This window comes from Homo sapiens, chromosome 18 (genome assembly GCF_000001405.40).
Source record: "Homo sapiens chromosome 18, GRCh38.p14 Primary Assembly".
Lineage (NCBI taxonomy): Eukaryota > Metazoa > Chordata > Mammalia > Primates > Hominidae > Homo > Homo sapiens.
This window is the reverse complement of record NC_000018.10, coordinates 9,403,352-9,635,780: the sequence shown is the minus strand read 5'-3', so window position 1 is coordinate 9,635,780 and position 232,429 is coordinate 9,403,352. Positions and strand designations below refer to the sequence as shown.

Below are 232,429 nucleotides of genomic sequence, written 5' to 3'. Positions count from 1 at the left end.
CAAGTAGATGCTGGCACCATGCTTCCTGTACAGTCTGCAGAACCTTGAGACAATTTAACCTCTTTTCTTTTTACATCATCCAGCCTCAGGTATTTCTTTATAGCAATGCAAGAATGGCCTAATACAATGGATGTACAAATATTTTTTAGGGTCCCGGCTTTTAGTTATTTTGAGTAGTTACCTAGAAGTGGAATTGCTGGATCATATGGTTATTTCTATGTTGAATCTTTTGAGGAGCCACCATCCTGTCTTCCACAGCAGCTGTGCCATCTTATATTTCTACCAGCAATGCAAAAAGGTTCCAATTTTTCCACATCTTCACCAGCACTTTTTATTTTCTGTTCATTTGTTATTTATAATAGCCATTTGATACGGTATGGCTGTGTCCCCACCCAAATCTCATCTTGTAGTTCCCATAATCCCCACATGTCATGGGAGGGACATGGTAGAAGATAATTGAATCATGGGGGTCATTTCCCCTATCCTGTCCTCGTGATAGTGAGTGAGTTCTCACAAGATGTGATGGTTTTAAGGGGCTTTTCTCTCATTTGCTCAGCAATTATCTTTGCCACTGCCATGTGAAGAAGGACGTGTTTGCTTCCCCTTCCACCATGATTGTAAGTTTTCTGAGGCCTTCCCAGCCACGCTGAACCAAGTCAATCAAATCTCCTTCCTTTATAAATTACCCAGTCGTGGGTAATTAGCAGCATAAAAACGGACTAATATAGCATCCTAACGGGTATGAAGTGATAGCTCCTTGTGCTTTTGATTTGCATTTCCCTTATAGCGGTATTGAGCATCTTCTCATGCGCTTATTGGCCATTCATATACCCTCTTTGAAGACATGTCTATTTGAGCCTTTTGTCCATTAAAAATATAAAATAATTTTTAGTCATTCAAGGAAGCGCACTTCTTATAGTTCTTAATATAATCATAAAATATTCTAGGGTTTTCTTGTTTTTTGTTTTTTTTTTTGAGATGGAATCTCGCTCTGTCGCCCAGGCTAGAGTGCAGTGGTATGATCTCAGCTCACTACAACCTCTGCCTCCCGGGTTCAAGTGATTCTTCTGCCTCAGCCCCCAGAGTAGCTGGGACTGCAGGCGTGCTCCACCATGCCCGGCTAATTTTTATATTTTTAGTAGAGACGGGGTTTCGCCATGTTGGCCAGGCTGGTCTGGAACTACTGGCCTCAGGTGATCTGCCCACCTCAGCCTCCCAAAGTGCTGGGATTACAGGCATGAGCCACCGCACCCAGCCAATATTTCTGTCTTAATACAGACTAGACCTTTATCAACCCACATTGATTTTGCAGATGTTGAGGAAAAATGTAAAGAAACTGTAGATAAGTTATTTAAGAAATATATAAATGTACATAAAGTACTATACATAAATATAAATCATATATTATATATTATACATATTTATATATCCAATATATTCATTTATATTGTACATAGATTGAACATATAAATGAATATATTTAATATATTGAATATATATAAATCATATATATATGATTTGAACAGTACACTGAATATGTATCATGGCCAAATGCCAAAGACCAAATTTTTTTTTCCAGATGGAGTTTTGCTCTTGTCATCCAGGCTGGAGTGCAGTGGCACAATCTTGGCTCACTGCAACCTCCACCTCCCAGGTTCAAGCAATTCTCCTGCCTCAGCCTCCTGAGAAGCTGGGATTACAGGTGCCTGCCACCACGTCCGGCTAAGTTTTTGTATTTTTAATAGAGACAGGGTTTCATCATGTTGGCTAGGCTGGTCTCGAACTCCTGACCTCAGGTGATCCGCCTGCTTCGGCCTCCCGAAGTGCACGGATTACAGGCATGAGCCACCACGCCTGGCCCAAATTACCAAATCTTAAAAACAATATTCAGCCAAAGCTAAGAGAGATCCAGGTTCTGTCAAAGCAGAAGCAGAAGTTGAATACCACCGTCACAGATTAAGCTTCTCAAGTACAAAGATAAATGGCATGTTATCAAAAAATTTAATTAAGATTATAATTTTACCCTTACATATTTTAATAACCAATGTTTTAAAGTTTGACATTATTGTGTAGGAACAAAATTTGTCAAAGCTGTCAGCTGTGAATTCGCGTCTGTAGTCACTCAAGTGCACCTTTATGAGACAAGATTGTCACCAGCACATTGGACGATGGCACCAATCCTTCATCCACAATTGAATATAACTCAAGAAAGGGACTTCAGTGCTGTATTTTCTCAAAGGAACTATGTACCAAGACTGGGAAAATCTCAAAAGTACTTTTTAACTTCAACTACCAAAAAACAGTTGGAAGAACACAGCAAACATTTAGGCAAGCCTTTTAATGTTTAGTTTTTATGTTTAATGTTTAGTTTGATGAACTCAAATCTATGAGAAAACATTCTTATGACATCTGTTTTTTTAAGTTTATTAGAAGGAACAAAATGTGGGCTACCTAATTTTTCTCTAACACTTCCTTTTTTCCCTATTGTTCAAGCTTTTTAGTGTATGTATCTGGAATAAAAAATGTTCATTATGGATTTAACGTATGTTGTTTTGTACTTTTTTTCTCCCTGTAAAACTGAGATGGCAAAATTGACATTATGCTTTTAATATCTCATTCTCGTGATATGTAAAGAATTTTTCAAATAGAACTTAAGAAAAAAGACTTTTGGTCTAAAAGACATTTTTAAAAATTTAACATACAGTTCTTACAGATTATTTTGTTTAATGGTAAAATTGCAAGTATAGGGCCAGGCGCGGTGGCTCATGTCTGTAATCCCAGCACTTTGGGAGGCCAAGGCAGGCAGATTGCTTGAGCCCAGGAGTTAAAGACCAGCCTGGGCAACATTGGGAAAACCTGTCTCTACAAAAGTACAAAAAATTAGCCAGGCATGGTGGTACACACCTGTAGTCCCAGCTACTCAAGAGGCTGAGGTGAGAGGATCACCTGGGCCTGGGAGGTCAAGGCCACAGTGAGCTGTAATCGTGCCACTGCACTCCAGCCTGGGCAACAGAACAAGACATTGTCTCAAAAAAAAAAAAAATGCAAGTATAACAATTCTGAGAAGATTGGAATCATGATATAATCATGATTATGTTACCTTATGTGATTAATTAAATTTTTATAAATATGTATTGGCTTCACTACTATATAGCATTCATTCTAAAACTGACTACCTAAAACACTATTTTAAATAACAGCTTTCTAAATATGTATTAATATTGCAGCAGTTTCCCACGCAATTATAAACTTATGTTGAACTTTAATTGACAGAATTTCAACATAGGAAGCACATAAGGAGATTTCACTCTGTGTTATATTTAGAATGCTTAATTATATTTCAAAGGTTATATTCAAATACTAATAACAAATCCACGCCATGGTTATTCCTATGAGATTTCACTGCAACTAAATATGATGATAACCTGTGTACTTACCTGATCACCAAGCAGCAGAATCCCACATGCTAGAAATGATGTTGAAGCAGCACGGGGCTGCTTAGCCTTCCAAGGCTGTGAAATTAAAGCTGAGATTAAACCACTGAAGTCAGATGCCATCACTTTCCTAATATATGCACTATTTTATTTTTTAAATGGTGGAAAGATAGGAATGAGAGCTTTGTGAACCTGTGAATCCCAGCCCATCTTAAGTGCCATTAAATGTGGGGGATGGCATTTCCATTTCATAAAAGCAGTGACGGCTAAAAATAGAAAGCCATCGGTGACAAAGTTAATAGGAATTCAGCTTGATCTACTAACATTGCTGCCTACGTCACTAACTTTGGTTGCTCAGAATGAGTGATTGTTTAATAAGTTCTCTATTGGTTTACTTACTGAGTTTATACCATGTACCAGCCACTGTCTCAGCACTTTACAGGTATTACTCCCTTCAATCCTCACAATGGCCCAATGAGAAAGGCACTTTTATTATATTCATTTTACAAATGCAGAAACCAAATCAGAAAGAGGTGAAGCAATTCACCCAACTGCAGATCAAAAGTATTTGGGAAAAAAACGAAAAACCTAACTATATAATTTTAAAAACAGTTTGGGCATGGTGGCTCATGTCTGTAATCCCAGAACTTTGGGAGGCCAAGGCAGGCAGATCACTTGAGGCCAGGAGCTCAAGACCAGCCTGGCCAACACAGTGAAAACTCACCTCTGCTAAAAATACAAAAATTAGCCGGGCGTAGTGGCGCGCGCCTGTAGTCCCAGCTACTCGGGAGGCTGAGACAGGAGAATCTGGGGAGCAAAGGTTGCAGTGAGCCGAGATCGCTCCAATGCACTCCAGCCCAGGCAACAGAGCGAGACTCTGTTTCAAAATAATAATAATAACGATAATTTTAAAAACAAATTTTAACTGTTTGCCCAGCATTTATATTGTATTAGTTATTATAAGTAATCTCGAGACGATTTAAAGTGTACAAGAGGATGTGCGTAGTTTACATGCAAATACGGTAACATTTCATATAACAAACGTGAGCATTTCAGGATTTTGGTATTTGATGGGGGTCCTGGCACCAATCCCCTCCAGATACCAAGGAACAACTGTACGTGTTTATCCTATTCAAAATAAATATTGTATTTTAATTACCAAGCAAAAGTTACAACTGCTAAAATGGCACAGGGAAAAAAGAGATCATGAGTTCTGTCTAGATAAGAAGTCAAAAGCCATGGCTCCCACCCCCAACCCTGCTCCTGACTCCTGTTGCTACCTTGAACAAATGGCTCTCTGCACCTTGGTTTCCTTGTCGTGTAAATTAAGAGAAAGTTTGAACTAGAATTTTAAATTTCTGAGTGCAGGAATTATGTGTGGTTTGTTCATCACTTTATCCCCCAAAAGTGTTGAATGAATGACTAATAAAAGAGTAAATGGTGGAAATAAAGAAAAGAAAGACGTGAAGTAATTGCTCAAAGACCACACATCTGAAAGTGGCAAAGCCAGTGTCCGTGGCAGCTGCCTGGCTGCAGAGACCCCGCTTACCTCCCCACACTGCCCAGGTGCGGGTCACACGGAGATGAGTGGTTGTCACACAGCTAGCATTAAGGATTTCCTTTTCTCTCAACTTTCAGGTTAGAGGACTAAGTATCTTTGATTTAATCAGGACGCTACTGTAGTCCCAGTTCACTAGTGGTATCTACCCAAGGGGCTGGAGGTGCAGGGAGAGACAGATAATTCTAAACTCGCAGCTGAGGGAAGGTAGGTTGAAGACTTAAAGGGGATGGAAAAAGTGAAGGGCGAGAGAGAAACGGTGGATAGGAAAAAAAAGATAAGGTGCACACTTATTTCTCCCATTTGCCTGGGGAAAGGCAAAGTTTTGCAACACTTTATTGCAAAAAGCAAAATAATTAGTATTAAATAATCATAGTAAATCAGGTAAACATTTTCTTTTTCTATTCCTCCCCTCTTCATCCTCTTATTCTTTCTCCTCTTCTTCTTCATTTTTTTCCTGAAGATGATACAGAGAAAAACTCAGTTTTTGAAATTCTTAGGTGTTGGTGCCGGGCTATATATTGTCACACAAGTCTTTCTGGATGAGGCAATTTTTTTTGTTTCTTAACACACTTTTATAAATCAAAAGTAAAATATGCATACAGAATATCACTCTAAAAAAAGACATTACAGAAAAATGTCTCCAAATATGTTGAGTTTATCTGGGAATGAGAAAAGAGGATTATAATCTGGATGCACAAAACAGCAAGCCACAAATGCAGCCAGCTGGGGAAGGGCAAAGGGAAGTTCTATTGGCTGAAAGGGAGAAGTTTACATAAGCTGCTTAGAAACTGAGCTAATTGGTTCCAGAGGCTCAAAGTGAGTTGTCGTCAGTTCATTGGTGAAGATGGTGTTATTGAACAAGTGTTCTTTTGAGAGCATCTTATCTCAATTACTGCAGTCCTAAAGAATGTCTAGTGATAAACTTTGTCATAAAAATACATGTTTAGGCTAGGCGTGGTGGTTCATGGTTGTAATCTCAGCACTTTGGGAGGCCGAGGCAGGAGGATCGCTTGAGGCCATGAGTTTGAGATCAGGCTGGGCAACACAGCCAGACACTGTCTCTACAAAAATTTTTAAAAATTGGCAGCATGTGGTGGTGTGCGCCTGTAGTCCCAGCTACTCAGGAAGCTCAGGTGGGAGGATCCCTTGAGCCCAGAAGTTTGAGGCTGCAGTGAGCTATCATTGTGCCACTGCATTCCAGCCTGGGTGACACAGCGAGACCCTATCTCAAAAAAAAAAGAGAAAGAAATAACGTGTATACGCGCCAAATATGCAAGCCATGCAAAGCAGGAGATGCATGTAGGATGTGGAGGGATTTCTTGTGGGTTTTTAGAAAGTGCTGGGAAACAGTTCTTATTTGAGATGCAAGCCTGAGCCCCTTTGTCTTCTCAGCCCTATTTTGTCTGGGTCTGACTAAAGCAATTTCATCTTGGTATCTGCAACTTTTATAAGAAAAAGTAATCCCCAAATCATATGATACAGCATGAAAAATTATCACAGCGGTTCACACATATGCAGATTAAGAACTGGAACTTTCCTGGCTGGGCACAGTGGCTCACTCCTGTAAACCAGCACTTTGGGAGGCCGAGGCGTGCGGATCACTGAGGTCAGGAGTTGGAGACCAGCCTGGAAAATATGACCAAACCCTATCTCTATGAAAAATACAAAAATTAGCCAGGTGTGGTGGCACATGCCTGTAGTCTCAGCTACTCAGGTGGCTGAGGTGGGAGAATTGCTTGAACCCAGGAGGCGGAGGCTACAGTGAGCAAAGATTGTGCCACTGCACTCCAGCCTGGGTGACAAAATGAGACTCCGTCTAAAAAAGCAAAACACAAACAAAAAAACAACTGGAACATCCCCAAGACCCAGAAGCCCTGCTCCAGGCCTGGAGTCATTTTCCATCCCATCGGCAAGGTCACCTCTAAACTGACTAATAACACCAAGGTTAGTTTTGCCAGTTTTAAAAATTTGAACAAATGGAATCACACAGAATGTATTCTTCAGTGTCCGGCTTCAGTTAACATTATGTTGGTGATATTTGTTCATTTCATGAAGTGTGGCAGTTGTTTATTCACTTTCATTTTTATATAGTTTCCACAATATGAATATACCACAATTTTATTCATCCATTCTAAATGTTGATGGACACTAGGATTTCTTCTAGTCTGGGTGTTTTTTAAACAAATAATGGTGATGTGCACACATTTTTTGGAGTGGAATTGTTAGATCATAGGTTCTGCATGTGTTCAGCTTTGGTAGATATTGCCAAATATTTTCTAAAACGGTTGTACCAATTTACATTCCAAAGAGGATTGTATGATAGCTGTGTTAGGCCGGGAGTGGTGGCTCACACCTGTAATCCCAGCACTCTGGGAGGCTAAGGTGGGTGGATCATCTGAAGTCAGGAGTTCGAGACCAGCCTGGCCCATATGGTGAAACCCCATCTCTACTACAAATACAAAAATTAGCCGAGCATAGTGGTGCATGCCTGTAGTCCCAGCTACTTGGGAGGCTGAGGCAGGAGAATTGCTTGAACCTGGGTGGCTGAGGTTGCAGTGAGCCAAGATTGCGCCACTGCACTCCAGCCTGGGTGACAGAGTGAGATTCTGTCTCAAAAAAAAAAAAAAAAAAGAAAAGAAAGAAAAAAAGAAAGCTGTGTTGTTCCATGTGGTAGGCAGAATAACGTCCATATTCTCAACCCAAGAACCCGTGAATATGTTACCGCCCCTGGCAACAGGGTCTTTGCAGCTGTGATTAAATTAAAGCTATTGACAAGGGGAGATGATCCTTGTTTAGACAGGTGAACCTAATGCCATCGTAAATTTCTTAAGGTAAAAGAGAGAGGAAGAGAGTTAGAGGGTGACATAACTGTGGAGAAAGGGACAGAGAGATGCAACAATGCTGAAGATGAAGAAAGGAGGCCATGAGTCACAGAAAGTGGAGGTATCTAGAAGCTGGAAAAGGAAAGGAAATGCGTTCTCCCCTAGGGCTTCCAGAAAAGAATGCAGCCCTGCTGACACTCTGACTTTAACTCAGTGAGATCCGTGTCAGACTTCTGACCTACAGAACTGTAAGATAACATATTTGAGTTGTTTTAAGCCCCTAAGTTTGTGGTAGTTTGTTACAGCATCAACAGAAAACTAAGAGACTCCACATTCTCAACACATTGTCTGTGTTTTGAGTTTTTTGCTATTCTGGTGGATGTGTTATGGTATCTCATTATGGTGTTTATGTTTCCCTGATGAGAAATGAGCTTGAGCACCTTTTCATACGGTTTTTAGCCACGTAGATATTCTCTTTTATAAAGTACCTGTTCATACATACTGCCAATTTGCCTACCAGGTTGTCAGTCTTTTTCTCATTGGTTTATAGGTCTTTGTATATTCTGAATATAAACCTTTTTTCAGTTATGTGTATTGCAGATATATTCCACTTTATAGCTTGTGTTTTCATTCTGTTAATAGTGTCTTTGTCTAACATAACTTCTTAATTTTAACATCATTCAACTTATCTTTTCCTTCATGGTCAGTGTTATGTGTCTGTTTAAGGAATCATTCTCTGCTGGGTGTGGTGGCTAATGCCTGTAATCCCAGCACTGTGGGAGGCTGAGGCAGGAGGATTGCTTGAGCCCAGGAGTTCGAGACCAATCTGAGAAACATAGTTAGACCCTGCCTCTAGTAATTAAAAAAAAAAGAAAAGAAAAGAAAGAAAGAAATCATTCCATACCCCAAGGCCAAGAAGATATTCCCCTATGTTATCTTTTTCTTTTGTCATTTTTCTTTCTTTCTTTTTTTTCTTTTTTTTTTTTTTTTGAGACACAGCATCACTTTGTTGCCCAGGCTGGAGTGCAGTGGCATGATCTCAGCTCACTGCAACCTCCGCCTCCCAGGTTCAAGTGATTCTCATGCCTCAGCTTCCCAAGTAGCTGAGATTACAGATGCCCACCACCATGCCCAGCTAAATTTTTTTTGTATTTTTAGTAGAGACAGGGTTTCACCATGTTGGCCAAGCTGGTTTTGAACTCCTGACCTCAAGTGATCTGCCCACCTCGGCCTCCCAAAGTGCTGGGATTACAGGCATGAGCCACCATGCCCAGCCTATGTTATCTTGCAAAGCTTTATTTTTTTACCTTTCTTATTTGTAACTAAATTCATCTGGAATTGGTTTTTGTGTATGAAGCAAGGTAGCGACCAATTTGCTTTTTTTTTTTTTGTCTCATATGGCACTCCAACCCTCCCAGCCTCAGCTTTCTCCCACAGCTTTATGGTGCTACTTTTGTCTTTTAGTTCTCTACATACCTACTATTGTCATAAATCAGGTATTGATATATGTGTGAGCCTGTTTCTGTACTCTTCATTTTGCTTTATTGGTCTATTTGTTTATGTTCACTCCAACACTGCACTGTCTTAGTTATTGCAGCTTTAATGTAAGTCTAGATGTCCAGCAGGGTAAGTTTCTCCCACTTGGTGGCTGTTCTTTGAAATTGGTTGTTCTTGGCTTGACCCTTTGCATTTCTGCATATACCTTTAGAATCAGGTAGTCAATATCCACTATCAACTTTATGTCATCATAAAGTCCTTAAAAGTGCCAGGCGCAGTGGCTCACGCCTGTAATCCCAACACTCTGGGAGGCCAAGGCAGATGGATCACTTGAGGTCAGGAGTTTGAGACCAGCCTGGCCAACATGGTGAAATCCCATCTCTGCTGAAAATACAAAAATAAAAATTAGCCGGGTGTGGTGGCATGCGCCTGTAATTCCAGCTACTTGAGAGGCTGAGGCAGGAGAATCACTTGAACCCAGAAGGCAGAGGTTGCAGTGATTGTGCCACTGCACTCCAGCCTGGGTGACAGAGTGAGACTCTGTCTCATAAATAAATAAATAAATAAATAAAGTCCTTAAAAGTGGAAGAAAGAAAAAGAGACAGAGGGTGACATGACTTTGGAGAAAGGGTCAGAGAGATGCAATGTTGCTGAAGATGAAGAAAGGAGGCCATGAGTCACTGAAAGTTGAGGTATCTAGAAGCTGGAAAAGGAGAGGAAATGCATTCTACCCTAGGGCTTCCAGAAAGGAATGCAGCCCTGCTGACACCCTGACTTTAACTCAGTGAGATCCGTGTCAGACTTCTGGCCACCCATAAAAAAAATCTAGGCCGGGCACAGTGGCTCACACCTGTAATCCCAGCACTTTGGGAGGCCAAGGTGGTGGATCACCTGAGATCAGGAGTTCAAGACCAGCCTGGCCAACATTGTGAAACCCCGTCTCTACTAAAAGTACAAATATTAGATGGGTATGGTGGCACAAGCCTATAATCCCAGCTACTCGGGAGGCTGAGGTAGGAGAATTGCTTGAAGCTGGGAGGCGGGGGTTGCAGTGAGCCAAGATCGCACCACTGCATTCCAGCCTAGGAGACAGAGCAAGACTCCATCTCAAAACAACAACAACAATAACGACAACAACAAAATTGGCTCAGATTTTAATCAGGAATGAATTGAATCTATAAATCAGTTTGAAAGACAATTGACCTTTCATAAAATTGAGCTTTCTAATCTGTGGTCTTGATGTAGCCTATCATTTTCTTTTTTTGTTTTTTAGATGGAGTCTCGCTCTGTCACTCAGGCTGGAGTGCAGTGGTGCAATCTCGGCTCACTGCAACCTCCGCCTCCTGGGTTCAAGAGATTCTCCTGTCTCAGCCTCCAGAGTAGCTGGGATTACAGGTACCCACCACCACGCCCAGCTAATTTTTGTATTTTTAGTAGAGACAGGGGTTTCATCATGTTGGCCAGGCTGGTCTCGAACTCCTGACCTCAGGTGATCTGCCCACCTCGGCCTCCCAAAGTGCTGGGATTACATGTGTGAGCCACCACGACCAGCCAGGCTATCATTTTCTTAAGAATTCATCAAGTTAAATTCTTTGATAATGTTTTATAGTTTTCTATGTAATGGTCCTGCACATCTTTCATTAGGATTCATTTTGAGGATTCAACCTTCTTAATGCTATTGCAAGTAACATTAAAATTTTTAATTCTATTTATAATTATTGAGTAGTTATATAATAGATATAGAACTGATCTTGTGTCTAATGACTGCTAAATTTACTTTTAAACTTTAAGTTTATTATTATTATTTTGAGATAAAGTCTTGCTCTGTCACTCAGGCTGGAGTGCAGTGGCATGATCATAGCTCACTGCAGCGTCGAACTCCTGGGCTTCAAGTAATCCTCCCACCTCAGTTTTCTGAGTAGCTAGTACTACAGGCATGCGCTGCCACACATGGCTATTTTTTACATTTTTTTAGAAATGGGTCTTGCTATATTGTTTAGGCTGGTCTTGAACTCCTGGCCTCAAGTGGTTCTACTGCCTTGGCCTCCCAAAGTGCTGGGATTATAGGTGTGAGCCACCACACTCAGCCTATTTTCACTTTTTTTTTTTTTTTTTTTTTTTTTGGAGACGGAGTCTCACTCTGTCGCCCAGGCTGGAGTGCGGTGGCATGATCTCGACTCACTGCAAGCTCCGCCTCCCGGGTTCATGCCATTCTCCTGCCTCAGCCTCCTGAATAGCTGGAACCACAGGCGCCCGCCACCATGCCCGGCTAATTTTTTGTATTTTTAGTAGAGATGAGGTTTCACTGTGTTAGCCAGGATGGTCTCAATCTCCTGACCACGTGATCCGCCCGCCTCGTCATCCCAAAGTGCTAGGATACCTATTTTCACTTCTTATAGTTTATTTGTAGATTCTTGTATCTTCTACATATATAATCATGTCATTTGTGAATACTGACAGCTTAACTTTGGATGAGACACATTTTACGTAGGAAGATGTGGAGAAATTAGAACCCTCATACATTGCTAATGAAAATGCAAAATAGCGTGGATGCATTGGACAACAATTGCCAGTTCCTCAAAGTAGTAAAGATGGAGTTAACAGCCGGGCGCGGTGGCTCACACCTGTAATCTTAGCACTTTGGGAGGCCGAGGCGGGCGGATCACGAGGTCAGGAGATCGAGACCATCCTGGCTAACACGGTGAAACCCCGTCTCTACTAAAACTACAAAAAATTAGCTGGGCGTGGTGGCGGGCACCTGTAGTCCCAGCTACTCGGGAGGCTGAGGCAGGAGAATGACGTGAACCTGGGAGGTGGAGGTTGCAGTGAGCCAAGATCACACCACTGCACTCCAGCCTGGGCGACAGTGCAAGACTCCATCTCAAAAAAAAAAAAAAAAAAAAAAGATGGAGTTAACAGATAACCCAGCCAAGGCTGCAGTGAGCCTTGATTGTGCCACTGCACTTCAACTTAGGCAACAGAGTGAGACCCTGTTTCAAATAAAACACAACAAACAAATGAAAAAAACACACAACCCAGCAATTCCACTTCTCGGGATATAACCAAGAGAATTGAAAGCATATATCCACACAAAAACTTGTAGATGAATGTTTATAGCAGCCTTATTCATAATAACTAAAACAAGGAAATAATCCAAATGTCCATCAGCTGGTGAAGGGATAAATAAAATGTGATATATCCATACAACGGACAATAGACATTAATAAAAAGAATTTTTTAAAAAAAGAATGAAATACTGATACATGCTAAAACATAGATGAATATTAAACACATTCAGCTAAGTGAAAGAAGCCAGTCACAAAAGACCACGTATTATACAAATCCATTTATGTGAAATGTCCAGAATAGAGAAATCCATAGGGACAGAAAATACATTACTGGTTACGCAGAACCGGGGTTGTTGTAGTGGCAATCAGGAGTGACTGTTAATGATACGTGTTTCTTTCTGGGGTTATGAAAATGTTCTCAAATTAGATGTGATGGTCACATAACTGAATATTCTAAAAACTAAAGAATTGTACATTTTAAATAGGTACATTTTATTTTATTTATTATTATTATTTTTTTGAGGCAGGGTCTTATTCTGCCACCCAGGCTGGAGTGCAGTGGCACGAGCACAACTCACTACAGCCTCCACCTCCTGGGTTCAATCCATCCTCCCACCTCAGCCTCCTGAGCAGCTGGGACTACAGGCGTGCATCACCACACCCAGCTAATTTTTGCATTTTTTGTAGAGATGGGGCCGCACCATGTTGCCTAGGCTGGTCTTGAACTCTTGGGCTCAAGCAATCCGCCTGCCTTGGTCTCCCAAAGTGTTGGGATTACAGGCATTGGCCACCTCGCCCAGCTAAATGGGTAAATTTTATAGTCTATAATTTATATCTCAATAAAGCTATTTAAAGTTTTGGGGTTTTTTGTTTTTTTTTGTTGTTGTTGTTGTTTTAAACGGAGTTTTGCTCTTTTTGCCCAGGCTGGAGTGCAATGGCACAATCTCGGCTCACTGCAACCTCTGCCTCCCAGGTTCAAGAGATTCTCCTGCCTCAGCCTCCCAAGTAGCTGAGATTACAGGCATGTGCCACCACACCTGGCTAATTTTTTATTATTATTTAGTAGAGACAGGGTTTCACCATGTTGGTCAGGATGGTCTCAAGCTCCTGACCTTAGGTGATCCACCCTCCTCAGCCTCCCAAAGTGCTGGGATTACAGGCATGAGCCACCACGCCCGGCTAAACTTTTTTTTCTTTTTTCCCCCCAAGACGGAGTCTCCCACTGTCGCCCAGGCTGGAGTGCAGTGGCGCGATCTTGGCTCACTGCAAGCTTCGCCTCCCAGATTAATGCCATTCTCCTGCCTCAGCCTCCCGAGTAGCTGGGACTACAGGCGCCCGCCATCACGCCCGGCTAATTTTTTGCATTTTTAGTAGAGACGGGGTTTCACCATGTTAGCCAGGGTGGTTTCAATCTCCTGACCTCGTGATCCGCCCACCTCAGCCTCCCAAAGTGCTGGGATTACAGGCGTGAGCCACCGCGCCCGGCCTAGGCTAAACTTTTTTAAATATAGGACTTTGAAAGCTTTAAAAAATAGGTAAACATAAACTGTTTGGGGGTATTATCTCTAAATTTTTGGAGATTTTAGTTTTTTCTTTATACTTTTCTGGGCACTCCAAAAACATGTATTTTTGTAATTGGAAAATTCAGAAAAGAATAAATGTTACAAAGATGTAGAATTCCGGCCGGCCATGGTGGTTCACACCTGTAATCCCAGCTCTTTGGGAGGCCAAAGTGGGAGGATTGCTTGAACCCAGCAGTTCAAGACTAGCCTGGGCAACAAAGTGAGACCGCATCTCAAAAAAAAAAAAATATGTAGAATTCCACCCCTCCCAACACCTGCCACATACCTACAAGCAGCAGCAACAACAAAACCTCCTAAAAAACCAAGAACATCGTTTGAGGGAGAAGTGAGTTGGCACCTGAGTTCAAGATTGTCTACCTGGATGATTTGTCCGAATAATGAAATGGTGGCAAACTGCAGCCATTCAAGCCAAGGGCAGCTGGTGAGAGGACACTGTTAAGGCACTTGCTTGGGAATTTCACAGAATTGTGATGAACAAAATATTATATGAGAAAGATAATTTTTGTATACTTGGCCAGAATAATTGAAACAGGCTAGTTAAAAAGTTATTAGTATGGTTTTGAAGTGGTTAATATCTTGGTCAGGATATTGAGTGAGAAACGGAGTGAAGAGGTGACTCCTAAAATGTTTCAATGACAAAATCCTCAGGGAACAGTGATAACTTAGATGGAATTAGAGATTATACCAAGACCATACATGTTGAAAGACTAGAAGTTCTCTTAATGCGAAAGAAGTTGACGAAGGACCATTTTGACAGAAAAGCTATGAATGTGAGGATACGCAAACGCTATTGCCATTATTTAGAATCAGGATTCCAGTGTTTGAATACTAATTCCCCTATTTGCTTGCTTGCTTGCTTTCTTTCTTTTCTTTTTTTTTTTTTTTTTTGAGACAGTCTCACTCTGTCACCCAGGCCAGAGTGCAGTGGTGTGATCTCGGCTCACTGCAAACTCCACCTCCTGGGTTCAAGAGATTCTAATGCCTCAGCCTCCCGAGTAGCTGGGATTACAGGCATGTGCCACCACACCCAGCTAACTTTTGTATTTTTAGTAGAGACAGGGTTTCACCATGTTGGCCAGGCTGGTCTCGAACCCCTGGCCTCAAATGATCCACCCACCTCGGCCTCCCAAAGTGCTGGGATTACAGGTGTGAGCCACTGTGCCAGGTCATTTGCTTTTTGATCTTTGTCAAAATACCCAACCTTTCTGAGCTTCGATTTCCTTTATTTTTAAAATGGTAATATCAATTTCTACTTCACAGGGCTGTTTTAAATAATCAGAAAGCACATAAAAGTGCTTAACAGGCTGGACGCGGTGGCTCACACCTGTAATCCCACCACTTTGGGGGGCCGAGGCAGGTGGATCACTTGAGGTCAGGAGTTTGAGACCAGCCTGGCCAACATGGTGAAACCCCGTCTGTACAAAAAAAAAAAAAAAATATATATATATATATACAAAAATTAGCTGAGTATGGTGGTGGGCGCCTGTAGTCCCAGCTACTCAGGAGGCTGAGACAGGAGAATCGCTTGTACCCGGGAGGCGGAGGTTGCAGCAAGCTGAGATTGCAGCAAGCTGAGATTGTGCAACTGCACTCCAGCCTGGGTGATGGAGCGAGATTCCATCTCAGAAAAAAAAAAAAAAAAGAAAAAAAGAAAAAAAAAGAAAAAGCGCTTAACATGATGCCTGGCACACGCTCTGAAAAATGTTTCATATATACGGTAATATTACCATTGGGGGAACTGATGTGAAAGTGACATAGGACATCCTGGCACATCATTTGAAACTTCATGTAAATCTGTAATTGTTTCTAAATAAAAAGTTAGAAAATGTATTAGCTATCTAGTCTGGGAATTATATTGTGTCATTGTGCTAATATTTTTCCCACCAAAGGAAGGAACCAAGGACCAGAGACACAAGCAATTTGTTACAAACAGTTACAGAGAAGTGAAATGAGAATGGAAGTAATTTCTTCTGAATCATATTACCATAGAGCAGCCTTAGTGTGAAGGGAGCTTAGAGTCAGGGCAGTTAACCACTGAACTTATCTGGGTTTGAATATGTGGTTTGCTATGGTTTATTTCCTGGTTCAACTTGACTCATCCATTCAGATTCAGAATAATAAACATTTAAACATTTAAAATAATAAGCATCTAAAATGATAAGCATTTCCTCCACACGTACTCTGTGCCAGGCATTGTGGAAGCCTCTCCCATATTGCTTTGAATGGGATTGCAACTAAAGCTTTCTAAATTCTAAGAGAAAGGCACAAAGGAAATTTACTACTGCCACTCTAATCCATTTAGTGCTCACTGTTTAAACATCTTTGTTTTCTCTTAATGAAATTAAAATGTGTGGAACAAATTGTGTAGGATGTAGTACCTCATCAGTGGGGAATTCTTTTGCCTCTACTAACCTGGAGCACTGGGAAAAGCACGGGAGTAGGGAACATAGTGGATAAGAAAAAGAGGGTTTATTTTCCTTTATACTCAGTTTACAGTAGTGATTCCAGCAGGATGCACTATTTTGTTCAGAAAAAGCTGATGCTAAGAAACTTGGAGCTGTGGCTGACGACCTTGGGACAGAGCTGAAGTTCTGTTGCATTCTCGGGGCAGTGTTCAGCTCCTGTAAATGTAGAAAGAACAGCCTGAATCAGGGTAACTCTGTATAGAGCTCAGTTCTGTAGGTATTTTTCTTCTCTTTTTTCTTTTCTTTTCTTCTCTTTTCTTTTCTTTTCCTTTCTTTCCCTCCCTCCTTCCCTCCCTCCCTCCCCTTCTTTCTTTCTCTCTTCTTTCTTAAGCACAGTGTGAGAAAATGTCTCTTTAGCTGATGTGAGTAAAGAGATCAAGTATCTTTGAAAAACTATGAAAGCTCTAGGAAAGGCTAAGGCTTCACATTCAGAATGTCACCTTGACAGGGAGCTTTAAAGGGAGATAGAAGAAGCATAGAGAGGAGGACAAGTAAAATTTCACAAATATACAATTTTTTTTTTTTTTTGAGACAGTCTCGCTCTGTCACCCAGGCTGGAGTGCAGTGGCGCGATCTTGGCTCACTGCAAGCTCTGCCTCCTGGGTTCACGCCATTCTCCTGGCTCAGCCTCCCGAGTAGCTGGGACTACAGGTGCCCGCCACCATGCCTGGCTAATTTTTTTGTATTTTTAGTAGAGACTGGGTTTCACTGTTAGCCAGGATAGTCTCGATCCCCTGACCTTGTGATCTGCCTGCCTCAGCCTCCCAAAGTGGTGGGATTACAGGCGTGAGCCACTGCGTCTGTCCTTACCTTTATACAATGTATAGAAATGTATAGGAGGCTTTAGGTAAGAGACTGGCAATTAGTTTTTTTAAATTGTTCCTTTTTTTTTTTGAGACAGACTCTCACTCTGTGTCCCGGACTGGAGTGCAGTGGCATGATCTTGGCTCACTGCAACCTCTGCCTCCCCGGTTCAAGTGATTCTCCTGCCTCAGCCTCCCTAGTAGCTGGGATTACAGGCATGTGCCACCATGCCCAGCTAATTTTTTGTATTTTTAGTAGAGACAGGGTTTCGTCATGTTAGCCAGGCTGGTCTCGAACTCCCAACGCCAGGTGATCTGCCCACCTCAGCCACCCAAAGTGCTGGGATTACAGGCGTGAGCCACCACACATGGCCTAAAAATTGTTCTTCTTATTTGAAAATGAGTTTATGAGGGACATTTTGTCAATCTGGCTTCAAAAAAGATGAATGAAATGAATGGTAAAAATTTGTTTAACGTGCTCGTTTCAGCAGCACATGCACTAAAATTAGACTGATACAGAGAAGATTAGCATGGCCCCTGTGCAAAGATGACACGCAAATTTCATTTTAAAAAAGCAAATAAATATTTGTTTAAAAATCATTTTTAATCATGTAAGTATTTCTCCATTTTTCAGACTGTTTCTCTTTTCATCATTTAAAACAATAAATAATAGGGCTGTCCTTATATACTTTCAGTTTCAGGAATGATAATTCTGAAGAAAAAAGTGAATGGTTCAATCACCGATACAAAAATTAACAAACATGATAGTGGCAAGCAACATCAGGTGGGTTTTGTTTATTAGCGATGTTTTCGCCATTTTTTTTTTATGTTTGTTTGTGGTTGAAAAGCCAGACACATTAATTTCCAAGGCTCATTGGCTGCTAAGAAAAATTGTCACTGTGGCCAGGCACAGTGGCTCATGCCTATAACCCCAGCACTTTGGGAGGCCAAGGCGGGCAGATCACCTGAGCCCAGGAGTTTGAGATCAGCCTGGGCAACATGGCAAAACCCCGTCTCTACGAAAAAATACCAAAATTAGCTGGGTGTGGTGGCGCCCACCTGTAGTCCCAACTACTCAGGGGGCTAAGGTGGGAGGACTGCCAGAGCCTAGGAGGTGGAGGTTGCAGTGAGCTGAGACTGCACCACTGCACTCCAGCCTGGGTGACACAGCAAGAGCCTGTCTCAAAAACAAACAAACAAAAACCCTTTCCTTATCATTTGGAAGAGGACTTATTCTTAAAAATGCAGGCCTTAGTACTTACATAGTTGGATGATGCTTTTAGGAAAATGACTTGGGACACTCCCCCTATATTTTACACATTTCAGTGGCAGAACAGGATAACAATTCAGACTTCCTGTGTGTCTGACCACGGACAACACACAGCTCTGCCATCCACGAGCTGCATTGTAAGTGAAGCTGGGTTAAAGGTATGTAGAATAATGATTGCTATTATTTGTTTAAATATTATTTCTTAGAAGAAGGGGACAGAGTGCAGTTTGTAAACACTGGTTTAAAAACTCCTTTCTTTTAGAAAGGAGAGAAAGTGAAATGTAAAAAACACATATTTGTGCTGAACCATGAATGATACCGTCACTGAAATATCTAAAAACCATATTGCTTAAAGGCACTTCTTGCAATGTGTAATTCAGCTAAGATGATAATCAAATGCATAGCTCTTGAATACAGAAAAATGATACAGATCCTCCTCCTTTGCTGCCCTTCCCACAGAATACTGAGATAAAACTTACTGAGGCCTAGCTACCAAAGGCAGAATTAGTTGTTCCATATCCTAGGCTAGCATTTGGTACATAGTCCCTATTTTATCATGATTACTGAGAACTGTTAAGTCTAACTCAACTGTGTAGATCAAGACAGTTTTGTCTTAGTGCATCCAGCGGCTGAAGCACAGTTGGCACGCTGTAGATTTTGTGTTGTTGCGGTGAGACCACCAGTTAGAATAAAGAGCTGATTTGGGCCGGGTTTGGTGGCTCACACCTGTAATCCTGGTGCTTTGGGAGACCAAGGCCAGAGGATTGCTTGAGGCCAGGAGTTCAAGACCCACCTGGGCAACACAGTAGAACCACGTCCCTAAAAAATTTTAAAAATAAATTGGCCAGGTGGAGTGGCCTGTGCCTTTAGTTCCAGTTACTTGGGAGGCTGAGATGGGAGGATCTCTTGAGGCCAGGAGTTCGAGGTTACAGTGAGTCATGATTGTGCCACTGCACTCCAGCCTGGGCTACGTAAGGCAAGACTGGCTCTAAAAAAAATTTGCTTTTTAATGAAAAAAAAAAAAAGAGCTGATTTGGCTCTTTCTTCCCCCATTTACCCAGAATTGCTAAAGTGGTAGATACTGACAAGGTATCTTAGCAGGGCAGAAGTCTCATGGTTTGAGTCAGTTGGGACCAATTGCTGTTGATGTGAATTTCTAACTCCTTTGTCATTCTGAGTGTGTCAGCTGAATTCACATAAGGGCATTCACCAAGGGAGGAAGAGAAAGGCCTTTAGTTTTAATTATTTTATAGTTGAGAAAATTAGACACATACTCGGGGTTACGGGGTCTATTCTGATTTTTATTACTCCTAGAAATTTCATACAGATTATAATCTGTCTATCTTGTTAGTAATATCTGACTGAATTTTTTGGAATAGCTATGTGTAGAACCCATTTTATTACACAGATTTAGGAATCTCAGAGGATCTGATTCCTTAGTCTCTTAAATCTTCAGTGGCATTAAATGCCAACACATTGTCCTTGGTCAAGACTACAACGTAGAAAGGAACAAGCTAATTAACTACTTAGAATTCCCTCTCCTAAGAGACCACATCGCCAAAGTGGCACCATGACACAGCTTGGTGTTTTGTTGGTCACTTTAGGAGAACACCATTTTGGAGGCCTTGGGTGGAGCTGGAGATAGAGCCATGGAGGTAGAATCGTGTCGGAAAACCTGGGTTTAGCCCCATTTTGTACTTGGGCGTTTGAGCTAATCGCTTAAGTCACGTAAAACAACAAGACTAATAAAGTCTGGGATACAGACTTTAACACCTCAAGTGCTGCCAAAAGTATTTAGAAGACAAAGCGAATCATAGGCACCCTTCACCGAGCACCTCCTAGACATCAAGAACCATGCTAGGTTCCCTACATTCTTCATTTAATGCCAATAACCCCACGAGGCAGTTATCACCTTCATTCTACAAATGGGCCCCACTCCTACCAATTAACTGGCTGAATCAGGATCTGACCCCGGGCCTGCCAACGCTCCCGCTGGTGGATTGCCCGCCTTGTCAGCTCGAGTTGGCAGGACGTGGGAGTAAAAACCCGGCGCCCCAGCCTTCACCGTGCTGCACGAGGAAGCTGGCTAGGCAGGCATGACTTTGTCAGTCAACCATCCCGCAGCCGGGCCCTGGGCTTTGTTAGCAGCCACTTGGCGAGGGCCCCGGGCGGGTGGGGAGGCGGCGCTTCCTCCAAGAGGAGGTGGGACCCCGGCCCCGACGACCTCGGAGCCGCCCCCGGCCCCGGATCGCCGACGACGTACGTGCAGGCCTGGGGATGGGGCGCTGGCTGCGAGCGGCGCGCCCGCCGAGATGGCTGCGGCTGGCAGGGCGGTGGGCGAGGCCGGTGACCCAATAAAGCGGCCGGGCCGCGGGAGGCCCCGCCCGGCCGGGTTCCGGCACTCGCCGCAGGGTCCCGGCCGGCGGCAGGTTGCGCGCCCCCGTCCGCAGCGCTCGGCGTGAGGGCGGCTCGGGAGGAGGGTGTGAGCGCGCGTCGCCGGGCCGGGACCCGGCAAGCAGCGGGAAAGGCGGGAGGCGGGAGCGCCGGTCGCCCGGGAGCCGCGCGGAGGGGCAGGCGGGGCGGGGCGGGGCGCGGCCGGGGGCCCGGGCGGCCGGGAGCCGCGCCGCCCGCGGCAGGCCCGGGCCCTCGGCCCGCCCCGCGCGCGCGCCCCCGCCAGCCCGGCCCTCCTCCTCCCCGCCGCCCCTCCCGCGCGCGTCCACCGGCTCCCCGGCTCGCGCCGCTCCATGTAGCCCCGGCTCCCCGGGCGGCCGCGGAGGAGGGGGCGACCACAAGATGGCGGGTACGTGGCCCCCTGTTCTCCGGGCGGCGGCGGCTCCTCGAGCCCACCCGCCCTCCGCCGCAGCCCTGAGTGGCTGCCGGGCCGGGGCCGGCGTGGGGTCCCGGCGCGGGAAGGCGCCCCCGGGGCGGGGGGGAGGCGGGCGGGGGGGGGGCGTCGCGCCGGGCCCCGGGGCGCTGACCGGGCCTTTCTTCTCTCCCCTCGGCGCAGACCTCTCGCTGCTTCAGGAGGACCTGCAGGAGGACGCAGACGGATGTGAGTGGCCCGGCCTCGCGGTGGCCTGGCAGTCCGCGGGGAGCGGCCGGGGAGGGCGGGCGGCGGCGAGGCCTGGGCCGGGCCCTGGCTGGCTGAGGGGACGGTGGGCGAGGGCGGCCCCAGGCGGGCTGGGGTGGCGATCGGGGGGGAAAATCTCGCGTCCGTGAGGAAACGGCGCGCCCAGGTTCCGCTGGGGGAGGGAGACGCCCGGAGTAACGCCCAAGTTCGCTTTCCGCCCTTCGCTCTCTTCTCCCGGCGCCCCCGAATCGCCTGCGGGCTCAGCAGTGGCGCGGCTGTTTTGGAAGGAGAAGCGGTGGGGCAGGATTTGAAGTGGGGTTTGGGTGTGTTTCTGCCCCTGGTGTCCCCTTCCCCCGTCACTCTAGGAAGGAAGAGGCTCGCGCGGGAGGTGTGTTTCCTTAGAGTCGCTCTTCCAGGAGCGCCCGGGGGTCAGCCTGGGCCCCGGCTAGCCGTCTGGGCTCCCCGACCCGGTTTTGGATTGTTTGAGGATGACATACCTGTCATTTTACTTTGGCTGGTAGCAGTTTTCAGATGCTCCCGATTTGATTAGTGGATTACGAGAAGGTTAGAAGGTGTGGCCTCCGCAGGAATTACTAGGTTTGGAGAGCATATTTCTTTAATGCGGATGTTCAGAAATCACCCAGCCCTCCTTCAGTGTTAACAGTGCAGCTTTCCTTTGAGGTACTGAAGTTTTTAAAGAGTTGACGCTTTTATTTTTAAAAAGACAAAGTTTCTGACATTTCCTGATGGCGACGGAATTGATATTTAGAAAGGAATTTTTCGTCTTATATGTACTTTTCTAAGCCTCAGAAAATAATTTGGGTCACGATAGAAAAGACAAAAGAGTTAAGCAGGTTTGTATTGAAAGAAGTGACAAATTGCAGTTAACTTAAAATAGTTTCTATTCTTGCTAATCTTCCAAAATAGCGACCCATCAAAAAATCAATAGGTTTTGAGATGCATTTTAAAAATGCAGAGTGTGCAAAATATATAAGCGAAGATCATGGGATACATAAGGGACCAAGAAATTGTTCTGAGTTGAGATGATAACCATAGTAGGATTGTGGTCTGTTTAGTGGAAAGCCTACCGGATGCTGAGATTGACTGTCTAGTACCTGTATAAGTAATTTCAGAGATGGCTGCAGTTTGAAATTACTCTTTTAAATACTCTGTAGTTAATCCTTAGCATTGTCTAATGTGGTTCCCTTACTCAGAGTAAACTTAATTTTTAGATTCCTGGTTGTTTTGAGTAAAGTAAGGGGGATTTACTATTTAGATGGATTATCTGAAACGAGTAATTTATCTTTAAAGTAAATGAACCACATCCAAACTTTTGCTAAGTCTGTGTTTTTAGTGAGGTGGCTCAAAACAGCTCTCTTAAAGGGAGCAGTACTCATGTAGTGAAGGGCAGCTTTAACATTTTATTTAATGTTTACCTTAAGCCACTTATCTGCCTAATAGTAAGTTTGAGATATTATTTAAGGCATCTGTTGATTTCAGATCTCTTGCCAGGTTAGGATTGGAGAAATGGCCCTGATTATGTTACCTCGAGGAGGGCTTTTTATATTTATGTTCGACTTCGTAAATAGAAGATTCATTTATTCAGCAAGTATTTATGACTGGAGCAAAAACTTCTCACTCCTGAAGGATGAAATGCAGTCTCAGTTTCTTCCTTAGCCCCCAAGAAGCACAGTGTAGAGGGGAAGGCATACCTGTGAAAAATTCAACCATGAGTTTCAACACTCTGCCAGGTACTGGGGATGGAGCTTTGAGAAAGATGGGCACAACCCATGCCCTCTAGTGGTTTACAAGCAGTTTTGAATCTAGGTGTACAGTACAGTATTACAGTTACCACTGGAGCCAGGCTGCTCTGTTTGTCTTAGCAGTGTCTTTTTGGGCAGACTTGGGCAACTCACTTAACCTCCCTATGCCTCAGTTTTGTCATTTGTAAGTAGGCATAAGAAATATTACCTACTTCATAGAGTTGTTCAAGGCTGTACATGAGTTAGTGCCTCTGAAGCACTTGGAACAATTCCTGGTAAACAGCGATGATTATGATTATGTTTGCTGTTATGAGAAAAGAGCAAGGGAAGCTTAAAAGAAGAGCAGAGAAGGAAACACTGATGTTGAACCTTACAGAATGAAGGTACTTAAAGATGCTGCCAATGCTCGCAACTAAATTTTTTTTTTTTTTGAGATGGAGTTTCACTCTTGTTGCCCAGGCTGGAGTGCAAAATGGCGCGATCTCGGCTCACCGCAACCTCTGCCTCCCGGGTTCAAGTGATTCTCCTGCCTCAGCCTCCCAAGTAACTGGGATTACAGGCGTGTGCCACCACGCCTGGCTAATTTTGTACTTTTAGTAGAGACGGGGTTTCTCCATGTTGATCAGGCTGGTCTCGAACTCCCGACCTCAGGTGATCCACCTGCCTTGGCCTCCCAAAGTGCTGGGATTACAGGCGTGAGCCACTGCGCCCGGCTGCAACTAACTTTTTAAAGATTCTGTTTCCTGTGCATTTTAATTTAGGATAAAACAGACATTGAAGGCACAATAGTTATTTGCATATTCATAATTTGGTTGAAGGCTTTGTTAGAGTAATTGCTTATTTTTCTCAGTTACTAAAGTTTTTACAGGTGATACCTTTACCCAGAATATTCAGGAACAAAGGACTTTTGGACATATGGCCAGTTGAAGGACCACTTCCCATCTCTTGTGAAGGGAGAAAGAATGAGGGGGAACACTGGGCCATGGTGCCTCCTTAGAGAGCAAGATGGTTGGTAAAGGACTGAGACAGCTGTCACATCCTGGAGAAGCTGGAGAAGGTAGAGGACCCAAAGGTAGAGGAACGGAGCTTGGGCTGCCCTTATAACACGGTTGTTATCTCGTGAGCCTGAGTTTCTCTGTCTATGGTAAAACTCCAGAGTATGGAGCCCAACCTCCAGAGTAGTTGTAAACAAGTCCTACTACTTCAGCCAAGCTAGGTGTAAGTTGGCCCTTGGGATGGGAAGAAATTGTTTTCTGGTCAAGCTCTAGAATCTTGGTTGACCTTCCTAAATGCAGAACCTGGACTATGAGGGAAGAGACAGTAAGTTCTGTTGTGCAGATGATCTAGGAAAGGACCTAGCTGGAGTCTAGGACTTGAAAGAGGGGCATTGCCAGACATTGCTAAGAGTCTCAGGTCTTTCGATTTGATTTGTTTTAATCCCGTCTCTGTACAGAGGCACAGAGTCGGGGAAAAGGTTGGTCAAAGACTGACTTGACTGATAACCTTTGGAGGAAAAAAAATCCTAATGAGGGAAAAATGGATGGTATTTGTGTGTGTGTGTGTGTGTGTGTGTGTGTACACATAATTTCATTGAAGGAGTTTCATTAGAACTTAAACTTTTATCAAGTAACTTATAAAGGTAAGTAAATGAAATCATTATCAGGTACTCTTAAATTTAGGAGAATAGGCTGGGTGCAGTGGCTCATGCCTGTAATCCCAGCACTTTGGGAGGCCGAGGTGGGCGGATCACGAGGTCAGGAGATCGAGACCATCCTGGCCAACATGGTGAAATGTCTACTGAAATACAAAAAAAAATTAACTGGGCGTGGTGGCGTGCACCTGTAGTCGCAGCTGCTCAGGAGGCTGAGGCAGGGGAGTTGCTTGAACCCAGGAGGTAGAGGTTGCAGTGAGCCAAGATTGTGCTACTGCACTCCAGCCTGGCGACAGAGCAAGACTCCGTCTCAAAAAAAAAAAGTTTAGGAGAATAATGCAATAAAAACCATATGTATTTAAGTTTAAAAGTGAAACTTTCAGTACTGTATCATGAAATACTTTGAATTTCAAATTGAAAGCAAACCAGTGACTCCATTTGAACATAGGTTATCTCAGCAGATTTCAGAGTTGGGTAAACCCTTTTTAACTTTTTATATTTAATTATGTTCCTTAAATAATGGGAGACAATACAAAATTGTAGATGTTTAGAAAAAATTATTTCAGATTTCTGTTTTAGTTTCCAAAGATGCAATTTTGATTCACATTTAAGTTGGTAGATTCCTAAAATGAAATGAGACTAAGATACGGTTAAGATTTGATGAGCCAATGCTTGTAAAAATAATTTCATTGAAGGAGTTTCATTAGAACTTAAGCTTTTATCAAAGTAATATGTTGAAGAATGTTATTTTTAAAGAATGGCTATGTAACGCTTAGTTTACAGTGCCTTTCATACACAGGTTATTCTTCACAGCAGTCCTGTGATGTGTAGGCTGTGGTATTCTAATACTAATAAGTAAGTTGACTAATGCCCAAAGGGACTAAAGAAACAAAACTCCTAAGTTTAGACGGAATTTTAAGCTAGGCCTTCTGATTCTAAATATCATATTTTGAATATTTTCTTAAATGGCCCAGTTTAAAATATTGATCAACCCAAACTTGTACAGGCAATTTCTTTGAACTCGTTCTTAAAGTACCCTTGAAAATTAATCTGGGATGCTGCATGTGGTTTAGTTTACACCTGGAGAATGATAGAGAGGATGGAGCTTGGGTATAAGACAGCTTATTTAGTCGTTAACTTTTATCTCAGCTGTAACTAAGTATGACGTTGAAAAGTTTTTGAAGCTATGTTATTGAGTATGCCATACAACAGACTTTTTTCATATTTAAGTTTTGGAATCCTTTTACATTATGCTGTTTTTCGGGTTTAAGGGCGGTGTTGAAGTAGAGTGAAGGATGGGTCCAGAACTAACTGAGGGTAACCGCCTAGACCGCACTCTGTGCAGAATCTTCAGGCCTTCCTACCATGTTTCAAAACCAGTTCTGATAAGCTTAGAGTCCTTGCTTCCGGTGGGAGGTGAGGAGCAAAATATTGGGGCTGTATCTGGTAGTGGCCAGGGAATCATTCAGAAACCTTTGGAAGGTGCCCTTGAACGTGAATCATATTTAGGAGTATTGTTAAATAGGGATTTGGGAGGGTGAGTCGTGAGACCTGGTAGCCTGTTTTGACTGCTGCCAACAAGCCTGGATGGAGAGATCTTTATTTAGAGATAATATCATTGATATCTTAGAAAAGAGTGCTTTTAAAATGGTTTCAGTGGTACCCACATGTGTGTTGGATCAATTAATGATACCTCTGCTAACAACTTCCCACATAAAATTGAAAGAGAGAGAGAGAGAGACAGAGAGAAAAACCCCTTTGTAAATATGCTTGGGCCTGTAGCTACACGATCCACTGCCCTCCCCCCTCCAAAAAATAAAAAACCAAGACACCTAAATGCATACTTTTTGTTTGTTCCTGCCTGTGAAAGATAAATAGACCTCAGGAGGTAAAGTTCAGAAGTCTGCTGCCACATTTGTTTGATCTCTGGTTTATTATTTCTGGTCCTTTTCTCTCAGTCTCCTCAAAACAATGAATGTATGTTTATTAAACTATTGTTACCTTGCTCCTATGTTTGTATTACATCTTTTTTTTATATTTTGGAGTAAAAGAATTTGAAAGTTCCTAAATTTGAATTAGAGTTGTGTTGTTGTTTTTAAATTGGAGCTGAGAATAAACCTAACTTAGTGTTTTGGGCAGAAGTCTGGATGGCACACCTATGGAATTTTGGCTGAGGAGGTATTCCCTCTAATTTCTATAAGAGGGTCTGGAACTTGCTCTGCTTTTAGCACAGATCTTTGAGCTGGTGACATCATCAATGCTGCTTCCTCCACATTCATTTCTTAACTCTCCTAACTTTTAAGTCATCTTAGCTTCTTATCTCCCTAGACTAAGGAGCAAACTTAACTTACTTTCTGGCCTTATTGATATGAATGTGGTTGGTATTTGAGCATCTATCATGCAGTCATTCTGGAAGATACCTCAGTATAGTTTTGTGTAGGGGAAAGAACACTGGGCTTGGTAAGCCTTTAGACCTGAGTTAATATTCTGGCCCTGCCATTTATTCTCTTTATAATCTGAGCAAGTTAACTTTTTCTCAGCTTTCTACCTTTAAAATGTTGATGGATTTTTGGATCATCTGCAGTTTTTTTGCTGTTACAAATAAAGCTGCTATGAACATTCACACACAAGTCTGTGTGAATATATATGTTCTTTCTCTTGGGTATACATCTAGAAGTAGAATGGCTGTTTAACTTTTTAAGAAACTGCCAGCCCGGTGCGGTGGCTTATGCCTGTAATCCCAGCACTTTGGGAGAACGAGGCGGGTGGATCACCCGAGATCAGGAGTTCAAGACCAGCCTGGCCAACATGGTGAAACCCCGTCTCTATTAAAAATACAAAGAATTAGCTGGGCGTGGTGGTGCATGCCTGTAATCCTAGCTACTCGGGAGGCTGAGGCAGGAGAATCACTTGAACCTGGGAGGCAGAGGTTGCAGTGAGCCGAGATTGCATCATTGCACTCCAGCCTGGGCAACGAGCGAAACTCCATCCAAAAAAAAAAAAAAAAAAAGAAAGAAAGAAAAACTGCCAAACTGTTTTCCAAAGTGGTTATATCATTTTCCATTCCCACCAAAAGTGTATGAGAGTTCCAGGTCCTCATCATCATTGTCAACACTTAGTGTGAGCAGTCTTAATTTTAGCCACTCTTATTAAATGTATAATAGTATTAATTTGTGGCTTGAATTTGCATTAATGGCTAATTATGTTACTCTTTTTATGTGCTCATTTGCCATCTAACTTATCTCCTTTGGTGAAGTGCCTTTTCACATCTTTTGCTCATCTTTTCATTGGGACATTTTCTTATTAAATTTTGAGAGTTCGTTATATATTACAGATACTTAAGACATATACAAAGGCAGATGGACCATCATGTCTCTACTACTCGGTTTTGACTTTCATTTATCCATGTTTCTGTTTTTGTTTTTTTTTTTTTGAGACAGGGTCTGGCTCTGTTGCCCAGGCTGGAGTGTAATGGCACTATCTTGGCTCACTGCAACGTCTGCTTCCCGGACTCAAGTAATCCTCCCACCTCAGCTTACCAAGTAGCTGGGACCACAGGCCTGCACCACCACGCCTGGCTAATTTTTTTGTATTTTTGGTAGAGATGGGGTTTTGCCATGTTGTCTAGGCTGGCCTTGAGCTCCTGAGCTCAAGCAATCCACCTGTCTTGGCCTCCCAAAGTGCTGGAATTACAGGTGTGAGCCACTGCACCCAGCCTGATGTAGATCACTTTTATATTTAAATCTATGAAATTCATTTTTGATAGAAATAACTCATTTATTCAATACTTCATTTATTTAAGATTGGTGGCAATTTGGACCTGAGTTAGTTCAAATTTTGTATTTGGATTACCTGTGGGAAAAAAGGTTACTACCAAAGTAATTGCGTTAAGAGTGCAAAGAAAATTTTTACTCACTGAAGGGAACAAATATCTATAATATTTGGGAGATCCACAAGTGTATGTCAGAGCAAGTGCTTTGTTATACTACCTTTCTGTTAAATACTGTTTGTATACATAATCTTGGTAACTAACTTGAAACTAGATAAACATGCCACTACTGTATTATATAAATAGAAATACATTATACATATGGTGTATATATATAAATATAAATACATATATGAATATACATATAGTATACTTCAGCAAATTATTCTTGCCTTAAATTCAGTTGTGCTATAGGACAATTTTGCATTTCTAAGGATTTAGTAAGCTTTTAGTATTGATATTTGAAGGAAGGGTTTCTGATAAACATTATTTATATTATTGCAAAGTACAAAATTAAAGTTTGACATACCTGTTGCTGGAGACTATAAAGATTATGTTGTATGGTCCCTGTAAAAGGCCAAATATTAAATAGTTTAGGTTTTGTGGACCATATGATCTTTGTTGCAGCTACTCAGATCTGCTGTTGTAAGGTAAAAGCAGCCATGACAATACAGAAATGAATGAAAGTAAGTGTCATCCAATAAAATTTTATTTACGAAAACAGAAGGTGGGCCAGTTTGGCTCGCTGGCTGTAGTTGGCCAACCCCTTCACTGTGCTATAAAATCCAAGGTCTGTAACATTTTTATTCTTGACTCATCACACAGTGTTCAGCAATACATCTCATCAGTGCTTAATGTAGAATAAGTATTGAATGAATCTTGATGTTTCACACCAAGCTAAATAAGACCGTAAACCTAATTTGGGGTCAAATAATGAAATTATTTTTAATTAAACTTGTTATTTTGAAAACTTTCAGACCTATACAAAAGCTGCACAGATATTGTAATGAATTCCCAACTCTTCACCTGAATTAAGCTGTTAACATTTTGCCAGTTTGCTCGTTACTTCTCTATACAGTTATGTACACACACACAATGTAATGTAATTTTTTGGTGTACCTTTGAAAATAGGTTGTGGTCATTGGGACCTTTAGCCTGTGTCTCCTAAGAACAAGGGCACTTTTACAATCATAGTAATGAAATTTGGGAAATTTAACATTGCTACAATCCTGTTATATAGTATGTAGTACATATTGAAATATCCCCAGTAATGTCCTTATGGCAACTGTCTTTTGCTGTAAGGACATTACTTACAAACTTACTAGTTTGGAACAATTTCTCAGCCTTTAGCATTCATGAAATTGACATTTTTGAAGAGTCCATTTGGTTTTATCTGTTTCCTCATGATTTGATTCAGGTTATTCTTTCCTTTTTTTTTTTTTTTTTTTTTTTTTTTTTGACAGGACTGCTACATAAGTGATAGTGTAGTTTTCTCAGTGCTTCAGATTAAGGAGCACCTGATAGCAGTGTCCATTACTGGTAGTGTGGAGGTGATGTCTATCAAATTGCTCCACTGTAAAGATTCTGTTTTTCCTATTGTAATTAGTAAGGAAATAGTTTGACAATGGGGAAATACCCTGTTTCCAAACATTTACCCATTTAGTGTTAGAATGTGTTGATGATTCTTGCCTGAATTAATTGCATTTACTAGCTGACATTCTGCTTTATAGAAGAGCCTGATCTTCCTCCCTATTCATTTGTTGGTATATTTATTTGTTAAAATATAATTTTAAAGCCCCAAATCTTTATAAGGTAACTCATTCTGTGGTGTATCTCATTGTCTTTCATTTTCTAAAATGTAAAGATGGGAAACAAAATGTGGCCGATTTATTGTGGCCTGAGCAGTATCTAGGGAAAAACTGAAGGGAAGGATAGACTATGAGCTTTTTTATGTTTTACGTTACATTATTAGAGATTATGTAGAGAATAGAAGGGTGTTTTGATCAATTTTGATAAAAGTTTGTACGAATTAAAAAGTTCTCTTTGGTGTGATACTTCTCAAGGTATTAATATGCTAATGTGCTTGTGAATATCTTAGAGAAGGATAAAGTATAGTAAACTCTTGACTTATCAATTATCCCTATGGACTACATTTTCATTAACAAATATTAATGAATGTGCCTCCATGAGAAGCATTGGACTCTGTTTTTTAGATAATGAAAAGTTTAGCAAGACAATCTTTAGGGAATTTATATATGTTGGGGAGGGAGAGGAGAAGGGAAGGTAGGAGAATATGAAAAAAAGGAAAAATACTTTGCAATTATTGGTGGAGTAAAAGCAAGGGCACCCAAGACGGCAGGGAATTAAAAGGAAGAACTCTTAATTAGAAAATAGAAAATGCCTCCTGGGTGTTGTTAGTAATAGGTAAATTTAAGCTGAGATGAGGTTAGAGAGGACAGAAATGGAACAGATGAAACCACATAAGACAGAAAAGTAGTGGGGCATGTTGCAGCAAATTGACTCCACATGGGCTGTGTACAGAGGAGGAAACTAGGTTGGGGCCAGATCCTGGACACCCTTGAATTACAGCATGAGAAAGAAAGTTGTACCTTAATTCAGACTGCCTGGGAGGCTTATCAGGGGGTGGAATGGTAGGGATTGGGAGGGAGGGCGTGCAAGGGCATCTATTGAACAGAGTGGGAAGATTGAAGTGGTGCTGATATATAAACTGGATTCGAATGAGGGGAGGCTGGGAGTAGATGGATCCAGGCAATTATGTTAATAACAGTCTAGGACCGTGGTCTTTAAACTTTATTACTGCATACCTACTAAAATAATTTTGAAAACTCTGTATCATGTATTTTAAAGTTGACATTCAAAATTTTCTCCATAAAATTTCCATATTTGCAAAGGATATATTTCTAATGTATTATAAATATCAGTGTTTTAAACATAGAGTTGTATCACTTTTTAAAATGGACTAAATACTATAGCACTTGGATACCCACTATTCATTTTTTAAGACTCACAAATATTCAGGCAAGACCGTGAGAGACAAATAAAACAAAAAAATTGTGAATAAATTCTTTAAATTGAGACTCTTGCATTTTTTTCTTTATCTCTTTTCATTTTCCACACAGAAATTTACCTTGATGTATTTTCATATTTTCATGCTTGAGAGTTGATTGCCCAGTCACATTTCTTTGCACCAAAAATAGGTAAAGAGAAATTTAAATTTTATGTCAGGCAAGGTGGCTCACACCTGTAATCCCAGCACTTTGGGAGGTTGAGGCAGGAGGATCCCTTGAGCCTAGGAGTTTGAGACCAGCCCTGGCAACATAGACCAGCAGCTCTACAAAAAATAAAGAAAATTACCTGGGCATGGTGGGTGGCACATGCACTTGTAGTCCCAACTAGGGAGGCTGAGTTGGGAGGACTGTGTGATCCTGGGAGGTCAAGGCTGCAGTGATCCATGATCACATGAGACTCTCTCTCAAAAATTAAAAAATAAAAAGAAATTAAAAATTTGAATTTCCCGTTAATATAAAACTTAAAGTTTTATTGAGTTTCCATTATTAATACTTGGTTGATCAACCAGAATATATTACAGATTGAAAAAACCTAGTAAATAACATTTTATCAAAAAGGCATCTCTTAATGAAATGGATGGGAATTTTACAAAATAATTATGTATTCATGGATAAATATAATCTATTGCTTAGAATGAGATAATACTTAACATCATTTCTACTTTTCATTTTAAGAGCTATAAGTGCTGAGAAACTTTGTTGCATAAATAAGTCAATGGGAATGGTAGATAGTGTATGTGCTGTCCTATTTATATTAAGACTACTAATTGGTTGAATGAAAACTATTAAAAACACATGGTTTCCCTACTTACTGGTTGAATGAAATGAGTGAAAACAAAAACAGTTGGAAACCACACACAGATATTCTGTATCTAGAAACAAACTGAAATGCAAAGTGGGAGGGAACATTTGCTTATTTGCCTAACACTGTTGCAGACATTTGCAGACATTATCACTGTGTCTTAAAAGTCTTAACCATTATTTTATAGATGAATATAATAAGTGACAAAATGGGATTTGAATCCAGATCTCTCTTACCTTAAAAATCTTCTGTTCTTTTCACACGGTTTTGCTATGACTATGTACAATTTTATGGTGGGCCCAACTTTTTTTTTGAGACAGTGTCTCAGTACGTCGCCCAGGTTGGAGTGCAGTGGCGCGATTTCAGCTCGCTGCAACTTCCTTCTCCTGGTTTGAAGCGATTCTCCTGTTTTAGCCCAGCTAATTTTTGTATTTTTAGAAGAGATGGGATTTCACCATGTTGGCCAGGATGGTGTCAAACTTCTGACCTCAGATGATCAGCCCACCTTGGCCTCCCAAAGTGCTGGGATTAAAGGTGTGAGTCACTGCGCATGGCTAAAGGAAAGGTGCAAGTTTTTTTTTTTTTTTTGAGACAGAGTCTTGCTCTGTCGCCCAGGCTGGAGTGCAGTGGCGCAATCTCGGCTCACTGCAAGCTCCGCCTCCCGGGTTCATGCCATTCTCCTGCCTCAGCCTCCCAAGTAGCTGGGACTACAGGCGCCCGCCACCACGCCCGGCTAATTTTTTTTTTTTTTTTTTTTTTTTTTTTTAGTAGAGATGGGGTTTCACCATGTTAACCAGGATGGTCTCAATCTCCTGACCTCATGATCCGCCTGCCTTGGCCTCCCAAAGTGTTGGGATTACAGGCGTGAGCCACCGCGCCTGGCCACAACTTTTAAACTATTACATTTTAGGCACTTTTTCTTAAATTTAAAAAAGCGAAAAATTGGAATTTCTCTTCTGCTACTTTGGATTTCTGTGTTAGATTCAGGGAACTGCAAGTAGTATAGAGAGAGGATACTTCTGGAGCTATGACAGTTGTTTTGTGCTGTTACATAATCTCACGTCTATACAAAAAGTCATTCAGTTCTATAGGTAACAAGGATTAATGTCATTGTTTTGTTGTTTCTTTCCCTTGTCATCTTCCTTCCTGATGTTCTCTTTATTTGTATTGTAACATATTTGATTCCTTTCATAATTTGGAACTAGAAGGTTATATTGAGCCTAGTTTATGTTTAGCAGCAGTTTTCAAAGGGTCTTAGAGATAAGATGAACTAAAGCTTTAAGTGTAGGGCCTTAGTTTATATCCTAGGTTTTCTCTTCCTATTAAGAATTCCATTCTTTTGGCCAGGCACGGTGGCTCACGCCGGTAATCCCAGCACTTTGGGAGGCCAGGGCGGGCGGATCACTTGAGACCAGGAGTTCAAGACCAACCTGGGCAACATGGTGAAACCCCGTCTCTTCTAAAAATACAAAAATTAGCCAGGTGTTGTGGCGCCTGCCTGTAATTCCAGCTGCTCAAGAGGCTGAGGCATAAGAATTGCTTGAACCTGGGAGGCGGAGGTTGCAGTGAGCTGAGATCACTTTTTAAAAAAATTATTTATTTATTTTGGAGACAGAGTCTCACTCTGTCACCCAGGCTGGAGTGCAGCAGTGCCATCTTGGCTCACTGCAACCTCTACTTCCCAGGTTCAAGTGATTCTTGTGATTCAGCCTCCCAAGTAGCTGGAATTTCAGGCACGTACCACCATGCCTGACTAATTTCTTTGTATTTTTAGTAGAGAAGGGGTTTTACCATGTTGGCCAGGCTGGTCTCGAACTCCTAACCTCTAAGTGATCTACCTGCCTCAGCCTCCCACAGTGCTGGGATTACAGGCATGAGCCACCGTTCCCGGCCAGTATATGCTTTTTTTTTTTTCCCCAAAAAAAAAAACAACAGTAACAATAACAACCTGGTTTGAACACTGTATTGCATGCTTTTTGGTCATTTAAAAAATTCAGATAACATTAAAAGGTGATGTATGGTTTTTTTACTTCATCAGTGAAAGAGGCTGGATTTTAAAAGCCATGGAACAGTATAGGGCTATTGCTGCTATTACAGTGTTCAAGAATCTGTAAACTTTAGTTATGCAGAGCTACATAAGAATTCAAGAGTCTTGAAGTACTAATGTCTCCATTTCTAGTAATACTCCTTGTCTTTGATCTATTTTGTCTCATAATAATATAGCCACTCCAGCTTTTTTTCTTTTTTCTTTTTTTGAGACATTCTCACTCTGTCACCCAGGCTGGAGTGCAGTGGAGCTATATCAGCTTACTGAAATGTCTGCCTCCCGTACTCAAGTGATCCCCCCACCTCAGGCTCCCAAGTAGCAGGGATCACAGGTGTGCACCACCACCCCCAGCTAATATTTTTGTATCTTTTATAGAGATGGGGTTTCACCATGTTGCCCAGGCTGGTCTCATCTCAAACTCCTGAGCTCCAGCAATCCACCTACCTCAGCCTCCCAAAGTGCTGGGATTATTGGCGTGAGCCACCACACCCGGCCTCCAGCTTTCTTATGCTTACTATTTTGTGTTATATCTTTTTAAAAAACTATTTTCAACCTAATGGTTGAAATTTTGTCTTTAAAAATGTATCTCTGGTAGTCAGACTATATTTCTGATAGTCTGATAATCTTTGCCTTTTAAATGAAATATTTTAGTCCATTTATATTTAATGTAATTATTGATCTAGTTGCATTTAGGTCTGTGATTCTGCTATTTATTTTCTGTTTGACTTATGGTTTTTTCCTCTGTTACTCCTTTCCAGACTTTATTTTGGGTTAGCTGAATATTTTTTAGTACTCAATTTTAGTTTCTCCATTATCTTTCTAGCTATACCTTCTAGTGTGTTTCAGAGATTACTCCTAGGATTGTAATTTTTTTTTTTTTTTTTTTTTTTGGGAAATAGAAGTGAACATTTGTCACCAGTGTCTGTACCAGAGTGGAACACTCCCTTTGTATGGAAGTGATTATCAATCATGATAGAGTGATAGCAAAACATTTGAAGCAGAATATGATTTTGTTACCTTCTAGGAGTAGGCTTCTTAAGTATGGTTGTATAACAGTCTGCATTTAAATTAGTGGGGTTATTCATTTAAAAATAAATGCTCCTGAGCCTTACTCCAGACTAACATAATCAGTATCTGAGTGTGGGATCTAGGTATCTGCATTTTAGGTAAGTGCCACAAGCTTGTCTTGAACATAATTATGTTTGACAGTCACAGCTGTAGGAGTTTTTTCCCACTGCCCTTTGCTTTTTATGGGCCAGAATCAATTTTATTGTTTATCTTTAAGATTAACAAGTATGAGACTGATGAAACAGTTTGGTCATAGTCATAGAATTCTACAGCCTTTATAAAGGTGCTTCAAGGTTATGCTAGCTTAACAGTCTTATAAAGGAGAAAACTGAGGCCAGATGAGAGTGGCTGAGTGGCTTTTACAGCTCTGATTTATAATTAATAAGGTATTTTGCTATGAATTGTAGACAGAATAAGCTGCAGTGTATAATTATGTTCATGGTTAGGTGTTGTTTGTAATCCAATTTGACAGTCTCTGCCTTTAGTTGGGCTATTTAGACCATTTGCAGTTAATGTAGTTACTGATATGGTTGTGTTTAAATCTCTTTATCTTGTTGTTTCTCATTTGTTGTCCCATCTCTTCCTTGTTCCCTTTATTCTCTTTTTCTGCCTTCTTTTAGATTACTTAGGTGGTGTACTGGCTTAGTAGTTATATGTCTTTGGTGTATGTGTGTTTCTTTTTAAATAATGATTGCTTTAGAGTTTATAATTAATATGCATTTTTACCTTTCCACAGTCTAACTTCAAGTAATATGTATCTCTTCACACACAGCGTAAGAGCTTTATAACAGTATACTTTACCCTTTTCCTGCCTTTGTGCTATTATAGTCATACATTATACTTCTACATATGTTGTGAACCCCACAATATATATTTATCCATTTATTTCTTAGTACGTATTTTTATTTAAGCAGTTATCTTAAAGATTTGAAAAATAAGAAATTTTTTATTTATCCCATATTAACCTTTTTTTTTTCTTTCTTTCTTTTTCTGGAGACAGGGTCTTGCTTTGTCTTCCAGACTGGGGTGCAGTGGTGCCATCTCAGGTCACTGCAGCTTTGACCTCCCAGGTTCAAGCAGTCTTCCTGCCTCAGCCCCTTAAGTAGCTGGGACTGCAGGTGCACGCCACCATGCCCAGCTAATTTTTGTATTTTTTTTTAGAGGCAAGGTTTTACTATATTGCCCAGGCTGATCTTGAACTCCTGAGCTCAAGTGATCCATCCGCCTCGGCCTCTCAAAGTGATAAGATTACAGGCGTGAGCCACTGTGCCTGGCCCCATATTAATTGTTTCTGATGTCCTTTATTCTTCTGTATAGATCCAGATTCTCATCTGGTGTAATTTTCCTTTTGCTGGAATGGTTTGCTTTATTATTTCCTATAGTGCATGTCTGCTGTTGATGATGTCAGTTTTTGTGTGGCTGAAAAAAATCTTTATTTCAGCTTCATATTTGAAAGATGTCTTGTTTCTTAGGTATGGAGTTGTAGGTATTTTTCTTTATGTACTTGAAAGATGTTAATGTCTTCTGGCTTGTATTTTAGATGGAAAAGTCTCCTATCATTCTTTTGTTTTTCTCTATGTAACATGAGTTTTTCTCCGGCTGCCTGAAAGTTTTTATCACTAGCTTTAAGCAATTTGATTATATTGTGCCTTGGTATACTTTTCTTCATGTTTCTTGCTCATGGGTTTCATTGAACCCCTTGAATCTGTCTGTAGATTGATAGTTTTTACCAAATTTGGGAAAATTTTGTCCATTATTTCTTCAAATATATTTTATATCTCCCATTCTTCTTTGGGGACTCCATTTGCACATATATTTGGATGCTTGGAGTTTTCCTACAATTGATTGATGCTTAATTCTCTTCCTCCCCCATATTTTTTCTGTTTCATTTAGGATATTTTTCTTACCCTTTTTCTTCAAGGTAACACATTTTTTCCTCTATAATGTTTAATCTGCTCTTGATCCCATCCCGTGTATTTTTCATATCTTTTTTTCATCTCTAAAAGATCAATTTAGGTCTTTCGTATCATCTTCCATCTCTGTTCTTAACATGCTCTTTTTTTCTGCCTTCTTAAATGTATGGAATATAGTTAAAATAACTTTCAATGTTCTTATCTGCTAATTCTATATTTTTTGTCCTGGGTCTGTTTCTGTTGTAGAATTTTTTGCCTCATGGTTTGTATTTTCCTGCCTTTTGTGTGCCTAGTAATTTTTTATTGGATGCTAGACATTGTAGAGTTTACCTTGTTGAGTGCTAGCTATTTTTATATTCATTTACATACTCGAGTTTTGTTCTGTGACACAGTTTCTTGGAGATAGTTTGTTTCTTTTGAAGCCTGTTAAGCTTTGTTAGGCAAAACCAGGAGAATTATTTGCCACTTCTTAGGCGTTTTGCCTCATTTATTTTAGAATTTTTAAAATTTTTGTTGTTGGAGACATAAACTAGTCCTTGTCCTTTGTGATAATCGAGGATTCGTTCACTTGATCGTTTCAGGTAATTATTTTTCCCAGAATACCGACTAGTTTCCTCACACACATAAACTGTTTCAATACTCACCTAAAGACTCAAAGGGACTTTCTGCAGCTTTCTAAAGTTCTTTCTCTGTGAAGGTCCCTCCTCTCTGATACTCTCCCTCTGCCAATTCTAGCTGCCTTGGCCTCCCTGAATTCTCAACTCTGTCTCCTCAACTCCAGGAGTCTGCTGGGATTATATTTGGACCCTCCTAGTGCTCTGGAAATTATTTCCAGGAAGTTAGCTGGAGGAATATAGGGCTCATTTCATTTGTCCTCTCTTTCTCAGAGATCACTGTCCAGTACTGTCTTTTGTCCAGTGTCTGAAACCATGGCTTCGTATGTTTTATCTTTTTTTTAAGAGATGGGGGTCTCACTGTGTTTCTCAGGGGCTAGAGTGCAGTGGCTATTCACAAATGCAGTTATAGAAGAGTACACCCTCGACCTCCCGTGCTCAAACAGTCCTCCTGCTTCAGCCTCCTAAGTAGCTGGGACTACAGACACTATCAGCATGCCTGGCTCTGTCATTTTATTTATTTATTTACCATTTAAGGTGTGAGGGTTAAGTTGGTTCCTGTTAATCCATCCTTTGTCAAAAGTGGAAGATCATGTTTAAGTGTTCTTTAAGTACAGAAGTTATTTTTATTTTAACAAAAGGAACTGTTGTGTTCTCTTTTTGATAATGTTCTGTTGGGAGTAAAAATGTTATCTGTTTAAAGTAGTCAGTTCTGTAAGATGGGCCCATGGTATATACACATTTACTTTAAAAACAAGCATTTTAAAATGCCCTAACAGCAATAACAGTTCATCAGGAAATGATGAATCTTTTCTGTCTCTCATATAGCAACATTTGGGAGGAGTTTCTTAGGTGGTTTTCTTTTTCTCTCTTAAGAGCTAAAGGAGCAACGACAAAATCTCATTGTGAGTGATGAACAGATTTATTTGTTTCAAAAATACTTAAATGCTTACTTTGTGCCTGGAAATATCCTGGAGATGAAGCAGTGTATGGGATAAAAATTTCTGTCCTCATGGAGCCAATAACTTACTCTAGAGAGACAGACTATAAGTAAAACAACTAATACGTACCAGATGTTGACAGGCACTATTGAGAAAGTAAATCAAGTAATGCAGGGGATAGAATAGGAAGTGCCAGGAAATAATAATAAAAATTTCTTGGAAAGCTCTTAGGGCTTTGGGAAAGGCCCTGATTTACCTCTGGATCGCATCCTTTCCAACCCCATGGTGTTTCCATCAGTAATATTTTCTTATTGCTAAAACTTCAATTTATATTTATTTGTTGACTGTTTACTTTCATTATATAACCATGTGCAACTCTGTCTTCTTTTAAACATTAGGAACAGAACAAAATAAATAATCTTTATTTTGCTTGAATGCCCTGGCTAGTAATCTAATCCAGTTTACTATATCACAGCCACAGTTCTGGAAAGTATATTTTGTATTCATTGTCTTCACTTTATTATATTTTCCTTTACCTCTTCAGTCAGGTTTGGCTTCTCGGCTTTCATGCAATGGAAAATTGCCCTTGTCACACAGCATGGCACAAAAGTACCAAATTCAGTGGGCACCTTTCAGTTCTTCCTTGACTCCTTTGGTAGTAGATGCTGTTTAATCATACTTTCACTCATTGCTTGGTTCCTTTGAAATAATTACCTTTTGGTTAGTTTTTAGCCATTCTTTCTTGGTCTTCTCTTCCTTCTCCTGCAGCTTGAATGGGTGTCTGGCCTTTTAGTTTGTATTAATACATACTTTTATTACAATGATCATTTTAAAGTAGATTGTTTTCTGTAGAATATTAGCTCTTTGAAGTCAGAAACATTAGTATTTTCATTGTTGTTTCTCCAGCATCTACCCTAGTACTTGGCACAAATGTATTTAATAAATATTTGTTTAATGAATGTAAATATATTAATGTTTTTAGCTTTCTTCTATTAAGTGAAGTTAGATACCAGTTTCATTAGCTTTATCTTCCACATTGCAGGACTAACTATATTGGTGCTTGACTTTTTGTGTGCCTATTCACAAGTTGTTAGTGTCTTGATTGAACATGTTCTCAAGACTGGTCACTTTCCTGCATACTGAGTTTCTGTAGCCTCTGACCTTTGTGCTTTTAGAGCCAAGTAGAACTTTGTGCTTATAGAGCCAAGTAGAACATATCTGTAGGAAAAGGAGAGGAGGTATCTTTTAGTTATTTGTGGCTTCTGGATTGATTCTGAGAGTCTCTTGTGATTTTTTTTTTGTACCATTCCAGAAACAGATTTGTACTGCTTCAGACAGGCAAGGGGTACATTTTAGTTTCAAAGTGTTATAAGGAGTATTTCTGATGTCTCTGATAGTTGGTGTGGATGACTACAGCTCAGAGTCTGATGTGATTATTATACCTTCAGCCCTGGACTTTGTCTCACAAGATGAAATGTTGACGCCCCTGGGGAGATTGGACAAGTATGCTGCAAGTGAGAACATATTTAACAGGTATGTGCATATTCTTTTTGTTAAAGTGGAAGTGGAAGGGTGGTTTTATTAACTTCAGTAGGGAAAATGAAAGTATCCACTTTAAAGGAGGTATTATTAACAGGCACAATCTGAGTCACCAAGTTTTATTCATAATCACAGCATGAGCAGTTTTGTACTTGTTTATTCTTTGATCCTAGTAAGCATACAACATGCTTTCTTTGCAAAAAAAAAAATTACCATTAATTACCATTGCTTTTCTGCCACTGGACATAATTTTGGTATTCATATAAATTGCTTATTGGGAAGTACATTATTCCTTCAACACATGATGTTGTATACCTGCTGTATGACGGGTGATGCTCAAGATCATTGGGTCACACAGCAGTGACCAAGAGCCAGCACTCTTCCTACTGCATTGTGTTTGTCCAGCCATGATCCCAGACCACCTATATCACACTTTTCTGGGAAATCAAAAAGTCTTGGTTCAGATTTTTTGGGTATAGCTATGCAAAACTCATACTACTAAAAATATGTAAGGGTAACATTTTGTATAATGAATGAGTGTGTTTTTTCATTGTGATAATTGAAGGACAACTGAAATGAATTTTTGGTGACTTTTTACCAAATCAGTTAGATAAAGATTAAAAAAAAATGTTGTAAATATTCAGTCTCATCTTGTTAAAATAAAATCAATACTGCCGTTTGCCACTTAGGAAATTATAGACCTAATATATGTTTTAATAATGTAATAAGAAAAAATTTTCTTAAAAAATATACAGATTTTGTCTTTTAAAATTCTAGATATCGGCCAGGTGCAGTGACTCATGCCTGTAATCCCAGCACTTTGGGAGGCCAAGGCAGGTGGATTGCTTGAGCCCGGGAGTTTGAGACCAGCCTGGGCAACATGGTGAAACAGCATCTCTACTAAAGATATTTAAAAATTAGCCAGGTGTGGTGGTGCATGCCTGTAGTCTCAGCTACTCAGGAGGCTGAGGTGGGAGGATTACCTGAGCCAGGGAAGTCAATGCTGCAGTTAGCCGTGATCACACCATTACACTCCGGCCTGGGCAACAGGAATGAGGCCCTGTCTCAAAAAATTAAAATTCTGGATATTAGCTATTGATGCCATTGAACATACATAATTTTGTTTTTTTTGTGTAGACAAATGGTGGCCCGGAGTTTGCTCGATACCTTGAGGGAAGTCTGCGATGATGAAAGAGATTGTATTGCTGTTTTGGAAAGAATTAGCAGATTGGCCGATGATTCAGGTATATGTGGAGAAAGTGAATTTACTCTATTCTAGAAAGGCTTCTTTGATCAAATTTGTGTTTCTAAAAACTAATGAACAAGTTAATGTGATATGAGATAGCTTTAAAATATTTCCTAAGTAATTATCAAACCCATCAGTGACAACAAAAGTAAAATTTGTTACTGAGACCTGGACATTTTACAGTGGGCTCATTTAGTTTAATTTTAGAAATTTCTCATCAAAACAAATCTAAAAACATTGTTTTGCATCATGTATAGTAATATTTTAGGATTAATAAAAATATATAGAATAATTTTGAATACATTAAAAGAGATGGAGGAGGCTGTAAATTATTTTAGGCAACTATAGAAAGCTTGCTTTCTGTGTGGTTTCTCACTTGCAAAAAAATGTTGATTAACCATTTGTAAAACTAAAGCTGGTTTATCTCCAAAGTGAAGATAAGAAAGTCTGCTTAAGAAAGAGGTAAACTTGATTTAAGGCTTAGAAAATGGTGATGTTAAAGTTTTTATAAATATATCTTTTGTTGTAGTAAAATATACTTAAAACTTAACACATAAAACTATTTTAAGGTAATATTAAACATATTTTTATACTTGATTTTAGAAACCATCCAAAAATCTTAAAACTTTTTCCCTTAAATCTATTATCTTTATTAAAGTATATTTTCTACCTCTGACAGACTTTTTGGCATCTCAGCAAGCCCTATTTTTTAATTTTTAGACAAGCTCATCTTTTGATGAACAGTTCATTTTAATGGGAATGTGTTAAATGTTTACATAAGCCTTAAATGTTTCTAATATTCTTACAGGGTGGGCAGAACATTTGTAGGCTTAACTGAGCAATAATCTACCTTTGTGTACATAATTGCTTATGTATGTGCTTGTTCTAGAATGGTTTTAGGAGGGGTCTCATCAAGCATAATTTTTACTTATTTTTTTAATTTGATTTAAGTTAAATAACAATTTAACATAAATTCATGGCACTGTTATAGCCTATTATGGTTATGTTCTTTAGTAGAGACAGATACTCTTTAAGGATAGATTTGTGTTTTCCTTTACCTGTTTACCAGCTCCAGAGTTTTTTTTTTTTTTGTAAGTGTGTGTGTGTGTATTTTAAAATATGTTCTCACATTGGTAAATTCATAGTAAATGTCTCTATTGACATAATTCCATTCATTCAGTATACATCAAACAGTACATACTCTATACCAGGTTCTAGATTAAATGCTAGAGCAGTTATTAAGGTGAACAAGGATTTGTGTCATCAAGTTAACAGTTTAGTGAATGCAGCCAACATATAAACAATAAATTATAATGGGAAGGATCGGGGCAGGCTTCAGAAAGTTAGTGACATTTAAGTTGGATTTGATAGATGAGGTATAGAGAGGGAAAAGGGCATACCCAGGAGGGGAAAAGATAGAGAAAGGAGTTCAAGATGGTGGCCCCTTTGGTCAACAATGAGGCCAACCTGACAATGAGACTAACCTGCTGAGTTTCCAGGTTAGAAAAATTAGGCTGTTAAGTAAGTTAGGTGAGGGCTAGATTGTAAAGGTTTATAATAAACCATGCTGATGACTTTACCTTTTTGTGATTTAGAACAGTGTAGTGTAGCAGTATGAACTGATATGGTGAAAAAGATGGGTGACAAGAAGACTTGATTGGAAGACTATACCAATTAATTGGGTGTTTTTGTTTTTGAGACAGAGTCTCGCTCTGTTGCCCAAGCTAGAGCAGAGTGGCGTGATATCCACTCACTGCAACCACCCCTGCCTCCCAGGTTCAAGCAATTCTCCTGCCTCAGCCTCTCGAATAACTGGGATTACAGGCATGTGCCACTACACCCAGTTAATTTTTGTATTTTTAGTAGAGAAGGGGTTTCACCATGTTGGCCAGGCTGGTCTGGAACTTCTGGCCTCAAGTGATCCACCTGCCTCAAGCTCCCAAAGTGCTGAGATTACAGGCATGAGCCACCGTGACCAGCCAGTTAATTGTTATAAGGATGAATTGTTGGATAGAAATTGAAGTACTAGGAGGGATTCCAAGGCTAACCTCTGGATAGAGTGAGGAAGAGAGAGGATTTGACCCTGAGGTTTCTAATTTTTAGGACTGGGCTTATTGTGATAGCTGGGTAAGATAAAGACTATTGAATAATAACATAGCTCTGAAGTGAATGAAATATGTATCCTTAGTTTAGACAAATAAGCAGCTGAGAACCTTTCGGTCTTCTGCCTTACCTTTCATTAGCTTTTATCTTGATTTTTTTATTCCCCAAAATTTACCATCTGCTTTTATTTTCCCCCGGAATGGATGGATGTATAGTGGTATCTCATTGTGGTTGTAATTTGCATTTCCTCAGTAACCAGTGAAGTTCATACCTGGTTATACACTTACTGGCTATTTGGGTATCTTTTTTTTTTTTGGAGATGGAGTCTCACTCTGTCACCCAGGCTGGAGTGTGGTGGCATGACCTTGGCTCACTACAACCTTCTTCTCCTGGGTTCAAGTGATTCTTCTGCCTCAGCCTCTCGAGTGGTGGGATTACAGGCATGCACCACCATGCCTGCCTAATTTTTGTATTTTTAGTAGAGATGGGATTTCTCCGTGTTGGCCAGGCTGGTCTTGAACTTCTGACCTCAAGTGATCCACCTGACTCAGCCTCCCAAAGTGCTGGTATTACAGACATGAGCCACCATGCCTGGCTTCTTCTTTTTTGAAATGTCTAAGTCTCTTCCCCCTTTAAAAAATTGGTAGTCATTTTCTTACAGATTTACAGGAATTCATTCTGCATATGAGCCGTATGTCATTTATGTGTATTAAAGATATCTTTTTCACTCTGTGGCTTCTCTTTGCACTCCGTGATGCTTCTTGCAGAAGAGAAGTGTTTTTCCTTTATGGGTCATGCCGTTTGTGTCTTCTTTGAGATTTTTTCCAATCTCAAAGTCATAAATATCTTTTCCTGTATTCTCTAACACAGAGAAGCCTTATTGTTTTTTGCCTTGACATTCAGATCTGTATTCCACCTGGAATTTATTCATGTGCGTGATACAAAGTGGAGGACAAGTTTCATTTTTTTTTTTAATGTGAGTAGCCAGTTGACACAACTGGGAAGACCATCTTTCCCAGTTCACCTTTTAATAAATCGGTTGTCTGTACATGCATGCGTCTGTTTCTGGGCTTTATTCCCCTGCCCCGCCCCATTAGTCTATTTGCCTAAGCGGGGCTTTGAAGAAAGAAAAGTTGCTGATTTCATTTTTAACTGAAACCATAACTTGTGTCCTCCTTTTGCTTCAAAAATATAAGCAATTGTCAGTGTTAACTTAGAAAATTCAGCATCCATGAGAAAAGCAGAGGCCTGTATGTTTACTTTTTTAAAAATTAGGTTTTTCTTCAAAACAGAAACACTCTATTTTGTTCATATCTGGCCAACTTCACATGGTACAACAGTATAATAGAAATTCCAGATATTGGTTTGTTGATAAGATTCTGAGCTTTGTAAAATACAGTATTATCTACTTAAAGGTATGTTAATTTCTCTGTTGATATCTGAAATCCTAGTAGACACATTCATACATATTTACTTTAATGTAGCTTTATTAATGCATAATAATAATGGGTATCAGAGTTCTAGTTAGGTCCGATACAATGACTTGTTACTGATAATCCATCATGTCTGTCTGTATTTCAGTCACTTGCATGTCTTCTATGAATTGCCTACTTGTATCCTTATTTTCTTTCTTATTATTTATTTGAACAGTGTGTTCACTTCCTAATACTCTGTTATACATGAATTTGCTCCCAGGCTGTTTTCCCTTTTAACTGAGTATTGGTATCTGTTATCTATAATAAAGTTTTTTTGTTTGTTTGTTTTTGAGACAGAGTCTTGCTCTGTTGCCCAGGGTGGAGTGCAGTGGCGCGATCTTGGCTCACTGCAACCTCCACCTCCCGTGTTCAAGTGATTCTACTGTCTCAGCCTCTGGAGTAGCTGGGATTACAGGCATGCACCACCACACCTGGCTCATTTTTGTATTTTTAGTAGAGACAGGGTTCACCATGTTGGCCAGGCTGGTCTGGAACTCCTGACCTCAAGTGATCTGCCCGCCTTGGCCTCTCAAAGTGCTGGGATTACAGGCACACCCAGCCTATAATAAAGTTTTTATAATGTATAATTAGTTGGTCTTACGGTTGATTTTTGGATTTTGTCTTCCCACCTCAAGATTGAACATTTAATATTATCTTTTAGTACTTTTGATCTTTATGATGTGCAGTAGGAACTTTTGTTCCGTGCTAACTAGCTGATTTTCCTACTGTTGCTTCTTAGACATTTCATCTTTTTGAAGCCCAGAAATTTGAAATGCCATATTTCTCACATTTAAATTTGCCATATGCACTTGGGTCTTTTCAGGTGTTTAAAAAATATTTGTCATCTTTAATTTTCATTTACCCATTTTTAGTCTTAGTTAAGTCTAATTATATATCTTTCATTTATTGACTAAGTTGAGATTAGGAACTAGTTTTTATGACTTGTCCTAGTAGGTTCTTAAATAGTGGAATTTATGGATAATACTATGTATGTGTCAGAGTATTGATGTAAATATCAGATAGGATATTTAACCCCTAGCACAGTGTGGCACAGTGTAGGTGATGAATAAATTTATTTATTGTTAAGAAATGGTTAGATACTCAGTGCATACTGTGAACAACAGAAGCTTGGATTGAAGATAAGGTCCTCCTTTCACTCATGGGATTGATCTGTGTATGATTCTGAAAAGGAATGCAGAATTAAAGGATGTTGTCTCAAGTCCTTTATATTTTGAAGATGAAAGTCCATAGCCTTCCTAAGTACCCTCAAGAACAGATAAAGGTTTTGTTGCTGCAGGAGAACATGTTTGCTCACATTGCCGTTATTTCAATAGAACCAACTGTGAGAGCGGAGCTGATGGAACAGGTGCCTCACATCGCACTGTTTTGTCAAGAAAACCGGCCTTCAATACCATATGCTTTTTCAAAATTCTTACTACCTATTGTGGTTAGATACCTTGCAGATCAGAATAATCAGGTAAGAGTACCATTTATATGTTCTTAAAAGAAATTTACGTAGTGTAATATATGGAGAATAGCCGAGCCTAAGTGTTCTCTTTGGAATGTTTTACTGTTTTTCAAAAATGAATATTTATCTTAGACAAGATGTGTTTAGAGTCTGACAAATCTAGTAGATCCCTTTAATGCCATTATGGACAATGCCTAGTAACTGCACTCTCACTTGGTAACCTCCTAGCGGTCCCTTAAAAGGTTTGTTACTTTGTGAGGCATCTTTTACCAGGATGGCTCTGTCCACTTCCTCTGTTACAGCACAATCTACGAAGTTCTGTAGTCTTTGTAATAGTTGAAGAAAATAAACACAAATATTTATTTGCGGAGTTTTGCCAGTTATGGGTCCCTTTGAGATGAGAAATCTTTGTTTATAAAAATCAAGTGATAGAATTTTGTCATGTTGCATATGTACTTTCTTTGTGTTGTTATTTTTCTCCTAGGTGAGGAAAACAAGTCAGGCAGCTTTGCTGGCTCTGTTGGAGCAGGAGCTCATTGAACGATTTGATGTGGAGACCAAAGTGTGCCCTGTCCTCATAGAGCTGACAGCCCCAGATAGCAATGATGATGTGAAAACAGAAGCTGTGGCTGTAAGTCAAATGCCATTTTTCCACTTATGCAAAATGTGGCTGATAAGAGGTGCTTATTAAAAGTCAGGCCGGGGTTAGGCACGGTGGCTCATGCCTGTAATTCCAGCACTTTGGGAGGCCGAGGTGGGTGGATCACTTGAGGTCAGGAGTTGGAGACCAGCCTGGGCAATATGGTGACACCTGGCTCTGCCAAAAAAATACAAAAATTAGCCAGGCATGGTGGTGTGCGCCTGTAGTCCCTGTTACTTGGGAGGCTGAGGCAGGAGAATCACTTGAACCTGGGAGGAGGTGGAGGTTGTAGTGAGCCAAGATCAGGCCACTGCACTTCAGCCTGGGCGACAGAGCAAGACTCCGCCTCAAGGAAAAAAAAAAAAATTAGGCTGGGCTGGGTGCAGTGGCTCATGCCTGTAATCCCAGCACTTTGGGAGGCCAAGGTGGGAGGATCACTTGAGACCAGGGGTTTGAGATCAGCCTGGCCAACATGGCAAAACCCCATCTCTACTAAAAATACAAAAAAAATTAGCCAGGTGTGGTGGCACATGCTTGTAATCCCAGCTACTCTGGAGGCTGAGGCACGAGAATCATTTGAACCTGGGAGACAGAGGTTACAGTGAGCCGAGGTCATTCCACTGCATTCCAGCCAGGTTGACAGAACAAGACTCTGTCTTAAAAAAACAAAACAAAAAAAAAAAAAGAAAGAAAGAAAGAAAGAAAAGGCTGCTTTCTGTTAAAGTTGCCACAAATCATTAAATTTGAAATACAATCAGGGCTAGAAAGGGACATAAAGGCTTACAAAGGAAAGTGTACCTTCTGCACACAATACGAAAAAATACATAATTGTAAATTATTATGTCAAAGTGGAAAACTGAAATGGTTATTTTATCAGTGCAGTTAAAATTTTAAAAACCCTGGACTGAACGAAGAAACACTTGAACCCCTTCAGTAGGTATTGAACACTTTTCTAGGCACTGTGTAAGCACAGTGGAAATAAAATAATACTTTGCTCCTGCTCTGACAGGTATGGTCTTTGTGGGAAGGATGGTCAGGCAAGTACATTTCCCAGGATATATGACATCAGTGATGGTTATCAGAAGAATATACAGATTGTTAAGTCATTACGCACATCATAAAGTCAAATGTAATAGGAAGTTTCTGGGTTTTTTTTTGACATGGTTTGCAAATATTCTGATTACTTGAAGGCCATGATAGGGCATGAATTAGTATAGAGTAGTATCTGTTGTGATTCACATCTGGTTCCTGAGTTCGGATAGTAGTAATTCTCATGGTAAATTAGAAAAGTGATAAATTCGTCTGGAAATTTATTCATATCTATTTGGATAGTAAGAGTTCACTCCTTAAGCCTAAAATAATATGGTTGCGTCTTTGTTGATATTTTTTAATAATCACACTATATTTAGTGCTTCTGGATCATCAGTAATGGGATGAATTAGATGATCTCTCTAGTCTCTTTCCCTTGAAGAATTTCTTGAATCTATTATTTTTAGATACTCAGTTACCAGTTAATAATAAATTTACTTTTTCAGTAATGTTTTTACTGAAGTGAACCTTACATGACATAAAATCATTTTAGTGTTAGTGGCATTTAATATGTTCACAAAGTTGTATAACCACCACTTCTTCCTAGTTCCAAAACATCATTATTTCTTTTTTCACTTTAGGATTTTTGCAATGAAGGAAATCAGTTTTGGGCTTGGCCTAATTTTTGGTTTATATTGAGCCGTTTAACTTGCTGTATTATAATTCTCGATGCAATGTAAAATTAGTAAAACATTACAATAAAAAATTTAAAAACTATATCCAGTGCTAGTAGGAGTCTTATGATTCTCTTACAGTTGTGTTTGTTTTTTGGTCATGTTTTATATTCCATGGCTCCCATATTTTCTCTATCTTAATAGATAGAGAAATAATAATTATTTCTTAATAAAAATTAATTTCTTAATAAAAATAATTCATTTTTAAATAAATTTAGTTATGCTACATCAGTGATATACAGCATAACTTTGGATTGTTAACTAGAGCATGGAGATGCTTATTCAAAAAACAAAACTGGTTTTGGGATTTAGGAGATGTAGGCGTTATCTCTAGTTCTGATGATGGTGGGATTTTCATGGGGATAGTGTTGAATCTGTAGATCAATTTGGAGACAATTGCCAGTTTCACAGTCTATGAACATGGTAGATCTATTTATTTAGGTCTTTGATTTATATCTTTAATCTTTTGTAGTTTTCAGCAGAAAGTTCTTGTGTGTATTTTGTTCGATTTCATATTTTTTAAAAGTACTTCTGTGAGTGATACTGTTCTTAAATGTTTCCAGTTCATTGTTCATTGCTAATTTGTAGAAATACAATAGATTTTTATATTCTAATTTATAGCCTACAACCTTCCTAAACATACTTATTCTGGTGGCTTCTTTGTAGATTCCTTCTGATTTTCTGTGTAGACAACCATGTCGTATTTGAATAGAGAGAATTTTCTTTCTTTGCAATCTGTATCTCTTTTACTTCTTTATTTTGTCCTGTTTGTACAGTCTAGCAATTGATACAATTGATAAATGACAACAGGCTATCCCATTTCTTTCTGTATTAACTGTGGGAACAATGTATCTAAATAGAGGGCCAGTTTTCAAATAAAGTTAATCCTCACTTTGCCTCCTATTGTGTTAACTGAAACATGCCTATATCAGAACTGTGTTCATGCTTTCCCTGGAACTGAAGCTTTGCAAAACCAGGACATGGTTCTGATATGTATGAGCTTTAGTTCACAGGGTGCTTTGCAAGGCGAGGACTGAATTTTTTCTTAGCAATACAGATATGCTAAATCTAGATCTTTCCTGGGGATAGTTTTCCCTTTGAACAGTCACCAATTTTTTAAATTGGGAAAATGTAGGTTTTTGTTTGTTTGTTTGTTTTGCTTTTAAAATTACCAGGCAAAATGATGAAGTAGTAGTAAGATGGAAACTGTGGACAAAAATGAAATTGTTAGGATTTTCTGTGGGTTTACTGGGCATGCAGTATTTATTGGTTGTTTTTATTGATTGTGGTTAATATCTGTCTTTGTTTCCTACTTAGATAAATAAGATGAAATTAATAATTGGCTATGAATGTTTTCTGTCATGTATATAGTATAATGATGCCATATCATATTTTATGTTTCCTCAAATTATATACTTTTATTATTTAATTTAACTGAAAGAGGCTTACTTGATATTTTCAGTGTGTGTTTGTTCTTACTTATTTTAGATAATGTGCAAAATGGCTCCCATGGTTGGGAAGGATATTACAGAGCGTCTTATCCTCCCTAGGTTTTGTGAGATGTGCTGCGATTGCAGAATGTTTCACGTTCGAAAGGTATTTTTTTGTCGTTTTTTTTCTGCTGTTTAAGAACATAGTTCTAGTGGTTAATGTACTGATACATGATATTTAAAAGATTATCTTAGAAGAACCTTATGTGTAATATTTTGAAATGTCAATGATGCTTTTGTTGTCAGGTCTGTGCTGCCAATTTTGGAGATATTTGCAGTGTAGTTGGCCAGCAAGCTACTGAAGAAATGTTGGTAAGTATTGCAGATATAAAGGAGTAAACAGTGTGTGTTACAAAGTAGTACATAAAGTTTGAAATGCACACATTTACTCCAAAGTTTTATTAACACAATTCCATGAATATAAACCAGAAAGATAATTTTGAATTTAGGAGTTTAAATATCTGTAATCTGGGCATTTGAATTATCTTTTTGATATTTATTAAAAATATGGATATGTTTCAGAACCATTGATCTGTTTTCACCTCTTCCATTTCTGTTAAGCAAATCAATTCTTACTTATTCAATTGAACCTTTAATTTTATTGCAACCCTCAAGAATGTTGATGACATATTAAATCTATAGCAAGTTAGTTTTAAATAGTACACAAGATGCCTATACTTGATGTATAAGTCACCATATCTAAAGAGTTTCTGAAGCCATCTCTTATGCAAAATAATTAAGTTCAGGGGCAAGCTCTTGTAAAACATTTAAGCTATGATTGTTGGGAGTGCTTTTGCATAGCCAGAAATATTGCATAAGACAATCCAGTATGCTTTTGCATAGCCAGAAATCCGACGGACCAAATTATCAGCACTTTTTATTAATTTATCAGTGATCTTTCATGTTGGGTAGGGTTTTGATTATCACTTTTGTGAAATAATACATTTCTGTCCGTTTTAAAGCAAACATAATTTTGACTCATAAGAAATAACTTAAAATTTAAGATATATTATTATATGTTATATATTTATAATTTAAGATACATTATTTTTTATACTTTTAGGAATAGACAGTAAATTAGATGTGATTTATTGAAAATTGTTGAGTATAAATACTAATAGATCCTACTTTTTAAGACAATCCAACATTTAAAACACTGAGGCTGGGCGTGGTGGCTCACACCTGTAATCCTAGCACTTTGGGAGGCCAAGGCAGGTGGATCACCTGAGGTCAGGAGTTCGAGACCAGCCTGGCCAACATGGTGAACCCTCATTTCTACTAAAAATACAAAAATTAGCTGGGCGTGGTGGCACACGTCTGTAATCCCAGCTACTTGGGAGGCTGAGGCAGGAGAATTGCTGGAACCCAGGAGGTGGAGTTTGCAGTGAGCCAAGATCGCACCACCTCACTCCAGCCTGGGCAAAAGAGTGAGACTCTGTCTCAAAACAAACAAACAAACAAAAGAAGCGTGAAAGCAGAAAATGAAAGCGAAGTAACTGATGAAATCTGCTATCTTTATCCAACTAACAAGACTCTTTCCTTTTCACATAGCTGCCCAGATTTTTCCAGCTTTGTTCTGATAATGTATGGGGAGTCCGAAAGGCTTGTGCTGAATGCTTCATGGCGGTTTCATGTGCAACATGTCAAGAAATCCGACGGACCAAATTATCAGCACTTTTTATTAATTTGATCAGTGATCCTTCACGTTGGGTAGGGTTTTGATTATCACTTTTGTAAAATAATACATTTGTGTCCGTTTTAAAGCAAACATAATTTTGACCTCATAAGAAATAACTTATAATTTAAGATATATTATTTTTTATACTTTTAGGAATAGACAGTAGAAAGACTACTATATTAACAGTTTGTGTGTTTTTTTGTAACAGGACAAAAATTTCTTTACACATTTAAGTCCTGTTGATTTTTATTTAATTGGCATGATGTATTATGTTAATTTTTAGATGTTAAACCACTTGCATCTTTGGAATAAGTCCCACTTGGTCATAGTTGTATAATTCTTTTTATATGTCGCTGGATTCAGTTTGTCAGTATTTTGTTGAGGGTTTTTGTGTCCATATCATGAGAGATAATAGTCTGTAGTTTTCTTATGGTGCCTTTGTCTGGTTTGTTGTCAGAGTAATAATGGCCTCATAAAATGAGTTAGGAAATGTTCCCTCCTCTACTGTTTTTGGGGAGAGTTTTTGAAGAATTGTTATTGATTATCTCTTAAATGTTTGGTTGAGTTCAGTGGTGAAGCCGTCTGGGCCTGGGCTTTTCTTTGTAGATAGTTGTAAAATTCCTAATTCTGTCTCTTCACTTGTTATAGGTCTGTTGTGTGTTTTTTTCTTGAGTCAGTTTTCATAGTTTGTATCTTTCTAGGAATTTGTACATTTCATCTAAGTTACTTAATTTGTTGGTATATGATTATACATAGGATTCCTTTATAATCTTTTAATTTCTGTAATGTCAGTAGTAATGCCTCTTCTTTCATTTCCTATTTGAGTAATTTGAGTCTTGTCTCTGTTTCTTGGCCAGTCTGCTAAAGGTTTGTCAGCTTCGTTGATCTTTTTACAGAACCAACTTTTGGTTTCATTGGTTTTCTCTATTTTTCTATTATTCATTAATTTCCATTTTAATCTTTATTCTCCCTTCTGCTTGCTTTTAGTTTATTTTGCTTCTTTTTCCAGTGTCTTTAGGCAGAAGGTTAGGTTGTGGATTAGAGGTCTTCCTTCCTTCTTTGAATTATCATCTGGGGTAAATGGCTTTCAACCCGAAAAACTTTATTTAGTATTTCTTGTTAATGTGGTTCTGCGAACAACAAATTCTGTTTTCATTTATCTGTGAATGTCCTTATTTCACCTTCAATTTTGAAAGACAGCTTTACTTAATGTGAGATTGAGTGTGTTATGCCACTGCCTCAGACCTCTTCTGTTTCTACTGTGAAGTCAGCGGTTAATCATATTGGGGTTCCCTTGTAAGTGATGTGTCATTTTTCGCTTGTTGCTTTCTAGATTTTTCTCCTTGCCTTTGACTTTCAGAATTTTTACTGTGATGTGTCCGTATGTGCACCTCTTTTAGTTTATACTACTTGGAGTTGAGTTGATTGAACTTCCTAGTTATGTAAGTTACGTTTTTCAATACGTTTGAAAAGTTTTGAGCCAATGTTTCTTCAAATATTTTTCCTTCTCTCTTCTCTCCCTCTAATATTCCCATTATGTATATGTTAAATGTGCTTAATGATGGCCCACATTTCTTTGAGGCCCTTTTCATTTTTCCTCAATTTTTTCCCCCTCTCTATTCTTTGGCTTGCATAATCTCTATTGATCTATCTTCAATAGAACAATTATTTGTTCTGCCAGTTCAGATCTACTGTTGAGCTCATGTACTGACTTTATTTTAGTCATTGCACTTTTCAGCTGTAGAATTCCATCTGGTTCTTTTTTGTAATTTCTCTTTATTGATGTTATACTCTAGTTGATGCAGCACCGTCCCCATAACTCCCATTACTTCTGTAATCATCATTTCCTTTGGTTCTGTGAACATGTTTATAATAGCTACTTTGAAGTCTTTTTTTAAGTCTGAAATCTGATTGCTCTCACAATCAGTTTCTGTTGCCTGTCTCTTTTATCCCCCTAATGTATGGATTTTTTTTTTTTTTGCCTGCCTTGTAATGTTTTGTTGAGAGTTGAACATTTTAGATAATATGTGTAGTTTGATACTGGTTGTCCTCGCTCCCCCATGGGGGCTTGTTACTGTTATTTGCTTGTTTAGTGACTGGCTGGAATGCTTGAGTGAAGACTATTTCCCCACTCCAGGAGGTACAGCTTTGGGTCTGCCCACAGCCACCCTGGTATGACAGGGGCTTAGTGGGTATGGAAGGGCAGCAGCCTGAGGTTCCCTTGGCTTCTTTCTCCTGGTGAGGAATCACCACCCTGTGAGGTAGACCAGTGCCTTTTGGGGCCCCAGCCTTTTCAGTGTGCCACACCCAAAGGAGGGTGGAAGAAAGGAGCCTCACCCCTCAGCTGCTCTCACTCAGGACTGGACCTCAGCATCAGGTAGCTGGAGCGATGCAGCCTGTGCCCGGGAGCTGCGGGAGAGCAGACCCCAGTGTGCTTGGCTACAGCACACTGCTGTCTCCACCTCACCTCACTGGAGGCGTTACAAGGAGGGAATGGTCAGCTGGGCGCGGTGGCTCGCACCTGTAATCCCAGCACTTTGGGAGGCCGAGACGGGTGGATCACGAGGTCAGGAGATCAAGACCATCCTGGCTAACACGGTGAAACCCCGTCTCTACTAACAAATACAAAAAATTAGCCGGGTGTGGTGGCGGGCGCCTGTAGTCCCAGCTACTCAGGAGGCTGAGGCAGGAGAATGGCGTGAACCTGGGAGGCGGAGCTTGCAGTGAGCCGAGATCGCGCCATTGCACTCCAGCCTGGGCAATAGAGCGAGACTCTGTCTCAAAAAAAAAAAAAAAATTAGACTCTCAGCTTTTTTATGATGTATACTACATTTTGTCAGTTTTCTTTAATTGTTATCCCTTCAATTGCTGCTTGCTCCTAGGGCCATTTCCAGGGGCTTTGAATTATTGTTTTATAATTTTCACTTACTTCACTGAGAAGTGGGTCAGCTGAGCTCCTCACACCGTCATGGCAGAGATCAATCTCAGGACCTTTGCATATTCATTCCCAAAACAAAATTGACATAGAGGGCAAGACTCTTAAGCCTTGATATTATATTAATGTTTTTGTTATATCCTGTATCGGCTTGTTAGAAAAGATTAACATAGCTTACTCAATTTTCTTTGTGAAGCTATGTATTTGGTCGTTGTTTTGGATTGGTAACATGCATTAGTTCCTGTTAATTTGAGAATATGGATATGTCAGTCATTTTAGAGATATACAGCTGTTCCTTGGTATCCATGGAGGATTGGTTCCAGGACCCCTTGTGGATACCAAAATCTGAGGATACTCAGAAGTCTCTGATACAAAATGGCATAGTATTTGCATATAACCTATGCACATCCTCCTGTACACTGTAAATCGTCTCTAGATTACTTACATCTAATACAGCATAAATGCTATGTAAGTAATTGTTACTCTATTATTTAGGGAATAATGACAAGGAAAAAAGTCTGTACTTGTTCAATACAGACACAACCATCATGGGTCTAACAATGTTTTCAATGTGTAGTTGGTTGAATCCACAGAACCTGTGGATACAGAGGGCAGGCTATATATGCTGCACCTGTCTGAGAAAAATGTGTATCTTATGCCTATTTTACACACACACACACACACACACACACACACGTGTAAATCCTATGCCTATTTAGGTGCAAAAAAAAGACAAGATAGTCTTTTGTCCGAACAATGTTAAGCCATTTGGGGAAGGTTATAATCTACTGTATTGTCCCTTCTCAAAAGTTAAAATTGAATTAAAAGTTAATTTTATTTCTGAAATTCGTTAATATTTATTCTTTGAGTGACTTGTGGGTTTTTTAGTGGTTTCCAGAACCTTTGTTTAAAGTCATTAGTTGTTTATTTCTTAAAGTCATTGAAACTAGTAAAAATAATAGCTTAAAATCACTTTATTTTGAGGAATAGCTCAAAGTAGAAATATTTTTATAGTGTTGGAAAATTACTCAATTACAGGCAGTGGGATGTGTTGGAGAGTTAAAATTGGACTTCAGTCCTGATTTCATTGTAACTATAGGGTAACACTGAAGAAGTCATTTTATTTGGATTTCAGTTTCTGTTTTTGTGAAATCAAGGAGGTAGATTAATAGTAGGATTTAATTAACTTATTAGACACTGTGATCTCTCTCCTCCACATTAAACTTTTTTCATTCTAATCTAACAACAAGCTAAACTAATGATTTAGATAAATTAAGTTTTCTATGTCCTTTATTGGGAACAAGCTCAGAGATTTAACAGTATTCAGAGAAGATTAAATTCGTGCATACAGCGTTAAAAGTGACCTTTTATCCTTTTATGGAAGTAATGTTTCCATAATGTTTCGTAAGTAAGTGACTTACGAAGGGGAGAAAAACCCTTAGTTTACACACATACAAGCTATTCTTTTCCCTCTCATGCATATAATTCTAGCCTTTTTAAAAAATCAATTGAGTCATTTTTTATGTATGCTTCTCCAAGAGTAGGTAAATACTAATAATAGATATCTCTACATTTATTTGCTTTTGTAAAAATCATGCTTACTATATAATTATTATCTTAAACTTGAAAAAGGTATTATTATGCTTTTTTTTTTTTTTTAAAGAAAAGAAATGCTAGCCAGGAGCAGTGACTCACACCTATAATCCTAACACTTTGGGAGGAGGAGGTGGGAGGATTGCTTGAGGCTAGGAGTTCAAGACCAGTCTGGGCAACATAGCAAGGACTTGTCTCTGCAAAAAAAATAGAAAAATTAACTGGATGTGGTGGCACATGCCTATAGTCCCCAACTATTCATGAGGCTGAGGTTGGAAGATCACTTAAGCCAAGGATTTTGAGGCTGCAGTGAGCCATGGTAGCACCACTGTTTTCCAGCCTCCACAGCAGAGCAAGAGCTGTCTCAAAAGGAAAAGGAATGCTAAACTTCAGGGAAATTGGTGTGTGGCAAAGTCAAGGTTTTAGTAACATACCAGTTTCCCATTGTTGTTGCCTTTGTCCGATTGTGTCCATCCTTCCATAAAACCTCTCATTTTCAAATGTTTTAAAAATTCCTGATTTTAAAAATAATACAGAAATACGACATGAAGTGGAATTCTATAACTTCTTTATCACCCCTCCTACATGAGACAGTCATCAAGAACAATAGTATATGCTTCAAGATCTTTGTGACATACTTTAAGTTAACATTATGTTTCTGGTACGTCTGTCTTGCTTCCTTCTAGTGAACAAATTAAAGTCTTTCCTACCTGAAAACATTAAATGTATTTATCACATTTTGTTGGCTTTATTGATTTTTATGTTCTTTGTGGCACTCTTGGTTTTCCTTATTCTTTTTGTTCTTGAGAACACAGCAGGACCTTCTTTAGTTTTGTTCTATGCAAATGTTTCATAGTATCTCATACTTAGATTATCATGGTTCAAACATTCAAGAGAGGATAAAAACAATTGAAAGTAAAAAAGAGCAAATAGGGGTTTGTTTGGGGTTTTTTTTTTAGACAGTCTTGCTCTGTCACCCAGGCTGGAGTACAGTGGTGTGATCACGGCTCACTACAGACTTAGCCTCATGGGTTCACGCGCTTCTTCCACCTCAGGCCCTGCCGAGTAGCTGGGACCACAGGCATGCGCCACCACGCCCTGCTAACTTTGGTATTTTTTGTAGAGACTGGATTTCGCCATGTTGCCCAGGCTGGTCTCAAACTGCTGGACTCAAGCGATCTGCCCAGCTCAGCCTCCCAGAGTGCTGGGATTACAGGCATGAGCCACTGCGCCCAGCCAGAGAAAATAGCTTGTAAGAATTTTTCAGTCCTAGCTAAAGTTCTGAATCTGGGCTTCCTTTAGAAAAGCTTCATTATTATCCTAAACATACTTCGGCATTTGAAAGTAGATTATTAAATATACATAATGTGTGCGTATATAATTCTTTTTCAAAATGATTCCTTTATTATTGTCCTTTTTATCTTCCTAGGTTCGCCAAGCAGCTTTTCAGTCTCTGGGACCTTTCATATCTACTTTTGCTAATCCATCTAGCTCAGGCCAGTATTTTAAAGAAGAAAGCAAAAGTTCAGAAGAGATGTCAGTAGAAAACAAAAATAGGTATAATTTTGAAACCATTTTCTAATTTTAAAACCTTGTTTTCTAATTTTACTGCTTTTAAACATTATTTCCACTATTCTGCAACAAATGTTATTTTTTGATAGTTTGCTATTTCTCTTGAATATAAAAATTGGTGAATATTTTTATAGAGCTTTACTTTAAGCGCATTTGTTTGTTAAGTATCTCTTTGGTTGGTTACATATTGAATGAGTAGATGCATGTAACACAATTAGCTAGATGCCTCGCACATAGGAAACTCTAAATGGTAGATTATGACTTTTAAAAAATGTTTATTTAGTACATTATTTAGTCAATCATTCATTGATATCTACAATATACAGGGTAATTGTTACACACTGTGTAGTATTTGGGTTTTTTTAAATTTGTTTTTAAGGAGTAAAACTTAATTTAGGAATATGTTTTATTGTCCTTTTCTGTCAAATAATTTAGTTGCGCATCTTGGATTCTTTGTCAATGGTGATTGTAATCTGTCAGTTAAAGGAGAAAGCCAGTATATTAGCCAGTATATCAGTTTTAAGTATATCAGTCTCATAAGGAAACCAAAGTTTTAAATAAAGCTTAAAGAGTCGGCTGTGATTTTTATTTTTAAATGTTTTTGCATTGAAAATTTTCTATTAAATTTAAATTTTAAAAATTTATTATAATATATATTTAGGGGAAAAACTAATTCAAGCCTAACTTACTAGTATGCGGGAAATGTACACAAACTTTTACAGTTATGCACTTGAAGTAATTTTAGTACAAATATTTGAAACAGTCCCTGCTATAATGCTTGAGTTACCATAGTGTCTTTTCCCTCCCTTGTCATGATGCTAATGGACATTTTCTTCTGTAGGTCTTGATACTGTGCTATTTGCTTTCTTGGTGTTTTGATTTGGCAGTTCTTCTTTCTTCTCTGCTGCCTTGTTTTACCTTTTTGCCCGTTCTCCTACTGTCCTGCTGAATAGCCAAACAAACCTGAGGTACTGTTTTTTGTAAAGGAAGAAAATCACTCAAACCTGTCTTCCTAGCAAGCAAAGTCTGTCAGTTTTTTTGAAAACAGGTGCTGCCAGGACTTTGACAAAAGTGATGATGGTGGGTGGGGAATGTTATCTATTTTTCATTTTTGAAATCAGCATACTTAAAAAATTACCTGTTTATACTGAAGACTGTTACATAACTTCTGTTTTAAAATCTGAAATGGGTCTAGTAAGAAACTATAAATTTGCAGAGAACTGTATAGGACGAGCTGGTAAACTTTCTTCTGTTTCACAACTACTCACTCGGCCTTTGCAGTGTATAAGCAGCCGTAGACATTACATAAATGGACAAGCTTGGCTGTGTTCCAGTAAAACTTCACTGACCTCAACAGTGTGCCTATCAAGGCCATGTTTGCCGCCTACCGGTGTGTAGCATTACTGCAATAGCTATTTAAAGGTAGTTCAATTCCTTGATTCTTCTTCCATTGTAATGAGGTATGTCTTAATGTCCAGGCAATACTACTTGTATTGCTGATCTTCAGTAATATTAGAGCTTATTAAATTATGTTAATGATATGGTAGGGGAAAGAGAGCATTCCTGGCTAAGGAAGGAGTTATGTTAAATATTGTAAAAGCTTTTGCATAGTTTGACAAACTATAAAGAAGTAGTCCTATATATTATTAAATCTCAGAACCATTAGTTTGTTTGCCCTCCCTTAAATAGCACAGTGGCATTTGTTTTAAGCTGTCTTAAACTGTTGTGGTATTAAGATTGATTGATTGATTATGCAAAAGTTAACTGAGCACCTCCTATGAACCAGAAACTGTAAATGGAAAGATAGAACTTCGTTCCTGTCCTCAAAGTTCTCTCAGTTTCTTAGATTCAGGTTTTTCAAACAAATGTCTTACAAAGTAAGCAAGTTTTTGGCAACATATTTCCACCACTGTTTATTGTATAGTGTTTCATCTGACCCTAGAAACATTTACTATCACTTTATTACTCTTTGAAGCATTTATTGATTCCAAACATCTGACTTACACATCAGATCTTTCACTCACCCTGGATCAGGCTGTTAATGCTTCTTTGAAAGTGCTGATAAAGCCTACTTCTCAGAAGCAGAGTTGAAATACTCAAATCTGCATTTTAAAAGTATGTAAAATAAGCATTCGTTATCACATTGTTCTCTGAATGCACCATGTTCTCTTAATTCTCCCTGTTTTTGTACTTGCTGCTCTCTGGGAAGCTTCTTGTTCCATCCATACCCTCGTTTAACAAAGTGCTGTCTTAGATGCACTGAGTTGTCCAGGAAGTACAGAGCTTTTGTCTTCATCATCAGTAGCGCTGTAATGAGAGCACTATTTTAATCCTATCCTTTTGGCTACATATTGGCATCTATCATCCAGTAGCCTCCCGGCCATGCAGTGTGGCGTCCAGCTCCTCCCTTTGTCTCCGCTGGGCCTGGCCCGTTGGTGCACATATTAATCCTGAATGAATTATTCTAGGGAAATATGGATTTGACCTCAAAAATCTGAAGTAACTAAACCACTTTTGCTGGATTTTTCCAGTTTAGCTTAATGCTAACTATATGAAAAAAAATTATTAGCACAAATTTGGAAATATTTCATGAATGCTAAAACTTCATTGAGTTAATTCACAGTACTTGGAAGGTATCCTGGAGCGTGTTTGCTTTTATCTCAGGATACAATACCTCTTTAGCCAGATGTTCTACAAGTCATTTTCTCCTTGAAATACCTGTAATTAATTTTCTAGGCCCATAGTCTCTACTAAGGAACTCTGAAGATATTAATTATAAACTTATGTAGGCACAAAAAGACACTTAAGATTCCTCCTTAAGTAGGTAGTTTCTGGACTGTCCTCTGGTGCTCTTGATACCTACGTCTCTTAGGAGACAGGATAATTCCCATTATACAGAGTCACAAAGGGCCTCAATTTTCAAAAAAAAATTTGTCTTGTACAATAGCATTTCAAAGTCTGACAATTAGGAATATCAGAATTTTAGCATTGAACAGCTTGATTTTGTATTGACTATTATACTTTACCAGGAAAAATTAGAATTTAGAGAATTTATACTTTCGACATTTTTGAAGCCATGCATGCTGTAGTTCTGTCCACAATTTAATACTGTACTAGGGAAACTTTGTCTTCTAGTTTCCTTTTAAAAAAATCATTCTAAGAGTTTTAAGTTTGGACAAACTAACAAGTTTACATTTATCAGACAAACAGTTATTTGACCAGTCATTCTCCGTTCATTTTTGCAGCTGAGAATATTAAAATTTAATTTTAACACCAAGGTGAGCTAGTGATCAAGGAACTTCAAGGCCCTGTAATTCCATCACTTTAGGAGGCTGAGGCAGGAGGATCGCTTCAGCCCAGGAGTTTGAGGCTGCAGTGAGCTATGATCATACCACTTTACACCAGCCTGGGCTACAGAGCGAGACCCTGTCTCTTAAAAAAACAATAAACAAAACAGAAGTTCATTGTATTTATTAGATAGTACATACGAGGTCTTACAAGTTTTACCCATTTGCTCTTCTCTTCCCCCTTTCTGAACAATATCTTATTATAATTTTAAAATTTTAGTTTGAATGATTTCAGAAATTTTGCAAGGATATCACAAAGAACTTCATATATCCATGTAGATTTTCCAAATACTGTTTTACCATATTTGCTTTATTCTTTTTTTCTGAACTCTTTGAGAATAAGTTTTAGACATGATATTCTTTTTACCTTTTTAAAATACTATGTATTTCTTTAAAACACAGATGTTAATATATAACTGTAGTCCAGTTACCAAAATTAGGAAATTAACATTGATACAATACTGTTAGCTAATCTAGCCTTTATTGAATTTTACCAATTGGCCCACTAATGTTCTTTATAACAAAAGGGAAAAATACATATTTTTTAATATGGACAAAATGGGAAATACATAATTCATAAACATGTAGAAGACACATTTATTTTGCATAACAGCACTAGCTTCAGGAGCTCCTTTGGAGTGGGAAAACATCTTACAGGTTATCTAGGCCAACTCCTCATTTTTATGAATAAGGAATAAGTGAGGAATCCTAGAAGTCCTTAAAAGGTTCAGAATTTTATATTAACGTAGTGCCAGTGCGAGAGTAAGAACGTTAAAGTCTGATTTCTTCACACTTGTAAACAATTGTATTATATATGCATACTGTATATTTTGTAGTTATAAGAAGAAAAATACCAGAATTTAAAATGCAGTCACAATGTGTTATGTTTTCAGATGACTTACGTATGTTTTTGTTCATCAGTATTTTAAAAAATAATCACCTGTTTGTGAAAATAATGGTTTTGAAAACAGCATTATGATGAGAGGGAACTTCGTAATTTCATGAGAATGTAGATGGTGACTGTTTAAGTGGGAGCTCACATAGGCATTAACATCACCCTCCTTTTGCACAGTCCTTTTAAGTCTCCTGTTAAACATCTTTTATTGTGTGTATTTAAAGGCACACAGATGCTTTTTCCTGTATTCATCTTACAAATTTACCTACATATTCAGCCATCCTTATTTCCCTTTCATGTTTCTTGGGAAGCAAGTCTCTTCACTGTTTAATCTGTTTTGCTGTGTTTTTGAAGCCCATATTCTTTCCTCTTCTCAGAAAGACATTGCTTTATCAGTTATTTCATCAATCTCTGTGTCTCCAGTTCTTTCATCTCTTCTAACCTATTTTCCTCAGCCTAAAAATATGCTCATCATTCTTTTATACAGGAAAAATGCCTTCACTCTTTGTTATTCTATGCAGTTGTGTTATTCTTTATTAATACTTGTTGCCTCCGCATATGTCAGCCCCACACATCTTTCTGAGTTGATGACCTCCACCTCTGTCTCAGTCTTTACCTCTTTCTCATAGATAATCACCACCTAGAACCCAACGTGGATAGCTAACTCAACCTCTTTCAACCTGAACCTGTTAGCTTTCTTGTGAAACTGTTTTTGTTACCTGCAGCATGCAATAAGTGGAAAAGTCCTGTTGATTTTTGCTGCTGTTTGAATGTGTTCTTCTGTAGTCCTGGAGACACTGCCTCCATCAGAACATCATCACTTCTTACCTGCATGTCTGTAATTCCTGCCTCCTATCTTACCTCTCAACTCATTTTCTACACTTCCTCCAGAATGGTCTTTCTAAAACAACAGATCTATTAACAATTTCCTTACTACATGATTTCCTGTAGTCCAGGATGAACTCCGGAGGTCTGCTGGTCTGGAATACAGTGGTTCATGTGATATCTTTCATCCTTGTCATCCATCATTTCCTCATTGCTGATTCCTGAATGCGTCACACCTTTTCTGCCACTCCGGCCTTTGCATGTCCTGTTTCTCCTTTAGATGCTTTTTTCTTCCCCTTAGCCCCATAAACATGTATTGGTTCTTCTAAGCACAACTCATGTCATTTCCTTGAAGGCCTTTTAATCTTCACTCCCATCTCCTCCTGTGTTCAGTGTGCTTGCATCTGTGCTTACCACCCTGTCTAGCAGCAATTTGCTGATATATCTTCATTTTTTCTGTTTGCCTCTAATTGTAATCTCAAGATCAAGAGCTGCATCTCATTCACATTTGAATCCTCAATACTGATTTCATTTCCTGGCTCTTAGTAGGTGCTCAATAAATGCCTGTTAAATTTAATTGAATCAAATAATAACACTTACAGTCGTACTTCAGATAATAGATGGCAGTAATCAGTGGACTTTAATGAATTTGTACCATCTGTCCTTATCAATTAAATTATGTCCTCATTTTAGGAAAACCTTGGGGAGTAGAGATGAATATTTTAGAAGAAACAGAAGTAATATTTACACTCAAGCAGATTTTAATATATTTTGTGAGATAGCAAATAAGTATCTTTCCTACTACTATCTTAAAATTGTTTTTATTTTATTTTCCTTGTGTAATGTAAGCAAATAGGCTTTAGGTCTCAGCTTTGCAATATGTCGTTGGAGTAGAGAGGTAATACAAATAACCCTAAAAATAAAATAATTTAAATGTTGTTATGTATCTTAAAATGATTGTAGGAATTTCTGTTTCCACTACTTTTCTTTAGTTATTTATTATTGAAATTAGCATGGTGTTATAGAATCCCAGGATTCTTAAATGTTACCTTCTCTAACTAATATATATTGCTTGACTATCTAGACTTATACTTAACAGGTATTTACATCTTTGAACACAGAACAGCTGATGGAGAAAGAAGCATTATAAATAATATACATAAACTCAGTTTGTACAGATAATCCGTAATTTTTAATGTTTAACTTGTCTAAATGCTATATGTAATATCTTTCATCAGTTTTTTTAAAGTAATTATCCTTTCATATTGTTTTTTTCCCACCAAATAAAACAATAAAAGGACCAGAGATCAAGAAGCCCCAGAGGATGTACAAGTCAGGCCAGAGGATACTCCTTCAGATCTCAGTGTTAGTAATTCCAGTGTCATACTGGAAAACACGATGGAAGACCATGCTGCTGAGGCATCCGGGAAGCCTCTAGGTGAAATTAGTGTTCCACTGGACAGCTCTTTACTTTGTACTTTGTCCTCAGAATCTCACCAGGAAGCAGCTAGTAATGAGAATGATAAAAAACCTGGTAACTACAAATCTATGTTACGACCAGAGGTTGGCACCACTTCACAAGATTCAGCTCTCTTAGATCAGGAATTGTATAACTCCTTCCATTTCTGGAGGACTCCTCTTCCTGAAATAGATCTAGACATAGAGCTTGAACAGAACTCTGGGGGAAAACCCAGCCCAGAGGGACCAGAGGAAGAATCTGAGGGCCCTGTGCCCAGTTCTCCAAACATCACCATGGCCACCAGAAAGGAACTGGAAGAAATGATAGAAAATCTAGAGCCCCACATTGATGATCCAGATGTTAAAGGTATGGAAGTCAATCAAGTTATTTATTCTGAAATTGATTAAAAATATTAGTGTCTATCTTAAAAAAATTTCATTTCAGAAAAAATTGTCATTTAATAATGTATTATGGACTGGGCACAGTGACTCATACCTATAATACCAGCACTTTGAGAGGTTGAGACAGGAGGATCACTTGAGACCAGGAGGTTGAGACCAGTCTGGGCAACATAGTAAGACCCCATCTCTACAAAAAAATAAAAAATTAGCCGGGCATGGTGGCACATGCTTGTAGTCCTAGCAACTTGGGAAACTGAGGTGGGAGATCGTTTGAGCTTAGGAGGTTGAGGCTGCACTGAGCTGTAATTGTGCCTAAGTTCAAATGGTGTCAAAGGATCATGCAGCAGCTTGCTCTGATAGTTCTCCAGCCTGGGCAACAGAGTAAGACCCTGTCTATTAAAAAAAGAAAAAGGTAGTATAACCATCATTATCATGTATTTCTAAATTCTCTTGATAAATACAATTAATCTGATTTTCAGGAAATTTTTTATTTAAAATAGGCTCATCGTTGCATTCCTTACTGTAATTTATACAGATTTGTTGATTGACAAATCACTCTCTTTGAAAGTTTCAGTCATTCAAACAGTGCTTTACAGTTTTAAAGTTTGGGCTCTGCCTTAACTATTTTGCACAGAGACTCATTACCTTTTTATAAGATAGCAGTACACGCAGTCATTCTTTTATGGAAAGACTATAGAATGTTTGTCGCACTACTGCACTGCAGCCTGGGCGACAGCAAGACTCTGTCTCGGGCGTGGGGGAGGAAAAGACTATAGAATGTTCACAGCAAGCATAGTCAACTTTTGATAAATGTTTAACGTCTTTACAGCTTCCAGCTTTCTGTTTAAATGTTATTATTTACCAACTTAAGTTTATTAAGTTTATCCAACTTCAATGACTCCGGTTTTCTTCTTTTTTTTTTTTTTTTTTCTGAGACGGAGTCTCGCTTTGTTGCCCAGGCTGGAGTTCAGTGGTGCTCGATCTTGGCTCACAACAACCTCTGGTTCAAGCAATTCTCCTGCCTCAGCTTCCCGAGTAGCTGGGATTACAGGCATGTGCCACTGCACCCAGCTACTTTTTTTTTTTTTTTGAGACAGTCTCACTCTGTCACCAGGCTGGAGTGTAGTAGTGCCATCTCAGCTCACTGCAACCACTGCCTCCTGGGTTCAAGCGATTCTTTGGCCTCAACCTCTCAAGTAGCTGGGACTACAGGCGTGCGCCACCATGCCCAGCTAATTTTTGTATTTTTAGTAGAGACAGGTTTCACCATATTGGCCAGGCTGATCTTGAACTCCTGACCTCAGGTGATCCGCCTGCCTTGGCCTCCCACCATGCTGGGATTACAGGTGTGAACCACTGCGCTCAGCTTATTTTATTTTTCTTAAACTATATTTTTATGAACAAAAGATTACCAGTTGTCCTTAAGCCGGTTCTGGGAGCTCTCATTGTATTATAGTACCTGCTAGTTCTCTGACATAGACTAGTCACTTAAATATTAATTGAAATATTGAAAGAACTGCTCTAAGTTTTTCTTTCAGCAAATAAATGCAAAGAAATATGCATAGATTGCTTTCTAAAAAGACTTACATGTACATACATACAAGTTTCTTGATGTGACTTTGTGTTTCAGAAGATATCTAATACTCTTTGTACTGTAAATTTACTAGCTGCAATTGAGAGACTTCAATACAAATAACAGCATACCTTGGAGATACTGCTGGTTCAGTTCCAAACCACTGCAAAAGAGCAAATATTGCAATAGAGTCACACAAATTTGTGGTTTTCCAGTGCATAAAACCACAGGTGCAGTGGCTTGCACCTGTAATCTCAGCTACCTGGGAGGCTGAGGCAGAAGGATAGCTTAAGGCCAAGAGTTTGAGACCAGTTTGGGCAACATAGCAAGACCCCCATCTCTAAAAAGATTTTGAATAGTAGCTGGGCATGATTGCACACTCCTGTAGTCCCAGCCACTCTAAAGGCTGAGGTGGGAGAATTGAGCCTAGGAGTTTAAGGTTTCAGTAGCTATGATTGCACTACTACACTCCAGCCTGGGTGAGAGAGTAAGACCCAGTCTCAGAATTTTATAAAAGTTGTGTTTATACTATACTGTAGTAAGCATGTGATAGCATTTTGTCTAAAAAAAAATGCACATACCTTCATTGAAAAAATACTAAAAAATGCTGATGATCATCTGAGCTTTACACAAGTTGTAGTCTCATTGCTGGTGGAGGGTCTTGCTTCAATGTTGGTGGATGCTGACTGGTCAGGGCAGTGGTTGCTGAAGGCTGGGGTGGCTGTGGCAATTTCTGAAAATAAAACAGCGTGGAAGCTTGCTGTGTCAGTTGACTCTTCCTTTCATGAAAGATGTATCCATAGCTAGCAATGGTGTTTGTTGGCATATTACCTGCAGGAGACATCTTTAAAAATTAGAGTCAGTCTTCTCAAACACCACCACTGCTTTATCAATAGGTTTATGTAATATTCTAGATCTTTTGTTGTCATTTCAACAATGTTCACAGCATCATCACTAGGAGGAGATTCCATCTTGAGAAACCACTTTCTTTGCTCATCCTAAGAGGCATTTGTTCAAGTTTGGTCAGGAGAGCCGGATATAGTGACCATGTGCCTGTAATCCCAACTGAGGACAGGAGGATTGCTTGAGACCAGGAGTTCAAGGCTGTAGTGGTTATGATTGTGCCTACATATAACCACTATACTCCAGCCTGGACAACATAACAAGACCCCATCTCTAAAATTAAAACAACAGAAAACGTTTGATTATGAGATTGTAGCATTTCACTCACGTTTTCAAGCTCCACTCCTAATTTTAGTTCTCCTGCTATTTTTACCCTACCTACAGTTACTTCCTCCACTGAAGTCTTGAATCCTTCAGTCATTTATGAGGGTTGAAATTACCTTCTTCCATACTCCCTTTAATGTGGATATTTTGACCTCCTCCCATGAATCGTGAATGCTCCTAATGGCATCTAGAGTGGTGAATCCTTTCCAGAAGGTTTTCAGTTTACTTTGTCCAGATCCATCAGAGAAATCACTATTTATGGCAGCTATAACTTTACAGAATGTATTCCTGAAATAATAAGACTTGAAAGTTGAAATTACCCCTTGATCCTTGGGCTGCAGAATGGGTATTGTGTTAGCAGGTATGAAAACAACATTGTCTCCTCATACGCCTCTATCAGAGCTCTTGGGTGACCAGGTGTATTGTCAGTGAGCAGTAATAATTTGAAAGGAATATTTTTCTAAGCCATAGGTCTCAACAGTGGGCTTAAAGTACTCGGCAAACCTTGCTGTAAATAGATCTGCTCTCATCCAGGCTTTACTTTTCCAGTGACAGAGCACAGGCAGAGTAGATTTAGCCTAATTCTTAAGGGCCCCAGGATTTTTGAGTAAATGAGCATTGGTTTTAACGTGTGTGTGTGTGTGTGTGTGTGTGTGTGTGTGTGTGTGTGTGTCACAGCGCCTCACTCCGTCACCCAGGCTGGAGTGCAGTGGTGCAATCTCAACTCGCTGCAACCTCTGTCTCCCAAGTTCAAGCGATTCTCCTGCCTCAGCCTCCCGAGTAGCTGGGACTACAGGCATGCACCGCCATGCCTGGCTAGTTTTTTTTGTTTGTTTGTTTAATGGGATTTCACCATGCTGGCCAGGCTGGTCTCGCACTCTTCACCTCAGGTAATCCACCCACCTCAGCCTCCCAAAGTGCTGGGATTACAGGCGTGAGCCACCACTCCTGGCCTGGTTTTAACTTAAAGTCATCAGCCACATTAGTCCCTAACAAGAGTCACCTTGGCCTTCGGAGCTTTGAAGCCAGGCATTGACTTCTCTTTAGCTAGGAAAGTTCTAGATGGCATCTTCTTCCAATAGAAGACTGTTTTATCTGTGTTGAAAATCTGGGCCGGGCGAGGTGGCTCACGCCTGTAATCCCAGAACTTTGGGAGGCCGAGGTGGGTGGATCATCTGAGGTCAGGAGTTTGAGACCAGCCTGGCCAACATGGTGAAACCCTGTCTCTACTAATAATACAAAAATTAACTGGGCATGATGGTCCATGCCTGTAATTCTAGCTGCTAGGGAGGCTGGGGCAGGAGAATTGCTAGAACCCGGGATGCAGGGGTTGCAGTGAGCCAAGATTGCACCACTGTATTCCAGCCTGGGTGACAGAGCAAGACTCCATCTCAAAAAAAAAAAAATTTGTTGTTTGGTGTAGCTACCTTAGTGGCTTAAGTAATCTTAGCTAGATCTTCTGAATAACTTGCTGCAGCTTTACCTAAGCACTGGCTGCTTCACCTTGCACTTCTATGTTATGGAGATGGCTCCATTCCTTAAACCTCATGAACCAACCTCTGCTAGCTTTCAGCTTTTCTTCTCAGATTCCTAACCTCTCTCAGCCTTTACAGAATTGAAGCCAGTTAGGGCCTTGCTCTGAGTTAGACTTCGGCTTAAGAGAACGTTGTGGCTGGTTTGATTTCTGTCCAGACCACTCAAACTTTCTGCATATCAGCAATAATGTTGTTGTTCCTTCTTCTTTGTGTGTTCACTGGAGTAGCACTTTGAATGTCCTTCAAGAACTTTTCCATCTGCATTTATAACTTGGCTAACTGGCACAAGTGTCCTAGCTTTTGGGCTTTCTTGGCTTTTGAGATGCCTTCCCCACTAAGCTTAATCATTTCTAGCTTTGGATTTAAAGTGAGAGACATGTTATTCTTCCTTTCACTTGAACTCTTAGGGGCTACTGTTGGGTTATTGATTGGCCCAATTTTAATATTGTTGAGTCTCAGGGAATAGGGAGACAGGAGAGAGATGGGTAAAGAAAGTCGGTAGAGCTGTAAGAACACACACATTTATCATTTAAGTTTGCCGTCTTGTATGGCTAGTTAGCAGCTCCCAAAACAATTACAATAGTAATATCAAAGATCACTGATCACAGATCACCATAGCGGATATAGCAATAATGAAAAAGATTGAACTAGTACAAGAATTACCAACATACAATACAGAGGCACAGCGTAAACACATGCTGTTGGAAAAATAGCACCAATAGACTTGCTAAATGTAAGCTTGCCACAGACCTTTAGTTTAGAAAAAGTACAGTTATCACGCCCAGCATGGTGGTGTGTGCCTGTAGTCCCAGCCACTCAGGAGGCTGAGGCAGAAGGATTGCTTGAGCCCAGGGGTTCAGTGCTTCAGTGAGCTATGATCATGCCTTGTGAATAGCTTTCTGCAAGTAACTCCAACTTGGGCAAAATAGTGGGACCTCACCTCTTTAAAGAAAAAAAAAAAAAGCCAAAGTGTAGTATCTACAAAGTGCAATAAAACAAAGTATGCCTGCACTTTCCAGGGAACAGAATGGATGGGGGATGATACCCCCACACACACACACACACACACACACACACACACACACACACCATGCACTTTATATGGGACAAAACATTTTAACCTTTCTTTCTTGTACAGTCTATTTTGAGTACTGTTTTGGTTTGGCTTGGGAGTGATCCCAAAAGGGAGTGGCTGAAGTGATTAAAAGGGTTGGTGAAAATTGCAGCCGAAATTCTGAAGATAATGAAAATATTCCACTACAACTTTTTGTGAGTGAATATGTTCAATTTTCTTAAGTTAGCAAGTAATGACCTAATAGACTAGAACCTCATCCTGTATGTTGCTTGTGTGTCTGTTGTCAGGCACTTAATATACTTAGATGAGAAATTTTATAAATGCTGCAGCATAATAGATTATCTTAAAATAGTTACTGATTGTTTTGTTTAAAATGTTTGAATTTAAAATGTTCACATTTTGAACATCCAAGTGGATTGTTACTTGGAATAAATGCTAAGCAATATTTTTTGCTAAATTTCTGATTTATTTGGGGAGCAGGAAGAATGCCTTATCTTAATTTTGAATCACCTTTGTAAGTAAGGTGCAACCCAAAACATAGGCAATGCTAGTTGCCAGATTTTTGAACCACTGCCTGGTAAGTTGTCCTTTTGGTTTGCTGCAAGCAAGACAGTGCTCATTTGGGATTATTGTGTTTGGGAGAAGATGCAATTCTCATTTTCAAAAAGAATTAGAGAAAAATAAGCAGTAATAAGATATGAGATGTTTAAATGTAACTGTGACAAGAATCTTTGTAATTGCCATTGTTTTATGTTGGCAGGGTTTGTGTGACTGCTCTTCTGCTAAAATAGCTTAGTAAGTAAGACTTGCCAGTTTGATTCATGCACTACCAAAACATAGTTAACGTTTACTGAAATTGACTCCTTTTAATAAGCCGGAGGCAGCTCCAGCAACTAGATAGCATTTCTCTTTTCATACTAACGCAGAATAATGTACAGTAGCAGATAAACATTTTTAATCTCATGAAAGCATATTAGTTTTCTACTTTTTCTCTTGAAGGACTAATGATTTACCACAGTAGAAATTTTTTTCCAGCTTTTTGATTGCAGTGTCAAAAAAGTATATATTTCATTGATAACGTACAGTGCAAATGGAGAACAGCCTTGTAAGAATATTGCAATTGTGTTTCTCACTTTGTCCATTTCCTTATTTTGCCTGTAGCACAAGTGGAAGTGCTGTCCGCTGCACTACGTGCTTCCAGCCTGGATGCACATGAAGAGACCATCAGTATAGAAAAGAGAAGTGATTTGCAAGATGAACTGGATATAAATGAGCTACCAAATTGTAAAATAAATCAAGAAGATTCTGTGCCTTTAATCAGCGATGCTGTTGAGGTAACAAACTCAGTAAAGTGTTTACCAAATGAGAGTAGTTTGAATCAGAAGTCTTTCATTGGGGAATAGTTGTAGCTAATCACTTTTAGTTTGTATGTTCTGTTTGTTGCTGATTTTTTAGCTCTTCGTTTTGCATAAAGTAATTGTTTTCATCACATCCTGTCCTCGTGACATTAGTGTCATATGAAATGCCTGGAAAAGTAAATCCCACTTCTGTCTATATGACCATTTAGTAGACTCAATGTTAATGTAGCTCACTGCAGTGAAATAGTCTTACTGGAAACAAAGCCCTTTATCAAGAATAATTAACTCTTCCCTTTTCTTTTTGGAGAGGTGCTTTGTTTCTGATCGGACCATTTCACTGCAGCAAGCAACACAGTATTCTGAGCAGAAGATCGGGACTTGAGGCCATGTTGCGGAGGGCCAGTGACATTATCTGGACTCTGGAGTGTGAGGGTGGGTACTGATCCTAGCATCATCTTCACTGTGTACTTGTAGCTGTTCTCTATGATCCTTCCCTAATTTCCTGCTGCATCTCCATCAAGCCAGCATTATTTGGTATCAGTGCTGCTTAGCCATTGTTTATACAAATGGGGAGAAGGAATGCACCACCGATTGCCAGAATCGCATGGTCACAGATCATAGTGGCTTGAATGAGAAGCTCAGGAAAGAGTACCTGCACACACTGGGGATGGCAGGAGGGTTCTTAGAGCTTTAGTGCATTTCTGTTTTGATTTCTGTTGGATGGCATGTGGTATAGTTAGAAATCTGTATAATACCACTGCTTTGGATTGAAGCCCTGACTATTTATTGGAGATTTGAATAGTATTAATATATCTGCATTTTAGAAGGTGTTTATGTTGTTGTTGTTGTTACTGTTTTTGGCTGTTAACATATATATAATTTGTGAAATTAGATATTAACAGCCAAGAATAGAAATAGAAGAAAAACTGCATATGACACTCCATGGTCTCTAAAACAATGGACCAAAAGAATCCTCTCAGTACTATTTCATAAATAAGCTAATTTGAGCTGTTTGGACCATTTCAAAATTACTTTCAAATATTGTTTTTAATTACTCTAATTTTTCTGGAATTGGTTTTCGTACACTTGACAACCTATTCAGCAAGTTAGATTTAAAGTAGGGTAGGTTCTTAGGTATGTTTATAAGCTTTTAAAAACATGAGGAATTTATATGTTTATTACTTTTGGCAGTCTTGAAAGGTAAGTAACTTAGTAAGATAGCTTAAATGAAGATGTACAGACAGGACAGCTCTTTAAGTAGTTATTTTTTCCTAACAGAATATGGACTCCACTCTTCACTATATTCACAGCGATTCAGACTTGAGCAACAATAGCAGTTTTAGCCCTGATGAGGAAAGGAGAACTAAAGTACAAGTAAGTGACCAAAAAATGTGTTCTTTTGTGGGTGTGTTCCTAATTCCTCTTTTAGAGCCCATTTCTGACCTAATTTGCCCCTTCTTTATGATGAGTGTTCTAAAAATTGACTAGTGTGTCATATTTTCCATAAGGAAATCGAAGTAGTAGAGAGAGGAACATGGAAGCACAAATCTTCCCTTTTCTACCTCTGTGATCCCATTCTTCATTCAGAGTGACCACGATCACACACCTTATTATCTTCCTTCATGTATTTTCATGGGCACATAAACATACACATGTGCCTCTTTTTATCATTGAAGACAGCTGTGGTCATCCCATCCTACCTAGGTATTTCCTCTTGTTCACATTGCCAATAATTATAAAATACAGCTCGATTTCAGAGATGAAAATATGAAAAAATACGAAAATTTTAAAGTGCCATCAGTAACAAGCTGCAGGGAAACTGTGCTCACGGAATCATTGAAATGTGGTAGCTGTGCCTTGCCTTGCTCTTTTCTTTTCTCTTCTAACAATCTGACCTGGTGACCTCTCCTGTGAGCACACCAGGACTCCTTCACCTTCACAGCAGCACAGCACAGTGTCCATGCCACACCCGTGGTCTCCATCGTAAGAAGGCACTGTGGGAGATGCTACTCGTTGTAGTTTCACTTTGATGCTATAAGCAGTGCTGCATTCACCATGACTGTCTGTACGTGTTGTTTGCTTCTATGACTTTATTATTATTATTATTATTATTATTATTATTATTATTATTATTAGAGATGGAGTCTCACTCTGTCACCCAGGCTAGAGTGCAGTGGCACCATCTCAGCTTACTGCAGCCTCCGCCTCCTGGGTTCAAGCAGTTCTCCTGCCTCAGCCTCCCAAGTAGCTGGGACTACAGTTGCGAGCCACCATGCCCAGCTAATTTTTTGTGTTTTTAGTAGAGACAGTGTTTCGCCGTGTTGGCCAGGCTGGTCATGAACTCCTGACCTCAAGTGATCCGCCCACCTCAGCCTCCCAAAATGCTGTGATTACAGGCATGAGCTACCGTGCCCAGCCTTAGGATTATATTATTATTGTTAGAAGTAGATTTCCCAGATCAAATGGTATATTTATTTTGTTATTGTTGTTAGAGATGGGGTCTCCGCTCTGTCACCCAGGCTGGAGTGCAGTGGCGAGATCACAGCTCACTGCAGCCTCGAACTCCTGGGCTCAAGCATTCGATCCTTCTGCCTCAGCCCCCCAAGTAGCTGGGACTACAGATGTGCACCGCCACATCTAGCCAATTTTTACTTTATTTACTAAAAATGAAATCAGTATTCAAAACAATAGTGTTTTGAAACATGCTTTTCCCCACTTACAGACATTTTCAGTATTTCAAATCTCATTTTAATGAGTTTATTTCCATTTTCATTTTGTGTATATGGATAATTCGTTTATGTAGCTCAAAATTCAAGATACTTAAAAGGCATTCAGTGATGTTCCCCTCTCAGTTTTTTCTTCTCCACTCATCCATTTTGCTTCCTGAGATACAACCAGTTTTACCTTTCTTTTATATCCTTCCACAGCTATATTTATACACACCTAAGCAAGATTGCAAATATGTTCTTCTTTTCCTCACATATATACTAATAATTAGACATGTGCACTTCAATTTTCTAGAAATAATTGCTTAAATTTTCATCTAAAGAAGACAAGTTTTTATTTTTGTTTTGAGACAGAGTCTCACTCTGTCGCCCAGGCTGGAGTACAGTGGTGCTATCCCAGCTCACTGCAGCTTCCACCTCCCTGGGCTCAAGTGATCATCCCACCTCAGCCTCCCGAGTATCTGGAACTACAGGTGTGAGCCACCATACCTGGCTGATTTTTTAATTTTTTGTAGAGACGGGGTTTCACCATGTTGCCCAGGCTGGGCTCAAGTGATCCACCCTCCTTGGCTTCTCAAAGTGCTGGGACTACAGGTGTGAGCCACTGTGCCTGGCTGGTTTTTGTTTTTTTAATGAACATGTTGCAAATCACGCAGAGCACCTGTTATTCTGCATTTGCTGGGTTATAACAAACATTGTCATCTCTGCCTACATTTAAAAGGCTCTGGTGTTATTTTAATATGTCTTTTCAATTTAGTAATTAATTCTAATTTTCCTTTGAGCTGAGATGTTATTCATTGTTCTCCTAGAGTTGCTTTTATTTGTTCATATATGTTTCCCTTAGCATGTTTTTCGTATCTCTTAGTTATTAGATACCTGAACATTTGACATTGGTTTTTCTCAACTATTTGAGATGCTATGTTAAAATCTATATATTTAAAAATAATTTTGCCCAATTTATGTCTAAACTGCTCAAAATGCATCTCAGCTGCTCAGTCACTGTGGTTTCTCTTTCTCCATTAGGATGTTGTACCTCAGGCGTTGTTAGATCAGTATTTATCTATGACTGACCCTTCTCGTGCACAGACGGTTGACACTGAAATTGCTAAGCACTGTGCATATAGCCTCCCTGGTGTGGCCTTGACACTCGGAAGACAGAATTGGCACTGCCTGAGAGAGACGTATGAGACTCTGGCCTCAGACATGCAGGTGAGTAAAGCAGTTAAAGAATTAGCAGAACGTGCATGTGGAAGGCACAGTGCTTTGCTTTTTGTAACCTAAAGAATTTCTGTTCATGTTCTAGCATGTTCTTAGTGTTATAGGAAATTATGTATGGAAGAGCTTAAGAGTAATAACAGAGCATGTTCTTTTTGCAGTGTCAGAGTCCCACAATTTGGCTTCTTCATTTTTATCTAAAGCATTAGAAATTGTTATCACATTCAACATGCCTACATTCCTAACTTAAAATGTATTATTATCTAGAGTTTATATGTAAATTAATTGTTCCGAATATAGGATTTAATTTTTCACCTAGAAATAGTATTATAAATGCTTATTTGATTTGCACAGTAGATCTGAAAATATTTGTTGAAACCGTAGTAGAACTCCAGTATTACTAGCACATGTGAAGTTCTGGGCCCTGCATGCCTTGAGCATTGCAGTACAGACAGGAGAAGTTCCGTGGTTCTTGCTCTCTCCTCATCCCCACACACCACCCCCAACCCCTTTCAACAGAACACACAAGGTAAACCCTTGCTTCACGTCATTTTGTCTGGACATCTGTGACTTTTGTGTGACCTCTTCCCAGGCTTGATGACCTGACCTCCCCTGCCAGGGCTGATTTCTGTATAAACAAAGTTTGCCCCTCTTTGAACACACCTGTTCCTTCAGTGAAGTTGATCTCTCAGTTATTTAAAAAAAAAAAAAAACAGTCTGATTAGGCTAATTTGTACTGAAATGTGATGACTTTTCCTTAAACTTCTTAGTAATTGTATTTTTCAAGGAATCAGTGCTGTTGACTCAGCAAGTTATAAGTTGGAAGTAATCTTGATAGGTCAAGTTCCTCCTTTGACCTATGAGGTTAGGAAAGCTGGGCCCAGGGGAAGTGAATTTATCCTTAACCAGGACCCAGAAGAAGTGAATTTATCTGTGTTCATATACTTTTTAAGTGCTGCATCTGGTCATGGAACCACAAAGGCCCAATTTCCATAGAGTGCTTTGTCCTGTGTATTCGTGTTTTCAGTCTTTATTCTACAGAACTGTAGGGTTCCCGTGGGATGTATCTTTCGGGGCACCTGGGTGACTCTGATGGCTCAGAATCTGGATGGGCAGTTTCTTCTCTCTGCTGCCCCCCTCTTCCATCAGAACATCTCTGCCTTCATCTGTCTTATATGTTGAACTTGGGCGTAAAATTTTATTTCAAGAGTGGATTCTGGGGGGAAGGGAAAGGAAATACAGTGTTTGCTCTAAACTGTTTCTCTTTAGGTAAAATTTTAAGTTACTATGTAAAAATTTTATGATTAAGGCACCATGGAGAAAAGGATGTTTTTAACTTAAAATTATTATAAATGCAACACATTTCTGTTGAGGGTTTCTTTTCCAAGGCTGTATGCTGATTTCCCTAGTCTTATATTTCTTAAATTGCCAATTCCTTAAAAACAAATTTTATTGTTCTGTTTTGTTTTTCTTAATCCAAGGTTTGGCTGTACAGGAATCTGAAGGGGAACAGTAAACCGGGGAGGGTGCTAGAGATCCTTTGGTCCATGTGCAGCCTCAGTACGTCGGCATGTTCTAGCATGTGCTTAGTGCTACAGGAAATTATGTATGGAAGAGCTTAGGAGTAATAACAAAGCCATGTGCAGCCTCAGTACGTCGGCATGTTCTAGCATGTGCTTAGTGCTACAGGAAATTATGTATGGAAGAGCTTAGGAGTAATAACAGAGCATGTTCTTCTTGCACTGTCAGAGCCAGGGTCCAATGTTCAGAGAGCTACAAAAACTTCACGATTGCTAAGCATTTTCTCCTCATAAATGAAAGGAAGATAATACGTACTAGGCAGGGATTTAAAATGTTTCTGTTACACTTTTCGATGCATAATTTAGGCATTTAAAGTTAGTATCTGTTATTCTGATTTAATTTTTTGAGGTTAGTAACATTCATATATAAATTAGCCTTTGTATATTGCCTAATGGTTAAAGTACTGCGTACTTTGTGGTTAGCTTACTAATGTGTTTTCATTTCTGCAGTGGAAAGTTCGACGAACTCTAGCATTCTCCATCCACGAGCTTGCAGTTATTCTTGGAGATCAATTGACAGCTGCAGATCTGGTTCCAATTTTTAATGGATTTTTAAAAGACCTCGATGAAGTCAGGATAGGTGTTCTTAAACACTTGCATGATTTTCTGAAGGTAACTTTTAAATTTTTTTGCATAAAAACACAACAAAATTCTGCCGTAATCTAAATCTTTATCTTCTGCTATCACCAAGAGAGGTTTCTTTGTGTTTCTATGTAAGAAAACACAGCCATAAGTTGATGTTAAGATGCAACTTAAAAAAGAAATGGTCCCATAATTATACTCTCACTTTTAAAACAGTATTAGATGATAGTTTACAGACATTTGTATCTTTTTCTTTTTCAAAATTATTGAGTGAAATGTATGTTAAAAAAAATCATTAGCTGCAGTCATCCCTCAGTACATGCAGGAGGATTGGTTCCAGGTCCCCCATGCACACCCAAATCCATGGAGTACTCCTGTGGAACCTGCGTATAGGAAAAGTCTGCCCTCCGTGTACTCCAGTTTCACATCCGGGAATACTGTATTTTCAATCTGGTTGGGACAAACAATTCAAGTATAAGTGGACCCATGCAGTTCAAACCCCTGTTGTTGAAAGTCAACTGTGTATTAAGTTTGGAGGCTTTGTGTGGTATTTCAGGCGTCTTGAGAATTTACGTTTAGCCCTCACTACTTTGATAGAGGAGCTGTGGTCTCCAAAGTGAATAGCCCTGATTTTTTACAAATTGTTTACTCCTGGAGTACTGTTGTTGTTTTTAGACTTTAGCCTTGAAATTGACTCTGGTAATTCTAAGGCTTGAGTGATAGAAGTAATTGTAGTCCTCCCTTTTAAAAAACACTGAGGCTGGGCACAGTGGCTCACGCCTGTAATCCCAGCACTTTGGGAGGCTGAGGCGGGCAGATCACTTGAGGTCAGGAGGTTGAGACCAGCCTGGCCAACATGGTGAAACCTTGTCTTTACTAAAATACAAAAAATTAGCTGGGCGTGGTGGTAGGCACCTGTAGTCTCAGCCACTCAGGAGACTGAGGCAGGAGAATCGCTTGAGCCCAGGAGGTGGAGGTTGCAGTGAGCCAAGATCATGCCACTGCACTCCAGCTGGGGGACAGAGCAAGACTCCATCTCAAAAAAGTAAAAAACAAAAACATTGAGACCATTTTATATTTTATGTAGATCATATTCGGAGTCTCGCTCTGTCACAAGGCTGGAGTGCAGTGGCAGGATCTTGGCTCACTGCAACCTCCGCCTCCCAGGTTCAAGCAATTCTCCTGCCTCAGCCTCCTGAGTAGCTGGGACTACAGGTGCGTGCCACTAAGCCCGGCCGATTTTGTGTTTTTTTGTTTGTTTGTTTGTTTGTTTGTTTTAGTAGAGATGGGGTTTCACCGTGTTGGCCAGGATGGTCTTGATCTCCTGATCTTGTGATCCGCCCACCTTGGCCTCCCAAAGTGCTGGGATTACAGGCGTGAGCCACCATGCCTGGCCTAAAATTTTTCTGATTGTCCCAGTATTGTCCTTTATAGTTTTTCTCCGCTCAATTTTGAATCCCTTAAAGTGCATATTAAATTTAAATGTTATCTTTCTTTAGTCCTCTTAAATCTAGGTGTCACTGGCATTTTTGAGGAGTCTAAACCAGTTGTTTTACAGAATTACCCTCAATTTGAATTTACACAATTTGATTCTGAGTAAGCGGGGTTTTTTTGCAGACATGTTAACCTGTGTAGGTTGTCATGTATTTTTCTGAATGTGCCACATCAGGGCTAATGTGGTGTTGGCTCTTCCCATCATTGGTGACGAGAAGGCTGACAACTCCATTGTAAAATGACCTTTTACCTTTTGTGGTTAATAGAGAATTGGTGAGGTGATACTTTAGAACTCTGAATATCTTTTTCTCTAGAGTCCTTCACCAGTGCTCTCATATCCAGGCATCTATACATGGTTCTTACCTGAATCAGTTAACTGTGTTGGTTGTGAAAGAGTGATTTTCTATTTTCATAATTCTTTCTGTTTTTTTTTAATTAATTAACTTACTTATTTTGAGACAGGGTCTCACTCTGTTGCCCAGGCTGGAGTGTAATGATGCAATCATGGCTCACTGCAGCCTCCACCTCTCCCAGCTCAGATGATCCTCCCACTTCTGCCTCCTGAGTAGCTGGGGCCACAGGCGCACCACCACGCCCAACTGAGTTTTGTATTTTTTGTAGGGATAGGGTTTCACTATGTTGCCCACACTGGTCTTGAACTCCTGGGCTCAAGTGATCTGCCCCGCCTTAGCCTCCCAAAGTTCTGGGATTACAGATGTGAGCCACTATGCTGGGCCATTCCTTCTGTTTTTATTAAGTAACATTCCCATGTAAAAATAACCTGTGCCTTCTCTCCTTCCCCGGTTTCGAAAGTTATTTTAGTATTAGTGGGGACTCTAGGATTTTAAAAATTCAACATAATGGAATCCATTTCTGTCATTTGTTTTGAGCATCAAATTTGACTAGTGGAGACCCCTTAAAGCTGCCTCTTGTGTCCTTTGATTTGTCCTTTGATTTTTAAGTGCATCAATACTTTCAGTTTCAACTTTCCCTTTCCCTGTCCCAGCCTGGAGTCAGCTATTTCTCCAAGGAACTGTGGTCCTTTTTAGTGGAGAATGGTCCTTAGAAACTGAGATCCAGGCACTGGAAGTGCTCATTGCTCCTGGCCTGTCATTTCTTTTAGGTCTTTTCAGGAGATAGTAGCTAGGAGGTGTAGATAGTAGCTAGGAGGTGTGATGCTTTTTTTTTTAATTAAATTACTAACTTCATATTGTTATGAACTGCTTCCAATTCAATACCGTTTTCTCTCTTCACTTTATATATTTTTTTCTTTTTACTCCTGGTAAAAAGTCTGTTCTTAGTAACATTAATGTGTAATATTTAGTTGTGGCTGGGCACAGTGGCTCACACCTGTAATCCCAGCACTTTGGGAGGCCAAGGCGAGCGGATCACCTGAGGTCAGGAGATCGAGACCATCCTGGCTAACACGGTGAATCCCCGTCTCTACTAAAGATACAAAAAATTAGCCGGGCGTGGTGGCATGCGCCTGTAGTCCCAGCTACTCGGGAGGCTGAGGCAGGAGAATCGCTTGAACCTGGGAGGTGGAGGTTGCAGTGAGCCGAGATCCCGCCACTGCACTCCAGCCTGGACCACAGAGTGAGACACTGTCTCAAAAAAAAAAAAAAAAAATTAGTTGTTTGCTGAGTTCCACAACATAAATGAAATAGTTTCAGAATTACTCCACCAATAATAATTCCCACATCAAATCAACTACATAATATTCAGGACTTCCTAGCACATTCTGTCCTTAGAACGTCCCTTGAAGATGTATGGTCAAAGTAGTCAGTTCACACTTTGGCTTTTTTCCCTGTGTGATTGTTTTCCATCTGATGCACAGTTAGGTTGGTTTGCTTCCGTTTATAAACTTACCTTTAAATATTTATAGAGCAGCTATTGGGATACATTTATTTTTTTTCTCTCAACAAATACTGAATGCCTACTCTGTGCTGTCACAGCGTCACACGCAGGGCTTACACACGTGGTTAAGAGCATAATTACTGCCTTAAGCGGGGCCATGGCAACAAGGATGTCATATGAATAAAGGGGGCAAGCCCTGTAATCAGGCTGTGCCCGGGGTACTGTGGGGTTTAGCGTGGCTCATTGATAGGCACAAGGAACAAAGATTTCCAGACAAGATGGTGATTCCTGAAGGCAAATGGAATTATTCAGGGAAAAATAAACTTAATACCAAATTTTAAAACACTTAAATACAGCTACTACATTTCCTCTTCAGAAGAATTAACCATATTGCTTACAGTCTGTTTTTAAGCACTCTAGTAAAAGAAATACTGTCTGTACCTTGTCCTGGTAAATATTTTTATTTTGTTACTTTAGCTTCTTCATATTGACAAAAGAAGAGAATATCTTTATCAACTTCAGGAGTTTTTGGTGACAGATAATAGTAGAAATTGGCGGTTTCGAGCTGAACTGGCTGAGTAAGTTCTAACAGTTTATTAGATTATGTTTTGGAGGGGTATATATTTACTTCATTTTTACATTTTCTCAGTTTCTTCATTACTTTGTGTAGATCCAAGTTTCTATGTGGTATTCTAGCCCTTTAACGCTTCCTGTAATATGTGTCTTACTGTCAGTGAATTTCCTCAGCTTTTTTATTTTTTCTTGAAAATGTCTTTAGTTCATCTTTATATTATTTTTATCATGGTGAAATACACATAGCCAAATTTGCTGTTGATGACATTTAGTCCATTCACAGTGTTGTGGAACCATTCCCTCTATCTAGTTCTGAAATGTTAACCTCCCGAAAAGAAAAACCCATGCCCAATAAGCATCTACTATCTATGGATTTGCCTGTTGCGGACATTTCATGCAAGTGGAGTCATATAACACATGGCCTTTTGTGCTTGGTTTCTTCATTTAACAATGTTTTCAGTTGTCCTCCATATTGTATCCTCTAGCTGAACCTGCCTTCCTTTTTGTGGTTGAGTAATATTCCATTGTATGGATATACCACATTCGTTTAGGGCATTCATCTGTTGAGGAACATTTGGGTTGGGGGTGTGGTCTTTTGTGAATAGTGCTGCTAGGAACGTTTATGTACAAGATTTAATATTTGAAATCTGTTTTCAGTTCTTTTGAGGTGAATTTGCAAGGCCATATGGTAATTCTGTGTTTAATTTCTTGAGGAACTGCCAAAACTTTTCCACAACAGCTATACCATTTTACATTCCCATCAGCAATGTATGGGAGTTCCAGTTTCTCTGTCTCCTCACTAACACCTATTTTTCTACTAAATTTTAAAAATATTTCTAAATTGGCCAAATAATAATTGTGCATATTTGTGAGGTATGTAATGATGTTGCAATACGTATCGGATAGTGGTCAGATAAGGGCAGTTAGCATATCCATCACTCGCTTATCATTTACAGCTGTTCTGATGGGCTTGGAACAGCACTTCATTGTGGTATGATTTGCATTTCCCTAATGACTAATGATGTTGAACACTTTTCCATAAGCCTGTCAACCATTTGTGTATATTTTGTGGAGAAATGTCTATCCAAGTCTGTTGCACATTTTTAAATTGGATTATCTTAAGTTGTGTTGTTGAGTTGTAAGAGTTCTTTATATATTCTGGATTATAGACCTCACCTGCATTTTCAAATGATGTCTTTGCTGAGTATGGAATGTGGGGCTGACAGTTTGTCTTTCAGTATATTAAAGATGCCACTCCATTGAGTTCTGGCTTGCCCACTTCTGACTCAAAACACACGCCTCCTCTTCTGCCATATAGTGCCGGGGTGTGAGTCCATCTAGTCAGGGTCAAGCTGGGTTTGCGTTTTGTGATTGCTGTGGTTACGTTCAGTGTACTTGGGGCTTCAGTTTTTCTCGCTGTGGGCTGCCACTACCATTGTCGTTTGCTGAGGGTGGCAGCTGGGGTACCAGTGGTCTTCTAGTGTGAGTATTCCACCCGGCGTTTAGCGGTACCTGCACCCCTGCGTAATGGGTGGGACCTCCTATCTGTGCTTGGTCTCGGGCAGGACTTCCTACAGCTCCTCCTGGAATAAGGAGCATTAGTTCTCCTCTCCCACAGTTGCAGTATTTTTGCTGGGCCCACAGGGTGGACAGGCTTTGGGGCCCCTCCACCAGCAGGTTAAGCCTTTTGCTTTGCACGAGAAAAGGGCCCAGCAGAGTGCTTGATGATTCATGGCTGTCAGTCAGTTGCTTCTGCCTGCTATGAGACATCTCTCCTGTTTTTCCTGACCATCTTTCTTGAAGCACCCATGGGAGGCAGGTACCCTGTGGAAGTCAGAAGGTTGTCTGGGAATGTGAGCTCCCTGTGTCGGGCACATCTGGCTTTGTTTGAGCCACCCCATGCTCCTGCCAGCCACCATCTGGCCCTGGGCAGCTGACTGCAATTCGAGCTGATTTCTCCCTGCCCTGTTAGGTGCTAGCAGGTGTCCTGTCCATCCGGGCTCTGCTGAGGGGCAGTTCTCTTTCCCATCTTGGGAAGTTAGGTTGTTTGTGTGCTTTGCAACCCCAGCTCTCTGATGGGCTCAAGAAAAGATCTTGAAGTTTATGTAGCTTTTTCTACTGTAGGGTCAGTGACGTTCTTTGCAGTTTTCTGTATTCTAAGCAGAAACTGGTCCTATTTGGAATTTTTATTTTGAATTTTGTCAGAAAATAAGTGTGTCTCTTTGAGGATGCATATTTGTATACACAGGTGCATTTATCATTGCTGCATAATCTATATTCATGTTACAGTTGACTTTCTGCTTATTAGAAATGTAAATCCTCTTGAACATAAAATCTGAAAGGCAAAAGTCTCACATCCAAGGTATTTCTTCAAGGCCATCATTGAAGCTTTCAGGTTAGCTTGGTAGATGTCATGAAAGTCTCAGGGCCCCTCAGATGTGATGGGAAGGTTGCTGGAGGACACCCTCCCTCTGTTATCCCTAGCAAATCCCTTCCAGGAAGGCTCCTCAGAGCCTCGACAGGTACACAGTGGACTCCCTCCCTCTGCGGGGACTTCTTACTGAGAAACTTGATTGTAGATGGAAGCTTCTCAGCACATTCCAAACTGTGACCATGGATCAGTGTGGGCCATGTTCCAGTTGAACATACTAGGAAGTGCTTTGCTCTGTCTCAGTCCCCATGGATGCAGAACTCTACAGCTTTTGTTTTCCTTACACTCTAAGGAACTTGAATAGCATGTAAGTGCATTTCCAGATACACAGAGACTGGAGGTAACTGTACAGGAGAGGTCTGCTTAATCACTCCTCTTTGCGTATGTTTGAGACAGGTGCTCAGTAATCCAGTATTACAGATGATTTAAATGGGTAACCTATTTTCATTTGTCTCGCTGATTTTTAAACATTGTCTTTTTGTAATTCCTTTTTGTAGACAGCTGATTTTACTTCTAGAGTTATATAGTCCCAGAGATGTTTATGACTATTTACGTCCCATTGCTCTGAATCTGTGTGCAGACAAAGTTTCTTCTGTTCGTTGGATTTCCTACAAGTTGGTATGTATTGAACTTTTAAAATTTTAGATCAGCAAACTCTAAGATCCTAGAATGGAAGCTGTTCCTCATTTCTCCATGCTCACCCTCCCAGGTCAGCGAGATGGTGAAGAAGCTGCACGCGGCAACACCACCAACGTTCGGAGTGGACCTCATCAATGAGCTTGTGGAGAACTTTGGCAGATGTCCCAAGTGGTCTGGTCGGCAAGCCTTTGTCTTTGTCTGCCAGGTAAGCGAGGCCCTGGGCTTACCTGTTTGTGAGTTTTTCTCCTAGAAGAATGTCTTCTTTAACTTCCTACCTCTCTCTCACCCTCTTCCTTACTCTTAAGGAACAGAACCTTATAGTAGCCTGGCTGTTTATAGGATCATCTGCCCCCATTGTTGGGCATCTGGTGGCCCCTCTCTCCCAGCTAGCCAAGCCCCTCCTTACACTGGCATGCACCACACACACCCCACGTGCCTGCTGTATGTGCTTGTTCCACACCACATGCCTGGTATGTGCGTGTTCTGCTCTGCACACATTCAGACGTGTGTATATGTACATTTCACAGTGCACATACATGCATGTTCCTCACTGTTCCTCACTGCATATTACACAGGCATACATACATGTACCCCACCACACACATACTGTGCACACATATACCATACCACGGTTCCCACTAGAGGGTGCTCATGTCTGGGACCCAGAGCGCAGGTGTGAAAATGAAACACCTGTGAATGAACACTCTAGGTCTCCGTAGAGCAGTTTAAAAACTGTGTCTGTCCGTGTGGGCAGTTAATTATGTAATTTTTGATTTGAGTTCCCAAGTACGTGGAATTTTGGTTAAAAAGCAATAACTAAAATTTGTACCTGTGGTCACTCAGAGATTTTGTTAGCCAGTAGTCGAGTTTTTGGCTACATTGACAGAGAAGCCTAGAGCAGCTGTTTCTCTTCCCCAGACTGTCATTGAGGATGACTGCCTTCCCATGGACCAGTTTGCTGTGCATCTCATGCCGCATCTGCTAACCTTAGCAAATGACAGGGTTCCTAACGTGCGAGTGCTGCTTGCAAAGACATTAAGACAAACTCTACTAGAAAAAGGTAGGTAGTGACTCCACTAGAAGAAGCGTGTGAGTAGAGAAGGAGGTCTGTGGACTGCACTGGATCAGCAGATATCAAAGCAGAAGTATTGTCTGCTCAGAGAAAATAATCTGGTGGAAGGAAATACTTTAGTTGTTCCGGTGATTCTCCCAAGAGGGCATGGAAGATGAAAGGGATTTTTTAATTAGCCCTCTACTGTTCTAGTTGGAGTTTATTTATCGGAAGCATGTATCATTTTTATCATTTAAAACTTAGGTTTTTTTGTTTGCTTGATATTTTGAGACGGAGTCTCGCCCTGTCACCCAGGCTGGAGTGCAATGGTGCGATCTCAGCTCACTGTAACCTCTGCCTTCCGGGTTCAAGCAATTCTTCTGCCTCAGCCTCCCCAGTAGCTGGGATTACAGGTGCCCGCCACCACGCCCAGCTAATTTTTTGTATTTTTAGTAGAGATGGGGTTTCACCATGTTGGCCAGGCCGGTCTCGAACTCCTGACCTCATGTGATCTGCCTGCCTCAGCCTCCCAAAGTGCTGGGATTACAGGCATGACCCACCGTGCCTGACCTAAAACTTAGTTTTTAAACTTGGGTGTTGTTTTTATGTACAAACCATTGCCTGGCAGCGTGCCACTTGCAATCTGCAGTATGGGGGCTGGTACCTACCTATGTTTGCTCTCCCTTCTGCTTTCTCTTCATTAGGCAAGAGACAGATGCCCCATAGTATTTGTTTTGTTGGAAATTATAATCTCTTCAAGATTAAAGGTGGTTTATTTATTTTAATCGACCCCCCCGCCGCCTGCCGCCCAAAACACCTCATAAATATAGTTGCACGGATGAATGAAGCACAGAAAGAAGTTTGTAGTAGATGTCAAAGAATAAGGATAAATGAATATTTTTTTTTCTCCTTTTTTTTTTTTTGTAGTTGGTGTTTGGAAGCATTTTTCTTTCACTGCTACTTAATGGCTAAGAAGTGTGATGTTTTCATCTATTTATTAATTTAATATTCCTTAGCTGTCATTGAATATCATGAGATTTAGTCTTATAAAAACAAGATAAATCTCATAACTCTTTTTATTCTGGCACTTTTTCTTCCTATAACAAATCAGTTTGGATTACTGTTTATGTTTCAGTGTGGCTTGTTTGTACTTGTAGAAATACCCAGTTTAACTGTTTACACTCGTACTTGACGGAACTCTGAAGTGTTCCGTTGGACTGGTTTCATCTGTCCTATGCACATGTCATTTCCAGACTATTTCTTGGCCTCTGCCAGCTGCCACCAGGAGGCTGTGGAGCAGACCATCATGGCTCTTCAGATGGACCGTGACAGCGATGTCAAGTATTTTGCAAGCATCCACCCTGCCAGTACCAAAATCTCCGAAGATGCCATGAGCACAGCGTCCTCAACCTACTAGAAGGCTTGAATCTCGGTGTCTTTCCTGCTTCCATGAGAGCCGAGGTTCAGTGGGCATTCGCCACGCATGTGACCTGGGATAGCTTTCGGGGGAGGAGAGACCTTCCTCTCCTGCGGACTTCATTGCAGGTGCAAGTTGCCTACACCCAATACCAGGGATTTCAAGAGTCAAGAGAAAGTACAGTAAACACTATTATCTTATCTTGACTTTAAGGGGAAATAATTTCTCAGAGGATTATAATTGTCACCGAAGCCTTAAATCCTTCTGTCTTCCTGACTGAATGAAACTTGAATTGGCAGAGCATTTTCCTTATGGAAGGGATGAGATTCCCAGAGACCTGCATTGCTTTCTCCTGGTTTTATTTAACAATCGACAAATGAAATTCTTACAGCCTGAAGGCAGACGTGTGCCCAGATGTGAAAGAGACCTTCAGTATCAGCCCTAACTCTTCTCTCCCAGGAAGGACTTGCTGGGCTCTGTGGCCAGCTGTCCAGCCCAGCCCTGTGTGTGAATCGTTTGTGACGTGTGCAAATGGGAAAGGAGGGGTTTTTACATCTCCTAAAGGACCTGATGCCAACACAAGTAGGATTGACTTAAACTCTTAAGCGCAGCATATTGCTGTACACATTTACAGAATGGTTGCTGAGTGTCTGTGTCTGATTTTTTCATGCTGGTCATGACCTGAAGGAAATTTATTAGACGTATAATGTATGTCTGGTGTTTTTAACTTGATCATGATCAGCTCTGAGGTGCAACTTCTTCACATACTGTACATACCTGTGACCACTCTTGGGAGTGCTGCAGTCTTTAATCATGCTGTTTAAACTGTTGTGGCACAAGTTCTCTTGTCCAAATAAAATTTATTAATAAGATCTATAGAGAGAGATATATACACTTTTGATTGTTTTCTAGATGTCTACCAATAAATGCAATTTGTGACCTGTATTAATGATTTAAAGTGGGGAAACTAGATTAAAATATTTGTCTTTTAACTAGTTTATTAGTTTCTCTGGAATCTGCCTGTGTCCCTGGGTTTGGGTTTTGCTCTTGGCAGCAGCAGGTGCCTCTTGGGTGCTCCTCCTGCTCCTGCCTGCAGCCCTAAGAGCAGGTGGGTGCCGAGTGTCTGGCACAGCTTGGATGCCGCCCACTGAAGACAGCAGAGGGGGGTTGTCTTGAAGCTCCCGAGACACAGTCAAGCATCTCTGAGCCTCGATGTCTTCGTCAGTAAAATGGGAATTAGTAAAACCTGCCCTGTTTCTCACAGGGTTGTTTTGCAGGCAAATGAGTTCCTGTGTGAAGGTGCTTTTGTAAAGTGCTGCGTGTATAAATGTTTGATGTTCCTGTAAGCCTGGTTTGAAAACCTTGGCCTGTCGGAGTCCCCTGGTGCTTCTGTGAGTTTTGGTTTTATTTAGTTAGCCAGCAGGGACTCCTCAGTAAGTCAAAATAAGTTCCTTTGAACTTCAGTGTGGGATTTGAGAATAGGTGGGCTGCTTCCTGTCTACACTATTACAAATAAGCCTTTGGCTGCTGCTTCTCGCATTATAACCCAGATATTTACACACTGCAAATATAAGTGTAAACAGATTCCACTGGGAAGGATGTTCAAATGAATAGATAAATGCATAGGTAATATGTGAAGTGGGTAATGGGAGTGGGGCTGGGGAGTAGCCGTGGAGGGTGTGGGGTGGTCTCCGAAGGCCTCTGAAAGCAGCATCAGCAGAGATCGGAGGAGGACCTGGCCGCTTGATTTAGCCTCGTGTGTGAGCTGCAGATTGTCTGCTATTATCATATATTTTTGGCCCCCAGTATTTCAGTTCTGAAAATTGCATTAGAATCATACACTAGTAGCATTTTTTTAAAGCAGTGGCTATGCTAACATGGTGTATTTGGGGGTAAAGAACTTGAATTTGGCTGGGCACAGTGGCTCACGCCTGTAATCCCAGCACTTTGGGAGGCCGAGGCGGGCGGATCACGAGATCAGGAGATCGAGACCATCCTGGCTAACACGGCGAAACCCCATCTCTACTGAAAAAATACAAAGAAATTAGCCAGGCGTGGTGGCGGGCGCCTGTAGTCCCAGCTGCTCGGAGGCTGAGGCAGGAGAATGGTGTGAACCCGGGAGGTGGAGCTTGCAGTGAGCCGAGATGATGGCGTCACTGCACTCCAGCCTGGGCGACGGAGCGAGAGTCCGTCTCAAAAAATAAATAAATAAAAGAACTTGAATTTAAGTTGCGCTATAGCGCTTGTAAAGTTAAAAATGCACAAGCCAATTCCCACTGCAGCCTTCGCACAGCCTGTCCTACCAAGACTACACAGCACTGTAAAATACCTCAATGGCAATGAATACAAAAGACACCTGCATTGACAGCTTTCACATCCTACCATCAAGGCACTCCCAGTGTGAAGACTTTCTAATGGAATTCAGAATAAGATTGGAGTGTTACCCATTTCATTTCAACTCTTAGTAGTTGCCAATGATGCCTTCTGTAGCGGCTCTGAAGAAGGCGAGGTGAGGTAGGCATGTTCTTGGCAGCAGGAGTCAACCTGTATGCGACAGGTGTCCTGGGTCCTGTCTCACGTGTGGCCTCCACTTACACAGGATCTCCTAAGGGAGGAAGCTGGGATTCCAAAGGCAGTATAAAGCCAAGCACATGTGGACAGTCCCCCACGAGATGAAAGTGGAAACAGCAAACCAACTAGTATTCACAACTTCTCCTTTCATAATATAAAAATGAGTAAGATGGTAAGCTGTCTTTGAGGGTATTTAATATTGGGTGGCTAATCTTAGACGATATTCTTTGATATCGTAGGACTTGTGAGTGACGAAGGATGAAGAGGAAAGCCTTACTTTCTGGAATAGCTTCTTAGTCACTGCCTAAAGTTCATTCTCTGCTCGCCCCCAATCTCCCCAGCAGGCCCTTCCACGTGGGGGTGTAGTTGACATGGGGCCCCACTTTCTGCCCGGCCTGGCTTGATCTGGGGTCACAGCACTCATGAGCTCTGCTGTCCCTCGCCTCTTGGGAGAAGCGTGCTTGCGAGCTTGTGACAGATGGAAGCTCAGTAGTGAGTTCCTCCATCCTTCCCTGATTTCTCCCAATCTCCAGGGAACAGACTTGCTGCTGGGCTGTTGGAGGGCTGGCTCGAGGAGTAGCTACATTTTTGGTCTTGGAGATAGTTCTGCGATGCTTTCTAGAACTCTCTTAACTCCAAGTTGGCAAGTGTTGAGTCACTGAGAAAGCTGCCATGCCAGCATCCTGAGACCCTCTTGTGATACAGCTGCCTGGGTGATTCTTCAGCCTCGGGGCGGGCGTGGCATTGGTTCTTCTCAGAGGGGAAGGAAGGTGTTCTCTCCACCCCCTGGAGTTCAGTAATTGAGTCTGAAATAAACTGACAGTAGGCAGGTTAACAGAAGAGCTTAGATGAATTTTTCACGTGCATGGGAGCATCACACTGAAGAGCCGATACCTCCAAACCCAGTGAGATGGAGAAGCTTCTGTACTCCCTCACAGGGGACAGGGAAGGGGATGGGGGCAACTTAGGGGAGGGTAAATGAACTTAGCCCTCGGAAGAACAGGTGACACCGCAACAGAGTATCCAGGTGTGACGTGTGAGCCTTCGGTTCCCTGGTGGATGAGGTTCCCCCGGGAGGGGTTCATGGCAGTTGAGGTCCTTCTGGAGGATCTGTCTTTGGGCATATGAAGATGTCCAGAGAAAGCCCCTCCCAGCATTTGCCATTCCACAACTCCCCTCAGTTCAGTGCAGCATAGATTGAGGTGGCATTTCCTGAACTCCTTTGCTGTCATACCTGGTTTGTTCAGGTCCCATGTTTGTTGTTATAGGGGTGACTTATTTCTGGGGGAGCTGGTGCCAAAACACCAGCTGTGCTTAGTGTGGGGAGGAAGGGCCAGGCAGGTGCTTGGTGGGCAGCACAGGGCAGGCAGGGGCTTCGGGGAGGGCAGCAAGGCTGTAAACTGCCTTCAGGAACTGGGACATGTTTCTGTGGAGGGTTCCAGAAGGAGATGAAAAGCAATGAGCCAGCAAGAGGGAAAGTCCCAGCAACTCAAAGCCAAGCAAATGGCCTCTTTTTTTTTTTTTGGGACAGAGTCTCGCTCTGTCGCCCAGGCTGGAGTGCAGTGGCGAGATCTCGGCTCACTGCAGGCTCCGCCTCCCGGGTTCACTCCATTCTCCTGCCTCAGCCTCCCGAGTAGCTGGGACTGCAGGCGCCCGCCACCACGCCCGGCTAATTTTCTGTATTTTTTTTTAGTAGAGACGGGGTTTCACCGTGTTAGCCAGGATGGTCTCGATCTCCTGACTTTGTGATCCGCCCACCTCGGCCTCCCAAAGTGCTGGGATTACAGGCGTGAGCCACCGTGCCCCGCCGCAAATGGCATCTTTAATCCTCTGACTCAAACGAGAGAAGAAACAACTGAGTCTGGAAATAAATGTGTAAAAAATGGTGTATGTTGCTGTGTTTTCTGATTCCTGCCTCAAGCCTTTCCAAGCTGGATGTGGACCTGCAAAAACAGGGCCCCAGGGGGGGATGGCAGGGTCCAGGGAGGGTGCAGGCCTTTCCTGCACGTGTGTGCATGTGGGGTGCATGTGTGTAGTGTGCACACGTGTTCATGTGTGGTGGGGGGCGTGGTGTGGAGTGCATGTGTGTGGAGTGTGTTCGTGTGCAGTGTGGGGGGGTGGTGTGTTATGTGTGGAGTGCCTGTGTGTAGAGTGTGTGGTGTGTGTGGGGGTGGTTTTTAAGTGACCTGGAGGGCTCAGGGCCTAGGGAGTGAATGTGTCTTTTTCTCACTAGAAAACCAGTTCCTGGTGTAGGTGAGGGTGGGAGGGAAGCCCAGCTCTCACTTTCCTCTACCAGAAATTCCAAAATGGAGGTAATTTTGTGATCTGAATATGGCAGTTTTGACCATGAGAATATTTTGACTAAACAAAAATTCCAACCATAAATTTTTATGAAAGGTATTTTGTGCAGTGAGCTCTACTAAGCCAGTTTAATTCTTTATCCATTTTCTATAGGGATTTAATAACTAACTATGTGTGTGTGTGCGTTTTGAGACATATAGTCTCACTCTGTTGCCCAGGCTGGAGTGCAGTAGTGCGATCTCAGCTCACTGCGACCTCTGCCGCCTGGGTTCATGCAACTCCTGCCTCAGCCTCCTGAGTAGCTGGGATTACAGGTGCCTGCCACTACGCCTGGCTAATTTGTGTGTGTGTGTGTGTGTGTGTGTGTATTTTTTTTTTAAATTTTTTTAGTAGAGACAGGGTTTCTGACCTTAGGTGATCCGCCTGCCTTGGTGTCCCAAAGTCCTGGGATTACAGGTGTGAGACACCACAGCCGGCCAACAGTTTTAGTTTTATCTTATAGAAATTATTTTCGTTAAGAATTCTTTTTCTGGCCGGGCGCAGTGGCTCACGCCTGTAATCCCAGCACTTTGTGAGGCCGAGGCGGGCGGATCACGAGGTCAGGAGATTGAGATCATCCTGGCTAACACGGTGAAACCCCGTCTCTACTAAAAAATACAAAAACAATTAGCCGGGCGTGGTGGCAGTCACCTGTAGTCCCAGCTACGCGGGAGGCTGTGGCAGGAGAATGGCGTGAACCTGGGAGGCGGAGCTTGCAGTGAGCTGAGATCGAGATCGCGCCACTGCACTCCAGCCTGGGGGACAGAGCGAGACTCCGTCTCAAAAAAATAGTTCTTTAATTCTTTTCCTAGAAAACTTGACAAATGATCAATAATCCACTTTCAGTCCATGTGATGTTTTGCAGCATGGCTATGAGTTTAATTTCTACCATGTCTTTCTTTTAGGGCAAATTTTGCTGATTTAGAGTTGACAAGATTACTTGCAGTTTTTAGTAATTTTACCATGATTATTTCACCCCATCTGCTTTTTAGTGTTAATATTACCAATAATTGTTGCTAGTTGGATACAAGACAGCTACTGAGTAGTATTTTCAGTAGTTCCATGGGAAGAGCCACCACCTCGCCAGAGGCTCCTGAGCCGCGTTTGGGTGCGGGCCCACATTGTCCTGCTGTTCCCAATCCCCAGGAGATGCCCGGCCGTGGACAGGAGAGCGCAAGCTGGTCCTCCAGCACCGTGAGGAATTCAGCGTGGACAAGAGGAAGTTCCGCAGGGAACATCCCACAGGCAGATGCTGAGGGGAGGGAGAGGGAGCCAGGAGGGCATCCACAAGGAAAGGGGAGCCCTAGCAAGCTCAGGCTAGAATAGGGGCTTGTCCCACTGGCTGGGCAAAAGGCCAAGGGATAACAGGGGTGGACACTGTAAGACTGCTGGCCCACCTTCCTGGATGGTCATTTACTGAGATTTTCCTGGTTTTTCTGTTGTAGCTTTTAAGTATCTAGTGAAATGTTGTTGGACATTTAGAAAGTTTCCTTTTTTTTTTTTTTTTTTGAGATGGAGTCTCACTCTGTTGCCCAGGTGGGAGTGCAGAGGCACAATCTCGGCTCACTGCAACCTCTGCCTCCCGGGTTCAATCAATTCTCCTGCCTCAGCCTCCTGAGTAGCTAGGATTAGAGGTGCACGGTGCCGCGCCTGGCTAATTAATTTTTGTATTTTCAGTAGAGACAGGGTTTCACCATGTTGGCCAGGTTGGTCTCGATCTCTGGACCTCGTGATCCACCCGCCTCAGCCTCCCATAAGTGCTGGGATTACAGGCATGAGCCACCGCACCCGGCCTGGTGCCTGTTTTCCAAAAGTTAACATGTGGCTAAGTCACCTGGGGACTTGGTTCAAATGCAGATTCAGATTCCATAGGTCTGGGGTGGGGCCAAGAGACCTGGCCTTCCTGAGACTGAAGCCATAATGCAGTCTGTTGGTGTAGGATTTTATCTTTGCCACGTTAAACTCTTTGCATAATTTTGATATCTTAACCCACAATGATCAGAGATTTTAAACATTTAATATTTATATTTTACTTCCTTGGCTGCAAATCAGCACTTCCAAACTCTACATGTCAAAGCCCACATGACCACTAGTGGTCGTCATGGCTTGTGGTGGTCACGGCTTGTGGGGGTCACAGCTTGTGGCTGTAGTGGCTGCTGCGGCATCACTGCCACCCTGGGGGCAGCCAGGGTCAGTCATGGACAGGGCACAGCTGCCCCAGACCCATCCGCTTGGCTCAGTCTTTTACTAGCAAGCCGTGTCCCTTTGCGAGTGGTAGGTGGCCTGCAGGGATCAGTAGGAGGCTGTACGCTTGATTGGTGAATCTCCCCACAATTTTAATTTGAGGCAAAGAGCCAAACCTTGTCAATGCTGAGTCCTTCCTTCCCCTCCCCAGCTGGACCTACTCGATCCCTTCAGTTTCTTGGATTCTGCCCGACATTCACCTGCTTTGGGTGTTCTGTTTCCCTCAAATAACAAGGACTCCTTATCTGTGCAGCACTCAAGATCACAGTCACCTTTCACAGCGTGGACAGAGTTCACGAGTCAAAATACAGGACACTCAATTCAACTGCAGTTGCGTGGGACATACTTACAGTTACACTAAGAAAACATCCATCGTTGATCTGAAATTCTGATGTAAGGGAGAGTCCTGTACCTTCCATGGCCTCCCTACAGCAAGGTCAGCCTAAGTGGGCAGGTGTGAGCCTGCCGAGCTCTCCACCATGGCTCCCTCTTCAGGGAGTTCCTTCCTGGCCTCGCCAGCCTGTGGTGCAGTATGCGTGAGGCAGAACTCAACCCTCCTCATTCGAGAGAACTTCCCATTCCTTCTCTCCGACTGCTCTCTGTCATTGGAACAGTCTTAACAGTAGTGAGATGATATGAGGGTTTTTATCCCCACATGAGAAACTCAAGAACTGCTGGTGTGACCCTTTTCAGAAGGCTAGAGCTGCCCTTCCAAAGGGGAGCTTCTTGCTCTAATTGTAGCTGCAGCGTTCAGCATCGCCTTCTGGTACCCAGGCTCTGGCCCCACAGGCAGGGGCCCCGCTGGCACCTCCATATCAGACACAGATCACGCCTGCTTTCCCTCCCAGATGCAGCAATTTTGATCCCGCAGGAACCTCTGAGCCCAGGGTACCCCCACAAACGCTTCATTCCCTCAGTCTCAGGGATGTGCGCGACAGTGGGGGCAATAGTGACCCATGCAGGCCATGTCACTGCTCTGAGCCTCAGTCTCCCGTCTGTAAAATGGTAGGCAGGCAGTCGGGCCACAGCTTATTCTGTAGCTGAGCCTTGAGGCTGAGAAATGAAACCTGCATCTTAAAGAATGCTACGTTCTTTCTTCCCCGACTCATCTCTGCACTATAAAGTTTAATGTTAATAACATGATGACTAAGTCACGGATCATGTCCTGTAGGGAAAATGAATTGGAGTATGACGCCAAAAGCCCTATGCCAGGTACTTACTAGCCATTATTTATCTAAGCAGCCTTTGGAAATCAAGATTATCTCCACCATTTTGCCAATGAAAAAACTGAAGTTCAACAAGACTGCTTTTGAAGGTTATGAAGAAAACCCAGACTTTCCTGCCTACACTGGGTGCGGTGGCTCAAGCCTATAATCCCAGCACTTTGGGAGGCCGAGGTGGGTGGATTGCCTGAGCTCAGGAGTTCAAGACCAGCCTGAGCAATACGGTAAAACCCCGTCTCTACTAAAATACAAAAAATTAGCCAGGCATGGTAGTGGTGTGCACCTGTAGTCCCAGCTACTTGGGAGGCTGAGGCAGGAGAATTGCTTGAACTGGGAGGCAGAGGTTGCAGTGAGCTGAGATCACACCACTGCACTCCAACCTGGGCAACAGAGTGAGACTCTGTCTCCAAAAACAAACAAATAAAAAAAGCCTTTCCTGCCTAAAGTCCACGTTCCTTCCAGTACCCGCACTGTTTGTCTAGAAGCCAGTTTCTAGCACGAGACCCGGGAACAGCTCAGCACGATGTCCGGTCACAGCACTTGACACTTGAGCTAGGCGGTGGGAGCAGAGGTCGGATGTCCGAGATCTGCTGGGGCTGAACTGAACACCTGTTGAATCATGCTTGTCTAGTAACAGCAAAGTCACCAGAATGCAGAGAATGAGCATCCATCACTTTGCAGGTTCGGAGGACCCGGCATGTGACGGGCAGCAGTACTCTTCCTGCTCTGCAAAAGAGCCCCTACATGTGGCATTTAAGGGCTTTCTGCCCCCTCCTCTGCCCAGGCTTGCTATCACGTCTCCTGGGTCTCCTGGGATCTAGTCTAGAACATTCCAGGGGGCACTGCCCACCTTCCCTAAAAGCTGTGGGATCTTATGCTGAAGCCTCTGCCTGCTAATTGACTCCGGCTTTTCCTTCTATCCCTCATGAGAACCATGGGCCAGGGCTGAGGCTGAACACATGGAATTGGGCACGGGTCCCCATCGAGAGCTCCAGAAAGCCCAGGCTGCATCTTGCTCAGCCTGGCTGGACGCAGAAGGTGTGTTTGTTCTTAAGATATCCTAATACATAACAAGCAATGTGCTCTTCACAGAAACAGCTGCAGTGAAAAAAAAAAAAGATCACACAGCACTAGAGCCCATCTTGGGAGGTGACCTCAGGTCTCACACCTCAGTATCTCCAGATCCCCAATGCTAAATGTACCCCATCAGGGCGTTTGAGACTTTCCATCAAGGAGAATTTAGCTATATAAATTTAACATTATAGATTTAACTACACAAAACAGAGAAGTCAGCTGTTTGTCTAAGCTTTCAATGACAGATATTTTAATTGTGGAATTTTTAAAGCAAACAAAGCAATGGAAACTTCATTTTTATTCTAGACCAGTCTATCCCAGACATGCTGATTATGGTTGGCTGTGCTGAGTCCTCATTTACCGTATGAAATGCAAATGTCTGTCAATTGCAATGCCTGGGGCCAAGCCAGGCCAGTGGACTTGTGTGCAGTTCCCACCGGAGCCAGGAGCTGCTCAGACAGCAGACCCAGCCCAGTCCACTGGGTTTTGCAAACACAGGCTCCCTCTGCAGCAGCATGGGCTTGTGGAAGGGAGGCATGCCGCCGCCAGCATGCATGCCAGGGGTCCGGGGTTCTCCCCGTGTCTGCAGAGGTGAGGGGTACAAAGTGAGCTGGAAACAAAACACTGTGTTCCCCCTTGGCCTTGAAGAAGTGCCTCAACCAACTCCTCGCCAGCTGCAGAGTACTCAATCTCCTCACAGAAAGAATGTGTACAAAAAAACTAGAAGCTTTTCTTTTTCCCAAATGGCTGTTGAATTTATTTGCTTGATCAATAATGGTCCTGGCAAAAATTAGTTAACCAATGCTGAGACATTTGTAATGAAATACTAATTTTAAAAATCCATGACACCTTGATAGAAATTAGAGTTTACACAAACAAAAAAGGAACCTTCGATATTGCCAGCAGCTATAAAGTGAACGTACTGAGACCGACAGGACAGCAAGAAGGCATTTGCACATTTATATCTGACACCCGACCATACTTTCAGTCACCAGAATATCTTCTCTCCAGATTTAAAAAAATAGTATGCTGATTTCTATAACAAAGCTTTTTTTCGTACAAAAATCAAATAATGGCCAACGAGTCACAACAGTGCAATAGGTAGAGGATTAAAAACTGCATCAAACAGGTGCTGAAAATAAATACTACCTAGGAGAAGGAGGTGAGAGCCCTCGTGTGGGGTTTGTTTTCGACCCCTTGAGTGTGTGTGGGGTTTGTCTTCCGAGCCACGAGCCTGGCCTGTCTCGCGGTGCTGTTCACTCTGACAGAGTGCGCCTGCAGCACGTTGCCTCCAGGGCCCAGCCTCCCAGAAGCCTCAGAGCATCAGAGCATCCGTCTCATCGGATGGACCAGAAACAAGAAAATGGGGTGGGGTGAATCACAGCTATCATTCAAAGGAAAGGAATTTTTTTCTATTGCTCAATCTTGTCAATTGGGAGTCCACCAGTAGGTTCACTGAGATGATATGGATAATTTCAAACTTTTGTTTAAGAGCATATATATGGCTTATTCAGGCAAGGAGACGTGTACATTCTAGCCCAAGCAAGCAATCGGAGTCATTCTGTTTTTAAGGAAGGTCAGTCGTTTAAAAGATTTCTGGTTTGAACAACATCCTCTGTGGATGCACCAGGCCAAGGTGACTACCTTTGACCAACCCAGTGAGAAGGCCTTTGCTGGTCCCCGCAGTGAGGAACTGGCAGGAACGGGCAGCCTCCTCCCCGCTGGACTGCACTGCCGGGGGCCGGTGGGCAGGCTCCACAGGCAGCCCCTGTCTGTGGCCAGACAGGCCGTCCTGGTGACTCGGGCTTATAGACTGTGGTTTAGAACTGCAGAAGGAGAGAGGAGAGTGGGCCAGGGAACACCCACCAGGCGCTGCTCTGACCAGTCAGAGAACGTGAGGCAGCTCCCCCATAGGGATCTGCACCGAGAAGGTGTGGAAGGCACAAGCAAGAGTGACGGTACCAGAGATCCCAGAGGGCGTGGCTCGCGGCGGCCACAGCAGGCGCAGCGCTGACCTGGGGTGGTTCCCCCCTTGAATGAGAAAGAGATCCTGATTCTGCTGTGATAAAAAAGCAAAGAAAGACGGTTTTTGGTTTAAAAAGAAGCCACTCAAGGGTTAAAATAGTTATTTTAAGTTAACAAAGAAAATTAATCTTCAAATAAGCTGACACTATCTGGAAAACTCATCTGTCCCTAAAGCCCACAATGCGTCCACTGCTTCGTCCTCCCATGGAACCTGAGCCTGACGTGAAGGAGTCAGACGTGTGACAGAGGAAGAGTCTGAGAAGAGAAGACACCTTTACAGAATGTACAGCGAGAGAGCCGGCCTGGCCCCCGGGTTACAGTAAGATGCACGGGTCCTTTCAGTCTCACGGACTCCAGACGGCCACGCAGGCTGCTCAGATGGACGTCTCCTTCCTATCCCTGCTGGGCGATGGCTTTGCCGGCTCCTTGCCTGCCTTTGGCTGCTCTTTAGCTGCTTTTGGCTCAAGGACGCCGTCTCTGGGCGGCTGGACGGCACCCCCGCGCCACTCAGGCTCCTCGTCCTCCTGCGCCTGCTGCTCGGCCTTGGCTCGCTGCATCTGGAGCAGCCGCAGCTGCACGCGCAGCTCGATGATGGCCTCGCGCTCCTCATGAATTGCTTGATTCAAATGATTGTTCTTTATCTTGGGGAATGACAGAAAGGGCAGTTATCACTTAAGGAAGTCAGAGGACGATTTCTCAGGAGCAGAGCGCGGTTAGCAAGGGCATCCTACAGAGGAATCTGGTTTTGTTTAAGTCAATGGGTTGTGAAACAGAAGACAAACACAGCAGGAATGCACAGTGCACAGTGAGCCACGTGACTCCTGAGAATGTGAGGCTGGAAACCCTGCTCCTGGTTACTAGAGAGAAACACATCCATGTGCCAACAGAAACCGTTATTTTAATAATTCAGTATCCTAGTGTTTAAAATAGACAACTTATAACTTTGAACTGGCTTCTCAACAGCCCTTAAACAAGGAGAAAATAAAAGTAATTTTAGCAGCAATTAGAAAGGGGAGTTAGAGATCAGATAAAAAACTAGATTTGTTTCAAAGGTGAATATCCTTTGTCTTTTGTGAATAGTATTACGGTAATTCTGAAATGTCCTACTCAATCAAACTACAGAAAATTACTATCAATTCTAAATCATCTGGATGTACTCGGCAAAGTTTAGGTCCTGAGGAATAGCAGCGGCCCTGCTGCCGTGGCCTCCACTCTGTGGCAGGTGCCAGCCTCCCCTGCGTGGGTGTGGCATGGACTAGGCTCTGCGAAGGGGGCATAGGTGTAAGCGCAAGCACCGAGTGCCACGCATGCACCCTGCCCTTGGCGACTGGGCATGCCTTGATCCCTTCCCTGCTAACTTAGTCCTGCTAAGAGTGGCAAGACAGAGCAGCCACATTGGACCCTACATGGAAAAAAGTGGTGTGGAGGATGATGGGCTGGACCGCCTGCCACACAAGAGACACCATCTTGTTTAAACCACTATGTTATTCTCTTTATTACAGCAATTCAGCCTACACCCCAAGTACAATACTTCTGGATTCTGTTTTCCTACTCAGAGTTTTAATACGATCTTAAAATGTTAAGAAAAGAACATCAGGTGCCAATGTGAGGCCTTTCTGAACAGGAGCTCCAGCAACCCTGGTCTCAGCACCTGCAGGGCTTCCTCCCACAGCACATTCCTGCCGCAGCAAGGGTCTCTGCCTTGAACCTTCGTGGTTGCCTCTGAGCTCTGCCCGCAGGCTCGGCAGAGAGGACTCTGTGCAGGGTGGCTGTGTGTGGAATTCTGCTTTTCTATGCAGGGTGTAGTTCTGGTTCGCACCAGCCACTGAGCGAACCCAAATGAGGGATGCAGAGCTGTCCCTCTATCCTTAGATTCCTTTCTGTGAAGAGGGTATCTTCTCTCACTCAATCCTTAGGCAAAATATCTGGACACAATATTTTATTTGGGGTAAGAAGGGAAACTGTGATCTAGACCTTTATCTCTGCTGCCTTCTCTTCACTGTGCAGCCTCTCCTAGTTTCTTAGCGCCGATTCCCTCTCACCTGCTGCTTCTCGGGCTGAGGCCAAGAGAAACTCCGTCTCTTGCTTCACCCACAGGGAGACTCGGGAGACTGTTCTTCCATCACTAGCGCTGATTTTTCTGTTCACCTTCTCTGGGAACAGAGACTAGGTCATTCAAAGCTGCTCAAGCTGACACAGTCAGGTGAGGCTTGCCTTTACATCGGGTGGAGAAAGGTCTACATGTCACACTAAAGTCACAGAACTCCAGTTCACAGCCTGAGGAAGACACACAGGTGCCATCTGCTTGGCCAGCACTTAGCTCAAGTCCCACAGACTCTCGGTGAGATGTCCCCCTAAATTCCTCTCTACTCAGCCTCCCAGCTGGTGACCAAGAAAAAGAAGGACAATTCTGAGGGGAAATATGTGGTCTCTACAACTTTCTAAAAGTTAGTATGCATTTTGGCTATTTCCCCCCAAAACTCACTTCCAGCTCTTCGTTCTGTCTCTGTAAGTCTTCCAGAATGATCTGCAGCTCCTCCTCATCCTCACTCTCGCTCTCGCTCTCGGAGGAGTACTCCTCAGTCTCACTTCGGCCGTGCTGCTGGCGACTGCAAGATGAGAGACAAAGGAAGACGCTACTGGATGTGCTTGTCTGTGACCTCCTTTTATATTTACCACGTTTTCAGGACTCTACTCAATATAACACCATTCTTAGGACCTGATAAATAAGAAACTTAAAGATGATGAATTTCACATGCCTAATTCTTTTGTAGGAAAGTCTGAGAGCTAAAACAATTATGGTTATATTTAAAGAAACATGCTCAGAAGCTTCAAAACCCTCGGCTTTCCTTTACCTCTGAATTTCAGCAATCTCAGCTCTGAGGCGTTCAATCTCTTCTTTTTCTGAGGCAATCTGCCGGCGCAGAAACTGCTCCATGGCCAGGAGCTCCTCCTGTTCAGTCAGGATCTCATTCTCCTGAAATAATGAACACTGGTGAACAGCTCTGAGAGTTTTAGTCCAGGAAATGTCACTTGTTTAGGGTCTCCCATGTTGCCCTGAATTCTTGAGCCCCATTGAGTGCTGAACACGAGTTACGTACTGCACAACCAAAAACATCCTATTTCATTAGGGTCAAGAAAAGGCTTCTTTGAGAAAAGGTAAAGTTATTTTGGGGGAATGACTAGATTTTTCTCAATAACAAAATGCCACACAGGAACCCCATATCCTCCTACTGCAAAGGCCCCTGTGAGGCCCCCACAGGGAAAAGCCAGGACTTGAGGGATGAAACTGGCTTCGGCTTCCCACTCTTAATGCCTCCCCATCTCTCAGGAAAGTAGGCATATACAGGGCCATGGTGACCTTTGATGGGGTCACTAGGAAAAGAAGGATCCAAGAGATGTCTGGCTGGTGTCAGCATCACCTTTAAGGCAGATCAGTGGGAAGGAAAGATCATTACAGAAATTTTTTCACCTTTCCATAAGCCACCGTCCTCTTTAAAGTCCTCAGGGTTGTTTTTTTTTTTTTTGAGACAGAGTCTCACTCTGTCACCCAGGCTGGAGTGCAGTGGCACAATCTCGCTCACTCCAACTTCTGCCTCCTGGGTGCAAGTGATTCTCCTGCCTCAGCCGCTGAGTAGCTGGGATTACAGGCGCCTGCCATCACGCCTGGCTAATTTTTGTATTTTTAGTAGAGACAGGGTTTCACTATGTTGGCCAGGCTGGTCTCAAACTCCTGACCTCAGGTGATCCGCCCGCCTCAGCCTCCCAAAGTGCTGGGATTACAGACGTGAGCCACCATGCCTGGCCCAAAGGTATTTAAATAGTCAATATTCTGCTTTACCACAATATGCATTTCTAAGATTGGTAAGATCATCAGTCTTATTAAAAGAATGGGGAAAAAATCCCTATCTGCCCAAGATCTAGAGAGCCCCTCTGACCTAGAGAAAAGAAGCAAGGCAGACAAAGCTTAAGAGAGTAACAGAAGGTGGCTGTGGGGATGAGGAGCTGGGTGCGGACGTTCTTTCCAAATGAGCAGGTACTGAGAAGGTAGTTATTTACCATGGTCACATGCCAAAATGAACTACCCACAAACACCAACAGCGCTGAGAACGTCTCTCCAGGAGATGAAGGACACAGTACTGCTCAAATATTTTTGAACACAGATGTCTTTCCTATACCTCTGCATACCTACTAAAGCTGACATTCCAACAAACACCAGACTGAAAAACCCTGAAACAAAGATATAATCTGGGACTCATCCTCTCCTCAAGGAAAACTATGTGCTCCTGAGAGGCAAAACAACGCATGTTTCAGAGGTGACACAGAAGGACTGAAACCTATTGGGCTTCAGGGAAACCACACGAGTTTCTGGAACCCTAGACACACTGTGGTCAGAGCCTAGAACTTCATTCCTTTCTGGTTAAACTCTGGCAATTTCCAGAACAAAGTGAGGCTGACTTGAGAACTTCAGAAAGAAATGAGCTCATCTTCAGCTCTATGCCTGGAATACAGTAGGCACGAAAGGGATATCTGTTAAATCAATGAAGGACTAATAAGACAATTTGCCTCCAACAATTGACTTTCACCTGTAAAGAATAAAATCAAAATATCTAAAAGGTGTTATTAGCAACAACTATTAGATAAAATCTGTTTCTTACATTTCAAGGATTCCAGACTTTGTAATGTCAGGTACAACGGTTTTTAAAATATTTTTAAAAGTCTGATCTCATTAATATGGAACAAGTACCACTAATCTGTAAATTAGGGAAAAGACCTATAATTCGGACCTGTGTGCACACTAAATGAGATTAAACGTCTAGAACAATGCCCAGTAAAGAGTCATTACTGAATATAAGGTAGTTTCTTTCGCCATAACTGAACATTTTAACAAACACAACATAAAGGAAGGGACAAATAAAACAGACACAGGCCCTCAAAATCACTTTATAATTTTGGTTAAAATATTCACATCTGTAGTAGAGCTTCTCAAGTTACTATTTTTAAATGACCATTAAGAGCCTTGCAGGCTGGGCGCGGTGGCTCACGCCTGTTAATCCCAGCACTTTGGGAGGCTGAGGCAGGCGGATCACCTGAGGTCAGGAGTTCTAGACCAGCCTGGCCAACATGGTGAAACCCCGTCTCTATTAAAAACACAAAAATTAGCTGGGTGTGGTGGCAGGTGCCTGCAATCCCAGCTATTCAGGGGGCCGAGGCAGGAGAATCGCTTGAGCCTGGGAGGCGGAGGTTGCAGGTTGCAGTGAGCCGAGATCGCTTCGACGCACTCCAGCCTGGGGGACAAGAGCGAGACTTTGTCTCAAAAACAAAAACAAAAAAGAGTCTTGCAAAAGAGAGAAAAAGATTTTAGGTTACCTGAGCAAGGAGAATATTTATAACTTCTTCATTTTCATTCATCTCTTCTTTGGAAACATCCTCTTTTGAAAGACTGGCTATCTCTTGTGCAATCTTGGTTTCACACTCCTGTCAAATAAGACAAATAAAAAAGAACTAGTCAGCCCATATGTAACACATATTCAACAAATCACACCACCACCAATCTACACGTTTCCTTCTCATTTCCTAGAATTGAAACAATAACAGTCAGATGAACCATCTAGCTGGATGGGCATTTGGTAACTGGGCTTGGAATATAACATGGAGATCTGAGTCTGTGCCTGCACTGTGAAAAATACTCAATTCTGGTGAATGTACTTGCCATTTCTGGTACCCTTCCACAGAAATTACCTATTGTAATACTTAGGGAGGGTGTGGTCAGGAGTGTAAATCTTGAGCACAGAATTTAGTGTTCACAAACATAAAGTCAAGTAACCAGCACCACCATCATGCTCTAGAACGTTTCCATTGCCACACAAAGTGCCCTTGGGCTCCTCCACCATCTGCCGGCATCTAGCAACCCGTCCTGGTCTCCATCGCTGCAGTTTTTCCTTTCCTTGAGTTTCATAACTGAATCAATCAGTAAGTAGTGTGATTATCTGGCTTCTTCCACTTAGCACAATGCTTTTAAGATTCATCTACTTGTCTGTCTGTATCAGTAGTTGCTGAGCAACATGCCATGGAATAAATGTACCCCAATTTGTTTATCCATTTACCAACTGATGGACATTGGGGTTCCTTCTAGTTGTAAGCTATTACAACTAGAGCTGTTAGGAACATTTCGCACATGCTTTGTGAGGGCAAATGCTTTCTTCTCTTAGAGAAATACCTAGGAGTGGGAAGCCTGGGTGCTATGGTAAGTAACCGCATGTTTAGCTTAATAAGAAACTGCCAAGCTGTTTTTCAAAATGGCTACACCATTTTGCATTACCAAGAGCAACCTATTCTAGTTGATGTATACTGTTATCTCAGAGTACTTTTAATCTGGATTTCCTTAATGACTAATGATGGTGAGAGTCTTTGCATGTGCTTGTCATCTATATATGATCTTTGGTAAAGTATTTGTTCAAATTTTTGCCTTTTAAAAATTGGTTGTTTTCTTATTAAACTGTAAACTTTAAAAAAAAAATCAAGTCCTTTATCAGATACAAGCTTTTGCAAATATTCTGTCGCAGCTTCTGGCTTGGATATTTATTTTCTTAATATCTGTTGAAGAGCATATTTTTAAATTTTTGATGAAATTCAATTTATCAAATTTTTCTTTTATAGTTTATAATAGGTTTTGTATCCTATTTAGGAAATTACTGCCTAAGCCAAGGACAGTAAGATATTTTCCTGTTTTTTTTTTCTTCTGGAAGCTTTTTTAGTCTTAGTTTATGATTCATTTCAAGCTATTTTTTGCATATGTTGTACAGATAAAGTTTTTTTCTTTGCATCTGTTCCAGCGCTGTTTGTTGAAAAGAATATCCCTTCCCCACTGAATTATTTTAGTATCTTCATTAAAAAGTAATTGCCCGCCGGGCGCAGTGGCTCACGCCTGTAATCCCAGCACTTTGGGAGGCCGAGGCAGGTGGATCATGAGGTCAGGAGATCGAGACCATCCTGGCTAACACGGTGAAACCCCGTCTCTACTAAATATACAAAAAATTAGCCGGGCGTAGTGGCGGACGCCTGTATTCCCAGCTACTCGGGAGGCTGAGGCAGGAGAATGGTGTGAACCCAGCGGGCGGAGCTTGCAGTGAGCTGAGATTGCGCCACTGCACTCCAGCCTGGGCAACAGGGCGAGACTCCGTCTCAAAAAAAAAAAAAAAAAGTAATTGCCCATATATGTGTAGGTCAACTTCTGAACTTTCTCTTCTGTATGTTATCCCTATCCAGTACATACCATCTTGATGAACTGCAGCTTTGTAGTAAGTCTTGAAATCGGGTAGTATGAGTCCTCCAATCTTCCGGCTATGTTCTTTTTCAAAACTGTTTACCTATTCTAGGTCATTTGTATTTCCACATAAATTTTAGAAGAGCTTATTCATTTTCACAAATACCATCTGTCTGGATTTTGATTGGGGTTGGACCCACAGACCAATCTGGGAAAATCTAACATCTTAACAATTATTGAATCTTCTGTTCCACATGCATGATTTCTCTCTCCATTTATTTAGGTCTCTCTCTTTTTATTTTTTTTTTTAGGTTCAATATCCAATTGTGCATTGCTAATATAAAGAAATACACTAGACATTTGTATATCTGGTCTTGTATCCTACAACCTTGCTAAACTCACTGATTAGCTCTTTTTTTGTAGATTCCTTAGGATTTTATATGTAGATAATTGTTGGGAATAGGCCCCCCAGAATCTGGCCATAAACAAAATCTCTGCAGCACTGTGACATGTTCGTGATGGCCATGATGCCCACGCTGGCAGGTTGTGGGTTTACCGGAATGAGAGCAAGGAACATGTGGCCCACCCAGGGTGGAAAACTGCTTAAAGGCGTTCCTAAGCCACAAACAATAGCAAGAGCGATCTGTGCCTTAAGGACATGCTCCTGCTGCAGATAACTAGCCAGAACACATCCCTTTACTTCGGCCCATCCCTTTATTTCCCATAAGGAATACTTTTAGTTAATCTATAATCTATGGGAACAATGCTTATCACTGGCTTGCTATCAATAAGAGGCTCTCAGCTCTGAAGGCTGAGACTCCACACCTCTATATTTCTGTGTGTGGCTCTCAGCTCTGAAGGCTGTGAGACCCCTGATTTCCCACTCTACACCTCTATATTTCTGTATGTGTGTCTTTTAATTCCTCTAGTGCCACTGGGTTAGGGTCTCCCCGACCAAGCTGGTCTCAGCAGATAATCATGTTATCCAAGAATAAAAACTTATTTCTCTCCAATATGTGTGTCTTTTTTCTTGCTTTATTGCACTGGCTAGAACGTCCAGTACAATGCTGAATAGAGGTGGTAACAGCAGAAATCCCTGCAGTGTACACCAATCTTAGGGTAAGCATTTAGTCTTTCACTATTAAGTATGATAATTGTAGATTCTTTGTAGATGTCCTTTATCAGGCTGAGAAAGTTATCTGCTGGGAATTTTATCATGAATAAGTATTGAATTCTACTAAATCTTCTTCTGCATCTACTGATACGATGTTGTGGGTTTTTCTTATTTTTAGTCTGTTAATATGATAAGTTACATTACTTCTGTCTTTAAAAGTCATTTATTCCTCAAAGTTGAAATTTGTGAAAATCTAACATCTTAACAATATTGAATCTTGTGTACCACATCCATGATTTATCTCTCCATTTACTTAGGTCTCTTTTTTTTTTAGGTTCAATATCCAATTGTGCATTGCTAATACATAAAAATACATTAGACTTTTGTAGAATCTTCTGTGCATTTTGTGAATTAATGAGCTGGCGTGAAAACATAGCATCGGGAAAATCGGTAAAGCAAAGTTAATCCATCCCTTCTTATATTGGTTCTGGCTGCTATACCATGATTCCTTTATTTAGGCAAGATGTAGAAGCAAGAGAAACAAAAGCCAAACCTCCATCAGCCCTGTCCTAGGTCAGTCAGGGGACTCTTCATTTAAAGGCTGACTGGCAATGCCATATGATTAACAATTACAATTTGCCCCTGAAGCCTGAGTGGTCCATCTCTAATACCTGATTCTAGGCTGAGACATGAAGGGAAAATTTTAACAGCAACACCAACACCAAAAACAAAAAACACGTAAAGGAAGCAAGAGATAGATAACCTAGTGAGCTAGGAAAAAGAAGGAAGAAAAATACGCAGAGGGCTTCTGCTACATTACATATCCTGGAGCGCACGTGTAAAAGTCCCATGAATGTGCCCCGTGTGACAAAGCTATCCTCCACATTAATACAAATCTCTAACCTCAAAGAAACAGAAGTATTCAGGTTGTCTTTGTCTCTTTAACACAACCACAACAGAGACCTACTATCATGTTCCCCAATTCAGGCAAGGGCTAACTAATGTTCCTTGGATGTGCTGTTTAGATGCTGCAGTTGATCTGCAATGTGGATTTTAAGGTGATCCAGAGATCTGGGATTTTACCATTGCTGTGGCTGGTACACTCACAGTCCCAGAACCAAGCAACACACACTAAACAAGAGGGAACTCAAAAGTCTGACTGGCATACCCTAAACTCATCAGGTATTGCAGGCCACTCTTATTATTATTACATAAATAGAATCTCTCCTGATCTTCAAGGCCTTCCAGGTGACCCTCATCACTACATTTCCAAAGAGCTGACTAATTCTAAATGCCTTAAATTCCCCAGCAGTCCCCAAAGGTGTGTCACCATCCAGCCTGTTTTTCATCCATAGAAAGCCCTGTTTACAGGTATAACCAAGCAGGAAATGACAAATTTTTTAGTAAAATCATTTTTAATTAAAACAAAACTTTCTAGGCCAGGCATGGTGGCTTATGCCTATAATCCTAGCACTTTGGGGGGTGGGAGGACTGCTTGAGCCCAGAAGTTTGAGACCAGTCTGGGCAGCATAACAAGACCCTATTTCTACAAACAATAAAAAATGAGCCGAGCATGGTGGCGCACACCTGTAGTCCCAGCTACTCAGGAGGCTGAGGTAGGAGGATCCCTTGAGCCCAGGAGGTCGAGGCTACAGTGAGCCATTATCGTGCCACTGCACTCCAGCCTGGGTGACAGAGCAAGATCCTGTCTCAAAAAAAAAAAAAAAAAAAAACTTTCTAGATTACACTGAAACATGTGACTGACACCAGGCTGCAATATCAATAATATAGGACTAGAAACATTTTAGTGAATAAATGTCCCACCAGAGAAGTTCACTTCAAGTGACATTATAATATTCTTAACAGAAAGAACTTGGGCTGGGGGTGGTGGCTCATGTCTGTAATCCCAGCACTCTGGGGGAGGCCGAGGTGGGAGGATTACTTGAGGCCAAGAGTTTGAGACCACCCTGGTCAACATCAAAAGAAAAAAGAAAGAAAGAAAAAAAAAGAGTACATAAAGTACATAAAAGACTCAAACACATTCTATTATAAACATTAGGTATCAAAATAATAACTCACCTGTCTTTTAGCTTCTCTCAGTTTTCTTTTGAGGGCTGTCAAAATTCTTTGTACTTCCCATAATCTTTCTTCTTTAGACAAATCCTTTATCCCACCCTGCAGATCTCGATGTAAACAATTCAAAAGAAACTCCTAGAAAGCAAATGCCACACACCTAGTTGCATTTCATATCCTCTTATCTTAAACTAACAACACGTGCAATTTCTAAAGATGAAGAATCAACTATTTTTCAATTATCCTTTATTTCATTAGAGTAAAATAATGGCACTAATTATTTTTTTGAAGATATGATTGAAAAATCATTCTTATTGTTTTGCCTATTAATTATTCACTAATTTGTATTGGTTCAATAATACTTAATCCACATCCCCATCTCCAATGTCATCATCATTAACTAGTAAGCATTGGGAGCTCAGGGCAGATACAAGGGAAGAAAAGCAAGCAGGGGTTTGATAAATTGCATGCAAATAAATAATCAAATGTAATTAACTTTCTTATTTAGTCTTGAATTACACACACACACACACACACACACACACGGCATTGTTACTTCCATCAAAATAGCACAGTAAAAAATCCCAGGATTTGGGCTCAAATCTTGGGTCTGTAATTAGTAATCATGTCACACAGGGTAAGTTACTTAACTTCCCTGAATTTTAATATTCTTATCTATAAAATATGGCTGATGACAGCAACCTTGTCAAGAAAAGGCAAACATCTTTAGACTATTTACAACGTGCCTGGCATGTTTCATATATTATCTCATTTGGGGTAATCTTCACATCAATCCTATAAGAGGATCCATTTTAAAGCAAGAACACCAGTGCTTAAGGTGGTTAAGAATTTGCCTAAAATCAGTTAACTAGATCAGAGCAAGAATTTAAAGCCAGGTGTTTTGATTCCAAAAACTATGCTCTTTCCACCATGGTATTCTGACTTATTTGGCATGAAACAGTACCAGATGGGAATTTCTGACTTCAGTGTGCCTAACATAGCTCCAGACACACAGAAAGTGTTCAGGAAACAAGAGCCCATCACCACTGGACTCCACAACAGCCAATGCAGAGGCAGGCTGTGGCAGGCAGGGTGCACACACCTGTCTCCTGATCTCCTCCTTGATGCCCGCCTGGGTCTCTGGCAGCGTGGGCATCGTGGCCATGTTAGACCATCGCAGAGGTTTCATCACTTGCTTTAGTACCACATTTCCAAAGAGTTCTTGCACATGTGTGAAAAACACATACAGGACTCGATTGCTGATCTAAGAAAAAAAGATTTACAAGAAAACCATTAAAACTATCATTCTATTTCACTTATTTGTGTCTATTACATAATATATCCTTTAATCCTGGACACATAAAGAAAATTCTACCCAGTAATGACAACACAGTCTTTGCTAGTTAATAGCCAATTTAAGAAGAAAATGGTAAAATATGAGTTAAATCATGTATTCAAGCACCAGAAAGATCTGAAGGGAAAAAAAGTCAAGAAAAGGATAGAGAAGTTGATGCCATCCATTTGTTTATTTTTTCTATCACAGTATTAACTGATTTAAACATCTTATTTTTTGTGTGTTTTTTGTTGTTGGTGGCGGTGGTGGTGCTTTTTTGAGATGGAGCCTCGCTCTGTAGCCCAGGCTAGAGTGCAGTGGCACAATCTCAGCTCACTGCAACCTCCACCTCACGGGTTCAAGCGATTTTCCTGCCTCAGCCTCCCCGGTAAGCTGGGATTACAGGCGTGTGCCACCATACCTGGCTGATTTTTTTGTATTTTCAGTAGAGACGGAGTTTCACCATGTTGGCCAGGCTGGGCTCGAACTGCTGACCTCAAATGATCTACCCACCTCAGCCTCCCAAAGTGCTGCGATTACAGGCGTGAGCCACCATGCCCGGCTAAAACATCTTATATTCTTTATTTTCAACTTACTTTGACATATTTTAACAGACGCAATGGAATGAATGAGGACCATGAGGGAAGTGGGAGCACCACAGTAGTAAAGCTGGGTTGAGGTTGAAAGCCCTCACTCCAGAAACAAATACCTGGACACAGCCAGCATTTAAGTATGGATGTTCATATGCTAGGAGGCCAGGGCATTAGGTTGGCTGAAAAGCTACTACAAGAAATTATTTCCTACCTAAAACTTACTCTTACAACACACTTGACTCTTCTATGATACAACCATCTCTATTATATTATAGTAATATTAAGTATCAATGTAATATTTACCAGATCCTGAAATCCTAATGATCAAACTAAAATCTGAGAAACATTTTGCTTTCAAAGCGTAATCAATGAGTAACAGAAGAATCTTTATTTTTTAGAGATAAAATCTTGCTCTGTCACCCAGAGAGGAGTACAGTGGCATGATCATAGCTCACTGCTGGGCTCAAGCAATCCTCCTACCTCAGCCTCCGAAGTAACTGGGACTACACATACATGCTACCACACCCAGCTAATTTTTAATTTTTATGTAGAGACAGGGTCTTGCTATGTTGCCTAGGCTGAACTCCTGGCCTCTCGCTATCCTCCTGCCACAGCCTCCTAAAGTGCTCGCATTAAAGGTGTGAGCCACCGCGCCTGACTGAAACGCTCTTTAGTAAATGAAAACACTCTCTAATAACAGTGACAGTGATTTATGGTGACTCAGAATACTGGCCAAAAAGAGGGCTTAAGATAATAAATATAACCTATCATCTCCCTTTTTATTGGCCTGAGTAAAATATCATTAACTGCAATTAAAAGAAAACATATACTCTATGACAGCACCAACTGAGCAGCAATAAAGGAAAGCCAAGTATGTATGTCGTAAAAAGATACCAATTAACACACTACCCAATTCCCTGAAGTTCCTTTTCAGATTCAGAGCCTATAACATGTCTCTCTAGGATCCATCCTTATGAATGAAATCCTCAGGCTAAATCTTTGACCAAACAATTAATGACAGGTCCCTTTGTGCCTGAGTTTGATGTGTGTCTGTGATCTAACGAAGCAATAATGCTATTGATTAAATAACTGGGATCTCTAAAATTCTACACACGAACTCTATAACTGTAGATGCCATGGGCTCCTCCTCCCCTAATGAAGGATCCTTGTCATCAGGTCTTGTTTATAAACCCACATCAAAGACTGTACCGCATTCAAATTACATCACTACAAGCTAAAGGGCAAGTATGTTATCTTATACATTGACACTGTCCAAATTATGAAAGGAAAAGACCCGTATTCAAGCTAATCCATTACCTATCTCCTCAAGTTCACTGCTTTACATGTGACTCAGCAATAGAAAATTACCCCAGTTCCCCAATGTCAGTACCAGAGGGTATATGTGTAGAGAAGACCATGTACCTGCACAGTTGGGCTGAGCACTATAGAAATGTTCTGTATATTCATTTTTGTTTCCAGTTCCTTTGCAATGACATGGTCCATGTGCACAATGAGCCAAGAAATCAGAAGATAGTTACATTCTGGCAGTTCTTTGAGTAAACGCTGGAATTCCTGCACTTTCTCAGTCTCCGTGGTCCTCCCACAAGCCTCTTCAAATCTGGGCATAAGCTCTTTGGTAAGCAAATTCTCTGGAAGGTCTCGCAAATACTGCTTCAGCAAACTGGCTACAGTGTTAGGCTCATAGTCTTCCAAGTTTGTAGACTCCTCCCGGTCATAGGCTGCTTTTAGCTCATCCACCTTTGATTTAATTCCTTAAAACATTCAAATTCAGAAGAGAGAAGATACTGAGAAAAGAAAATCAAACACACAAGTTTTCTTTACCATTATCCCCACCCTTGCTAAGGAGATGAGAACAGCAACCTGACCAATAACGAACCTCTTGTTATGAAATATTTATCTGCACAAAGGTCGTACAGTTCCTCTGTAAACACTAACATGTAAGACTACACTTGGCTGGGCGCAGTGGCTCACACCCATAATCCCAGCACTTTGGAAGGCTGAGGCGGGCAGATAGCTTGAGCCCAGGAATTCGAGACTAGCTGGACAACATGGTCAAAACCTATCTCTACAAAAAATACAAAAATTAGCTGGGCATGGTGGCGTGCGCCTGTGGTCCAAGTTCTTTGGGAGGCTGAGTTGGGAGGATCACTTGATCCTGGGAGGTTGAGTCTGCAGTGAGCCATAATTGCACCACTGGACTCCAGCCTGGGCAACAGAGTAAGACACTGTCTCAAAAAATAAAAAAAATAATTAAAAACAGGCCAGGCACCATGGATCACACCTGTAATCCCAGCACTTTGGGAGGCCAAGGCAGGAGGATTATTTGAGGTCAGGAGTCCAACACCAGCCTGGCTAACATGGCAAAAACCTGTCTCTACTAAAAATACAAAAATTAGCCAGGCGTGGTGGTGTGCGCCTGTAATCCCAGCTACTTGGGAGGCTGAGGCAGGAGAATCACTTGAACCTGGGAGGCAGAGGTTGCAGTGAGCCGAGATCACACCACTGCACTTCAGCTTGGGTGACAGAGCAAGACTCCATCTAAAAACAAAAAACAAAAAACAAACCCAAAAAACTAACTTCAAAAGTGAATTTAACCAAAAGTTAAATGATAATTGAAAAGCTCAACAGTCAGAAGTCAAAGCAACCATGGATATATTAAGCAAATATGCCCATTAATTCAGGAATTTGTTTTTAATGTAAAAACATTACACAGTGGCGCACACCTGTAATCCCAGTACTTTGGGAGGCCGAGGTAGGTGGATCACCTGAGGTAGGGAGTTCAAGACCAGCCTGGCCAACATGGTGAAACCCTGTCTCTACTAAAAATACAAAAATTAGCTGGGCATTGTGGCGGGTGCCTGTACTCCCAGCTACTCAGGAGGCTGAGGCAGGAGAATCGCTTGAACCCAGGAGGTGGAGGTTGCAGTGAGCCGAGGTCACACTACTGTATTCCAGCCTGGGTGAAAAGTGAAACTCTGTCTCAAAAAAATAAAAAAAAAGGTAAAAAGACAAAAATTAAACTACAATCCAAGTGTAAGTCTGGCTCTACACAGGCAGCCAGCTGCTTTTTCTAACAAGTCACAAGACTGACCACAAAAAAATGTGGCTTGGTGTACCTAAGTATGTTCCAAAAAGTTGTGGGTAAATTACTTTTTTATGTGTAAATATTGTACTGTAATTGCAAAGGGTGAATTAGCTACCCAAACAAACACTTTGAAAATTATTCTCCATTAAATCATCCCCATCTAATTTCTATTTTAAAGTTTGGATTATTTTAAGTATAACCTTAATCTGAACAGAGCTGGAACAAAAAAAATAAAGTATGGGTTTCTAAAATCGTTTTGCTTATTGAACAAAAGGAAACTAAAGCAAATGATTTGCAAACATTACATAAGATTTTAAGTCTTTAGTACAATCTGCATTAAGTGACGTAATTTAGTGGCGATTGCTCAGAAGAACACAAAGTAGTTTTTTGCTGTTTTTAATACTTAACACTTTCAGCCAATTATGTGAAACAAGCTACAAATTAACGCTGATAGTTTCTGTGGGTAAATGCAGTCTAAGCTGAACAGCACTTCACAGTGGTTCCTTACATCTGGACTTTGGCATTCCTTATCCTTTGTGAAAATCTTTTAATGGCATTATGATAAATCTGTAACTTATCCAGTATTGATAAAATAAAATCAATAACAAAACACAAAAATAACACTATTATTTTTATATAATCTTTATTTTGTGACAGAAAATTAGAATTCCCATTTTCTTACTTTTATGACAATATGGGTAAACCATAAGTGATAATAACTGAAATTCTTGGCAAAGATTTTTTCTCTTCCTCATGTATATTTAATTCTTCCCCCTATAGTACCTACCCAACAAATTGTACAAGTAGACAATTAGAATGTGTGTTTGGTTTGTCATTACTCTGAAACTGTTATCAAAATGTTTTCTTTTTAAAAATTGGACACTACAAATGAAGTGTTCCACAGAAAGAAAGAGCATACAGGTACACTTTAATCCAAAAAATACAAGAAAATGTAGATGAGTAAATTAAAATGTACAAAATCACTTAAATTGTCTTTCATATTCGTTTAAAATTAGATAAGCAAGAACTAACACTTCCAGCAAAAGGTCTTAAAATGCATAAGTGAGAACTAACATCTCCAGCAAAAGGCAGTATTATTATTAGCACTGTCCATGACAGTAGCATAAGTCGGGCTGACTACAGCACATTGCCACAGGTTAGAGAATAAACCCAAAACTCAGCAGAGCAGGAGTTCAGCCCCTAGCTGTTGCAAGGATGGGCAGCAGCTCTGTCTGAATGCTTTTACACACAGAGAAGAGTTCTATGACTCTGAATTTCCAAAAAAAATGCAGACATTAAAAGTAGGTCAGAGACAAAAAGAATCCTTTGAACAAAGCTGTGGAAAATTTTCAGAAAAACTTTTACCTAAAACAAAACTAATTCATGGCTATTAAGACCATGTGAGAGAAGCAACTTATGTTATTAATGTTTAAATGTTTAAAACTCAATTCAGTATATTATTATTATTATTTATTTATTTTTTTTTTTTTTGAGACAGAATCTTGCTCTGTTGCCAGGCTGGAGTGCAGTGGCGCGATCTTTGCTCACTGCAACCCCTGCCTCCCGGGTTCAAGCTATTCTCCTGCCTCAGCCTCCCAAGCAGCTGGGACTACAGGCGTGCGCCACCACTCCTGGCTAATTTTTTGTATTTTAGTACAGACAGGGATTCGCCATGTTGGCCAGGATGGTCTCAATCTCCTGACCTCGTGATCTGCCCACCTCGGCTTCCCAAAGTGCCGGGATTACAGGCGTGAGCTACCATGCCTAGCCAATTATTCATAAAAATCAAATATTTGTTTAAATATATTTATATAATACTAAGGAGTTATAAACTCAAATTCAATGCCTAATTTATTTAATTTTCTATAAAAAAGTAACATTTTACCAAAAATACTCTTAAATAATGGCATGTAATCTAGTGGATTATGTAACGGTTTTCCCAATTATCAAAAATATCTGCCCTTTCTCAGCAAAACTTAAGTATCAAATCTACCTTCTAGAATTGCGTATGAACCAACTAAATGAAAAAACTAAGTCTATCTCTCTATATATTCCACATGTGTATGACTTAACAACTCATCATGAAAGTACTTGTGACCAACAAGTATTATTATTATTATTTTTGAGACAAGGTCTCAATCTCGCCCTGGCTGGAGTGCAGTGGTACGATCATGGCTCACTGCAGCCTCAAACTCCTGGGTTCAAGTGATCCTCCTGCCTCAGCCAACAATTAACTTTATAAAACAAATCTCTAAACAGAAACTGATGAGGTACCAAGACACTGAATAATGGGAATGTAATAATTTGGAACACAGATGCTGCTACAGGTCAGGGCTTTCATCCTATCCTGGTATAAAAGTCATACCGCTTTCTAAGAAATCTTTTTACTTTTAAATAATATACATATTGCTTGATTTAGATACCCAATCAAAACACATTCTTTCCAAGTATGAAATTTAATTTGTATACATATGGAATAAAGATAAATAGAAAATCCATTTTGCTAATATACGTAATAGTTGCATGTAGCTGACCAAAGCATTCACATGTGGGGCCTAAACATTTACTGCTTCTTGGTCTTTTGGCTAAAGTTGGGTGTAGTATCTGTTCTAGGATTTCTGGAGCAGGGAGATGGAACAGAAGCTTGCTTGGACCACTCCATGTATTGACCGGGTACTGCACTAACTCTAAGAACCGCGCACCAAGAAAACCAAAACCAAAACCATGTCATGCCTCTTAGCTGAGCTAAGGAAATGCATTATATGACTGTGTCCATAAACGTGTCTCTTGGCCAAGAAGCTTCCTTCACACAGTTAACCTTTCTTTTCTTGCTGATGGCCCTCATACCACTGAGCCTCTGCTTAGAGAGGAAAGAAAAAAAAAAAAAAAAAAGCAGGCGCCTGGGAGTGGTGGCTCACTCCTGTAATCCCAGCACTTTGGGAGGCCGAGGAGGGCAGATCATCTGAGGTCAGGGGTTCGAGACCAGCCTGACCAACATGGTGAAACCCTGCCTCTACTAAAAATACAAAAATTAGCTGGGTGTGGCGGCAGGCGCCTGTAATCCCAGCTACTCAGGAGCCTGAGGCAGGGGAATCGCTTGAACCCAGGAGGCAGAGGTTGCAGTAAGCCGAGATCACGCCACTGCACTCCAGCCTGGGCAACAGAGCGAGACTCTGTCTCAAAAAAACAAACAAACAAAAGAAAAAAAAAAGCAGGGTCTGAATGCAGCCCTGTTAAGCAATGCTGCCAGTATACTTCACTTTGTTTTAGTCCTGGCTGCTGCAAGCTATGAACAACTAACGTGAAATCCTCCTAATGGAAGGAAATATTAAAAAAACAAATGCCAGAACACCAAAGAAAGGCTGGGGAGAGGGGTGGATTTTTGTGCAACTGGTAGGATCAAGGAAATGAATAAGGCTTAGGATCCAGGCCAAATTTTCCTCACAATAATTTTTCTTCCTTCGAAAAATGAAACTGAAGTTATTATTAAAAACCATCAAGTGAAGTGCACATTCCCAGTACCTGATACTCTGTAGATGCCTTCACACTTCATGCCATACTTCTCTACGTAATCTATACATTCACGGAAAACGGCTGGCAGCCGAATGCCATCATACATCATGGTCCTCTCTACTGCATCAGCCAAAGGAATTCCAAAAATGGGTTTGAGATTTGGAACATCAATCTGAGGCACCTCTGGCTCCTGAATTGGCTTTTTCTTTTTCTTCTTTTCCTTCCACTGTTTAACAACATCAGCTGCTGTCAAGTCTTTTGACTTCTTCTCTTTATGTTTTTCTTCTTTGTGCTTTTCTTCTTTATGCTTTTCTTCTTTGGGTTTCTCTTTTATTTTAAAATCCTTTTCCTTCTTTTTAGAAAAGCTGGGCTTCTTGAAAACATGGATTCCCTTGGACCTCTTCATTTTAGAAGGACTTTCTGCCTCATCTCCAGAGCTATCTTCCTGAAAGGCTGCATAGCCTTCAGCTGCCAAAGAAACAGAGACAGTATAAGTTATATGTTTGTTTAATGTCAAACTGTCCATATGCTTTCTAAAAACAGAACCAAAAAACGGTGCCACCTGGCACCAGCTAATCTAGCTTTTCACTTCTTGGCCAATTCCTCCTGGGCACTCCCAGCAAAGAAATGGGTTTCTTCTCAAAAAGAGATGTTGCAGTGACATCTCTTGACCACAAGAGGGGGACAAATAGATAGCAGTTACCATCCTTACAATATTAGGAGGGGAAACAGGGTTTATATTACATATGTGTGTAAGTGGAATTCAGGCAAACCAAACATTAGAGATACACCTGAAAGGCTCTACATAGAGGGCTAATGGAATGAATCCTTTTCTAAAGTAGACCGAGCATCCTTTCATCACGTGAGTCGTGTCCTCTAACATACTACGGGTTGAGTATCCCTTATCTGAAATACTTGAGACCAGAAGTGTTTCAAATTTCAGATTTTTCTGGATATTTGCATTATACCAGTTCAACATCTCTAACCCAAAAAATCTGAAATCCAAAATGCTCCAATGAGCATTTCCTCCAAGTGTCATGCCAGTGCTCAAAAAGATTCAGATTTTGTAGCATTTTGGATTTTCGGAATAGGGATACTCAACCTGTGTTCACTTTACCTACCCTAGCTTTTCCAGCTAAGTGCTGCCTAGCCTATAACTTTAGGCAATCTCAGAGAATGACGAACTGCACTACTGTTTATGTGTTTCAGTTATTCTCCTATGACACTTCACTCTCCTGTCACCAGCTGCTAAGTTCTTTATGGAGACTGCAGCAGGAACTGCAGACTCTTTTAAGTAGAGGATTGAACTGAGAAATTCCCTCATCTTTAGATGGTGGCCAAATCCACTGGGCCCACTTCCCTGCATCAGAAACCTCTGGTTTTTCACACACTGACAAATGTGCCCAATTGCTTTACCAACCATGTCAGAGTTGTCATAGTTTGGTTTTGTTGTTTTTTTTTTTAATATCTGTAACTCTCCTAATTCTTTTCCTTAGCTAGCTACCTTGCAAGCTATTATATAAAAGATAACAGCTATTTCCTAAGTTACCCTCTAACTAAAATACCATGTACCCCACACCAACCAGAATGGCAAGAATCTTAAGGACAAAATACCATGATGCTTTAGCAAGTGGAATATTCATACATTGCTGGTGAGAAGGTAAACTGGTACAAGCATTCTGGAAGACTGTTTTGCAGGGATCTACTGAAGCTGAAATACACATGGCCTACAAATGAGCAATTCCACTCCCAGGCATAAACATAACAGAAATACAAAAACATGTACACCACAGAAGCACTATTCATAACAGTCAAAAACTGAAAACCACCCAAACAAGCAACAAAAGTAGAAGAGATTAATAAACTCTAACATATAATGCAATGAAACAATATCTAGTGCAAAGATGAACAAATTACTGCCACATGGAATAACATGAATCAATCTAACAAACATGTTAGGTTAAAGCTGCCTCCTCATGTATTTTAAGTTTGGCCTAAAGGTTTCTCCGAACATAGGGAACTGTAACCTAACTGGATGTGTACACAGACTGTAATCTACTCTTGTACCAATTACAGAGTTTTGGCCAATCACAGGGGGGCAACTGTTCAAACTGCTCAAATAAGGCTAATGCCATGCTATAACCAATCCAGCTGTTTATGTACCTCACTTCTGTTTTCTGTGTGTCACTTTACATTTTCCGTCCATAAATATTACGTGACCATGTGGCAGCCCCAGAGTCGCTCTAAATCTATTCTGGTTTAGGGGCTACTGGATTCCCTAATCGTTCTTTGCTCAATTAAACTCTGTTAAACTGGCAAGGCAGGGTGGCTCACACCTGTAATCCCAGCACTTTGGGAGGCTGAGGTGGGCAGATCACTTGAGGTCAAGAGTTTGAGACCAGCCTCACCAACATGGTGAAACCCTGTCTCTACTAAAAATACAAAAATTAGCCAGGCATGGTGGCGGGTGCCTGTAATCCCAGCTACTTGGGAGGCTGAGGCAGGAGAATCACTTGAACCTGGGAGGCAGAGGTTGCAGTGACCCGTGATCACACTATTGCACTACAGCCTGAGCAACAGAGCAAGACTCTGTCTCAAAATAAAAACACAAAAGAAAAAAAACCCATTAAATTTAGTTTGTCTAAAAGTTTTACTTTTAACATATAATATTGGGTAAAAGAAGCTAGACACAAATAGAAGTATGCGTAAGTTTAAAATCAGGCAGCATCAATCAACAATAAAAGAAGTTTACTTATGGGAGGGGTAGGTGATTCCCTTTAAAGAGGCACAAAAGAAAATTGATAATGCTCTATTTCCAGATCCTTGTAGTGGTTACACAGGCATACCCACTCATCAAGTTGTATACAATTTGTGTACTCTGTGTAATTCTTCAAAAACAAATCAATTTAAAATGTCATGAAGTTCAAAATAAGGAATACTTAACATAACTCACTTTATTTGCTTTTAACATACTAAAAAGCCACGCTCAAATGATTCATCCTCCCTACTGAATAGGACCTCAAATGGAATGTATCATGGTATTTGCTTAAGATAAATAGCTACTTTATTGAAGGTTCCAAAAAAGTGTATCCCAAATAGCGAACACGACCTACCCAAGAAAAGTAAGATGCCTTAAGGGGAAAATTCCAGTATCTACCTTTTTTTGGGTGGGGCGTCAGCGGAGGAGAGGACAGAGTCTCACTCTGTCACCCAGGCTGGACTACAGTGGTGCAAGCATAGCTCACTGCAGCCTCAATCTCCTAGGCTCCTAAGCGGCTGTGACTACAGGCACACATCACCATGCTCAGCTAATGGTTTAAATTTTTGTTTCTCAGGCTCTTGAACTTCTGACTTCAAGCAATCCTCCCATCTCAGCCTCCCAAAGTGCTGGGATTATAGGCGTAAGCCACTGTGGCCAGCTTAATATCTTTCTAGACATCATTTTGAGTTATTACTTCAGGAAATATCCGCTAGAAAACTTTTCCATTTCTGGAAACTCAGTATTTTTATTTGTGAGATTAAGATCCCAAAATACAACTCTAATATACAAAAACTGAGACCCTGAAAAATAAAGAACAGAAAAGTCAAACAAGAATCTCTGCCTTCACATGTTTCCAGAAGACAGCTGGTACATGTAATTAGAGTGGAAGTTTATTTAAAATATATCTAGGACAGGCATAGTGGCTCACGCCTGTAATCCCAGCACTGTGGGAGGCCGAGGTGGGTAGATCACTTAAGGTCAGGAGTTCAAGACCAGCCTGGCCAACACGGCAAAACCCTGTCTCTACTAAAAACACAAAAATTAGCTGGGCATGGTGGCGCACGCCTGTAGTCCCAGCTATTCGGGAGACTAAGACATGAGAATTGCTTGAACCTCGAGGCGGAGGTTGCAGTGAGCTGAGATTGTGCTACTGCACTCCAACCTGGGCAACAGAGCAAGACTCTGTCCCAAAAAATAATAATAAAATAAAGTAAAATAAAATAAAATAAAAATATCTAGGCATAGGAAAAAATGGCACTTACTCCTCTTTTCCTTTTTCTTAAATTTCCCTTTTTTCTTCCCATGATCTTTCTCATCATCAGACACTACATCAGGAGGCTCATGGAGGATGTCATGGGGAGGTGAGGGCTCGCCAGTGCGGTACAATCCAGGAAACTTAGTAGGGCTGATCTCTTCAGAGCTGGGGGTCCGGGTAAGCCCGCTGCCATGCTCCACCCTGCGGTGTTCACTGGGGCTGCTGGTGGGGGGCAGGAAGCACTCAGTCATGCTGATGCCCTGACTAGGAAGGGACGAGGTCTTCTCTGTTACCTATCCATTACACCTGCACCAAGAGAAAAAACATTAGCAGAGTCACCTAACACCAAGGAACAAAAACACCACAGCATTTACAAATCAAAAATATTTTCTCCACAAACCCCCTTGTAAAAAACTCTTTCATTTTATTGTCTCGAGATATATTCCATGCATCACACATTTCAGTTCTCAGGGTTGAAAGCACTGGGATCTTCGAGTATTCAAAAAATAAATCAAATGAAAATCAGAGGTAGAGTTCTCAAAGTAGAATATGGAATTCCTTAAAAAAAAAAAACCACTCATCATTCTAAAGTGCTTCATTTTGACTGCTCCCCAACATAAAATCTTACTATTTTGCTTTATGACTAAACAACTATAAATAAGTTACAAAGACGACTTTATAACTACATATGAACAGTTCACATCATAATTAAATTTTATAATTAAAATGATATATTTAATGATTCATATAATTACAGACCACTGATTCTACGATGCATGCAATTTTATATGCAGCTCATGTATTGATAATAACTATATTTTTGTACTGCAGTTATGCTAAAAGAAATGAAGGAACCCTCATTTAATCAATCCTAAAATACATGCAAAATAGTTTTACTACAACAGATGCTACAAAGGACAAATGTAAGAGGAGTTCAAAATTTGTTTGCATTTTCTCCCTTCTTTAGGATGGTAGGTACACAGTCAAAGTACTGCGTTTGAAAGTTACTTGGATTAATTCTTATTCCTCTTTAATGTCATTATGATATTCATTTGAAATACTATCAGAATCACTTTTTCTCTTTGCGCTCATTTATTTTTTTTATTTTTTTTGAGAGATGGAATTTCGCTCTTGTTGCCCAGGCTGGAATGCAATGGCGCAATCTCGGCTCACTGCAACCTCCGCCTCCCAGGTTCAAGTGATTCTCCCGCCTCAGCCTCCTGAGTAGCTGGGATTACAGGTGCCTGCCACCACACCCGGCTAATTTTTTGTATTTTCAGTAGAGACAGGGTTTCACCATATTGGTTAGGCTGGTCTCGAACTCCTGGCCTCAGGTGAGTCACCCGCCTCGGCCTCCCAAAGTGCTCGGATTACAGGTGTGAGCCATCGTGCCCGGCCTCTCTTTGCACTCACTTTAAATGTTAACTTTACAATTTAAAAAATCCACAAGCCATAAGTGACAATTCTGAGACCATAAATAAAGTCAAAGGACAAGCAAATGTGGAAAAAAAAAAGTTGCAAATTGGGAGAGGTAATTTCTTTAAAAAGCAAAGAGTTATTAACAAATTAATGAAAATAGCAACAAATTAAGAGAACCAGACAAAGGATGTGAACAGGCAGTTCACAGAAAAGTGGCTAAAAAATGAGTGGAAACAATGTTCAACTTCAATTATAATTTTTTAAACAATGAGCTATCACTTTTCTAATGTAAGAGTGGCAAAGTACAAAATGGCACATATAAGATCCATTATGATGGTAAGGATAGAGGAAACAAGACTCACGAGAACACCTACTAATGGTAGAAGTATAACATGATCCTTTTTGAAAAGCAATCTTATCGTAGCTATTAAAATTTTAAATCTATTCTCTTTGATCCAGAATTCTGCTTTTAGGAAATTATTCTTCAGATATACTTTCACAAAAATGCAAAGATATATGCAAGAAAATATTCACTGCAGTACTGTAAAAACAAAAAACAAGATAATCTAAAATGCTATCAATAGAATACTGATTAAATTATGGTTTATCCAAATAGGCTATAAAGTCACACACACACACACAGTTTCTGAAAACATGTAAGAAACGGTTAATTACTGTTAACTCTTGGAAGCGTCAGAAGGGTAGACTTTATTCTAACACTTAAAAAAATGAAAAGGGGCCTGGCACGGTGGCTCATGCCTTTAATCCCAGCGCTCTGGAAGGCCAGGGTGGGTGGATCACTCAAGCCTAGGAGTTTGAGACCAGCCTGGGCAACACGGCGAAACTTTGTCTCTAAAAAAACAATACAAAAAATTAGCTGGGCGCATGCATGTTCTCACTCATAGGTGGGAACCGAACAATGAGAACACTTGGACACAGGATGGGGAACACCACACACTGGGACCTGTGGTGGGGTGGGGGGAGGGGGGAGGGATAGCATTAGGAGTATACCTAATGTAAATGATGAGTTAATGGATGCAGCACACCAACATGGCACATGTATACATATGTAACAAACCTGCACGTTATGCACATGTACCCTAGAACTTAAAGTATAATAAAAAAAAATTAGCTGGGTGTAGTGATACACGCCTATAGTCCTAGCCACTTGGGAGGCTGAGGTGGGAGGATCACTTGAGTTCAGGAGATGGAGGTTACAGTGAGCTGAGATCGCACCACTGCACTCCAGCCTGGGTGCCAGAGTGAGACCCTGTCTCAAATTAAAAAAAAAAAAAAAAGAACAAGCTGTTTTTTGATCCTGTAAAAATTATGTAACATTAAAAATCATGTTGACAATATTTAATGATGTGAGGAAAAAGCAATTTTATTTACAGCATATCAATTTAAATATATAAATATATGTATAAAATAACAGCATATTAATAACAATTATCTCTGGATTTAAGATTATGACTGATCTAAACTTTTTTTGTTTTTCTGCATTTTATAAATTTTCTACCCAATATGCACTATTGCTTACATAACCAGAAAAAAAAAATATTAAAAACAAAAAAGTTTTCACTGAAGGATCAATAAGCATCAGTATAATTCTGTTTTTCTTAATGGGCCCTGACTTTCGGCTATCATTTGGTTTTTTGTTTTTGTTTTTTTGAGATGGAGTCTCGTTCTTGTTGCCCAGGCAGGAGTGCAGTGGCGTGCTCTTGGTTACTAAACCTCTGCCTCCTGGGTTCATGTGATTCTCCCACCTCAGCCTCCCGAGTAGCTGGGATTACAGGCACCCACCACCACACCTGGCTAATTTTTGTATTTTTAGTAGAGATGGTGTTTCACCATGTTGGCCAGACTGGTCTCAAACTCCTGACCTCGGGTGATCCACCAGCCTTGGCCTCCCAAAGTGCTGGGCTTACAGGTGTGAGCCACCATGCCCGGCCTTGGCTATCGTTGTTTTTTTTTTTTTGTTTTTTTTTTTTTTTGAGACTCACTCTGTCGCCCAGGCTGAAGTGCAGTGGCGCGATCTCGGCTCACTGCAAGCTCCGTCTCCTGGGTTCAAGCCATTCTTCTGCCTCAGCCTCCCGACTAGCTGGGACTATAGGCGTCTGCCACCACACCAGGCTATTTTTTTTTTTTTTTGTATTTTTAGTAAAGACAGGATTTCACCATGTTAGCCAGGATGGTCTGGATCTCCTGACCTTGTGATCCACCCGCCTTGGCCTCCCAAAGTGCTAGGATTACAGGCGTGAGCCACCAGGCCCGGCCTTGGCTATAGTTTTTTAAAGTGCATTCCCTTTTCCTATTAATTGAAGTTTTGACAATCTAAGAGTTGAGAGTTTAAAAGGACCTAGAGTTCAACAAGGTAACAGGAACTATACATTAGAGATGAGGAAACTGAGCTCAAGTCCATGGAAGCTAAAACACAACTTGTGGGGCAGGCGCACAGGTTTACACTCCAGAAAAAAAAAATTGCTTATAGACATATCACCCACACGGATACCATGTTATTGTATGCTTCTCTGTCTTTGCTCATTCTCTCCCAGGAATCCAGCCTTCCTCTCAATATTTTTGCGTGGCTAATTCATACTCATCCTTTAACACTAGGCCTACAATTGGGCATGATTTTGTAGATGATGGAAACATTCTAAATTTGGATTATGGTGATGGTTGCAGAAACCCATAAACTGGCTAAAAATCATTAAATTATACACTTCGAGTGAGTGGATCTTATATGAGTTCTACCTCAATAAAGCTGTTTAAAAAAATCAAGCACTAGCAACACTTCTCCAAGAATCCTCCCTGGTGACCCACCCCATCCAGTATAAGCCACAAATACTCCTTTTCTGTGTCCTAGAACATCCTGAACATACCTCTTCACAGCACTTACCATACTGTATTTCAATTACATATGCATGTGTTCACCTTGCTAATGGTGAGCTCCAAAATTTAACACTACCTATGGCACACAGTAAGTAGTCAAATGTTTATTTAATAAACTAATTGGTATCTTTTCTGTTCTCAACATATTTACTGCTGATGAGACAAATATTAGAAGAAATGAATCTTGCCCTAAGCCTTAAGTTCTAATTCAGGAAATAAAGGGAATCAACAATTTATTTGAGTTCCTGTGGCTTCTGGAACGTTCACATACATTAATTTAGCTAACCCTGTGAGAAAAGCAGTATTTTTCCATGTTTATAAACAGAGAAAGTAAGGCTCAGAGAGCTTAAATAACTTTCCCTAAATCACATAGCAAGTAAGAGATAAAACTGGGATCTGTTTGACTCAAAACACTTTTTTTTCACTGAACCACCCTTCACGTATACACACAAAGAAAGGGAATAAATACATTTATGCCAGGAGGAACAGTGTGGTTAAAGACACACAGGAACATTTGGGACTTATTATGAGAATGGGGTGAAGACCAGCCTGACCTGGGCAGTTCTTGCTAAGAAGTAATGGAAAAGACATTAAAAGATAAGGTGGGCTCAGACACTAAATGTCATGTTGAGTTCAGACCTGGTGTGGGAGTCATTACCAATTCCAAAGCCAGAAAGTGACAAAACTGGGGCTAAGAGAGGAGTAAGGGCAGGAATACCAGCAGCAAAATGCCAGGTGGCTTTTGATCATTCACCCCTACAACATTTGTAAGTTATACTATACTACATTTCCATGTTCTCCTGGTACACAATTATTTTTGTTTCCATACTAGACTGATAAAGACAATTAGACAGTTTTGTTCATAAAGTATTTAATAGATTATCTGACAAAAGCTACTCTAAAGAAATATTTATTGACTTGTGCTATGGACTGAATGTGTCCCCTCAAAATTCATATATTGAAACTTAATCCCCAAGGTGATGGTATTAGGAGGGGGGGCCTTTGGGAGGTGACTAGGTCGTGAGGGTGGAGTTCTCATTAATGGGATTAGTGTCCTCTTATGAGGACACTCCCTCCTCCTCTTATGAATTCACCACCTCCACCCACCACATGAGAACACAGCAAGAAGGCCAGGTCTATGAACCAGAAAGTGGGCCCTCAGCAGACACTAAATCTGTCAGCATCTTGATCTTGGACATTCCAGTCTGCAATGAAAAGCAATAAATTTCTGTTGTTTATAAGCTACCCATGTTATGGTATTTTGTTATAGAAGTCTAAACAGACTAAGACAAGTTAATTCATCTAGAGCTGAAGATAAGTGGAGCCACTAAAGGCAGACATGAAGGAGTGAGAGTCTGAGTGCATGACGGTTTAGTAAGAAAGGAAGAACAACATGTTTGCATTAGGACACATTGTTTGACCACTGGGGAGCTATAGCAAGCCTAAACTTCACTGAAGAAAAGGGCAGAAGAGAGAGGTTTCAAATGGTCCATAATAAAATTTAAGTATAAATATTCAAAGGCAAGAAAACAAACAACAAAAATCAGAAATTCTTATTTCTGAGGCAAGAGGATACCTGGTGTAAATTATTGAAAATTTGAGTAAAGATTATTTATCCCTATTCTTCCTGGTACGTACAACTAAAATTCCCAGATCAGATTGAAAAGAAAAAAAGAAGAAGAAGAAGAAGAAACAAAAAAAGACTCTGAAAGGTAGACAGAAGGAGGCAGACCGGTTCAGTACCTCAGGATAGGAGGAATATGGTGGTGAGTTCTCAGAGTTTTCTTCTATCTCACACCATAGACTTGGAATGATAGAAGCTGGGAAACCCAGAAACACCAACAAGCATAGACAAAAACAGAAGAAAAACAGCTACAGTAATCAGGACAGTAAGGTGTTGCAGTAAGAACAGATAATAGATTGGAGGAACAAATAGAAATTCCAAAAAGAAATGCACACGTGTATAGTTAATTGATTTTCAACAAAGGTTCCAGAGGAATACAATGAGGGGACAATCTTTTTCAACAAATAGTGCTAGATAAGCATATGAAAAAAATTGAAGCTCCACTCTCCATGTCATATCATGTACAAAATATAATTCATCATAAATTACAGACCTAAAACTTAATAGCTAAAAACTATACAACTTCTAAAAACATATTTTTGAGGGCTTTGAGAGGGTAAAAACTTCCCAGACATTACCAGAAAGCACTAACTATAAAATTAAAAACTGACAAATTGGACTTCTGCTCATCAAAAGACACTATTAAGAAAATAAACAGGCCAACCACAGTCACTCATGCCAGCACTTTGGGAGGCCAAGGCAAGAGGATCACTTGAGCCCAGGAGGTAAGCTGCAGTGAGCCATGACCACAGTGCACTTCAGCCTGGGTGACAGCGGGAAGCCTTGTCTTGTAGGGAAAGAGAAAGAAAAAAAGAGAAAATGAACAGTCAAGCCAAAGACTTGAAGACTACATTTGTGTGTGTGTGTGTGTGTGTGTGTTGTGTGTGTGTATCTGACAAAGGATTTTATTTAGAATAATAAAAAGATAAAAAACCCATAAAAAAATGGGCAGAGTTGAACAAACAGTTTACAAAGGAAAATATAGTATGAAAATTGATCATATGAATTGGGTCACTTGTCATACCCAAATAAAACTGAGTCAAGAAGCCAAGAGGAAAAAGCACTCTGGGCACACACCATTGCTCCAAGAATGTAATTTTCTGCCAGCCTGGCCGCTGAAACTGCCTGCTGTAACCTGAAACTAGTTTTATCTAATCACTTCCGAAACAACCTGCTGCCACTCTAAGACTGGCTTTACCCATCTGGTCACTCACCACTCAGAGACTGTCAGTCCCCCAAACCTTACTAGTGCGATGAACTTTCTCACAGAGCAATATATAACATTTCTCTTTTTAAAAATAAAACCCCTAACCTTCTCTTTGTTCTTGGGACACAGCAAAGACCATCAGGTCTGTGTGAGTATGCCCTGAATTGCAATTCTTGCTTCCCAAATAAAATGTTTTAAACTTAGAGATTCATCTCTATATTTTATTTCATTTTGACATACTGATGGTTAGTAAGCCCAAGGAAAAAAATCAAATAAATGCAAATTAAAATTAAAATGAGCTATCAATAGACATCATCTAGAATGGCTAAAATTTAAAAAGAACAACAATCCCTAACACTGGCAAGGATATGGAGCACCCAGAAGTCTCACACATTGAGACCTGGAAAACTGGCAGTATCTTCACTTAAGCATATCCTTCTATATGACCTAGCAATTCCACTCCTTATTTACCCAAGAGAAATGAAAACAAATATTCACAAAAAAAACCCCACTTATCATCAGAGTAACTTTATTTGTAATAGCTAAAACTAGAAACTAGAAGCACCCACATTGCCAACAAACAGATGATTGGATTCATATAAGGGAATACTATTCAGCATTTTAATAAGAAACAAATAATCCATATATACAACAAAACATAATTTCATAAAATAGCATAAGAACACAATAGAGTACATAATATATGACTGTATTTATAGTAAGTTCTAGAACAGGTAGTCACCTAGGTGTCAAAAGAATTTAGAACTGTGGTTACTAGGGTGTGGAGAAGAGGCAGGGGTTGAATATGAAGTAGTAAGAGAGAACATTCTGTGTTGATGGCCATGTTCCTATCTACATCGTAACAGGCATGCGGGCTATAAGTATGTATACATTTGTTAAGACTTATCAAAGTGTACATTTCACTAAATATAAATTATATTTCAATAAAAACTCTGAGAAGGAAAATAAAGGGCCATGAATGCCTTACAGAGATGTGATCATAAGCCATTAAAAAATATGGATGTTGGCCAGACACAGTGGCTCACGCCTGTAATCCTAGTGCTTTGGAAAGCAAAGGCAGGTGGACTGCTTGAGGCCAGGAGTTCAAGACCAGCCTGGACGACATGGTGAAACCACTTCCCTACTAAAAACACAAAAATTAGCCAGGCGTGGTGATGCATGCCTGTAATCCCAGCTTCTTGGAAGGCCGAGGCACAAGAATCAGTTGAACCCGGGAGGCGGAGGTTGCAGCAAGCCAAGATGGTGCCACTGCACTCCAGCCTGGCTGAAAGAGAGAGACCCTGTCTCAAAAAACAAACAAAAAAGAAAAAGGACTTTCCTTTTCAAATATGGACCTGACCTCATGAAATTTCAGAGCACAGGGGATAAAAAGATGACACCAAAAGTGTCCCGTGGGTGAGGGAGCTGGGGAATCAGCTTACATTCACACCCAATATCACTATTTCCAATCATTCCAAAATGAAAGCATGTGGCTGGTTCCTGTGTAAAAGAACAATATCTCTCTAGAGAGAACTGAAGATTAAAAAAATTACTTCTGCAATAGCAAAAAGTATTAAAAGTATAAAGCAAAAACCACATATCCAGAATTTTACTTTAGAACCAAAAACAATCGTACATTTGAAAATGAATATTTCAAGTAAGAAGTACAGTTATGACAGTTACAACTGAGATGAAACAGACAAAAAGTTCACAAAACTAGACTCAAACTTAACTAAACAATTGTTTAAAAACATTCACTTCTCTGAAGGACTAGGTTATACATTGTTCTTAAAGTAGTATTTTCTGCTCCTATGCCAATATTAATCAGCACACACAGTAAGAATCAGTCACGCATGCAAGAGGACAAAGCAATATAAATAGAGAAGAAAGAAATTAAGTAAATTAATGTCTCCTGAAATTAGCTTTCAAGAATAAACCTACTAGTTTATTAAACTTGATACTATCTAAACATAAAAAGGCCTATTCCAGAAAAACAATAACTTGCTTAACTAGTTTACGAGTTAAACAGATTCAATATTTTGTAAACATTCTTTATCAATAAATATCAGCCTTAAGTTCACTAAAAGCAACCTTTCCTCACTTTTATAGTTTTAAAAAATAATCTGTAAATTAAAATTCTCTAATCTAGAATTGTATAAGGGAATCCAAATATTGACTTATCAATACCTTATACACTGAACACTAACCAGTATTAAAAGATTATTTGGAAATGTTATATTTTGTAAGCACTGTTTGCAGGCACAATACATTCTTGTTCTTCCCACAATAAGGAAATAAATTTGTCCCAGAATTTAAGTACAAGAGTGTCCTTTGAGAGGACCACTGAGCACCCCTCATGATAAATGAAGAGAACTGTGACAATGCATCTCATGAAATTTCAGAGCACTGGGGGTAAAAAGATGATACCAAAAAGTGTCCTGTGGGTGAGGGAGCTGGGGAAGCAGCTTATATTCACAGGATCAGGACCAATATGCCAACAGAAACACTGGAAGCTTAAAGACATTAAAGTATCTTCAAACGCTGAAAGAAAATTAGTTCCAACAATCATTCAAGTGTATAGTTAACTTAAGTATCGGGGGAACCCGCCCCCAATATTTCAACGTAGGTTCTTTCTATTTTCCATAAGTGTTGGCTGGCCGTGAAATAAAGAGAAAGAGTACAAAGAGAGGAATTTTACAGCTGGGCCGCCAGGGGTGACATCACATATCAGTAGGACCGTGATACCCACCTAAGCCTCCAAACCAGCAAGTTTTTATTAAGGATTTCAAAAGGGGAGGGAGTGTACAAACAGGGAGTAGGTCACAAAGATCACATACTTCAAAGGGCAAAAGGCAGAACAAAGATCACATGCTTCTGAGGAAACAGGACAAGGGCAAAATCAGAACTCCTGATAAGGGTCTGTGTTCAGTGGTGCACATATTGTCTTGATAAACATCTTAACAGAAAACAGGGTTCGAGAGCAGAGAACCGGTCTAACCAAAAATTTACCAGGATGGAGTTTCCCAATCCTAGTAAGCCTGAGTGTACTGCAGGAGACCAGGGCGTATGTCAGTCCTTATCTCAACCACATAGGACAGACATTCCCAGAGCAGCTGTTTATAGACCTCCCCCCAGGAATGAATTCCTTTCCCAGAGTATTAATGTCAATATTCCTTGCTAGGAAATGAATTTAGTGATATCTTCCCTACTTGCACGTCCATTTATAGGCTCTCTGCAAGAAGAAAAATATGGCTCCTTTTGCCCAACCCCACAGGCAGTCAGACCTTATGGTTGTCTTCCCTTGTTCCCTAAAAAGCACTGTTACTCTGTTTTTTTTGGTTTGTTTGGTTGTTTTCTGAGACAGAGTCTCGCTCTGTCACCCAGGCTGGAGTGCAGTGGCGCGATCTCAGCTCACTGCAAGCTCCGTCCCCCAGGGTTCATGCCATTCTCCTGCCTCAGCCTCCTGAGTAGCTGGGACTACAGGCGCCCGCCACCACGCCTGGCTAGTTTTTTGTATTTTTTTTTAGTAGAGACGGGGTTTCACCATGTTGGCCAGGATGGTCTCAATCTCCTGACCTCGTGATCCGCCTGCCTCGGCCTTCCAAAGTGCTGGGATTACAGGCGTGAGCCACCGTGTCTGGCCTACTCTGTTCTTTTTCAAGGTGCACTGATTTCATATTGTTCAAACACACATTTTACAATCAATTTGTACAGTTAACACAATTATCACAGTGGTCCTGAGGTGACATACATCCTCAGCTTACAAAGATAACAGGATTAAGAGATTAAAGTAAGACAGGCATAAGAAATTATAAAAGTATTATTTGGGAACTAACAAATGTCCATGAAATCTTCACAATTTATGTTCCTCTGCCATGGCTCCAGGTGGTCCCTCTGTTCGGGGTCCCTGACTTCCCGCAACAAATAAGGTCATTTTCAGACTAATAGTCTCAAGAAATTTACTTTCCCAATAATTTACAATCCCAATAATATACTTTCTCAATAATTCCTACAAAAACAAGGCAGTAAACAAACAGTAGGAAGACTTGATTGAGATTCAACCCTAGAGTGCAGCAAAGGGAAGTCCCCATAAAAGCAAATCTGTGACCAACTAATCCACAGTGAAGCATGAGGAAGAAGAGCTCCAAGGAATGATGGAAATTAGATACATCTGACCACGTGGAAAGCAACAATAAGACATGTTAAAGAGCCACTGGAGCTTTGGGGATAAATTTTTCATATAGGCTGGGACGGTGGCTCACACTGCTAATCCCAGCACTTTGGGAGGCTGAAGAGAACGGATTGCTTGAGCCCAGGAGTTTGAGACCAGCCTGAGCAACATAGCGAGACCCCTATCTCTACAAAAAATTTAATTAGCTGGGCATGGTGGCACCTGCCTGTGGTCCCAGCAACTTGGGAGGCTGAGGTGGGAGGACTGCTTGAATCCAGGAGATCGAGGCTGCAGTGAGCCATGACCTCACCACTATGCTCCATCCTGGGCAACAGAGCAAGACCCTATCTGAAAACAAACAAACAAACAAAACAGTAAACAAAGCAAATGAAAATAAGAAACAACTATCAACTCTAGGAGAAAGAAAAGTTAGATGGGAAAAAGAATCTGTAGTCCCCTGTTCAGTATTATACAATATTTATCTAGTTATCATAATGATAACATGAATACTGACTTACACACTGTGAAATGGTCATATTGGAGGACTGAACACAGGGAACTAGGGCAAGGGTATAAGAAACCTAAACCCTCATCTATCGTAATACCTAGTTAATAGACAACGTCAAAAACTGGTATCTCAAGAAATAGCAGTTTATTATTAGAAAAAAGGAAACAAATAGCAAAAGAAACACCTAAAAGAAAAAAAAAAACCTAAGACTGAGAGAGGTGCAAGGATGAGGCAGGGAATAGTGTTTTCCTTTTTAAGTCATTTATTACTGTGTTGGGGGCTGTACCCCCCAGGACTGGTGATTTGCTAGAAGGATTCACATAACTCAGCATATAGTTTGTACTCACAGCTAAGATCTACCATAGAGAAAGAATACAAAACAAAAAAAGCAAAGGAAGAAGCACATAGGGTGAAGTCCAGAGGAAATCAGACACCAGCTTCCTAGGTCCTCTCCAGCTTCCTAGGGTCCTCTCCCAGTGTGTAAAGCTGGACAGGTTCAATCTCTCCATCAACAGTTAACATGTGTGAAGTGTGGTCTACCAGCAGCTCATTAGATATGAGGAGCACATTCTCTTTTTTTACATTTATAAGCTGAAATGGGACAGAAATAATCCTTCAGACTGAGCAGATAAAGTTTAAAAGATTTCATATCAACAGTGAAATTCTTCTCATGATAATATGTTTGAGGTTTATGACCGGGACCCATTAAATGCAAACTACTCACATATACAGGCTCAAAAATAATTTCTCATGTACATTCCACAGAGCAATTATTATCCAATTTAGTAGCTGTATAATTAATCCTTTCATATCTATTAACTTTGTTTAGGCTTGTACTCTAATCAAGATTTTACTCTTTATTTGGGTTATTTTCTGTACCCTTCTTCTATACCGTGAGACTTAATCTTTATTTTAGCTTCTGCCCTACTCACATGCTTCAGACAAGATATGCCGGTATAATCAGTTTAGAAAATGTGAAATTCTCAAATTCATTATAATGAATATGAATGTATGAATGCCCTTTTCATGCTGACGACAACTATTAAAAGATTAATCGACCGGGTGGAGTGGCTAGTGCCTATAATCCTAACACTTTGGGAGGCCAAGGTGGAAGAACTGCTTGAGCCCAGGAATTCAAGATCAGCCTTGGCAACATCATAAGACCCTGTCTCTACAGAAAATAAAAAATTAGCCAAACGTGGGCCAGGCATGGTGGTAATCCCATCACTTTGGAAGGCCGAGACGGGCAGATCACTAGGTCAAGAGATCGAGACCATCTTGGCCAACATGGTGAAACCCCATCTCTACTAAAAATACAAAAATTAGCCGGGCGTGGTGGTGGGCGCCTGCAGTCCCAGACACCTGGGAGGCTGAGGCAGGAGAATCACTTGAACCTGGGAGGCAGAGGTTGCAGTGAGATGAGATCACGCCACTGCAATCCAGCCTGGTGACAGAGCGAGACTCCATTTCAAAAAAAAAAAAAAATTAGCTGAGTGTGGTGGCATGTGTCTATAGTCCCAGCTACTCGGGAGGGCTGAGGCAGAAGAATTACTTGAGCCCAGGAGGTCGAGGCCATAGTGAGTTATGATGGCACCAGCCTGGGCAACAGCACAAGACCCTGTCTAAAAAAAAAAAAAAAAAAGTTTTTAAAAACGATTAATGACAAGAAAGTAGGAAAATTAACAAATTATTTTCACCCGGATGGTAGAGCCTACTATACACCTAGGCTATATGGTATGGCCTATTACTCCTAGGCTACAAACCTGTACAGCATGTTACTGTACTGAATACTTGGTATATAAACATACCTCCACACAGAAAAAAGTACAGTTATGGTATTATAATCTTAGGCAACCACCTCTGTATATGCAGTCTATCCCTGACTGAAACATTATGTGACACATAACTATACATATATTAAGTATCAGAAGGAAAAATCCACTTTGGACTCTTGCCTTTATTATTATTATTTTTTGAGACGGAGTCTCACTATGTCAGCAGGCTGGAGAGCAGTGGCGTGGTATCAGCTCAGGGCAATCTCCGCCTCCCGGGTTCAAGCGATTCTCCTGCCTCAGCCTCCCGAGTAGCTGGGATTACAGGTGCCCACCACCATACCTGGCTAATGGTTGTATTTTTAGTAGAGATGGGGTTTCACCATGTTGGCCAGGCTGGTCTCAAACTCCTGACCTCAGGTGATCCGCCCACCTCAGCCTCCCAAATTGCTGGGATTATAGGCATGAGCCACCATGCCTGGCCTCAAGTAAATCTTAAATTAGAACTCAACTGAGGTGATGGGGGGACCAACACATTTATTTAATAAAAATAAAATTCACACATTGATTATAATAAGACCTGGATAATAGTATTTAGTCAAGATTCCCAAAGAGTGCACTGAAGCACCCAGGGGCACCGCAAGCAAACTCAGAGGGGAGTTTCGGGACATCTTAAATTTGAGGGAAACAGCAATACTGGACATCTTTCAGAAACAGCACAAAATACTAGCTAAAAGTAGTTCAGTTTCAACATTAGATAGCACTGCATTCCTCTTGACAATATATCTTGTGAAGCTGAGTTTTCTGGGGTCATGTGACAAAAAAAGAAAAGTGCCATGTAAAAATCAACATGGAACAAGAAATGAGGGTAGTGATGTCCAATCTGACTGCAAGGTATTACAAGCTGTACACTGTCCTACAGGCACACACAAACCATTAGTAATTTTAGTTATGTAGGAGTGAAATAAAAATATTATTTCCTCTTTCAACTTACGTGTATTATTTTTTCAAACGGCTATTAACTTCTTGTGATACTGTGATATAATAAGAAATACGGGCACGCTAGCTCACGCCTGTAATCCCGTATGGGCGGATTGCTTGAGGCCAGGAGTTTTGAGGCCAGCCTGGGCAACACAGCAAAACCGCGTCTCTATTTATTTTAAAAAATCTTAAAAATTAAAAAATTAAAAAATGCTTTGTAATAAACCAGTAATAGTAAGTAAAGTGTTTACATGGTTCTACGAGCCATTCATGCAAGTTCTCAAACCTGAAGAGGGGGTCTTGGGAATGTCCAATTTGGAGCCAAATGGGATAGGGTTGTGGGTAACCTGGGGACCCCACTACTTGTGATTGATATCTAAAGTGGGGGACAGTCTTGTAAGACTGAGCCCTTAACCTGTGGGGTCTGCATTAACTTCAGGTTAGTGCACTGCCAGCATTAGGTTAAGTTGTAGAACACCTAGTGCCTGCCAAGAATTGGATCATTGTTTGATATGGGAAATCCCTACACACTTCTGGTGTCAAAAGTGCTGTGAGAGAGTACAGAAAAACTGTTTTTCCCTTTTTAGTTGTTGAGATGTAAATACATATTAAGCTGTGTGAACCTAACAACATAATAAAGGGAACTTTTAAGTGTTCCTGTTAAGTAGATTTCAGGTCTAAGAGCAGAATATGTACAAGATAAGGCAGAAACATCAGTCACAAAAGAAAGTAGTAAGTCATGAATGATGCTTGGAATTAAAAGGACTCAGAAGTCAAGTTGAATAAACTCCCACTGGCCAAAGATGGGACAATATGAGTATCGATAAAATTAAACAACTGCAATAAGCTAAAATGCATCAATTATATTTAAATCCATGAGTGCACAATTATACTAAAAAATAAAAATTCATTGGTCACCTTTGAAGGATATAGAGGAACACCTCAGTTTTTGAATAGCTGATTAATAAAGTTGGGGAGAAATCGAGCATTTATCCTAAATTTCCTAAGTGACGTATTAATGCTGCCAAGTTTATCTTTATCAAAATCTTACGGCAAGTAAGTAAAGAAGAAATGAAAGAATATCGGAGCGCAGTGGCTCACGCCTGTAATCCCAACACTTTGGGAGGTCAAAGCAGGCAGACTGCTTGAGCCCAGGAGTTCGGGACCAGTCTGGGCAACATGGCGAAGCCCTGTCTCGATCAAAAATGCAAAAAATTAACCGGACATGGTGGTGTGAACCTGTGATCCCAGCTACTCGGGAGGCTGAGGTGGGCAGATCACTTGAGCCCAGAAGGTCAAGACTGCAGTGAAATGAGATCATACCACTGTATTCCAGCCTGCGCGACAGACTCTGTCTCAAAAAAAAAAAAAAAGAATATTATGAATATCAACAAGGAGTTAAACTCTATAAAATACTTTAAGAGATTTATTCTGAGCCAGATGTGAGGACCACTGCTACTCGAAAGGGGTCCCAAACCAGATCCCAAGAGAAGGTTCTTGGATCTCGCACAAAAATGAATTCAGGGTGAGTCCATAGTGCAAAATGAAAGCAAGTTTATTAAGAAAGAAAAGGAATAGGCCAGGTGCGGTGGCTCATGCCTGTAATCCCAGCACTTTGGGAGGCTGAGGCAGGCAGATCACCTGAGGTCGGGAGTTCGAGACCAGGCTGACCAACATGGAGACCCCGTCTCTACTAAAAATACAAAATTAGCCAGGCGTGGTGGCGCATGCCTGTGGTCTCAGCTACTTGGGAGGCTGAGGCAGGAGAATCGCTTGAACCCGGGAGACTGAGGTTGCAGTGAGCCAAGATCGCGCCATTGCACTCCAGCCTGGGCAACAAGAGCGAAACTCAGTCTCAAAAAAAAGAAAGTAAAGGAATAAAGAATGGCTACTCCACAGGCAGAGCAGCAGCCTGGACTGCTGTACTAAGGATACTTATTTCTTGATTATATGCTAAATAAGGGTGGATTATTTATGAGTTTTCCAGGAAAGAGGTGGCCATTTCCCAGAACTGAGGATTCCTCCCCCTTTTAGACCATATGGGGTAACTTCCTGACATTGGCATGGCATTTGTAAACTGTCATAGCACTGGTGGGAGTGTCTTTTAGCATGCTAATGTATCATAATTAGCATATATGAGTAGCCAGGATGACCAGGGGTTACTTCCGTTGCCATCTTGGTTTTGGTGTGATATGGCCGACTTCTTTACCACGACCAGTTTTTATAACCTGTATCTTGTGCCGACCTCCTATCTCATCCTGTGACATAGAATGCCTAACCTCCTGGGAATGTAACCCAGTAGGTCTCAGCCTCATTTTACCTAGCCCCTATTCAAGACAGAGATGTTCTGGTTCAAACACCTCTGACACTGACTCATGACATAGCCCCAGGAGGTCCTGAGAAATGTGCCCAAGGTGGTTGTTTTACAGCTTGATTTTATGTATTTCAGGGGGACAGAAGTTAAAGGCAGACATCAATCAATACATGTAAAGTGTATCCTGGTTCGGCTGGAAATAAAGCACAACTTGAAGCCAGGGCTACCAGGTCACAGGTGGATTCAGAGATTATCTGATTGGCAACTGGTTGAAAGAGTTGTTATTATCTAAAGATCTAGACTCAATAGAAAGGAGCATCTGAGTTCAGATAAGGGGTTGTGGAGACCAAGATTTTTATCATGCAGATGAAACCTCCAGGTAGCCGGTTTCAGAGCTCTTATCAGACATAAAAAGATGCCAGACTCTAGTTAATTTGCTTCTAGATCAGGAAAAAGATCTGGAAAGGGAAGGGGATTCTCTAGAAAATGCAGATTTTCCCCACAAGAGACAGCTTTGCAGGGCTATTTCAAAATATGTCCAATAAATATATTTTGAGGTGAAATACCTTGATTTCTTTCAGGGCCTGCCATCTGTCATGTGATGTTATACTAGAGTCAGATTGGAATTTGGTATCTTATTGCTACAAAGTCTGTTTTGTCAGTCTTAAGATCTCTGTTTTAATGTTAATGCTGGTCAGTTATGTCTGAATTCCAAGGGGAGGAAGGTATAATGATGCATGCCCAACCTCCCATTCCCTTCATGGCCTGAACTAGTTTTTCAGGTTTAGTTTGAAACTCCCTTAACCTAGAGGGGGGTCCATCAGTCAGTTGGGGGGCTTAGAATTTTATTTTTTGTTTACACCACTTTATAGATAAATAAAAATGGATACTGGCAATGATCATCAACGGCTGCTAATAACACCAAAAAAAGAGAGCAAGAGATAGAAAGAGAAGAGCTCCTTGATGGATGCACACACTATCCCTGAAAAATAAACAAACAAAACAATCTGATTATGTAGAAAATCAGTTTTTTCTCTGCTCTTATACCATGATATATAGGGGTTTACTCCACCAAGCAAGCAATCAACTTTGCAGTGGACACCAGCTGGGTGTTCTCCAATTTAATTCTGACACCATCCGTAGCATCAGATTCCACAGGTTGACGGCTCAGTCCCCAAGGCTGCCCGCCTCCAACTTCTGACGCCAATTGCAAGCCCTAGGCTGTTTTACCTGTGCTTCCGTCAGAGATATTTGAACCAGAGCAACTCCATCTTGAATAGGGGCTGGGTAAAATAAGGCTGAGATTAACTGGGCTGCATTCTCAGGAGGTTAGGCATCCTTAATCACAGGATGAGATTGGAGGTCAACACAAGATATGGGTCACAAAGACCTTGCTGATAAAACAGGATGTGGTTAAGAAGCCGGCCAGATCCCACCGAAACTAAGATGGTTATGAAAGTGACCTCTGCTCATCCTCACTGCTCACTATAGGCTAACTGTAATGCATTAGCACGCTAAAAGACACTCCCACCAGCATCATGACAGTTTACAAATGCCATGGCAACATCAGGAAGTTACCCTATATGGTCGAAAAAGGGGATGAACCCTCAGTTTCAGGAATTACCCATTCCTTTTCTGGAAAATTCATGAATAATCTAACCGTTCTTTAGCACATAATCAGGAAATAACTATAAGTATATTCAGTCGAGCAGCCCATGCTGCTGCTCTGCCTATGGAGTAGCGATTCATTTCTTTCTTTACTTTCTTAATAAACTAATGCTTTCACTTTAAGGACTCTCCTCAAATTCCTTCTTGGGTGAGGTCTAAAAACCCTATCCTGGGTTCTGATCAGGACATCTTTCCAGTAACACTTCTGATGGGACCAGCTATAAATCATGGTTCCCATGACCCCTGCCTTGGGTTTGATTAATTTCCTAGAGCAGCTCACAGAACCTAGGAATACACTTAGGTTTACACTTATGTTCAGTTTATTATAAAGGATACACAAAGGGTATAGATGAAGAGATGCACAGGGCAAGGCATGTAGGAAGGAGTGCAGAGCTTCCGTGCCCTCTCTGGCTACACTAACCTCCAGGAACTTCTACCTGTTCTGCAATCAAAAAGCTCTCGGAACCCCATCTTCTTAAATTTTTGATGGAGACTTCATTGGATAGGCATGTTGAAGTATGGACAAACATGCAGAAATGCGACTGAACAAAAAGGGTATAATCTAATACTAATAGATTGAGTGGGGAAACCCAGTAAGGCCTGTTTTGTTCAGATTCTTCTTGGCCTCTCTGTGCAGCATTGCTTCCTCCATGGTATGGGACAAGATCCATTTTGAAATGGGGGTCTTATGACCTAAAATCAGACAATGTAAGTCAGAGAATTCCTTTATGGCCAGCTTGTGGACAGAAAGCCGGGGGAAGATTAGAGCATGTTTTTAGTTTCTATGGCCTGCCTTGGGGAGAAAAATGAGCAAGTGAACAAAGACCAGGAGAAGGCCAGAGAGAGAGAGATCTGTCTTCTGAGGCCTACTTCTGAGATCTAAAGTACTCCAACATTATAACAAAAGACTGTCTTTCACCTTTATTGCTCAGAAGCTGTTTCAAAGCTTCTTCAGGAACCAAAGACAAAAGGCAAAATACTTTAACAAAAGATATGCTTATTGTTTAAGTCACTTAAGAAATAACAGGGGCTATGGGAGTTATGAGCCAGGAATTCTGGATGAAAACATATATGGACAGATAGATAAACAGATAGATCTATATATCTCATATCACACAGATCAAGCTGCAAAATCTATAGGATATACAATTTAGTTTCTTTAGTTAATGCTCTGGAAAAAAAAAAGAGAGGGAGGGTGAACATAAAAATTAAGAGTCTTAAGACTGAAAGATTGAAAAGACAAGCCACATTGAAATAAAATACTTATAGAAAATATATCCAATAAAGTACTATTACCCAAAAATATACACAGAACTCTTTAGGCCAGGTGCGGTGGCTCATGCCTGTAATCCCAGCACTTTGGGAGGCCAAGGCAGGCGGATCACCTGAAGTCAGGAGTTCGAGACCAGCCTGGCCAACATGAAAATCCCGTCTCTACTAAAAACACAAAAATTAGCCGAGAATGGTGGCAGGCGCCTGTAATCCCAGCTAATCGGGAGGCTGAGGCAGGAGAATCGCTTGAACCTGGGAGGCAGAGGTTGCAGTGAGCCAAGATAGTGCCATTGCACTCCAGCCTGGGGGAATTTTGTCTCAAAAAAAAAAAAAAAAAAAAAAAACTCTTTAAACTAAACAGTAAGAAAACAATTCATTTTGTTTAAATGGGCAAAAGACCTGAACAGGCACCTCACCAAAGATATGTAAATGGAAAATAAGCACATGAGAAGATGCTCAGCATGCTATATCATTGGAGAACTACCAATTAAAACAATGTGATACTACCACATACCATTATTATGGCAAAACCCAAAATGCTACCACCACCAAATGCTGGCAAGGATATAGAGCAACAGGAACTTTTATCCATGGCTGATAGGAATGCAATATGGCACAGCCACTTTGGAAGAAAGCTTGGCAGTTTCTTACAAAACTAAACATACTCTTCCTATATGATCCATCAATCGCACTCCTTGGTATTTACCCAAATGAATTGAGAACTTATGTACATGCAAAAACCGGCACATAGATGTTTATAGCAGGTATATTATAAATCCCCCCAAAAAAGGCAGCAATGGATAAACTGTGGTATATCCAGATAATGGAATATTATTTAGTGCTAAAAAGAGATGAGCTATCAAGTCATGAAAAGATACAGAGGAAATGTAAATGCATATTACTAAGTAAAAGAAGTTGAGCACAGTGGCTGACAACTGCGATCCCAGCACTTTTGGAGACCAAGGTGGGCGGACTGCTTAAGCACAGCAGTCAGAGAACAGCCTGGGCAACATGGCAAAACCTCATCTCTACCCAAAAAAAAAAAAGAAAAAATTAGCTGGGTGTGGTGGTGCACACCTGTAGTCCCAGCTACTTGGGAGGCTGAGATGGGAGGATCACCTGAGCCTAGCAGGTAGAGGCTCAGCAGTGAGCTGAGATCCCAGCGCTTCACCCCAACCTGCACGACAAAGCAAGACCTTGTCTCAAAAAAAAAGACGTTAATTAAAAAGGCCATATGACATTCTGCAAAAAGCAAAACTATAGAGACAGTAGAAGGATTAGTAGTAGCCAGGGTTTAGGGAGGAGGAAGAAATGAATAGGTGGAACACAGAGGATTGTTGGGGCAGTGAAGCTATTCTGTATTGGTACTTTAGTGGTGGACACATGTTCATTATTCATTTGTCTAAACACACGGAATGTACAGCATACCAGGAGCGAACTCTAACACAAACGCAGCTTTAAAAATAAAGTCTATTTTTGTAAAAGGTTAAGAAACACAAAAATACTACAAAAAAATGACACATTACCTTGAAAAAAAAGAAAGACTTAAAAGACATCAACCAATTGCCATGTATAGAGCTTATTTGGATTTTGATTTGAAAAAATTGTTAGGGGCCGGTCATGGTGGCTCACACCTGTAATCCCACCACTTTGGAAGGCCAAAGCAGGCAGATTACCTGAGGTCAGGAGTTTGAGACCAGCCTGGCCAACATAGCAAAACCTCGTCTCTACTAAAAATACAAAAACTAGCTGGGCATGATGGCGTGCACCTGTAATCCCAGCTACTCAGGAGGCTGAGGCAGGAGAATCGCCTGAGCCCAGGAGGCAGAGGCTGCAGTGAGCCAAGATCGTACCACTGCACTCCAGCCTGGGTGACAGAGACAAACTCTGTCTCAAAAAAGAAAAGAAGTGAAAAAATAGTTAGGAAAAAAAGTTATGAAAATCAGAGAAATCTGAATATTAATTCAATATTTTATATTAAGAAACAATTGTTAATTTTTGTTAGTGTGATCACTGTGTTGTGGTTAGAGATACACACTAAAATATACCTGGATGAAATGATATGACATCTGGGTTAATGTATGGGATGTGGTACCAGAGGACTTGGGGGGACAAAGGGCTCCATTTGGGTCCTACTTAAATTTTTGAAAATATATATATTAATTTTTATAATTTTCTTCAAAAAAATTTCCTAAAAATGAGATTGAGGAAAAAATTACCTTAGATTATTAACTACTGATATAGAATAACAAGTAGGTCTAATATCACCCACGATAGTTAGAGAAAATCCTCAGCTGACAATTCTAAGTAGAAGTTTCCTTAATAGGTGATCTGTAAACATTTAAATGTAGAGAGCTGCTCAAAAGTTATAAAGTGGTCAATTATCTTGGTTGGGTAAGTAAGAACCACCACCCCATGAAGATTTCAGTTAAGGTGTATTGGTTCGTTTTTATGCTGCTGATAAAGACATACCAGAAGTTGGGAACAAAAAAAGGTTTAATTGAACTTATGGCTCCACATGGCTGGGGAAGCCTCAGAGTTATGGCGGGAGGCTAAAGGCTCTTTTTACATGGTAGTGGCAAGAGAAAATGAGGAAGAAGCCAAAGTGGAAATCCCTGATAAACCCATCAGATCTCAAGAGACTTATTCACTATCAGGAGAATAGCATGGGAAAGACTGGCTCCCATGATTCAGTTACCTCCCTCTGGGTCACTCCCAAAACATGGAATTCTGGGAGACACAATTCAACTTGAGATTTGGGTGGGGACACAGCCAAGCCCTATCACAAGGTAACATTTTAGAGGAAAGAAATGGAAAATAGGAATAAAATTACTGTCTAGGATATAAAGGTACTGCGTAAGAATTAACAGCAGCTCACATTTGTAATCCCAGCACTTTGGGAGGCCGGGGTGGGAGGATCACTTGAGGCCAGAAGATGGAGACCAGCCTAGCCAACACGGTGAAACCCCATCTCTACTAAAAATAGAAAAAATTGCTGGGCATGATGGTGCACACCTGTAATTGCAGCAACTCAAGAGGCTGGGGCATGAGAATCACTTGAACCCATGAGGCTGAGGTTGCAGTAAGCCAAGATCATGCCGCTGCATTCCAGCCTGGGTGACAGAGTGAGACTCTGCCTAAAAAATAAATAAATAAATAAATAACAACAGCTGCTGCATTATTTCCTGGAATTAAATAAAATCTGGAGACAGAAGTAAAAATACTAATCTTACGCAGGCAAAATAGGCCAAAAGTCAAGATTTGGAATTAAAATGTTACATAGTAACTAAACTCTTTACTTACATAGTGAATTATTTTGATTAAAGAAAAGCAGAAAGTAAAAGCACTATTTACTAAACCATGATAATAAAAGTTCAAATTAAGTTGTTAAAAGTAACAATCATTATTTGTTTAAAAAAACTTGTTACACACACCACACACACACATTAGCAGATTGTTCCTGTCTTGTAACTTATATTCTATAACTCGTTATCATCATGTAAAACTATTCCATCATTTAGACCTAAAGGAAGGAAATGATGCTTTTATGGCTTCAGTTGACTACAAAAAAATTTTATACAATCATAACGCTTCTAAGACATTAATTTGAAAAGTAACCTGAGGAATATCTGAAGAAGCAAACTCTAATGTTGTAATACAGTTTTTTTTTTCCTTAAAATGCTAAGCTTTGTTGAAAAACTTAGAATTTTACCCACTGCTTTTCAATTGTTTGTTACCTCAGTAGTGGTAAGAAAATGGACTTAAGTAAGCTTTTCTTCAGCTTTATATCTGCAATTTCTTTTCTCATAATTTTCTCAAGCAGAAAGTCTAAGTTCTTGATTCATATTCCTATTTTGAAGCCAGGCACAGTGGCTCACGCCTGTAATCCCAGCACTTTGGGAGGCCGAGGCAGGCAGATTGCCTGAGGTCAGGAGTTCAAGACCAGCCTGGCTAACATGGTGAAACCCTGTCTCTCCTAAAAATACAAAAATTAGCCAGGTGTGGTGGTGCATGCCTGTAGTACCAGCTACTCGGGAGGCTGAGGCAGGAGAATTGCTTCAATCCGGGAGGCAGAGGTTGCAGTGAGCCACGATCACACCACTGCATTCCAGCCTGCACGACAGAGCAAGACTCCAGCTCAAACAAAACAAAACAAAAAAACAAAAACAAAACAAATCATATTTCTACTTTGGAAGGAAACATTGAAAATTGCCAATGTCCTACTTCAATTTTTGCATTTTCCTTAAAAATCTTTCTTCTCTCATCTCCCCCTCGATCCTCATTTCTCAATAATAGTTCCTTATTATGTATTTATCTGATGGCACCTATCAATGGCAGATTGTGAAAAGTCAATACATATAAAAAAGCTTACAAAGAAAGTTCTAGTCACACAACAACAGTTTTATAAATGACAAGTATACCTCATTTTTAAACATCGGCAATGGTATAAAGTTTTATTTTCAACCTATCACAATACCTGGTTCTCAATTTTTAGTGCTTCTGAACTAACTTAACCTTCACTTGTTGAGGGACTGCCATGCTTCAATACATGGTGCCAGCTCTAGAAGCAATTCCAAATGACTTCTGCCAGTATTTTTGTTTTCAATAACGTTTTATATAAAAGCTTCATAAAATAATTGTATAAACGTTCAAGGCGATCAGTTTGAAACACTTCCCTCAAATATAAAGAAACAGGCTCAGTGCCTGTTACACAATAGGTGTCAACAAATACTGATTCCCTTCCTGTACATATTACTTCCTCGTGACTGTTTACAATAGAGTATTTACATGTTCACACATACTACTTGCATGTATATAAAACATCTCTGGAAGAATATACAAGGAAATATTAAGTTTTTATCCCTTCAAAGAGATCTCAGCTGAGAAAAGGGTAAAGGGGGAAAGACAATTTAACCTTTATGTGCCATGGGTATTATCTTTTTCAAAATAAACTAAATTTTACATGTTTTTAACTAAAAAGACAATCATATTATTTATATCTCATCCAGCCGCCTATCCATCTGTAAAGAAACTAGGAAATATAGCGATGGAGTCAAAACGTCCAATTTCATCAAAAACTTACACATATGCAAAGAAACAAGAAGGAATGATCCATTAAAAAAAAAAAAAGCAATCACAGAAACTGTTCCAGGCCAGGCACGGTGGCTCACGCCTGTAATCCCAGTACTTTGGAAGGCCAAGATGGGAAAGAAAATTGCTTGAACCCGGGAGGCGGAGGTTGCAGTGAGCCAAGATTGCGCCACTGGATTCCAGCCTGGGCTACAGAGTGAGACTCTGCCTCACAAAAATAGAAAAAAGAAACTGTCCCTAAGGATGCCCAGACACTGACTAGACTGACTACATAAGAACTTTAAATCAGCTATTTTAAGTATGTTCTAAAGCTAAAGGAAACCATGTCTTAAAAACTGAAGGAAAGCAAGATAACTCTGTTTCACCAAAAAGAGAGTATTGATAAAGAGAATTTTTTAAAAAATCTAATAGAAATTATAGAATTGAAAAGTATAATAACTTAGATGAAAAGTTCACTAGAAGGGCTCAACAGCTTATTTGGGCAGGCAGAACAAAGAAACAGTGAACATGAAGATAGGTTAATTGAAATAGGTCAGTCTGAGGATCAGGAAAAAAAAAGAAAGAATACAGAATCCCTTAAAACAGAACATAAGAGATATACGGGAGGCTGAGGCAGGCAGATCACTTGAGCCCAGAAGTTCGAGACCAGCCTCAGCAACATGGCAAAATCCCATCTCTACAAAAAATACAAAAAAAGAAAAAAAAAAACAGCTGGGTGTGGTGGTGCACACCTGTGGTCCCAGCTACTCAGAAGGATGAAGTGGGAAGATCACTTAAGCCCATGAAGTGGAGGTTGCAGTGAGCTGAGATCACGCCACTGCACTCCAGCCTGGGCAACAGAGCGATGAGACTCTGTCTCAAAAAAAAAAAAGAAAAAGAAAAGATATTCCTAGATTAAGAAAAACTAAGAGAACTCACTGCTAGTAGACCTATCCTGTTAAAAAAAATACGCTAAAGGGAGTCCATCATGCTGCTTTGAAAAAACACTAACTAGACGATACTCAAATCCACATGAATAAAGAACACTGGTAAAGGTAATTACAGTCGGGCATGATGGCTCATGCCTATAATCCCAACAGTTTCAGAGGCCAAAGTGGATCACTTGAGCCCAGAAGGTCAAGGCTGCAGTGAGCCAGGATCATGCCACTGCACTCCAGTGTGGGCAAGACAGCAAGACCTTGTCGCAAAAAAAAAAAAAAAAAAAAGTATGTAGGTAAATATTAAAAAGAGTATAAATGTATTTTTGTTTGTATTTCTTCTTTCTCCTATCTGAGTTAAATAACTGCATAAAGCAATCACTGTAAATCAGTGTTGATGAGCATACAATGTATAAAGATGTAATTGTGACAATAACAGCATAAAGGGGGTAGGACTACATAGGAGTAAAGTTTTCTACACTATTAAAATTAAGTTGATATTAATCTGAACTAGATTGTTACAAATTAAGATGTTAATTGTAATCCCAGGTCAACTACTACGAAAATATATAACAAATGAAACATAAAGGAATTAAAATGGTACAATGAAAAGTATGTATTTAACACAAAAGGAGGCAGCAATGGAAGAATTGAGGAACAAAAAAGATGTATCAAAAACAAATAGCAATATGGCAGAAGTTCTTTCTTATCAGTAATATGTAAATAAATCAAACTCCTCAATTAAAAGATAGTTATTGGCAGACAGATTTAAAAAACAACAAGATGCAATCGTAGCCTGTCTACAGAGACTCACTTTAGATTCAAAGACAGAAATAAGCTGAAAGTAAAAAGATAGAAAAAGATATTCCAGGCTGGGCACAGTAGCTCACACCTGTAATCCCAGCACTTTGGGAGGCCAAGGTGGGTGGATTACAAGGTCAAGAGATGGAGACCATCCTGGCCAACATGGTGAAACCCTGTCTCTACTAAAAATACAAAAATTAGCCAGGCGTGGTGGCGCGAGCCTGTACTCCCAGCTATTCAGGAGACTGAGGCAGGAAAATTGCTTGCACCCGGGAGGCGGAGATTGCACTGAGCCAAGATCGTGCTACTACTGCACTCCAGCCTGGTGACAGAGCGAGACGAGGAAGGGAGGAAGGGAGGAAGGAAGGGAGGGAGGGAGGGAGGGAGGGAGGGAGGAAGGAAGGAAGGAAGGAAGGAAGGAAGGAAGGAAGGAAGGAAGGAAGGAAGAGAAAGAAAGAAAAAGAGATTTCATGCAAACAGTAACCAAAAGGGAACTAGAAAGTCTATGTTAGGCCGGGTGCGGTGGCTCATGTCTGTAATCCCAGCACTTTGGGAGACTGAGGCGGGTGGATCACCTGAGTTCAGGAGTTGGAGACCAGCCTGGCCAACACGGCAAAACTCTGTCTCTACTAAAAATACAAAAATCAGCCGGGCATGGTGGTACATGCCTGTAGTCCCAGCTACTACGGGGGCTGAAGCTGGAGGATCGCTTGAACCTGGGAGACAGAGGTTGCAGTGAGCCGAGATCGTGCCACTGCACTCCAGCCTGGGCAACAGAGCAAGACTCTGTCTCAAAAAAAATAAAAATAAAAGAAAGTCTATGCTAATACCAAACAATGAAGACTATCTCTTAAATATCATATAATGATAAATGGGTAAATCCATCAACAAGATACAACAATTGTAAACATACACTGCACATAACAACAGAGCCTCCAAAAGATACAAAACAAAAACTGACAGAAGTGAGAGGCGAAGAGGCAGTTCAATGATAAACGGAGACTCCCAATACTTCACTTTCAATAATGGATAGACTAGAGAAAAGATCAACAATGAAAAAGAAGACTTGAACAACACTATAAAGCAACTAGATCTATCAGACATCTATAGAACACCCCACCCAAAGACAATGTAATACGAATCCATCTCAAGTGCACATGGAACAGTCTCAGGACAGATCATATGTTAGGCAATAAAAGATGCCTCAATAAACTTTAAAAGACTAAAATCATACAAAGTATGTTCTCTGATCACAATGAAATGAAACTGAAAATCGATAACAGACAAAATGTTGAAAACTTCAAAAATATGTAGATAATTAAGCAACACACTTGACAAACACTCAACAAAGTACTCAACAAACTGGGAACATAAGGAACATCCTTAAACTGATACAGTGTATCAATGAAAAACCCACAGTTGCCAGGCATGGTGGCTCATGCCTATAATCCCAGCATTTTGAGAGGCTGAAGCAGAAGCTTGAGCCCAGGAGCTCCAGACCAGCCTGGGCAACATAGGGAGACCCTGTCTCTACAAAGCATACAAAAATTAGCCAGGCATAGTGGCTCATGCCTGTAGACCCAGCTACTCAGGAGGCTGAAGTGGGAGTATCACGTGAGCCTGGGAGGTCAAGGCTGCAGTGAGCCATGATTGTACCACTGCACTCCAGCCTGGGTGACAGAATGAGACCGTGTCTCAAAAAAAATAAGAAAAGAAAGAAAAACCCACAGTTAACATTATACTAAATGGTAAAAGACTGGAAGCTTTCCTCCTAAGATAAGGAACAAGACAGGGAAGTCTGTTATTGCCACTTTCATTTAGCATTGTATGGGAAGTTCTAGCCTGGGCAATTAGGAATGAAAAATAAATAAATAAAAGATACCCATATAGGAAAAGAAGAGGTAAAACTATCTCTGTTTACAGACAGCATGATCTTATATACAAAACTCAAAAGAATACACTAGAAAACTATGGGAACTAATAAGGAGTTCAGCAAAGTCACACGATATAAGGTGACAGAAAATAAGTTGTATATCTAAACACTAGGCAATTGTGAAAAACAATTGTGAAAAACAAATTGAAAAACAAATTTAAAAAACAATTTCATTTGCAACAGCACCTAAAAAAAAAATAGAAATAAATTTAACCAGGGAAGTGAAAGACTTGACACTGATAACTACAAATATTGTGCAAGAAATTAAAGACAAACTAAATAAGTGAAAAGACATCCTATTGTTAATGGATTGGAGGACTTAATATTTTTAAAACAGAAATACTACCCAAAATGTTTTACAAATTCAATGCAATCTCTATTAAAATTCCAATGGCCTTTTTTACAGAAATGGATCCTCAGTTTCATATGGAATTGCAAGGGACCCTGAAGAGCCAACAAATACTGGAAACAGCAAAGTCGAAGAATTCACACATCTCAATTTCAAAATGTACTACAAAGCCACAGTAATCAAAACAGCACATGGTACCTGGCATAAGGATAGCTATATCAACCATGAGAATCAAACAAAGAGTCCAGGGGAAAAAACCCAGACATTTGTGGTCAACTGATTTTTCAACAAGGATATCAGGACCACTCAATCAGGAAATAATGGTCTCTTCAACACATGAGGATGGGACAACTAGAGTACCACATGCAAAAAAGTGGACCCCCTCTGGCAGGGCGCAGTGGCTCACGCCTGTAATCCCAGCACTTTGGGAGGCCAAGGTGGGTGGATCACTTGAGGCCAGGAGTTTGAGGCCAGCCTGGCCAATGTGGTGAAACCCCATCTCTAGTAAAAATACAAAAATTGGCCGGGCGTGGTAGCGCTCGCCTGTAATCCCAGCTACTCGGGAGGCCAAAGCATGAGAATTGCTTGAACCTGGGAGGCAGAGATTGCAGTAACCTGAGATTGTGCCACTGCATTCCAGCCTGAGCGACAGAGTGAGACTCTGTCTCAAAAACAAAACAAAACAAAAAAACGTGGACCCCTATCTCACACCATATAAAAATGTGGACCAACAACTGAATATAAGAACTAAAACCACAGAACTCTTAGAAGAAAGTATGGAATAAATCTTCATTCCTTGGATTTGGCAATGTAGACATGACACCAAAAGCCTGTGTAACAAACAAACAAAAAAAAACAGATAAATTATACTGTAAAATTTAAACTTTTAATGCATCAAAAGTATATTATCAAGAAAGTGAAAAGACAACCCAGAAAACAGAAGTATTTGTAAATCATATATCTGATAAACATTTAGTAACCAAACATACAAAGAACTCTTTCAATAACCAACAATACAATTCAAAAATGGACAAAGGATTTCAGTAGATATTTCCACAAAGAGAATATACAAATGGCCAATGAGCACATGAAAAGATGTTCAACATCTTAGCCACCAGGGAAATGAAAATCTAACCCTCAACATGATACCACTTCACCCCAAGATAGCTAAAATTTAAAAAAGCAAATGGCAAGTATTGGCAAAGATGTAGAGAAATTGGAGAATTGGATTATAAAATGGTGCAGTCGCTTTGGGAAACAATTTGGCAGTTCCTCAAACTGTTCAACAAGAGTTACCACATGAGCTGTTTTCTAACAACACTTCTGACACCACATGTGGAAGTGTTTTTCCATACCAATACAGTTCTCCAACTTTCCAGACACCAACTGAGTGCCCTATAATTCAATTCTGACACTAACTGCCCAGAGTTTATGTCAGACTCCACAGGCTTAGTTCCACAAGACTACCCTCACTTCAGTTACCAGCCACAAGCTGCACATTGCCACCTGTACTTCTGACCAAATAGCTATAAATAGGGGTTCCCACAACCCCCTCCTCATGTTCAATAATTTGCAAGAATGGCTCACCGAAACTCAGGGAAACACTTTACTTATGCCTATCAGTTTATTATAAAGGATATAAATAAACCACCAAATCAAAAGGCACAAGGGTGAGGCCGAGATGGGTTCCAAGTATAGGAGTTTCTGTCCCATGAAGTTGAAGCAACACCTTCCCAGCATAAGGATGCATTCACCAACCCAGAATCTCTCTGAAAACCACTGTTTAGAAGATTTTATGGAGGTCCCATTTCACAGGCATGATTGATTACATCACTGGCCACTGATAACTGATCTCAATACCCAGTCCTCACCACCACCCCCTCACCCATCCAGGGGTGGGGCTGCAAGTTCCAACTCTCTAATCAACACAGTTGGTTCTTCTGGCAACCAGCTTCCATCCTGAAGTTGTCTAGGGGCCTACCAAGAATCACTTTATTAGCATAAATTCAGATGTGACTGAGAGACTTATTATGAATTCCAAAATATGCTCTATTACCTCTATTACTCAGGGAGTTCCAAGGATCTTTGAAGTTCTAGGCTAGGAACCAGACCAAGACCAAATATATATTTCTTATTGTATAACATCACACCCAGCAATTCTACTCCTAGGTATATACACAAGAAATGAAAACGTATGCCCGCACAAAAACTTGTACATGAATATTCACACCAGCATTATTCAGAATAGTCAAGAAGGAGAAACGACTTAGATGTTCAACTGATAAATGGATAAATGAAATGTGGTATATCCAGATAAGAGAGTACTGTTTTGCAATAAAAAATATGAAGTGCTAATATATCCTACAATATGGATGAACCCTGAAAACATTAAGTGAGGGAAAGCAGTTGCAAAAGATGATATATATGGTTTCATTTATATGAAATATCCAGAATATCTGAAATATCAAGAGATACAGAAGTAGATTAATGAGGGCAGGGGAAATAGTGAGTGACTACTGCTAATGGGGAGGTTTTTTTGGGGGAGTAATGAAAATGTTCTAAAATTGACTGTGGTGATGGCTGTACAACTCTGTATATACAGACTGTCCCCAACATACAATGTTTCAACTTGGGATTTTTCAACTTTACATGGTATCCATAAAATCATTCTGTTTTTCACTTTCAGTATGCAATAAATTACATGAGATATTCCACACTTTATTATAAAATAAACTTTGTGTTAGAGGATTTTGTAGGCTAATGTAAGTGTTCTGAGCATGTTTACAGTAGGCGAGGCTAAGCTATGATGTTAGGTGCATTAAATGCATTTTCCACTTACAATATTTTCGAATTGCTATAGGTTTATCAGGATGTAACTGTGTCGTAAGTAGAGAAAAGTAGAGAAGCATCTGTACTAAAAACCAATGAGACTGCGCGTGGTGGCTCATTGAGCCCAGCACTTTGGGAAGCCGAGAGAGGTGGATCACTTGAGCCCAGGAGTTTGAGACCAGCCTGGGCAATATGGCAAAACCCCGTCTCCACAAAAAAAATACAAAAAATTAGCCAGGCATAGTGGCACACACCCGTAGTCTCAGCTACTCAGGAGGCTGAAGTCGGAGGATCATCTATCTGAGCCTGGGAAGTCAAGCTGCAATAAGCTGTGGCTGCACCACTGCACTCCAGCATGGGTGACAGAGTGTGACTCTGTCTCAAAAAAAAAAAAAAAAAATTAAGTCACACAGACCAATGAATAACTACATGCTACATACCAATGAATTGTATAATTTAAAGGAGTGAATTTTATGGATACGTGAATTATATTTCAATAAAGCTGTTTTAAAAAAGAAAAGCAGGTTCAAGTCTTTGCCATGTTAAAAATCTGTTAACCCTTTATCACCCTCTGCTACCACCTCTTTCTATTCTCCCCTTCATGGCTAAAATTGATTTATTTATTATAATCTACATATGCTTTTCCACTCTCTAACCTCAACTCCTCAACTCAATGAAACCTACCTCGTCCCCCAACCATTCTATCAAAACTGTTCTCACACAGTTATCAAATTGAATAACCTCCTCAATACCAAATCAATAGACTCTTAATAACTTCTTTCGCTCAACTTTTCAAAGCATTTAAAGTATGGCTTTCCTTTTGTTTAGGCCAGGGTCCCACTCTGTCACCCATGCTGCAATGCAGTGGCACAATCACAGCTCACTGCAGCCGCAACCTCCCAGGATCAAGCGATCATCCCACCTCAGCCTCCTGAGTAGCTGGGACCACAGGTGTGCACCACCACAGCCAGCTAATTGCTTTTTTTTTGCAGAGACACCAGTCTCCCTATGTTTCCCAGGCTGGTCTCAAACTCTTTGGCTCAAGCAATCCTCCCACCTCAGCTTCCCAAAGTGCTGGGAGGACAGGTGTGAGCCACTGTGCCTGAGGCTTTCCTTTTTTAAAAAAAAAAATTAATTTCTATTTTTTCTTGAGAGTTGATTGTGAAGTATAACTTCCTTTAAAAATGATCCCAGCCCAATGCAGTGGCTCACACCTGTAATCCTAGCACTTGAGAGGCCAAGGCAGGCAGATCGCTTGAGCCCAGGAGTTCAAGACCAGCCTGGGCAACATGGCAAAACCCCATCCCTACCAAAAATACAAAAATTAGCCAGGTGTGGTGGTATGTGTCTGCAGTCCCAGCTACTTGAGTGGCTGAGGTAGGAGGATGGCTTGAGCCCAGGAGGCGGAGGTTGTAGTGAGCTGTGATGGTGCCAGATCCCACTTTGGCTTCTATGACATTTTCTCATGATTTCTCTACATCTCCAAACACTTAGGAATTTCCTTTCCCAGCTCTTCTTCTATCTGGCTTTAAATGTTCTCCACAGCCTATTTCCAGAACTATTTTATGTTAACAAACTCTTCTTATTTGGTGTTATCTAAATCAAAGAATTCAGATACCACTCATAATATAGCCTGTTATACTGTACTCCAAATCCACATTCACAGTTCCATAGCAGATGATTCCACCTGGATGTTTCACAGATAACTTCCACTCAATATGTTCTGAAGCTAAAATACTGTTTCTCCTCAAATGTGCTTCTCTTCCTGAATTCCCCATCTCAGTATATTTTACCATTGTCTCTTCAATCACCCAAGTTAAAATCCAAGTCATCTTATTCTATTATTTTTCCCTCACTCCCCATATCCAATTGTTGCTGAATCCTATGAATTCTACTTTCTAAATATTTCTATTACCCTCCTCCTCCATAACCCCTCTAACATTGCCTTAGTTTGGACCCTTATTTCTCACTTCGATTAGTGCAAAAACCTCCTAAACAGTCTTTCTACATCCATTCTTACCTTCTCTCCATCCCTTCTGAAATCCTTACTCTACAATTCCAGAATGATCTTTCTAAAATAAAAATCTTGGCCGGACATGGTGGCTTACACGTGTAATCCCAGCACTTTAGGAGGCCGAGGAGGGTGGACTGCCTGAGCTCAAAGTTTAAGACCAGCCTGGGCAACACAGCAAAACTCCATCTCTACAAAAAAAAAAATACCAAAAAATTAGCCAGGTGTGGTGGCGTTCACCTGTGGTCCCAGCTACTCGTGAGGCTGAGGTGGGAGGATCGCTGGAGCCTGGGAGGTCGAGGCTGCAGTGAGCCATGACGGAGTGCGGTGAGTGCCACTTCATTTCAGCCTGGGTGACACAGTGAGACCTTATCTCAAAAAAGTAAAAAAAAAATAAAAAGAAAAATCTTATCATGTCTCTCTGTTCATTAAAATACATAAACCCTATTGTTATCTACAGGAAAAAATGGTAAGGTCCTTGGAATGGCACGCAATACTTTTGAGGATACCTGCAACCTCATCTTCTGCTACTTATCACCACAACTAATGCTACAGCTACAGAAAACAACTTCCCATTCTCTTCCATATTCTGTGCTGACTGCACCCCTGGCCCGCGCGTGCCTTTCCGCCTGCCGCGCCCCAGGACACCCCAGCTCTGGGCGCCACCAGGGAGCTGCTCGCCCTGACCAAGGCCGGCGGCAAACCCTTCTGCGCCTGAGGCAGGCTGGCCTCTAGCTCGGTAGGAAACCCGCGCTCAGGCGGACAGCGCCGACTCTTTTTACTGAGTTTCCAGAGGAAGACTAGCCCAGCTACCGCGAAGCTGCCAATCCACCGGAGAGGGGGCTTCTGAACCCGGACTCCTGGGAACGTCGACAAGCACGGCACTACTACACCGAGGCCTCCACCGCCTGGGCCTGAGCACGGCCGGGCCATTCCCAAACTCGGGACGCAGGAGAGGATCTCGGAGAAGAAGAGGCCACCCTGAAGCACACAGTTTACGTCAAAAGTTTACATGGAGAAGGCGGTTCCGTTCTGAAGCGCGGTCTGCTGTCCTTTTGGGCGCGAGGCATGTGGTGTTCGCTGTGAAGCCTCCTGGGCCTGTTGGTCCTCCGATTTCATCCTCGGGACATAATGCTTACCAACAGTACTTGCACTGAGTTGACACTCGTGCACTCTTGACTCCAGATGTTTTTCAAAATGTATGTTCACACCAATAATTGCCTACTTCAGAGGCTAATAAGACAAAACCAATAAAACTGAGTGATGGTGTCTGTATTGGGAAAAAAAAAAGTGTTCCATGTTCTTTCTCACCTACGTTTCTGCCCACCTTTCCCTCTAAAAGTTCCTTCCCCATCCCTGCCCTAGCCCCCCAATTTCTGCATTAGTCATGACTAAGCCTTCTTTAAGCTTAAGGACATAAAATATACAGTACCTAATACAGTGCCTGACCTATAGCAGAGGGTTAAAAATGGGCTGAGCTGGCTTAGGTCTCTTCTTTGTCCTCTCAATGACTCCTATTTGCTTATAAAATAAAATTGTAATTATTCTGATGGTCTGCAAGATCCATAATTTGGTCTCTGCCTATCTCCCCAGTTTCAGGTCTTGCCACCACCCTGTATTATACTTGCTATTTTTGCAGATGCTACTCTCTAATTTTAGACTCCCATGCTTTTTCTCACACTGCTCCTTCTACCTAAATGCCCATTCTTTCTATGCCTGTACACTCCTGATTTTCATCACCTTCTACATAGTTTTTCCTTACAGTTTCCCTCTTCTTCAGCTCTTTTCTTCACTTTAAGAAACTGACCACTATCTCCTTTGTACATCCACTGTACCCGCATATGTTCTTCAATCAAAACAATCTTGTACTTGTTGACAGTTAAAGTAAGAGATAAGGTTCAACTACCCTGAAGGCAGGAACACTGCCTTCTGTATCTTTAAGTCCTCTTCACCTGGTCACAGTACTTTCTACATAGTAATTCCTGTATTCTAAATAATCTGCATTTTTCCTTGTACCCTCTTATACAAACTAACATAAGTTTCTATCAGGGATCTTTCAAAACAGAAACAATATTCTTTTGGGTTACATGCTGGGCCCGATCTCTTCTTGCCAAGCAAACAACTATGCAAATATAACTGTACAAATTAAAGTTATTATGCACTTTCTGATACCACTTTCCTATTCTAAATTAGGGGAGAAATAGTCTGGATAAGATCCATAATTAGAAACAATATCCTGAAGAGAAAGCAAACTAAGTTGTATTACATTGTTTCGAGATACCTTGTTTAAAGAGTCACTTCTCAAAAGCTACTACTGTTGGCAGGGCGCGGTGGCACACGCCTGTAATCCCAGCGCTTTGGGAGGCCTAGGCGGGCAGATCACCTGAGGTCGGGAGTTCAAGACCAGCCTGACCAACATGGAGAAAATGTCTCTACTAAAAATATAAAATTAGCCGGGCGTGATGGCGCATGCCTGTAATCCCCTCAGGAGGCTGAGGCAGCAGAATCGTTTGAACCCAGGAGGCAGAGGCTGTGGTGAGCTGAGATCATGCCATTGCACTCCAACCTGGGCAACAAGAGCGAAACTCTGTCTCAAAAAATAAAAAACTAAAAAAAAAAAAAAAAAGCTACTGTTAACTAACCTACCCCACTTGGATCTACCAGATACTTTGAATGAGAGGTGGAAACCACTCTACTGACCTCCTTCCTACCCCTACTACCGCCACTCCAGCTTACAGTAATTATTTTCACAAAGACAGAAAGGAGTTATCAAATGACCACAATAACTCTAAAAACAGAAAGTGAGGTGATCTTTCTTATTCACAGTCCCACTTATTCATTTAGAAATGCTGAGCACCAAAACAAAACCTTATCACAAGTTCAGTATTTCGTTAATAACTGCCAAGTATAATGGAATACTCCCCAAAGTACTGCAGCATTAGAACATGACCACTCCACTAAATTAAAAATTCAGCGAAAGCTTTTCTAACAAGGCTGGATGGAGCACTAACTCAACGGCCAAACGGCTGCACTTCCTGTATATGCACGTTCAAAACACCTCGAATTAACATGCTAGGGACCTTGAAGAATTGTACTAGGCCTTGCTCAAGAGGAAGGCTTTGTAATACTGAATCCCAAAACTTGAAACAGCAGAATTACTTCAGGGAAGACGGAGGTGTTAAATATTCTGTAAAACCTGTTTCACTCTCACAACGATCAGTTTTAAAAAAAAGAGGGAGAACACTGACCTCATTAAGAGCATTCTGACAACACACATAGTTGAACATGAGTTGTGAAAAGAATTTTCAACTTCAGATCTGTCTGTCCATTCCCACTGAAACCTGAAGGAAGGATCGCAGCACCCAAAGGCGCCCACTGCTCAGTGCCAGCGGTGGGCGACACCAGGAGCCTGTCCTGGTCCCCTGGGTAAGCCCTGGAGCCTGGCCACTATGCCGGGCACGATCCACCAACCGTGAGGGCTGGGTCCCCTAGCCTCTGTCCAGGCGCCCCCCAAGAGCTTCCCCGAGGCCTGGGGACTCCTAACTCTCCACCCCCGGCCCCCGAGAGCACCACAAACGAGGACGCCACGAAGGGAGGCCCGTCGGCCAGTGGGAGGGACGCACGGCCAAGGGGGGCGAAAACTGGGGCGAAGCTTTCCGGGGAGGAACCCACGCCAGGGGCAGCCACGCCCCCCACCCCCAACTTCAAACCCGAGCGCTGCGAGCACCGAGCCCCACACGCTGCCTGACAGACGCGGGCGCGAGGCCGGCGCGGGAGAGGGTTCCTCGGGCACTCCAGGGGTATCGCCGCGACCCTAGCACGCGACCGCTCCCTGCGACTGACCTGTGCCTGCCGCCGCGCGACCGTCCGCCCCGCCGCAGCCTCCGCCTCCTCGCGCTCACGCTGCCGCCGCAGCCACCGGAGCCGCCTCCTGCGCTGCGCCCCAGGCCGGCCTCGGGCGCCCCATTCCCACCCCGCCCAGCCTCTGCCTGTTTACAATGATTGGGACGGAACGGGACGAGGCGGTCCAGCGCGCACGCGCATTCCCTCCTCCCGCCGCAGCCGGCTTCCCGGATCCTCCTCTCCGCTCAGACGGCTGAAGCCGTCAAGGGCAGGCGACCTGGGCTCTCGCGCGGGGCGCGCTGGGAGGCGTAGTTCCCAAGGCCCCGGCGTCCAGCCAGCCCGAAGGCCTCTCGCCAAGGAAGCAAACTACAACACCCAGGAGGCACCGCGCCCCCTTCGTCCCCAGGCTCGCTGAGGAGACTGAAGAAGAGCGCGAGAGAACGCGCCGAGGGCCAGTGCTCTGCAGGCGCCTGCGCAGTCGGTGGCCTTGCGGGTTTCGGGGACGGACGGCTTACCCCGGTGTGGTGCTGGCGAAGGTGGCTCGCGGGCATCTCCTGCAACGGCCTTGAGGATGGAAAGGGCTTTCCTCTCCACGCTCTGGCCAGCCTGCGCCTCAGCTCCCGAAGTTGAGAGCTTTCCTTGCGCCAGCGTGCTTTAGTCGTTCCAACCAGTTAAACCAGACTGGGGGCCGCCCGGCTGGCCGCTGGGTGGGGCGGCTGCCCCGCCTTCGACTGGGTGTGGGATTGGAGGAAAGAGCGCCGTGGGCCTGTAGGGATAGGCGGGAATAAACCTCTGTCGGGAACATCCACGGAATTCCTGAAGCGGGTGTGGGCTTCTGCAGGGCTTCAGCGCGCCCCCGGCTCAGCAGTTACCGAGCAGCCCCCGAGGAAAGCTGCCCAGTCCGTGTTTGGCTGGCAGTAGAGATAACTGAATTTCTTCGAGAAGCCTTTCACCCAGGCTTGTTGAGTTGCTCTGCTAATGCGTAGCGAAGGCTGGAAACGGCTTCAGCAGTCTTCGTGTTTTCTGAAATGTGGCAGTTTATTAGGGGAGAGGAGGGACTTGGAATAGACGACCCTACCTGTCACTCGCATTCCTACGTGCAGCACTCTGTGGCACTTCGTTGCCCGTTTAGATTGGCCGCTGCTATCCATCTTGCTCTCTGCTCCCACATCAGCTTTCCTCAAAGCGGGCGGTAAATTTGTCCCTAGTACTCTGCGCTCCCTACTCAGTAAAGTTCAACCCCTGGGGCCTTAGATTCATTCAGGGGCCTCCCACGAGTGGATACGGGATGGTCTGAGGTAGCCATTGGTCTTTGACTTTCGGAAAAGCCTTCTCATGGCTCCTCTCGCAGTAGAACAGTCTTCTCTGACCACTGGGTTGGGCAGGTGAGCATGGCAGTGACAATTCTCTGCCTGTGACAGCACTGATTCGGCCAAGGGGCAGGCACTGATCCACGCTGGGCCTTATGGAGGCCTTGCCTGAAGCTGCTATGTGGATGCAGGAGGGGAGCAGAGGGAGTTTTCTACTGAGGCAATTGCTGATGGACGTGTTTCTTGCAACATCGAGTGGCCTAGCCAAAGGTGAGGGTGTGAAAGAGAAGAAAGGAGAAATGGAAAGGGAGAAAGAGCTGGCAGAATGTAGACCGTGGTTTCATTTGGAGGGCATGGTTTGTGGAGCTCTTTAAGTGCTGTGAGCATGTGAGCCTAAGTGGGTGAGCCCACTCATTCATTGATTTATTATTTGGAGCCAATATGTGTGGATATTGAATGTATTTGTTGGCTGCCACTTGAGCATTTATTCCTTCCATTTAAGCCAGGCAACATAACCATTCCCTCTAGCAGCAGAGATGGTCACAAGCCCAGTCAGAAACAATGAACCCACAAAGACTGGGGCTGAGGCTTCCAGTAAACTGTAGCTTCCTTGCTCCTCTAGCATGGTGTAAGTATATGATGCCTGGAAATGTGGCAACCGTTTTCCTCCTATAAGGGGAAACCCTAGAGGGATGGGAGTTTAGAGGGACAGCAACAAGTAGAGCCTGGGGTTGAAGTCAGTACTGTCAAATGAATGCGGGAAAGATGGAGAAGAACCTTGTGTTTGGTGGCATGATTTGAGCTGCAGTATCAAACCTCACCTGTTTGATTCTATGGACTATCCTATAGACTATTCGGGATTGTGAGCAAGGCCATCTTACAGACTATCCAGAATTGTGAACCACAAATTTCCTGTACTGTTTAAGCCAGTTCATATTAAAATTCTAAAAGTCCTAACTAATTCAGTTGAATTTCTTTTACATGACTCTGAAAGGTCCTAACTAATACAGGTTCCTACGTAAAAAACTGTGGAAGGGACTTTTAGCTATGTCTGTGTGGCATAGTCAGCAATTCTCTGCACACAAAACCAGTATAAAATTGGATAAATTGGCAAAAACAACCATTTCAGAGCACTGGAAATCAAACAAATACAGAAAACAATTTGAGAAACATCTATTCTTCAGAAACAGCTAGCAGGGACAGTAGATGTCTGTGGCCTTCTGGCCTGAGGCTGCTTCTCTCCCACCCTGTTGCACCAGAACTGCAGTTTTGCCAGTGTGGGTAGGAATAGCCAAGAAAACTAGCAGCTTTGCTGCCAAAGGGATGGACTCAATTTGGGGCGGGTGGTCAAAAACCCAAGGCTTTGCCAACTAAAAGTGACAAACTCATATGGAAATGAACAGGGCAAACCCACAGCTGTGCTTACCTGAGGTTACAGTCCCAGGTGGGGCAAATGGCAAGCCAGTCAAAAATATAACAGGGAGATTTTAGAAATAAGAGTCATTGAAGAGTTATGGTCACACCACCTCACTCCAGCCTGTACTTTTCAACTCTAGAAATATCATCCTTTTTTATAGAGTCTACTTCCCCACAGAAATACTCTATTTGTTAATTACATCTCCACACATCTCTGACTGATTGGGAAACTATGCATCTGCCTGGGGTTGACCCAAGAGACCTGTTAAGTAAATCCAAGGGAGACTTGAGAACTGGTGGCAACTGTGAATGTATTCCTTAATCCACACACAGATCCATTAGCAGAGGGAAGAAGACTCCCAAATCAAGGTGTTTGAGTGCAACCACTGCCAAATCATTGACTAGCCACAGCTATGCAAACACAGGGACAAAGCCCAGAAAGTCAGGGTAAATATAAAAATGTGAATTGAAAAACAGAGCAAAGATACCAGCAGCCACAGGCCATATAGAGACAGATTTTAAATCTGTGTAAATCCAGGAAGATAAAACAACAACAACAACAACAACAAAACTAAGAAAAATAAAACATCTAGAATTGCTGCAATATATGAAATATCTGCTTTTCAACCAACAATCATGGTTTATGCAAAGAAACAGTAAAGTGTCACCCACTCTGAGGAAGAAAATAGCAACCAATAGAAACAGACCCATTGGGCTCAAATACTGGATTCAGAAGCAAACTCTTGAAAGTAGGTCTTATAATTATGTTTTAAAAAGTAAACATTTTTCAAAGAATTAAAGGAAAATATAATGATAATTCTTTAACATATAAAGGATATCAATAGGGAAATGATTCTATAAAAATGAAATTTCTAGAGTTGAAAAATATAGAAGAGAAATATAAATTGTATTACATAATCTCAGTGAAAGATTTGAGATGGCAAAAAAGGTGTACTTGAAGATAGAGAAATTATCGTATTCAAAAAACAGAAAAATGAAGTAAAAGAAGAGCTATAATGACACATCCATAAAAAAGAGGATATTTTTAGCAATAAGCCAGACTCAAGGACATAGACTGTAGCTTTAAATAGAAAAAGAAAAAACAGGGAATGTAAACTAGTACAACCACTATGGAAAACAGTATGGAGTTTCCTTAAACAACTAAAAGTAGAACTACCATTTGATCCAGCAATCCCACTATTGGGTATCTATGCAAAGGAAAAGAAGTCATTATATGAAAAACATATGCACACACATGTTTATAGCAGCACAATTTGCAATTCAAAAGATATAGAACCAACCTGGGTGTCCATCAACCAATGAGTGGGTAAAGAAAATGTGATATATATATAATATCTTATATAATATATATAATATATATGATATATCATATATTATTATAATATATATAATATATATATATATATACCATGAAATACTACACAGCCATAAAAAGGAATGAAATAGTCTTTTGCAGCAACTTGGGTGAAGCTGGAGGCCATTATTCTAAATGAAGCAACTCAGGAATGGAAAACCAAATACCGTGTGTTCTCACTTATACTTGGGAGCTAAGCTATGAGAATGCAAAGGCATAAGAATGATATAGTGGACTTTGGGGACTTGGGGCGGGGCAGGGAAAAAGGATAGGAGGAGGGTGAGGGATAAAAGACTACGTATTGGGTACAGTGTACACTGCTCAGGATACAGGTGCACGAAAATGTCAGAAATTACCACTAGAGAACTTACCCGTGTAACTAAAAACCACCTGTACCCCCAAAACTATTGAAATAAAATAAAAATTATTAAAAAAGAATACCTACATAAAGAAAACATGCAAACAAAAATCTTAAAATTTTACCTGCATATAGATAACCATTAATAATAGCTTGGTATATCTCTCAGCCTTTGGGGTGTGTATGTATATTTTTTAGCATAACATTTTATTTTACTTCATTTGCTAAAACTAATGAAACCTGAATTTGGATTATTGAGACAAAAATCATACTGCAGAAAAGCACTAATTTTATTAAATTAAATATTGGAAGGGTTGGGGTTTTTTTTTTTTTTAGTGTTTTAGGTTTTTTTGTTTGTTTTGTCTTGCTATATGATGTTCAGGAACTACCATTCAATGAATTTGACAGATAAAGTTTGAACATATTGGTAGGGAAATAAGCCAATGATTTGAATTACTTATCTATACAGAAGAAATAGTTTTAAGATTTAAGACCATATGAAATAAACTGGGTTAAACTAGGAAAAAAAATGGTATTAATGAGAGAAAGAGCATGGTAGCACTTTTTATATTAGAGATCATAGGTAAATATCAGCTGTTATAATTTTTATTAAATATCAAACATCAACCGGGCATGGGCGGCTCACGCTTGTAATCCCAGCACTTTGGGAGGCCAAGGCAGACAGATCACCTGGGGTCAGGAGTTCAAGACCAGCCTGATCAACATGGAGAAACCCCGTCTCTAACCCCGTCTCTGTATTTGTATTCTCTAAAAAATACAAAATTAGCCGGGCATGGTGGCACATGCCTGTATTCCAGCTACTCAGGAGGCTGAGGCAGGAGAATTGCTTGAACCCAGGAGGTGGAGGTTGCGGTGAGCTGAGATCGCGCCATTGCACTCCAGCATGGGCAAAAAGAGCAAAACTCCACCTCAAAAAAAAAAAAACATCATTTTACCGGAGAATGAAACAAATTATTACATAATAGAGAATCATGAACCAAAATCAACAGTATTTACCTAATAAAGCTCAGGTTGACAGTTAAAATAATAATAAGAGAAAGAAAGAAGAGCCTCAGAGACCTGTAAAATTATGTCAGATATCCCAACAAACATGAAATGAGAGTCCCAGAAAGATAGGAGAGGGAGAAAAGAGGGCTAGAATTTTTTGAAATAATAATGCTAAAAAGTCCCCAAATTTGATTAAAAAAAAAACCCTACAAATACAAGAAGTTCTAATGAACACAAAGTAAGATAAACACAAAGAAAACTGCACCTAGATACAGCATAGTCAAACTGCTGAAAGCCAAGAACAAAAGAAAATCCTGAAAGTGGCAAAAGAAAAATGAGTCATTGGGGAAAAACAATGTGACATAGAGCTGACTTCTCATCAGCAACACAAGAGCTCATAAGGCATTGGAATGATATATTTAAGGTGTTAAGTGAGGGGGGAACTGTCAACCAAGAATTCTGTATCTAGTGAAACTATCTTTCAAAAAGGAAAGTGAAATAAAGACATTCCCAGAAAAACAAACCTGAGAGAATTTGTTAGTAGCAAACCTGCCCTCCAAGAAATATTAAAGGAAGTTCTTCAGAGTGAAAAGAAATTGCAGGAGAGTATAACTCTGATATGTAGAAAGGAATGAAGATGAGAAATTTTTAAAATATGTTAAAAAATATAAAAAGGCTATACACACAATTTTCTTAATGTCTTTTAAAAATATGATTAAAGCAATAATTTTATACTATATTGTTGATATTATATAAATGGAATATGTATGACAGTGATAGCACAAAATAAGGAGGAGGAAATGGTACTATATCAGAGCAAATTGACTGTAGTTTACTGAAATTAAGTTAGTATTAGCCTGAAAGAGATTGTGTTAAGTTAAAGATACATGTCTCAGTTCATTTGGTTCAACTATAACAAAATTGTACAGATTGGATAATTTATAATAAGTGGAAATTATTCTCACAGTTCTGGCATCTGGGAAGTCCAAGATCAAGGTGCCAGCATCAGTCAAGGGCTTTCTAATTGCGTCATCACATGACAGATGGCAGAAGAGCAAGATAGAAGAGAGACCTTGCCCTTCGACTTCTAGCTCTTTTATAAGGGTCCTGAAACCACTTTTGCAAAAAATTATAGCAGTGAGAAAATTATGACTGCGAAAGAGATCTGACCTAACCAATTCCATCTTGCCTTTAACCTCCAAACTGCCCCTGATTATTCCTGGGCATGAGCTAAGCTAACTTTGGGAGAAATTTAGTTTATAGTTTAAATGATAATAGCCCCTTCCAAAACTAAATTGCCTTTGTAAAACTAATAAAAATCCACCAGGTTAGGAGGATGAGAGGAGTCTAAATTCTGCTAAGATATACACATAGTTAAATGATTACCAGCCATTATTCTGGAGATCACAAGGCTTACAGCTTCCCCAATTACTAGAACCTAAGATCACCCTTTTGAGATGTCTTTTCAGGCTTTTGCATTTCTGATGACTGGATGGCCTCATCTGAACCAGTGGCTCTTCTAAGGCCTCCACCCAAAACTGGACTCAGCACTTGAGGACCATTTTCCACATCCCTACAATTGCATCCCCAGCCAATTAGCAACACCCATTCTCTAGCCACTGCCTGTCAAACTATCCTTGAAAAACCCTAGACTCTGAATTTTGGAGGGGGGTGGGGCAGATTTGAGTAATGATAAAACTCTGGTCTCCTGTTTAGCCAAATCGATGTATATTAAATTCTGCATTGCAATTCCCCTATCTTGTTAAATAGGCTGTATCTTGGCAGTGGGCACAATGAATCCTTTGAACAGTTATAGCCCTCATCTTATCCATGAGGGGCTCCACCTTCTTGACTTAATTTACTTTTTTTTTTTTTTTTTTTTGAGACAGAGTCTCATTCTGTCACCCAGGCTGGTGTGCAGTGGCTGCTCATTGCAGCCTCTACCTCCCAGGTTCAAGCAATTCTCATGCCTCAGCCTCCCGAGTAGCTGGGATTACAGGTGCACACCACCACGTCCAGCTAATTTTTGTGTTTTTTTGGTTTTTTTGTTTGTTTGTTTGTTTGTTTTAGTAGAGACAGGGTTTTACCATGTTGGCCAGGCTGGTCTTGAACTCCTTACCTCAAGTGATCTGCCTGCCTTGGCCTCCCAAAGTCCTGGGATTACAGACATGCACCACCACACCCAGCCTCTTAATTACCTCTTAATACTATCACCTTGGGAATTAGGTTTTAACTACAAATTTTGGAAGAGACACAAACATTCAAACCGTAGTATACATTGTATTCCTTAGAATAACCAATAAAAAAGTAATTTAAAATAATTTAGGTGAAATAAATAAGTGTAAAACTGTATTAAGTAAAATTAAGTAATTTTTTAATGAGATGATGTCTTATTTTGCCACCCAGGCTGGAGTACAGGGGCACAAACATAGCTCACTGTAACGTCGAACTTCTGGGCTCAAGCAATCCTCCCACCTCAACATTATGAGTAGCTAGGACCACAAGTATGCACCACCATATCCAGCTAATTTTTAAATTATTTCAGAGATTGGGTCTCACTATGTTACCCAGGCTGGTCTTGAACTCTTGGCCTCAAGTGATCCTTCCACCTCAGCCTTGTGAGTAGCTGGGATTACAGGCAAATTAAGTAAAACTAAAATGTTAAAAATATAGCTAAGAAATCAACAAAGGAATTAAAATTGTACACTAATCTGGGCACAGTGGTGTGTGGCTGTAGTCGTAGCTACTCGGGAGGCTGAGGCAGGAGGATCACTTGAGCCTAGGTGTTTGAGGCCAGCCTGGGCAATCTGGGCAATATACAAAATCCCAACTCCAAACAAACAAACAAACAAACAAACCAGAAAAGGAGGAACAGAGGAACTCAACAACAACAAAAAACAAGCAATTCAATTAAAAAACAGACAAAGGACATGAATAGACATTTCTCCAAAGAATATATACAAATGATAAATAAACATATGAAAAGATGCTCAACATTATTAGTCATTAGGGAAATGCAATTCAAAACCACAATGACATACCACCGTATACTCATTAGGATGGCTACTATTTAAAAACAAAACAAAACAAAACAAAAAACAGAAAATACAAGTGTTGCCAAGGATGTGGAAAAATTGGAAACTCTGTGCACTTCTGGAAAGAATCTGAAATAGTGCAGCTGCTATAGAAGACAGTATAATGGTTCCTTTAAAAATTAAAAATAGAATTAGCATGTGATCCAGGCATTCCATTTCTGGGCTTATGCCCAAAAGAATTTAAATGAGGAACTTGAAGAAATATTTGTACACCCATGTTCATAGCAATATTATTTGCAATAGTCAAAATATGGAAGTAACCCATGTCCATTAGTAAATAAATGGGTAAGTAAAATGTGGTCCATAGATACAAAAGAATATTATTCAGCCTCAAAAAGAAGGAAATTCTGACACATGCTACAGTATGGATGGGCTTTGAGGGCATTATGTTTAGTGAAATAAGCCAGTCACAAAATGACAAATACTTTATGATTACACTTATATAAGGCTCCTAGAGAAGTCAAATTCATAGAGATGAAAAGTAGAATGGTGGTTACCTGGGGCTGTGCACAGGAGAGAATTGGAAATTATTATTTAATGTGTATAAAGTTTCCATTTTGCAAGAAAAGAGAGATGAATGGTTGCACAACAATGTGAATGTTCTTTATGACTCTGAACTGTACACTTTAAAATGGTTAAGATGGTAAATTTTATGTTATGCGTATTATGCCACAATCAAAAACAATAATAATAAAAAGGAGGAACAAAGAAAAAAGAAAGATAAGGCATACAGAAAACAAACTTCAAATAGCAAGCGTAAATCAAACTATGTCAGTAATTACATTAAATGTAAATGGACTAAACCCTGCAATCAAAAGGAAAAGACTGCCAAGCTGGATTCAAAACCAAAAGCAAGTCCCACTATAGACTGTCTGAAAGAGACATACTCTAGATCTAAAGACACTTATCATTTGAAAGAAATAAGATGGAAACAGATATACCATGCAAGTAGTGATCACAAGAAAGTTGAATCAGCTGTTAACACCACACAAAATATGCTTCAAGACAAGGAATATTACAAGAGAGAAAGAGGGGCATTTCATAATGATAAAAGGGTAAATACATCAGGAAGAGATAAAAATTGTAAATATACATGCATCTAATGTCATATGTGGCATAAGAATTTTATCTGAATAATGCTGTTATCTAAAAAACAGATATAAGAGTTGACTAAAATATTTTAAAGATATCCCCATCCTTGAAAGAATAAAGTATAAGATTCCATAAGGCCTGTTGCCTATATCCTTAGTACTGGTACCTGAGGCCTCTTCCCTAAACAGTTCATTGGGTAAAAACACTGTTACGTAATTGAAATTTTCTATTTTGTATATTTAAAAGATATGATATTTAGAACTCATTACAAAAACAATGTCAGAACTGTATGAGTTTGCCTTTGCTCTTTGTAATAATTCACCTCACAACATATTAGCCTTAAACAACTGTTCTTCTGCTGGTCTTGCCTATGATCACTCAGTTGTAGCCAGTTGGTGGTTTCAGTGGGGGCTAGGCTTAGCTGAGGCACCTAGGGTGGCTGATCCACTCTCAGCAATGGTCTCTCAATAGCCCACCTTTCAATTGGATTTCCATAATTTTCTTCTGAAAGAGTCACACAAGCACTTTTCAAGCTCCTGTTTGCATGTTATTTACTAATATCTTACTGACCAAAACAAGTCACATGCCAAGCCCTCAGATTCAAGGGATGGAGAAATAGACTCTGTCTTTAGGTGGAAGATGCTGAAAATAATTAGTGGCCATTTATTTGGAGTCTATGACAAGAACTCTTCAATATCCTTGGCTTCTCAAGGAATTATATTATATCTTCCAAGGATCCATAAATTACTATGAATTGACAGCTTTGGCTGAACCAGCTGTCTTTTAGGGTAGTTGGCTAGGACTGTGGAAGTGCAAGAACAAAAATCAGAAGTGTGTTCACCATTCTATCTCTGATGACTGGTAGAATGCCTGGCATGTAATAGATGCTTAATAAATTTTTGTGTAATAAAGCTGTTAGACATCTTTCAGAATAAAGTGGAAATCTGTGTTAGCCCATTTTGCGTTGCTGTAAAGGAAGGCCCAAGACTAGGTAATTTATAAATAAAAGGGATTTATTTAGTTCACAGTTCTGCAGGCTGTACAAGAAACATGCCACCAGCATCTGCTTCTGGTGAGGACCTCAGGAAGCTTTTACTCCTGGTAGAAGATGAAGGCAGAGTAGTCATGTCACATGGCAAGAGAGGGAGCAAGAGAAAGGGGAGGAGGTGCAGGCTCTTTTAAACAAACAGCTCTCCTGTGAACTCAGAGCAAGATCTCTCATCCCCAAGGGGAGGGCATCAAGCCATTCATGAGGGATCCACCTCTATGACCCAAACACCTCCCACTAGGTTCACCTCCAACACTGGGGATCACATTTCAACATACAATTTTGAGGGGGCAAACATTGAAACTATATCAAAATCAAATTCAAACTCATTTTTTAAAATAAGGAGAATTTACTGGTACACCTAACCAGGAAGTGTAAGATACTGACTCCAGTTGCTTCTAGGGTTTCAAATGCCATCACCAGGACTCTCCGTTATTAACTTTAGATTCCTCTTTCTTTGGGTTGGATTCATTTTCTGGTAGACTTTCTCAATGTAGTGACAAAGATATCACCAAGTTTATTCTTGGGTGTTGTACCCTGTAACTGTATATATCTTCTTTCTCTGTTTAAAATAATAACATCTACTATTTCTGAAACGACTATTCTGTGTCAAGCACTGTACATTTAACTTAAATATATATTTATTTTTTGTTAAATATTTATATGACATAGTGGCTGAAGTCGTGGACCCTGGAGCCAGTCTGTCTGGATTTAACCCTATATCCATACAAATTCCAGATTATACCGAATAATTTTAGCTAACACTGTAGAATAGTTTATCCTTATATTTGAATTATGGCTATGTTTGAATGTTCCTTGCAATCCTTCAAATTAACAACAAAGCTATACTAAACGATCTGTCTCAAAATTTGGCAGTGAGGGATTGCGTGGTGGTGGTGCTGTTGGAAAGCTATTTTGTGCCTCCACACTTCTGCTAAATTCATTTTTCTTTCTCATTCCCTCCTGAGGTTGAGATAGTATTACTTCTAAATTCCCCCCTTTCTTCTGAGTTTTTGATATAACTTATCTACCCCCTCCTCAAAAGAAAGCATGCTAAGTCCTTTTGGTAGCTGAGCTTGCTCTTTCTTGAGTTTTTTTGGAGATAGGTTCTTGCTCTGTCCCCCAGGCTGGAGTGCAGTGGCACAATCATAGCTCACTTTAACCTCAAACTCCTGGGCCCAACGAATCTTCCTGATAGCTCACTTTAACCTCGAACTCCTGGGCCCAACGAATCTTCCTGCCTCAACTTCCCAAGCAGCTGGGACTACAGGTGTGTGCTACCATGCCCAGCTAATTTTTTAATGTTTTGTAGAGACGAGGGTCTTACTACGTTGCTCAGGCTGGTCTCAAACTCCTGGCCTCAAGCAATTCTCCCGCCTAGGACTCTCAAAGTGCTGGGATTACAGGTGTGAGCCACTGTTCTCAGCTGACTTTTTTTTCTACCTCCGTTATAGACTAAATATAGAAGAAAATATAGAAACGTTATCATGTTGACTGATTTGTTGAAAGTGGATGAATACTTCCCTCCCTCCAGTCCCATCCAAATCCTAAATGCTTTCCAGGAGTAAATAAACCATAAAGCTTATTCAGATAAGAAATTTTACCTCATAAGCATCTATCCAGTATAGCAAAGTTATTTGAATTTTCCATCATATGTTGTGAAGGCAATGCCTTGTTCAATCATTTCTTGGGGGGTAAATGGTAAAATTTATGTCACAAATTTAAATTATAGCATTTGCTTTTTAAGCATTATCAGTGATAACCGTGAGGCTATTTAGAATATTAATAATTTGGAGTTTGACCTTGTAGATAGTTTCAGTCTTAGATAAATCTCAACATCTAAAAGTATATAATGCTTCCTATGAAATTTTAAAATTTTTATTTTCATTTTTATCAGTTATCCATGCACATATTTTAAAGAGTCACATAGTACTTCAAGAGCTGTGGTGTAAACAGTGGTCAACTGTCTAACTCCCCTTCCCAATGCCAACATCCACTCTCCAGAGGCAATGACGTTCAACTCTTTTAACTAATTATTTTTATATTTACCTCTCTATTGCTAAATACAGATGCTCCTCAACTTATGATGGGGTAGTGTCCTAATAAACACACTATAAAATTGAAAATATCCTAAGTTGAAACTACATGTAGTAAACCTAACCTACCGAACATCGTAGCTTAGCCTCGCCTACCTTAAACATGCTCAGAACACTTACAGTAGCCTACAGCTGGGCAAAATTCTCTAACACAAAGTATATTTTATGATAAAGTATTGAAAAGATCAAAATTCGAAGTGTGATTTCTACTGAATGCATATCACTTTCACACCATTATAGAGTTGAAAAATGGTAAGTTGAACTATTGTAGGTTGGGGACTGTCTGTAGTGTGCTTACATTGTTATTTCTTGATGTTGAGAGGCAATTCTCCATGAATTTCTTGCATTTTTGAATGTCTCACAAGCAGAGGCACTTACAGCTTTTTTTCCAAGCTATCTTTTTTGGATATATGTACAGCAAAGCATTAGAAGAGATAGTCTCTCCGGAGTAGAGATCAGGTTTGCTCACTGTGCAGTATAATAAAGATGATGTCTCTTTCTGGGGCAAAGGCTGGACAGGTTTGTTTGCAGCCCATTATAAAAGATCGAATTTTCTATTTAAAGATTCCTCAGCTGTGATGCAAACCTTTTGCATGTGTAGTATCCACCTGTGCTGCCACACATCGCCCTCATGGGACTGAGTGAGTGTAAAAGGAATGATTGTGAATGTGAAGCTCATACCATTTGCTGTGCCACAACTAACAAAGTACTTTGCTTCTGACCCCAGAGTTTTGTATCTTCTGTTAGCATGCATGAACTGTGGCAGGCTAACTTGATAGCTTAAAGTACGGTAAAATCTCAGATTCTTCACAGTTCTTGACACTTGATTTTTCCACTTCTGGTACTACCAACTGATTAATCAGTATGGAATATGTGAGAAACTTCCTTTCCCTGCCTCCCATGGTCCCCATCTCTGTCACACACCTACATACACAGACTTCCTGTCTCCCTCAGTATAGTTAATATGACAATTTGGGTCAGATCAGTATTCAATATTTACATGATCGATGCTGTGCAAATACTGTTCACAGGTACATCATGTAATGTGCCATGATTACCTTTCTGTTCCTGCACAACTTTTTGTCTTCTGAAGATTTGATCAGCCTTCAGTGTTTACATGATTGACACTATGTTCTCAGATATATCATGTAATATGTCATAACTGCCCTTTCTTTCCTTCACAACTTTTCATTTTCTAAAGAGTTGATAATTGCCTTCTATTTATTTTATTGTGTTCTTAGTTTTCTATTTACTTATTGGTAATTTGTTCCCAAATTCTGCCTCAATTGTGTGTTCAATATATTTAAACACATAAGATGTTCTACTAGTTTCATCTTCTTGGAGACATCTCTCCCAGAGGTTCCCAACTTGCTCAAATTGCATTAGTTGCTCTCTAGGCATGCCTTCACTGTCATTTGGGGTATTCCTTTACCATCATCCTGGGCAGTCCCTTCATCATTTTATACTGGGTCCTGTCTCATTTGCTAGGGTTGTCATAATAAAGTATCATAGACTGAGTGGCTTAAACAACAGAAATTTATTTTCTCACAGTTCTAGAGGCTGGAAGTCTGAGATCAAGGTGTTGACAGGGTTAATTTCTTTTAAGGCCTCTCTCCTTGCCTTGTAGATGGCTGTCTTCTCTCTCTGTGTTCACAGTCTTTCCTCTGTGTGTGTCTGTGTCCTAATCTCCTCTTCTTACAAGTGCACTGCTCATATTGAATTAGGGTCCACCCATGTGACCTCATTTTACCTTAATTACCTCTTTAAAGGCCCTATCTCCAAAATACAGTCACATTCTGAGGTACTGGGGTTAGGACTTCAGCATATGAATTTTGGGGCCACAGTTCGGCCCATAACAGATTGCTTCTTTCCTGGATATGTCTTCTTCTTCCTTGGTTTACCCTTTCATTTTGGCAAAGCACATGTTCTAGTAGCTTTTTGAGAATTGATGTGTAGAGAATCATTTTTTGAGACCTTGCATATCTTAAAATGTCTTTTTTCTATGCGGACAATTAGTTGACTTGGTTTGACCAGCTATATTGATTGGCAATAATTCTTTTTCAGAATATTAAAGGCTTTGCTACAGTTTTCCTAGCTTCTAGTACTGCTGTTGAAAAATTCAATGTCACTCTGATTCCTAATCCTCTGTGAAAAATGCTTGAATTTTCCCACTCTCTGAGGGGAAAAAATGGTTTAAGATTCTTTATTTTGTCCCTAGTTTTATGAAATTTCATAATCATTTATCTAGAGTTTGGATTAATTTTATTATTTGGGGGAGTTAGGCACTTCATGGATGCTCTCAATCAAGGAACTCATGCACTTCAGTTCTGAGGATATTTTCATAAATTATTTCATTGATGCTTCCCTCCCCACTTCTCTGTTGTCTATTTCTGTAACTCTTATCATTTGGCATTGAATCTTTATACTGATCCTCTACTTTTATTGCCTTTTCTCTCCTATTTTTTTTTCGAATTTTTTTTTTTTTGAGAGATGGAGTCTCTCTGTATTGCCCAGTCTGTTCTTGAACTCCTGAGCTCAAGTGATCCTCCCATCTCAGCCTCCCAAAGGGCTGGAATTGCAGGCTTGAGCCACCATACCTGGCCTCCTTCCTATTTTCTAATTATTTGTCTTTTTGCTTAAATTTCTGGGAAATTTCTTCATTTTCAATGTATTTACTGAGTTTTTCATTTCTGTTTTCATAATTTCCAAGAAATTTTTGTTGTTATTGGTCTCTAAATTTTTTTACGTAAAAATTCGGTTTTCTACTTGCATGAGTTAACCTATCTTATTTTCCTGAGGCTAACAGAAAACAAATATATATCTTCTTGAATAATCTCTAATTCTCTCAGGTTGTGAGATTGCCATTTTTGTGGTTGTTTGTATTTGTTTTGGCTTCTGAATTTCTTTTTTATTTTTTTCTTTTTTATTTATTTATTTTTTTTAGACAAAGTCTCACTCTGTCACCAGGCTAGAGTGCAGTGGAATGATCTTGGCTCACTGCAACCTCCGCCTCCCAGGTTTAGGCGATTCTCCTGCCTCAGCCTCCCAAATAGCTGGGACTACAGGCGCATGCCACCATGCCCAGCTAATTTTTGTATTTTTAGTAGAGACGGAGGTTCATCATGTTGGCCAGTATGGTCTCGATCTCTTGACCTTGTGACCCACCCACCTCAGCCTCCCAAAGTGCTGGGATTACAGGGATGAGCCACCATGCCCGGCCTGATCTCTGAATTTCTTATTACAAACTTTCCTTAAATGTTCAGTAATCCTTGACTGTCCAAGTTTATTTAAAAGGGTAGAACTTTAAAAAAAAAAAAGCTGTATCACTCAGGCTGAAGTGCAATGGTACAATTGTAGCTCACTGCAGCCTCAACCTCCTGGACTTAAGCAATCCTCCCACCTCAGCCTCCCAAGTAGCCAGGACTATAAACATGGGCCACTAGGCCCCGCTAATTTTTTCTTTTTTTTTAAGAGATGGGGTCTCACTATGTCGCCCAGGCTGGTCTCACACTCCTGGACACAAGTGATTCTCCCACCATTGCCTTCCAATGTGCTGGGATTTATAGACATAAGCCACCATCCCTGGCCAGTCTGCAAGCTTTGTACATGTGGGTAGGGCTTGGGACTTGTGGGCCTCATTCATTGTCAGGTGGTCAGGCTGGGCCATTTTGTTGCATGTGTCAGATACCTGAATTCCTGCAAAAGATGGTTCCTCCTTTCCCTTGGGCATATAAAGTGTGGCAGCCATGAAGAATATAGCTCTTGGGTCTCTGACTGAAGGGATCACAACTGATTGATTGCTCCAGATACTCTGTTCCGAATGCATCACTGCATTCTTGCCAAGACCAGTCTTCCCATTGGCTTAGTCAATTACTAAGAGTTGCAGGAATACTAAAGCAGGACAATTCCTACAAGAAGCAGGATTCATCTCATGGGAGTCTTTGGCTTGAAGGCTCCTCATGGGCTTATCAAAACTTTCTTAGAACTGCACTGTAGTTTATGAATTCTATTCCTTCCTTGCTTCATTCTTCCCTTCCTTTCTTCCTTCCTTCTAACCTTTCTTCTTCCCTTTCTTCCTTCCTTCTTCCTTCTTTCCTTTCTCTCCTCTCCCTTCCTCCTCTCCCACCCTTTTGTCTTTCCTTTCTTCCTCCCTCTATTTACAAGTTTAACACATGTGTCATGACTGTTATCTCTCCCAGTTTCCACCAGTATCTTCCCAATTTTCTCTCAAGGCTGTTTTACCTAATTTATATCTCTTGGATGTCTTCTTGTCCCATCTTGGCATTTGCCTCTCAGCAGACTCTTACTAACAGACATAGTACAGAAATTGGAGTCTTAGAAAACAGACGAAAATATGGGGAGTTAGGATTTATTGACTCACCACTTGGCAGGTGTTAAGGATGCCATCTTGAAGGGTAAGTGGACACAGATAGTCCTGGCACATGTTCGTAGCCCAGTTGCTAAAGATTTTACCAGTGGTGAACTGGGAAAATGTCTAGGTGGAGGGGAGCACTCTTGCAGATAAAATGATTCAGGAATTTGAGAGCTATGAGGGGAACAATGCCTTCTATGACAGCTGAATTGGATAGTTGCTGATAAATTGTATTAATATCTTACAGATGGATAATTAGGAACTGAGCATCATTAATAAGCAGTTAATGGCCAAGAGCCATAAGGCCTTTTTGGGAGTACACAAGGAGGCCCTTATCTCCTGCAATAGAGAGCAGATACAGTGGAGCTCCAGGATGTTTGAAGTCTCAGCCAATAGCAGGTCTGTTATGCTAAGGGCAGAGTCCTGGTTGAGAAAACCTGGGACTCTGAAATATGGAATGGAGACAACTGGATGTTCACCTTTAAAGATGTTGACACTGTACCCACCCCCCACACTTTCAAAGGTGCCAACCTTCCACAGTAAGAGCTGACAGTTCTTCCATGATGGAAATCATTGCATAGGCCTCTCCCTGACAATATAAGAGGGGTATCCCTCAGTAGCTACTGCCGCTAGCTGTCCTGAGTTCCAAGCCAATAACTAGAATTGAATCCCAGCATAGCCTGGCAGGGACATGCTGGGCCTGATAGTGGGGGAAAGAGATGCTACTAAAGGAGTTGCTGGAATTGGCTAGCGTGTACTATTAGGAGTCAAGGGAGTACTACTGGAATTGGATTTTGAGCGTTCCTGTTCAAGAGATCAGAATGAAAGACTGGATAAGCAAGAATTCATTATTCTGGAACATTTTCTCAAGACATAAGATTTAACATGGTAAAAATCCCAAGGAACAGGGCAAACTTTTTTAGTTCAAAAGCCTAGAAAGGCTAGGAAAAGCAATAATTTAGAAGCCTAGAAAAAGCAATGACTAACACTCGGTGAAGCAGAAATGTCTGAGTTTCCCTGGGAGATGGTAGAGGAAAGAATGAAGAGGTTGAGGGAAGTTGGAATGGGTATAATATGTGAGGCTGTGTTGGAATGGGTATAATACGTGAGGCCAGAAGACCCCCCAGAGGGCCATGTTCCCCAGGAGGGCCCCAGGATGTGCCATCCACCAAGGCCATTAGACATGTGCTTGCTAGAGGGGCACCAGCATTACTAAGGTGTTCAGTGATCTCCTCCTTTGCAAGTCAGGAATGATGGTAGGAGAGACAGGCACAGAGCTGGACTTGCCAATATTCATGGGGAAAATGGGGCCTTGACATAATATAGGTTAGGCAGCAGCACTTAACATCCAGAGGCCAAGAGGCTTCATTTAACATAGTGACCAGTAAGGTCAAAGGGACAGCCATGGGGCGCAGCCAACGGGGAGTTATAAAGGTGGTTAACAGCACATGCTGTCCCTTAGGGAAAAATAAGCAGGCGGCTAACGAGCTGCTACTTGATATTGATACCCAAAAAAGGAAGCAAATATGAACCATTAGGAGTCCAAAGAAAGTCGTCCCCCATAAAGTCATAATTTCTTGCCCATTTCCCATGCCCAAGCCGATTGCCTGGCTGTCTGCTCAGGGATCTGAAAAGAAAAAGCCTGGAACATTGGCGATAAGGAGGCCTGGAGTGGAGGTATGTGGATGAACACATGGAATAGGGATAAAACGTGGGGACTGATTATTTCTTAAAAAGACTTTCACCCAATCCTCCTGGTTTTAGCTCTTAAACTTTTTGCCTACTGTTTCTAATTTCTGAGCTTTCTGGGGGAATTTCACAGTAAATTGACTTGCTTCGTGGCTGGGTTGGCCAAAGTGGTTAGCATATCAATCGCTTTGTAGCTTCCAAATGTCATTATTTTTGTCTCCTCTCTCCCATTCTCTTTGTCCTTGTGGGCTTGTGGTTTTTATTTTATTTAATGCTTCATTGTCATTTTGTTGGTGATATGGTTTGGCTGTGTCATCACCCAAATCTCATCTTGAATTGTAGTTCCCATAATTCCCACAGGTCATGGGAGGGACCTGGTGAGAGGTAGTTGAATCATGAGGGTGGTTACCCCCATGCTGTTCTCATGATAGTGAGTGAGTTCTCACAAGATCTGATGGTTTTATACGGGGCTTTTTCCCCTTTGCTCACCACTTCTCTCTCTCCTGCTGCCTTGTGAAGAAGGACATGTTGGCTTCCCCTTTTGCCATGATTGTAAGTTTCCTGAGACTTTCCCAGCCATTCTGAACTGTGAGGCAATTAAACCTCTTTCCTTCATAAATTACTCAGTCTTGATTATTTCTTCATAACAGCATGAGAACAGAGGGTTGGCTTCTAGGAGGGATTAGAGACTATTGCCTTTAGGTGGAAGTTGGCAAATTCTTTACCACAGAGAATCCTATTCAAGCTTTCCCTGTTTCAGTCTATAACCAGACATCTTAAGTTGTATTACTTTCATGGAAGGATTGAGCTTGGCTAGCTTTTGATGGACAATCAACAAAGAATTCCCTTCAAGTTTTCTACCAGTCATTAAAGAAACCTCTCCTCAACTCCAAGATGATTCACCAAAATATCGTATATACAACCCAGATGTGATTTGACCAGGCAGTCACAGTTAGGATGATGCTGGGAGAACCTCTACTCATAGACACTGAATTAGCAAGTAACTGTACTCATCCAGGCCACATTACTTTAACTTATCCACAAGGATACGAAAAATACTGTCAAACACTTTGCAAAAATCTGTATACACAATGAGCAGGCATACTTAGACTAGATAACGTGGCACAGAATTTTTGGTATTTGACAGAACTGAGTTTGAATGTTGGCTCTAATTCCTGCTTTATGTCAGGGTCAGCAAACTTTTTCTTAAAGGGCCAGATACTAAGCACTTTAGGTTTTGCAGTCCATATGGTCTCTGTTGCACTACTCAACTCTGCTGTTTATAGTGAAAAAGCAACCATAGACCGTATGTAAGCAAATGAATATGGCTGTGTTCCAAAATAACTTTATTTAGAAAAACAAGTGAAAGACTGAATTTGGCCCATGAGCCATACTTTGCTGATCTATGCTTTATGATTTTTTTTTTTTTTTTGAGATGAAGTCTCGCCCTGTCACCCAGGTTGGAGTGCAGTGGTGCAGTCTCATCTCACTGCAAATTCTGCCTCCCAGGTTCAAGAGATTCTCCTGCCTCAGCCTCAGGAGTAACTGGGATTACAGGCGTGTAACACCACATCCAGCTAATCTTTGTATTTTTAGTAGAGATGGGGTTTCACCATGTTGGCCAGGTTGGTCTCAAACTCCTGACCTCAGATGATCTGCCTGCCTTGGCCTCCCAAAGTGCTGGGATTATGGGCATGAGCCACTGCGCCCAGCCAATCATATTTTGTGTTTTTTTTGAGACGGAGTTTTGCTCTTGTTGCCCAGGCTGGAGTGCAATGGCACAATCTTGGCTCACCACAACCTGCCTCCCAGGTTGAAGCGATTCTCCTGCCTCAGCCTCCTGAGTAGCTGGGATTACAGGCATGCACCACCATGCCTGGCAAATTTTGTGTTTTTAGTAGAGACGGGGTTTCTCCATGTTGATCAGGCTGGTCTCGAACTCCCAACCTCAGGTGATCCGCCCACCTTGGCCTCCCAAAGTGCTGGGATTACAGGTAGGAGCCACCACTCCTGGCCAATCATATTTTTTTAACCTTTGTTAGGTCATTTGCAAAAATGGTGTTAATGCTAACTACTTTTTAGGGTTGTTCGGACACTTACGTGAAATAATATGGACCAAGGCAATGAAGTGGAGTCTCACAATCAAATAGACTTTGGGTTCGGTCTGGAATTTGCCACTTACTGTTTACAGGTGACCTTGAGTAAGTTTTTAAACCTCTCTAAAGTCTGTGGCCTGGCTGGATTGAACAAGGCCTGTGATAGTATGATTTGCAGAGGGTTGTTTAATGGAGCATAGACATTCCGATTCACTGCTCTATCTGTGGTTCTGCCTCTGGCTGCAACATGTAGATACGCTATTTGTGACTCAGCCAGAAACATTCACTTCAGCTCCCAATCTTTCCGAAGCACTTAATAGTTTTATTTAGTAATTTTTTCAAACAGATATTAGGTCACTGGCCCTCTCCCTTCCCATTTTCTCCTTCTTTTCCATTCATACCTAGCACAGAGCTTTCCAAACAGGAGAAGAGATGTCAGTCTTTATTTAAGGAATGCAGTGTTTCAGTCCTGTTGGATTCAGCTGTGCTTGTGGAGACGTGCCTTTAATGACTAAATTTTTAGTCTTCAAGTAAAGCAATCAGGTATTTCATCTTTTTCCTGAAGTTGAAACACAAAGAAAAGAGCCTTAACCAAAACAGGGCTTTGAAGTTTGCCATCAAAAGGATTTCCTTATAGTGGCTGTTGCAGGCTTTCAAAATGATAGGCTTTTAAAACTAGAGTGGGTTACCACTCCTTAGGGAGTCTAATTACAAGAAAAGATGATCAATTGAAATATCCTTCAATATTTTTGAAGTCTTTGATTTAAATGGCAGTATCTGGTAAACAAAGGATGTGAAATGTCCTACTAGTGAATATCTCAGAGTTCCTTTGTTAAGCAGTTTAAGTTGTGAAGTAAGCTGCAGGGTTCTAGAAGCTGAAGCAGTAACTAAAACCTAACATGGTTGGTGGAACTGTAAATTGGTGTAGGCTCCCTAGAGAGAAATTTAGGATATCTAACAAAATTTTAAATATACATAGACTGTGATCCAAAAACGTAGTCTAAGGTTATAATAGGACAAGTGTGGCATGCACAAGAATATTTAGACTATTGTTATTTTTAATAATGAAAGCTCCATCAACACGGGCTTGAATAAGTCAATTAAAATATATATATTGCAGTAGAATACTGTGTATAGTTTTTAAAAGACAGATTTTAAATTTTTGGCATGAATCATATTTATGACATACAGCAAACAGCAAAGTGTTCGTTATCTGGATGGAATATGCATGAGAACATGTTCTGTCTCTGTATTGTTTGAACTATTTATGAAAGTGATGCAATATGGGGGAAGAAAACAATGATGGTTTCTGTTTGGAAGGAAAAAATCAGCTGTGATTTTTATTTTCTGCTCAGGAAACAGAAAAAAGAATAGGATATTGGGCTAAAAAGATCTATGATCATCCAATCCAATTTCCTCACATAGAATATAAATAGTAAGACAATTATCCTAATATAATTCTGTATTTCAAATATAAGTAGTAACTTATTTTCGCAAAATGGTTGCTGAGAACTGTGATATGAAGTAAATCATATTTTTCCCCAATGAAATAATATAATAATTTATTTCATCATTAAAAACATTACAGATATAACCAAAATGATTTTTATAAATTAAAAAATACATACAACATGCAAAAAAAGTAATACAATAGTGTCATAAATTGAAGTATCTAGCCTTGCACAATAATAATATATAATACATGTTCATAATGTAATAAAATTTTCATTGATTTATCAGAATTTCGGTGGTGTTAGGGGATGATTTGTATGAATCATATTACTTACAAACTTGTCCAGGATAATTTTAAAAGATACTTCCTTTTTTATTAGTAAAGTTTTATGTAGCAAATGGACACACTTGAAATATTCCTTTTATACCAAGCTAGAAATCTTGCCATCCTCTTTCATTTCTCTCCCTTCTCTGTCTCTTTCTTGTCTGGCAGACATCTCTGAATTGATAGCTTATTGATAATAATTGAAAAGACTGAGAAACTTAGCTTTGAGGGCTATTTCCCAACCTTATTTTCATTAACAAACTCCTTTCACAGTACAATCTCTCTAACCCCATTAGAATTTTTATATGCCTTTTTCTCCAATATTTTATTATGAAAATTTTCACATATATAGAAAAGTTGAAAGAGTTGCACAGTGGTATACCCAATCATTAAATTCTACAATTGTCAATATGCTGTTCTATTTGTTTCATCACCTTTCTCTCCATTCTCTATCCATGTACCCATCCATCCATCAATTCATCTTATTTTATTTATTATTATTATTATTTTTGAGACAGAGTCTCACTCTTATCACTCAGGCTGGAGTGCAGTGGCACCATCTTGGCTCACTGCAATCTCTGCCTCCAGGGTTTAAGCGATTCTCCTGCCTCAGCCTCATGAGTAGCTGGGATTAAGGTGCCTGCCACCACGCCCGGCTAATTTTTGTATTTTTTAGTAGAAACGGGGTTTCACCATGTTGGCCAGGCTGGTCTCAAACTCCTGACCTCAGGTGATCTATCCTCCTCAGCCTCCCAATTTATCTTATTTTTAAATGCATTTCAAAGCAAGTTGCAAAACTGGCTCACACCTGTAATCCCAGCTACTCATAAGGCTGAGGTAGGAGAATCCCTTGAAGTCAGGAGTTATCAGCACCTGGGCAACATAGTGAGACTATCTCTACCAAAAAAAAAAAAAAAAAAAAAAAGACAAGGTGGCATGTGCCTGGAGTCCCAGGTACTCGAGAGGCTGAAGTGGGAGGATCACTTGAACCCAGGAGTTCAAAACTGCAGTGAACTATGGTCATGCCACTGCACTCCAGCCTGGGCGACAAAGCAAGATCCCATCTCTAAAAACATAAAAAATAAAAGCAAGAAAGTTGCAGACCTGAGTACAGTATATCCCTAAACACTTCAGCTTGCAAATACTTATCTAGATCATTGCATTTTTATAGTGTTGTTTTTATTTCAAGGTAAAATTCACATATAGTGACATAGACAGATATTAACTGTATCATTCATTCTATGAGTCTTTAAAAATGCAAAACTGCACCCAACCCCTATCTAGAAAACATTTCATGACCCAAGAAGGTTCCTTTGTGCACCTTCCTAATCAGTCCCCAGCTTTGCCCATACGTAGAAATAACTACTGTCCTAATTTTCATACCATAGATTAGTCGTGCCTATTCTAGAACTTCACGTAAGTGCCATCACACAGCACTATTTTATGTAAGGCTTCTTTTGCTCAGCCTGTTTTTGAGATTCATTCGTGTTGTGTGTTTCAGCAGTTCAAATCTGTTTTCATTTTATTTATTATTTTAAAATTTAACTTAATTTTTTTTTTTTTTTTTAGGATAAGATCTTGCTCTGTCATCCAGGCTGGAGGGCAGTGGCACAATCACAGCTCACTGCAGCCTCAATATTCCGGGCTCAAGTGATCCTCCTGCTTCAGCATCCTGAGTAGCTGGGACTATAGTTGCATACCACCATGCCCAACTAATTAAAATATTTTTTTGTTGTTGTTGAGATGGGGTCTCACTGTGTTGCCCAGGCTTGTCTCAAACTCCTGACCTCAAGCAATCCTCCCTCCTCAGCCTCCCAAAGCACTGAGATTACAGGTGTGTGCCACTGTGTCTGGCCAGTTCATTCCTTTGTTTGTTTTTGAGACAGGGTTTCACTCTGCCGCCCCGGCTGGAGTGCCGTGGCATGATCACGGCTTACTGCAGCCTCGACCTCCCCAGGCTCAGGTGATCCTCCAACCTTAGCCTCCTGAGTAACTGGGACTACAGGCATGCGCCACCATGCCTGGCTAATTTTTGTTTATTTTTAGAAACAAGGTTTCACCATGTTGCCCAGGTTGGTCTCCATAGTTCATTCCTTTTTATGGCTGAGTGGTATTACATCATTTAAGTATAGCACAACTCATTTGATCTCTTCTCCAGTTGATGGACATTTGTGTTGTTTCCACTTTAGGGCTGTCGGAAGACAAAATTACGATAACTTAGTTTAAAGATTGAATTGGCTTGTATTTGCCATCATGGAATCAGGCAGCACCTCATTCTATAAAGTGGAAGGAGTGTTTCAATGAGCTGGGTGGAGGCACTGGCTTTATAGGCAGGAAAGGGCTAAAGAAGGCAGAAGCAAAGAAAAAAGCAGATGGGTCTTTTCAGTCACTTTCCTTGCAGTACTGAACAGAGGTAAATTCCTTATTATACTGACTCAAGTTGACTGGAATCTCCTGATTTTTAGGAAAACTCGCCCATGTCAATGTTCAGTTTGATTATGTGGCAGTTAGTACAAGTGACTACATTCTGGTTTGATCTAGTCTCCCGGGGCCCAGTGCAGGAGACTAGTCCAAAACAACAGCCTCCCATAAACCTTGTTTAACAGGACAATTAGGAAAGAAGCTGCTACAAACATGCCAAGAACTATGCAGGGTCTGAATGTTATCCTATTTGCAAGATTACAAATTAGCCTGCTGCAATTTCATGGATGCTGGCAGATAACACAAGACTCCTGAGTGAGTGACAGTTTTCCTGCTCATAGCAATAGCAGTGGCCACAGTTATCGGAATTTGTGAGAGTTCCCTCTAGGCTCCAGTTTCCACAGGGTGACATGGAGAGAGCCAAGTGACATCTGCATACAGTTATGCAGGTGTTACAAGAGAGAAACCCTGAGCTTTAGGATTCCTAATCTTTTATAATTGCCCTGGAGGGCGACATTATTGTTACCTTCCAAGGCTGTTCTCTGTGCAAACACACAGATACCTCAGAAAAAGGCAGCCAGTACTTCTGCTCACAAGATGTGTAAAATACCAGAGACCTACGGAGAATTGTCTCCTGACAGAACATTCTCGTACAAATCTTTTTGTGAACATCTGTTTTTATTCCTCTTGGGTAAGAACCTAAGAGTAGTCCTAGCTACTCGGAAGGCTGGGGTGAGAGGATTGCTTAAGCCAGGAATTCGAGCTTACAGTGAGCCGTGAGCTACGATCACACCACTGACTCTAGCCTGGGCTACAAGTGAGAATCTGTCTCAGGCATAGATAATCCCTCATAGAGATGTTTATTGGACCTTTCCAGTGGTCATAGGTTTCACAAAAAGTCTGAGGCGTGACCAGCTACACGTTTTACCGAAAAAGCTTGTGGCAGTGGCTCATACCTGTTATCTATTAATAGCAACCTGGGAGGCTGAGGTGGGAGGATCACTTGAGCCCAGGAGATCAAGACTTCAGTGAGGCATGATCATGTCACTGCACTCCAGCCTGGGAGATAGAGCAAAACTCTATCTTAAAATATATATTCAAAAAATATATTAAATATATATTTAAAAATATATAAAATATATAATATATTGTATTGTTTTCACTTTAGAGCTCTCAGAAGACAAAATTACAATAACTTAGTTTAAAGATTGAATTGGCTTCTATTTGCCATATATAATATATATAATATATAATATAGATACAAAATTTGTATATATATAATATATACAAGTATATATTATATATTTATATACAAGTATATAATTATATATTTATATACAAGTATATAATTATATATTTATACATATAGTATATACATATTTGTGTGTATATATATAAATTTGTATATATATTTTTTATATATATATACAAAATTTTTTCCTGGAGGGCTGTTGCAGGGTTCCACCATCTTGCAGCTGCCTGAGACATGGCTTCTGTTTGTTAAGTCCCTATTAAATGTTTCTTTCTGAGAAACTGGAATTGTCAGCCTCTTTCTTTGGCCTTTCAGCTCCCTCAGTCTTTGGGAGCAGGTTTGCACAGCCCGGCTTACTGCAGAACATTTGGTGAACTAGCCAGGAACTGAGACCAAGAAATGGATAAAGGCACTGAAGCATCCTTGGGGGAGACCCCAGGGTGGTGCCACATCTGTGTGGAACGGTGCAGCTCACGTTTTAGATGCTTGTGGACCATGGTGTAAGTACAGGGATGCTCCCCAAATGCTGGCAGGCTTAGAATGACCTTTATCCGAGAGCCACCTACCTCACTGCGGCAAGGGAGGGCAGAAAGGGGCAAACAGCCCTGCAGGGGGGCTGCCACCTCCGTGAACAGAATGTGAACAGAACGGAAGCCCAGCTAGCAGCAGAAGCAAAAGTAAAAGAACTTGAAGAGGAGGCCAGGCATGGTGGCTCTCACCTGTAATCCCAGCACTCTAGGAGGCCAAGGAGTGAGGATTGCTTGAGCCCAGGAGTTTGGGGCTGCAGTGAGCTGTGATTACGCCACTGCACTCCAGCCTGGGCAACAGAGCAAGACCCTGTCTCTAAAACAAGAAATTTTAAAAATTAATCAATTAATGAACTCTGTGGTCAGAACTCAGCTTAATTAAAAGCTGGTATTATGGCTGTGTTGTGTGTGGGGGAAAAAAAGCTGATTTTTTTTATTTCTTATTTTTCTGAGACAGAGTCTTACTCTGTTGCCCAGGCTGGAGTAGAGTGTCACTATCGTGGTTCTCTGCAGCCCTGACCTCTGGGCTCAGGAAATCCTCCCACCTCAGCCTCCCATTGTATTTGGCACTACAGGCGCATACCACCACACCTGGCTAATTTTTAAAACTTTTTGTAAAGACGAAGTCTCACTATGTTGCTCAGGCTGGTCTCGAACTCCCAGGCTCAAGCAGTGGTACCTCTGCCTCAGCCTTCCAAAGTGTTGGGATTACAGGTGTGAGCCACCACACCACACCCAGCTTTCTTCTCTTTTTGCATCCTGTATCTGAGAATTTGTTTTCAGTTGACTGAGCATCCCCCCTTGCAAAAAATTTATATGTTTGGTCCCTCTGTGTGGTGCGTTTCTTGTTGGTATGATTTTTGCGTTTTGGAAAGCTTGAAATTGCCCCAGTTTGGCTCCTCTAAGACTTAGTTTTCAATTTCCTTCCGCTGCTGCTCCTCCTTCATTTGCTATCTTCAAGACCACGTGAAGAATCTAGAGGAGACTTCTAGCAACCCTGAGACCCCTTAAGAACATAGAAAAAGGTGTCACACACCCCCTTTTGGGGGTCTTCTGCCTTCCATATGGAGTCCCAAGAGTCAAGGGGAGGTTTCTTTTGGGTCTAGAGCTCTGTTCTCTTTTGTAGTGATGTTGGATATAAAATACTCCAGGAATAAATGCTTGGTGCTGCAAAGTAAAACCAGCACTCAGGCAAAAGTTTAATCCTCTCAGCAAGGCAATTTACTTCTGCAGAAGGGTGTCACTCACGTCAATCGAGATCACAAGTACACACAGAACAAAGGACACCAGGATATTTTTATCCTTAACGCAGTCCCTATCCCTGTGCCACTCCCACATGGGCTGGGGTCGGACCGCACAGTCTGAGCTGACCCGATTGGCTACTTGTACATATTTTCCTAAATATAGCAGGGGAGGGGGACGTGAGGTACAGAGGTGGATCGTGTGAGACGTGCAGTTGTGGGGGAACAATGGGTACAGGTAACCAAGGGAACAGATGTGAGTTATTGATTAGAGCTGATGTGAAGGGGAAGGCTGTTTACGGTAAGTAGGGGCAAGGAAGAACAAGAAAGTTGAGTTTGAGAACAAAGGATAAGGAAGTTAACAGGCTAAACACTTTGAAGAGAAACTCAGAAAGATTTATTGTTTCTTACGAGTGAGTTCTCTGGTCTCTCTAGCTGTGGGAGTACCAGGGATGCCTTGCTGCTATGAGAGAACGTGACCTTTGGGTGTGCAGTGGCTGAAAAGTCACCAGTGAGGGCTGCGGTTTTGGAGGTTTATAATGAGTGGTTATGACTGCAGGGAGCTACTCGTTTCTTTGCATGTTTAGATAAGAAAAGCATGGCTTGGACAGCTAGAGGCTATGTATCTTAGTCCATTTTGCATTGCAATAAAATAATCACCTGAGGCTGGGTAATTTATACAGAAAATAGGTTTATTCGGCTTACAGTTTTGCAGGCTGTCCAAGAAGCATTATGCTGGCATCTGCTTCTGGTGAGGGCCCCAGAAAGCTTCCACTCATGGCAGAAAGTGAAGGGGAGCAGGAGAGAGAAAGGAAAAGAGAGGGAGGGAGGTGCCGGGCTCTTTCACAGTCAGTTCTCTCTGGAACTAAGAGTGAGAACTCACTTTTCAGAGAATGGCACCAAGCCATTCATGAGGGATCTGCCCCTGGATTTCAAACGCCTCCTACCAGGCCTCACCTCCAACCTGGGGGATCAAATTTCAACATGAGATTTCAAGGGGACAACTATCCATTCTGTAGTACTATGGAAACACTTGCCACCAAGGGACAAGACTCCCATGGGGAGTGGGCTGATCACAGAGTGGGTTGCTTGGCGCTGGCTTGCCCACCAGCCTCAGGGGAACGTCCATGCAATGAGGTGCACTATGGAAGCATTGCACTGCCCAGTCCTGTGCTGTTTCCCTCTTTAGGGGAATGTGAAAAAAGACACAAAGTGAGCGCATGCTGTTGGAAAAATGGCGCCGATACACTTCCTCCATGCAGGGTTTCCGCAAACCTTCAATTTGCAAAAGATGGCAGTATCTGTGAAGCACAGATAAACAACAAAAGTTGAAGGTTTGTTCAAAGCAAAGTGAAGCAAAATAAAATGAGGTCTGCTCGTATAAGATTCATAAAAGAAAACCCAGAGAGCTCTGCTCCAGTCACTATTGCTACTAACAACCTACCCCAAAACACAGTGGTTTCATTAGCTCGCAGATCTGTTTGGGGCTGAGTTTTACTGGGGGAGCTCCTCTTGGATCCACGTGGTGTCAACGGAAACAGGTTGAAGGCTGAGACTGATTAAACTCTTCTCAACTCTCCTCATTATAGCAAAATTCCGTTTTCTATACTCACTGTCTCTGACTTTCTCCTGCCATGTTCTCCTTTTAAAATTATTTTTAATGATTCATTTTGAAATAATTCCAAGCATAGAGAAAATTTGCCAGAAAGGTAAAAAGACTCCCATCTTCCCCAGTTATTAGTACAATTAATAATAACAGATTCCCCAGTTATTAGGGCAGCCACTATGGAGAACAGTATGGAACTTCCTCAGAAAACTACAAATAGAACTACCCATACCCACCGATCCCACTGCTACCCATTTACCCAAAGGAAAGGAAGTCAGTATATCAAAGAGACATCTGTGCACCTGTGTTTATTGCAGCAGTAGTCATAATAACCTGGATGTGGAATCAAACTAGGTGTTCAACAACAGATGAATGCATGAAGAATATGTAGTATATTTGCACAATGGAATGCTATTCAGCCATAAAAGAGCGTGAAATCCTGTCATTCATGGCAACATGGATGGAACTGGAGGACATTATGTTAAGTGAAATAAGCCAGGAACAGAAGGTTAAACACCACATGTTCTCACTCATATGTGGGAGCTAGAAAAAGTTGATCTTGGTTGGGCACAGTGGCTCATGCCTGTAATACCAGCACTTTGGGACCCTGAGGCAAGAGGATCCTTTGAGTCCAGGAGTTCAAGACCAGCCTGGGTAACATAGCAAGAATCCTGTCTCTATCAAAAAAAAGTTTTTTTATTTCATAGAAGTAAAAAATAGAACAGAGGATACTAGAGGCTGAGAATGGTATGGGGAAAGGGGGATAGGGAGAGATTTGTTGAAGTATACAAAATTACAGCGAGATAGGAGGAATGAGTTTTAGTGTTCCATACCACTGTAGCATAACTGTAGTTACAAATAATACATAGTTTCAAATAGCTAGAAGGAGGATATTGAAGGTTCCCAACACAAAAAAATGATAAATGTTTGAGGTGATGGATCTTCTAATTACCCTAATCTGAGCACTACATATTATATGTATCAACACATCACTATGTATCCCATAAATACGTACAATTATTATTCAATTGAAAAAATAAAGTTAACCTAAAAAAACCTTTTAAAACTTATGTTTACACTACACTGTAGTCTACTAAGTGTGCGATAACATCATGTCTAAAAAATGTACGTACCTTAATTTTAAAATATTGCTAAAAAATGCTGACACAGATGAGAAGTGAGCATATGTTGTTGGAAAAATGGTGCTGATAGATTTGATTTATGCAGGGTTGCCACAAACCTCCAATTTGTAAAAAATGCAGTACCTGTGAAGGGTAATAAAGTAAAACACAATAAAATGAGGTATGCCTGTATAAGAGAGAAATTAAGTATAATGACACAAAAAACATTTCAATAGCTATTTTATAATTTCAGTTATTTTATATTTCATAAACCCATTATTATGAGCCCAAATTTGACTTTTAATATTTAACAACTGATATATGCCATGTTCTTTGGTTAAAATTAATTAGGCAAGAAAAACATAACAATGTGATGTTATCTAGCTGTGTTTGTTATGTTTTGATCCTTTAGAATAAGATATTTTAATTAGTCTGATTAGACTGATTAGTGTAGGCTGATTTGAATAGTCATGCTCTAGGAAGACTAAGAATGAAAAAAAGCTTAATTAAGAACAAATTAAGTAGTCATTACTTTGTTGATTCTTGTCTAATTATAATATATAATTGAATCTCTCACCTAAACTAGCATTTCTTTCCTTCTTTCTCTCTCTCTCTTTCTTTCTTCTTCTTCTTCTTCTTTTTTTTTTTTTTTTTTTTTGGGGGGGGGGAGATATAGGGTCTCACTCTGCCACCCAGGCTGAAGTGCAATGGCTCAATCAACAGCTTACTTCAGCCTCAACCTCCTGAGCTCAAGCAATCCTCCTGCCTCAGCCTCCGAGTAGCTAAGGCTATAAGGCACATGCCACCATGTCTGGCTTAAACTAGCATTTCTAACTAAAGAATTTGTTCATTTGTAAACAACATTAGAAACAAAAAAGATATGCAAAAAATTGAAGAATCATTAGGAGTTAAACATGTACTTTTGAAAGTTTGACATTGGAAATATCTAAAATCATGAAATATTTAATAGGCTAATATTTAAAAATCTATACTTTAATAAATATCAGGTATACAGACAAATTTGCTTATCCAGAAGTTGATCTAGATACAAAAGATAGAAGATACAATGCCAATATAAAGTTCTTCTGTCATTTTATACTGCTTTCCTGTTTATTTTTAAAAAGTTGCTTAATATACATTTTCTCATTTGTCCCTTTAAAACCTGTATCTTGAAAACAGTAATTCATTTGTCGTTTTGAAATAGCAGGCTTCTCAGCTATTATATTTATCTTATTATTATTATTACTTTTTTTTTTTGAGACAGTCGCCCAGGCTGGAGTGCAGTGGTGCGGTCTCGGCTCACTGCAACCTCCGCCTCCCGGATTCAAACAATTCTCCTGCCTTAGCCTCCCGAGTAGCTGGGACTACAGGCACCTGCCACCAGGCCCGGCTAATTTTTGTATTTTTAGTAGAGACGGGGTTTTGCCATGTTGGTCAGGCTGGTCTTGAACTCCTGACCTCAGGTGATACGCCTGCCTCGGCCTCTGAAAGTGCTGGGATTACAGGTGTGAGCCAGCACACCCGGCCATTTATCTTATTATTGAATGAAATTTACATCCTCATGAAATACTGTTTTAGTTATCTTAGCAATTTCTGGGACTTTTGATGCATTAATGAGTTTGTTACTTTACTAGCTACAGAATGTTGCGGCATGCAGTGGTAAAAAGTCAGGGGTAAGGTCCCTGATTGCGAAGCTACTAGTATACTAGATATAAGATAATCTTTTCTGTCAGAGAACCTTATCAATGGAAAAACGACTTGACCACCAAAACGTCTCTGCTACCAACATAGCAACCCTTAATGAAGGATAGCCTTGAGGCATAGTAGTTGGCTAGACAGTAAATATGAGCAATTAAGGATCCCCAGATTTACAAGAAAATAAACTGCAAAAAGGAAAATGCTAAGGTAGACAAACAGACAAACTGATTTTGTAGGAAAAACTGATAAGTCAGGGCTTTCTAACATATCAATTTGAAATTATTTTCAATTTAAAATGCCATATATGGCCAACCTATCAATTCAATGAGAAAGCAAAATTAGGATATTTGTACACATCCAAGAACTTAGAAAGTATAGCTCCCACACATTCCTTTTTAGGAAGATTTTGAGGATATATATTTTAGTGAAATATGTGGACAGCCAAGAGAAAGGAAGATATGGGATACAACAAAGATTTAAACTGACCTAGAAGCCTATTAAGAAGAAGACATGCTTCTTTTTCAGATTAGATAAAAGAAAGGCCCTTAGAGGCCAGGTGTGGAGGCTCACGCCTGTAATCCCAGCACTTCGGGAAGCTGAGGCCAGCGGATCACTTGAGGTCAGGAGTTTTGAGACCAGCCTGACCAACATGGTGAGACCCCTACCTCCCATCTTTACTAAAAATACAAAAATACTCAGGTGTGGTGGTGCATGCCTGTAGTCTCAGCTACTCGAGAGGCTGAGGCAGGAGAATTGCTTGAACCCGGGAGGCAAAGGCAAAGTACAGTTAGCCGAGATCGTGCCACTGTACTGCATCCTGGGTACCAGAGTGAGACTCCATCTCCATCTCAAAAACAAAAACAAAACAAACAACAACAACAAAAAAGCAAAAGGCACTTAGAAATGCCAAGAAAAACAGAAGGTTGTACAGGATAGTCTTGATTCAAACCTGAAACATGCTAAAATGTAATTGTAACATTTTGAGCAAGTGATAGTGTTTTAGAAGAGAATATTTTTTGCCCATGATTCTAGAACTTCTTTCAGTTGACACTGGAGTTCTGACATTGACCATATAGAGGAGGAAACAGAATCTTAGCATATTTTTTAAAAGCTCTGTGACTAATAATACCTACATATTATAATAATGTGCATGCTACTTAATGGTTTTCAACTTTAAAAAGTCAACCAATAGACAATTCACGGAAGACTTAATACCGGAACCTAAGTTGAGAGGTGATAGTTGCAGAAGAATCTTATATCCTGGAGAGGCAAGGAATGTTGTATAAAGTTAATGGATCATGAAATAGAAGCTTAAGTGTTTTATTTCAAGTTTCAAAGGTTAAAAAAAAGAAAAAGACATAAGTAAACTAACAATAAAAATTGAGAGGAGAAAGGCAATAGTATGGGTTAAATCCTCATCTTTTAGAGCAGGGACTTGTTAGATGTTATCCATCTAATCTGAAAATAGTGGTATGGAAATATAATATTTAGAATCCCGAAGGTAATGATCAAGAGAACAAAGTATAGAAAAATGATTGCCTATGAGGGTAGGCCTAGAGTGGGAAGGACTTTTCATTACAAACCCTGCTATACTCTGATTTTTTTACTTTTTATTTTTTTCATTGCTCGTCAGCTGACTTTAAGCTGTACTCTTTTTTTAAGTAATTTACATATATCGTGTTGATAAAAATTTGTTTAAATGAGAAAAAATTTAGATGGAAATGTATTTGCATGACGGCATCAAAAATAGACCAAAGCAGCTATTTCAAATGCTTGCAATTTTTGGTTTTAAAAAACCTGGTTGGCTTATTTTTGTAATTTTTCAGTTTTGTTTCTAAATGAGGAGCTAGAGAAGATCTCAAACTGCTGTTGGTGCTATTGGTTGTCATTTGTTCAGAAATCATACATTGTGAGTACAGATCTTCTTTTCTTTGTGAGTAAAAAGCCTAATTGAATTTTTTTTTTTTTACTGTATAGTATTTTCTCTTTTAACATCGATGTTTGAAGAACCAGAGATAGTGTGGTATGCTATATAAGAATTGTGACCAGATAACTATATGGTATAGATCTAATGGAAAATATCTTGACAGGAACTTGAAAAATTATCATTTTTGTGTTCCTTGTTGAATTGTTTGTGATTGAACAAAGCATTCCTTATGCTTCCCCACTTTTTAAAAATAGTGGTCAAATATACGTAACATAAAATTTGCCATTTTAGCCATTTTTAAGCATACAGATAGTGGCATTAAGTACATTCACATTGTTGTGCTACCATCACCACCAGACATTGCCAGAACTTTTTTATCTTCCCCAGCTGAAACTCTGCACCCATTAAATAACTTCCACTGCCCCTGCCTTACTCCCATGACCACACCTCTACTTTCTGTCTCTACAAATTTGACTACTGTAGGTATCCAATGTAAGTGGAATCATACAATATTGTTTTTTGTATCTGGCTTATTTCACCTAGCATAATTCAAGTTTCATTTACGTTGTAACATGTCAGAATTTCATTCCTTTTAAAGACTATTTCATGATATGTACATACTACTTTTTATTTATCCATTCATCTATGAACGTTTGGGTTATTTCCACCTTTTGGCTATTGTGAATAATGCTGCTGTGAACATTGGTGCATAAATATCTGTTTGAGTTTCTGCTTTAAATTCTTTTGGGTATATATCCAGAAGTGGAACTGCTGGATCATATCGTAATTCTGTGTTTGACTTTCTTTTTTGAGACGGAATTTCACTCTTGTCACCCAGACTGGAGTGCAGTGGAGCGATCTTGGCTCATTGCAACCTCTGCCTCCCAGTTCAGGTGATTCTCCTGCCTCAGCCTTCTGAGTAGCTGGGAATACAGGCATGTACCACCATGCCCGGCTAATTTTGTATTTTTAGTAGAGATGTGGTTTTGCCTTGTTGGCCAGGCTGGTCTCAAACTCCTGACCTCAGGTGAGCTGCCCGCCTCGGCCTCCCAAAGCCCTGGGATTACAGGTGTGAGCCACTGCGTCTCGACTGTTTGACTTTTTTGAGCAACCAACATCTTGTCTCCCATAGTGGCTGCACCACGTTACATTCCCACCAACAGTGCACAAGGGTTCCAACTCTCCACATCCTCACCAACACTTGTTATTTTCTGTATTTTTTAAAAAGAATAGTCATCCTAATGAGTGTGGAGCAGTAACTAATTTGGTTTCGCTTTGCATTTCCCTAATGATAAGTCCTGTGCTTATTGGCCGTTTGTTGTTTTGTTTTGTTTTGTTTTGTTTTTGAGAGTCTCACTCTGTTGCCCAGGCTAGAGTATAGTGGCATGATCTCGGCTCACTGCAACCTCCACCTCCTGGGTTCCAGCCATTCTCGTGCCTCAGCCTCCCGAGTAGCTGGGATTACAGGTGTCCACCACCACTCCCAGCTAATTTTTGTATTTCTAGTAGAGATGGGGTTTCATCATGTTGGCACCCCTGACCTCAAGTAATCCACCCACCTCAGCCTCCCAAAGTGCTGGAATTATAAGTGTGAGCCACCGTGCCTGGCGTTTATTGGCCATTTGTATATCTTCTTTGGAGAAAGGTCTATTCAAGTCCTTTGACCATTTTTAAATTGGGTTGTTTGGGGCTTTTGTTTTTGTCATTGAGTTGTAGGAGTTCTTTATATATTCTAGATGTTCATCCTATAGCAGATACATGACTTGAAAATATATTTTCCTATTTGGTGGGTTGCCTTCTCACTCTGCTTCCCACTTTGAGCAGTAGGGTTTTGCTGTTGTTTTTTGTTTATTTTGAGACAGGGTCTCACTCTGTCACCCAGCCTGGAGTGCAATGGTGTGATCATGACTCATTGCAGCCTCCACCTCCCTGGGCTCAGATGATCCTCTACCTCAGCCTCCCAAATAGCTGGGACTACAGGTGTGCACCACCATGCCCAGCTAATTTCTCTATTTTTTGTAGAGATGGGATTTCACCATGTTCCCCAGGCTGGGAGCAGTAGTTTTATATAAATTAAACCTTATAAAATTAAGGGTAAAACAATGAAGAACTATATAATAGTCCACCCACCAAATAAGCACAGTAATAGGAGTAACTAATATTTGAGCTGCTTCATCTGATCCAATTATTGGATAAGCATTTGGTGGCTCTCAAACTTTCTGTTTTAAGGCTGAAATTTTTTTTTTTTTTTTTTGAGATGGAGTCTAGTCGCACTGTTGCCCAGGCTGGAGTGCAATAGCATGATCTCGGTGCATTGGAATCTCTGCCTCATGGGTTCCAGCGATTCTCCTGCCTCAGCCTCCTGAGTAGCTGGGATTATGGGCGCCCGCCACCATGGCTGCCTAATTTTTTTTTTTTTTTTGTATTTTTTAGTAGAGACGGGGTTTCACTATGTTGGCCAGGCTAGTCTTGAACTCCTGACCTTGTGATTCTCCCGCCTGGGCCTCCTAAAGTGCTGGGAAATTTTTTTAACGTAATTACTGCATTATTTTTAAAAATTGGGGCTGGGTGCAATGGCTCATGCCTGTAAACCCAGTGCTTTGGGAGGCTAATGTGGGAGGACCAGTTGAGGCCAGGAGTTTGAGGCCAGCCTGGGCAACATAGCAAAACCCTGACTCTATGAAAAAAAAAAATGTTTTTTTAATTAGCCAGGCATAGCAGCGTACACCTATAGTCTCAGCCACTAGGGAGGCTGAGGTGGGAGGATTGCTTAATGCCAGGAGTTTGGGGCTGCAGTGAGCTATGATTGTGCACTCCAGCCTAGGGTAGAGAGTGAGACTTTGTCTTTAAAAAATTGGAATAGAAACAATGACCATTCTATTCTCTATCAAAGTGTACCCCCTTTACACCTCAGTTGGGGTAAATAAAACCCTGCTCCAATAAACCTGATTGCCAAAATCACTGCTTTGAAATCACCCCAGGACTCACCAGGAGCCCCCTCTTCAGGACTGGGAAATCCTGCTCTAGAATTCTCAGGCTTCCCCTTTCCCCTGGATGAGCCATTCCACTGGATAGCTCTATCACCCTATGGTGGGGAGGAGAATTTGAAATTCAGTTTTACAATAGTCATTCTTAAATAATGAAATTCAGAAAATAAGATTAAAGTGTAGAGTTTACTCTGGTGCAAAGCTTGAGGATAGCCACCCGGCAAATGCAGACTCCAGATGAATAGGGTCAGCATTTTAAAGTAGAGACGTTGGCTGGGCATGGTGGCTCATGTCTGTAATCCCAAGGCTTTGGGAGGCCAAGGCGGGAGGATCACTTGAGGCGAAGAATTTGAGACCAGCCTGGGCAACATAGTGAGACCCCATTACTAAAAAAAGCAAAAAAATTTAGCCAGGCATGGTGGCATGTGCCTGTGGTCTCAGCAGCTACTCAGGGGGCTGAACCAGGAGGATCACTTGAGCCCATGTGTTCAAGGTTATAGTGAGTTATGATGGCACCACTGCACTCCAGCCTGGGTGACAGAGCAAGACCCTGTATCTAAAACAAATAAATAAATAAAGTGGAGAAGTTAATGTCTCCCTTATATAGGCAGAGACAGAGAAGTTTTAGCAGGATTATAACATTTTTTATATAAGACCAGAGCATATATTACAGCAATTTGATTGATTACAGATTGCTACATTCCAAGGAAGATGATTTCTTTGTGAGGAGGGGTAATGGTCTGAGGGGCCCTTACTCTGGTGCTGCCTGGTCTTCCTAATTACTTACAGGAAAAAAATGCAGAAGTTGCAGCTGCATGGCACGTAACTTAGGCCTCATAGCCACATTCCTCTCAAGGCTCAGAATAATTTAAGGTTCTAATAGCTTTAAGTTAGCATGATTTAATTTCACACAATTTAAAAATGACATCAGCCCTTTTTCCAAGAGAATTACACTTTGTGAAATCCCCTCTGTGCTAACTTTAGAAAGATTCAAATCTTGACTCAGTCTCTGGCTCACAGGGTCTCCCATCCATGAGGCAAGCCAAGGCACTTGTATGGCCGGGAAAACAGAGCCGGGACCACGAAACACACATCTGCTGGACTTCCTGCCTTTGACCCTGCTCCAACATTCATGGCGTTGTCACACTTTATTAACTTATAAAAGCTAACTAACTACTAAGGAAATTCAATGCCACCCTAAGAAAAGCAAATTGCCAGTTATTTTGACATCAGAAGTTGTTTGAAAGTTCTGTGAAAGGAAAGCCCAACTGTGATCTTAGGGAAATTAATTTTAAGAAACATAATTTTCAAAGGTGATAATTATTTTTCAAGAATATTGCTGACCATTGACATCTGAAATAGGCTTTTGGGTTTTTTTTTTTCGTGTTTTGTCTTTCACAAAGATTATTTTGACATTTTTGCTTCTGGGAATTTCTTTCTTGGCAACACATATAAAAGTATTAAACTGGATGAAGTTGACATTCTCAGCATTTGAAGTTTGTCTTTGATTCCTTCAAAAAAGAGAGCAAATGACATAAAAGGGAAGAGGAAGGCCATTCAACATCATTAAAACTTCTTTGAAAGTTTAATAGGCTTGTGCTATGGAAAACTAAAATGAAACAAAAGCATTTTTCAAAATGATGGAATTTGGGGATCTCCACTCAACTTTCCCTAATCTCTCCTTTGCAGAGATGTAGGGGCTGAAGACATGCAGGTTGCTCCCCCAGGACACGGGCTGGTTAGTAGCAAAGGGGGTTTTAGAGGCAGGCTCCACCAGGTCACCGCATGTCTGGGCAAGTGACCTCACCCAAGGCCTCACTCTCCCTAGCCCTCTCCCCAGCCTTTACGCAGACTGCTTCTTAATCCTAAATCAGCCACAGAAAACAAAGGAGCACCACCAACAGCCTTTTTTTTCTTTCTCTTTTTTTTTTTTTTCGAGATGGAGGCTCACTCTGTCACCCAGGCTGGAGTGCAGTGGTGAGATCTTCACTCACTGCAACCTCCACCCCCCAGGTTCAAGTGATTCTCCTGCCTCAGCCTCCCCAGTAGCTGGGAAAAGCCACCACACCAGGCTAATTTTTGTATTTTTAGTAGAGACAGGATTTCACCATGTTGACCAGGCTGGTCTCAAACTCTGACTTCATGTGATGTGCTGGCCTTAGCCTCCCAAAGTGTTGGGATTACAGGCATGAGCCACCGTGCCCGGCCCACCAACAGCCTTCTTTTTTTTTTTTAGACAGGGTCTCACTCTGCTGCCCAGGCTGGAATGCAGTGGAGCAGTCCTGGCTCACTGCAACCTCTGCCTCCCGGGTTCAAGCGATTCTCCTGCCTTAGCCTCCCGAGTAGCTGGGATTATAGGTGCGCACCACCACGCCCAACTAATTTTTGTATTTTTAGCAGAGATGGGTTTCACCATGTTAGCCAGGCTGGTCTCCAATTCCTGGCCTCAAGTGATCCACCCGCCTGGGCCTCCCAAAGTGCTGGGATTACAGGCGTGAGCCACCGCGCCCAGCCGAGCCTTCTAATTGTAAAAGATAGGCAGCTTTCATTTAAAAAAATCCAAGATGGCTCTACACCTAGCGATGTGAAATGCTGTAGTCTATTAAGGGAAAAAGCAAGTCACAGAAAAATAACAGGATTCCATTTACAGTTTTTAAAAATTATATATCTGTGTGTATACATGGTTTAAAAAAAATAAATGAAATCATACCATCAACCTAAAGAGGAAACTCAGAGAGACAGACTCGGAAACAAATGAGCTCATTTGGGACTATGCAAGGGATTGCAATCCGTGGAAGCGTGTGCTATGATGGCTCATAAGGTTTAAAAGACAAAGAGAAGTCCATGCACGCTGCTTTGAAACAAGGCTGGCAGGTCACAGAAGCTCACTGCAGGAGCTGGCGTCTGTTTGCTGGTGGAGGCGGCCGTTGCCAGGTCACTATCCCGTGCTGGTGGCGGATCTGGAATACCACAGCCTCGAGAAGTCCTTGCAACAAGTCCTGATGCGGGTCTACGTGCAGGAACGTCTAGAGATGGGTCCCGTGGCCAGCATGTGGGCGTGAGGGCCTCTTCATAGCCTCCCCCAACTCCATTTTGCTAGAGTTTAGAGTTTGACCTAGGTGACTCCGTTTCGGTACCAGCAACTTTCATAATACACCCCGCGCCATATACATGTAACCCTCCCACCTTTTTTTTTTTTTTTTTTTTTTTTTTTGACAGAGTCTCACTCCGTCGCCCAGGCTGGAGTCCAGTGTCGCAGTCTCGGCTCCCTGCAACCTCTGCCTCTGGGGTTCAAGCGAGCCTCCTGCCTCAGCCTCCCGAGTAGCTGGGATTACTGGTTCCTGACACGACTCCTGGCTAATTTTTGTATTTTTCGTAGAGACGGGAGTTTCACCATGTTGGCCAGGCTGTTCTCGAACTCCTGACCTCAATGATCCGCCTGCCTCAGCCTCCCAAAGTGCTGTGATTACAGGTGTGGGCCACCGCGCCCGGCCTGTAACCCCTTTTTAAGGGCAGCTTCTTCCCACCCCAAAGGCAGGCCCAGGCCCATCTCACTGTGCTCTGCTGGGGAACGCTGCTCTGCGCTGGGCCCTCCCTGTTTCCGGAGAGTGGGGCTGCCCCTCCGCCGTGCAGGCCTGGCTGAGGCTGGGCCCGCTTCCTCCTGACCGCTGCAGCCCCCGGGGCTCCCCAGACAAAGGCAGTTACACAAAGAAACAAAGGAAGGCTTAGAAGGGTACACGTCCTTGCTAACTCAGAACGGCTCCTGAGCTGCAAAAGATGGGTCCTAAAGCTGGAGCTGTTCCCTGGGAGGGAGGCCTCTGTGTGCCCCTGCCTCTGTCTGAGCAACTCACAGCCTCCTCACTGTCCCCAAAGCTGACTGCCTGCAGCCTCTCTGCTTGCCCGCCGGCCGCCTGTCGCTAGGCTGCCCCCAGGCTGCCCCCTCCCCCTCTACAGACTCGTGCTTGGCTTTCCCTCTCTTCCTGAGGTATCTATGGGACCCCTTTAGTTTGTAAAACTGGGCCTCCTTTTCCACTCCAGAAATTCTCCAGCATAAAATCTGTGCTCTTGGGGAGTGAGGAGGAGAGGTCTTCCTAGGAGTGCAGGGGTGGGGTGGAGCCGGGGTGGGGTGGAGCCGAGCTGGGGCGGGAGGTCTTCCATCTGTTGAATCTATAAATACTCTGAGAGACGTCTGGGAGGGGAAGCAGATGGAAAGAAGGTGTGATGAAGGGGCTTTCACTTTTTGCTCCATGTATTTCTGCCTTGCTGCATTTTTTTTACAATCAGCATGAATTCATGCTTTACTTGTGTAATGATAAAAGGGAAAGAGATGCCTGGCTGGCTGAAATGAGTCGTGGGTTTACAACGTATACATTTTCATTTGCCTTCTGCTTTTCACGGACCAGGGGTAGTCTCTGGAGTGAGGCCACCGGAGGAAGTAATGCAAGACGATGTCAAGGGAGCTGCAGCAGGCCAAGGGCGTTCTCCAGCTTGCTGATGTTTGTGCCCCAGATAGTGAAGTTTAGAGGCAGTTCGTCTTCAGAAGCACTTCAAATAAATACATTGTATTAGTCCGTTCTTGCACTGTTACTGGAGACTGGGTGATTTATAGAGAAAAGAGGTTTAACTGGCTCATGGTTCTGCAGGCTGTACAGGAGGCATGGCTGGGGAGGCCTCAGGAAACTTACAATCATGGTGGAAGGTGAAGGGGAATCAAGCATGCATTACATGGCTGGAGCAAGAGGAAGAGAGAGAAGGGGGAGGTGCTACACACTTTCAACCAACCAGATCTCGAGAGAACTGGCTCTCTAGCAAAGGGGAAGTCCGCTCCCATGATCCAATCACTTCCCACCAGGCCCCTCCTCCAACATTGGGTATTAGAATTAGGCGGCAGTGGCTCACGCCTGTAATCCCAGCGCTCTGGAGGGCCGAGGCGGGTGGATAACTTGAGGTCAGGAGTTCAAGACCAGCCTGGCCAACACGGTGAAACCCCGTCTCCAATAAAAATACAGAACTTAGCCAGGCATGGTGGCACGTGCCTGTAATCCCAGCTGCTTGGGAGGCTGAGGCAGGAGAATTGCTTGAACCAGGGAGGCAGAGGTTGCAGTGAGCTGAGATTGCCTCACTGCACTCCAGCTTGGGTGACAGAGCAAGACTCCATCTCAAAAAAAAAAAAAAAAAGAATTAGACATGTGATTTAGGCGGGGACACAAATCCAAACCATATCGTACATATATAAGGAAAGCACCCAGATCAACTTAGTCTTACTGGCTGTGAAATTCTATAAAGCTCAACAGTGGTAAAAAGTATCTGCTCACAGTTGAAATCTGGCTAACAGAGGCAAAGGACTTTATAACTGATATGAGACCTACTGATATCACAAATGACAACATCTTTGTAGACCAAGTTTACTTTTTAGAATATGGAATTCTTTTTTTTTTTTTTTTTTTTTTTTTGAGACGGAGTCTCGCACTGTCGCTGGGCTGGAGTGCAATGGCGTGATCTTGGCTCACTGCAACCTCTGCCTCCCGGGTTCAAGCAATTCTCCTGCCTCAGCCCCCCTAGTAGCTGGGATTACAGGTGCCCTCTCACCACACCTGGCTAATTTTTTGTATTTTTAGTAGAGAGGGGGTTTTGCTATGTTGGCCAGGCTGGTCTCAAACTCCTGACTGCCCTTGTGATCCACCCACCTCAGCCTCCCAAAGTGCTGGGATTACAGGTGTGAACCACTGCACCCGGCCAGAATTTTGTTTTAATTTTAAAAAGAAGGCTCAGTGCAGTGGCTCATGCATGTAATCTCAGCACTTTGGGAGGCTGAGGCAGGAGGATTGCTTAAGGCCAGGAATTCGAGATTAGCCTGGGCAACGCAGCAAGACCTAATCTCTTCAAGAAAATTGAGAATTAGCCAGGCATGGTAGCACATGCCTGTAGTCCCAGCTACTCAGGAGGCTGAGGCAGGAGGCTGACTTGAGCCCAGGAGTTTGAAGCTAAAGTGAGCTATGATGGTGCCACTGAACTCCAGCCCAGGTGACAGAATGAGACCCTATCTCAAAAAAAAAAAAAAGAAAAAGAAAAAAAAGCCAGGCGCCGTGGCTCACACTTGTAATCCTAGCACTTTGGGAGGCCAAGGCAGGCAGATCACTTGAGGTCAGGAGTTCAAAACCAGCCTGGCCAACATGATGAAACCTGGTCTCTACTAAAAATACAAAAAAATTAGCTGGGTGTGGTGGCCAGCACCTGTAATCCAAGCTACTTGGGAGGCTGAGGCACAAGAATCATTTGAACCCAGGAGGCAGAGGTTGCAGTGAGCTATTTTGCCATTGCACTCCAGCCTGGGCGACAGAGAGAGACTCCATCTCAGAAAAAAAAAAAAAAAAGAAAAGAAAAGGAAAAAGAGCAAACAAAAATACTTTCACTATAAGACTGGAATGTTGAAAGAGAATCAGTTTTCTAAATAAATAATTCACTGGGAGGCCATTAGACTGAGGAGGCTTCAGCACCCTGGCTTCCTAGTAAGCAAACGAAACCCACCTCAGTGTCAACGGTCATATCGTAGGCCAATCGGAACTAACTTCTAACTAGGGACTTTTGCTGGATGAATTTCTTTGCCTTGCTTCTGTATTCACGTTGTCAAAACCCCAGTGTCCCTTCAGTGGTGCCCCAAGCTACTTAAGGTCTGGTGCTGCCCAATTCATGAATCTGTCTACTCAAGAAACTCTTTAAAATTTTAATGTGCCTTAGTTTATATTGTAACAGGGTGATATGGGTTAAGGAAAAGAAACCTTATAAAAGAGGTGATTAGTGAAATGTTGGATATGAAGCAGAGGTGATCGCCCTTGCTGCTAAAACCATTAGCTATGTAAAAGCATTCTGCACAGCACATTTTAAAATTAATTACTGCTTGTTAATACAGGTTGAGTATCACTTATCCAAAATGCTAGAGACCAGAAGTGTATGGAATTTTGGAAATTTTTGGATTTTGAAATGTTTGCACGTACATAATGAGATATCTTGGGGATGGAATATCTAAACACAAACCCTATTTATGCTTCACGTACAGCTTATACACATAGACTGAAGATAATTTTACACGATACGTTAAAATGATTTTGTGCATGAAATGAAATGTTATTTTATTACCCTTTGTGGACATGCTTGCCTGGGGGAATCTGGGAATGAGTGGAAAATATCTATTGCAGCTAAGGGGCTGGGAAGGTCTTTTTTCCCTTGGAGCCACTGGATAAACCATGCGTTGTGTGCCTGTGTTTTCACTGAGACCCTTTGCATGAGGTCAGGTGTGGAGTTTTCCATTTGTGGCGTTAGGCTGGCACTCTAAAAGTTTCCGATTTTGGAGCATTTCCAATTTCAGATTTTCAGATTAGGGAGGCTCAACCTGGAGAGCAGCATTTGAAAAAAATAATAAAAAGTGTTCCTTAAGGAGTATGAATCTAGAAAGTAAATGTTTTCCCTGCACTTGATAATTTAGTGAAATCAAATGCAGAGAAAATAACTGACCTCCTTGTAAATAAAACCAATTTAGTTTTTAAAAAAGTGCCTACTGGGAAATGGGGAGCGCCTCTGCCCGGCCGCCCCGTCTGGGAGGTGAGGGGCGCCTCTGCCCGGCCGCCCCGTCTGGGAGGTGAGGAGCGCCTCTGCCCGGCCGCCCCGTCTGGGAGGTGGGGGGCGCCTCTGCCCGGCCGCCCCGTCTGGGAAGTGTACCCAACAGCTCCGAAGAGACAGCGACCTTCGAGAACGGGCCATGATGACGATGGCGGTTTTGTCAAAAAGAAAAGGGGGAAATGTGGGGAAAAGAAGGAGAGATCAGATTGTTACTGTGTCTGTGTAGAAAGAAGTATACATAGGAGACTCCATTTTGTTCTGTACTAAGAAAAATTCTTCTGCCTTGAAAAAAATAAAATAAAATAAAATAAAAAATAAAAAAGTCCCTAAAATTGTGATTTGCAAATATGGACACTTTCACTATTGTATCAGACTTTGCCCAAAAAAGTGAGTATCTGTTTTATATGGTACTTACATGGACAGAGTTAAGACAACCGAGATCTGACTCAGTTTGCCTTTTTAAAAATGTCCTAGTCATTATAGCTTCATACCTTTATACAAGTGACCTTTCTAATAGTGGCTCATGAGCAATTACAATAGAAACAGTCAAATTCCCAAGGCTAGGAATGTAAAATGAATCCAACTGTTTAGAGGTGGAAGCTTCTAAAAAAGAGCAATCTGCTATCTTTGAGTTGTTTGCCATCTTGTCATTTGTCCTCGTTTGCTCTAAGTACCCGCATTGTTCTGCATTCCTGAGTTTTTGGATGTCCCAGGGACTGGTCCTTGTTTAGAGCAATGTTCTAGTGTTCGTCATGCAAATGTGGTTTTGCTTTAAACATGAATTCAATGTGTTTGCTGATTTGCAGATGCCTTGATTGTTCATCATACAAACCTAGCTCTGAGGACCTCATGAATTGTGAAATGGGTAATGCTTTAAAACAAAGGAGGTTGTTATTTTGTTCTCCTACTTTGAGCATTATTTTTTTGGCATTTGCCAATGTCCAAGTAATTTCCCAGCTGTTGAATAGAGTTCTATTTCTTAACCCATAAATTTGCAACTTGAAAGGATGCTTGACTCAAGGGCTTCTGAAACTAACACAGTTTGAGATTGGCATTGCATAATAATAATTTGCCCTACATATTTGGTACCAGGTTTTGGATATTTTTGGCTACCTCTGACAACCAGAGTAATTGTTCTGTGTATGTCTTTCATTTGGCACATGAAAAGGTACAGATCCTGCCTGGAGACATGTGTACTCTTTTTGAGGGAATGAAATATTCCCAGAGCACTAACAGTCAGAGGCTTACTGAATTCAAGCCATGGCATTTCAACCCATGCAACAGTGCATGGGCCAAGAGTGTGGCCCCTCACACTGAGCTTTGACTGCCCGCCTAGATGGAAACAGCTCTCCACTGCTCCATTCTCTGGTGCACGTAGTTCATCGCCTCAAACACCATTCTCTGGTGTTCACAACACACTGGTGCTAGTGATGTTAGATTCAAAAATAACTAGCAGACAATTAACGTGTCCAGGCAATCTTGCATCATGGGGAGTGGTAGGACTGGCTGAGATTTGTATCGATGTGATTCATGCTGTCATGGTACGATCTGTATTTTTGCATATTTCTCTTCAAAATAAAAAGTCTGACATACCCCATTCCAAAAAGAGACTCTTACTCCCCTGGCTGAGGATCACTGCTTTAGGAAGCAACAGGGAAAATCTAGAAGTATCTGAAGAGGAGAGAAGAAAGGAGGAGGAGGCCCCAAATGTGAGTTTCCTGCTTTCTCAAGTGAGTCAAATTCTGACGGACATGGTCTTCCAACAGAAAATCATTATTAGGTTCAAACCCACTGTTTTACAATAAACATTACTAACTGCTTTGCCATATAAATGCCTGTAAACACATAAATATCTCATTAGAATCCTGCTAAACTTCCTTCAAGGGAAACAGAATCAATATTTAGCAGCTGGGCAAATTGCCAAAAATTCATATTAATTTCCCCTTGAGAGAACATGCCTTTCAGAGCCCTTATCCCACCATCAGAGAAGCCTCTGATACAGGCGGTGCCTAGGACACCACCAGATAGGCCGGTGACGCAGCCCTCTGTGAGGAAACACGTCAGTCAGTCCACCTGGTTGCTCTTTCCATCCCTCTCAAGCCTTCTGTCCTCTGTCTCAGCCATGTGAGCAGGGCGTTCTGGAGTAAACACACAGCAAACCACCACAAGCCAGGGAGGCCGCACACCCGCCCTCGTCTGCCTCTTTGTGATTTTAAGAGGTTGTTGTCTGTCGGGCCTCCGTCTCCTCGTCTGTTAAGTGAGGAGTTGATGAGCAGTGCCTCTCAGTCTCATACACTGAGGAACTCCAGTGGCAGAAGTGAGTTTCACCCAACCCAAGGGTCTAGGGATGAGGCCCAAATAACCTTGCCAATAGTGGGAATGTTTCTTTCAAGACTTACATTTTTATTTTTAGAATTTATGAGAATCTAACATTCTATTCTGTAATATAGCTGTGTTTATTTAAATATTAAAATAATGTCTTGCCAAGTGGGGTGGCTCACACCTGTAATCCCAACACTTTGGGAGGCTGAAGTGGGAGGATCACTTGAACCCAGGAGTCTGAGGTTGCAATGAGCTCTGATTACATCACTGTACTCCAGCCTGGATGACAGAGTGAGACCCTGTCTCAAAAATATAAAATAAAATAAAATAGTCTTAAATCACTTCCCATGAAATAAAGGTAATACGCTACATTCTTCTTGTGCCTTTGAGAACTGCCTGGCTTCTCCCCATGAGCCTGGGTACATGTGCCTCAGTTTAAGTGGCATGACTTGGGTGTGGGCCATCAGCAAGGTGCTTCCCGTAGTGTCATGCTGTGACAGGTGTGCTGGGTTGAATGCTGGCCCCACAAAGTTGTCCAGATCCTAATCTCCTATGAATATGACCTTGTGTAGAAAAGGGACTTGGCAGATGTCATTAAATTCAGTGTCTTGAGATGGGGAGATCAGCCTGGATTAGCTGCATGGACCCTATGTAATCACCAAGGCCCTTCTAAGAGGGACAGAGAGGAGTCACAGTTGGAGGAGAAGGAAGCAGAGACTGGAGTGATGCCCTTTGAAGGCCAAGGAAGGGGCCATGGGCCAAGGAATGTGACAGCTGTTGGAAGCAGGAAAAGGCAGAAAACGGATTCTCCCTTCAGCACCTCCAGGAAGAACCTGCCCTACTGACACCTTGACCTTAGTCCAGTGAAACTGACTTCAGACCTCTGGGCCTCCAGGACTGTTAGATTATAAGCTTGTGTTTTTTTAAGCCATCAGGTTTGTGGTGCTGATTTGCTACAGCAGAAACAGGAAATGAATATAAAATGGTATAAAAACCCAGCTTATTTCAGTAGTTTTTCTCAGTGCCAGAAATCCTTGTTCATAGATTCATTTTTTTTTACGCATTGCTAAGTAAATCAGAACAGTAGCTGCTTTTGTTCGGGCGTGCAGGTATACAAGACCATTTTCTCCTTCAGAGGACACATTGCTGGGTGCTCGTTTGAAGCCGACTCTCCTGTTAATGGCCTGACAGCTTACACTTTTTCTCTAAAGGAGGAGTCCATGAGACAAAAGAGTACATAAACAATTGTCCCTGCCCAGTCAATACACCCAGGCAGCCCTGGCCCGGAGGGCCTGTCTTAGCTCAGACTTGGTCAAGGAAGAGCAAGAAGATCCCCACGTGACATCTGCCAGAAGTCCCTCTCAGTCTTAACTGGCTTTGTCACTCTGCAGGAGTTAAGGGGCCAACTTCCGACTCCAGTCTCACCTCCAGTTTCTCACACTAATTTCTCTTGCAAAAATTTAACTGATTCATCCTAGGGAACTTTTCATTTTCATTATCGTGACACAATTTTCCCTCCTTCCTTCCTTCCTTCCTTCCTTCCTTCCTTTCTTTTTTCTTTCTTTCTTTCTTTCTTTTTCTTTCTTTCTCTTTCTTTTTTGTTTTGAGACGGAGTCTCGCTCTGTCGCCCAGGCTGGAGTGCAGTGGCATGATCTCGGCTCACTTCAATCTCCATCTCCTGGGTTCAGTGATTCTCCTGCCTCAGCCTCCTGAGTAGCTGGGACTACAGGCGCCCACCACCATGCCCAGCTAATTTTTTGTACTTTTAGAAGAGTCAGGGCTTCATCGTGTTAGCCAGGATGGTCTCTACCTCCTGACCTTGTGATTTGCCTGCCTCAACCTCCCAAAGTGCTGGGATTACAGGCATGAGCCACTGTGCCTAGCCTATGGTGACACAATTTTCAAGCAAAAGGTGAAATCAAGCAAATGTTTGCAGTTTATGACTAATCATTTTAACTGTACTTTTAAACAAATTAAATGTTTATTATTTAAATTTTTCATTATGAAACATTTCAAACATATTCCATAGTCCTGGACTACAGCCACATCTCATTGCCACCCTTCTCCCCAACCCAAAGCCTCCTTTGCATCTTCCTCTTGTATCCCCCAACTTTAACCAAAAAGTATGGGACACCTCTCCTCCCTCCCTGGCAACCAATCACACACCCATTACTATCCCATTAAAACCTAATCACCCTTACCCCACTTAATGCCAGTATCCCATCCCACAGCAGGCTTTAAGGGGACTGAAACCTGTTATCAGTTGCCTGCTACAGCACGGGCTTCTAAAGCCTATAAACTCTCCTTACAATTCCCCCATTTTACCTGTCCCAAAACTGGACAAGTCTTACAGGTTAGTTCAGGATCTGCACCTTATCAACCAAATTGTTTTGCCTATCCACCCTGTGGTGCCCAACCCATACACTATTTTGTCCTCAATACCTTCCTCCACAACTCACTATTCCATTCTTGATCTTAAAGATGCTTTTTTCACTATTCCCCTGAACCCCTCATCCCAGCCTCTCTTTGCTTTTACCTGGACTGACCCTGATACCCATCAGTCCCAGCAGCTTACCTGGGTGGTACTGCCACAAGGCTTCAGGGACAGCCCTCATTACTTCAGCCAAGCTATTTCTTATGATTTACTTTCTTTCCACCCCTCTGCTTCTCACCTTATTCAATATATTGATGGCCTTCTACTTCGTAGCCCCTCCCTTGAATCTTCTCAACAAGATACCCTTCTGCTCCTTCAACATTTATTCTCCAAGGAATATCAGGTATCCCCCTCCAAAGCTTAAATTTCTTCTCCATCCATTACCTACCTTGGCATAACTCTTCATGAAAACACACATACTCCCCCTGCCGATTGTGTCTGGCTGATCTCTCAAACCCCAACCCCTTCTACAAAGCAGCAACTCCTTTCCTCCCTGGGCATGGTTGGATACTTTCGCCTTTGGATACCTGGTTTTGCCATCCTAACAAAACCATTATATAAACTCACAAAGGAAAACCTATCTGACCCCATACATCCTAAATCCTTTCTCCACTCCTCTTTCCATTCCTTAAAAGCAGCTCTAGAGACTGCTCCCATATTAGCTCTCCCTGACTCATCCCAACTTTTTCATTACAAACAGCCAAAGTGCAGGGCTGTGCAGTCGGAATTCTTACACAAGGATCAGGACTGTGCCCTGTAGCCTTTTTGTCCAACTTGACCTTACCGTTTTAGGCTGGCCCTCATGTCTGCATGAGGTGGCTGCTGCTGCTCTAATACTTTTAGAGGCCCTCAAAATCACAAACTATGCTCAACTCACTCTCTACTGTTCTCATAACTTTCAAAATCTATTTTCTTCCTCACGCCTGATGGATATACTTTCTGCTCCCCTCTCCCCACCCTCGGCTCCTTCAGCTGTACTCACTCTTTGTTGAGTCTCTCACAATTGCCATTTTTCCTGGCCCAGACTTCAACCTGGCCTCCCACATTATTCCTGATACCACACCTGACCCCCATGACTGTATCTCTCTGATCCACCTGACATTTACTCCATTTCCCCATATTTCCTTCTTTCCTGTTCCTCACCCTGATCACACTTGGTTTATTGATGGCAGTTCCACCAGGCCTAATCGCCACTCACCAGCAAAGGCAGGCTATGCTATAGTATCTTCCACATCTATAATTGAGGCTACCACTCTGCCCCACTCCATCATCTCTCAGCAAGCCAAACTCATTGCCTTAACTCGAGCCTCACTCTTGCAAAAGGACTATGTGTCAATATTTATACTGACTCTAAATATGCCTTCCATATCCTGCACCACCGTGCTGTTATATGGGCTGAAAGAGGTTTCCTCGCTATGCAAATGTCCTCCATCATTAATGTCTCTTTAATAAAAACTCTTCTCAAGGCCGCTTTACTTTCAAAGGAAGCTGGAGTCATTCACTGCAAAGGCCATCAAAGGGCCTCAGACCCCACTGCTCAAGGCAACAATTATGCTGATAAGACAGCTAATGAAGCAGCCATTATTCCTACTTCTGTCCTCACGGCCAGTTTTTCTCCTTCTCATCAGTCACTTCTACTTACTCTCCCGCTGAAGTTTCCACCTATCAATCCATCCCCACTCAAGGCAAATAGTTCTTGGACCAAGGAAAATTCCTCCTTCCAGCCTCACAGGCTCATTCCATTCTATTGTCCTTTCATAACCTGTTCCATGTGGGTTACAAGCCACTAGCCCGCCTCTTAGAACCTCTCATTTCCTTTAAGACATTTGTCCTGCATTTCACTCCATCCTTGGCTACCTTCCCCTTGTTCTTTGGACTCTCCTCCCAGCCCCCCTTCTTGTTTACTTATACCCAACCCCTGAATAACAATGGAAGGTTTCTTGTAGACACTATGTTCTCATAACTTTCTCTACATACTATAAAAATTGAACCTTCTCCTCTGCCCAGTTGCCCCATCAATCCCCATTACAACCTCTAACTGCTGCTGCCCTCACTGGATCCCTAGGAGTCTGGGTGCAAGACACCTCTTTTGGTGCTCCCTCTCATCTTTTCACTTTACATTTCCAGTTTTGCCTTACACAAGGTCTCTTGGAAGGAGGAAGCTCTGTAGATCCTCCACCTATGTGTGTCCACCTGCTGGTTGGACAGGCACATGTACATTAGTTTTCCTTACCCCCAAAAATCAATTTGCAAATGGGACTGAACAGCTTCCTGTTCCCCTCATGTCACCAACACTTCACTACTATTTTGTTTTGTTTTGTTTATTGTTAATATAAGAAGACAGGAATAGGCCTTGACTTACTGCTGAAAAAGGAGGACTCTGCATATTTCTAAATGAAGAGTGTTGTTTTTACCTAAATCAATCTGGCCTGGTATATGACAACATAAAATACTCAAGGATAGAGCCCAAAAGCTTGCCAACCAAGCAAATAATTACACTGAACTCCCTTGGGCACTCTCTGATTGGATGTCCTGGGCCCTCCCAATTCTTAGTCCTTTATACCTGTTTTTCTCCTTCTTGTTAGATATGAGTTCTAAATTTCTTTTCAAAGAATTAATATGTCAGTAAGTTCAATTCTTTGCCTTCTACTTTTAAACTTAACTTCCTTGTAAAGCAACCTTTTTTGATTGCTTACTCCACCCTGACTCATTCCGATTCCCTATGCCACCCTGACTCATTCCGATCACCTGCTCCACCCTGACTCATTCAGATTACCTGCTACCTGCTCTGCCCTGACTCCCGCCAAAGCACTCACCCCATCACTGTCTTTAAATTAGCCAATCGGAATTAGTTCAGCCTGTGCAGTCTAACCCCAGCCAATAGGGGAACGACACAGCAGCAGGGGCCAGGTGCGTCAGGGATAAGAATCCCTTCCCCTCCCTTGTCCAAGTGTGCACTCACCATTGCTTCATCTGTAAGGGCTCACCCTTCTACAGAAGTAACTTGCCTTGCTGAGAATTAAAAAGAAAATTTTATATTTGAGTGCTATTCCTTTTGCAGCACCAAAACTATATATACAACATTCTCTTATTTGGACCTTGTGTCTTCCATTTAGTTTCTCAATTCATTCAAAACCACATCCAGGCCATCACCAATCATTCTATATCACAAATCCTCCTTCTAATAACCCCACAATATCACCCCTTACCACAAAATCTTTCTTCAGTTTAATCTTTCCCACTCTAGGTTCCCACGCCGCCCCTAATCCCGCTCGAAGTGGCCCTGAGAAACATCGCCCATTATCTCTCCATACCACCCCCCAAAATGTTCACTGCCCCAACACTTCACCACTATTTTGTTTTGTTTTTCTTATTAATATAAGAAGACAGGAATGTCAGGCCTCTGAACCCAAGATAAGCCATCATAACCCCTATGGCCTGCACGTATACATCCAGATGGCCTGGAGCAACTGAGGAACCACAAAAGATGACATTCCACCATTGTGATTTGTTCCTGCCTGACCCCAACTAATCAATCGACCCTGTGACATTTCCCTCCCCACCTCCCACCCGCCCCAATGAGTCTCATGATCTCCCCACTCTGTACCTTGTGACCTCCGCCCCTGCCAGCAAGAGATAACCACCTTTAACTGTAATTTTCCGTTACCTACCCAAATCCCATAAAACTGCTCCACCCTTATCTCCCTTTGCTGACTCTCTTTTCGGACTCAGTCCATTTGCACCCAACTGAAATAAACAGCCTTGTTGCTCATACAAAGCCTCTTGGTGGACTCTCTTCACATGGACGCGTGTGACAGGACTCTGTTCTGAGCTGCTCACTGGGGGCAGGTTGCCTTCTGCTCAGGAGGCATTTGTGCAGCACTGCAGTTTATAAGGTGCCTTCACATCCAACATTTCACTGTTCCTCCTCCTTTAGGGTGAATATTTATAACCCTCATTTTGCATAAAATAAATGAGATTCAGGCATCCCAAGTGACCAGCCCAAGGATCTGCAGTCATTAAGGAGCAGAGCTAGGACTAAATGATGGTCTGGCCCCCGAGCCCAGAGCTCCTCCTCACAGAATATCTGGCCAAGTATAAACCGGGTAAATATCCCTATTTAATGTGAATATTTAAAATTGGACCACTCTTTTGGAAGCTCATAAGCACAGTATGTGTTTGTCCTGATACCAATTTTAATTTAGTAATTTTGGAAAGGGCATTTCAGGCAGAGGGGATAAGCCGAGTGTGTGTGGAGTTACAAGCAGTTTACGTATCTGGAGCATGAAATGGGAGTCAGGCAGGGGTGGGAGAGGAAGCTCGAGGGTGGGCGGTAGCCAAGGGTTTACATATCCTGAGAAGAGCTTGGATTTTACACACTTGGGAGGAGACGAGAAGTGACTATTACTTTTAAGCAAGGAATAATATGACATAGCTGCATTTTACAAAGGTCACTGGGGTAGCTGTGAGGACAATGGATGGAAAGTGCCAAGCACAGAGGCAGAAGGACCTGCTAGGTGGCTGTGCATGGGTCAGGGAGCCATGGGGAGAAAGTGGGGTTCGAGGGAAGGGAGGGAAGGAATCCTGGCTCAAGGTCCCTGCCTACCAGAGAGACCACGGGAAAGACAGATTTATGTACATGTACATCTACACCTAGTCTTACAGTGCTAATTAGCAGATGAAGCATTGTTTTCTAGTTTAATTTTTTTATTGAAAAAAATGTTGAGATAATGAACATACAACAAAATGCATAGGTATTAAGTGTGCAGCCCAATGGGTTTTGACAATTGTGTAACCTGTGTAGCCACCAGGACGTGATACATTAAAGTGCTTTTGGCTGACAGCTAACTCCAGGTAGGGACACTATGAGAAGGGAACAACTTTTTCTCTCTCTTTTTCTGCCATGTACCTAAGGCCCGTTGCTATGGAACAATGCCAGCATTACACCTTCTGATATCTTCATCTTCTCCAATCTCTGGCGTGACCCTGGAGAAATTATGAAAGAAGAAAGGGCAGGAATAAAGATGGACTGAGCACCAGTGTGAACTGTACGCCAGTGATTATGAGTACCAAGGCCATAACCTCCCAGCCTCATAGCCAGACAATGACATGGGAACAAATGGCTTCATTTTGTGGGTGGAGAACTTGAGCCTCAGAGGTCATATGTATTGTCAGGCAAAGCCAAAAAAGTGACTTACTGACCACCAAGAATGAACAGCTAGAGCTCAAACTACAATGGACGTTTCTTAGAAACTCCTAATTCCAAATGTGTTCACTCCAGACAAGGATCTTGGACATAGCGACAAAGTAGCATTGGCCACATCCAATGAGAACAGCCATCAGGACAGAGGCCAGCCTTGTAGCTGGAGCTTGGTGAGGTCAACATAGGTCAGAGGGAGAGGCCAGCACACAGCTCTCTCAGGAACACCACTGGGCTATGGGAGGATCGAGAGACAGATGGTGCCTCCACAAGAGGCGTGGATCCAGGACTCTGGAGGGCCTGGGGCTCCCCAAGTGAGGGTCCTTGGGTGCAAGACTGGGGTAACACTGATGCACCTCTCGGCTGTAGCCACCACTGAAACATGCTTTGGGAGCAGATGTTTGAAGCCACAGGAATGTGATCTGTGCCATTGTAGGCATGATGTGTCAAAAATGTGGTTTGAAAGGCCCATATTTCTTGAAAGCCCTGTGAGATGGTTCAGTAGAGATGCAGGGTCATCTTCACTTGAGTTATACCAAAGTGCTCAGAGTTTCTGTTTGGTTTTTTTATTTTGATGACAAACTTGCTGTTTTAAAAATGCCACAGAATGGCCAGGCACAGTGGCTCATGCCTGTAATCCAAGCACTCTGGGAGGCCAAGGCAGGCAGATCACAAGGTCAGGAGTTCAAGACCAGCCTGGCCAACATGGCAAAACCCTGTCTCTACTAAAAATACAAAAATTAGCTGGGCATGGTGGCAGACATCTGTAGTCCCAGCTACTGGGGAGGCTGAGGCAGGAGTATTGCTTGAACCCAGGAGGCGGATGTTGCAGTGAGCTGAGATTGCGCCACTGCACTCCAGCCTGAGCAACAGAGTGAGACGCCATATCAAAAAAAAAAAAAAGCCACAGAACAAATAAAACTGTGTTATGCTTCATGCTTTTTGGTGGCTCACTTCATGTTCTTTTGACAGTTCCAGTATGTTTCTATTGAAAAATTGTGTTTGGCTCACTGCTGGAACTCACCAAGGGCCTGCTGGACGGGCAAGAAAAACCCAGGGCAGGGGCCAGGTGGGCTCCTGGGAAGGCAGTGGACCTGAAGGTTTCATTTGACTCTGCAGCGGGTTTCTGTGCCGGATGACATTCTTTCAGTAAGGCTGGCAGCAAATTGGACTTCACTATGGTGATGATAGCTGTTCAGAGGTTTGGGTACCTTGCAAGGAAATCCTATAAAGTTCTAATAATATTATGAGAATGCTCACAATATATTGTCAAGTTAAAAAAAAAAGTAAGTTACAATACAGCATTGCAGTTAGATCCACTATTGGAAGAAAGAGTATATAGTCACCTTTGTATACAGAAAAAAAAGGCTAAGGAAGGCCAGATGTGGTGGCTCACGCCTGTAATCCCAGCACTGTGGAAAGCCAAGGTGGGCAGATCACTTGAGTCCAGGAGCTCGAGACCAGCCTGGGCAACACAGCCAAATCCTGTCTCTACAAAAAATATAAAAAATCACCTGTAGTTGCAGCTGCTCGTGAGGCTGAGGTGGGAGGATCATTTGAGTTCAGGGGGTGGAGGTTGCAATGAGTCAAGATTGTGCCACTGCATTTCAGCCTGGGTGACAGCAAGACCCTGTCTCAAAAAAGAAAAGGCTAGAGAAACATGATATTACTTAGGTTTTAAGGCTGTCATGAACTAACAGAGACTCACTGAAATTCCTCAAGAGTGGAGAGGCTCATTGAGGGGAAACACCTGCACAATGATAAGGAAAAGCCACGAATAGTCAGGACTGAAGATTACTCTGGAATCAAGGCAGGTCTAGAGGCCTCAGAAGGAGCCTGTGTGATGGCTTTGCTCTGCTCTGTGGCTGACCAGCTTCCTCACCTTTCTGGATTGTTTCTCTTGCTCACAGCTTCTACTTAGATTTTCTTCCCTTCACAATTTTGGCCTGCACAGGACCTGGCAGGGCCACCCTGGCCCTCCTAGTACAACTGGAATCTTTCAGCTGAGGTCCTGCTTCTGGTCTTGTCATTCTCCCAGGGGCTTCTGGTTCCAACACCCACAAGGGAATATCCATGGCCCACCTGTGTTTGTGCCCAGCCTCATGAACAGCCCAGGCTATGGGACTGTCTTGGGATACCTGTGCTCCCAGCCCAATTAGCCAGGCAGTGTGGGTTACTTGGTGTTAGCCTGGCAGTGCCGGTGGCCTGGACATGGGAGTGGGGCCCCTTAAAAGAAAGAGCTGGCAGTGTCCCCACCATAAGTAATAAAGATAAGAAACACAACGAAAACCTGAATGGTAGAAGAGGATGCAGTTCCACGCTGGTGAACAGGGGCGCCCCACCTTGTGCAGCCCGAGGCTGTCTGTGCCTGGCCCAGAGCAGAGCCTGCCCCGCCTGCCAGGCCTGCCTGCTCACTGCTCCTGGTTCCCAGCAGAAATATCTGGATTTGCCAAATGATTAAATCATGGGTGGTTGTTTTTCAGTCCATCATACAGACCCTTATCATGGGGAGAATCAAGCATTAAATGAAAATAGTTTTTTCCTTTCCCCACCTTCAGTAGAAGTTTTTCTTTTTATCTGGAAATCAAAGAGAGGGCCGGGTACAGTGGCTCTTGCCTGTAATCCTAGCACTTTGGGAGGCCAAAGCGGGTGGATTGCCTGAGCTCAGGAGTTCAAGACCAGCCTAGGCAATAATGCAAACCCTGTCTCTAATAAAAATATTTAAAAATCAGCCAGGCATGGTGGCAGACGCCGGTAATCCCAGCTATTTTGGAGGTTGAGGCATTTGAATTGCTTGAACCTGGGAGGTGGAGGTTGCAGTGAGTCGAGATCAGGCCAGGGCAGTCCAGCTGCTTGGGCGACAGAGCGAGACTCTGTCTCTTAAAAAAGGGAAAAAAGGAAAAAAAAAAAAGAGCAATCAAAGAGAGGAGGAGGAGAGTCTCTGATAAAGGCACGGACATCAGGAGCTCCATGGGGTGCGAAGGGCCCTCCTTCACGGACACTCCTCCATCTGCCAGAGAAGGCAGCAGCTCTGCTGTCTGAATTTTGTCTTCAGAATTGCTGAACACCTGCACTGCTTGAATTTCATTCAAGATTCCTAGTCAGTAGGAATGTGTTCTTTCAAGAGGTCAGATTAATTTCTGGAGCCTCAGAGCGTGAACACGCCTGGCACCCTGCCACTGGCCCCAGGGGTGGCCGGCGTGGCGGTGCTCTGGGCGCTGTTGGAATGAGCTCTTTTGTCCTACAGTCTGTGCTTGTGTAGAATGGGTCCTCAGAGGCAATCTGGTATGTCTGTTCAGAATAGTCACAAAACGGAGAGTTGTAAACACTCTGATAGACAAGTTCGCTTTAATAAATTAACAGTCACCTTTAGATGATTACATGGCTAAGGCTCCCTCCTCCTCATCCGGGAGTGCTGGCCCTGCCAAACCTATCGGACTCTGTATAGCTGGCAACTGCAAGGAAATTCCAAGTCGGGAATGTAATGGAGGCCCTGTGATGGGGGCAGGAGGCACGGGGGACAGAGGAAAGCCATGCAGAGAAGCCGTTTCACACATTAGAAACGTGGCAACAGATGAGAGCCGTTTGTTAGTGTGTTTTATGTGATTAAAATACACTCTTCAAAACTATTCTCATGTAATTTAAAAACCAAGGCTTGGAGTTCCTTGCTGGTATTCTTACTGGTTCTGATTAGTTTAAGGGAGCTGGAATGCAGCTGTTTGAATGCTATGAACTGAATTTGCACTCTTGAACTCCTCTATAAGGAAAAAGAAGGAAATTTCATGGTAGGAGAAGGCACAAACTATAGGATTATCTGTCCTGAAATTTTCCTGCTCCAACCTAAGCCCCTCTGTGGAAACTATTTGGTAGAGTTTGAGAACAGAATCTGTCGTTGTCCATCCAAAACATGATAGATCAGCAGCAGTGGGAGTTTCCAGTTAGGGCAACAGCGTTTTGTTCCCACAGCGTGCTAACATTTTCATCAGAAACTGAGTATCTAGACCTTCATATGAACCCATTTTCTGGGCACTGATAACCAAAGTGCTGCAAAATTGTGAGGACCTTTCTTTCAGAAGTCTCCTCCTCTTTTTTTTTTTTTTTTTTCTATTTTTTTTCTGAGACAGTCTCACTCTTTTGCCCAGGCTGGAGTGCAGTGACGTGATCTTGACTCACTGCAACCTCCACCTCCCAGGTTCAAGTGATTCTCAAGCCTCAGCCTCCCGAGTAGCTGGGACTACAGGTCCCAGAGCCACCATGCCCCGCTAATTTTTGTATTTTTAGTAAAGACGGGGCTTTGCCATGTTGGCCAGGCTGGGCTCAAACTCCTGGCCTCAAGTGATCCATCCGCCTCAGCCTCCCAAAGTGCTGGCATTACAGGTTTGAGCCACTGCGCCCAGCCAAGAAGTCTCTTCCTCTTTGAAGGGCCTCCCCAGCAGCATTAGGGGCCTCTCCTTCCAGCTCCCATGGAACCCCTATCCTGGCCCTTCACACAGCTGTCCTGGTTTTTAATGTCATTCTCTCCCATTTAACCTGATTTTTTTAGGAAAAAAGTTTTAAGATAAAAGTGTCTTTTTAGTTTAAATGTTTACTTTTTGAAAAGGTAGTACATTCTCATGGCTCAAAACTCAAAGCTACAGGCCTGGTGCAGTGGCTCACACCTGTAATCCCAGCACTTTGGGAGGCCGAGGCGGGAGGATCACTTTAGGTCAGGGGTTTGAGAACAGCTTGGCCCACATGGTGAAACCCCGTCTCTACTAAAAATACAAAAATTAGCTGGGCGTGGTGGCATGTGCCTCTAATCCCAGCTACCGGGGAGGCTGAGGCAGGAGAATCACGTGAATCCAGGAGGTGGAGGCTGCAGTGAGCCAAGATTGCGCCACTGCACTCCAGCCTAGGTGACAAAATGAGACTCCATCTCAAAAAAATAAAAATCAAAGCTACAAAAGGGTGCACTGTGTAAAGTCTCTTCCTACGCATGCCTGTTTCTCAGCTCCCGTTTTCCCTCCCTGGAGGCAGCCAGTGTTTTTATTTTCTTGTGAATTCTTCCAGGTATCTTATTTGCATACAAGCAAATATGTACACAATTTTTTCTCTTTTTCTTGTTTTAAACAAATGCCAGACTATATGTGTACATACTTCTGTACCTTGTTTTTTTCTGTTAACAATATTTCTTAAGAGATAATTTCTATCCATCCATCATATTCCATTATAAGAATGTATATAATTTTATTAGCTACCATGGTTGGACATTTAGGTCCAAAATTTTGCCATGGCCGGACATGGTGCCTCATGCCTGTAATCCTAGTACTTCGGGAGGCCAACGCAGGTGGATCACCTGAGGTCAGGCATTTGAGACCAGTATGGCCAACATGGTGAAACCCCATCTCTGCTAAAAACACAAAAAAAATTTAGCCAGGCATGGTGGCACGTGCTTGTAATCCCAGCTACTCAGGAGGCTGAGGCAGGAGAATCGCTTGAACCCAGGAGGTGGAGGTTGCAGTGAGCCAAGATCACGCCACTGCACTCTAGCATAAGTGACAAGAGTGAAACTCTGTCTCAAAAATAAAGAAAGAAAGAAAAAAGAAAAAAGAAACAACAACAACAACGAAATTTTGCCATGACGATGCCACAATGGATCATTTCTCACAGTGTAAGATGATTCTACAGGATCAGCTCCTAGACTTGAAACCGCTGGGTCAACGCGTATATGCCAAGGCACCCCTCTCCCCACAGAGGCTGTGGAAAGTTACATTCCCATAAACAGTGGGACCGCTTCCCACAACCTCCCCTAGGTTAGGCGTTATTTGATGATTGTCAATTTGACAGATGAGAAATGTTGATCACTGTCAATTTGATAGATGAAAAATGGCATCTCCATCTTTTTATTCTGTGTCCCTGTTCTAATTTGCAGTTCTCACATTTTGAGAAAGGTGGAGAATCTTATGTGTTTAATGGCCATTGGCATTTCCTGGTCTGTGACTAGTCTATCTATTTTTATAAATCAGGTTGTTCTTTATCTTACTGACTTATCAAGAATATATTGTACAATTTCTCATTTGTCATTTTCATTGTTTAGGGTGTGTTTTTCATTCCCAAATTAAAATTTTAGTTTTATAGTAAAATGTATCAATCCTCTCTAAAAGCCAATAAATGCTTTTAGATTTTTTAAAATTGTAATTCAAAAGGCCTTTCCCACATAGAGACTAAAAAAGTTTTCTCTTTTTTGGGTATTTTGTGGTTTAGTTTTTTGCATTGAAATGTTTGATTGATATTGAGATTTATGTTGGTACAAGGTGTGAGGTATGATTCCAGCTTCATTGTCTTTCAGGTGGTTACCCAGTCATTCCCACATTTATTTAATTACAGTTCCCACTGGTGTGCAGGACCACTTTATCTTATACCTCATGCTTTATGCATTTGGAACTATTTCTATACTTATCTCTACCATAAAAATGTCTGTTCATATTAATTACTATAGCATTTATAACATGTTTTAATATCCCTCACCTGATTTTAAATGCATTTTGTAAGCAATTTATTATTGGTGTTCTTCTGGATGCAACAACAGAAATAGATTCTTAAGCAAGAAAGCACATTTAATTGGAAGATTTTTGTGGGAAGTCTAAGAATCAAATTGGGGAGGACAAAGAGAAGATCAGCTCCAGAGAATCTGTTGGTAGAACTCTTCTCCAGAATGGTGTCATTAAGTGACTGGCCTCCTGGGTAACTGTCTTCAAGTTACACATTCTCGAGACAGAGATGAGCTGTCTTGGCTTAGGTCAAGTGAATGTCTTGATCCCAGCTGTGCTGGGATGCAGGGTTGTTACAGCATAGAAGAGGCCACTGAGAGGTCATAGTGAGAAGGAAGTTGCTCCAGCTAATGTCTACTACACACTTGGAATCTTGCCACCCTTCTTCTCTGAATTCCTGACATTGCTAATATATAATGTATTTATATTGAAAAGTAAATGTTCAGATGTCCCTAGTATTTCAGCAGACTAGATTGCCTGGGAAAGTTCCAGATAAAAAAATAATAAGAAATGCCGACAAAATATAACCAAATATATATATTTTTTTGAGATAGGGTCTTGCTCTATTGCCCAGGATGGAGTGCAGTGGCATCATCATAGCTCACTACAGCCTCAAATACCTGGAATCAAGCAATCCTCCCACCTTAACCTCCTGAATAGCTAGGACTACAAGGCATGTGCAACCACACCTGGCTAATTTTATTTTTTCTAGAGATGATGTCTCACTATGTTGTCCAGACTGGTCTTAAACTCATGGACTCAATTGATCCTCATGCCTCACTCTCCCAAAGGGCTGGGACTACAGGCATGGCATGAGCCATCTCACCCAGCCCCAAACCTTTTTTTTTTTCTTTTAATATGCAGTTGGGCTTGTAAATAATTAAGGAAATTCCCCAGATTAAGAAAAGAAAGAAGTCTGATGCTGAAGCTGAAAGTCAGAATGACACTGTTACGAGGCGTTGGCCTGTGGAAGGTAGAGATTGTTGTTTAGAGGCCTTCTCTCACCTCCCATGGAGCTGAGATTCTTGATAAAAGGGTGGACTGGAAAAAATTCTCTTTCTGACAATAATAGAACAAATGACAAACAACTGTGTTGGTATGGCTCTGGATAGAGCAAATGTTTCCCTGAAAGTTCACGATCATGAAAGTTCATGCCTTCATGCTATTCTGGAGTTCAAAAATGTATCCTACCAATTTATACTGACTCCTGTAAACTGAGAAATTAACATCAAGGGTTTCTGGGCTGGTAACCCCCTGAAACAGCTGTAGAAGCAAATAAAAATCCTCCTAAAAACTATATATCCACAGCTCAAGTCTCCTAGAAATTACCCAGACAAAGCCCCACTGAGCACAAGCTTACACTCCAAAAGTATAAAACACGTGGAAAGAGGCCACCATACGTACACTAGAAATTAAAACTTTAGCCATTGGAGTCAAAGACATCAGAATGCTACTCTGCCAAAGTCTTTAGCTACTATAAAATCATCTCTGGGTATCATTACTGCCTTAGTGACTACCGATTTCATTTGACCAGCAACTCATAAACACACATTTATCGTGCTGAGAGAGCCTCAGAATAAAATTGCCCCGCTGATAAAACATTTAGAAATGCCCACAGTTTCCCGTCAGTAATTGTCTGTACCCCACAACCAATTTAGGCACAGTCTACCAATTTATGCTTTACCCCTCAAATACCAATAGTAATGGATTTTAAAAGTTTAATTATCAACACCCTAATTGATTCTCTCAAAAACAACAACAACAACAAAAACCCAAACTGGAAGAATCTACTAGCAGTATCCAGAAGAAAATCTCTGCAAAAATCCAGTAGAAAAATCCACTTAAATAAGGGGCAAATTCAAATTAGTTAAGAAAACACAGAACATAATCTTGGACTCTATCCAAAGGCAGTGAATACATGATTAGACTCACATCAAATAGAAGGAACATTAAACACAATTTCTTGTATTCTATGCTGAGAACTTAAAAATCAGTAATCCTTTTTCATAGGTTCCCTGAATCTCAAGTATTGGACCTGATAGAGTTCTTACATTTTTGGTTGCCCATTTTTAGTACCTAGTATGTAACTGGATAAAGGAAATAAAAAACTGGCCAGGCGCGGTGGCTCACGCCTGTAATTCCAGCACTTTGGGAGGCAAAGGCAGGCGGAGCACCTGAGGTCAGGAGTTCGAGACCAGCCTGGCCAACATGGCAAAACCCCATCTCTACTAAAAATACAAAATTAGCTGGGCACGGTGGCACATGCCTGTAATCCCAGCTACTCAGGAGGCTGAGGCTTGAGAATCACTTGAACCTGGGAGTCGGAGGTTGCGGTGAGCCGAGATCGCGCCTTTGTACTCCAGCCTGGGCAACAAGAGTGAAACTCCGTCACAAACAAACAAACAAACAAAACTATAGAAAATTATTATTGCATTACTCATTTATGAATTATGAATAGCTTGGAATAATAGTACAACATGTAGCAATTGAGGAATAAATCATTGTTTATGGATGATATTTATCATGCCCTTTATTAAAACTCAAAATACATTTTTTATCCTAAGAAAATATGTTACATACTTGAGATTCGAACTGGCCTTCATAGATGTTCTTTTCATATTTTAGCTAAAAGAATACTTCTTCTTTTTTTGTCTTTTTTTTTTGAGACATGGTCTAACTCTGTCCCCCAGGCTGGTGTGCAGTGACATGATCACTGCTCACTGCAGCCTCAACTGCCCAGGCTCAAGTGATCCTCCTGCCTCAGCCTCCTAAGTAACTGGGACTACAGATGTGCACCACCACATCCAGTTAATCTTTTACTTTTTGTAGAGGCGTAGTCCTACTATGTTGCCCAGGCTGGTCATAAACTCTTGGGCTCAAGTGATCCTCCTGCCTCAACCTCCCAAAGTGCTGGGATTATAAGCATGAGCCACTAAACCTGACCAGGACTACACCTTGACTGATTTACCAGATTACATTAGGAAGAATTTTTAACATGTCAGACCAGAAAAAAATTGTGAGGCCTCAAATAAACAATATTTAAATATTTCTAACACGTGGATTTCCAGTTGTTCTAGTTTGTGTGGAAGTGGGTTTCTAAAGAGAACACTTAATAAAGCTGAAACTTTTTCTGAAGCATATCTAGTGAAGACCTTTAGCTTTTACTTGTGCTTTATCCTAAGCCCTTTTTCTGCTAATCTCTGTATTTCTTTTGGGGATCCACTGCTCCCCCACTCTGTCCCCATGACTTGGGAGGATTGACTTCCAGTCTGGGCCAGTGGGAGTCTTATCTGGGACTCCTAGCTATCTGAATAGTGATGATCTCTTCCTGCTGAGATTGACATGTGAGCCTGGTGTAGTGGAGGGCTCCCTGAGATTATGGCCATGCAGAGTACCAAAGAGCTGCAAGCAAGAGACCATTTCCTGCACTTGGACTTGCCTAAAGCCATGGTATCCCGAGGCTTTCAGGTATCTGAGCCTTCTCCCCAGTATTTTCTTTTTTTTTTTTTTCACCTGAGCTAGTTTAAATTTGATTTCTGTCATTTGTAACCAAACCTCCCCTATGAGAATACTAAAGGGAGTTCTTTAGGCTGAAATAAAAGGACACTAGATGGTAACCTGAATCCACATGAATAAGTAAAGAGCACTCATAAAGGTAGCTAATGAGATAAACATAAAAGACAGTATCAATATATTTTTTGTTTGTAACTCTTTTTTCCCCACCTATCTGATTTGAAAGACAACTGCATAAAGCAGTAATTATAAGTCTATGTGATGGGCACACAAAGCATAAAGATGTAACTTGTAAGACAATAACATCCCAAAGGAGGAGAGAGGAAATGGAGATACATAGAAACAAAGTTCTTGCATACAACTGAAATTAAATGGTAGTAATCAAAACTAGATTGTTATAACTTAAGATGTTAATCATAATCCCCAGGGCAACTGCTCAGAAAATAACTTATAAGAACACATAGTAAAAGAAATGACAAGAGAATTAAAATGGTACATGACAAAATGTCTTTAATGTAAAGAAGAAAGGGGCAGTAAAGGAGAAATAGAAAAAAAAGACAAAAGACAAATAGCAAACACAAAGCAAAATAGCAGATATAAATCCTTCCTTATCAATAATTACATTAAAAGTAATGGATTAAAATTTCTGTAATTAAAAGGCAGAGATTGGTAGCATGGATTAGAAAACATGATCCAACCATATGGTGCCCACAAGAGATACACTTTAGAGTCAAAGATATAAATAGGTTAAAAGTAAGAAGATATAAAAAGACATACCATGCAAAGAGTAAACAAAAGAGAGCTGAAGTGGTTATACTAATATCAAACAAAATAGTTTTTAAGGTACTAATTGCTACTAGAGACAAAGATATTTTATAATTATAAAAGGGTCATTCATCAAGAAGATTTAAGAATTATATACATATATGCACCTAACAAGAGCTCCAGAATATATTAAGCAAAAACTGACGTAATTGAAGGGAGAAATAGACAATACAACAATAATAGTTGGAAACTGCAATACCCAATTGTCAATAATGTGTAGAACGACCAGACAGGAGATCAATAAGATAATAAGTGACCAAATGTGTTAACATGGTATAAGTCCTGTTATACCACGTTACCAGATCTGTGCTGTCTACTAGCCACACGTGGCTACTGAGCACTTGAAATGTAGCTAGTCCACATTTGGATGTGCTGTTAAACATACACTAGATTTCAAATAATACCAAAACAAGAGAATGAAAAATGTGCCATTGGTAATTTTTATATAAGTTATATGTTAAACTGCTAATTCGGATATATTGGGTTAAAGAAAATATATTATTCAAATTAATTCTACATGTTTCTTTTTACTTTTTTAATGTGGCTACCAGAAAATTTTAAATTACATGTATGATTCACATGTCTTGCTGTCCTGCGAGACTGCTTCAGAAACCAGAGAGAAGAGTCTGTGGTCTATGATTTTAATATGGAAAAATCTCAAGGCTGAGCCTCTTGTTCAGGGATGAGAGTCACTGCAGACTAATCAACGAAGTTTCAACAAACTGGTCCAGTTATGGATTGTATATGGTTTTTGGCTTAAAAGAAATAATTTATTCCACCTTCAAATAGCACAGAGAAACTAGAGAATATTGATCTTTTCTAGAGAAATTCAGCCAAAGAGAGAAATCTAACTGCATTAAATGAGAAATTCTATTACACAGATAAAAAGACCACTATTAACATGTGAAGTTATCCAACACATATATACATCTTCAAAACCAAGAACCTCAGAAATCGCAATTAGCTAACTTCATCTAGATCATTTTAAGTCATGCCCCTTTTGATAATCACGAAACCTCATCCTTCTTTACCTGCCACTCTGTCTAGAATCAGTGCTTTTCTGGCTGTGCCAGGGACTGCCTCTGCACTTTCAAGCTGGACATACAACGTCATTCTGGTGTGGGTATATACAGCCAAGTATCAGGCAATCACAACACGGAGTGATAAACACTATGAATGGCAAGTGTTTAGGATGCTATAGGCACCCATGCATAGTGGAGATGGCTTGGGCCAATCATTCTCCCCTTCTTCATTCTCTCCCTACTTACTAACAATCCTGAATTTTATTCAGTTGCTAATTCCTTGTCACTCTTGCAAACAGTGGTAGCCAATGAGACATAAACAATTGTTGGATGGGCTTCCTGAAGGCTGACTTGACTTGGAGGTATATAATTTTTACACTAATCTCCTTCTTCCTTCTTGGAAAGCAAATATGATGGTTGGGGCTCCAGAAGGCATCTTGAGACCATGAGACAAATTTTAGGACAGCAGAGCAAAAGGAAAGCCTGCTTCCTGGTGACAATGTAGAGCCCCCATTCCAGATCTGGTCTATGTATTTTCAGAATTCAAGTTATGTGAGAACAAACAATCTCTAGTTGTTCAAGCTACAATTACTTCAGGTCTTTATTGTTAGCCATTAAAAAATGAAGGGACCAAATAGGGGTGGAAGGGGAGACTAGGAAAGCTGGGCCTGTGGTCTGCCATGACAAACTCCTGAGAATAAAGGCCCCTGGAAATCCTCAATGGAAACAGGCTTCCATAGAAAGACCTCAAAGTTGTGGCCACTAGTTAGGCAAAGCCATCTGAGATAACTCAAATTCTGCATGGTATTATTTTAGAACAGTTGTATGATTCTTAGAACATGAAAAAAATACAAGGGTCAATTCAATTAGATTCAAAGTTCTTGAACCTGATATTCAAAACAGACTTATTTCCATATTTGAGAATTTCACCAAAGGGTACTTAGAGAAAAAGACAAAAATATGTCTTTTTTTTTTAGACGGAGTCTCACTCTATTGCCCAGGCTGGAGTGCAGTGGCACGTCTCGACTCAGTGCAACCTCTGCCTCCCAGGTTCAAGTGATTCCCTTGCCTCAGCCTCCCGAGTAGCTGGGATTACAGGCACCTGCCATCATGCCTGGCTAATTTTTGTATTTTTGTAGAGATGGGGTTTCACCATGTTGGCCAGGCTGGTCTTGAACTCCTGACCTCAAGTGATCTGCCCGCCTCGGCCTCCCAAAGTGCTGGGATTACAGGCGTGAGCCACCGTGCCCGGCTGAAAAAGACAAAAACATATCTTAAGAATCAAAGATATGCAAAATCCAATCCACTCATTGACCTGGGTGGAAAGGGCAGACTTCTCTGAAAAGTTGGGAAGACGTAGGTAATGTGTATCACTTGGAACGGAGAACAACGTCTCCCTAAACCTGATGCTCCTTCCTGGGTAGGAAATCATTTAGTGTACCATGGGTCTTTCTCTGCCTTTATATTCATTCTGCCTCTGAGAAGAGAAACAACATGACTGGCAAATTTGGGAAGAAAACTGGGCATACTCTTCGTCTTGGTAGTAAATTATCTGTAAAGAGCACGTATTTTGCCCTGCTTGTCCAGGGGCAGGCCCTTCTTGACTTATGTTTTGGGGTGTGTCTGGCTAAATGTTGGCTAAGTCTTGACCTCTAATCTGGTCTTCCTCTATTTCCAAGTTCTCTGGCACCTATTTTACTGAGGCCATAGAAACCTCTGTGACCTGTTTTGCTTAACCAGAACCTGTTTTTCAACCATGAAATGATTTGGAGGATCTGGGATAAAAGACTCAAAACTATATCATTAGTACTATTGTGTTAAGAATGGGCATATTTGAGTATTTTAGAGGATTTGGCTTATTAGAACACAACCTCACAACTCCAATTTAAAATTGGTAAGTGTGAAATTGAATGAGAGTTGATTCTGAGTTGAAATCTTCCTGTTTATGTGCAGTATTGGAAATTTCAACAGGCTCACCTCAATAGTGAGTTTATTAGCTGTTGAAGTACTCGGCAAATACTGAATGAGGGCCCTGTAAAAACGATTATTAGATATATAGTTAGGCTGCTAGAAGAAATATTTGTAAACTGTTTTTAAAAACTTACGGAAGAACTAAGTTTGATTTTGTAAATTATATACATTAAACATTAATTTTAAAAATGAACATTAGTTTCTGTGTAGTGTCTTCTGCAAATAAAATTTGCCCTCAAGGACACCAAAAAAATTCATATCATCATGCACGGTCTTCTTGCTAGGTTGCTAAAGAAGTCCCTTAGTCTCCCACAAAGCCTGCATGGGTCAGCAGTCTAAAAATGGCCTCAGCCACGTGGCTAAAGGTGTATCTGCAATACTGCAAATAGCCCAGTAGAAACCTGGACACCAGGTTGAAGTGTGGGAAGCGGAAGTGTAGGGTAATGATGAAGTTAGGATGCTGCTGAGGAATGTCCTGGGGTCAAAGGCTACACCATTGTGAGCCGCTCAGTGAAAGGCGTGAGGAACGGACGCAGAGGGACAAGTGTCTCAGATTGATGAAACCATACTTACAGGGGGAGTGACAGAGGCTCCAGGGGATGTCCACCTGGACTGCTGAGATGGGCCTAGTGGTGAGCAGGGACATGCTGCCTGGATCTGAGAGGTCTGCTGCACAGTTGACACTTACTTGTCTGAGGGCACTGAGGAGCCACTGTTTAAAGCATATGTAGGTTAAGATTCGCCATCACTCATCCACAGAAGAGCTGGTGCCCATTGAGTGTGAGACATTAGGTGCTGAGGAGCTGTGTTTAGGGCAGTGACAAACCAAAGAAACAAGGTCCCTGCCCTCAAGGGCCCCACAGTCTAAGAGGAGAATGCATGATAAACAAGTAACCGATGAATACTTTTGGAGAGGTGTCTGCTGTTAAAGAAAGCAGACAAATGGGATGGGGGAGTGGGGAGGGGCTGCTCCTTTAGAAGTGGTCAGAGGGCCAGGCACAGTGGCTCATGCCTGTAATCCCAGCATTTTGGGAGGTTGAGGCGGGTGGATCACTTGAACTCAGGAGTTTGAGACCAGCCTGGCCAACACGGCAAAACCCCGTCTCTGTCAAAAATAACAAAAAATTCGCCAGGCATTGTGGTGTGCACCTGTGAACCCAGCTACTTGTGAGGCTGAGGTGAGGAGGATCGCTGAGCCAGGGAGGCGAAGGCTGCAGTGAGCCAAAATGGTGCCACTGCACTCCAGCCTGGGTGACAGACGGAGACCCCATCTCAAAAAAAAAAAAAAAAAAAAAAAAGGGAGGTCAGAGCAAGGAGCCACAATCTGCACAGAAAGCAGGTCCAGCAGGGGAAACAACTCCTGCGACAGCCTGAGGGTGAGAGAGACGGCAGCACGAGCTTGGCCTGCTGAGGCAGGGGTCAGCAGTGATGGGAGTGGGGATAAGACATGAGACAGGAAGAGGAGATGCCAGCCGAGGCTGTGAGACAAGGAGTCTTGGGACACAAATGCAGTCCACAAACCCAGGGCTGCAACGCATTCTGTCTCATTGTTTTCTTGGAATCAAGTAAAATCCGACTCTGAGCCTCATCCCATCCAACACTGGCCAGGAGAGAGGCTCTGCCACCCATCTTGGGACTCACAGAACCCTGGTGGCAAGTCTTGGGGGCTTTGGACAATGAGGGCTGGGCTGCTAATATTTCTAAGTAGAAACCCCTGGAAAGAAGCAACTGCAGGCTCGGGTTTCCCGTGAGTCACGGGCCGAGAGCGCTGGTCTCCACGGTCAAGAGACCTGGGCCTCTGGGACCTACCTTCCTGGCCCCTCTCTCAGGCCCTCAAAGGCCTCATTCTCTCCCTTCCCCTAGCAGAACACCCCGGAGCCAGGGAGGCTTCAGGAAAACAAGAGATAGGTTCTCTGCCCTTGCTCGACTTCCTAGTGGGTAACTCATACCTTTCCGAGGCAGACGAGCGCAACGGCCTTGCTCTTTGCCTAGAACTGGGGGTGGAAGCAGTAATTACCGGTACACGTGTTCTAGAAAGATTACGCTGGCTGCAGAGGGAAGTACCTAAGTTAGACGGGCAGGAAACACATTTCTGCCATAAAGATATTTCGCCGGTGACTGTGCCTAACTTCAGGGGCTATCTTCAGCCCAGTGAGGGAAGTCCTGTCTCCCTGACTGGCGGGGCGCCTGCACTCTCCAGGCGTCATTCGGTGAGTCACAGCGCGGACTCCAGGTTTCCCAGCATTACTGGGAGGGGGCAGAATTCTTTTCCTCTTTGCATCTGCACGGAGAATTCTCATCTCAAAAGCCAAACCTTGGAGTTGTTGCTGACTCCACACTTCAAGCAGACTTTAAAATAAAAGGAGGTAGAACATACTTTTTTTTTTTTTTTTTAATTGAGACGGAGTTTCACTCTTGTGGCCCAGGCTGGAGGGCAGCGGCGCATTCTCGGCTCACTGCAACCTCCGCTTCCCGGCTTCAAGCGAGTCTCCTGCCTCAGCCTCCTGAGTAGCTGGGATTACAGGCACGTGCCACCACACCTGGCTAATTTTTGTATTTTTTAGTAGAGACGGGGTTTCACCACGTTGGCCAGGCTGGTCTCGAACTCCTAACCTCAGGTGATCTGCCCGCCTCCGCCTCCCAAAGTGTTGGGATTACAGGCGTGAGCCACTGCGCCTGGCCCACATTTACTTTTTACTGGTTAGTTAAAGCTCAAAGGTCAAAGAGCTGTAATGGCTAACACCCACCAGCTAATGGCGCTAATGGCATGTCTGCCTGGCTTACTGAGCTCAGTGCCTGCCAGGTCTGGAGCAGCCCCATGGGGCCGGATGCGCCATGTTGTCTGCAATGTCTCCTGGAGCCTTGGGCTTGGATGCCTCCCCTTCCAGCTCAGCTTCACTCTCTCTGACTGTCCACATGACTAGCTGCTGTGTGGACACCTTCAGCAAAAGCACAGCTTTCCTGGTCAAACGTTGTATCTGTCCTTGAAACTCATCCTACCTTCCGAATGCCCCAGCTCCTTTCTTAAGTCACTCAGGCTGTCCTCTTGAGTTCTTCCCCTCTCTAGATCCCCCAGGCACGAGGCTGCCAAAACATGGACTCTGAAATAAGGTGGATTTTGCCATGGCAGCACAGTTTGTGGCTCTCAATTCTAACAGTATCCTGTGGGAGAGCTGAGAAAGGTTTTTCCCTACCTTGATCCTTCTGCAACTCCTTGCAACCTTTAGATCATTCTTATAAAGTTGGTTGGCATCTGAAGGCCCACAGAGCAAGCAGAATAGTAAAGTATTCATTTAAAAGGTTCCCCCATATTGGAATAAAGCATATGAAAAAGCAGACAGCAAAATGTTCTAAGATCTGTTCTGAGAGAATCTGTAGAGACATCCTGAGAAAA

The 232,429-nt window shown here is 41.3% G+C and overlaps 2 protein-coding genes, 2 long non-coding RNA genes and 3 pseudogenes across 31 annotated transcripts, besides 14 other annotated features; 4 read left to right on the top strand and 3 right to left on the bottom strand.

Annotated features, from left to right (window-relative positions):
• Positions 1-16,417: 16,417 nt before the first annotated feature.
• PPP4R1-AS1 (PPP4R1 antisense RNA 1) lies at positions 16,418-20,974 on the bottom strand. Of its 2 annotated transcripts, none has more exons than NR_110773.1 (3): positions 20,767-20,974; positions 18,496-18,633; positions 16,418-16,586 (listed from the first exon to the last, which is right to left on the bottom strand). It is a non-coding gene; the product is annotated as a PPP4R1 antisense RNA 1 (long non-coding RNA). The 2 variants fall into 2 exon arrangements; NR_110774.1 differs by lacking the exon at positions 20,767-20,974 and adding an exon at positions 20,446-20,517.
• RNU6-903P (RNA, U6 small nuclear 903, pseudogene) lies at positions 17,709-17,794 on the top strand (annotated as a pseudogene).
• On the top strand, positions 18,582-88,987 carry PPP4R1 (protein phosphatase 4 regulatory subunit 1). Of its 19 annotated transcripts, none has more exons than NR_168403.1 (21): positions 21,222-21,303; positions 21,511-21,555; positions 40,679-40,763; positions 41,907-42,013; positions 46,928-47,070; positions 47,546-47,692; positions 50,953-51,060; positions 51,201-51,266; positions 52,506-52,664; positions 58,590-58,717; positions 65,098-65,624; positions 72,231-72,403; positions 72,735-72,859; positions 73,706-73,801; positions 76,177-76,362; positions 78,399-78,560; positions 82,359-82,459; positions 85,383-85,503; positions 85,595-85,729; positions 86,443-86,584; positions 87,829-88,987. NR_168403.1 is itself a non-coding variant. In XM_011525776.2 (20 exons), the coding sequence occupies exons 1-20, from the start codon at positions 20,600-20,602 to the stop codon at positions 87,990-87,992; spliced, it is 2,958 nt and encodes a 985-aa protein (XP_011524078.1). In that variant the 5' UTR covers positions 18,582-20,599; the 3' UTR covers positions 87,993-88,987. The 19 variants fall into 19 exon arrangements, 15 of the variants coding, with proteins under 15 accessions (XP_011524078.1, XP_011524077.1, XP_047293929.1 ...); NR_168404.1 differs by having other exon boundaries at positions 40,628-40,763; positions 72,737-72,859; XM_011525776.2 differs by lacking the exons at positions 21,222-21,303; positions 72,735-72,859 and adding an exon at positions 18,582-20,762.
• Positions 20,526-21,035: a silencer, noted in NCBI's record as "silent region_9286". NCBI's record gives its function as "represses an Ori minimal core promoter by ATAC-STARR-seq in GM12878 lymphoblastoid cells {active_cell/tissue: GM12878}" and the evidence as "EXISTENCE:reporter gene assay evidence [ECO:0000049][PMID:35858748]".
• Positions 21,136-21,405: a silencer, noted in NCBI's record as "silent region_9285". NCBI's record gives its function as "represses an Ori minimal core promoter by ATAC-STARR-seq in GM12878 lymphoblastoid cells {active_cell/tissue: GM12878}" and the evidence as "EXISTENCE:reporter gene assay evidence [ECO:0000049][PMID:35858748]".
• Positions 21,506-21,755: a silencer, noted in NCBI's record as "silent region_9284". NCBI's record gives its function as "represses an Ori minimal core promoter by ATAC-STARR-seq in GM12878 lymphoblastoid cells {active_cell/tissue: GM12878}" and the evidence as "EXISTENCE:reporter gene assay evidence [ECO:0000049][PMID:35858748]".
• Positions 22,026-22,105: an enhancer, noted in NCBI's record as "active region_13076". NCBI's record gives its function as "activates an Ori minimal core promoter by ATAC-STARR-seq in GM12878 lymphoblastoid cells {active_cell/tissue: GM12878}" and the evidence as "EXISTENCE:reporter gene assay evidence [ECO:0000049][PMID:35858748]".
• Positions 60,530-61,040: an enhancer, noted in NCBI's record as "OCT4-NANOG-H3K27ac hESC enhancer chr18:9574739-9575249 (GRCh37/hg19 assembly coordinates)". NCBI's record gives its function as "activates a minimal SCP1, AML or CMV promoter by ChIP-STARR-seq in naive H9 embryonic stem cells {active_cell/tissue: H9 hESC(naive)}" and the evidence as "EXISTENCE:reporter gene assay evidence [ECO:0000049][PMID:30033119]".
• Positions 61,041-61,551: an enhancer, noted in NCBI's record as "OCT4-NANOG-H3K27ac hESC enhancer chr18:9574228-9574738 (GRCh37/hg19 assembly coordinates)". NCBI's record gives its function as "activates a minimal SCP1, AML or CMV promoter by ChIP-STARR-seq in naive H9 embryonic stem cells {active_cell/tissue: H9 hESC(naive)}" and the evidence as "EXISTENCE:reporter gene assay evidence [ECO:0000049][PMID:30033119]".
• Positions 65,489-65,671: a silencer, noted in NCBI's record as "fragment chr18:9570108-9570290 (GRCh37/hg19 assembly coordinates)". NCBI's record gives its function as "represses an EF-1alpha promoter that drives an FKBP-Casp9 reporter gene in an ReSE screen in K562 erythroleukemia cells {active_cell/tissue: K562}" and the evidence as "EXISTENCE:reporter gene assay evidence [ECO:0000049][PMID:32094911]".
• Positions 88,988-97,666: 8,679 nt separating the features above from the next.
• On the bottom strand, positions 97,667-160,772 carry RALBP1 (ralA binding protein 1). 8 transcript variants are annotated; one of them, XM_047437284.1, is made up of 12 exons: positions 159,957-160,086; positions 159,495-159,587; positions 157,259-157,516; positions 122,492-122,790; positions 118,478-118,936; positions 113,272-113,621; positions 111,026-111,187; positions 109,930-110,061; positions 104,840-104,947; positions 102,325-102,446; positions 101,955-102,078; positions 97,667-100,110 (listed from the first exon to the last, which is right to left on the bottom strand). In XM_047437284.1, the coding sequence occupies exons 4-12, from the start codon at positions 122,733-122,735 to the stop codon at positions 99,844-99,846; spliced, it is 1,968 nt and encodes a 655-aa protein (XP_047293240.1). In that variant the 5' UTR covers positions 122,736-122,790; positions 157,259-157,516; positions 159,495-159,587; positions 159,957-160,086; the 3' UTR covers positions 97,667-99,843. The 8 variants fall into 8 exon arrangements, with proteins under 8 accessions (XP_047293240.1, XP_047293238.1, XP_047293237.1 ...); XM_047437282.1 differs by lacking the exons at positions 159,495-159,587; positions 159,957-160,086 and adding an exon at positions 160,090-160,268; XM_047437281.1 differs by having other exon boundaries at positions 159,495-160,086.
• On the top strand, positions 117,521-117,662 carry RNU2-27P (RNA, U2 small nuclear 27, pseudogene; annotated as a pseudogene).
• Positions 156,838-157,507, top strand: IRX4P1 (iroquois homeobox 4 pseudogene 1; annotated as a pseudogene).
• Positions 159,436-160,304: an enhancer, noted in NCBI's record as "H3K27ac hESC enhancer chr18:9475475-9476343 (GRCh37/hg19 assembly coordinates)". NCBI's record gives its function as "activates a minimal SCP1, AML or CMV promoter by ChIP-STARR-seq in naive H9 embryonic stem cells {active_cell/tissue: H9 hESC(naive)}" and the evidence as "EXISTENCE:reporter gene assay evidence [ECO:0000049][PMID:30033119]".
• Positions 159,436-160,337: a biological region, named in NCBI's record as "H3K27ac hESC enhancer GRCh37_chr18:9475475-9476343".
• Positions 159,638-159,697: an enhancer, noted in NCBI's record as "active region_13075". NCBI's record gives its function as "activates an Ori minimal core promoter by ATAC-STARR-seq in GM12878 lymphoblastoid cells {active_cell/tissue: GM12878}" and the evidence as "EXISTENCE:reporter gene assay evidence [ECO:0000049][PMID:35858748]".
• Positions 159,928-160,337: a silencer, noted in NCBI's record as "silent region_9283". NCBI's record gives its function as "represses an Ori minimal core promoter by ATAC-STARR-seq in GM12878 lymphoblastoid cells {active_cell/tissue: GM12878}" and the evidence as "EXISTENCE:reporter gene assay evidence [ECO:0000049][PMID:35858748]".
• Positions 181,494-182,107: an enhancer, noted in NCBI's record as "NANOG hESC enhancer chr18:9453672-9454285 (GRCh37/hg19 assembly coordinates)". NCBI's record gives its function as "activates a minimal SCP1, AML or CMV promoter by ChIP-STARR-seq in naive H9 embryonic stem cells {active_cell/tissue: H9 hESC(naive)}" and the evidence as "EXISTENCE:reporter gene assay evidence [ECO:0000049][PMID:30033119]".
• Positions 201,294-201,413: an enhancer, noted in NCBI's record as "active region_13074". NCBI's record gives its function as "activates an Ori minimal core promoter by ATAC-STARR-seq in GM12878 lymphoblastoid cells {active_cell/tissue: GM12878}" and the evidence as "EXISTENCE:reporter gene assay evidence [ECO:0000049][PMID:35858748]".
• Positions 214,664-231,388, bottom strand: LOC105371980 (uncharacterized). Of its 2 annotated transcripts, none has more exons than XR_001753550.2 (3): positions 230,985-231,388; positions 229,609-229,747; positions 214,664-214,960 (listed from the first exon to the last, which is right to left on the bottom strand). It is a non-coding gene; the product is annotated as an uncharacterized LOC105371980 (long non-coding RNA). The 2 variants fall into 2 exon arrangements; XR_935130.3 differs by lacking the exon at positions 214,664-214,960 and adding an exon at positions 225,708-228,316.
• Positions 217,995-218,942: an enhancer, noted in NCBI's record as "H3K4me1 hESC enhancer chr18:9416837-9417784 (GRCh37/hg19 assembly coordinates)". NCBI's record gives its function as "activates a minimal SCP1, AML or CMV promoter by ChIP-STARR-seq in primed H9 embryonic stem cells {active_cell/tissue: H9 hESC(primed)}" and the evidence as "EXISTENCE:reporter gene assay evidence [ECO:0000049][PMID:30033119]".
• Positions 231,389-232,429: the final 1,041 nt, after the last annotated feature.

Excerpts from the sequence above, each read along its gene's own strand:
- PPP4R1 (XM_011525775.4), top strand. The coding sequence starts at position 20,600 with ATGACTTTGTCAGTCAACCATCCCGCAGCCGGGCCCTGGGCTTTGTTA. Across the intron at positions 73,802-76,176 it reads AAAGGAGAACTAAAGTACAA|GATGTTGTACCTCAGGCGTT; the intron begins GTAAGTGACCAA and ends TTTCTCCATTAG. Across the intron at positions 82,460-85,382 it reads TTTCGAGCTGAACTGGCTGA|ACAGCTGATTTTACTTCTAG; the intron begins GTAAGTTCTAAC and ends TCCTTTTTGTAG.
- RALBP1 (XM_047437278.1), bottom strand. The coding sequence starts at position 122,735 with ATGACTGAGTGCTTCCTGCCCCCCACCAGCAGCCCCAGTGAACACCGC. Across the intron at positions 111,188-113,271 it reads TGCTCAGCCCAACTGTGCAG|ATCAGCAATCGAGTCCTGTA; the intron begins GTACATGGTCTT and ends TTTTTTTCTTAG. Across the intron at positions 102,079-102,324 it reads GAGATTGCTGAAATTCAGAG|TCGCCAGCAGCACGGCCGAA; the intron begins GTAAAGGAAAGC and ends CTCATCTTGCAG.